This window comes from Ambystoma mexicanum, chromosome 13 (genome assembly GCF_040938575.1).
Source record: "Ambystoma mexicanum isolate Mex_15411 chromosome 13, UKY_AmexF1_1, whole genome shotgun sequence".
Classification (NCBI taxonomy): Eukaryota; Metazoa; Chordata; class Amphibia; order Caudata; family Ambystomatidae; genus Ambystoma; species Ambystoma mexicanum.
Genome location: NC_090938.1, coordinates 740553632 through 740834507, shown reverse-complemented (window position 1 = coordinate 740834507; position 280876 = coordinate 740553632). Strand labels below are relative to the sequence as shown.

The 280876-nt window shown below is 48.3% G+C and overlaps 1 protein-coding gene and 1 long non-coding RNA gene across 4 annotated transcripts; one reads left to right on the top strand and one right to left on the bottom strand.

Annotated features, from left to right (window-relative positions):
* Window positions 1-38873: 38873 nt before the first annotated feature.
* Window positions 38874-39959, bottom strand: LOC138520675 (uncharacterized). Its single transcript, XR_011282853.1, has 3 exons — window positions 39877-39959; window positions 39449-39515; window positions 38874-38954 (listed from the first exon to the last, which is right to left on the bottom strand). It is a non-coding gene; the product is annotated as an uncharacterized lncRNA (long non-coding RNA).
* A 2835-nt stretch (window positions 39960-42794) lies between these two features.
* LOC138521874 (E3 ubiquitin-protein ligase TRIM39-like) lies at window positions 42795-268333 on the top strand. Of its 3 annotated transcripts, XM_069635028.1 has the most exons (11): window positions 42795-42878; window positions 43263-43329; window positions 89605-90022; window positions 100699-100794; window positions 125326-125556; window positions 135824-135846; window positions 168779-168891; window positions 175608-175628; window positions 175726-175752; window positions 197023-197574; window positions 267891-268333. In XM_069635028.1, the coding sequence occupies exons 3-10, from the start codon at window positions 89609-89611 to the stop codon at window positions 197550-197552; spliced, it is 1455 nt and encodes a 484-aa protein (XP_069491129.1). In that variant the 5' UTR covers window positions 42795-42878; window positions 43263-43329; window positions 89605-89608; the 3' UTR covers window positions 197553-197574; window positions 267891-268333. The 3 variants fall into 3 exon arrangements, with proteins under 3 accessions (XP_069491129.1, XP_069491130.1, XP_069491132.1); XM_069635029.1 differs by lacking the exon at window positions 100699-100794; XM_069635031.1 differs by lacking the exon at window positions 197023-197574.
* The last annotated feature ends 12543 nt before the right edge of the window (window positions 268334-280876 follow it).

The following is a 280876-nucleotide window of genomic DNA, read 5'->3' as shown; positions in this document are numbered from 1 at the left end:
GGCAGGAGGGACACATGTCTGAATCATGCAAAGTGAAGTATAGATAAGGGCGGTGTGGATGCATAGTGTCTGCATGTATGGCCTCTAGGCAGGAGGGACACATGTCTGAATCATGCAAAGTGAAGTATAGATAAGGGCAGTGTGGATATATAGTGTCTGCCCGTATGGCCTCTAGGCAGGAGGGCACATTTCTGAAGCATGCAAAGTGAAGTATATATAAGGGCAGTGTGGATGTATAGTGTCTGCCCATATGGCCTCTAGGCAGGAGGGCACATGTCTGAATCATGCAAAGTGAAGTATAGATAAGGGCAGTGTGGATGTATAGTGCCTGTGCGTATGGTCTCTAGGCAGGAGGGACACATGTCTAAATCATACAAAGTGAAGTATAGATAAGGGCAGTGTGGATGTATAGTGTCTGCACGTATGGCCTCTAAGCAGGAGGGCACATGTCTGAATCCTGCAAAGTGAAGTATAGATAAGGGCAGTGTGGATGTATAGTGTCTGCCCATATGGCCTCTAGGCAGGAGGGACACATGTCTGAATCATGCATAGTGAAGTATAGATAAGGGCAGCGTGGATGTATAGTGTCCGAGCGTATGGTGGGGAGATTAGAGCCATATAACTCTATATCCATGGTTTATTCTGGATCTCTGGGATGCTGTTGCTGAATTCCACTGATAGCATACAGTGCTCAGTGTGTTCAACACTGTCTTATTATAGCCCTTTGTAAAGTTGCCTTAGTGTAGCTATTTGTCCTCTTAGGGTTATGCCACAAATCTTCTTGACCCCATCAAATTAGTAGGGGCTTGACGTGTTTACACCAGCTTAGACTCATCCCGCTGCTTTGCTTAGATTCATCCCGCCGCTTTGCTTAGACACATCCCGCCGCTTTGCTTAGATTCATCCCGCCGCTTTGCTTAGACTCATCCCGCCGCTTTGCTTAGATTCATCCCGCCGCTTTGCTTAGACTCATCCCGCCGCTTTGCTTAGATTCATCCCGCCGCTTTGCTTAGACTCATCCCGCCGCTCTGCTTAGACTCATCCCGCCGCTTTGCTTAGACTCATCCCGCCGCTTTGCTTAGACTCATCCCGCCGCTTTGCTTAGACTCATGCCGCCGCTTTGCTTAGACTCATCCCGCCGCTTTGCTTAGACTCATCCCGCCGCTTTGCTTAGATTCATCCCGCCGCTTTGCTTAGATTCATCCCGACACTTTGCTTAGATTCATCCCGACGCTTTGCTTAGATTCATCCCGCCGCTTTGCTTAGACTCATCCCGCCGCTTTGCTTAAATTCATCCCGCCGCTTTGCTTAGACTCATCCCGCCACTCTGCTTAGATTCATCCTGCCGATTTGCTTAGACTCATCCCGCCGCTTTGCTTAGAATCATCCTGCCGCTCTGCTTAGAGTCATTCCGCCGCTTTGCTTAGATTCATCCTGCCGCTTTGCTTAGACTCATCCTGCCGCTTTGCTTAGATTCATCCCGCCGCTTTGCTTAGACTCATCCCGCCGCTCTGCTTAGACTCATCCTGCCGCTTTGCTTAGACTCATCCCGCCGCTTTGCTTAGAATCATCCCGTTGCTCTGCTTAGACTCATCCTGCCGCTTTGCTTAGACTCATCCCGCCGCTTTGCTTAGAATCATCCCGCCGCTTTGCTTAGACTCATCCTGCCGCTTTGCTTAGATTCATCCCGCCGCTCTGCTTAGACTCATCCTGCCGCTCTGCTTAGACTCATCCTGCCGCTTTGCTTAGACTCATCCCGCCGCTTTGCTTAGATTCATCCCGCCGCTCTGCTTAGACTCATCCCGCCTCTCTGCTTAGACTCATCCCGCCGCTTTGCTTAGAACCATCCCGCCGCCTTGCTTAGAACCATCCCGCCGCTTTGCTTAGATTCATCCCGCCGCTTTGTGACAGAAGATCTTTCATTGCTACCCTGTATTTGCTTAGATGAGGGGAAACCAGTGGTCGAAGTGGGCGGGAGCGGTTGGGAGCGGTGCTCCTCTACTTTTTAAAATTATGTTTTACTGTTCCTATACTTTTTTTTTTTAAAGAAACCATTCCGGAATGGTTTCATTTTGAAAATAAAAGTGTAGGAAGAAGTTGAAACTTGCACTTTCAGTGCACTGCACTGAACATTCCCCAAAAAAGCAGGTGCATGTGTTTGGGAGTTTGTATTGTTTTTGGAAGGGGCGTGGTGATGGGGTTTGTGGCGAGTGGGTGCAGGCCAGCAGGGAACATAGTTCCACTACTTCGTTTCCTACACTTCGACCACTTGGCGAAACCCACAGACGCGGCCAATAACAGAGAGATAGTAGAGATGTTTCCACTTGGCCTGACCACCTGCCATCGCCAGAGAGATAGTAGAGATTCCTCCACTTGGCTTGACCACCTGCCATCGCCAGAGAGATAGTAGAGATTCCTCCACTTGGCCTGACCAGCTGCCATCGCCAGAGAGATAGTAGAGATTCCTCCACTTGGCTTGACCACCTGCCATCGCCAGAGAGATAGTAGAGATTCCTCCACTTGGCCTGACCAGCTGCCATCGCCAGAGAGATAGTAGAGATGTTTCCACGTGGCCTGACCAGCTGCCATCGCCAGAGAGATAGTAGAGATTCCTCCACTTGGCCTGACCTGCTGCCATCGCCAGAGAGATAGTAGAGATTCCTCCACTTGGCCTGACTAGCTGCCATCGCCAAAGAGATAGCAGAGATTCCTCCACTCGGCCTGACCACCTGCCATCGCCAGAGAGATAGTAGAGATTCCTCCACTCGGCCTGACCACCTGCCATCGCCAGAGAGATAGTAGAGATTCCTCCACTTGGCCTGACCAGCTGCCATCGCCAGAGAGATAGCAGAGATTCCTCCACTTGGCCTGACTAGCTGCCATCGCCAGAGAGATAGTAGAGATTTCTCCACTTGGCCTGACCAGCTGCCATCGCCAGAGAGATAGTAGAGATTCCTCCACTTGGCCTGACCAGCTGCCATTGCCAGAGAGATAGCAGAGATTCCTCCACTTGGCCTGACCTGCTGCCATCGCCAGAGAGACAGTAGAGATTCCTCCACTTGGCCTGACCAGCTGCCATCGCCAGAGAGATAGTAGAGATTCCTCCACTTGGCCTGACCACCTGCCATCGCCAGAGAGATAGTAGAGATTCCTCCACTTGGCCTGACTAGCTGCCATCATTCCTAAGGTGAGTGCCTAAATAATGAAAGCATTGCACCTGTTCCATGCTATGGCCATCTTTTTCCATGACAAGCCCGTGCCTCCCTCTCTTCCTCATGGAAGGCTTTCACCTGTTTGACAGTTCACTGGGGGTCAGGGAGATCAAAACTGCATCATCCACAAACATCAATATCAGTATTTAATCCTCGCTTAACTTTGGAGCATCTATTTGCAGTATCGGTGCAAGTGCACAGCTTGTCTCACCCCCACACTGATAGTCTACTGGTACTGTCACATCCCTGCCAAGACTCTAATGCACTCTTTCTGTGTTACAGGCCTGGAGACCCTGGATCGGGGCGTCCAGAGCGTGCAGGGTCTCTCATAGTTTGGCCCTAGGTACCCGTGGAATGCACTTTACAGATGGCCAAATGCTACATAGAGACTCATTCTTCTGAGAGTGACCTACTTTTGGAAGTAATAAGATTGGTCCACTGTGCTGGTTCCTGGATGGAAACCAGCCTGGGGGTGACTAGTGATATTCTTATCTGGCCCCCCTCCTGTAAGGTGGGAAAGCAGCACTTTCCATAGACCTCTCCTACTGCATCCAGCAGGAGATAGGCTTATAATTGGCAGGGTCCTCCCGGCCCCCCTTTTTATATAATGGCACAATGATCGCCCTGGTTCATGAGCACAGCACTATGCCTGATTCTAGGATGGCATTCATAGTAAGTCGCGGCCAGGAGCTTGCCCCGTCTCTGTTGTTTCAAGGCCTCATTGACATCTGCCAGTGTAAATTGCAGCCTATATGGTTTGGAAGGAGGCGTTCCCTGGCGATGATTATCACCCCGGGGTGCCCATCGGGCACTGTATAAAGGTTGGTGAAGTGATCTAACCAAACCTTTTCCGGGATATTGCCCTGAATTATATTCCTGTCGTCAGATTTCGCCAGTGTTATTCTCTTCCAAAGACACTACTAACTTTGCTCACAGCTGCATCTAATAAGCCTTGTCCTTGGCATGCGATAAAGACTCCTTTTTCCTTTGGTTGCGTTCTTATAGGATGCCCTTGCTGGTGTTAGGGCCTGCCTATCACGTTTGGTGCCTTAATTTCCTTGATAATGACCCCTTTTGCCTTACGGCAAGCGTCGCCATACCATGTTGCTTGGTGGAGTGTAGAGCGTAGGACCTGTATTCGGGGTTTGGGTAAGAATGTTTCAATCTTTGCAATGGCGACTCATACATAGTTATAGCTTCACTATCAGGGGAGCGGTTTGCAAGGATAGTTTCCAGCCCAATCAAGAGGTTATTATAAATATGTGGGTCGATAGCATTCTCTGCAATGTCTGATCATTTCATGGTGTGCCTCGTGTTGCCATAGATAGATCTGGTTGGGCGATTTGTGGCAATAGATCTAGCTGCCAGTCCATTGAACAGAGTGGCCGGTGATCACTCTCTGATCTATCCTCGACTATCCTGTCTTTCACCGTGTGCCAACCTTTTACACTTAGAAATGCAGGGTCAATGGTCAAGGTTTTATCTCCACTTACATAGGTAATTTTGTCAGGATGATCGCTGTTAGTTCTGCCATTGAAAGATAGGGGGAGCAAGACCATGCAGAGCGAAGGGTGCGGGAATAGAAGGAAACCAATGGTGAAAGATAGGGGGAGCAAGACCATGCAGAGCGAAGGGCGCGGGAATAGAAGGAAACCAATGGTGAAAGATAGGGGGAGCAAGACCATGCAGAGCGAAGGGCACGGGAACAGAATGAAACCAATGGTGAAAGATAGGGGGAGCAAGACCATGCAGAGCGAAGGCCGCGGGAATAGAAGGAAACCAACGATGGGAGATAGGGGGAGCAAGACCATGCAGAGCGAATGGTGCAGGAATAGAAGGAAACCAATGGTGAAAGCTAGGGGGAGCAAGACCATGCAGAGCGAAGGGCGCGGGAATAGAAGGAAACCAATGATGAAAGATAGGGAGAGCAAGACCATGCAGAGCGAAGGGCGCGGGAATAGAAGGAAACAAATGGTGAAAGATAGGGGGAGCAAGACCATGCAGAGCGAAGGGCGCAGGAATAGAAGGAAACCAATGATGAAAGGTAGGGGGAGCAAGACCATGCAGACATTTAAAGACAATGGAGAGGAAATGAAACGGAAGGCGAGATTCGAACGGTAGAATGGAGGCAGATACAAGTGAGGAGGAGGTCGAGGCACGAGGAGCGAGGAAGAAGAGAAGGCGAATTGAAGTTATAAATGGAACGAAGAGTGGAGAGACGAAACACGGGTGGTCCAATCAAAAGGGAGGAACAATAATCGATTCAGGAGACAATTAGGGCAGAGATGAGATGTTTAGATGCGTGGAAGGACAGGAAAGGACGAGCGTGACGGAGATTAAAAAGAAGAAAACGACAGAAGAAGAGAGAAGAGTCAAAGAGGACACAGACTCCAAGCTGATGGAGAGAAAGAAAGCAGAGAGTGGGGACAAGAAAGGAATGCCAGGTCCGACGACACGGAGCCCGGCGGAATGGAGGAGGCACCCCCGATAACCCGGGCGGCGTCCTTCTCGGTCCCCAGCCCCTTCCCCCTTGGAAAGGGGGGGTGGGGGTTGCCATGCCAAGGCGACAAAATTGGGAAAGCCCGCAAAAGAAATGCGCGGCAAGCAAAAGAAATGCCCGCGAAAGCCAAAGCGCGGCAAATAATGAAAAAAGCCTGCGAAGGGCAACAAAGGGAAAGGGGAGGGGTTTCCCCTTCATAAGGAGCGGGGTTCCCGCTACTGACAAGAAAGCAGCTGCAGCCGAGGGACCCCTGTGCACTTCCACGGGACTGCAGCAGAGGGTTTTCTTTTCGTTTGCAGTTGGAGGACGCCGACCTGCCAACCCATCACAGAAGGTCTTTCCTGCTCCCGAGTCGGTTGCTGAGCCCAGGCGCGGAAGGGCCAGGTTCCAGTGGAGGTCGTGCTCACTATGGCCAGGAAGCAGTTTCCAGTTCCAGTGGCGTTCCCTAGGAGGTTTGCGGTCCCATGTGGAAGGTGCGTCGGGTCGCGGAAAGGGAGAGAGAAGGTATGGCTTGAGGGAAATTAACTAATCCGGCTTTGGGGGGGCCGGGGAGTGGTGGGGCGCTGGGCCATGTTTAAGTTCAGGAGTCCAGGGTCTCAGGCGGGGCTCGTGCTGGCGGCAATGCAGGACAATATAATCAGGTTGCACTGCAGAAGTGGGCTCAAGCCTTCAAGGGAGTGTAAGGTGCACCACCGGCTAGTTGTGATTGCAAACAGGAAGCGGGCCAACTGTCCCTAGGCTGGCAGCAGGTCAGGCACATGTCCGTTATCTGCTCGGTGGAACAACCCGCCCCAGCAATGATGGAAAACATGTGGTCAAGGTTCTACGGCAACAGGGTTCATTTACATGCGTTTCCCAGGTATGTTGGAACGGGGGTGAAAATGTGCTTTCAAGCAAGTCAACAACGGCGCAGCTTTGTCCTAAAGCTAGAAATACCAGGTTTTCGGCAGGTCAGACAGCTCAGCACATTACTGTGCCTGCGGGGTAGCCTCAGCGTTTTGGGCAAAAGCGCCACGGCTCATGAAAACATGGCCCAGGTTAAATGGAATTATTGAATATAGCTGTTGCCCTCTGTGGGATAAGTTGGTGTCGTTGAAGAAAGGAGGCGGTTTATCGGGAGCACGTAACTTCCACCCTCAGCACTGGATTTAAGATTCTGTCGGGCACCAGCGTTGTTTGGTTGGTACGGATGGCACACAAGTGTTCGCAGGGGTTGCTCTTCAAGGCGGATTATGCAGTGGGAGGAATGTATGCCAGAGTTATGTTTTTATTGTTACTAGCACAATGAGGGGAATTAACATTATGCGTATTGTTGGGTTTGCCGTATGTTGGATGACAGATTTAAAGAGGAACGAAGGTACGGGTGAGAGTATGGACCCCGGCTCCCGCGAATCCTTGCTTTGGGAGGAAGCCTCTGCTATGTAGTGTAATAGTGGTCTAACGTTTGGGGTAAATGCACGTGGAAGGACAGTCGCCAATGGGGGCAGGCCTGGCTCTGGGAAGGTTGTTTTACGCTAATAAATGTTAATGTGCGTTCCAGTGGTATTTCTTTATTTAGTGAACGGCGGGACGGAAGGAAGTGTGCAGGCTTTTCTCAAGGCTGCTTTAACCCAGGGGGCGCAAACTGGTGTGACTTAGCGCAGGATATGGTATCTGCTGAGCCATGTGGCATAGGCTTTTCAGAAGGAAAAGCCCCGTTTTCAAAATGTTTTTGCACAGGAGGAAGATTAATGTGGCAGTGCGCGCGCCGGATATGCTTGTATCTTCCGCGATCTTTGTTTTTTGGAGTATGGCGTGGGGCACCATGGCGAGGTGTTGGGAAGTTACATTGGAAAGTAGAAGGATGTTTTGAGTTAAAGGGGCCTTTCGCAGCGGTACATGTCATTAATAGATGAAAGATGCCTAACATGTGCAATGGAGTATTTAAACTGTGTTAGCGGAAGCACGGGGTTTAAAAGGGTAATATGGGAAGGGCTTTACATTCCTTTGGCACGTCAAGGACGGTCATTAATACATGGTTAACAGCTAATAGAAAGAATACGTACATTGGTGTTGTTATTAAGCGCATTGTTTCAACCGCGGATAGGCTGCTCTGGTTTATATAAATGTAAGGTGCATGTTGTCTGTTGCCATACCAAGGGGGGCATGAGTATAGCAGTAGGCAGCACATTACAGCATGCAGGGAATTGGTTCCTGGGCTGCTCGTAGAGGGATAAGTACGCTGATTAATACTCAGCAGCGTGAGTGCACGGGGACTTAGTGCGGTGGCAGGGGTTTATGAGGAATTGACGGTTGCCTTTGGAGTTTATTTCTGAGTAAGTTCCCTCTGCATGGCTCTGAAAAAGGGGTACCACCCAAAGTGGACTGGTGTTCACTGGGTGTGGTAAAATAAGTTGCGTGGGCGCATATTGCTCCTTTGATTGCCGTGAGTCCATGGGTTGGGCCCCTTGAGCTGCACCGCCGGTGGCGGGCTGAGGGTGACAGTACGACACCAAGGGGCTAAAACAAGCATTGGGGGCTCCGCTGATCCTGTTTAAGGTTGGGTCATTTCAAATCTGGTTTCAGTAGATTTTCACCATTGTTGGGATTGGAGGTGATTGGAGGATTGTAGTAGGACGCTGTAGGCTAGGCAGCCAGGTCGAAGGGTAAGCTGGTATGACACGGGGTATGATAAATGAGCACCACACACCGTGGGTAATGATAAGCAGCGCTCAGATACTCGAGGGTACGCAGCGCTATATAAAGGCTAAATCATGGACAGCACAGCAGCTCTGACATTAGCATAGCCCGAGGCCTTGTTCCAGACCTAGCAACACCCCTGCTGCCGGCGCCGATAAAAGGAGCCCGCAGTGGCGAATGGCTAGTCGCCCCTCTGGTTTGAATACTAAGAAAGGGGGTTCTAGGCTAAACAAAGGGGGGTTGTTTGACGCTAGGACAGAGGTCTTCAAACTGTGGGGCGCGCCCCCTGCGTCCTAGGGGGGGCGCCAGAGCCCAGCATGAAATGTAAAAAAAAAAAAAAAAAAAATCTTTTTTTTTTTTTTTTTTTAGATTGGCGGAAATGGGAGGGGGCAGCTCACATAGTCAGACTGGACCATAAAACGGTCTTAGGCACCAATGAAAACATGGGCAGCAGTTGCAAATGGATATTCAGTCCTTTAGTCACAGACTGTTTGAATAGTACCCAAGGGGTTGTTTTTCATTCAAATGTAAACAAATTGTGATATTTAAAGAATATTTATTCAACAACAATGGTCAAAACTACTAGCTGCATAGTGAAGCAACTCCTCAAACTGGCCCACATTGGCCAAAGAAGTGGCCCATTTTGATTGGCCTACACTAGCATTTTGCATTTTTGGTACAGTCATCGCCCTGTTGCCCTATAGGCCAGCCCAAGTCTGCCGACTGATCCATAATGGGTGAGGGGGCGTCCACCCACTGGCCACCTCACCCATTATGGAGGAACCGAGGAGCCAGCCCAGTGAAACACTGAGCACTCCCTCAGCTGTTTTTTCCAGCTGAGTGAGTGCTCCTGGGCTGGCTGAACTGTCAAAGGGAAACACTGTTTGCCTTTGACAGTTCATTTCCCCAGCCACACATGATCACTGAGCCATGCAACGTTGGGGGCGTTTTGCTTCGCCAGCCTTGCATAGCTCATTGGAAATGCTGGCTGGGGCACTGCATGTATGTATGTGCGAGGGGGTGCTCCTGCGCCTCCTCGCACATACGGGCAGAGCAACCTGGAGCGGGGCATTGTAGCAACCATGCGCAGGCCCCTGCAGAAGGTAAGTTCACGGCGATTTATTTTTTATTTAAATGTGTATGGATGTGTGTATGCTTGTGTTATGGGACTCTGGTTGGAGCAGGATGGGCGGCAGCACTGGGAAAGTGGTGGGAGTATGGTGGGGGAGAGCCCAGGGTCTGTATTGGGAGAAGGGTGCGGTGACGGCACGCAAAAAGTTCATAGCGATTTCTACATACTGTCCATCCGGCACTTTTAGGGGGGCCCGGCCTGCCCGAACTTGGCTCAGGGGGGGCCCGAGCCAAAAAAGTTTGAAGACCACTGCGCTAGGAGGAGGCAGATTGTGCATCTAGAAATTCTCCTTACTCAGCAATAATGTGCGGTATCAAATGTGTTCATGTACAGATACAGGTTGAAGATGCCAGAAAGGGAGAAGATCACTAGGCAAGCAGGTCAGTGTACAGGGGTGGAATGGTAAAGTTGACCGGGTAGAAAACTGTTAAACTTGGTTTTACTGGACACCTTCAGTGGAGTAAGCATCGCTGTGTAAGCAGCTAATCCCCCACCAGTGGGCCACAGTAGCTGCCGCCTAAAATGAACAATTGGCATCGTATATGCAAGGGGGATCTGCACCCAGTTAGTGGGCAGCCTGGCATAACCGGCTAAGGGCGACACCAGCGCCTGACTTAGCGGTACACCCAATGTGAACATTGTGAAGACCATGGAGGTGGTTGATGCTCCAAAAGGCGGCTACGCATGGTTTGTGCAGAATTCAACCAGGGTAGCTGGTTCAGACTCTGAAATGCACAAGTGGCAGCTCAGGTCATTGTAATGAGTGCCACTGGTACCAGGTCTTATGGGAAGAAATGGGGTGTAAGAATGGTGCGCCAATTTTGCTGTAAAGTCAGACAACTATGGGGAAGGGTCTGTTTCAGATGGGGCCAGCCCGGTATAATTGCACTGGGGGATCAAGGTCCATTTCAGGGTAACGGGGTAAAGAAAATTCCCTGCCTCAATTAGGTCCTGGGTACCTCACCCTTTATTGCCCCAAAGGTCCAGTTCACAGCGGTTCAAGTTACTGCCAGGGTTAGGTTCTACTAATCAAGTGGGGGACTAAGCAACAAACAATGGGAGGTGGACATCGACAGTAATGAACAGGTCAAGAGCTAATAGTGTTGGGAAACACCGAAAGGCGGGAATTTGAACTCCGAGCGCGAAGGGTTTCGCACTTCTCGGACCGGCGCCCCTTGGGAGCCTAACGGCAGGGGCATCTTGGTGGTAACAACAAGGGCCCAGCTTCCCCCCAAAAAAATGGAACGGCGCTCTCCCCGCCCACGGACACCTGTAAGGGCAGGGTAGGCCCAGGCTCAAAAGGTGGGAGTGTGGGGCCTACTGCACACTTGGTGCAAACAAATAGGGGGAAGCAGGCAACACCTTCTGGGGCGAGCAGAGGTGCCCCAGAGCAGGCCCGCCCTGGTTAGCCCCGGAGTAGAATCCAGCACAAAACTCTGGGAAAAGCAAAAAAGAGGAAAGGCGGCACAAGACCGCGGATTCTAGTGGGGCGAGAGGGCTGGGTAAGGGGATGTAAGGCAAAGATGGTGCCTGAAATTCTAAACAAGAAACAAACACGGCGCACCCCCCCAGCATGGGAACTCCTGCAAGGACAGGCAGAGCAAAGATTAAGTTGGCTGGGGTGCTTTAGCCAACTAAAAATGGTGAGGAACCTATTGCAGGTGCAGTAGGACGAACAAGTTGGAAAGGTGGCTGGGGCAGAAGTGTCCCAGAGCAGGCACACCCGGGTGCTGCCGTGGTGGAGGCGGACCATGATGGTAAGGTGGCAGGGACAGAAGGGTCCCCGGGCAGGCTCACTTTGGTTAAGGCAGAACAGGTTGGAAAGGGACAGAGACAAAGTGTCCCGGAGCAGGCCCGCCCTGGTTAAGGCGGAGCAGGATGGAAAGGGGACAGAGGCAGAGTGTTCCGGACCAGGCCTGCCCTGGTTGAGGCGGAGCAGGATGGAAAGGGGACAGAGGCAGAGTGTCCCGGAGCAGGCCCGTCCTGGTTAAGGCGGAGCAGGATGGAAAGGGGACAGAGGCAGAGTGTCCCGGACCAGACCCGCCCTGGTTGAGGCGGAGCAGGATGGAAAGGGGACAGAGGCAGAGTGTCCCGGAGCAGGCCCGCCCTGGTTAAGGCAGAGCAGGATGGAAAGGGGACAGAGGAAAAAGGGTCCCAGAGCAGGCACGCCCTGGTGAGGCAGAGCAAGAGGGAAAGGGGGCAAGGGCAGAAGTACGGAAATGGCACTGGCCAAAATTGGGGAGAAAGAGGGGTGTTTGGTACACATTCTTTTAGGATAGGGGCTGCTACATCAGCGGCGGCAATGGGAATGAGTGAGGCTACAATCAAGCAGATAGGCAGATGGAAATCAGGCTGCTTTAAGAGGTACAGTAGGCCGGAAAAAATGTAAGGGTGACAGGCCTTCTTCTTTCTCCCTCTCTGTAGCACCTGCCCGGAAGAAGAAGGTAGCCGTATGGGTGGTAGGACACTCCTTCGTATCCAGGGCAGGGTCCAGCTGGTCAGTGGAACATGAAGCTCTGACAGCGGGCGAGTTTAGGATCAGGTGGCACGGGGTGCCTGGCATGAAGTGGGTGCTATTACAGGGTCAAGTGCGCAAGCTCTTGGCCAGCAGAGGGAAGCCCGACATCTTGATCATTCACCTGGGTGGCAATGATTTAACAAGTTTAGGGAGAGGGGCTCTCCTGCGGGAAATGAGGTACTCTTTACAGGAGCTGGCAGGACAGCTAGGTGAAACGGAAATAATATGGTCAGAAATCATGCCAAGAAAGGAAGGGAGGGGTGCTGACAGCCACGCTGCAGTAGAGAAGTCCAGGCGAAAACTGAATTGCGCAATGGCTAAATTCTGCAAGGGCAGGGGTTTAGGTCAGATTAGACACAGGCTCATTAACCTAAAAACTCCAGGGTATTTTTCAAATGACGGGGTGCACCTATGATCTTTGGGTATGGACTTATTTTCTGGGACATCCGCACGAAGATCTTAGAAATGTGAGGAAGGAGCAAAGGGGGGAGCCACGGTGGGGGGAAACCCACACGTGGCATGGCGGTGTTTGGCCAGACAAACACAGGAGACAGACTCCAGAAGAGCCAGGAGAATGCAGGAAGGGTCTTCGCTCTTCCCAGACCCAAAGCCCCTTGGGAGCCTAAGCGACAGGGGCGGCGGGGAAGGACAATTACGGCTCAGCTTCCCCCAAAGAAACGGCACTCTCCCCGCCCAGGAGCACCTGCAAGGGCAGGCAGGCTCAGATACTACCAAGGCTGGGAGAGTTGGGCCTACTAATGGACTCTTGGGAAAGGAAAAGGGCGAAGCAAGTTCTTGGGACACGGAGTAGTCGCCGCACCTGGCAGACAAAGTTTTCCACAGATATGTACAGTTTGGTTTTATGATTGTGGAATAAATTCTGCGGCCTTCTTATGCCAACAAACAAACAAGTCTCATTCTGCACTTTCTGGGGGGGAAAGGGCAATGAGTTATGATTATATGTTGGTTGTCATATGGACGGATGCCGGGGTTATGCCAGGTCCGACGACACGGAACCCGGCGGAATGGAGGAGGCACCCCCGATAACCCAGGTGGCGTCCTTCTCAGTCCCCAGCCCCTTCCCCCTTGGAAAGCGGGGGGGGGTGGGGGTTGCCGGGCCAAGGCGGCAAAATTGGGAAAGCCCGCGAAAGAAATGCGCGGCAAGCAAAAGAAATGCCCGCGAAAGCCGAAGCGCGCCAAATAACGAAGAAAGCCCGCGAAGGGCAACAAAGGGAAAGGGGAGGGGATTCCTCTTCATAAGGAGCGGGGTTCCCGCTACTGACAAGAAAGCAGCTGCAGCCGAGGGACACCCGTGCACTTCCACGGGACTGCAGCAGAGGGTTTTCTTTTTCCCACCCACCAACCCTACGAACAGAACAATCAGGAAACGCCTGGTCGTCGGCGTCGCAGGACGACAAGGTGGTGTGGCGGTGTTTGGCCAGACAAACACAGGAGACAGACTCCGGAAGAGCCAGGAGAATGCAGGAAGGGTCTTCGCTCTTCCCAGACCCAAAGCCCCTTGGGAGCCTAAGCGGCAGGGGCGGCAGGGAAGGACAATTACGGCTCAGCTTCCCCCAAAGAAACGGCACTCTCCCCGCCCAGGAGCACCTGCAAGGGCAGGCAGGCTCGGATACTACCAAGGCTGGGAGAGTTGGGCCTACTAATGGACTCTTGGGAAAGGAAAAGGGGGAAGCAAGTTCTTGGGACACGGAGTAGTCGCCGCACCTGGCAGACAAAGTTTTCCACAGATATGTACAGTTTGGTTTTATGATTGTGGAATAAATTCTGCAGCCTTCTTATGCCAACAAACAAACAAGTCTCATTCTGCACTTTCTGGGGGGGAAAGGACAATGAGGTATGATTATATGTTGGTTGTCATATGGACGGATGCCGGGGTTATGCAGGGGATGGGGATGGAGAGGATGGGGGAAGAAAAGTACTTCTGTTTTGGATGGGTTTAGGTGGAGAAAGTGGGAAAGCATCCAAGATTGCATGGAGGAAAGATACGCAGAGACTTGGGAGTGAAGAGTATCAGAAAACTCAGAAAAGGAAAAGAACGGAAGAGGAAGAGAAAGATGACCTGCCCAGAAGACAGAGTACCAGAGAGGTCGGATTTAAACCAGGTGAGGACAGAACCAGAAATGCCCAGGGGGGAAAGAGAGGAGAGTAGAGTGGGGTGTCAAGGGGTCTTAGGGGCTGAAGTGGCATGTTACAATCGCCCACTAAAAGAATGCGCAATTCATTTGAATACTTCTCTCTAGCCAGTCTGCCTCTGTTCTCCACCAGATCTATGATGCTATGGCGAGGAGATTATAGACATTGAATAAGATGACCGGATGTGCCAGTTCTCCAGTAAAATGCGTCTCTTGTAGCTCATTGGAGCCGGTATCAAGAGCTGTGGTGTCATAATTGAGTGTTGAGTCAATCCATGGGGTTAAACCTCCACAGGGTCGACCTTTAGGTCCCTTTTTCGCTGTAGTGTGAAAGGACTTACATCCTTGGAGATGTAGTTCCGTTAACGCCCAGGATCCCTGCAGACAATTGATTTGCCACTGCCTTAGATAATTGCACCATTCAGCATTTACCATATATTTAGCAAGAACCGCGATGATCCAGGATGTCAGTCTATCAGTGTCCTGGAGTATATCCAGCTCACTGGTATAGCGTGTGGTAGATACATGCGGGCTGGGATTGGTAGCTAGGCAATCAATGGCGTTGATCGCTCACTGCTATAGCGAGTGGTAGGTTCATGCGGGCTGGGGCGTCGACAGCTCACTGGTATAGCGTGTGGTAGGTTCATGCGGGCTGGGGCGTCGACAGCTCACTGGTGTAGCGGGTGGTAGGTTCATGAGGGCTGGCATTGGTAGCTAGGCAATCGAGGGCATCAACAGCTCACTGGTATAGCGTGTGGTAGGTTCATGCGGGCTGGGATTGGTAGCTAGGCAATCAATGGCGTCGACAGCTCACTGGTATAGCGTGTGGTAGGTTCATGCGGGCTGGGGCGTCGACAGCTCACTGGTGTAGCGTGTGGTAGGTTCATGCGGGCTGGCATTGGTAGCTAGGCAATCGAGGGCATCAACAGCTCACTGGTATAGCGTGTGGTAGGTTCATGCGGGCTGGGATTGGTAGCTAGGCAATCAATGGCGTCGACAGCTCACTGGTGTAGCGTGTGGTAGGTTCATGCGGGCTGGCATTGGTAGCTAGGCAATCGAGGGCATCAACAGCTCACTGGTATAACGTGTGGTAGTTTCATGCGGGATGGGATTGGTAGCTAGGCAATCAATGGCGTCGACAGCTCACTGGTATAGCGTGTGGTAGGCTCATGCGGGCTAGGATTGGTAGCTAGGCAATCAATGGTGTCGACAGCTCACTGGTATAGAGTGTGGTGGGTTCATACGGGCTGGGATTGGTTGCTAGGCAATCAATGGCATCGACAGCTCACTGGTATAGGGGTGGTAGGTTCATGCGGGCTGGGATTTGTAGCTAGGCAATCAATGGCGTCGACAGCTCACTGGTATAGAGTGTGGTAGGTTCATGCAGGCTGGGATTGGTTGCTAGGCAATCAATGGCATCGACAGCTCACTGGTATAGAGTGTGGTAGGTTCATGCGGGCTGGGATTGGTTGCTAGGCAATCAATGGCATCGACAGCTCACTGGTATAGAGTGTGGTAGGTTCATGCGGGCTGGGATTGGTTGCTAGGCAATCAATGGCATCGACAGCTCACTGGTATATCGTGTGGTAGGTTAATGCGGGCTGGGATTTGTAGTTAGGCAATCAATGGCGTCGACAGCTCACTGGTATAGAGTGTGGTAGGTTAATGCAGGCTGGGATTGGCAGCAAGGCAATCAATGGCGTGGACAGCTCACTGGTATAGCGTGTGGTAGGTTCATGCGGCTGGGATTGGTAGCTAGGCAATCAATTGCGTCGGCAGGTCACTGGTATAGCGTGTGGTAGGTTCATGCAGGCTGGGATTGGTTGCTAATCAATCAATGGCATCGACAGCTCACTGTTATAGCGTGTGGTAGTTTCACGCAGGCTGGCATAGGTAGTTAGTCAATCAATGGCATAGACAGCTCACTGGTATAGCGTGTGGTAGGCTCATGCGGGCTGGGATTGGTAGCTAGTCAATCAATGGCATAGACAGCTCACTGGTATAGCGTGTGGTAGGTTCATGCAGGCTGGGATTGGTTGCTAATCAATCAATGGCATCGACAGCTCACTGTTATAGCGTGTGGTAGGCTCATGCGGGCTGGGATTGGTAGCTAGTCAATCAATGGCATAGACAGCTCACTGGTATAGCGTGTGGTAGGTTCATGCAGGCTGGGATTGGTAGCTAGTCAATCAATGGCGTCGACAGCTCACTGGTATAGCGTGTGGTAGGTTCATGAGGGCTGGGATTGGTAGCTAGTCAATAAATGGCGTCGACAGCTCACTGGTATAGCGTGTGGTAGGTTCATGTGGGCTGGGATTGGTAGCTAGGCAATCAATGGCATCGACAGCTCACTGGTATAGCGTGTGGTAGGTTCATGCGGGCTGGCATTGGTAGCTAGGCAATCGAGGGCATCAACAGCTCACTGGTATAGCGTGTGGTAGGTTCATGCGGGCTGGGATTGGTAGCTAGGCAATCAATGGCGTCGACAGCTCACTGGTATAGCGTGTGGTAGGTTCATGCGGGCTGGGGCGTCGACAGCTCACTGGTGTAGCGTGTGGTAGGTTCATGCGGGCTGGCATTGGTAGCTAGGCAATCGAGGGCATCAACAGCTCACTGGTATAACGTGTGGTAGTTTCATGCGGGATGGGATTGGTAGCTAGGCAATCAATGGCGTCGACAGCTCACTGGTATAGCGTGTGGTAGGCTCATGCGGGCTAGGATTGGTAGCTAGGCAATCAATGGTGTCGACAGCTCACTGGTATATAGTGTGGTGGGTTCATGCGGGCTGGGATTGGTTGCTAGGCAATCAATGGCATCGACAGCTCACTGGTATAGGGGTGGTAGGTTCATGCGGGCTGGGATTTGTAGCTAGGCAATCAATGGCGTCGACAGCTCACTGGTATAGAGTGTGGTAGGTTCATGCGGGCTGGGATTGGTTGCTAGGCAATCAATGGCATCGACAGCTCACTGGTATAGAGTGTGGTAGGTTAATGCAGGCTGGGATTTGTAGCTAAGCAATCAATGGCATCAACAGATCACTGGTATAGAGTGTGGTAGGTTCATGCGGGCTGGGATTGGTTGCTAGGCAATCAATGGCATCGACAGCTCACTGGTATATCGTGTGGTAGGTTCATGCGGGCTGGGATTTGTAGTTAGGCAATCAATGGCGTCGACAGCTCACTGGTATAGAGTGTGGTAGGTTAATGCAGGCTGGGATTGGCAGCAAGGCAATCAATGGCGTGGACAGCTCACTGGTAGAGCGTGTGGTAGGTTCATGCGGCTGGGATTGGAAGCTAGGCAATCAATGGCATAGACAGCTCACTGGTATAGCGTGTGGTAGGTTCATGCAGGCTGGGATTGGTTGCTAATCAATCAATGGCATCAACAGCTCACTGTTATAGCGTGTGGTAGGCTCATGCGGGCTGGGATTGGTAGCTAGTCAATCAATGGCATAGACAGCTCACTGGTATAGCGTGTGGTAGGTTCATGCAGGCTGGGATTGGTAGCTAGTCAATCAATGGCGTCGACAGCTCACTGGTATAGCGTGTGGTAGGTTCATGAGGGCTGGGATTGGTAGCTAGTCAATAAATGGCGTTGATAGCACACTGGTATAGCATGTGGTAGGTTCATGCGGGCTGGGATTGGTTGCTAATCAATCAATGGCATCGACAGCTCACTGGTATATCGTGTGGTAGGTTCATGCGGGCTGGGATTTGTAGTTAGGCAATCAATGGCGTCGACAGCTCACTGGTATAGAGTGTGGTAGGTTAATGCAGGCTGGGATTGGCAGCAAGGCAATCAATGGCGTGGACAGCTCACTGGTAGAGCGTGTGGTAGGTTCATGCGGCTGGGATTGGAAGCTAGGCAATCAATTGCGTCGGCAGGTCACTAGTATAGCGTGTGGTAGTTTCACGCAGGCTGGCATAGGTAGTTAGTCAATCAATGGCATAGACAGCTCACTGGTATAGCGTGTGGTAGGCTCATGCGGGCTGGGATTGGTAGCTAGTCAATCAATGGCATAGACAGCTCACTGGTATAGCGTGTGGTAGGTTCATGCAGGCTGGGATTGGTAGCTAGTCAATCAATGGCATAGACAGCTCACTGGTATAGCGTGTGGTAGGTTCATGCAGGCTGGGATTGGTAGCTAGTCAATCAATGGCGTCGACAGCTCACTGGTATAGCGTGTGGTAGGTTCATGAGGGCTGGGATTGGTAGCTGGTCAATAAATGGCGTTGACAGCTCACTGGTATAGCATGTGGTAGGTTCATGCGGGCTGGGATTGGTTGCTAATCAATCAATGGCATCGACAGCTCACTGGTATATCGTGTGGTAGGTTCATGCGGGCTGGGATTTGTAGTTAGGCAATCAATGGCGTCGACAGCTCACTGGTATAGAGTGTGGTAGGTTAATGCAGGCTGGGATTGGCAGCAAGGCAATCAATGGCGTGGACAGCTCACTGGTAGAGCGTGTGGTAGGTTCATGCGGCTGGGATTGGAAGCTAGGCAATCAATTGCGTCGGCAGGTCACTAGTATAGCGTGTGGTAGTTTCACGCAGGCTGGCATAGGTAGTTAGTCAATCAATGGCATAGACAGCTCACTGGTATAGCGTGTGGTAGGCTCATGCGGGCTGGGATTGGTAGCTAGTCAATCAATGGCATAGACAGCTCACTGGTATAGCGTGTGGTAGGTTCATGCAGGCTGGGATTGGTAGCTAGTCAATAAATGGCGTTGACAGCACACTGGTATAGCATGTGGTAGGTTCATGCGGGCTGGGATTGGTTGCTAATCAATCAATGGCATCGACAGCTCACTGGTATATCGTGTGGTAGGCTCATGCGGGCTGGGATTTGTAGTTAGGCAATCAATGGCGTCGACAGCTCACTGGTATAGAGTGTGGTAGGTTAATGCAGGCTGGGATTGGCAGCAAGGCAATCAATGGCGTGGACAGCTCACTGGTAGAGCGTGTGGTAGGTTCATGCGGCTGGGATTGGAAGCTAGGCAATCAATTGCGTCGGCAGGTCACTAGTATAGCGTGTGGTAGTTTCACGCAGGCTGGCATAGGTAGTTAGTCAATCAATGGCATAGACAGCTCACTGGTATAGCGTGTGGTAGGCTCATGCGGGCTGGGATTGGTAGCTAGTCAATCAATGGCATAGACAGCTCACTGGTATAGCATGTGGTAGGTTCATGCATGCTGGGATTGGTAGCTAGTCAATCAATGGCATAGACAGCTCACTGGTATAGCGTGTGGTAGGTTCATGCAGGCTGGGATTGGTAGCTAGTCAATCAATGGCGTCGACAACTCACTGGTATAGCGTGTGGTAGGTTCATGAGGGCTGGGATTGGTAGCTGGTCAATAAATGGCGTTGACAGCTCACTGGTATAGCATGTGGTAGGTTCATGCGGGCTGGGATTGGTTGCTAATCAATCAATGGCATCGACAGCTCACTGGTATATCGTGTGGTAGGTTCATGCGGGCTGGGATTTGTAGTTAGGCAATCAATGGCGTCGACAGCTCACTGGTATAGAGTGTGGTAGGTTAATGCAGGCTGGGATTGGCAGCAAGGCAATCAATGGCGTGGACAGCTCACTGGTAGAGCGTGTGGTAGGTTCATGCGGCTGGGATTGGAAGCTAGGCAATCAATTGCGTCGGCAGGTCACTAGTATAGCGTGTGGTAGTTTCACGCAGGCTGGCATAGGTAGTTAGTCAATCAATGGCATAGACAGCTCACTGGTATAGCGTGTGGTAGGCTCATGCGGGCTGGGATTGGTAGCTAGTCAATCAATGGCATAGACAGCTCACTGGTATAGCGTGTGGTAGGTTCATGCAGGCTGGGATTGGTAGCTAGTCAATCAATGGCATAGACAGCTCACTGGTATAGCGTGTGGTAGGTTCATGCAGGCTGGGATTGGTAGCTAGTCAATCAATGGCGTCGACAGCTCACTGGTATAGCGTGTGGTAGGTTCATGAGGGCTGGGATTGGTAGCTAGTCAATAAATGGCGTTGACAGCTCACTGGTATAGCATGTGGTAGGTTCATGCGGGCTGGGATTGGTTGCTAATCAATCAATGGCATCGACAGCTCACTGGTGTATCGTGTGGTAGGTTCATGCGGGCTGGGATTTGTAGTTAGGCAATCAATGGCGTCGACAGCTCACTGGTATAGAGTGTGGTAGGTTAATGCAGGCTGGGATTGGCAGCAAGGCAATCAATGGCGTGGACAGCTCACTGGTAGAGCGTGTGGTAGGTTCATGCGGCTGGGATTGGAAGCTAGGCAATCAATTGCGTCGGCAGGTCACTAGTATAGCGTGTGGTAGTTTCATGCAGGCTGGCATAGGTAGTTAGTCAATCAATGGCATAGACAGCTCACTGGTATAGCGTGTGGTAGGCTCATGCGGGCTGGGATTGGTAGCTAGTCAATCAATGGCATAGACAGCTCACTGGTATAGCGTGTGGTAGGTTCATGCAGGCTGGGATTGGTTGCTAATCAATCAATGGCATCGACAGCTCACTGTTATAGCGTGTGGTAGGCTCATGCGGGCTGGGATTGGTAGCTAGTCAATCAATGGCATAGACAGCTCACTGGTATAGCGTGTGGTAGGTTCATGCAGGCTGGGATTGGTAGCTAGTCAATCAATGGCGTCGACAGCTCACTGGTATAGCGTGTGGTAGGTTCATGAGGGCTGGGATTGGTAGCTAGTCAATAAATGGCGTTGACAGCTCACTGGTATAGCATGTGGTAGGTTCATGCGGGCTGGGATTGGTAGCTAGGCAATCAATGGCATCGACAGCTCACTGGTATAGCGTGTGGTAGCGTGTGGTAGGTTCATGCGGCTGGGATTGGTAGTTGGTCAATAAATGGTGTCAACAGCTCACTGGTATAGAGTGTGGTAGGTTCATGCGGGCTGGGATTGGTAGCTAGTCAATCAATGGTGTTGACAGCTCACTGGTATACCATGTGGTAGGTTCATGCGGGCTGGGATTGGTAGCTAGTCAATCAATGGCGTTGACAGCTCACTGGTATAACATGTGGTAGGTTCATGCGGGCTGGGATTGGTAGGTAGTCAATCAATGGCGTTGAGCCCATTGCTTGCTTCCAGGTTGCTTGAATTGCTGCGATGGCTGGTAGAATAACTTCTCCCCCATGGGAACACTGGAGCCGGGGCACCCAGTGCCACATGACACAGCAAGTTAGCTTCATGAGCCAAATTTGAATATGGGCCAGAGAGCCTAATAGTTCTAGGAGGGTACACTCTTGGCGTGTGGTAAAGATCTACATTCCAAACCTAGGAGGCCGTGGGCCATCTTGGCATTCCTCAATTCAATACGTATGAAATCTGCGAGTGCTGGACCTTGTGGCGACAACCTTGTGCAACGCAGTATGTCACAGCGTATCACGGAAATGCGTCCTCTGACATGACATATCCAGTGGATGCATTTATCCGTAAGGCCCAGACCGGTTTCTAGAGGCTGGCAGAGCGTGCGGCTGCCCGGGTGCAAAGGGAGGGGGAGGCACAACAAAGGCAGGCATGAATGTGCCTCAGGACCTCAGCGAGCAGAGCGCCCTAAAAGCACATGCACCTTTGAAGCCCAGCGGCTATGAAAGACGAGCAGCGCCCCTGAAATGTGTGGTGCAATGTAGATGTACTCACTCAAAATCACAGAGGCCTAGATGTGCGGACTGGGTGGGTGTGTAGAGTGCTAATGTATACAAAAAGAAAGCAAGCACACCTGTGAGGCCAAAGCTCAGCAGCTTGCAGGAACACAAGGGTGATGTTATCTTCACTATAGCACCACTCTAGGCAAGAGTCTTCAGGCTTCGGAAGTTCTTATTAAACATAGTTTCTTTGTTCATTTTTCTTGATAAAAGCCAAGAATTTCTGCAGGTCTGGTCCTCAAAGCTTCTTCAGTTCACAGATCATCCACAGGAGTGCAAACAAAAACTGGATCAAACGTACATACACCACCACTTTGTGATCACAAGATTACCCCGGACATGCGTGAAAAGGCCATGCAGTTCTGTTTTTCCTTTGCATTCTGGGACTTGTAGATTCCCTTAATTTCTAATGGAAAAACCTACAAGTCCCAGAATTTAAAGCAAAAACAGGACTGGCCGTCCTTCTCATGCATGACCATGGGAAACATGAGAGCTCTGCACTTTTGATGAGCAGAGAGCTTTGAAAATCATGCCAAAATGTTAGTTTATGCAGCACTGATATGGTAAAGGGGCAACTACTGTGCCTGGCCGGGGTCTTCTGTCAACATTTGTAATATAACAAAGTGACTTTACACTTTGCTTGTAAACTTGGGGGCGAGTCAAAGAGGGCCCCTACTCTCTCTCTTGCCAACATAATATGGCACAGTACCTGAACACCTCATGTCTATGGCGTTTTCAGGGACCTGCTGGGCTGTGTGTCCGTGTCAAGTAGGGCTCCCACAGTCCCCCGTCGGCCTTCGGAAGAGCAGGGACTTCTGACGTGCAGAGGTAAACAGCAGCCATAGGCTCCCGAGCCGGGCGTATGGTGCGCCATAAATGCAGTGGGTCTGGCCAGATCCTAGGGCACGTCCAGGAGTCCAGCTGGGCACTTGGATTCAAGGGAATGTCCAGGAGCCCAGCCGGGCACTTGGATCGTAGGGCACGTCCAGGAGCCCAGCTGGGCACTTGGATTCAAGGGCAGGTCCAGGAGCTCAGCCAGGCACTTGGATCCAAGAGCAGGTCCAGGAGCCCAGCTGGGCACTTGGATCCAAGAGCAGGTCCAGGAGCCCAGCTGGGCACTTGGATCTGAAAGGGAACCCCAATTTACAGGGGCGCCCCTTAAATATTTTTGGGGTACCCCCGATCACCCTCAAATCAGAGTAAATGCACCCCTCTAGGGAATTAAAAGCCATGAGTCTATCTTGCAAGTGATAACAAGACTTTAATCTTTACAGATTATGAGGATTGGGGAAATGGCAGAGGACTCTGCCATTTCTAGCCAGCATTCTGTCATCCGTCGCTGGCTCCCAGGTCCTGAAGACTGATGCTGGGCCTGGGGCTTAAATACTCTTGACTTGGTCACTGGATACCAGCAGAGCTCCTCCAAAATTGTCTTTCAGGCCATATAAGGGATGCTGCAGAGTCTCCAGTGTGCATGGCCAGGTTCAGTTTGGGACAAGCTACATAACATTATGCTGCATATGCAGGAATACTTTGTTGCTCTTGTTTAGCATAATTTACTATGTTATAAACATTCATACATAAACACATCTCCCCGCCATTATCTCAGCACTTACTCCATAAAATTATACTTTATTTATTTATTTTATTTTTTAATTAACATAGTTTAATATAAACTTTTTGTTCTCACACAGATCCTTACACATATCCTTATACAGTCCTTGTGCCTAACCCTCGGCCCACGTATCTTATCAAAAATTTTCAAACATTTAGGGCATCAATGAAGTTGATCACTGCGCAAGTCAAGATAATGGAACTTCCACTCAATATTCGAAACCACCACTCGTCCATGTTCTCGTTTAGTGGTGCGAACTTCATGAGGTGTAAAGATCTTAAGGAATGGAGTTTAGGGCAGGCAGTTGTCAAATGTCTTACTGTCTCAATTTCATTTCGACATAATCTACACAAATTATCGCTTGTCTCTGCATCTTTTCTTATAAACAATACTTCTCTTGTTCTTAGGGCATTCAACCGAAGTCTAAGGAATCGATCACGATGGTGCCTTGAAGGGAATTGAATGAGGTATCCTGGCAGTTTATTCAGTTTGTTTGCTGTTGGTCCAAGTTTCGGGGCAGTTGTTAGTCCTTCTAGGTTGTCCATGTTACATGCCCAGGACCATTCTTTTAGTTTCTTTTTTGCTAGTTGTGGCCACTTTATTAGCATTTCATTGCTTATATTGGCAGCAGACATGATGTCTTTTGCTTTATCCAGCCATTTCGCAAGAACACCCCCTGCATGTTTTGACTGTCACCGCCAGAATTTTATACGGTGGTTCTTTCTTTGTAATTATCATCTTACGCATTAAAGCCAGCGCTTTCCAGATGACAGTTGTATATAGGTCATCAAGTGCTAACTCCTGCCTTATGACCTTTATGGAAACGCATTTTGGTAGTCTTAAGACACGTTTCCAGAATTGGCCTTCTAATTTTGCCCAAATTGAATGGTCCAGGTTCCAACCAGCCTCTGCTCCATAAGTGATTGACGGAATTACTTTTTGGAGATAGAATAGCCGGAGCGGAGAGAGGGAGAACTTGCCAAAGAGGTAATGAAACCGAGCTCCTTGGACTGCCAGAGTGATCATCCGGGACTCAACGTCTTGGACCCAGTTCCGCTCACAGATTGATGGACTGAACATGATTCCCAGGTATCTCATTTCAGTAACTTCCTCTAGGATCATGTTTCCAAGTCTCCACTTAAAGGAACTTGACCTTGTACCACTTTTTGATCCGATCTTCATGATTTTTGTTTTTGATGTGTTTATTTTTAAGTAATTTTGATTCATGTAGGCTTGTAGCTTTTGCAAGAGACGCTGGTGGCCAATCTGCGTGTTATCAACTAGCACGATATCGTCCGCATATATCATGCAGTTTATTTGAGAACCATTTATCTTTGGGGGGAAACAACGGACATTACACAAAGCAGCCGGAATATCGGCAATGAATAGCTTAAATAGACATGCAGCTATCGGGCACCCTTGCTTCACACCTCTTTGTGTCCTCATATTGTTCGACAAGAGTCCTGCTTCATTTAGCCTTATTTGTATTGTGGTTGATGTGTGTAATGCAATTATTGGCTGCAATAAATCCTGAGGACAATTCCATTTTTTTAGTTTGTCCCATAGCAATTTCCGATCTATGCAATCAAAAGCTTGATGAAGATCAATGAAAGCTATAAACAACTTCCTTTTACTCGCCAGAGCTGTCAGTTTCAGGATGTTGAGCAACGTCAGGTTGTTCTCTGTACCAACACCCTTAGTAAACCCAGTTTGTCTGCAGTCCACAATTTTAGCCGAAATGGCCCACTTTGTTATTTTTTTTTGTAGAAAATTAGCGAACACTTTGCCAATGGTGTCCAACAGGGCGATCGGGCGATAATTTGCTGGATTTGCCCGATCTCCCTTCTTGAATATCGGTACGATGATGGCAGATGTCCAAGTTGGGGGGATTTTCTTCGATGTTGCAATCTTTGTGAATAATTTTGCAATAAAGTCCGCCCATTCAGATTTATTTTGTTTAAGCATCACATTCGAGATGCCATCGGGACCTGCCGCACGTGAATTATTCAGGGACTTGATTGCAAGGAGTATATCATCGACAGATTCAATACAGTCCCAATTTCCTGTCGTTGCTTCGTCTTTGTTTGCTTCGCGTTCAACCTCACCTGCAAATACTTTTGTGAAATGCTGGTTCCACTCAGCTTCCGATACCACATTGGCCATCTTGGTTGCTTGATTATTTGTGCAGCTATTTAGTATGTGCCATATTTCTCTACATTTGTTGGATTTCATCAGGTCTAGCATTTGTTCACCACGTTCCTGATCATGCTGATACCTGTATGCTTTAACCCAGTTGCGGTAAACCTGCCTCTTTTTTTTTATCATATCGATATTATTTGTGCCTCCTTGTAATTTCAGTTTGCGTATCTCACTTTGAAGCGTCTTTTTTTTCGTTTACCCTCATACTCCAGCTATGCAGATGCTGCTTCTTGGTGTTTTTCTTCCATAATGGTGGGCCATGTTGCTGGGGCAAAAACGACACATAATCCACTTTATTATAAGTGGAGATCATGTCATTATCCATGACCTTTGATAGATTAATTATTTGTTGAGAAGATAGTCGCAGCCTGTTTTTTCCATTATTTACTTCGAGGGCTTGTCCGGTGGTCTGCAGTTCTGGGTTGTTGCTTATGTTCATGCCCATCACCAATATTTCGTGGTCACTTTTTATTGTCCTCATTACATTAATTTTTCTAATTGTATTCCAGGAGTGTTTGGACACCCAAATGTAATCTATTACCTTTGCATGGCCCATATTATGCCAAGTAGTATTTGGTGGTATGTTTGCCCAATAGCCTCTCTGGAAAATTGAATTTAGAAATGTGCCCAGTAGACGCTCTGTGAAAATTGCATTTAGAAGTGTACCCAATAGCCTCTGCGAGAGTTACACTTAGAAGTGTGCCCAGTAGCCTCACTGATGAATTGAATTTAGAAATGTTCCCAATAGCCTCTGTATGGAAAATTGTACTTAGAAGTTCGCCCGGTAGCCTCTCTGGGAAAGTTGATTTTAGAAGTTTGCACATTGAAAGAGCATATAACCACTCTTACCACACCCCACGCTTACCCTCCCCTTTACATCACCACTCAACTAGAACACAGTGATACTATGACACCCTTCGGTATAACTGTTCTCATACGAACATCCGCCGCTTACTCCACATCATTCTTTGTAAACACTGCCGGTCTCACACCCCCAGCCAGGCGTTTTCCTCAGGCCTAACGCAGCCACATCCGTTCCGGATAAATCCTGCCTGAACGAACACATTCTCCTGATCTCTCAACCACCACACCTACCAATAAGAATCAGCTATCACACGTGTACCGCACGAGCTGCACACATATCCGGTGCACACATGCACCTTTTGACTCTCCCTACTCTCTCTACTGATCTGAACTTCGGTTCCCAAGGGCGTTCAACCTACCAGCGCCTTCACACCATACCAATGGTATATAAGGCGCTATATAAGTGCAAAATAACAATAACAATAACAATTTGCCCATTTACCATGACACAATCGTAGGTCTTCATGATGTTGTCCCAGTGCTTACGTCTATCATGATGTAGGGATTCCATCTCTCCCTTACTGAGCAACTTGTTACCCTTTATGTCAAACCAAGTTAAGTTCATGTCGCCAACTATAATAATCGTGATATTGCTTCTGGCCTGCAAATTTTTATCTAGTATTGTGGTTACCGCAGCTATGAAATTCTTCGTTGTTATCATCACTGGGTTCCAATATACATTTAATAATAAGATATGTTGGTGTAGGCCAGGGCTGCTTGGTTTGCACTGGAGTAGTGTACTTTGTATAAAGATGTTAGGATTTACACTTTTAATTACTGTCCATCCAAACCCAATTTTAATCATGGTTAATAGGCCCGAGAAAGGACGTCCATGCACATTTTTGCCGGCTGAGTTCAACAAGGTGACATATCCACCTTTAACAGGCACGGACCTTAGCCACGTCTCTTGTAGGCAAATTACGAAGTTGTTCTCTAGATCAAGTGGAAATTCCTCAAACAGATGGGAGAACCCCCTCGTGTTCCACGAGACCAGGGAAACCACGTCTTTATCCTTCACAGCCCCCAGCTAGTGTATCCGTGCTCCGTGCGTGTTTCTCTTCGTAAGTGATTTTGCATATGATCCTGTTCGCAGTTGGTTTCTTATGTTATTTATTCTTTGTTCATGAGGTGCTAATCTGTTTCCCGATTCACACAAAGGTTTGCAAGCTGTTTGCAGAACAGATTTATGGTCACTAACGTCGAATCCGAGCTGCAATAATTCAACTTTGAATGCCAAGATGACCTTTCTTACTGCATAAGATTCTATGTGGAGGTACACCTGGTCTGCATAGTCCTCCGACATATATTCGATGATTGCAATATCATCGGAGGTTACCGTTCTTAAGGCAGGGACTGAGTGTAGTAAGCACAGTACATTTCTCTGTTCATGTTCACATCACGATCCTCTTTCGAAATATTCACAATTGCGATTCGGATATCGGTCTGTTTGCCTGGATCTTGCATTTCATAATTACGTTTCAAGGACTCCTTCAGTCGCTGAGCAGTTGTTAACTTCGGATTTAGCCCCATCGTTTTTTTAGTGCTACCATGTTGAATCAAGGAAGCCCCACCAGAACTTGCCACTTTAGTGGATGGCCCAACATTACACTTCGATGTAGATGTAGATGTAGATGGCGCGGGTTTTGGAGACCGACTAATTTTACTCAGTGGGACTATTTGTTTGAGACATGCCTTTTTACTTATAGCCCATATACGTTATCTGATTTAGTAATTCCTACAATAAACCCTTGTTTTCCTAGTACTCTATGTCGTGCTGAATCTTTTTTAGTCTCCATTGGCTTGTGATTGACAGGAACAGCTGCCCAGCCACTTTGTGCTCTCTACCAGCCTGCCTGTAATCTATATTTAGCACGGCCTGACTTTCCTGTGTGCTTTCAGCAAAGCTAACTTACAATGTAACAGTTTTACAGACATATATCCATCTGAATAGTTGTTTGCACTTATGTTTCAATCCTAATTACCTTTATTTAGTGACCCTCCTCCCCCCTGGACTCTTGGAGTGCTTAGAAAACAGTTAACAGAAATCTTGCCTAGTTCTAAAGTGCTTGGAAAGTTTGGAAATGAAGGAAAGCACTAGGCTCCTTCCCAACAGATCCAAGGGCTGGTCCAGGAGCCCAGCTGGGCACTTGGATCCAAGGGCATGTCCAGGAGCCCATGGGCAGGTCCTGGAGCCCAGCTGGGCACTTGGATCCAAAGGCAGGTCTAGGAGCCCAGCTGGGAACTTGGATCCAAGGCCAGGTCCAGGAGCCCAGCTGGGCACTTGGATCCAAAGGCAGGTCCAGGAGCCCAGCTGGGCACTTGGATCCAAAGGCAGGTCCAGGAGCCCAGCTGGGCACTTGGATCCAGGGCCAGGTCCAGGAGCCCAGCTGGGCACTTGGATCCAAAGGCAGGCCCAGGAGCCCAGCTGGGTACTTGGATCCAAGGCCAGGTCCAGGAGCCCAGCTGGGCACTTGGATCCAAAGGCAGGTCCAGGAGTCCAGCTGGGCACTTGGATCCAGGGCCAGGTCCAGGAGCCCAGCTGGGCACTTGGATCCAAAGGCAGGCCCAGGAGCCCAGCTGGGCACTTGGATCCAAGGGCATGTCCAGGAGCCCATGGGCAGGTCCTGGAGCCCAGCTGGGCACTTGGATCCAAAGGCAGGTCTAGGAGCCCAGCTGGGAACTTGGATCCAAGGCCAGGTCCAGGAGCCCAGCTGGGCACTTGGATCCAAAGGCAGGTCCAGGAGCCCAGCTGGGCACTTGGATCCAGGGCCAGGTCCAGGAGCCCAGCTGGGCACTTGGATCCAAAGGCAGGCCCAGGAGCCCAGCTGGGTACTTGGATCCAAGGCCAGGTCCAGGAACCCAGCTGGGCACTTGGATCCAAAGGCAGGTCCAGGGGTCCAGCTGGGCACTTGGATCCAGGGCCAGGTCCAGGAGCCCAGCTGGGCACTTGGATCCAAAGGCAGGCCCAGGAGCCCAGCTGGGCACTTGGATCCAAGAGCGGGTCCAGGAGCCCAGCTGGGCACATGGATCCAAGGGTTCAAGGGCGGGTCCAGGAGCTCTGGTCTAGGAGCACAGCTGGACACATGGATCCAAGGCCAGGTCCAGGAGCCGAGCTGGGCACATGGATCCAAGGCCAGGTCCAGGGGCCCAGCTGGGCACTTGGATCCAATGGCAGGTCCAGGAGCCCAGCTGGGAACTTGGATCCAATGGCAGGTCCAGGAGCCCAGCTGGGAACTTGGATCCAGGGCCAGGTCCAGGAGCCCAGCTGGGCACTTGGATCCAGGGCCAGGTCCAGGAGCCCAGCTGGGCACTTGGATCCAGGGCCAGGTCCAGGAGCCCAGCTGGGCACTTGGATCCAAAGGCAGGTCTAGGAGCCCAGCTGGGCACCTGGATCCAAAGGCCAGGTCCAGGAGCCCAGCTGGACACTTGGATCCAAAGGCAGGTCCAGGAGCCCAGCTGGGCACTTGGATCCAAGAGCGGGTCCAGGAGCCCAGCTGGGCACATGGATCCAAGGGTTCAAGGGCGGGTCCAGGAGCTCTGGTCTAGGAGCACCTCTGGACACATGGATCCAAGGCCAGGTCCAGGAGCCGAGCTGGGCACATGGATCCAAGGCCAGGTCCAGGGGCCCAGCTGGGCACTTGGATCCAACGGCAGGTCCAGGAGCCCAGCTGGGCACATGGATCCAAGGGCAGGTCCAGAAGCCCAGCTGGGCACTTGGATCCAAGGGCAGGTCCAGGAGCCCAGCTGGGCACTTGGATCCAAGGGCAGGTCCAGAAGCCCAGCTGGGCACTTGGATCCAAGGGCAGGTCCAGGAGCCCAGCAGGGCACTTGGATCAAAGGGCAGGTCCAGGAGCCCAGCTGGGCTCTTGGATCCAAGGACAGGTCCAGGAGCCCAGCTGGGCACTTGGATCCAAGGGCAAGTCCAGGAGCCCAGCTGGGCTCTTGGATCCAGGGCCAGGTCCAGGAGCCCAGCTGGGCACTTGGATCCAAAGGCAGGCCCAGGAGCCCAGCTGGGCACTTGGATCCAAAGGCAGGCCCAGGAGCCCAGCTGGGTACTTGGATCCAAGGCCAGTTCCAGGAGCCCAACTGGGCACTTGGATCCAAAGGCAGGTCCAGGAGCCCAGCTGGGCACTTGGATCCAGGGCCAGGTCCAGGAGCCCAGCTGGGCACTTGGATCCAAAGGCAGGCCCAGGAGCCCAGCTGGGAACTTGGATCCAAGAGCGGGTCCAGGAGCCCAGCTGGGCACATGGATCCAAGGGTTCAAGGGCGGGTCCAGGAGCTCTGGTCTAGGAGCACAGCTGGACACATGGATCCAAGGCCAGGTCCAGGAGCCGAGCTGGGCACATGGATCCAAGGCCAGGTCCAGGGGCCCAGCTGGGCACTTGGATCCAATGGCAGGTCCAGGAGCCCAGCTGGGCACTTGGATCCAGGGCCAGGTCCAGGAGCCCAGCTGGGCACTTGGATCCAGGGCCAGGTCCAGGAGCCCAGCTGGGCACTTGGATCCAGGGCCAGGTCCAGGAGCCCAGCTGGGCACTTGTATCCAGAGCCAGGTCCAGGAGCCCAGCAGGGCACTTGGATCCAGGGCCAGGTCCAGGAGCCCAGCTGGGCACTTGGATCCAAAGGCAGGTCTAGGAGCCCAGCTGGGCACTTGGATCCAAAGGCCAGGTCCAGGAGCCCAGCTGGGCACTTGGATCCAAAGGCAGGTCCAGGAGCCCAGCTAGGCACTTGGATCCAAGAGCGGGTCCAGGAGCCCAGCTGGGCACATGGATCCAAGGGTTCAAGGGCTGGTCCAGGAGCTCTGTTCTAGGAGCACAGCTGGACACATGGATTCAAGGCCAGGTCCAGGAGCCGAGCTGGGCACATGGATCCAAGGCCAAGTCCAGGGGCCCAGCTGGGCACTTGGATCCAACGGCAGGTCCAGGAGCCCAGCTGGGCACTTGGATTCAAGGGCAGGTCCAGAAGCCCAGCTGGGCACTTGGATCCAAGGGCAGGTCCAGGAGCCCAGCTGGGCACTTGGATAAAAGGGCAGGTCCAGGAGCCCAGCTGGGCACATGGATCCAAGGGTTCAAGGCCGGGTCCAGGAGCTCTGTTCCAGGAGCCCAGCTGGACACATGGATCCAAGGCCAGGTCCAGGAGCCGAGCTGGGCACGTGAATCCAAGGCCAGGTCCAGGAGCCCAGCTGGGCACATGGATCCAAGGCCAGGTCCAGGAGCCCAGCTGGGCACATGGATCCAAGGGCAGGTCCAGAAGTCCAGCTGGGCACTTGGATCCAAGGGTAGGTCCAGAAGCCCAGCTGGGCACTTGGATCCAAGGGCAGGTCCAGAAGCCCAGCTGGGCACTTGGATCCAAGGGCAGGTCCAGGAGCCCAGCAGGGCACTTGGATCAAAGGGCAGGTCCAGGAGCCCAGCTGGGCTCTTGTATCCAAGGGCAGGTCCAGGAGCCCAGCTGGGCACTTGGATCCAAGGGCAGGTCCAGGAGCCCAGCTGGGCTCTTGGATCCAAGGGCAGGTCCAGGAGCCCAGCTGGGCACTTGGATCCAAGGGCAGGTCCAGGAGCCCAGTTGGGCTCTTGGATCCTAGGGCAGGTCCAGGAGCCCAGCTGGGCACTTGGATATCCTAGGGCAGGTCCATGAGCCCAGCTGGGCACTTGGATACAAGGGCAGGTCCAGGAGCCCAGCTGGGCACTTGGATCCAAGGGCAGGTCCAGGAGCCCAGCTGGGCACTTGGATCCAAGGGCAGGTCCAGGAGCCCAGCTGGGCACTTGGATCCAAGGGCAGGTCCAGGAGCCCAGCTGGGCACTTGGATCCAAGGGCAGGTCCAGGAGCCCAGCTGGGCACTTGGATAGGTCCAGGCCCAGGTGCCCAGCTGGACACTTGGATCCAAGGGCAGGTCCAGGATGTTGTTGTCAGGGCAACTCGGATGAAGAACGCCAGAGGAAGGGGCGGTCTCTTTGCTCCCCTGCAACGCAACTTACCGGCACGGAGGCGGAGCAGGTAAGCGGGCATAAGGGGGAATCAGGTAAGGCTCATCCTGCACTACACAAAAAGTATTAGTCATATGCAAATGAACAGACTGCTCTATGCTCCCTCTATAATGTTGATGATTTGTGTGTTGTGCATGACAGGCTGCTCTATGCTCCCTCTATAATGTTGATGATTTGTGTGTTGTGCATGACAGGCTGCTCTATGCTCCCTCTATAATGTTGATGATTTGTGTGTTGTGCATGACAGGCTGCTCTATGCTCCCTCTATAATGTTGATGATTTGTGTGTTGTGCATGACCGGCTGAATTGCCCCTTGGCTCACTGGTGTCTTTCTCACTTGTGCCCCATCCTTCTATCCTAACAGGAGGGTGAAGTCAATGTTATACTGCAGCGTTTGGTGGGGTGTGAACTGGCTTGGGCACAGCCCTTGAATGAAGGGGGAGTCTGCCTACACAATCGCTTTTGCCAGCACCCAGATCTTTGGACCCGTAGCTGTGGAGGCTCCACCTGCTGCCATGCTTGACCCTGAGCCAAGAGCGCACACTGATCTTGAGCATTGCAAGGTAGCGCTTGGAAGCTCTGCCTGCTGCCATGCTTGACATTGAAGCAAGAGCGCACACTGATCTTGAACATTGTAAGTTAGCGCTTGGAGGCTCTGTCTGCTACCATGCTTGACCCTGAGGCAAGAGCGCACACTGATCTTGAGCATTGTAAGGTAGCGCTTGGAGGCTACGCCTGCTGCCATGGTTGACCCTGAGGCAGGAGCGCACACTGATCTTGAGCATTGTAAGGTAGCGCTTGGAGGCTCCAAATGCTGCCATGCTTGACTCCGAGGCAAGAGCGCCCACTGATCTTGAGCATTGCAAGGTAGCGCTTGGAGGCTCTGCCTGCTGCCATGCTTGACCCTGAGGTAAGAGCGCCCACTGATCTTGAGCATTGTAAGGTAGCGCTTGGAGGCTCCGCCTGCTGCCATGCTTGACCCTGAGGCAAGAGCACCCACTGATCTTGAGCATTGCAAGGTAGCGGTTGGAGGCTCTGCCTGCTGCCATGCTTGACCCTGAGGTAAGAGCGCCCACTGATCTTGAGCATTGTAAGGTAGCGCTTGGAGGCTCCGCCTGCTGCCATGCTTGATCCTGAGACAAGAGCACCCACTGATCTTGAGCATTGTAAGGTAGCGCTTGGCGGTTGAGTCAATGTTTGCGTCATGGGAGTGCTGCAAACGCATGAAGGGGGGCACATGTTGTTTGCCCTGGGCACCATATTACCTAGAAACTGCCCTGCTAAGGCCTACATTGGTTTCAATATGGTTCATAGGTAGCTTAGGTACTTTGTGAATGTAAGCTATATTAGCCTGAAATTCTTCGTTGTGAGGATGTCATCTGATGTAACTGTGGCATGTAGTTGTTGTGGCGCCTCAGGAGAGGGTGGTGTTCATATGTTGTATATTTGCATTATGGGTTCGGGTTAATCTAGCCGCTCTACTTTCCATTCTATCCTTTCTCAGGTGTGTAGCACCTTTCTCTCTTACCTAGAGATCATGTTCTTAGTTTCCTTGTTCCAGCATTGCATTAGTGGGAGGTGTGTTCTGTACTCACAAATGTATGGCGGGCGCTTGGGAGGTGTGTTCTGTACTCACCAGTGTGTGGCGTGCGCTTGGGAGGTGTGTTCTGTACTCACCAGTGTGTGGTGTGCGCTTGGGGGGTGTGTTCTGTACTCACCAGTGTGTGGCGTGTGCCTGGGAGGTGTGTTCTGTACTCACAAATGTATGGCGGGCGCTTGGGAGGTGTGTTCTGTACTCACAAATGTATGGTGGGCGCTTGGGAGGTGTGTTCTGTACTCACCAGTGTGTGGCGTGTGCCTGGGAGGTGTGTTCTGTACACAGAAATGTATGGCGGGCGCTTGGGAGGTGTGTTCTGTACTCACCAGTGTGTGGTGTGTGCCTGGGAGGTGTGTTCTGTACTCACAAATGTATGGCGGGCGCTTGGGAGGTGTGTTCTGTACTCACCAGTGTGTGGCGTGCACTTGGGAGGTGTGTTCTGTACTCACCAGTGTGTGGCGTGCGCTTGGGGGTGTGTTCTGTACTCACCAGTGTGTGGCGTGTGCCTGGGAGGTGTGTTCTGTACTCACAAATGTATGGCGGGCGCTTGGGAGGTGTGTTCTGTACTCACAAATGTATGGTGGGCACTTGGGAGGTGTGTTCTGTACTCACCAGTGTGTGGCGTGTGCCTGGGAGGTGTGTTCTGTACACACAAATGTATGGCGGGCGCTTGGGAGGTGTGTTCTGTACTCACCAGTGTGTGGCGTGTGCCTGGGAGGTGTGTTCTGTACTCACAAATATATGGTGGGCGCTTGGGAGGTGTGTTCCTTACCCACCAATGTGTGGTGGGTGCTTGGGAGGTGTGTTCTGTACTCACCAATGTGTGGTGGGCGCTTGGGAGGTGTGTTCTGTACACACAAATGTATGGCGGGCGCTTGGGAGGTGTGTTCTGTACTCACCAGTGTGTGGCGTGTGCCTGGGAGGTGTGTTCTGTACTCACAAATATATGGTGGGCGCTTGGGAGGTGTGTTCCTTACCCACCAATGTGTGGTGGGTGCTTGGGAGGTGTGTTCTGTACTCACCAATGTGTGGTGGGCGCTTGGGAGGTGTGTTCTGTACTCACAAATGTATGGCGGGCACTTGGCAGGTGTGTTCTGTACTCATCAGTGTGTGGTGTGCGCTTGGGAGGTGTGTTCTGCAGTGTGTGGTGGGCGCTTGGGAGGTGTGTTCTGTACTCACCAGTGTGTGGTGTGCACTTGGGAGGTGTGTTCTGTGCTCACCAGTGTGTGGTGTGCGCTTGGGAGGTGTGTTCTGCACTCACCAGTGTGTGGCGGGCGCTTGGGAGGTGTGTCCTGCACTCAATAATGTGTGGTGTGCGCTTGGCAGGTGTGTTCTGTACTTACCAGTGTGTGGTGGGCGCTTGGGAGGTGTGTTCTGTACTCACCAGTGTGTGGTGTGCGCTTGGCAGGTGTGTTCTGTACTCATCAGTGTGTGGTGTGCGCTTGGGAGGTGTGTTCTGCAGTGTGTGGTGGGCGCTTGGGAGGTGTGTTCTGTACTCACCAGTGTGTGGTGTGCACTTGGGAGGTGTGTCCTGTGCTCACCAGTGTGTGGTGTGCGCTTGGGAGGTGTGTTCTGCAGTGTGTGGTGGGCGCTTGGGAGGTGTGTTCTGTACTCACCAGTGTGTGGTGGGCGCTTGGGAGGTGTGTTCTGTACTCACCAGTGTGTGGTGTGCGCTTGGCAGGTGTGTTCTGTACTCATCAGTGTGTGGTGTGCGCTTGGGAGGTGTGTTCTGCAGTGTGTGGTGGGCGCTTGGGAGGTGTGTTCTGTACTCACCAGTGTGTGGTGTGCGCTTGGGAGGTGTGTTCTGTGCTCACCAGTGTGTGGTGGGTGCTTGTTGGAGGGCAGCACTCGCACCAGCCTTGCATAATGAGTCGCTTGTACAGACCTCATGTCATGTTGAGAGCAGCGCTGAGTGCTGTCATGCACTTCTATTCTCAGTGAGTCCATTTCTGAGGTCAATGTCATGAGCATCTTCTTCAATATCCCCACTTCATCTGAAAGTGCCTGGCGTGTGCATCATTAACCCCTTGATGATCTGTATCCAGGTGTGCCTTAGCTGAGAGGCTATTTTATCAACCTGGCTTTGTGAATGACCTGGGAGGGATTAGGGGGGGCGGATGAGTTGGCTCCCCCCGGGTGTGGTGCTGCTGTCATTACTAGGGTGATGTAATGGTTGCTTTGGGGTTATCATTGCAAGAAGGGCATTGCCATCATTTGGATAAGAAGGTGTAACGCTATTGTCTGTGGGTCTGGTACCCTCCCCTGGGGTTGGCATCCTGGGTAAGAGCCGAGTGGCTGTTAATGTTGGTGCTGCTCGTGCAGTTTGGTTATCGGGTGGGGGTACACATGGGGCAATCGCTCCATTATGCATAGGCGTGTGCTGCTCCACCCGGGCATTATCTGAGGTTAAAGCACAGTTAGCTGACATTCTAAGGCTAGGTGTAGGTTTGACTGTATGGATTATGGCAGGACTCTTATCATTTTTACTGCCCTCTTGGTCCTTATGTCTCGGTGTTTTAAACTTGGCAAGAGGGTCCACCTGTTTCTTTTTAGCCACAGGTGGGGGAGGGGTCGTGCCAGTAAACGTATTGGAAGAGCCAACAAAGGCCAGGATGGAGGGGGCTTCCCTTCTTAATGGGGGTTTCATCATTAGTGATAACGAGTTCTTCATTAATGGTGCAGTTGTTTTTAGTCTGTGCCACCTGCTTGACAGTAACGCAAGAGCCACCAGCTGTATTGGCATTATTAAGAGTATATAACAGTTATTCACAGTCATGTATCAGCATATTGGCTTCTCTTACTGCTTAAAGCAGATAATGGGACTTCCTCTTTGCAGCCGTATGAGGAGAGAGGCCAGATGTCGCCGTTCTTTTCATCACAATAAAACAAAATAAATGAATAAACCAGCCAAAAGTAGTCGGAGTGCGCAAAATTCCCAAAACGTGGGTCAGATAAGGAACAAAATCTTCAAGCCAGTTGAGGGGTGAAGAACGCCACGACAGCTAAAGGGGCTGCCTTAGCCCCCCCCACCTCAACCCCGCCTGTGTTGCACCTATAATTACTCTAGTAGATAACAGTTGAACGTTAAAACCCAGCAAACCTGCAGAGAAAGGCGAGAAGCTGCAGATCAAATGTCTTAGTGTGTCTGTAATGTATTCCACGTGATACACATAGCCCTGATCCTCTTCAAGTACTACCATGGGGTGCCTCCCCTTTTCCCTAATCAGAAGCGCCGACACCCACAGGCAGCCCTTTAACCATGCACAGCTCTTTGGCTAAACGGCTTTCTGTTGTCGTCAGCTCCTCTCACTAAGGAACAAAAGGAGAGGCCAGGCGCCCCAGCTCTCCTCATGTTTTTTAGTGAGATGAGCTAACCCCCCTGCAGGCAGCCCTTTCACTCAAGGAGCAGCATGGTTAAAGGGCTGCATATGTGTTTGTCGACACCTGGAAGCAGCCCTTTAACCACGCAGCTACTCTCTTTAAGAAACAAAAGGAGATCTGGGGTGCACTGGTATCATACCTTTTTGCGCGCAGCCTCTCCTTTTGTTTCTTAATCATAAGCTCCAACCCCCCAGAGGCAGCCTTGCAGCGGGGCTTGGAGACTGATTTGGAACAAAATGGAGCGGCTGGGCACACAAAAGATATAATACCAATGCGCCCCAGCTCTCCTGTTTGGCACCCACTGCCTTGGAGCCAAGCATTTGCCAGGCCCCCACACCCCATAGGTGAGGAGGGGCTATAATTGGGGGAATGGCCTAAGTATGGGTGGGTGGGTTATCCCACCCCTACTTAAGCCACACCCCCTAACTAGAGCCCCACTCGATTCTGAGTCCCACTTAAAGCACTGGTTACAATACAGCTTGGGGCGCTATGCAAAGAGCAGGCGATCGTGGGAACAGCCCGCCCACGGCCCCGCTCCACTGAGCGGGGGTGTCTGGACTTAAATGTATAGAAGGTTACAGCTGAAAAACAGGTATAATATGATATGGCATTTATAACGCGCCTATACACAAGTGTTAAAGGCGCGACGAGGCAAGGGAGGGGAAACAGGGAAGACAGAGACAGCAATCCTACTAGGCCAGGTGACATTGAGATCGCGCAAGTGCAGGGGAAGGGGAAAAAGTGTGGGGGGAAGGGCAGGGGGCAGTGCAGTACATAGGATAACCTTAAAAAAAAATAGAGAGCATAAATAATAAATAATAAATAAGAGTGCGGCCAGCTGGGGGCAGTGCACGGGTAGTGCAGACATCAGGTGTCAAGTGCTGGTAGGGGCTGTAGGGATACAGAAACAGTCCCGGAGTGCAAGGGTTGCCAGGGGGGCAGTGCCGGTGTGCAACTGCCGGGAGGGGACCTGGGCCCGGGATCAGTTGGGTAGCCAGGTAACCAGTTTCAGATTTAGCCGGGAGATCAGCAGGGGATAGGAGGAGAGAAAGCAGAAGCAAAGAGGAAGGTCTTGAGGTGCTTCCGGAAGCGTAGATGGTCCTCCTCAAGTTTCAGGGGGGCAGGGAGGCTGTTCCAGAGGGAGGTCCCAGCAGAAGAAAGAGATCTACCACCTACTCGCTGCTTGGAGAAGCGACTGACCCTGAGGGAGTTGGAGGCTGATGAGCAAAGAGCTCGAGAAGGAAGATATTTAGGAAGAGAGAGTTGAAGGTATTGAGGCCCCAGGCCCCAGAAGGCCTTGTGGACGATGCAGAGGGTTTTGAACTTAATATGATAGTGTGACTCTGATTTGTACAAAATGCGCCAAACTTAGTTAGAGTTGGTTTCCAAATGTAAGATTTATTTGTAAGTGCCCTTCATGGTAACACGTGTTTCGGCAACACACGGGTGCCTTTTTCAAACCAGGGCTATTGAGTCAATTGTCAAAATAAAACATGTATATTGTTAAATGTGCCAATTTCATGATCAATATGTAAAAGAATAATCAACAATGTGCATTACATTTTCATATTTTGCCAATACAATTGTTATAATTATCACAAATGTGTTTATAGGCAGAGAAGAAACATGGGGATGGGTTAAGGGGAGGATAATTAGGGTAAAAAATGCTCACAGAGAAAAAACAAATGAAAAATCAGAATGAATGATATAAACGCAAAAACCTTCTAGTGATATTGTTTTTATCTAATGGTTGTTACTAACATGGTTGCGTGAGCTTTGATCTATGCGCTGTTAACAATTCTAGAAATTCATATATCCCAACGTTCAATTATTGCGACTGACATTATAGATTTTTCGTGTCCCGTGAGACACAGGGTACAAATTGCCCTTACTCGGAACAAAATACAATACTTAGAACACTTATTCTGCACCTTTAGCTATTTGGTTCTGATAATGTTACCTGTTTGCTTGATGCTAGATAATGTATACATTGCCGTCTGTTCCGAAATAGTACTCGGGGTAAATCCCTGAAAAAAATGATTCTGATTACCTGATGATATGCCTGAATTGTTTGTGACTTGTTATAAAGTGCTGGCTGACATTTTTGCTTATTCCTTTCTTACTTTAGTATATCATGCATACCTTGTTTACTTTACTTTAACAACGGCTATACAGTTTCTTATTTCTATTAGAAGAGATGCTATTGTTTTCTTTTTCGGACGCACAACTGAGGCGGCTGACTAATCGCATCGAAACTTACATATTTGACGCGTTTGTGTAAACGCATTCTCGCGTATCATACTGCCAAGCAGTGTACGGCATCATAAGCTCTTTGGCTTACTTGTGCAAATGGGGAACGAACGAAACGGAGAAAGAAGAAACGCTTACCGTGCAGGTGCGGGCGTCTACGCCTTATGGATCAACCTGCATCCTCTCGGTTTCGCTACTTTTGAGAGAATGGGGAGTTCGTGTTGTCGGCAGGCGTCATGGCAACGCGTAGTCCTTCCTTAGGGTTTATAGTCATAATTTAGAAAACAATAATGTCGAAAGTCATTTTTTAGAAAAAGAAATTTCGAAAAAAAAAAATTCGAATTTATTTTTCAATACGTTTTTTTTTCTAAATGGGGGGGTTCCCCCCCAACCCCCCTTTTTTTTATTTTACCCATTTTTTATACTTACCAAATCCAAAAAATACATATAAATAAAAAAATAATACATTCAACATTTTTTTTTTAGACATTTTTTTTCGTCATTTTTGTCATTCGACATTATTTTTTCTAAATTATGACCGACCACCCTTCCTTAGTTGTCATGACCCTGTCGGCCATATTTTGGGCTAGCTGGTATGCTTCTCAGTGGTGGTACGTTTGTTCGTAATGTGTTAACACTTGCAATGTACATTCTTTGCTAAAATCTCACAGAAGGTGATTGTTCATTAGCTTCTGATCAATTATTTAATGTTTTTCTATATTTTTTGCACATGCGTTAGTCCTGCCCAGTTGTTTGTATGTGAATTGTTTATCTAGATGTAGTTACGTACCTGATTGTGACCATCCAACATCCACGAATGCCAACGATTTATTTTTTGCCAAAGGTGCATAAAGCCTACCAACGTATACCAGAGGGAAGACCCATTGTAAGCGGCAACGTAGGAGCTACGGAAAATTTATCAGAGTACATTGACAACCTTCTCAATCCGGAAGTCGCCAAATTGAAGGCGTATCTGAAAGACACAACTCATGCAATACAGATTTTGAACAATATTCAGTGGCAACCAGAGTACATACTTGCTTTGCTAGACGTTCGAGCATTATATATGTCTATTCAACACCATTTAGCTATTCAAACAATAGACTATGTATTCAAGGATACCAGCGCATCACACTTCCAGCAAATTCATATGCTGAAAGAAATGCTAAAAGCAACACTAGAATTGAATGTGTTCATGTTGGATGGTAACTATTACCACCAACGTCAAGGAGTAGCTATGGGAACAAAATATGCCCCATCGTTAGCCAATTTATTCATGGGGATGCTGGAAGATAACATTGTTTACACAGACAGGCAATAAAGCGAGCATGTAGTTGTGTGGGCCCGCTATATTGATGACATTCTCCTGATCTGGAGAGGAGAAAAAGCAACACTAGAACAGTTCATACAACGGATCAACTCCAATAAATACGGAATTCAGTTTACTTCAGAAATAAACACAGTGTCCATCAACTTCCTAGATCTGACAATCTACATAAGAGACAATCAAATATACACCAAAACGTTCCGGAAACCAACGGAAGTAAATTCTACATTGTGTGCATCAAGCTGTCATTTACAAAGGGTCAAAGATAACATCCCCGCAGGAGAATTTATACGCGCAAGACGCAACTGCAAAGAACAATCTCAATTTCAAAAAGAATGCGAACTACTCTCATCAAGATTCAAGCAAAGAGGGTACAAGAGCAAGCACATCAACAAGGCAGCGGATAAAGCCTCAGCGATGGAACAGTCAGAAACTCTGTGCAAGAAATCAGCTAAGGAATGTGAATCAGAAAACATCAGATTCATCACATCTTATTCGAATGACCACTCCAAGATCAGGCAAATATTGTACAAAAACTGGCATCTATTACAATTGGACCCAGACCTAATGGCTTTCACACACAAGAAACCACAAATTGTATTTACTAGAGCGAAAACTTTAAGGAACTTTGTTAGTCCTTCTATGCTTCCCAGCATCAATGTTAGCCAGCCAACAAATAGGTTAACACCAGACATGTTTGGATTCAGGAAATGTGGGACATGCTCCATGTGTCCATATGCTCACGCACCTGCAACAAAATTGCACATGGGAATATTTTGAACATTAAACAGAATATTAACTGCCGAACTACGCACGTAGTATATGCTATAATTTGTGACTGTCACAAAATATATATTGGGAGCACTATTCGCCAACTTCGAACAAGAATTTGTGAACATTTATCTGGCATTGGAAGCCAAAAACAGAGTCTGCCTTTAGCCGTACATTGGCAACTAGAGCACCAAATGGCAGACAAAAAAGGAATCAGATTCATTGGTCTGAAACATGTAAAGCTTGATAGAAGAGGTGGTAATCTCGAGATGGCATTGCGACAAACAGAAGCCAGACTTATTTGTCATTTTCAAGCTACACATTGGGGTTTGAACACCGACAGTGAAATGTACAGTTTTCTATGAATATATTCAGCAAATCAATTGCAACAACAACACATCTAGTCACATAAATCCATTATGGACCATGGTTATCCATGTCTGCATACATGGTTTAAAATAAGATACCAACCTACACACACATCTTACCTTGTACCAGGGTCACTCAAATTAATACAGTTTTTTATTGTACAGTCAGCAAGTAAGTAATATGCAAAGTTTTTACATAAGATTATTGAATGTAGGAACGTGATAAAATGTATTTCTCACACAGGGTAATGATCACTGGTATCCTGGTAATGTAGAGAACATTCATAGCATAACTTAGTAATGCGGTCACAATCAGGTACGTAACTACATCTAGATAAACAATTCACATACAAACAACTGGGCAGGACTAACACATGTGCAAAAAATATAGAAAAACATTAAATAATTGATCAAAAGCTAATGAACAATCACCTTCTGTGAGATTTTAGCAAAGAATTTACATTGCAAGTGTTAACACATTACGAACAAACGTACCACCACTGAGAAGCATACCAGCTAGCCCAAAATATGGCCGACAGCGTCATGACAACTAAGGAAGGACTACGCGTTGCCATGACGCCTGCCGAGCGACACGAACTCCCCATTCTCTCAAAAGTAGCGAAATCGAGAGGATGCAGGTTGATCCATAAGGCGTAGACGCCCGCACCTGCGCGGTAAGCGTTTCTTCTTTCTCCGTTTCGTTCGTTCGTTCCCCGTTTGCACAAGTAAGCCAAAGAGCTTATGATGCTGTACACTGCTTGGCAGTATGATACGCGAGAATGCGTTTACACAAACGCGTCAAACATGTAAGTTTCGATGCGATTAGTCAGCCGCCTCAGTTGTGCGTCCGATTCGCTCAACATGCATGCAAAAAGAAAACAATAGCATCTCTTCTAATAGAAATAAGAAACTGTATAGCCGTTGTTAAAGTAATGTAAACAAGGTATGCATGATATACTAAAGTAAGAAAGGAATAAGCAAAAATATCAGCCAGCACTTTATAACAAGTCACAAACAATTCAGGCATATCATCAGGTAATCGGAATCATTTTTTTCAGGGATTTACCCCGAGTACTATTTCGGAACAGACGGCAATGTATACATTATCTAGCATCAAGCAAACAGGTAACATTATCAGAACCAAATGGCTAAAGGTGCAGAATAAGTGTTCTAAGTATTGTATTTTGTTCTGAGTAAGGGCATTTTGTACCCTGTGTCTCACGGGACACGAAAAATCTATAATGTCAGTCGCAATAATTGAACGTTGAGTTATATGAATTTCAAGAATTGTTAACAGTGCATAGATCAAAGCTCACGCAACCATGTTAGTAACAACCATTAGATAAAAACAATATCACTAGAAGGTTTTTGCGTTTATATCATTAATTCTGATTTTTCATTTGTTTTTTCTCTGTGAGCATTTTTTACCCTAATTATCCTCCCCTTAACCCATCCCCATGTTTCTTCTCTGCCTATAAACACATTTGTGATAATTATAACACTTGTATTGGCAAAATATGAAAATGTAATGCACATTGTTGATTATTCTTTTACATATTGATCATGAAATTGGCACATTTAACAATATACATGTTTTATTTTGACAATTGACTCAATAGCCCTGGTTTGAAAAAGGCACCCGTGTGTTGCCGAAACACGTGTTACCATGAAGGGCACTTACAAATAAATCTTAAATTTGGAAACCAACTCTAACTAAGTTTGGTGCATTTTGTACAAAGGAGAGTCACACTATCATATTATCATATCTTAGAGGTGGGGGTGTGTACCTCTATCTCTCCTGCCAAATGCGACAAGTACATTGACGTATGAGAATCTATCATCGGGTCGCAGACTGTGTAGGTCGGCGTTAAACCACCCAACAACCTGCTAATATTGGTTTTGAACTTAATCCTCGCCGCCACTGGGAGCTAGTGAAGAGATTTCAGTCCTGGAGAGATACGATCCCTGGGCTTGAGGCCAAGGACAAGTCTCGCAGTCCTGTTTTCGATGAGTTGCAAAGGGCGGAGAATAGAGGCAGGCAGATTAAGAAAGAGGCTGTTGCAGTAGTCCAGCCTAGAGAGAACCAGAGTTCTGGAGACAGTGAGCTTCTGGGAGAAGGAGATGAAAGGAAGAATACCTCTGAGGAGGTACAGCTGGTAGTGTGACTTCTTAGAGACGTCAGAGATGTGAGGAGAGAAGGAAAGTGTGGAGTCGAAGATGACCCTGAGGTTTTTAGCCTCACAGGTGGGAGCAGGAAGAGGGCCAAGAGAGGCCGGCCAGAGAGCGACAGGAAAGGAGGGAGCAGGTGTGCCGATGAGGAGAATCTGTCTTACTGGCATTAAGGCAGAGATCATTGGTGGCGCATCACTCCTGGATGGCGGACAGACAATCAGAAATGAGAGAGGGAGAAGAGGTGGCAGAAGGGAGCCTAAAAATGAGTTGAGTGTCATCCGCATAGCACTGAAAGTTGGGGCAGAGAGCTGCAATGCAGTGGGCGAGAAGTGCCAGGTATTGTTTGAACAGCCAGGGAGAGAGGTTAGACCCCTGGGGAACACCACAGGTAGAGATAGAGATGGAGGAGAGGAAGGACCCAAGTTGGACCTGGGAGGGTAGATCGGAGAGGAAGGAGGTCAGCCAAGCCAGGGCCTGATTGGTGATACCCAGGTTATCACAGAGACGGTTGAGCAGGATGGCATGGTTGACCGTGTCATAGGCAGAAGAGAGATCAACTAAGATAAGGACACAGGGGTGTTGGAATCAAGGTTGGAGAGCAGGTCTTCACAGATGTTCAGGAGAGCAGTTTCCGTGCTTCTGGCAGCTCTGAAGCCAGACTGATGGTCGTGGAGACAACCAACAGATTCAGAGTGAATATTAAGCTGGGAGATGGCCAGCTTTTCCAGGAGTTTGCCTAGGAAAGGAGTGATGGAGATTGGACAATAGTTAGCCGGGCAGGAAGAGTCGGCAGAGGGTTTCTTAAGTAGAGGGTGCACAAGGGAGTGCTTCCGGGGGGAGGGGGAAGACTCCAGTGGCAAATGAGTGGTTGCAGAAGTCAGCCAGAGCAGGGTGTCAATGTGGTCCTTGATGGTTTTGGAGGAACAGGGGTGAACCTGTTTTGACGAGACTTTCATAGATCAGCCTTGTCTAGAAACCTTGTCTGAGGAGAACAGGGAAAAGAAAGAGAAGGAGGGAGGTGAGGAAACCGAAGACGGGCCAAAAGAAGAGCAGGGAGTAGAAGGCAAGCGGAGGAAAGGAACAGAGAGGACAGGATGTCCTGAGTTTTAGAGATGAAATGAGAAGGTAGGGCCGTGCAGAGGGACTGGGAGGGACAGGAGAGGTAGAGACTGCATCAGGATTGGCCAGCTCCTTGCAGATTTATTTTAAAGACTTGGGCCGTTTTGTTCCATGCCGCGGAGACCTGGGCTTGGATGCAGGCTCTCTTCTTGGTGCGGACGGAGAGCCGGTATTGCCTTTGGAGCAGGCGTCTTACGTTTAAGGGTGACGAGGTCTGAGTCGTACCAAGAGTTGCACTTGGCTTTGGGCTTCAAGCGGATCTTCATGACAGGGGCAAGAACATCGAGAGTATCAGATATAGCAGAGTGGAGCATGGAAAGGGCTGTGTCAGGGTGTGAGTCAGCCAAGGGGGGAGGGGTGAGGGTGAGAAAGTGGCGGTGAAAGCCTCAACTGACACACGCTTCATGGGTCGGATAACCGAGAAGGTAGGTGGCAGTGCTGGAGTTGGCTTGGCATGAGGGGTAGAGAGGGTGAGATGGGAGGAAAGGAGAAAGTGATCACTCCAGGAGAGATGAGTGGTGACAGGGATCGAAAGGGGAAGGTCTGAAGAGATCAGAACATCCAGAGTGTGCCCTGCAGAGTCGAGCCAGAGGGGAGAATAGAGAGTGAGTGAGAGAGAGTCACAGAGGTCACAAAAGAGTCCAGTGGAAGGACAAAAAGCATCCAGGTGGACGTTGAAGTCTCCAAGAAGGAGGAGTTGAGTGGTTGAGACCAGGAAGGAAGAGGAGAGGTCCGCCCACTCAGAGAGGAAGAAGGAGATCTGACCAGGTGGCCGATAGATGGTAGCCACTGTAAGGGAATGGCAAGGAGAGAGAGAGAGCCTGCAGACGAGGCATTCAAAAGAGGAGTAGGCCTGCGTAGGAATGACAGAAGCAGGAATCCACTCAGGGAAGATCAGGGCTACACCCCCTCCGGAGCGGTTGGATCTGGCCACAGAGAGGATCTCATAGCCATCAGGGAGGAGAGTGTCAAAGCTCGTGACAGAGCTGGCCGTTAACCATGTCTCGGTGAGTCCGAGGACATCGAAGTCAAGTTCCTCCAGGAGGCGGCAGATGTCAGAGGAGTGTTTGACAGCTGAGCAAGAGTTTAGAGTGGCAATGTGGAGAAGTTTGCCATCCTTGAAAGTCTTCCGGAGAGGGGTACAAATCAGAGGTACACCCTGCGGAGGTGTAGAAGCAGCCAGAGGGGGGACAGAAGAGGAAGGAGGAGAGGGCAAGGTAGCCAAGCAGAAGACAGCAGGGGTAGGCGAGGAAGCCGTGGAGGGGAGAGAGGGGACAGCAGGAGAAGAAAGGAAATTGATGAGGCGCAGGAAGCATCTATCGAAGAGGACAAGGTTGGCTTGAGGGCCTTTGACAAAGACGGTACCATTCAAGTAAACATTAATGATGACCCTAGAGGAGTGGAAGGAGGCCAAGAGGGCCTCCCACCGGGTGACACCATTAATGGGAGAGGAAGAGAAGGGAGAAAGCACAGAGACCATATGTAGAGTCCATAGGTCTGGCGTGGTAACGACAAAGAGGATGTCGGTGAAAGTTTGCCTGGAGGAGGCACTGGTATAGGTGTCAGTGATAGGGAGGCCTGGGTTGGAGACCAGGATGTCCTTTTTAAACTTTTTCCTGCCAGATTTAGTGAGGAGTGCAGGATAGTCGATGGAGAAGCAGTTAGAAAAGGTAGGAGAGACAGAGAGCACCATAGAGTAGGTAGGGAGAGGAGAGAAGAGTAAGGAGTGGGGAAGGGTAGGGGAGAACACTGGGGGAAGGACACAGGGCAGGGTGCAAGCAGACGAGAAAGAGGGAGATGAGACAAGTTGACAATTGGACAAGAAGACAGGCGCTTAAGTTTTAACAGGAGAACACCACACCTAAGTTTGAGAGTCCTGTATAGGAGGGGAAAAGGCCTAGGTTTCACAATGCAATTTTGAACTACTTTCACAGTGCAATTTTAAATACTTTCAAATGAAAATTTAAAAAGAGGAGAAAGCACACCTACGTTTGAGAGTGAGCAGTTTCTCCAGCAAGCCCCCACCTACTGGGTGAAAATCCGCAGAACAGCCCGCTCACTGTCCCGCTCCACTCGCCGGTTTATTCTGTTACAGGAGACTTGGGGTACAGAGAAGTATACAATTTAGCTGTAAACTTTATCACCCTAGCGATTCACGGGTGGCACTGCAAAATCCCATTCCCAAGTAATCCGGATCCCAAAAATTCACTGTTTTATAAAAGTCTTGAATCATGGGAGGGTTGAATGTCATGTACATACCAAGTTGTCCATTATATGTTGTGTATTCTTTTTCGGGCATTATCAAAACCCTTCTTGCATTTGCGCCCATGCTGTACAATTGCCTTAGTCCCTTCTGGTGTCATTCCTCAGGCTTCCTCCCTAGATTTATTTACACAGGATATTACACCACACACACTTGCGCCCGCACACACACAAGCTTTTTCTACGATGGTTGTTTTTCATGAAATCATTATTTGCATTTAGAAAGTGACCCTCCCCGCCATATCCAATGACTCCACCCATGTCAGTGAGCTACACCGCCAGGAACATGGATGCCATAGGCAGCAATCTGCCCATCTGATTGGAATACCAGTCCTCACCTATGAGGAAGAAACGTACTGTCCATGTCCAGAGTGAATGTGTGTATGCAGAGGATTTATAGAGTGTAACCCTAGCTGGGAAGCAGCGGAGTGCTGTACAGAGGGAACACACCCCAGGGGTTACACGTAGGGTGCGGAGGCGGCAGAGGAGCTGGAATGGGTAGGAAAAGCAGGGGCAGAGCGTAATCCTAGCTGGACAGCAGCGTAGCACTGTACAGAGGGGACGCACCCCAGGGGTTACACATAGGGTGCCGAGGCGGCAGAGGAGCTGGAATAGGTAGGCGGAGCAGGGGCAGGGCGTAACCCTAGCTGGTAAGCAGCAGAGCGCTGTACAGAGGGGATGCACTCGATGGGGTTACACGTAGGGTGCAGAGGTGGCAGAGGAGCTGGAATGGGTAGGAAGAGCACGGGCAGAGCATAACCCTAGCTGGGAAACAGAGCGCTGTACAGAGGGGACGCACCCCAGGAGTTACACGTAGGGTGCCGAGGCGGCAGAGGAGCTGGAATGGGTAGGAGGAGCAGGGGCAGAGCGTAACCCTAGCTGGGAAGCAGCGGAGCGCTGTACAGAGGGGATGCACCCCAGGGGTTACACGTAGGGTGTGGAGGTGGCAGAGGAGCTGGAATGGGTAGGAAGAGCAGGGGCAGAGCATAACCCTAGCTGGGAAGCAACGGAGCGCTGTACAGAGGGGATGCACCCCAGGAGTTACACGTAGGGTGCCGAGGTGGCAGAGAAGCTGGAATGGGTAGGAGGAGCAGGGGCAGAGCGTAACCCTAGCTGGGAAGCAGCAGAGCGCTGTACAGAGGGGACGCACCGCAGGGGTTCCACGTAGGGTGCCGAGGCCGCAGAGGAACTGGAATAGATGGGAAGAGCAGGGGCAGAGCGCTGTACAGAGGGGACGCACCCTGGGTGTTACACGTAGGGTGCTGAGGTGGCAGAGGAGCTGGAATAGATAGGAAGAGCAGGGGCAGAGCATAACCCTAGCTGGGAAGCAGCAGAGCGCTGTACAGAGGGGACACACCCCAAGGGTTACACGTAGGGTGTGGAGGCGGCAGAGGTGCTGGAATGGGTTGGAAGAGCAGGGGCAGAGCGTAACCCTAGCTGGGAAGCAGCTGAGAGCTGTACAGAGGGGACGCACCCCAGGGGTTCCACGTAGGGTGCTGAGGCGGCAGAGGAGCTGGAATAGGTAGGCGGAGCAGGGACAGAGCGTAACCCTAGCTGGGAAGCAGCTGAGCGCTGTACAGAGGGGACACACCCCAGGGGTTACACGTAGGGTGTGGAGGTGGCAGAGGAGCTGGAATGGGTAGGAAGAGCAGGGGCAGTAGGGGCTCCACGTTGGGAAAAGTAGGGTTGAGTGGAGCAATCTGCGATTGGCAAGATGTTCTTTACAGAGTAGGGTCTTCAGGTCCTTCCTGAACTGTAGGATGGAGGGGGCCAGTGTTCTCTGCACGGGTTGTAGACGCCCCTGAGCGGAATACATTCCATAGAACAGGTTACTTGAACCACGTTCGTTCTCAGTAGTGGGACTCTCATGATTTTGTATTTTTGGAAGACTTGGGGTTTCCTCATAAGTCACGAAGGGTAATCTAGACGTGGACCCCTTGCTCACTGCGCCTTAGAGTGACTCATCTTTTCCTAAGTGATGAGGCTCAACAAGGCCAAAGCACATGCTTGGGGTTGCTGATGGTACTCGTGTTCAGAGGAGTATTGCCTTTCCATGCTGGACTGCCCTTGTGGGTGGGACCATGCTGATATGCAAATGGATATTTCCTTTTGTGAATGGTGCAGTGCAGGGAACTCAAGAGGCCAAACCAAAGCAATCTTCCAAGCGAGAGCAGCTCCAGGGAACTCAAGAGGCCAAACAAAAGCAATCTTCCAAGCGAGAGCAGCTCCAGGGAACTGAAGAGGCCAAACCAAAGCAATCTGCCAAGCGAGAGCAGCTCCAGGGAACTCAAAGCCAAAGCAATCTGCCAAGCGAGAGCAGCTCCAGGGAACTCAAAACCAAAGCAATCTGCCAAGCGAGAGCAGCTCCAGGGAACCGAAGAGGCCAAACCAAAGCAATCTGCCAAGCGACTGCAGCCCCAGGGACCTCAAGAGGGCAAACCAAAGCAATCTGCCAAGCAACAGCAGCCCCAGGGAACTCAAGGGGCCAAACAAAAGCAATCTTCCAAGCGAGAGCAGCTCCAGGGAACTCAAGAGGCCAAACAAAAGCAATCTTCCAAGCGAGAGCAGCTCCAGGGAACTGAAGAGGCCAAACCAAAGCAATCTGCCAAGCGAGAGCAGCTCCAGGGAACTCAAAGCCAAAGCAATCTGCCAAGCGAGAGCAGCTCCAGGGAACTCAAAACCAAAGCAATCTGCCAAGCGAGAGCAGCTCCAGGGAACCGAAGAGGCCAAACCAAAGCAATCTGCCAAGTGACTGCAGCCCCAGGGACCTCAAGAGGGCAAACCAAAGCAATCTGCCAAGCAACAGCAGCCCCAGGGAACTCAAGGGGCCAAACCAAAGCAATCTGCCAAGAGAGAGCAGCTCCAGGGAACTCAAGGGTCCAAACCAAAGCAATCTGCCAAACCAAAGCAATCTGCCAAGCGAGAGCATCTCCAGGGAACTCAAGAGGCCAAACAAAGCAATCTGCCAAGCGAGTGCAGCGTCAGGGAACTCAAGGGGCCAAACCAAAGCAATCTGCCAAGCGAGAGCAGCTCCAGGGAACTGAAGAGGCCAAAGTGGGGATTTCTGGAGTTGGCATTGGCGATATTTGGGTCCAAACGAGATACATATGTCTCCTTTTAGGCAAGAACAAGGAGGTGCAGGTGATACTTGGGATGCACAAAGTGAAGCAGGATGCCTTGGAAATGGGCATTTGTGTCGAAGGAGGACCCCTCCTCTCTAAAGAAGTCGTTTTGGCAGTGGTGTCTGGTGAATTTTTTAATTGGAGGAGCATAAATGTTTCCCACAAATAATCAGGATCAGCTGTGCGTAGCTAGATAGCCCGAAAAACACGTTTAAAATGGTGCCTTTTATAACACACTCTCTGTGAAGAATTGGGTAAAAGGCCACAAAGTTTGCAATCGGTTTTTTTAGGATAGCTCACGAAAAAATCTCATAGATTCAAGTCACCAACAGTGCACAGGAGCATTTCCCAAAGCATTTTCATGATGCCCTTTTCACAATATATGCCAATATAAAAAACATGTTCCTGTTGGCTGCGCCGATACATATCCATGCTGACTCCACTGGCTGTGCCAATACATATCCATGCTGACTCCACCAATATATACCAGCCTTCGAATATCAGAGCATACTCATGTTTGCTTTGTGCACAACATCGTTAATGATAGTATAATAAAACATATTCATGCTGGCTCTTCCAATATATACCATTATCCCCATGTAAGAACATAATCCTACTAGCTCTGTAAGTAAAAATGCCATTTCACACTAAGAAAACATGCCCTGACTCCCTGCACCAATTTAGGCCAATCTGCCGTGTACGAACACCCATCATGACTTTACCCTTGATGCCAGTAAACAAATCCCATGCCACAAAAAGAAAATGTAGCCAGAAAGGCTGCCCAAATGCAGGGTAGTCTGTCCACATAAAAATGTTTATCATGTCTGTTTTCTCTTGATGCTCAGTAACAAATGCCATGCCACAGTAAGGAAGCATGTATAGACTGGATGCACCAATGTAGGCCAGTCTAGCCCTGTAATAACACTTATCATGTTTGCTGTACCCTAGATGCTGTGAAAAATGTCATGCTACAGTAAGAAAATGTATCCAAACTGGCTGCACCGTAGTAGGCCCGTTACTGACTCTTCTACCAGGAAGGTCTCCGGCTCCCCCTTCATTAGCACCAACCTTGAGGAGGAACTCCATGGCCCACTGTGGACTTCCCTCTTCTGCCCTCGCTCTCTGGAAAGAGTGGCTTAAGGGCTGAATAATGCTTCTCCTATTGATGACAGGTGCCACAGCCCACTGCACGTCTGTCTGGGTGGTAGCTCCTCCTTCACACGCCCCCGATCAGGAGGGACGACGCTGAGGGACTGAGAAGGCTGGTGGCTTTTCTGGAGTGACAGGAGGACCTCCCAGAACTGATGTGGAGCCTCCTTTCCCGTTTTAAACAGGTGAGTGCTCCTAAATGATGGTTGTGTCTGGCTTGCTCCAGTGTAGTAATGCAGCATGGTAGTAGAAGACACTCCAGGTCCCTCTCCAGAAGAAGGGGGAGGAGCAGAGAGTGGGTGAGATCCTTGAGTAGATCGCCTTCTTACAGACATCACCATCCACCCCCAACTCATAGAGTGGCACCTATGTGCCCTCCTAGCACTATGGCACCCACTCAACCTTCGGTGTCCATCACTGTTTCAGCAGCAGAGTAGAAGGCCCTCATCACTGAGACTGTGAATGCTGCTGTTGATGCTCAGCTGCCTCTGCCTTGTCCATTACCTCAGGTCCCCACCCCTGGTCCATAGGCCCATCCACTGGGGGCTGCGGAGGGCCTGGGTGGCTCAGAGAATGATGAGCCTGAGTGGAACATAATTGTGACATTTCAGAGAAAAGAGATTATTGAGGAGGTCACAGCCATCTCTTGCAGAACCTGGACCTGAGAGATACGAATGCTCCCCAGGTGGGGAAAGGAACGCTGTATGCATACAGCCGTTTCTTTATCACCCCTCCGACAGGGCTGCCATTTCTCCTGAACATGCTAAACATTATCTTCAGAGAGTGGAAGGGTCCAGAGAAGGCAGCTGTACCCAGAGGGGGGCCAGACTCAATCCCAACCACGGGTTTATTTTTACAGAGTTCCCCTAAACACTCAAGATTAACTTTCCCCTTCTTTGATTTACAAAACACACATCAGTGGCCACTCTGGATGCGGCTCCTTCTGACCCCCATCAACAAGAAGGTTTAGAGTGACTTGAAGAGAGTCTATGGGGACACTAAGTGTGGTCTCATGCCAACACATACCTTGGCTATGCCACCCAGTCCTTGCTGAAGGACATCCATCTTCTGGCCTCCCTCTTAGATGAAGGGCAGACTCTGCTGATGTACTGGAGATTCTAAAGAAGGACATTGTGTTCAGTTTAGACATCTCCCATGACCTCTTCAGAGCCATCACCCGCCAGAGTGTATCAGAGATTATGGCTAGGCGACAGTTCTGGCTTTGTATACGGAAGGCGGAGGCCTCACAGAGAGCCATTCTGCTTCGACTGCCATTTCTTGGAAAACCTCTGATTGGCTCATAGTTGGGGAAACTGTTAAGGAGGCCCAGCATTGGAAAAGGTGATGTTCCTCCATCAGACATCTACGCCCGCAGGGGTGGTTACAGGTACCAGTACCATGGATGATTTCAGATGGCGTGTGGTCCTCAGAGAGGTCGCTTTCAGGGCAGGAGCACCTTTAACCCTATCCTCGCCAGAGCAAAGCTGGCTCATGCCCCGCCAGCATTCCTGACTGCAGGCAGGTCTCCAGTTTCTCTCCTCCCGATTGCCTCGTCCAGGGGTGGGGGATTGCCTGCAGGATTCTCACCCCATTTGGGAAAAGGAGGTCTCCAAGGCCTAGGTCCTGGACATTGTTCGAGTGGGCTACTTCATACAGTTACTTTCCTCCCCCTGGACTCAGGGCTGTTGGTCACCCATTGGCCCAAGAGAGGAGAATCCTAATACTTGTAAAGAAACCATCAGGGACTTGGAGACTGATAATACACCTCAAGAGAGTGAATGGCTTGATAAAGACATTCGATCCTGGATGGAAACACTTCAGGTCATTGTTCCCCTAGTGGTCCCCAGACACATCCTAACTTCAGTAGACCTGAAGGGGCTTATTCACATGTGCTGATCCATCCTGGAAACCAGAGGCTCCATCCGTTTGCTGAGGAGGGTCTACAGCTTCAGTTTCAGGTTCTCCCTTTCATACTGAGGTCAGCACCATGAGTGTTCTCCAAGGTCCTGGCCCCGCCTTATAGGTCTCCTTCACTAGAGGGGAGTTGCACTCTATCCGTACCTGGACGATCGGTTAATACATGTCCCATCCCTGGTCCACTGCTCACGGTACACTAACTGGTCTGCACCACTCTGACTTGCTTCAGGTGACTCCTAAACTACAAGAAATCATCATTGCAACCAACCCAGATCCTGGAGTGTGTGGGTGGCTCGTTCAACACATTGAGGGGGTGGGTCTCCTTTCCCCCGCCCAGGGCGGCAAGCTCCAATCACAACTCTTGGCTTGCCTGGAGTCCAGGGGGGCATCTGCGCTCCAGTGGCTCACCATTTAGGGTTGCATAGCAGCAATGGTCTTTGTCATCCCCTGGGTGAGATGCCATCTCAGGACTCTGGTAAATCACCTTCTGGGCCATTGGCAGGCATCCTCTCAGGATTACAGCATGTGGGTACCGATGTTGTTGTCAGACTCCAATCTCCATGCAGGATTTCCCATTGCCCCCCCATGCCGGTCGTTCTCACAATGGGCGGATGCCAGCCAGAGGGGTTGGAGATGCTCCTGCAACCAGCTGATCACCCAGGGCAGGTGGCCATCTGCGGATGGCTACAGGTGCTCCGGTTCGAGGGAGCTCTTTACGATTTGGGAGTTTCTCTGCACCCTGTGCCAGGATCTCCAGGGATGGCTGTTCCGATAGGCACGGACAACCAAGTTGCAAAGAGCTACATCAATAGACGGGGGGACATGTTCCCATTCTATGCAGGAAGGTGCATCACAGATCATGGACGGGGCAGAGGAAACCTGCTCTCAATAAGAGCAGCTTATCTTCCAGGCATCCTGAACCCCAGAGCAGATGCCCTCGGCTGGTGGTTTCCCTCCTCGGTAGAGTATTCTCTGTCGGTCCAGACCTGCCAGCTCGTCTGCTCCTGACAAGGATACCTCTCGTGGATCTCTTTGCTTCTCGGGCAGTTGCTCTCCTCCCCCCGTTCTTTACCCTGGCCTTGGATACTGAAGCCATGGGGGTGGATGCCATGTCATAGAGCTGGCCTCGGGCTTGTCTCAGTGTCTTCCCTCTCCTCCAGAAGCTCCTGCTGCGTATCAAGAGGGAGAGGCTGTGGATCATTCTTATGGCACCCTGATGGCCAAGGAAGGCATGGTGGTTCCCCTCCTTCAGCTTCCATCTGCCAGTGGTCCCCTCCCTTTCAGCCCACACCCCATGTGATGGTCCATCTGTCCCTTTCCCACCCTAGGTATCTTCATCTGGTGGTCTGGCTCTGGAAAGATTAGGGCTTGAGAGAAGGGGGCTGTCCTCAGAGCTTGCAGTGGCTGCTCAGGGGTCTAAGAGGTCCTTCACTCTCGCTGCCTATGCTCAGCACTGGATGCAGTGGCTGCTCAGGGGTCTAAGAGGGCCTTCACTCTCACTGCACTCTTGCTGCCTATGCTTGGCACTGGATGCAGTGGCTGCTCGGGGGTCTAAGAGGGCCTTCACTCTCACTGCCTATTCTCAGCACTGAATGCAGTGGCTGCTCAGGGGTCTAAGAGGTCCTTCACTCTCGCTGCCTGTGCTCGGCACTGGATGCATTGGCTGCTCAGGGGTCTAAGAGGTCCTTCACTCTCACTGCCTATGCTGGGCACTGGATGCAGTGGCTGCTCAGTGGTGTAGGAGGTGCTTCACTCTCACTGCCTATGCTCGGCACTGGATGCAGTGGCTGCTCAGGGGTCTAAGAGCTCCTTCTCTCTCACTGCCTATGCTCGGCACTGGGTGCAGTACACCTAAAAGGTCCTTCACTCTCACTACCTATGCTCGGCACTGGATGCAGTGGCTGCTCAGGGGTCTAAGAGGTCTGTGGGGACATAATCTCGCAAGATCGCGGGAAGGCGTTCTCGCGAGAAGACAGAGCGCTGAGAGTGCGAAAACGCTGGAGGCGGCAGAACGAAGCTAGCAGTGAATGAAGAAGCACTGCCCAGCGCTCCGAAACCACGTCCCCCATGAGGGAACTCTTGAAGAAGGGTGCGACCTACACGTGGGCCCCAGCAGGACGATGCGTTCATCCAGATCAAAAAGAGGATCCTGCACACGCCCTGTCTCAAACCTTTCAACCCTGAATGGGAAACATGCATCACAACAGACGCCAGCGTCAATGGGCTAGGCGCCACGTTAACCCAAAAAAAGGGGGACACAGAGAACATAGTAGCCTTCGCCTCAAAGGCGCTATCAGCATCAGAGAAGAACTACTCCACTGTGGAAAAGGAAATGCTGGCGTGCGCCTTGGCAGTCGAGTATTTCAGATCATACGTCTGGGGTGCCAAATTTCGGTTGGTCACTGACCACAAATCTCTCATACACATGTTAAGCCCAAGCGGCACCAAGACCGCCACTCCAAGACTGGCCAGAATCGCAGCAAAACTTCAAGAGTACAGCTATGAAATAGCCCACATCGCCGGTTGGAAGAACACCCAGGCAGACTGTATGTCCAGGCTCCTCAACCAAAACACCACAGGAACTACGTTCCTTGAAGATGAATGCGTTGTTGCCTCCATAAGTGATCTAAGGAACAGTGAATTCATGGAACTGGCAGGAGGAATATGAGCAGGACGAAGCCCTAAACTGCGTGGCAGTGTGGGTCTGCGAGGGATGGCCCAACGAAAGAGCAGTCCCAGAATGCCTGCATCCCTACTGGAAGGTGAGCGATGAAATCACTGCCATGAACGGCCTCATTCTGAGAGGCGACCGTGTGATTCCCCCAAGAGGCATCCCGAAAGTAATCCTGTGCAGAGCGCATTCAGGCCATTTAGGAAGCAACATGACGAGACGCAGAGTACGCGATGCCTACTGGTGGCCCGGCATGGACCAGGACATAAGGGCAATGATTGAAAGGTGCCATGAATGCATCAATAGTGACAAACGCCTGTCCGTGAGACAAGCCCCCATGATGACCACCGATATCCCGAAGGGAGTATGGCACAAAATAGGCCTGGACTTCATTGGCCCACTTGACGGCATGTCCACAGAAAACAAGGATGGAATAGTCATGGTTGACTACTTTTCCAAGCGGGTAGAGTTCGAATTCGCGGCAGACATCACCACGAGCACAGTCATAGAGGCGCTCACTGCCGTGTTTCAGCGCAAAGTTCTCCCCGAGGAAATTGTAACCGACAACGGGGTGCAGCTGGTATCCCAAGAAATAGAAAGGTTTCTAAGAAGACATAATGTCCGCCAGTTGAGTGAGCCTGTACCACCCGCAAGCAAACGGGCTGGTGGAAAGGGCCAACTGCTTCATCAAAGGCGCGCTGCAACTGGCACACGCATCGGGTCTAGACCCCAGTAAGACAGTAAAGGAGGCCGTCGAAGCCCACCGCATCACACCAAATGCCATCACCGGAGTTTCTCCTTTCCAACTGTTGAAAGGGAGAAGGGCGGCGTCCACGCTGGTAGCGCCCTGGCTTCACCAAGTCAGAGAAGATGAAGATGTAGACATGCGAGACATCGTATTCCGCGTGCAGCAAAACAAGGAAGCAATGAAATCTCAAGGCGACAGACGCAGGGCCGCCCACCGTACAGAGGTCAACAAAGGCGATCTAGTAAAAATACGCCTTCCCCACAAAGACACCACGACTGGCTCCAAATACAGCAGGCCCATAGAGGTCACTGCAAAGGGAACCAACCACGTCCTCACCAGCGACTGCAAGCGATGGAACTTGGAAAGAGTGGCCGTATACCGCAGAACAGCATCCACCAACCACCCGTCCGCGGAAGCAGGAGATGGGGAGCAGCGAGGTTCGCCCGGCGACCCCCTTCTTCCAGAGACAGACTCTCCGGTGATGCAGGATCAAAGGGAACAATCAGACATGAGCCCCTCTCCCCATCCCTGGGAATCTCGCAGGGAAGCAACACAAGGAGAACTCGATCCACCCGAATCTCCCCACGCCACAGCTCGATCCCCAGGTCTCATCCCCAATCAAGGCAGACCCCAGCGGGAGAGAAGGAAGCCCACCAAGTTCGCAGACTTTGTCATAGACTAGCACCTTTCCTTTTCCCACCAAAGGAGGTGTGTGGGGACGTAATCTCGCGAGATCGCGGGAAGGCGATCTCGCGAGAAGACGGAGCGCTGAGAGCACGAAAACGCCGGAGGCGGCAGAACGAAGCTGGCAGTGAATGAAGAAGCACTGCCCAGCGCTCCTCCTGATCCTGGAGCTTCAATTACTTACAAGCCCTGACAACTGTGGCCTGCATACATAGAGCGTAATGCCATGGCTGAGGGTAGCCACCTGGGTGCTCTGAATGTGTGATGTGTGCACACCTAGCATGCAATGAAGCAACTGCATGCATTGGACTGAATACCTACATGAGTACTGTTTCTGCCCGTGCCCTGGACTCTGCTTATCCCCAGTTCAGCAAGTTAGTAAAGGTGTCTAAATAAACGCTGTGTTCCAGCACAACCTGTGTCCTGTCTTCCTTCAGGCCACCACAAGGTCCTTCACTCTCGCTGCCTCTGCTCGGCACTGGATGCAGTGGCTGCTCACGGGTCTAAGAGGTCCTTCTCTCTCGCTGCCTGTGCTCGGCGCTGGATGCAGTGGCTGCTCAGGGGTCTAAGAGGTCCTTCACTCTCACTGCCTATGCTCGGCACTGGAGATCCTTTTTGCCTGGCGTCCCCAGGCCCATTGCGACTCTCTGGTTTGTGACCCCATCCAGATGCTTGAGTTCCTTAGGGAGGGTTTCACGCTTGGTTTGGCCATCTCCTCCTTAAGAGCACATCTGGCCATCACCTGGATGGTGCGTAAGTCCTGGGCTCCCCTCACCTATGTAGATGACCTAGCAGGTTGCTTACGTTGGGGATTTGAGATCTCCCGCTCCCACGTCAGGTCTCACTTACCCCCACCTGGGACGTCCCGCTGGCACTTAGGGTCCTCTCTGCTGCTCCTTTCGAGCCACTGGAGTTGATCCCCATTTCTCTCCTTTCCAGCAAGTGTCATTTCTTGGTGGCTATTGCTTTGGCCGGGCATCGGGGGATTTGGGGGCTTTCGTCTGTAGCCCGCCCTTCCTTATGTTTGTTCTTGAGGGGTCGATCCTGCTGCCCTCTCCTCTTTTCCGCTGTAAGGTTCTTTCTGATTTTCACCTCCATGTGGATCTGGTCCTCCCCACCTGGGTCCAGTCTCTCCTAGATGTGGGTAGGGTGGTTATGGTTTACCTTGACGGCACCTCTGTTTGTAGAAAGAGGGATCAACTCTGTTATTCGGCCCCAGCCATGCAGGGAAAAGCCTTCCACTGCTCCCCTGTGTAGATGGATCAGGGCCCCCAGCGAGCTGGTCTCCCAGGGTGCAGACACAAGGGCTATGGCTGCATCCCAGGCGGCCATCACGGGGGTCCCCATTGATGACATTTGCAGAGCAGCCACATAATGGCTCTCAACTCAAACCCAAAAGCATCCACACACCCACCCGCCAGCTCCTTTGTTTCACCCGCCTCCCCCACCTCACGAGACTCGCATTAGTACTGCGCAGAAAGTGACAGTCTCCTGCCGCGAGGGGCCATTCCAGGCAAGCGTGCTGCATCCTGCAAGTATTTTACCTGACCTGGCTTCTGCTTCGTGCGCACTGCTACCTGTGAGTGCCTCGGATCCGACCGGCTGCTTCAGTTTTTAGCTGCTGCCCGAGCTAACACTGTGCCAGGACTCTGCACCAGCCTTACGGATTAGAGGCTGCTGCGTTGCTGCCTTTATTCTGGTTCTGCGCCCGTAGTGCCATGCCCATGGCATAGGCCCTGCTGAAGTGGAGGACGTATTACTACTACTTGAAGAAACGGGAATACTCTCTTCAGTGTGATATGGTTTGAACATGCTTGCAGTTTCTAGGAAATATCAGCTGCGAAGCACGATGCGAGTCGGATATATAACTGTGCTTGACAAGATTATTTAGAAAAAATAGGAAAACTGCACTCAATTCACCTTTAAACGTATAGCTTAGCCTGTGAGAGTGAAGCGCTAAAAAGACCACATGCAAACTCGGCTAAAACAGACACCATTACAGGCAATAATGCAGGTGACGACGGAAAGAAGCAAGAAAATGGAGGAGGCACCCCGATAACTCATGCAGGGTCCTCCTCCTCCTTCCCCCCTGGGTAAGGGGGAGGGGCCAGCCGTAACGCGGCAAAATTGGAAAACCGCCCGCGAAGGTCCAACAAAGGAAAGGGGCGGGGGATGCCCCTTTATAACGGGCGGGCTCCTTGCTGCAGGAAGCATCCAGCCCCTGCAGAAGGACGCCCGCCCGGATAACAAGCCAAGGAAGGATTTTGTTTTGGTGGTGGTCTCGAAGTGCTGCCAGAAGTAAGGAGGACCGGCCGGAGGACTAAGGAGCTGGTGGAGCAGCCGTCGCTGCAAGGTTCAAGGCAGCCGGGACAGCCGGGAGCAAAGAAGAGGCGGGTCGTGGACGCAGCCGTGAGGCAGCAGTGAAAATAAAGATGTACTAGTCGCCTTTTAGCGCACCTTCAAAAATTGCTCATGAAAGGTAAAGAATGTTCATAATGCTAGATTAATTTGTCATGAAGTATTTAATGCATATTAGTACCCCGGCGAGAGACAATCAGAATGCAACAAGCAGCGCGGGGAGGCTCGGAGCAGGGATGGCCCCGCTTCGAGCCTCCTCATTGGCTGAGGGGCTGCCATGCCCCCTGCCGGGGACAAAGGCCGTGGAATCCCGACGGAGGGATTCCCGGCCTGGTAACGACTCGGCGAGGGCCAATCAGAATGGCTCTTTCATTCTGATTGCGCCCTCGCGGGGTACTAATATGCATTAAATACTTCATGACAAATGAATCTAGCATTATGAACATTCTTTACCTTTCATGAGCAATTTTTGAAGGTGCGCTAAAAGTTGACTAGAAAATCGTTATTTTCACAAATTATGACACACCCAGCAGTCTGAGTGTTATTAGCCATCACCAAGCAGCACCTTAACTTACACCTAAGGAAATAAATATCTATTGAAGACCAGTTCGCCATCAATTGTATCAGAGACTGCAAATGTACTAAACCTCTACGTGAGGCAGCAGTACCCGTGCTGCCTGGACCGCCCATCGGGCAGAAGGAGCAGCCAAGGAGCGGAGGAGCACCACTGAGCAGTCGTCGCTGCCAGTGCCGGAAATCACTCCCGGAGCAGCCGAGGAGTCGAGCGTGGAAGCGAGAGGCCCGGAACCAACGCAGAACTGCAGGCGTCACCGGAGCAGGAGAGAAGTAGAAGGCGTGCGCCAGGGACCCCCACCGGAGCAGGCGTCGCCATCCACAGCAGAACACAGTGTCGGTGAGGGGCGTCGGGGGACGTGAAGCAGAGCTGCAAGAGGCGGAGCGCCGCCGGGGAGACAGCTACACGGCAGGAACAGCGAGGAGAAGCCGCAGCTTCACGTAAGGCAACCGCAGGGGGAAGGAGTTGCGGGGTCTGCAAAGGAGCCACCAAAGGGGGAGGTTAGAGGCCCGGGCCCGCCTGGGTGAGACCTTGGGGAGAGCTGAGGACATTGTGCAGTGTATTTTCATCCAGCTGCAAACAGAAAACTGCCACGTGCGTGCGGAGCCGACAGCTCACAATAAGGCACGCAGGTTACTCTTGTTGGCCATAACTACACGAGCAGCTGCCTGGCAAAGCGAGGCTCACAAGTTCTGTGCGTTGACTGAAACCTGCACAGCCAAAACTTGACAACGTGGGTCACAGAGGCCTGTGTTTAAGAACTTTTGGGATATTATAAATCATGGATCTAGAGGCATTGATGGCAATGGCCAGGATGGCTGCTGCAAAACACAGGCCTAATTGGATGGAAGCAATAGTCCCTCACCCGGGGGAGGAACAGGCTGGCCCAGGCAGAGGGCGGATTCCCCTCTAATGTTCCCCAACAGCGACAGCGAGGAGGCCCAACGGGGTAGGGCGTCCTTTCGCGGGCACTCCTCCTGGAATAGCCATGCCAGCTACCAGGGGGAGCAAACAGAATGCTGGAGGTTTAATGCTGAGGGGGGCTGCCCCTTTGGCAAAGCATGTCACTTCAGGCATGCGCGGGGCAAGGGTGCAGGGGACCGTAGCTCCTCTGCCGGTGAAGGGAAGCGGAGGAGTAGCCCCAAAATGAAAGGGAAAGGAAAGGGGGAATGAAGAAAAAGCGCTCATGTTAAGGTGTACCTACCCGCGGGTGTCTCAGATTGTAATTAAAACTTGTTTACCCACACCGGTTAACCTCCAGGCAATGACTCCCTTTTTAAATACATACCACAACAGTATGGATGCGAAGCTGCTATGGGAAGATTTCAGGTGGGGTTTCAAAATTCCATGCACAGGGATTAAGAAGGGTAGGGAGGCACTCAATTTACGGTCGGCATTGGGGATGCCAGAGGTGGTGGCGATTAAAGTGGACAAAGAGATCAAGCTGGGTAGAGTGGCTGGCCCTTTCGCTTGCCCAACAATGGAGAATGTTGTGGTGTCACCTTTGGGGTTGGTCCCTAAGAAGGAGGAGGGGCAATATCGCTTGATCCATCACCTCTCCTTCCCAGAAGGTGACTCAGTGAATGACGGCATAGCCGAAGAGTTGTGTCGGGTGCATTGTTCCTCTTTTGATGATGCGGTGGAAATGGTAAGGGCAGCCGGGAGGGGGGGGCCCTAATGGGGAAGGCCGACATTGAGTCTGGATTCCGGTTACTGCCTATTCACAAAGAGAGTCATCATTTGTTGGGTTTCAAGGTGCAAGACCAGTATTTCTATGATAAATGTTTGCCAATGGGTTGCGCCATATCATGTGCCTATTTTGAGACTTTTAGCACCTTCTTGGAGTTTGCAGTGAAGCAGGAGGTTCAGGAGGGAGGAGTCTTGCATTACCTCGACGATTTTTTGTTCATCGGCAAAGAATGGACCAGGGAGCGCGGGTCACTCTTGAGTACATTTCAGGGGTTGATGAAGGGGATATGGGTGCCGCTAACTGAAGGTAAAACGGTGGGTCCGGTTACCTGCTTGACATTCCTAGGGATTGAAATTGACTCAGTCAAGGGTGAGTGCAGGCTCCCCCAGGACAAGGTGAGGAGATTGAAAGAGACTATCAAGGGTTTGAAGGGGAAGAGTAAGGCGACGCTGAAGGAGCTCCAATCGCTGGCGGGTAATCTCAGTTTCGCGGGGAAAGTCATCCCGGCAGGTGAAGTGTTTGCAAGAAGTATTGAGCTCAAAACAGTGGGGTTGCAACATGCCGGTCAACATGTCAGGCTGGGATCCAAAGTGAGGGAGGACCTCGGGATGTGGGAAAAGTTTTTGGAGGATTTCAATGGGGTACTACTATGGAGGGAAGAGTGGACCAGCAGCGACAGGCTCAATTCACGGATTCATCAGGTTCCCTGGCTTTTGGGGCAATCCTGGACAACAATTGGTGTGGTAAGGCTTGGCCAACGGAGTGGCATCAAAACAGGATCACTAGGGACATCACGTTGTTGGAGCTGTTCCCGATTGTGGTAGCCTTTAAAATGTGGGGTGAGCAGTTAAAGGACAGAAAGGTGTTGCTCTGGTCAGATAACCTAGCAGTGGTCCAGATAATAAATCAGGGGTCATCTAGCAATACAAGGTTTTGAGACTGCTTAGAGAACTCAACTAGAGCATGCTTGCATTAAACATCGAGGTCAGAGCACGACATATTCCTGGGGTCAAAAACATAGCTGCTGATTCTCTCTCTTGTTTACAGTGGCAAAGGTTCCGAGGGAATTATCCAGGAGCAAGCGAGCTGATGACCCCATTCAAAGCTCAGTGGTGGGGCATGATTGGGGGGATCTGAGTTCTCTGATTCACACAGCGCTGGCACCGGGCACGGCAAGAAGATACAAGTCATGCTGGGAACAGTTCTTGGCCTTCCAAGAGGAGGTTTTGTTGGAGGGGCAGAGGGATTTGCCAGTAAGGGCCTTTGTGGGCTGGTGCTGGCGGTCAGGGAAGACCAGAGCATGGATGGCTTATCACTTGGCAGCAATAGCCCATTATTTTAAGTTAGGGGGTAAAGGTGACCCCACGAAGGAACATTACATTATAATGGCCATGAAGGGCTGGGCAAAGCAGGTGGTAAAGAAACCCGATGAAAGACGGCCCATCGACATTGTAAAACTGCATAGCTTGGTCAAATGCCTAGGGGAGGTGTGCCATGACGAATAGGAGAGGGTTTTGTCCAAGGCAGCCTTCACACTAGCTTTCTTTGGGGCATTTAGGGTGAGTGAACTGGTCCCGGAGAATAGGGATGCCAAGGGAACAGGGTTTCTACAATTGGGTGATGTGCACATGACAGAGGGCCGATTAAGCATGTTACTAAAGAGGTCTTAAACCGACCAGGAAGGGAAAGGGTGTACAGTGTCTCTCCGACCCATCGCTGGGAGCATAGTATGCCCAGTCAGGGCACTGACTGCCTTTCTCCAGCAGAGGCTGCCGACAGGGGGGCGGTGTCCTCTTCTCATTCACAGGGATGGGTCCACATTGAGCCGCTTCCAGTTTAGAAGGGTCATGGACATGGCACTGGGAAAAATTGGGGAAACAGAAGGGGTGTTCGGGACCCATTCCTTTGGGATAGGGGCGGCCACTTCAGCTGCAGACATGGGCCTGTGGGTGGAGGACATCAAGCAAATCGGGAGATGGAGATCAGGGTGTTTTAAGAGATATGTCAGACCTGAGAAACTGTGACTTAACATGCTGCCTTCTCATCCCACTAGCGGCGGCACAGAGGAAAAGGAGGTCCGTCTGGGTAATGGGACACTCCTTTGTGTCAAGGGCTGGGGCGAGCTGGACGGCGGAACAGGAGGAGTTGACGGCCGGTGAATTCAGGATATGGTGGCACGGTGTGCCCGGGATGAAATGGGCACAGTTGCAGGGGCACGTGCGCAAATTGCTGGGTAAGCAGCAAAAACCAGACGTCTTGGTCATACATGTGGGGGGTAATGATTTGACAAGCCTGGGGAGGGGGGCTTTGAGGGAGATGATGTTCTCATTGCAGGGACCGGCGGCACAATTGGGAGAGACAGAAATCATCTGGTCAGAAATAATCCCGAGACAGAAGTGGAGAGGTGCAGAGAGCCACTCAGCGGTGGAAAAATCTAGAAGAAAATTGAATTGTGCAATGTCAGAATTCTGCAGGGGCAGAGGTTGTCCACAGATCAGGCACGGCCTGATTAATTTGAAATCCCCGGAATATTATCTTAAGGATGCCGTACATTTGTCGGCAATGGGGATGGATCTCTTTTATTGGAATATCTGCACAAAACTCCTGGAAATGTAAAATAAGGAAAGGGGGAGCCACAGTGGACGGTAACCCACCTGTGGCGTGGCGGTGTTTGGGCGACCAGGCACAAGAGACAGACTCCGAATGAGCCAGGAGAAAGCCGGAGGTGTCTTCGCTCTTCTCAGACCAGCGCCTCTTGGGAGCCTAAGCGGCAGGGGCATCTGGTGGTAACAATAAGGGCTCAGCTTCCCCCAAAGAAACAGCGCTCTCCCCGCCCAGGAACACCTGCAAGGGCAGGCGAGGCACAGACACGAAGGGTTGGGAGAGTTGTGCCTACGGTGGACTTTGTGGAAAGTAAGGGGGAAGCAGGGTGTTGGACACGGAGCAGTCGCCGCATCTTCAGAGCTATTTTCACCAATGTGTGCAGTGTGGTTTTATGATGTTGTGAAAATAAATCTGCGGCCTTTTTATGCCAAAAAACAAGACCAGACTCATTCTGCACTTTTCTGGGGGAGCGGAAGAATGAGCATTTACAGTATTATCGGTCCGAAATGGACAGATGCACGGGTTATGGGCCGCCTCCGACCACTTCCTCCAATTTATCTTCATCTCCAGAGCTAAAATGAATCGGTGCAAGTGTGTATGCTTCCTCTGAGCCTCTGCAGCAAACAACTCCTCATTCTCATCGGAATTCTCTGAAGAGGCTCATTCACCCTACAACTTCGCATATCACTAAATATATATATATATATGTTCCGCAAATGTATTTTAAATTTGAAAAAGTGGCCAGAGAGAGTGACTGTCTGGCCACTTTTTCAAATTTAAAATACATATATATATATGTTCAGTTTACCATGTGACAAGCAGGGGAGTATCCAGCATTGCAAGACTGGGTGGGGCTGTAGGGGGCGAAACACGAAAAAAAAGTTCTGCTACTTCCTCCCAAATGCAGTGCACGCAATTCCATATGGTCTAATTCGGGCCCACAAGAAGCCCACCCGTCCCCCAATCTACCTTTTTGGTAACATTAGTGGCAGATGGCATTTTAACACATAACAAAAAAAATAAAACTGCAAATCCTTACAGATGCAGGGAACTCATCTTTTAGAGCTCTGCCCAGGCGCTCTGGGGCAAAATACATTCAAACCTCCTGATTTGCATATGGATTGCACCAACACAAGTGACTTCCCAGAAAAGGACTTCACATCAGTCTTTGAGACTTGGAGGCACCATAGAAGTAGACATTAGAGTAAGTTGCCATAAGTAAGCCAAGTGGCAAATAACTTTGTGGTTAAAAATACCTAAATAGCACTATTGTTATATATGGAGCAACTCTACAATCAGGCTTTTTTTAAAATAACAGCATGATATATTAACATACGCTCTGAAGCAAAACACTTACAGAGTAAAATACTTACAGAGCTGCAGATCTGCCCAGGATCACACACTTTGGTTAAATGGTGGAACTGGGATGTTGACAATTTTTTTTAATTTTTTTTTAATTTTATTTGTATATGTTCAAAAAGCTAACTTTACAAAGACAAGCTGCTGCAAGAAGAGAAAGAAACAAAATCACTGCTACTACTCAGGGTAGGCCCCTCCGGCTGTTAGCAATTTCATGGTGTGTTCCAAAATTTTTGTGGTTGCTAGGAGCCACGATGTACGGTCTCCTCCCATCAGTCTTGGCCACCAGGTTTCTTCGTCCCACCCTCTGTCGTCCCCGATTAGATGTTTGAAGTAGGATGCTCTCAGAGTTACAGTTTTTGGACAGACCAGCAGCAGGTGTCTAATTGATTCAGTCTCCGCTGCGCACAGGCGGCATGTGCTTGAGTCCACTAGTCCTCTGATGTACCGGATTTCGTTGGTCTCTAGCAGATTCAATCTTATCCTCAGGAGCGCGTTTCGAGCCCCCCTGCTGGGGAATTTTTGCAGGTATTTCATCGGCTCGTTGAGTTTGTTGACACATGGGGGAAGGTGAAGAAGAAGTTTGTTCTTAAATGCTGTTTCTTGAGTTTGAATCCAGTCTAGGTCTTTTAGTTTCTGATAGACTCTCGTGGGATTGGTGCTGAGATCGAAATCCGAACACTCCACCGACTCCAGTTGGGCCTTGTTGAAATCTTTCCAGTCTGTCAGCATCTTTACCTTACCAGAGTGGATTTCTTTGTTGAGGAGACCATAGATGTGATCGCTGTCGTCCGTTATACATTTCCTGTATAGCCTGAGTGTGTTGATATTTACCGTTGTCTTTAAAGACAGGAGGCTCAGCTTGCAGCGAATTGCAGCGATGGATGTAGATTTTGGCAGGCCAAACACCGACTTCCAAAACAGGCCTTCTAGATACTGCCAAGTTTTTGCTGGAATCGATGGCATGGCTTCAGCCCCATAGGTGATAGACGGCACAACTTTTTTCCTGTAAAATTCTAACACTGGGATACAGGAACATTTTCCGAATTTGATGTCGATTGCCTTTCCTTGGGAAGCCAACTTCTTGGTTTTGTTGAGAAGGGATGCCTGCATAGAGGTCTCAAGTCTCGAGCTGTCAATTTGTACACCCAAGTATTTATATTCGGTAACCCTTTCGATCTCGTGTTCCTCCAGACGCCATGTGAATTTGTCAATGGTTTTTTTGTGCCCAGCTGCCATTATCAGAATTTTTGTTTTGTCTTTATTTATTCTTAAGTTGTTTTCCTGCATGTAAACGAGGAGATTGGAAAGCTGCCTCTGGAGGCCAATCTGTGTCTGATCCAGTAAGATGAGATCATCGGCGTACAAGAGATGGCTTATTTTGACCTCTGCAACTTGTGGAGGAAAAGTGCGTGTCAGTTCTTCTGATAACCCGAGGTCACCGATGTAGGCCAGAAACAGCGCTGGAGCCATGGGGCAGCCTTGTTTTACCCCCCGTTCAGTCGAAATTTCTCCTGATAGGTTCCCCCTTTGTGACAGTCGGACCCTTAGAGTGGTATCCGAGTGTAGGGCTTTAATTGGCTGCAAAAGCTCCTGGGGGCAGCTCCACCCTTCAAGTTTTTGCCATAGTCGGTTCCAGTCCACTAGATCGAAGGCCTGGGAGAGGTCGATGAAGGCAATGAAAATTCGAGGTTTCCCTTCCCAGACCTTACTTTTTAGGGTGCTGATGGTTAGAATGTTAGCCGCCGTGCCCATCTTCTTTTTTTAATCCAGTTTGGAACTTGTCATTACACGGGACCAGCTCTGCCCAAGCTTGAAATCGTTTCAGGAGCAGGCTCCCATAGACTTTGCCAATACAATCTAGCAATGCGATGGGACGATAGTTTAGCTGGTCTGTGATGTCGCCTTTCTTATAAATCGGGACAATGATGGATTTGGTCCATGAAGGCGGCAGGGCTTTCTGCACTGCGCATTTTGTGAAGATCGACGCGATCATCGAAGCCCACTCAACTGGGTTTGCTTTCAAGTCTATGTTGGAGATGCCGTCAGGGCCCGCAGCTCTCGAGATCTTTAATTTTTTGATTTGGTCTCCGATTTCAGCTTGATCGTTCAGTTTTAGCCAGTCCGTGGCCAACTGATTGTCACCCATTGCGGCCTCTATTACTGGGGAAGTTGTTGCCGGTGCTTGGAAAACTATGGCAAAGTGAGAGATCCATTTTTGCTCGGCTATAGCGTTGATTGTTGAATTGTTGAATGAAGGGGCCGAAGATTTTAACAATGACCAGAACTCCTTTGCCTTGTTTCCGCAGATGGCTTTTAACATGCATTCCGCATCCTGCTGATAGAGCTGGTGGCGGTGATTTTTTTACCCAGTTTTTGTAGGATACTGTTGCCACCCTTAGTTGATCTTTGTTTTGGGGCTGGTTTCCCAGCTGTCTCTTCAGCCTGCGAAGCTCACGCCTTTTGGCCACAAGAGCAGCATCATAAGAGTGTTTAGGTTGAATGAGCGAGGAAGACTGCTGGTTGGTTTTCGACCTGCATTGTACCAGTAGAGGAACGTAATCCAGATTTTCGATGCTCTCGGTGTTCCCCTTGCGGACAAATTTGGCCTGCAGGGCTGAAACTGCTCGTGCTGTCAAGTTCAGTCGATTTCCGCGCTGGTTTGTTTCCACTGTCAGAACATACGGCGCAGGCTGTGAGAAGCGGGTAGCCAATGACATCGTAAGCTGATTGTGGTCGCTGGCTGTTGTTTTCCGTACTTCATAGGCTTTTACCTTCCCCACAAGTTGTCTTGATGTGTAAATGTAATCAATAGTGGCGTTAAGGAGACCCTGTTCCCAAGTTGACAAACGATGTACATTCGGGAAGACCGAGTTCAAGTTTACCAGGTTTCTTGAGGACATTAGGGACGCCCAAAGGTGCCCTCTTTTTGCTGCTGGCGTCAGGTTTGAAACTTTACCCGGTTTTATGGTTTCCTCACTGCATTTGACGTTTAGATCCCCACAGATTATGATGGCTAGGACCTGGTGCGTAGCTTGAATATCATCCACCAGGTTTTCCATCATCGTTAGGTAGGATTGTGGGTTTATAGCAGCCGGATTCCAGTACGTGTTCACAATCGCAATTTGCGAGGGACTGGAATAGGAGTTTTCAACCCAGTCAAGTAGAACTGCCAAGATCAAAAGGTTAGCTAGAAGTGTGGCCTTGTGTTTTAGGCCAGTTCCCTGCCGATAGGCCGTTAAATGGCCCGACGTCGGGCGACCCAGAAGCCCTTTGATAGCTGGGGCCAAAATTATGTCATAGCCGTCCAACGCAGGTGTTTGGACCAACCAAGTCTCTTGTAAACAGATGATATCGAATGATGCTAAATTTGCATCTCCCGTCGTAAGGTGTAAATGGCCGCGGGTATTCCAGGAACAGAAGTGGAGGGGTGTTAAATGGTGGTCGACCGTCGGACGATCTGGAAGCCCTTCCAGCCGACCTGCGGGTTGCTATTTATTCGTTTGGGATAACACCTTGGGAAGCCAAGCCCACAACCCCTGTCGTTTGTCGCTTTTTTTTCCCTTGGAGGATCCCGCTTGTGTTGTTATTCTCGTGTTTGTCCCTGTTCTCTGCACTGAATGCTGTATCAGGTCCCCTTCAGGTGATTTACAGTTTTTCCTGGGGGACCTAGCTGTCTGGCGATCAACAGTTTTGGTCAGCTTGAGCAACCTTGGTTTGTCCCGCCAGTATTGCGCGGGAGTGTCTTGAGGCTTTGCGTTGGGAGTGTCCCCGGTTTGAACTTGTCCCGAGCTTCTTTTACGTTCTCGTCCCTTCTCCTTTCCGATGGTTTTTTCCTGTCGGACTGAGTTTTTCTCGAGGTGGTCCGACTCCCTTTGGTTTGAATTTGAGCTTTGGGGATTGATGATGTATCCTAGAGCGGCCAAATCCTCTTTTGCTCGCACTATTTCTCTTTTCACTCTCTCGGAAACAGTGTGGATATTCACTTTGGCTCTGTCATGTGAGTGGTAGGGATCCACTATCTTTAAATCGGACAATTTTATGTCATGAAGTTTTGGGATCAGACTGAATAGAGCGAGTAGCCCTCTTCGTTTGAGAATTATGTCGTCCTTGTTGTCTTTGTGCTGTTTCAACTTAATTGGAGACACACTCGAAGATTTGGTTTCCTTGCAGTAAGACTCTGTTCTTGAAGAATAATGGATCGACTGATGCACCCCCCTTTGATCTTTTAAGGTAGATGATGAGGCATAGTGTTCCCCTTTCTTTACGGGGCGTTCTGACTGACGCCCCCCTGACGCGTGCTGGACCGGTGTTACACTGGAGGCCGCTTTGTTTCTACCCGCCGCGTCTCTCGCTCGGGGAGAGGCGAATGACACTGCTCTACGACCTGGCGGGCTGTTGGAGGGGCGTGCGCACCGTCGGAGGCGATTGTTCCTGCGGTCCTCCAGTGTCAGGAATGTATGCCCTTTGTCATCTTTGCTTGCGTCTTTGGTTGTTAAAATCTCCTGTAAGTTTCCCAGAGCACCCAGGATTATCGGGTCGGAAGGCTCCTGAGTCGCTGACCCCCCCTCGATCGGCCGAGCGGGTTGAAGGTCATCCAAATGTTGAGAGAGTTCTATTAGGTCATTCTCTGCTAGGAAGTCTTCTGTGGAGCGCGGAGAAGAGACGGTTCCTTTTTGCTTTCCTGATGGCACAGCCACCGTAAGAGTTGGATTTCCGGATTTCGTGGGACTTTTATCAGCACATATGGCTGGTTGCTTTGCTGGTGGAATTTTTGGAGTTACAGGTTTCCCTCCTTGGTTCTATTTTTCTGCTCTTGCTGTCGAAAAGAGGGGATAGGAGCCATCCTCTAGCCTCGCAGATGGATTTCGGAGCTGGACCGTTTGCTGAGTTTCGTCCGTTATGACGATGACCTCGTGATTGAGCAAGTTCCGAGGAGCCGGTCCCTCCGACTGACAGAGAGCGATGCTAGAGGGTAGTAGACGTTGTTGTGGAGGTGGATTTGATGACTCGACTACGTTCACCGTTGGGGCTAATGTCAGACCGGGCGCAACAGTTGTGGTACCACGGTCCGCATTTAGCTTCAAGGATTTTAATTGCCCATCTAGGGCTGTGATGTAGCCTTCCAAGAAGGTCAATTTTGCAAGCATAGCGGCCTGGATCGAGGTGTGATCCTTTAAGTTTTCATTGATGCCTTCATACAGTTTAGTGAAGGGATTTAGGGCGATTGTGACTGCTGACATTATGGACAGAAGGTCCCTTTTATTTTGGCCTGATGAGTCAATTGGAGAGCCCACTAACAGGGGGCGCTGTTTGGAGACTGGTGTTGAAGCGGAACTTTCGTTTAAGAGGCGTCTCACTACCGGTGTAGATGGTGGATCTGCAGGACCGCCACTGGTCCGGTCCAGGGATCGTGGTTTTGAAAGATGCACCGGTGGCGCCCCTACTAGCCTTGGGCAGACCAGCTGGTTGGCTTTCACTTGGTGGCGTTGTTCTTGAAGTGGAGTATCGGGCGGCTGACCCATGGGGCCGCCAACCGCCCCTTGGGCTCGGGTCGCCGTTTCCTGAATAAGCTGTGTCCCCTCCGTAGCTGGAAGTGTCGGGACGACTATGATTTTCGGTGAATTTAGGTTCAATGATCCTTTCTCGCTACTCCGCGGGCTTGGGGGAAATTCTGCTGTCGGGATTCCTAAGGAAGCCGCCTTGTCCGGGACACAGTGCTCAATCGCTGGTCTACAGAGCGCTGGACCCTTTTCAGGGGCGGGCGCTGGGACCAGATGAGGTTGGAAAGCCGACTCTTGGGGGGGTTGGAGGTAGGGCCCGTGGAGGTAGGCTCGGGGCCAGGGCGCCCGTTTCCAGGCTTGATGCGGGAGGGCCCGCAACTGAGCCCCCTCCAATTTTCCTTTGTTTATCCGGGGGTTGGCAAGATTTGATCGCTTCCAGGATTTCTTCATCTGTGAGGTCCTCTTGCCTGGATTTAGAGTCTGGGGCAAAGGCCTGGAAGAAGTCTGTTACAAGGCTTGCCATTGAGGGTTTTATTGACTCAGGGTTCCATATTTTTTTTACTGCTTGGCAGCCTGTATTGATTTTCGCGGCCTGAGGATTCAGGGCCGATTTTTTTTTTATTTTTCCTTTTTGGAGGCTCTTTTCTGGTGCGTGATCTCAATTTTCTCGTGGCCAGAGACCCCCCGTCCGTTCTGCCTCATTTTTTGCATTCGGTGCCCCACCTTCGTTTGCTAATGGAGAGTTGGTATTTTCTAGGCTGTTCGTGGGGATGACAATAACGTCGTTCTCTGGACCCCCACTGTCTGCCCGGGGCCGAGAGGGGGAACAGTCTTGGCTAAGTGGGGCTGATGTAGGTAAGTTAAAGTGCACTTGTGCCTTGATTTGCAGTGTATGTTCATTCCTGAGTTGCGTCGGGCAAGCCTCTGGTCCCTGCCTCGAGAGCCCTTGGGCCCGACACACCTGAGGTTTGGATGATCCCACTGCCTCCTTGTTGGGGGGCGTGGCCACACTCGTTTCTGGGATTCCCTCCCGCATGACCTCCTCTGCTGGGGGCAGGGGGGCGGGTCCTGGCTCCGCCCCCTGAGTGGGCCGCGGCTGTTTCGGCTCGAGCGGCGCCATTTGCCCAGCTGCCCCCGCCGAATGCGGGTGGTTGGTGTCGTGCTCTCCGTCTGGAATGGGCCGTCGCTGCTGGATCTCCGGCCGCTCGTTGGCAAGCACCCCCCCCGCACACGGGACTCGGTCCTCCCTCCGGAGGCCGCCGAGGCCCGGAGCTGTAGTGGGGGGATCCTGCAATTGCGAGGACACAGGCGGGCACACAGGCGGGCACGCTGAAGGATCCTGCATTTGTATCCGCTGCGTGGAAACAGGTATGACCTGGTGAGCTCCCTCCACTTCTGCCGTACTTGTTTGCCTTGGGCTGATTTGCGTAGCAACGCTTTCCTCCGTAGAGTGTTGAAATATATTTGAGCGCCTTGGACAGGCGTGAGTTGTTTGTAAAGCCAGCACTTTGTTTGGTTTGTGCGACGGGATCAAACCAGGCGGGAGCTGACTTTTCACGCCGCGGTTTTGAGTTTTTATGGCGTTTCGTGCAAAGGCACTTCTGAGCAAGCGACCCTCGTCTGCTTCCCTGGGGTCCTGTTCACGATCCTGTGGGAACCCAATGTCCGGCGATTGCGCCATTTCAGCCATGCACAGTCTGCCAAAGACTGCACACTCGCAGCCACACTCCGCGGCCCGTCCGTGGTATGGAGTGGGTCTTGTAGAACCACAGCAGTGGTAGCACCTCCCAGGAACAGTAGAGAGTGAAGAGTGACTGCCAAAGACTGCACACTCGCAGCCACACTCCAACAATTAAAGAAACTGACCACATCTTCGATATGATAGGTTATTTATAATGCGCTTAATACCCAGAGGTTTCTAAGCCCGGACCCGGGGATCGAACCCATGTTGCTCCGTGCCATCTTGCTTCCAAGGCGAGCACGTTGCCACTGAGCTATCCTCCCGAGCTTAGTTGATATAGATATTTATTAAGGGTTCCCTTTGCATTTCATGTGCTTAAATAATACTTAAAATGCCTTTCATAATTAGCTTTACATTATATACATCATCATAGAAATATGTTGAGCAATAAGAGTATGGCTTTAGTTTTATTCTCCCCATCCTGCATGCAAAGTCACATTAGCATCATGCAGGTTAATGTGTGCCTAACAAATCCCCCTTGGGTAAAGCCATAGTCATTATTTCACTCAGGTATTAAGCGTGCTGTTAAAAAAAAAAAAACACAAATAAATAAATAAAGCATGCAACATTATGCACCTTTTCCTTCTCACTGCTGATCACTCCCTCCCATGCACATTTCTAAAGGGACAAGAGTCCCTGCTAATAGTACCCCCTCCCTCCCATCAGTGCCTAATGGCTCACGTTGAAATGCTCTTTTGACACAGAGCAACGTGATGACCCTCTGCTTCCCGGACCTCCTTGGGACATTGACCTGGCAGCAGGACACCTCTTCTATTCAGAAAGGGTAAGGTGTCCTGCTGCCAGGACAATGAGTGTGCTGAGCAGGAATTGCTCAGCACACATTGTCCTCCCAGCGGGACACCTTTCCCGTTGGGCACCCTCATTGAGGTGCTGAACGGGAGAAGTGATCCGCTGACAAAAATCCCAGTCAGGCTCTCAAAAGAGCCTGTGCGGGGGCAGATTGCCACCCTGCCACCCTGCTTGGTACGCCACTGGTAACAATGCATTGTGCAACACCTGCCACAGTCCTCCTGTTCCGTTTTGGCCATACAGAACCTGATTATTCCATAGATCCCAAGTGCTGCTTGCATAACATTACAATTTCCATCCCCATTGCTATTTGTGGCAAAAATGCCCTATGTCCACTGCTTCAGCATCCTCTTACACAGTGAATTCCTTTCTTTGGAGAGGTGATAAAGCACCTTTCAAAGTTGTGAGAAACAAACTCTATGTCCAAGGTACCTTACTGCAATGTTTTTTAGTGTGTGTTAAACACTTGCATTATTTTCCCAGCTTGTAGTTTTCCATTCAGGTTGTGGAAATAAAGCAATAATTTTGTTTTGGCTTCACATGCTGGACGTGGCACACTTGTCCCCCTCCACCTCCCTCGCACCTCCCGTTCTGCACACATTCACGACCTTGACCTCTCCCCCCCGTTTCTCCCCTCACTCTTTATTAAATACACTAGTAGCCTAGTATTCTAGCTCTTGTTGTTTGATCATTTGGAATCTTTAAGGCCTAAGAATGACGTCTTTATTCCCTTGTTCCCTTCCCACCTTGAAGTGCTTTGAAGCACTTCACTTGTGTATAAGCACTTTACAAATAAACAATTACATGTTTCTATAAGGATTCACATGTTGCCAGGTTGCTTTACTATGTGATTTGTATGTTTTGCAAGTAATCACTGTAAGATACTATTATTATTATAATTTTTTTATTTACTTGTGTTTAATCACTTTGATTTTTACAAGGGTCGGGTGCACAATAAACTTCAAACACTGCAGTTAGTCAGAGTAAAAAGTCTTTCAAATCTATTGTTTCTGGTGAGCTTTGATCTTGTCCATCGCGTATTTCAGAATTTTAGCCGCAGCTATGGTCCATTTAGTCTTTTCACCTGACATCAAACGTGTCCACCAAGTCTCCTCGTCACACATTCTTCAGACCCCGAGGAACGGGTCAGTTAAGCCAGTCGCACTTGGTCGGTTTCTGAGCACGACATCAACAAATGTCTTATAGATTCCAATTCCATTTGATCATTACACAGTCTGCATTTGTTGGTCTTTGACAGTGATCTTATTGCCAAGATTGTGTGCGTGTGTAGCAGATTAAGGCGAGCTTGCATGAATAGATTTCTGAGTGTTTTATCAGGAAACTTAGTGCAGTAGGCTTGGGGAGTCTTCATTTTTTTTGGTATCCTTTGAAGATGTTTCAACAATTTGTTTGTTTCTACAATTTCGTTGGTCCGAATCCAGTCCCCTTCTGTTTTTTTTTAGGGTTGGCAATTAAATCTTCCTCACTGCATGCGATTTGTTCTAGTTGGTGCTTCATTGATTGTACCCATGCATTTAGCATTTGACAGCGGCCCATTTTGATTTCTTCCGCGATCACCTGATAGGGAGGGGAGCTGTGGGTCATCAGCGTTTTCCTGTAGAGCTGCATGGTCCTAGGTTCTACAGTCGCTGCCAATGAAAGTAGGCCAAGTTCTTGCCTAATTGCTGCAACTGAAGTCGATTTTGGCAGGTTTAAGACGGATCTCCAAAAGTACCCTTCAAGCTTAGCCCATGTTTTCGGAGGGAGGTTCAGGGTGACGTCCATCCCGTATGTAATCGTCGGGACCGCCTTTGTTTTATAGAACTGGATGGCTGGCATCAAATAGTATCTTCAAAACTTTTTGTATATTGCTCTTGTTTGAGCCGCAAGGTTCCGGGTTTTATCCCAAAGGGCCTGCTGCATTTTAGTTTTCGGACTTCGAGCTGTCAATCATGACTCCCAGGTATTTAAAGTCATTGACAGTTTCCATTGTTGTCAAGATCAACTTTTCCGTTTTTTTTGGGCGATTCTCGATGATCAAAATTTTCGTCTTGGACTTATTTATTTCTAAGTTGTTGTCCTTGATGTACCGAGACAGGTTATTCAGCTGACGCTGTAGTCCTATCGGGGTTTGGTCCAAGAGGATCAGGTCATCGGCGTATAGCATTCGCAAGACCTTGCTCTTACCTATTTTCGGCGGAAATGATTGAATATGTTTTTCTGAATCTTTGTAGTCTCACAGAAATGTGAAGAAAAGGGCTGGTGCCAATGGACAACCTTGCTTTACTCCCCTGTATGCTGGTATTTCTTCGGAGAGGGTGCCCTGTTGGCTTAGGCGCACACACATGTTGGTGTTTGTGTGAAGAGCAATCACTGGACCCAAGAGCGGCAGTTCCAAGTTTCTCGCTTACTCCAGAGTTTTCCTCGATCAACTAAGTTGAACGCCTGGGTAAGGTCTACAAATGCTAGGAATACTCTGGGAGCGCCGGCTTTGAGGTTACTTTTTAAGATGTTCAGTAGGAAAATGTTGACTGACGTGCCCGCGTTCTTCAGAAATCCCGTTTGAAACGGATCAGCAGCCGGCGAACCTTTTGCCCATTGCTGAAATCTCACTAGGAGAAGAGATGCAAAAATCTTTCAAATAATGTCCAGGAGTGCAATTGGCCGGTAATTTGTTGGATCTTCTCTATTCCCTTTTTTATATATTGGGACTATTACTGCTGACGTCCATGTGGATGGGATGGATTTTTGTTCTTTGCAGCGGCCAAAGATCTGACTGATGAAAGGTGTCCATACTTCTGCATGTTTTTCCAGGTCTATGTTTGTTAGACCGTCGGGTCCCGGGGCTCTTGAGTTTTTAGTTTTGGAATAATACTTTTGATGTCACATTCATCGGTTAAATCGGCCCATGGTAGCTCAGTCTTTGAACCACAGGGTTGAACCACTTGGAAGCTTAAATGTGTTTGTGAAATGGGCCACACAGGAGTCTTCTGCTACTGAGTTGGTAAGGTTGCCGTCGGTTTGATGGTCAAGTTTCTTGATTAGGGCCCAACATTCTCTTGATTTCTTATTGCAGACGATGTTCAGCATTTCTTCTGTGTCTCTTTGGTAAAGGCTTGCTCTGCGGTTTCTGAGCCATGATTTATAGTTTCTTGTTTCACCGAGCAGGGCCATCTTGGCAGATTCTGTGTTTTGTTTTAAGGCCTGTCTTTTCATTTGTCTTAGCCGTCTTGTTTTGTCCACCAACTCCTTGTTATATACATGGTGGGTTTTTACGTTTTCGTTTTTTTTTTTACTAATGTTGGGTTGACCTTATATTCTGCTAATAGATGTCAAAACAAAACTGCCCAGTGTCCAAATCTCTATTCTGACCCTCGCACTTAAACTAAACTCTAAGGTGAAAAAGGGACTTGTCTTTAAACTTAAGTGACTGGAAAAAGTGTTCAAGAGGACTTAAATAAAAAGTTCCTTCAAGGATGACTTTCTCCAGAGGATAATTCCTGGCCCCTGGATTCTTCTTTACTCCTTGAGGGTGTTTCACACACACCTGTTCTGTGGGTCTCTCATGGCCACGTATAACAGTTGCATCAAAACAGTTTGATTTCAAAATCTTGGTTTCTTTCAAAAACAGTTCTTTGGGCCTCTTCTGGCCAAGCACAACATTTGGGGGCTCATCACGAGGTATACTATTATTGAAGTCCTAGATAGCCAATATGTGTACCACATAAATCTAAAAAAGAATGTGGTTAAGTGGCTAAATTGAAGAGTGGGTTAAAATCTCAGCTTCACTGTTTAACTAACGTGTGTGTGTGATACTAAGAACTGAAGATACTTTTGAACTGACCAACAATGTCAGTCCAGCAAAATTCTACATTAGTAAGCAACATAGCAAGTCTCACAATATGTGTTTAAGTGCCATACGTTAACAAGAATATCAATTTTTTGAGGGGTGCGAGTTTAAACATCATGTGACAGTTGTACATTTATTTTTAGGCAGGTGCGCTTCTGGGGAAAAGAAATAAACTGTACAGAATGAACATGTTTGTATTAACTGCATTTACTTGGTACAATGGTTGCATGCAAGAGGGCCTAGTGTTGCAGCACCTTAGTTAGTTAATATTGGGATTTTTGCGCACACCTTCCTGTGATGTCACTTCCTCTAATGCCGGACGCCACCTCTGGTGTCCAACCCAGGCTCTCACCCTCCAAGCAGTTGCGAAAGGTTGAGATCTATGGGAATACATCCTGCCTCTAGCATCCCTGCCCGGGTCACAGCTGCATGGGAATACATCCTGCATCTAGCATTGCTGCCTGGGTCGCAGCTGCATGGGAATACATCCTGCATCTAGCATTGCTGCCCGGGTCGCAGCTGTATGGGAATACATCCTGCCTCTACCATTGCTGCCCGGGTCGCAGCTGCATGGGAATACATCCTGCCTCTAGCATTGCTGCCTGGGTCGCAGCTGTATGGGAATACATACTGCCTCTAGCATTGCTGCCTGGGTCGCAGCTGCATGAGAATACATCCCGCCACTAGCATTGCTGCCTGGGCCGCAGCTGCATGGGAATACATCCCGCCTCTGGCATTGATGCCTGGGCCGCAGCTGCATGGAAATATATCCTGCCTCTAGCATTGCTGCCTGGGTCGCAGCTGCATGGGAATACATCCTGCCTGTAGCATTGCTGCCTGGGTCGCAGCTGCATGAAAATACATCCTGCCTGTAGCATTGCTGCCTGGGTCGCAGCTGCATGGGAATGCATCCTGCCTCTAGCATTGCTGCCTGGGTCGCAGCTGCATGGGAATACATCCTGCCTCTAGCATCGCTGCTTGGTCACAGCTGAATGGGAATACATCCTGCCTCTAGCATTGCTGCCTGGGACGCAGCTGCATGGGAATACATCCCGCCTCTAGCATTGCTGCCTGGGTCGCAGCTGCATGGGAATACATCCTGCCTCTAGCTTTGCTGCCTGGGTCACAGCTGCATGGGAATACACCTTGCCTAAAGCATTGCTGCCTGGGTCACAGCTGCATGGGAATACATCCTGCCTCTAGCATTGTTGCCCTGGTCGCAGCTGCATGGGAATACATCCCGCCTCTAGCATTGCTGCCTGGGTCGCAGCTGCATGGGAATACATCCTGCCTCTAGCATTGCTGCCTGGGTCTGAGCTGCATGGGAATACATCCCGCCTCTAGCACTGCTGCCTGGGTCGCAGCTGCATGGGAATGCATCCCGCCACTAGCATTGCTGCCTGGGAATGCATCCCGCCTCTAGCATTGCTGCCTGGGAATGCATCCTGCCTCTAGCATTGCTGCCTGGGTCGCAGCTGCATGGGAATACATCCTGCCTCTAGCATTGCTGCCTGGGTCGCAGCTGCATGGGAATACATCCTGCCTCTAGCATCGCTGCCTGGGTCGCAGCTGAATGGGAATACATCCTGCCTCTAGCATTGCTGCCTGGGACGCAGCTGCATGGGAATACATCCCGCCTCTAGCATTGCTGCCTGGGTCGCAGCTGCATGGGAATACATCCTGCCTCTAGCTTTGCTGCCTGGGTCACAGCTGCATGGGAATGCATCCCGCCTCTAGCATTGCTGCCTGGGAATGCATCCTGCCTCTAGCATTGCTGCCTGGGTCGCAGCTGCATGGGAATACATCCTGCCTCTAGCATTGCTGCCTGGGTCGCAGCTGCATGGGAATACATCCTGCCTCTAGCATCGCTGCCTGGGTCGCAGCTGAATGGGAATACATCCTGCCTCTAGCATTGCTGCCTGGGACGCAGCTGCATGGGAATACATCCCGCCTCTAGCATTGCTGCCTGGGTCGCAGCTGCATGGGAATACATCCTGCCTCTAGCTTTGCTGCCTGGGTCGCAGCTGCATGAGAATACATTCCGCCACTAGCATTGCTGCCTGGGCCGCAGCTGCATGGGAATACATCCCGCCTCTGGCATTGCTGCCTGGGCCGCAGCTGCATGGAAATATATCCTGCCACTAGCATTGCTGCCTGGGTCGCAGCTGCATGGGAATACATCCTGCCTGTAGCATTGCTGTCTGGGTCGCAGCTGCATGAAAATACATCCTGCCTCTAGCATTGCTGCCTGGGTCGCAGCTGCATGGGAATGCATCCTGCCTCTAGCATTGCTGCCTGGGAATGCATCCTGCCTGTAGCATTGCTGCCTGGGTCGCAGCTGCATGGGAATACATCCTGCCTCTAGCATTGCTGCCTGGGTCGCAGCTGCATGGGAATACATCCTGCCTCTAGCATCGCTGCCTGGGTCGCAGCTGAATGGGAATACATCCTGCCTCTAGCATTGCTGCCTGGGACGCAGCTGCATGGGAATACATCCCGCCTCTAGCATTGCTGCCTGGGTCGCAGCTGCATGGGAATACATCCTGCCTCTAGCTTTTCTGCCTGGGTCACAGCTGCATGGGAATACACCTTGCCTAAAGCATTGCTGCCTGGGTCACAGCTGCATGGGAATACATCCTGCCTCTAGCATTGTTGCCCTGGTCGCAGCTGCATGGGAATACATCCCGCCTCTAGCATTGCTGCCTGGGTCGCAGCTGCATGGGAATACATCCTGCCTCTAGCATTGCTGCCTGGGTCTGAGCTGCATGGGAATACATCCCGCCTCTAGCACTGCTGCCTGGGTCGCAGCTGCATGGGAATGCATCCCGCCACTAGCATTGCTGCCTGGGAATGCATCCCGCCTCTAGCATTGCTGCCTGGGAATGCATCCTGCCTGTAGCATTGCTGCCTGGGTCGCAGCTGCATAGGAATACATCCCGCCTCTAGCATTGCTGCCTGGGTCACAGCTGCATGGGAATGCATCCCGCCTCTAGCATTGCTGCCTGGGAATGCATCCTGCCTCTAGCATTGCTGCCTGGGTCGCAGCTGCATGGGAATACATCCTGCCTCTAGCATTGCTGCCTGGGTCGCAGCTGCATGGGAATACATCCTGCCTCTAGCATCGCTGCCTGGGTCGCAGCTGAATGGGAATACATACTGCCTCTAGCATTGCTGCCTGGGACGCAGCTGCATGGGAATACATCCCGCCTCTAGCATTGCTGCCTGGGTCGCAGCTGCATGGGAATACATCCTGCCTCTAGCTTTGCTGCCTGGGTCACAGCTGCATGGGAATGCCTCCCGCCTCTAGCATTGCTGCCTGGGAATGCATCCTGCCTCTAGCATTGCTGCCTGGGTCGCAGCTGCATGGGGAATACATCCTGCCTCTAGCATTGCTGCCTGGGTCGCAGCTGCATGGGAATACATCCTGCCTCTAGCATCGCTGCCTGGGTCGCAGCTGAATGGGAATACATCCTGCCTCTAGCATTGCTGCCTGGGTCTGAGCTGCATGGGAATACATCCCGCCTCTAGCACTGCTGCCTGGGTCGCAGCTGCATGGGAATGCATCCCGCCACTAGCATTGCTGCCTGGGAATGCATCCCGCCTCTAGCATTGCTGCCTGGGAATGCATCCTGCCTCTAGCATTGCTGCCTGGGTCGCAGCTGCATGGGAATACATCCTGCCTCTAGCATTGCTGCCTGGGTCGCAGCTGCATGGGAATACATCCTGCCTCTAGCATCGCTGCCTGGGTCGCAGCTGAATGGGAATACATCCTGCCTCTAGCATTGCTGCCTGGGACGCAGCTGCATGGGAATACATCCCGCCTCTAGCATTGCTGCCTGGGTCGCAGCTGCATGGGAATACATCCTGCCTCTAGCTTTGCTGCCTGGGTCACAGCTGCATGGGAATGCATCCCGCCTCTAGCATTGCTGCCTGGGAATGCATCCTGCCTCTAGCATTGCTGCCTGGGTCGCAGCTGCATGGGAATACATCCTGCCTCTAGCATTGCTGCCTGGGTCGCAGCTGCATGGGAATACATCCTGCCTCTAGCATCGCTGCCTGGGTCGCAGCTGAATGGGAATACATCCTGCCTCTAGCATTGCTGCCTGGGACGCAGCTGCATGGGAATACATCCCGCCTCTAGCATTGCTGCCTGGGTCGCAGCTGCATGGGAATACATCCTGCCTCTAGCTTTGCTGCCTGGGTCGCAGCTGCATGAGAATACATTCCGCCACTAGCATTGCTGCCTGGGCCGCAGCTGCATGGGAATACATCCCGCCTCTGGCATTGCTGCCTGGGCCGCAGCTGCATGGAAATATATCCTGCCTCTAGCATTGCTGCCTGGGTCGCAGCTGCATGGGAATACATCCTGCCTGTAGCATTGCTGTCTGGGTCGCAGCTGCATGAAAATACATCCTGCCTCTAGCATTGCTGCCTGGGTCGCAGCTGCATGGGAATGCATCCTGCCTCTAGCATTGCTGCCTGGGAATGCATCCTGCCTGTAGCATTGCTGCCTGGGTCGCAGCTGCATGGGAATACATCCTGCCTGTAGCATTGCTGCCTGGGTCGCAGCTGCATGGGAATACATCCTGCCTCTAGCATTGCTGCCTGGGTCGCAGCTGAATGGGAATACATCCTGCCTCTAGCATTGCTGCCTGGGACGCAGCTGCATGGGAATACATCCCGCCTCTAGCATTGCTGCCTGGGTCGCAGCTGCATGGGAATACATCCTGCCTCTAGCTTTGCTGCCTAGGTCACAGCTGCATGGGAATACACCTTGCCTAAAGCATTGCTGCCTGGGTCACAGCTGCATGGGAATACATCCTGCCTCTAGCATTGTTGCCCTGGTCGCAGCTGCATGGGAATACATCCCGCCTCTAGCATTGCTGCCTGGGTCGCAGCTGCATGGGAATACATCCTGCCTCTAGCATTGCTGCCTGGGTCTGAGCTGCATGGGAATACATCCCGCCTCTAGCACTGCTGCCTGGGTCGCAGCTGCATGGGAATGCATCCCGCCACTAGCATTGCTGCCTGGGAATGCATCCCGCCTCTAGCATTGCTGCCTGGGAATGCATCCTGCCTGTAGCATTGCTGCCTGGGTCGCAGCTGCATAGGAATACATCCCGCCTCTAGCATTGCTGCCTGGGTCACAGCTGCATGGGAATGCATCCCGCCTCTAGCATTGCTGCCTGGGAATGCATCCTGCCTCTAGCATTGCTGCCTGGGTCGCAGCTGCATGGGAATACATCCTGCCTCTAGCATTGCTGCCTGGGTCGCAGCTGCATGGGAATAAATCCTGCCTCTAGCATTGCTGCCTGGGTCGCAGCTGCATGGGAATAAATCCTGCCTCTAGCATCGCTGCCTGGGTCGCAGCTGCATGGGAATACATCCCGCCTCTAGCATTGCTGCCTGGGTCGCAGCTGCATGGGAATACATCCTGCCTCTAGCTTTGCTGCCTGGGTCACAGCTGCATGGGAATACACCTTGCCTCTAGCATTGCTGCCTGGGTCACAGCTGCATGGGAATACATCCTGCCTCTAGCAGTGTTGCCCTGGTCGCAGCTGCATGGGAATACATCCCGCCTCTAGCATTGCTGCCTGGGTCGCAGCTACATGGGAATACATCCTGCCTCTGGCATTGCTGCCTGGGTCGCAGCTGCATGGGAATACATCCTGCCTCTAGCATTGCTGCCTGGGTCTGAGCTGCATGGGAATACATCCCGCCTCTAGCACTGCTGCCTGGGTCGCAGCTGCATGGGAATAAATCTGCCTCTGGCATCGCTGCCTTGGTCGCAGCTGCATCCCGCCTCTAGCATTGCTGCATGGGTCACAGCTGCATCCTGCCTCTAGCATTGCTGCCTGGGTCGCAGCTGCATGGGAATACATCCTGCCTCTAGCATTGCTGCCTGGGTCGCAGCTGCATGGGAATGCATCCCGCCTCTAGCATTGCTGCCCGGGTCGCAGCTGCATGGGAATACATCCCGCCTCTAGCATCGCTGCCTGGGTCGCAGCTGCATGGGAATACATCCCGCCTCTAGCACTGCTGCCTGGGTCGCAGCTGCATGGGAATACATCTGCCTCTGGCATCGCTGCCTGGGTTGCAGCTGCATCCCGCCTCTAGCATTGCTGCATGGGTCACAGCTGCATCCTGCCTCTAGCATTGCTGCCTGGGTCGCAGCTGCATGGGAATACATCCCACCTCTAGCACTGCTGCCTGGGTCGCAGCTGCATGGGAATACATCTGCCTCTGGCATCGCTGCCTGGGTCGCAGCTGCATCCCGCCTCTAGCATTGCTGCATGGGTCACAGCTGCATCCCGCCTCTAGCATTGCTGCCCGGGTCGCAGCTGCATGGAATACATCCCGCCTCTAGCATCGCTGCCTGGGTCGCAGCTGCATGGGAATACATCCTGCCTCTAGCTTTGCTGCCTGGGTCACAGCTGCATGGGAATACACCTTGCCTCTAGCATTGCTGCCTGGGTCACAGCTGCATGGGAATACATCCTGCCTCTAGCAGTGTTGCCCTGGTCGCAGCTGCATGGGAATACATCCCGCCTCTAGCATTGCTGCCTGGGTCGCAGCTACATGGGAATACATCCTGCCTCTGGCATTGCTGCCTGGGCCGCAGCTGCATGGAAATACATCCCGCCTCTAGCATTGCTGCCTGGTTCGCAGCTGCATGGGAATACATCCCGCCTCTAGCACTGCTGCCTGGGTCGCAGCTGCATGGGAATGCATCCCGCCTCTAGCACTGCTGCCTGGGTCGCAGCTGCATGGGAATACATCTGCCTCTGGCATCGCTGCCTGGGTTGCAGCTGCATCCCGCCTCTAGCATTGCTGCATGGGTCACAGCTGCATCCTGCCTCTAGCATTGCTGCCTGGGTCGCAGCTGCATGGGAATACATCCCACCTCTAGCACTGCTGCCTGGGTCGCAGCTGCATGGGAATACATCTGCCTCTGGCATCGCTGCCTGGGTCGCAGCTGCATCCCGCCTCTAGCATTGCTGCATGGGTCACAGCTGCATCCCGCCTCTAGCATTGCTGCCCGGGTCGCAGCTGCATGGAATACATCCCGCCTCTAGCATCGCTGCCTGGGTCGCAGCTGCATGGGAATACATCCCGCCTCTAGCACTGCTGCCTGGGTCGCAGCTGCATGGGAATACATCTGCCTCTGGCATCGCTGCCTGGGTCGCAGCTGCATCCCGCCTCTAGCATTGCTGCATGGGTCGCAGCTGCATCCTGCCTCTAGCATTGCTGCCCGGGTCGCAGCTGCATGGGAATACATCCTGCCTCTGGCATTGTTGACAGGGTCGCAGCTGCATGGGAATACATCCCGCCTCTAGCATTGCTGCCCGGGTTGCAGCTGCATGGCAATACATCCCGCCTCTAGCATCACTGCCTGGGTCGCAGCTGCATGGAAATACATCCCGCCTCTAGCATTGCTGCCTGGTTCGCAGCTGCATGGGAATACATCCCGCCTCTAGCATCGCTGCCTGGGTCGCAGCTGTATGGGAATATATCCCGCCTCTAGCATCGCTGCCTGGGTCGCAGCTGCATGGGAATACATCCCGCCTCTAGCACTGCTGCCTGGGTCGCAGCTGCATGGGAATAAATCTGCCTCTAGCATCGCTGCCTGGGTCGCAGCTGCATGGGAATACATCTGCCTCTGGCATCGCTGCCTGAGTCGCAGCTGCATCCTGCCTCTAGCATTGCTGCCTGGTTCGCAGCTGCATGGGAATACATCCCGCCTCTAGCATCGCTGCCTGGGTCGCAGCTGCATGGGAATACATCCCGCCTCTAGCATCGCTGCCTGGGTCGCAGCTGCATGGGAATACATCCCGCCTCTAGCACTGCTGCCTGGGTCGCAGCTGCATGGGAATAAATCTGCCTCTGGCATCGCTGCCTGGGTCGCAGCTGCATCCCGCCTCTAGCATTGCTGCATGGGTCGCAGCTGCATCCTGCCTCTAGCATTGCTGCCCGGGTCGCAGCTGCATGGGAATACATCCCGCCTCTAGCATCGCTGCCTGGGTCGCAGCTGCATGGGAATACATCCTGCCTCTAGCAGTGTTGCCCTGGTCGCAGCTGCATGGGAATACATCCCGCCTCTAGCATTGCTGCCTGGGTCGCAGCTGCATGGAAATACATCCTGCCTCTGGCATTGCTGCCTGGGTCGCAGCTGCATGGGAATACATCCTGCCTCTAGCATTGCTGCCTGGGTCTGAGCTGCATGGGAATACATCCCGCCTCTAGCACTGCTGCCTGGGTCGCAGCTGCATGGGAATACATCTGCCTCTGGCATCGCTGCCTGGGTCGCAGCTGCATCCCGCCTCTAGCATTGCTGCATGGGTCGCAGCTGCATCCTGCCTCTAGCATTGCTGACTGGGTCGCAGCTGCATGGGAATACATCAGCATTGCTGCCTGGGTCACAGCTGCATGGAAATGCATTCCGCCTCTAGCATTGCTGCCCGGGTCGCAGCTGCATGGGAATACATCCCGCCTCTAGCATTGCTGCCTGGTTCGCAGCGGCATGGGAATACATCCCGCCTCTAGCATCGCTGCCTGGGTCGCAGCTGCATGGGAATACATCCCGCCTCTAGCACTGCTGCCTGGGTCGCAGCTGCATGGGAATACATCTGCCTCTGGCATTGCTGCCTGGGTCGCAGCTGCATCCCGCCGCTAGCATTGCTGCATGGGTCGCAGCTGCATCCTGCCTCTAGCATTGCTGCCCGGGTCGCAGCTGCATCCTGCCTCTAGCATTGCTGCCCGGGTCGCAGCTGCATGGAATACATCCCGCCTCTAGCATCGCTGCCTGGGTCGCAGCTGCATGGGAATACATCCCACCTCTAGCACTGCTGCCTGGGTCGCAGCTGCATGGGAATACATCTGCCTCTGCCATCGCTGCCTGGGTCGCAGCTGCATCCCGCCTCTAGCATTGCTGCATGGGTCGCAGCTGCATCCTGCCTCTAGCATTGCTGCCCGGGTCGCAGCTGCATGGGAATACATCCTGCCTCTGGCATTGTTGACAGGGTCGCAGCTGCATGGGAATACATCCCGCCTCTAGCATTGCTGCCCGGGTTGCAGCTGCATGGCAATACATCCCGCCTCTAGCATCACTGCCTGGGTCGCAGCTGCATGGAAATACATCCCGCCTCTAGCATTGCTGCCTGGTTCGCAGCTGCATGGGAATACATCCCGCCTCTAGCACTGCTGCCTGGGTCGCAGCTGCATGGGAATGCATCCCGCCACTAGCATTGCTGCCTGGGAATGCATCCCGCCTCTAGCATTGCTGCCTGGGAATACATCCCGCCTCTAGCATCGCTGCCTGGGTCGCAGCTGTATGGGAATATATCCCGCCTCTAGCACTGCTGCCTGGGTCGCAGCTCTATGGGGATAGATCCTGCCTCTAGCATCGCTGCCTGGGTCGCAGCTGCATGGGAATAGATCTGCCTCTGGCATCGCTGCCTGGGTCGCAGCTGCATCCTGCCTCTAGCATTGCTGCCTGGTTCGCAGCTGCATGGGAATACATCCCTCCTCTAGCATCGCTGCCTGGGTCGCAGCTGCATGGGAATACATCCCGCCTCTAGCATCGCTGCCTGGGTCGCAGCTGCATGGGAATACATCCCGCCTCTAGCACTGCTGCCTGGGTCGCAGCTGCATGGGAATAAATCTGCCTCTGGCATCGCTGCCTGGGTCGCAGCTGCATCCCGCCTCTAGCATTGCTGCATGGGTCGCAGCTGCATCCTGCCTCTAGCATTGCTGCCCGGGTCGCAGCTGCATGGGAATACATCCCACCTCTAGCATCGCTGCCTGGGTCGCAGCTGCATGGGAATACATCCTGCCTCTAGCAGTGTTGCCCTGGTCGCAGCTGCATGGGAATACATCCCGCCTCTAGCATTGCTGCCTGGGTCGCAGCTGCATGGAAATACATCCTGCCTCTGGCATTGCTGCCTGGGTCGCAGCTGCATGGGAATACATCCTGCCTCTAGCATTGCTGCCTGGGTCTGAGCTGCATGGGAATACATCCCGCCTCTAGCACTGCTGCCTGGGTCGCAGCTGCATGGGAATACATCTGCCTCTGGCATCGCTGCCTGGGTCGCAGCTGCATCCCGCCTCTAGCATTGCTGCATGGGTCGCAGCTGCATCCTGCCTCTAGCATTGCTGACTGGGTCGCAGCTGCATGGGAATACATCAGCATTGCTGCCTGGGTCACAGCTGCATGGAAATGCATTCCGCCTCTAGCATTGCTGCCCGGGTCGCAGCTGCATGGGAATACATCCCGCCTCTAGCATTGCTGCCTGGTTCGCAGCGGCATGGGAATACATCCCGCCTCTAGCATCGCTGCCTGGGTCGCAGCTGCATGGGAATACATCCCGCCTCTAGCACTGCTGCCTGGGTCGCAGCTGCATAGGAATACATCTGCCTCTGGCATTGCTGCCTGGGTCGCAGCTGCATCCCGCCTCTAGCATTGCTGCATGGGTCGCAGCTGCATCCTGCCTCTAGCATTGCTGCCCGGGTCGGACGCACAATTTGTGACCACACACCATTTGCACAATAAAGTGGCACAAAATAAAGAAGCTAAACGTGAGGCAAATGTGCTTCAAGGTGCTATGCAATGTTAAATGCATAACTCTGGACAGTGCTCCGAAGCACCTCTACAACTCACGGCGCTTGAAAACACACCAACAAAAAGAAGACATTATAGGAAAATCCCATTATGGAAAAATGTGCTTGAAAAAATTGGTTGAAACTGTATTTTAAAAGCTTTCTGCAGGGGGAACCCCTCGAAATCCTCCCCCTTACAGGGATTGCTCTTGCCTACTCGGTGTAATAGAGGGGGGGGGGGGGCTCTTCTAAAGCATTTTCCAAGGTCTCTTTTTGTTCCAAGGCCACACCAGTGCCTGCTCTACTGAGGACACGCCCACCCAGCTTGATAGGCATGTCCCACAGCCAGTAAAGACCTCACGCTCCTCCAGGGTGTATAAGGAAGGAGAAGTGACTGACACGCCCCCTTCATGGGCTTTGATGAGAAACGAAACTTAACATCACTTTTTTTTTTTTTTGCATCTGAGCAGGAACATGGCCGCAGCCGCCCAGCTCCAGAGCCTGAAGGAGGAGGCCACCTGCTCCATATGCCTGGAATACTTCACAGAGCCGGTGTCTGTGGAGTGTGGACATGCCTTCTGCCTGTCCTGCATCACTCAGTGCTGGGAGGGACTGGAGGCAAACTTCCCCTGCCCTCAGTGCAGGGAAACCTCACAGAGCAAAACCCTCCGACCCAACTGGCTAGTGGCAAACATGGTGGAAATGTTAAAACAGCTTCACGCCTCCAGCAACACCCCCCAAGAGGAGAACCTGTGCAGAGAACACGAAGAGAAACTGAAACTCTTCTGCGAGGATGACCAGAGACCCATCTGTGTGGTGTGCAGCATGTCACGTGATCATAAGCCTCACACAGTGCTCCCCATTTCCGAGGCTGCACAGGAGTACAAGGTATGTGTGCTGTAGCCTGTAGGCCAGGGACATGGGTGGGTTCTCTGCACAGTGCTCCTCATTCCAGCGCCTGTCCAGGAGTACAAGGTGTATGTGTGTTATAGGGACATGGGTGTGTTCTAATACAGTGCTCCCCATTCCAAAGGCTGCCCAGGAGTACCAGGTATGTGGGCTATGGGGACATGGAGGGGGATGGGTTCTTACACAGTCCTCCCCCTTCCAGCGGCTGTGCAAGATTACAAGGTATGTGTGCTGTATGTCTGCGTAGTTTGGACTATAGCTCTGGGGTGAAAGGAGGCCGTGCATAATGCTTCCCATTACAAACTCTAGCGTCCAGGATTACACAGTATGTGTGCTGTATGTAGGTCAAGGAGAATAGTGGGGGGTCAGCCTCCCAGAGGAAGATGGGTAACGTTGTGGATGTGATGGCACGTGCAGCTGCACAGTGAAGAGAACCACACACCTGAGTGTGTGCCAGGTATCTCTGCAGCATAGAGCTCACACAGTGTGTCCTATAAAGAAGGGCCGAAGAGCACACTGTGTGTGACATGACTGGTGACAAAAGGCACCCTCCCTGCGCCCTCATAAGGGTGCCCAGGAGCACAAGTAGAGTAGGTAAAGGGGCAGGAATCAAAGTGTCTGTCCAAAGTACCACGGTGTGCATTAGACGGGTCTGTGACCTTAGGGTGCACGCTGTTTGTCCAATTTAGGAGGCAGCCTAAGGGCACACTATGTATATTATGTGAAGGGTCTGAGCTCACAAAGGTCACACCTTGTGTCGTCTATAGTAAGATACTCAAGAGCACACGATGTTCATGTGGCAAGCTTGGGACCAAAGGGGTGCCACAGAATGAGGCTGACCAAATGTACAAATTGCATATGTGACCAGACAGGAACCACATGTCCCACGATGCCCCCGCACCCAGAGAGTACACATGCCATGGATAGAACCTAAGGTGCTGGGTGGAGAATGCCCAAGAGTGCACGTGATGAATGTTGCATGTCTTGGGATCCTAAGGCTCCTGGTGAGTGGAGGCTGCCCAAGAGTACATGGGGTGTATGTGGCAAGTCTTGGGAGCATATTTCTCATAATGAGTAAAGTCTGCCACAGAGTACAGAGGGTGTAAGTGGCATGTCTTGGGACCCTAAATCTCCTACTGCGTTCCAGGCTGCCCAACAGTACAATGGTGTGTGTGGCATGTTTGGGACCTTGCATCTCATACTGTGTTGGGGCTGCCACCGAGTACAGGGTGTGTGGGTGGTATGTCTTGGTCAGTAATACACTGCATGGCTGCTGCTATTCCCCATTATGGAATCCCACAGGACATGCAGTAATTCTGCATGGACAGTTGCTGCAGCTTTACATGCCAGTATTAACTCCATGTCAAAACATCAGATTTTTGGTGTGGGTTCCAAACCCATAAACTGGCGAAGCGGTGTCCTGACTTCTAATGAGGCCCTTCTTTTAAGGAAATACATAAATGGAGGTTGTTCCCCAATTAACCCCTAAAATCTCACTTCTTTTGACTGCAGCCCCTCTTCTGATTCCATACCTTTTTCCCCACTGCAGCCCCCACTGTCCCCCTCTTCATCCAATGGTGAGCCCTGGGGCAATGGACCCAGCCCTGGGACGCAGCCTCTTCACATGCGAGGCTGGTGCTACTCGACTGCACCCCCCCACTCCCTCCACTTCATCCAATGGCGCGCTCTCTGCAGATGGGCAATGGTTGGACCCAGCCCTGGGGCGCAGCCCCATCACATGCGAAGCTGGTGCTACTCGACTGCAGCCCCCCACCCACCCCCCACTTCATCCAATGGCGAGCTCTCTGCAGATGGGCAATGGTTGGACCCAGCCCTGGGGCACAGCCTCATCACATGCGAGGCAGGTGCTACTCGACTGCAGCCCCCCACACCCCCCACTTCATCCAATGGCGAGCTCTCTGCAGATGGGCAATGGTTGGACCCAGCCCTGGGGCACAGCCCCATCACATGCGAGGCTGGTGCTACTCGACTGCTGCCCCCCACTTCATCCAATGGCGAGCTCTCTGCAGATGGGCAATGGTTGGACCCAGCCCTGGGACGCAGCCCCCCACTTCACCCAATGGCGAGCTCTCTGCAGATGGGCAATGGTTGGACCCAGCCCTGGGGCGCAATCCTATCACATGCGAGGCTGGTGCTGCTCGACTGCAGCCCCCACTTCACCCAATGGCGAGCTCTCTGCAGATGGGCAGTGGTAGGTCCCAGCCCTGGTGCGCAGCCCCATCACATGCGAGGCTGGTGCTGCCCGACTGAAGCCCCCCACTTCACCCAATGGCAAGCTCTCTGCAGATGGGCAATGGTTGGACCCAGTCCTGGGGTGCAGCCCCATCACATGCGAGGCTGGTGCTACTCGACTGCAGCCCCCCCACTCCACCCACTTCATCCAATGGCGAGCTCTCTGCAGATGGGCAATGGTTGGACTCAGCTCTGGGGTGCAGCCCCATCACATGCGAGGCTGGTGCTTCTCGACTGCACCCCCCCACAACCCCCACTTCATCCAATGGCGAGCTCTCTGCAGATGGGCAATGGTTGGACCCAGTCCTGGGGCGCAGCCCCATCACATGCGAGGCTGGTGCTACTCGACTGCTGCCCCCCACTTCATCCAATGGCGAGCTCTCTGCAGATAGGCAATGGTTGGACTCAGCCCTGGGGCGCAGCCCCCCACTTCACCCAATGGCGAGCTCTCTGCAGATGGGCAATGGTTGGACCCAGCCATGGGGCGCAGCCCCATCACATGCGAGGCTGGTGCTACTCCACTGCAGCCCCCCACTCACCCCTCTTCATCCAATGGCGAGCTCTCTGCAGATGGGCAATGGTTGGACCCAGCCCTGGGGCGCAGCCCCTCACTTCACCCAATGGCGAGCTCTCTGCAGATGGGCAATGGTTGGATCCAGCCCTGGGGCACAGCCTCACCACATGGGAGGCTGGTGCTGCTCGACTGAAGTCCCCACTTCATCCAATGGCGAGCTCCCTGCAGATGGGCAATGGTTGGACTCAGCCCTGGGGCGCAGTCCTATCACATGCGAGGCTGGTGCTACTCGACTGCAGCTCCCACTTCACCCAATGGCGAGCTCTCTGCAGATGGGCAATGGTTGGACCAGGCCCTGGGGCGGAGTCCCATCACATGCGAGGCTGGTGCTGCTCGACTGTAGCCTCCACTGCCCCCCCACTTCACCCAATGGCGAGCACTCTGCAGATGGGCAATGGACCCAGCCCTGGGGCACAATCCCATCACATGCAAGGCTGGTGCTGCTCGACTGCAGCCCCCACTTCACCCAATGGCGAGCTCTCTGCAGATGAGCAATGGACCCAGCCCTGGGGCACAATCCCATCACATGCAAGGCTGGTACTGCTCGACTGCAGCCCCCACTTCACCCAATGGCGAGCTCTCTGCAGATGGGTAATGGTTGGACCCAGCCCTGGGGCGCAGCCCCATCACATGCGAGGCTGGTGCTACTCGACTGCAGCCCCCCACTTCACCCAATGGCGAGCTCTCTGCAGATGGGCAATGGCTGGACACAGCCCTGGGGCGCAGCCCTATCACATGCGAGGCTGGTGCTGCTCGACTGCACCCCCCCACTTCACCCAATGGCAAGCCCTCTGCAGATGGGCAATGGCTGGACCAGGCCCTAGGGCGCAGCCCCATCACATGGGAGGCTGGTGCTGCTCGACTGCAGCCTCCAATTCACCCAATGGCGAGCTCTCTGCAGATGGGCAATGGTTGGACCCAGCCCTGGGGCGCAGCCCCATCACATGCGAGGCTGGTGCTGCTCGACTGCAGCCCCCCACTTCACCCAATGGCGAGCTCTCTGCAGATGGGCAATGGTTGCACCCAGCCCTGGGGCGCAGCCCCATCACCCAATGGCGAGCTCTCTGCAGATGGGCAATGGTTGCACCCAGCCCTGGGGCGCAGCCCCATCACATGCGAGGCTGGTGCTACTCGACTGCAGCCCCCCTGGGTTGCATTTTCACAATAACTCATAGTTAATGTTAAGGTTTCTGCTTAACCTTTACTCTCTGATCAGTGCAATGCACGTAACGTGGAATGCCCCCAGCATGTGACCTCACACATGACCTCACGTGTGGATATCCCAAGCCTCCCTTGGGTGCTCCTGCTGATGGTGCAATTTCCGGGACCATAAGTCTCCCACTGTAGGAGGGTCTGCTGAGGAGAACTAGGTGTTTGTGGCAGCTCAAGGATCTCAAATCAGGTTACATATGTGTCGTGGGTGGTGTCAACATTCATATTTAATGGGGGAAGGGATATGAGGACCTCTGTGAGCAGAGTGTCTTCCAAGATGGATGAGCTGTGGATTCTCTATAGACTGTACATTAGCCTATGGGAGCAGCTAGAAGACTGAGGGTGCATTCTTTATAGACTGTACATTAGCCTATCGGGGCAGCCAGGAGTCTTCCGGAACATTCTTTATAGACTGTACATTAGCCTATCAGGGCAGCCAGGAGTCTTCCGGAACATTCTTTATAGACTGTACATTAGTGTATGGGACCAGCAAGTAGTCTGAGGGAGCATTCTTTATCAACTGTACATTAGCCTATGGGAGCAGCCAGGAGTCTGAGGGCTCATTTTGTATAGACCCCATTAGCCTGTGGGGGCAGCCAGGAGTCTGTGGGAGAATTCTATATAGACTGTACATTAGCCTATTGGAGCAGCTAGGAGTCTGATGGATAATTCTTTATAAACTACATTAGCCTATGGGGCAGTTAGGAGTCTGTGGGAGCATTCTTTATAGACTACAGTAGCCGATGGGGGCAGTCAGGAGTCTGTGGGAGCGTTCTTCATAGACTTTACATTAGCCTATGGGAGCAACAAGGAGGCTGAGGGAGCATTCTTTATAGACTGAACATTAGCCTATGGGAGCAGCATGGAGTCTGATGGATCATTCTTTATAGACCAGTGGTCTTCAAACCGTTTTGGCCTGGGCCCCCCTGAGCAAAATTTGGGCAGGCCGCCCCCCCCCCCCCCAAAATGTCAAATGGACAGTATGTACAAATGGCTATGAACTATTGCACCCCGTCACCGCACCCTACTCCCAGTATAGTTCCTGGGCTCCCCCACCTGCTTCCATCAGTCGCTGGGCCCCTCATCCCACTCCTACCCAGTTCCTGGGCTCTCCCCACCCCATCACAGACCCTGGGCTCTCCCCACCCTGCTCCCACCACTATCCCAGTGCTCCCGCCCTTCCTGCTCCCACCACAGTCCCTGGGCTCCCCCCACCCCTATCCCAACACAGTCCGAGGGCCAGTGGGAGCTGGTGTATTTTTTAAGTGGAGGACCATAAATATTTCCCACAAAAATGCCATAGCGACCGAGCGTAGCGAGGCAGCCCAAACCAATCAAGGGGGGATTCGGGGGGTTTTCCCCCCGTGAATTCTTTTTAAATAATGGGTTAAAATGTTGCACTTTAGAGCATACTTTTAAAAAAAGCCAAACAGTTTTCAATTGGCGCTGGGGGGCCAAGGGGGAAAGCATGATATTTTTGACTGGACATCTATAATAGATATCCAGTAAAAAATATCCCATCCCTGTCCCCTGGGCTCCACAGCGCCTCAGAAGGAGAGCTGGTTTTGGCAGGTGGGTAGGGGATTGTGCAAAAAAGGCATTTTTAAAACGCCTTTGTTGTACAACCCTACTCCCGCCCCCCCCACTAGCCCCCACTCGCCAAAATCAGCTCAACTGACCACACACACACGCACACGCACATTCTTACAAGCACCCATCACCATACACTCAATCATAACACAAGCATACATGCATCCATACAAATATTTAAATAAAAAATAAATGAACATAAACGTACCTTCTGCAGGGGCCTGCACATGGGTGCTGAAATGCCCTGCTCCAGTTTGCTCTGTCCGTATGTGTGAGGTGGCTCAGGAGCTCCTCCTCTCACATACAGACATGCTGTGCCCTAGCCAGCATTTCCAATGAGCTATGCAAGGCTTGCGAAGCAAAACGCCTCCAGCCTTGCATGGCTCAGTAAGCATGTATGGCTGGGGAACTGAACTGTCAAAGGGATACAGTTCAGCCAGCCCAGGAGCACTCCCTCAGCTGTAAAAAGCAGCCGAGGGAGTGCTCAGTGTTTCACTGGGCTGGCTCCTCGGCTCCTCCATAATGGGTGGGGGGGCCACTGGGTGGACGCCCCCTCGCCCATTATTTATTTTATTTTATTATTACATTTATTGTACGCCCAGACCCTGAGTTATCACGGCGTAGTTACAGACATGGGCAAATTACAATCTTGGTGATGAATACAGCACTCGGACAAAAGATACAATTTACATTTCTTACATTATATACACTGGTGAAACATTTATATACAGTGGAGTTGGCCTGGGATGTGATGTTCTTGGGAGCGACTAAAACTGGTTGAATAACCACGTTTGAAGTCGTTTTTTAAATTGCGGGAAGGATGTTTCATTCTTGATATTAGTAGGTAAGGCATTCCAGTGCCTGGGAGCTAGTACTTTGAAGCTGCTGCCTCCTGCTTTTTCTCTTTTATATCGCAGGATATCAAGGTTTTCCCTGTTGTTATATCTGAGGAGTCTAGTATGGGTTTTCTTGGTGACTGTGTTAAGCAGGTATTTAGGGGCTTTTGTTGGCAATGCATTTATGGGAAATACTGAGGGTTTTGAATAGTATTCTGGCTTTGATGGAGAGCCCGTGATTTTGTCTCCTAATATTGGAGATATGATCAGATTTTTTTATGCCTAATGCAGCTCGGCGGGCTTTATTCTGCATGAGTTGGAGTTTGGAAAGGTTAGTGTTGGAGGTGTCTAGGAACAGGACGTTACAATAGTCAAGTTTAGATAGTAAGAGCGCTCTTGCTAGTGTGATGCGATTTTCTGGTGTCAGGAATTTGCGACTGAGAGAGATAAATTTGGCTGTGTAGGAGGTAGAGGATGCTAGGGTGTTTACTTGCTTGGACATGGTAAGTGTCGTGTCAAGGTAAACCCCAAGTGTCTTTTCTTGTTTAAGTACTGGGATTGTGGTGCCATCAATGCAGAATGCTGAGTAAACAGGCTGTAGGGATGCTATCTTGGAGGATGATCCTAGTATGAGCAGCTCTGTTTTTTCATCATTGAGAGATAGACTGTTATTGGCCATCCAGTTTTGGATTATTGAGTAAATCTTATTGATAAGTATGGAGTCTTGCTCATGGCTTCCTGTTAGAGGGATAATGATTTGAGTGTCATCTGCGAAGTTGGTGTAGATGACACCCATGGCATCCAGTGCTGTGAAGAGCGGCTTGGTGTAGGCGTTGTACAGTGCGGGGAGAGGCAGGAGCCTTGAGGGACGCCTAATGGGACTGGTACGGCATCTGCTGCTTCTTTACCAATCTGTGGCCTGGTTGGATAGGTTAAAGTTGTTGTTTAGGGTGGCACAGAGTTTGTCATGGTCAACCAGGTCAAATGCTGCAGAAAGGTCGAGGAGCATTAGTAGGCAGAGTTTGCCCGATTCTCTGGTGGCATCCATTTGGATCTCCAGGTCGAGTAGGGCTGTTTCCGTGCTATGATTGGGGCGGAACCTTAATTGTCGGTCTGCTAGTAGTTGATGGTGTTCTAAATGATTTTGAATTTGGGAGTATGCTATTTTGTCGATGATTTTCAGGAGAAATGGGACGGTGGTTATGGGTCGGTAATTGGTAGGGATTGAGGGGTCCAGGGTCGGATTTTTGAGTTGGGGTGTTACCCAAGCTTTTTTAATGCTAGTGGGGACTGTGTGAGAGCTAAAGGATGCGTTGACAAATTCAGTTATGACTGGTGATAGGGTATGGGCGCAGAGTTTGACTAGATGGAAAGGGAATTGGTCTTCTTTGCAGTTGGAGGCTTTGAGTTTCATTATGGTGTCTAGTACCTCTTTGTTGGTGACTGGGGTGAATTGAAAGGGGGTGCCTGAGGGAGTGATGGGAATGTTTGAACCGTTAGTAGGAAGCGTTTTTTCGGCAAGGAGCCTTTTTTTACTGTAGATTTTCTTTTGTAGCAACAACATTTTGGAGGCTAGTGCATCTTGTATTGTGGTGCACCAGATTTTGCTGGAATTATGGGGTACTGTCAAGTGGCATGGGTTCTCAAGCTCTCTGAGAATGGAGAACAGTTCTTTGCTGTCAGAGTTAGCATTGGTTATACGCTTGTTAAGAGCGTTGGCTTTGTGAGAGATTATAGCTGATTTATATTTTTTGTTAGCTGTTATGAATGCCTTTGCTGATTCATTAGTGTTGGTTTTCCTATGTAGATGTTCAAGTGTTCTTTTAGTACGTCTAAGGGAGACTAGTTCTTCATCAAACCAGAAGCAGGAGCGTTTGTCAGGTTTCCGAGTTTTAGTGGTGATAGGTGCGAGTGCGTCAATAGTGCGGGTGAGACTTTGTTGATAGCAGTCTGCTAAGTAATCGGGATTGTTCGTATTGGGAGTGACATTAGCTAGGGCCAGGTGCAGGATGGGGGAAAGGTTGTCTGCTGTGAGTTTTGTGATATTTCTTGCTTCAAAGGTGTCTGGTGCTTTAGGGCTGGTGGGGTCGGTATTTTTGTAGTCCAAGGTGAAGGTGATGCTAAAGTGGTCTGACCATTCTAAGGGGAGGATGGACTCTATGGTGACTTGAGAGTTGAGGGAGAGGATCCAGTCTAGCGTTCTGCCTTTGGAATGAGCTGGTTCATATCTGACATAGCTGAGTGAAAGGAGGCAGCGTCCGTGTCAAGGGGGTTGCTGTACCCTAGATTGATATCCCCTAAAATGATGCATTTAGTCTTGGGTTTGATGAAGGGCGTAACCAGTAAAGGGATGTCTAAGATCGGGTGGCTGGTTTTGTTGGGTGACCTGTATACTATTAGGAAATTGGTAGTGGTTTTGGGGTTGGGGGAGAATTTGACTAGTAAGAGTTCATAGCCCTGAACTTGTTCCAATGGCACTCTCTGAATTTCAGCGAGGTTCTGTCTATTAGGGCAACTCCGCCTCCTTGGAGGTTGTTCCTATCTGTTCTAAGGCTACTGTACCCTGAGGGTAAGGCAATGGCTAGAAGGGGGCCTGCAGCAGGGTGTAACCATGTTTCGGTGACTGCTAGTATGTCAAGTTGTTGATCCACGATGAGGTCATGGATTTCTAGGGCATGTGCACCAAGAGATCGAGCATTGATGAGAGCGCCTCTGATCGTGGGGGAGGGCTAGATGGGGGGGGGGGGTGGTTACTAGGTTAGTGAGCAGAGTCAAGGTTTTGGAATCTGTGGATGGTGTGGTGTGTTTTTTGGAAAAGTCTTTGAGTGGTCTATTGGTTGGAGTGACCGTTGTTTTGGTACCAGTGTCTTTGGTTGCAGAGGGTTTGGGTACTTGGTGGTAGGAACTGGTTCTGGCTCTAAGTCTATTAAGTCTAGTGATCCCCATGGAGGGTATAGTTTGATGGATGGTTTTGTTGCAAGGGGTGGATGGTGTAGGATTGTGGCTAGGAGTGGTAGGACCACCTAGATTGGTGTCATTGGTACTAGCGATATTGTGTACACTTCTGGGGGGGAATGTGGGGAGGGATGGTAGAAATTATGGATGAGCCGCCAGGTTCGGACTGGCTTATAGGGCAATAATGCAATGCCCGTACCAAAAATGCAAAATGCTAGTGTAGGCCAGTCAAAACGGCCACTTTTTTGGCCAATGTGGGCCAGTTTGATAAGTTACTTAACTATGCAGCTGGTAGTTTTGACCATTGTTGCTGAATGAAAATTATTTAAATATCACGATTTGCTTAACAAAAAACACCCCCTTGGGTACTATTCAAACAGTCTGTGACTAAAGGAATGAATATCCATTTGCAACTGCGGGCTGCTTTTTCATTGGTGCGTGAGACAGTTTTATGGTCCAGTCCGACCATGTGAGCCGCCACTGCCCATTTCCTCTAATCTTAAAAAAAAAAAAAAAAAAAATGTTATAGACTATACATTAACCTGTGGGAGAAGCAAGCTAGGAGTCTGAGGGAGCATTCTTTATAGTCTGTACATTAGCCTATGGGAGCACCTAGGAGTCTGGAGGAGCATTCTTCATAGAATGTCCATTAGCCTATGGGAGCAGCAAGGAGTCTGAGGGAGCATTCTTTATAGACTGTCCATTAGCCTATGGGAGCACCTAGGAGTCTGAGGGAGCATTCTTTATAGACTGTCCATTAGCCTATGGGAGCACCTAGGAGTCTGAGGGAGCATACACTCTAGACTGTCCATTAGCCTATGGGAGCACCTAGAAGTCTGAGGGAGCATTCTTTATAGACTGTCCATTAGCCTATGGGAGCACCTAGGAGTCTGAGGGAGCATACACTCTAGACTGTCCATTAGCCTATGGGAGCACCTAGGAGTCTGAGGGAGCATTCTTTATAGACTGTCCCTTAGCCTATGGGGGAAGCTAGAAGTCTGAGGGAGCATTCTTTACGGACTCCATTAGCTTATGGGAGCACCTAGGAGTCTGAGGGAGCATACACTCTAGACTGTAAGTGTGCTTAAGAGAAAATACAGGGGGCTTTCTTCATAGACAATATACAGGTGTAGGGAACGAGCTAGGCTGTCCTGGGACCCTTCTGTCTTGTTGTCTGTGTAGATTATTTATTTACAGGAAATCTTTTGACTAACAAACTGGTTTTATTCTTGTAGGATAAACTTTACAGCCAGATGGAGCATCTGAAAAAAGAGCTGAAGGGCCTGCAGGAGTGGGTAGAGGAAGAAGGCAGGAAAGCATCTGAGCTCGAGGTGAGAGCAATGGCTTCATATATGTGTAGAGAGGCTCGGGGCAGAGAGGCACGAGGGTGCCTTTGAGAGTCCATGGAACAGTGCTGGATGGCTGAGATGTGAGACATCCCCCGAGAGTATTGAATTGAATTGAATTGATTGTTTATTTATATAGCGCCTATACACAATTTTTTTCAACGTGCTCCAAGGAAGGGAGGGAACAAGGGAGAATACAGTGACATTCTTATTAGTCCTTGATACATTAAGAATGTGAAATTAACTATCATACTTGGCCTGGTGACATTTCAGATAGTGCAAGAGCTTTTGACAGTGATAAGGAGGGGGGATGAGAAGGAGAATGAGACAGACAAGCAGCTACCTTACTAGGCCTGATAACAATTTTGATAGTGCCGGAATTTAACAAGAGGTGGGGGGGAGGGGAGCAGGGAGAAGGAGAACAAAACAAGCAACTATCCTACTAAGCCTGACGACAATTCAGATAGTGCTGGAGGGGGAGAGGGAGGAAAAAACAAGTGAGGGGGGGAGACAAACTGTCACGGAATTCCCTCCTTCTCACCTGAGACCGATCTTTGCAGGATATCTTGGGCGGTGTCTTCTTGCGGACGGACCTGGTCTTGTATAAGCCTGCACGAGTCTCTTCCTACTCCAGCGTGCGTTCAAAGTTCCGGGATGCAATACTCCGGGGATCCGGGAAACGAAGAAGGTGCGCAACACGGCACACGAGTCCAGGAAGCAAGAAAGAAGGGAGAGGGACAAGGAATGGAAGTGGAAAGGCCAGGAACCAGGATAACCATTCAGCGAACTACAGAGCACACGTCTAGTCGCTACTTCGCAATAGCATTGAAACACGCGGGGCCGCGGTCTATTAGTAGAATACGCTACGTCCGACGTGTAGACCGAGGAAGGCGTTTCACGTTAGACGGCCATGTTGGGAGTACCAGGGAGTGCTAGTACCATTGTGATAAGGACCAGGAAGTCCAAAAGGGGCGCGTCCTGTGGTTCATGACAGCATGCCTCCTCCGAAGACCTGTTCCACCAGGTTTGCCCGGGTGTATGAGATGATATCTTCTGAGCAATCGAGGGGTATTCAGATTAGAAAGTGGTTCCCAAGTTCTTTCGCTAGGAGGATATCCTTTCCATTCAACCAGGTATTGAAGCTGACCCCGTTTATACCTGGAGTCGCATATTCGGGACACTTCATATTCCACTTGGTTGTCCACCACCACAGGAGTGGGTCTGCAGGATTTCCGGGAGGATCGGATGTAGGGTTTTGTTCTGACTTGAGTGTCGTGTAGACCGTTGAGACCTCCGTCCCCAAGTGACGCACAGGGAAACCAAAAGAAACCGGCTGTGTGACCTTTGGGGCCACAGGTGGGAGATGTTACTTCCCGGATCCACGGAACCTCTGGAACACCGATGCTGCTGCAAAAAGAACGAGGTTAAGTACCAGGCAATTACAATATAAATCACAAGAATCAAAGGATCTGAATGGTCTTACCAATCCGGTGTTTGGAAAACCCAGGAAACCAGGAGGGAGGTTCGAGACTCAGATGAAGCGGTCCCTAGAACAAGAGGGACACAGGCAAGCGTGGATACAGGATAAGCCACCTGTAACTTGAATCCCAAGAGGGAAATAGCGTAAAAGTTCAACAAGGTACCAAGGGATGATCCGAAGACAGTGAGGGACGTGTCAAAATCCAGTAATAGGTAAGCAGTTCCAAGCAAAGGTACAGAAGGGTAATCCGAAGGAGTCCAGGTGAGAGTTCCAAGATCAAGATAAACCAGTAGTGTTTGTCCAAACGTAGCGCCAAACAGGGTCTGAAGACAGCTGAGAAGCGATGAGTGCTCCTTGCATCAGGCTTTATATACTGTGCGTTTCGGGGTCATGTGACGTCCACCAAGGTCACATGGGAAACGCCGCTCTGAATCACGTGAGCAAGTGAACGATCGGCGTGGAGGTGTTCCGCCGCCCCTTCTGCTGTATGTTCTCCATGGCAACTGCCAATGCAGGAAGGGCTGCAACCGAGCCCGTAAATTGTACCTGGTACGGAACTTTCGGTCCTTTGGGTAAACCGAATCACATGAGCCTCGAACCCTGGAGTGAGTCGTGTGGGAACCCGAGGAAGGTGTAGGGGAGATGTGAGCAGTGTTCTGGTGTGCAGAGGATCGTCTAACAGGTTTTAATAAAGAAGTGTGAAAAACTGGGTGAATTTTCTTCCAGGAGACTGGTAGCTTGAGCCGGTATGAGACTGGATTTATGATTTCCTTGATGGGAAATGGACCATAGTACCGGGGGGCCAATTTGTTTGGCCGTAAATGTCGGGGTAGTAATTTCGAGGACAACCAGACTTGATCACCAACTGCATAAGAAGGCCCTAGTCTTCTTTTGGAATCCGCATATCTCTTAGTATGTGTTCTGGCCTTCTCTAAGTGTTCCTTGGCTTCCTTGTGTATGTTGATGAGTGTTTCGATCCAGGAGTCGACAGTAGGTACCGGTGTGGGATGTGGAAGAACAGAGGGTAAAACCGATGGATGGAATCCTTGGCTGCAATAAAAGGGGCTGGTCTTGAGTGCTGAGTGATCGGAATTGTTGTAGGCGAATTCAGCCACGGGTATCAGGAGCGACCATTCGTCCTGAACCTTGGTGGCGAAACATTGAAGGTATTGTTCCAGGGTCTGGTTAGCACGTTCTGTGGCCCCGTTGGTTTGAGGGTGATAATCTGATGAGAGAGCGCGTTGGATTCCTAAAATGCGACAGAGATGTTTCCAGAATTGTGAGACGTATTGAGGTCCTCGGTCTAATATGATCTTGGAAGGAAGTCCATGAAGACGGAATATATGTTCCAGGAAGATTCCAGCGAGTTCAGATGAGGATGGTAGCTTACATAGGGGTGTAAAATGAGCCATATGAGTGAACAAGTCAATGGTGACCATGATAGTAGTGTATCCTCTGGAAGGTGGCAATTCCACAATGAAGTCTGTAGCGATGAATTCCCATGGCCTTGTTGGTAGTGTAGGTTGCAGCAGAAGACCCGCCGGTCTCTTGTTATCGTGTTTGTTTTGACTACAGATAGCATAGGCTCGGATGTACAGCTGTACGTCAGTTTTCATTCTAGGCCACCAAAATTGTCTTTGTATGAGGCGGAGGGTGTTGGTGATGCCACGATGTCCGGAGTGAAGGGTATCATGGCAGAGGTTTATTATCCTTTGTTGTAATTTCTGTGTAGGGATGACTAGAGCATTATCCTTGAACAAATATCCGTCCTTGATTCTCAGATTCCATTGATTCTTCCCTGGAATATCCTTCCAGAAATCAGAGGATTGGGTTTGCATCTGAATTTCTTCCAGGAGACTGACTGCTTGAGCTACAAAAATCGTGTGGGGAAACTCTTAGGATAGTCCCTATCTTCAGTAGTTTCGCAGTCTGGACGTCAAGATAAGGCGTCCGCAATCAGGTTTTGTGATCCAGGAACATGACTGATGAGGAACTGGTACTGGGCAAAGAAGAAGGCCCAACGGGCCTGACGACTGTTCCTACACTCCAAGGACTGTAGAATTTGAAGATTCCGATGGTCCGTGCGGACCTGGACTGGATATCTAGCTCCCAGAAGTAGATGTCGCCATTCTGTGAAAGCTTGGCGGATGGCTAACAGTTCCTTTTCCAGGACGGAGTAATGTGTCTCACTGGGAGTCAGGGTTCATGAAAGGATGAACATCCTCCCAAAGGGAATCACTGCTGAGGGCTCTGTGTCTATGGCGCAGTCTTCAGGTCTGTGAGGGGGTAGAGCCTGAACTATGGCAGTTGAAAACACATAAGCATATCCCTGATAGACCTTAGGGACCTGTATGATATTGGAAACCATGAGTGGTACTTGCTGGTGTATTGGTGGTTCTTTGGAAGGTGTCGAGGAGGGATCCAGGAATAGACAGTGAGACATACAAAACTCTGAGCCGAGGAATAGGGATCCTGCTGTCCAGTTGATATACGGATTATGTTTCTGTAACCAGGGCATACCCAATACCATGGGGTAATGAGCCGACTTGATGATGTCGAATCTAATCAGCTCTTGGTGATGGTTTATCGAAAGCTGGATCTCTTTAGTCTGCAGGCTTATGGGTCCTGAAGTGAGGGGTCTTCCATCGATTGCTTCCACCGGCTGCATGGTGCTTCGTGTCTCGTATGGAATGTGATGACTAAAAACCCAATCTTGATCAATGAATATTCCCATAGCTCTGCAGTCAACCAAGGCCAAAACGGAATAGGTCTTATTCCTGGAGGGCGATAGGAAGGCCTGTAGAATCACTAGGTTGTTTTGTCCAGGAGAGTTCAAGGATGGAATAGACGTCGAGCAAACATCTCTCTCCCGAAGCCTTGCTCCACCTAGGATCAGGAGCTGGCGTTTCCCGAACGCCGAGGAGGGGCTAGAGGACATTCCCTAACCAGGTGTTTATCCGAGGCACAATACATGCATAACCCCGTATGAATCCTTCTCATCCTCTTTTGCGGGGCTATGGGTCCACGGAAGGCTCCTATCTGCATAGGTTCTGGTTCAGTAACTGACCCTGGGTTTGTGTCAGTCTTGGAGGTACTCTCAAAGGACACCTTCGGGGGGGTTACTCTGGATTTTTTCTTCTCTGCCTTCCTTTCCTGGATACGAAAATCTAGTTGCATGGCAAGGTCCATAAGTGCCTGGAATGAGCTTGGGCGAGCCAATCTGGCCAACTCATCTTTGATCTCCTCATTCAGTCCTCTTCTGAAAAGGGTAAAACTTGCTTCAGGAGACCAGTCAGCTTCTTTGGCCAATTGCTTGAATCGGGTTACAAACGTGAGCATATCCTGGGATCCCTGCTGAAAGTCTAACAGGCGTTCCTGGGCACTATAGACCTGCTCTGGGCGGTCAAACATGGTTTTAAGGGCCCATATGAAACCGTCGTAGTCATCCAGGAGAGCGTCGCCGGAATTGACTAAGGGCGTAGCCCAGGTTAAGGCATTTCCGGAAAGGTGAGAAATTATGAAACCCACCTTAGACCTGGGAGTCGAAAAGTAGTAGGGCTTAAAAGTAAAGTGGACCGCCCAGCAATACACTTTCCTTTGTGTCAGAATCACGGGATAGAACTAATTGTTTGAGAGCGGCGTTTTCCGCTTTTAAATTCTGTACCTCGGTTTTTAGTTCTTGCATGCCACGCATCAGATCCTGAATGGCCGCTTCCATGTCAACTTCGAGTTCGGTCGGTAGGCGTCTCAAAACTGTCACGGAATTCCCCCCTTCTCACCTGAGACCGATCTTTGCAGGATATCTTGGGCGGTGTCTTCTTGCGGATGGGCCTGGTCTTGTATAAGCCTGCACGAGTCTCTTCCGACTCCAGCGTGCGTTCAAAGTTCCGGGATGCAATACTCTGGGGATCCGGGAAATGAAGAAGGTGCGCAACACGACACACGAGTCCAGGAAGCAAGAAAGAAGGGAGAGGGACAAGGAATGGAAGTGGAAAGGCCAGGAACCAGGATAACTATTCAGCGAACTACGGAGCACACGTCTAGTCGCTACTTCGCAATAGCATTGAGACGCGCAGGGCTGCCGGGGCGCGGTCTATTAGTAGAATACGCTACGTCCGACGTGTAGACCAAGAAGGCATTTCACGTTAGACGGCCATGTTGGGAGTACCAGGGAGTGCTAGTACCGTTGTGATAAGGACCAGGAAGTCCAAAAGGGGCGCGTCCTGTGGTTCATGACACAAACAAGTTGCTATCATACAGGTCGGGCGACATTTCTGATAGAGTAAGTGCTAAGGATACAGTGAAGGGAGGGGGGAGAGGAGAAAGGAGGGTACAGCAAGAAGAGGGATTTAAATAAGCAGACATCGAACCAAACAGCGGGGGGCGAGATACAACAGGCAAGCATACAGGAAACCAGGCAGGAGTTAGAGAAAAAGGATAGAAAGAGAGGTAAGGATAGGCAATAAAGATGATTGCAACTAAGCCAACTGCATGAAAACACCGCCAAATTTGAATAATGCTAAATACATGAAAACACAGCCAAATCTGAATTAAGCTAAATGCATGAAAACACAGCCAAATTTGAATTAAGCTAAATGCATGAAAACAAAGCCACATTTGAATTAAGCTAAACGCATGAAAACACAGCCAAATTTGAATTAAGCTAAAGGCATGAAAACGCAGCCAAATCTGAATTAAGCTAAATGCATGAAAACACAGCCAAATCTGAATTAAGCTAAATACATGAAAACACAGCCAAATTTGGAAAGCACCCAGATACAGAAGTTAGAAGTGGGTGTGAACATGCAGTGTAATCAGAGGTGCAAACATGGGGCACAAGCAGAGAGGGGGGCTGAGGCACAAGAGGGTAGAAGCGTGCCAGGAGTAGGGAATGTACCCATAGTTATGGAGGAAGTGTTATGGAAGTCCAGATTTCAAGGTAGAGTGAGGTTGCAGCGTCAAGGAAGTTCCAGTGCAGGGGTGACAAGAAAATACCTCTAGTAGCGGACATGGAATAGACAGGGGCCTTAGATGCAGGCTTTTGAGGAAGGGCCGGCTCCGGCCTCCCGGTGCCCCCCATTGGTTGAAGAAGGAAACAAAGTAGCCAATGGGGATGGCTCGCTGAAGGAAGTCAATGCAGCAGGATTTAATGCAGTAAGCAAACCGCCATCTTGGAAGTGGCCGAGTGCCACAGGGCCATATGGGATGAAACGGAGGTGCCCTTGAATTGTAAGGCACCAGGTTAAAAAAACAAGTGCTAAACGGTCAAACGGCATTCCGTGACCATAGTGAACAAAGCACTTCAATTATGCAGAGCATTCCATCCACGGCAAACAATTCAGAAACAGTAGCGCTCGCACACAGAATGAAATTAATGGCATGATATTGGGGCCAATGCTGGAGATGTGAGCCCCAGTGGCTTACCTTCAGGAAAAACACGTATTCAGCTGAAGTAGGGACCGCAAATATACAGAGCGTGCAGAACAGCTGATTCAAGGCGAGGAAGCAGAAGAGAGCAGAGTTGGAGGGGAGAGATACGAGACATCCCCTGAGAGTATGGGGAGCAGAGCTGGAGGGCAGAGATATAAGACATCGACTGAGAGTACGGGGAGCAGAGCTGGAGGGGAGGGATACGAGACATCTCCTGAGAGTACGGGGAGCAGAGCTGGAGGGGAGAGATACACGACATCCATTGAGAGTACATGGAGGCGGGAGAGATTAGACATCCTCAGCCAGGTGGATGAGCTGGAAATCCGACATGGGGCGTCCTATGAAAGTAACAAAAGGCATAAATGGGGGTCAGAGATATAAGGGGTCACCCGAAAGTTACAGATAATGGAACAATAGCATAGAGACCTGCTGTGGATGCCATTCCATAGTAAGAGAGGTGGAGAGCCACGCAGGCAAGCTCACACGAGGCCGGGACTGGAAGTGAGACAAGAAGATACAGGCTGGATGACCGCAAGAGCACCAGATCATACCCCTGCAGTGAACAACAAGCATCTGACGGACACAGACAGTGGCGCTCCAGGCGACATATTCGCTACATAGAAGTACGATCCGCGCCAAGCAGTGACTCTGTATCGTCCAAAGATGATCAGAGGAAAAAGGGCTACATATGGACTCTGAACAATTATGTGGCTAAGGAGCATAGCCCAACGCTGATCATGCACATTAATGAGATCCCCTGCTGAGTTCCTCATCGACAACGGTAAACATCCTAAGTGAGGAGGCATACAACAGGCTCCCACAGCCCCAAAGCTAAGACGGTTGACAATAGACATCTACCTGTATGGGTCCACAACACCCCTGCCATGCCGAGGAGTAATTTACTGTATGCTCACACAAAGCACATGCAACACGTCTCCAGCTCCACGTGCTCAAGACAGAGACCAAGAGTGGGTGTATCCTCCGCTTCAAGACCGCAGTAGACAGTGGGGCTGGTACACGTCCCCAACCAGTTGAAAACACCTGTCTGGGGTTGCTGTTGGTTTGGTACTCTTGTTCAAAGGAGGATTGCCTAGCATTTCAGTGCTGGGCTGCTCAAGTGGGCGGGACAAAGACTGATATGCAAATGGGTATTCCTCCTTTGTGAAAGGTACAGTGAGGTAAAACATGTGGCTGCGGACTGAGTGGGTTCATTCCAACAGAACAGGTTATCATGCTGTGTTCTTTCATGCAGAGGGGCGTCCTGACCTCTTTTTAAAGTAAAAGGAACTTGGTGTTGGTCACCCTAAGTTACCTAGTGTTATCCAGACGTGGACCCCTTGCTCACTGTGCTCAGAGAGGCACAGCTCCACCTCACTGATGAGTCCCGACTAAGCCGAAACACGTGCCTGGGGTTGCTGTTGGTACACTTGTTCAAAGGAGGATTGCCTAGTGCTGGACTGCTCAAGAGTGCAGGACACAGACTGATATGCAAATGGATATCCCTCCTTTGTGAAAGGTACAGTGAGGTAAAACATGTGGCTGAAGACTGAGTGGGTACATTCCCACAGGACAGGTTATCATGCCGTGTTCTTTCTTGCAGAGGCACGCCCTGACCTCTTTTTGAACATTTAAAGGACATTCACAAAACTGTTCAAAGGGCTCGGCAAAAGCTCAGAAACTGCAAAATACAACTACAACATATAGACCCAGACGTCAAGCCGATAGCCCATCACTATCGGGGCATATTGGTCAACATACAGAAACAGGTGGAGGACGAACTCAAGAAACTATTGGACCAACACGTCATTGAACTCGCCATAGAGCCCACGCCCTGGGTATCCCCCATAGTACCGGTCCCCAAAAAAGCAGCCGAAGGGTCCATCCGGCTATGTGTAGATATGAGAAGGGCAAATGAGGCGGTACAAAGAGAGAGACATCAGGTGCCTCGAATCACAGACATGGTTCACTTACTCCGCGGAGCAAAGGTGTTCTCGAAACTAGACCTCACAAAGGGATATCACCAGCTAGAAATTGTCCCCGAGTCGAGATACATCACCACATTCGTGACACATATGGGCCTATTCTGATATAAACACCTCAGTATCAGAATATCGTCTGCACACAAAATCTTTCATGACGAATTTCATAAGGTCATACGACACATCCCTAACTGCTTAAATTACTCTGACGTCCTGGTCTTTGGAAGATCCACAGAGTAACATGATGCCGCACTGCACCGGGTATGTTTAGCGCTTGAGGCAGCGGGGCTGACAATGATCAAAACAATGCGTGTTCCGCAAGGGCTCATTAAGATTTTTCAGACACCTCTTTTCTGAACCAGGCATGCGACCTGACCATGACAAAGTAGCAGCGCTCAACACTGCCTCGAGACCGCAGAATGTGTCTGAGCTACGCTCGTTCCTCTGGCTTTCTAGCTATTGCTCAAGATACCTGCAGGACTACGCCACCATTAGTACGCCTCTCAGACACCTCACGAAACGTGACCAGGACCAGGCGTTTCAAAGGACAAAGGAATGCCAGGAAGCCTTTGAGAACATCTGTAATAGCATTTCCAAGGCAGAGGGACATGGCTTATTTTCACACTGACAGAACCACAGAGGTGGTCGTGGACGCCAGCCCAGTCGGCCTGGGTGCCATTCTGACACAACAGGACCAGGATAATCCACACAACCAGTACATAGTGGCATACGCCAGCCGGATCCTCACGCACACGGAGTAGGCATACTTGCAGGCCGAGAAAGGGAGCCTGGCCCTTGTGTGGGCCTGTGAGTATTTTCATTTGTTTCTCTACGGAAAAGCGTTCAGTCATCACGGACCACCATGCCCTCCTTCAGGTGATTGAGTCCACATCTGCCACCTGTGTCATACCTGTGCTGGATCAGATGCACTCGACATATGATGGAATCCCCAAAGTCATCAAATTCAACAATGGTCCTCCATTTACTAGTCAGGACTTTGCAAATTTTGCAAGGTATATGGGTTTTCAACATAGGAGGATCACACCATTATGGCCACAAGCCAACTGAATTGCAGTACGATTCATGGCAAACATCAAACGTTCTCTGCAGGTGGCCAACGTCACCAATAACTCATTCGAACAAACCCTATACCAGCTGCTCAGAGAGTACCGACACACCCCGCACAGCACCAGGGGAGTGTGTCCTGCTGACCTCATGTTTGGGAGGGCAGTACCCGACTGCCAGAAGGCCCGATTGCTCTCCCCAAGAGCTCACTAGAACCGGCTTGGGCCAGTTATCGGGAGGAGAAAAAGAAAATGAAGGACAGGGCTGATGCCAGGCGGTGAGCCAAGGTAAACAACATAGAGGTGGGAGACCAGGTGGTAGTGCGACAACCTAGAGGTCGAAAGGAAGATCCCACTTTTGCCCCTGAAAGGTTTGTCATAACACATGAGAGGAACAATGCTGATGACACAAGGAGGGTCTCGCAAGACAATCACATGAAACACCTTGCATTTCAGGAAATGCCCAGGTGAAGACACGCACCCGTGGTACCCCACCCGAGCTGACCGGAATAGCTCAGACTCAGGGGACTAGGCCGCCAGACCCGGTGATGATCCTGAGGCAGCAGCGCCAGGACAAGAGAGACGCCCTCAGCGATCTCGCATAAAACCCCAACGACTGATTGAAGAGATGGGGTAAAATGTTTATCTATTGTGTTAAAATGGGGGGAGATGTAATGTTGTGCACTGTAGCACAGCCCATCACTGTTGTTGGGTTAGGGGAGGAACCACGTTGGGCCAAGCGGGGAAGGAAGTGACGCAGGGCTAGGGAGGAATTCCGGGGTGAAAGGGGAGTTCAGTGTTAAGTTAATTAAAGACGTGTCTACACGCTGCACCGGTGTCCGGCATTATCATTGGTAACGGAGTGGTCCTCCGTTGCTGTGCAGAGGTTGACCCTCACATTATCCTGTATATAATGCTTAGCAGGTCTGTGTAACATCAATTCACACTTTTTTCCACTTGATGGCAACAAAGCAACACCACACCACCAGCAAGGCACACCCAGACGAAGCAGGATATTTTGGCACGGCTTTTCTTGCGCCAGATGTTTCGGCGCGGCCGTTAGGGCACAGCCGACAGGCGCAGGGACTGTTAGGCGCCGGCATGTTTTGGCGCAGTGACTTTTGTATCAATGTGGCGGTGCCCTGGTATGCAGGCTGCTGAGCAAAACAGCCACACCAAAATGTCCTGCTTCGCGAGAGATCTGCAAGTGACCTGCTGCACGCCTCGTCCCTGTACAGGAGGGAGTGACAGCCAGGCGAAAACCTCTCCGGGAAAACTCACCTTAGGTTCTGAAATGCATGTCGTCTCTCCCAACTGGATGGCATGACCTAGGCGCTTTCAGCTCAATTGCTCTTTCCAGCTTTTCATTTTCATGCAAAGGCAGGGTTCGAAATTGAGGGGAGCTGGAAGCTATTTAGATCCTGCTTCTAGCATAGTAAGGCCTGGTTAGCTTGAAACCAACCGCTTCCAGGAGCTACTTCTGGCTCCTAGGGCCAACTGGTACCTTCCAAACATGTAAATCTGACATTAACTTTGAGTATTTGAGAATGTTAATAAAAAAGAATTAGAACACATCTAATACACATTGAAACACAATGGTTCATAGAAAATGGACAAACATTTTAAGGAGCATCTCTGGTACCTCCTGGTTCTGCTGCGGTGCTCCTGCCTACAAGGTGATGCCCGACACCCAGGAGCTGCTTTTAGTTACTTTTCATCGAATCTCAGTTTCAAACCCTGCAAAGGTGCAAAGATGAAGTGCATTTTGGCTGGGCCTAGTTCCATGCCATATATAAAAAATATGTTCGATATGTAAGGTACATACATGTGAGATATTACTGCTCTCGAGGGAAGGCATTATTGCCCAATACGCATCGCGTGACCACAGGGCAACTTGTCCTCGTCGGGGCAATATATATATTTATGAACCCCACAGTTCGTATTTAGTTTGTTATCCTGTGCCCATTTGTTAGGCCAGCGCCAAATTGGTTTTTGCGCCAATCTGGCTGCGGCGAAAGGGGCTCTGCGTCCAAAGTATTGCACCAAAACGGCCGACGCCAAAAGGCTCATTCCAAAACATGGCGTACCGCACCCAGAGATGCCATTTGAGGCTACACTTTCACCTCTCAGAGCATCCACCCCTTATTTCCCTGCCTTGTGACAGCGTATATGGCGGTGGCCTCAGATGTGGGTAAACGTAGCGGACCACTCACCTCAGAGTTCTTCATCAGCGCTCTGACAGTGAAGGCCTGGGTTTGCTTGGTGCTGCTGCCTGCGCCCTCTTTCCTGCAACCGGCCATCTCTGGGCCTGCTTTCACCTGCGACTGTTTCTGCTGCTGTTCTGCGACCATCGCTCTCGGGACACCGGCCTGTAGTGGGGTGGAGGGTCTCGTGTGACAAAGGTGTCGGTCTCCAAAAGATCCTCACTCCCATTCTCAGGGACATGCATTCCGGATCCCCACAACCATTTAGACTTGTGGCTGCAGTCTTCTTCCCTAAGATTGGTGAAGCATTGTTTTCCATTTTTGGACTCTGCCCAATAATAGGGTTTCTACCCGCTAAAAGAACGGGACAGGCCACTACTGAATAAGACACAATACACATATGCTTGTGTAATTGAACATCACGTCATCGTCCTGATGAAGGCCGCTTATCTAATACACCACAGTTGGTGACGAGACGGCCGAAACACACTGTCGACTTTTTTATACAGCAACCACCAGCACTACTCTAACTAGGACAGGCCCTATACAACTAAGGAAATGAACAGGAAAAAGACACTGTAATTCAACAGTGTCCAGATTTTGTGTCTAAGAAAGATGTTGTTTTATTTCTACTGTATAAACTATTATGTTGAAGGCCTTTTTCTGTCTGGCCAAATGAATGTGTATAAAAGAATTGTTTAGATATGTGTTCCCTGTAAAGAGAGATGTGTACAAGATTGGTTAGTACCGAAATATTAAAACAGATATTTTTATGAAAAACTAAAATAGGCTGCATGGTACTTGCTACAAATTAAGAAAAGAGGGGAGTGTGACTAAATGTAGCCTTGACCATTTTCTGTTTGTTTAACCTCTCAGAGCATGACAGAGAAATTTGGAGCAATGTTTTCATCTTTCAAGAGAGCCAGTGAGAGATGGCGTTTTAAGCTACACATAACTTTGTGAAGCACATTTCAGTATGGAGCAGGAGAAATGCAGAGAGAGAGAGAGCCCAGAGAAAATACTGCTTCCTGATGTTGCTTCCTGCCCCCACCAAAAGAGTATAGCTAAAAAGGACACACACTTGTCTGTGCCCGCTCACCCCTAAGAGAGTAGAGTACACACCCCGTCATCGCGCTGCCTACTCTACATAAACAGTCCCACTGCCCTGCACCCCCCCTGCAAACGATACACGCCAAGCCACCTCAACCTCCAGGCCACTGCCCTGCCCCCCCTCCTCAAGCTCCCTCTGCCAAAGGATACACGCCAAGCCACCTCAACCTCCAGGCCACTGCCCTGCCCCCCCTCCTCAAGCTCCCTCTGCCAAAGGATACACGCCAAGCCACCTCAACCTCCAGGCCACTGCCCTGCCCCCCCTCCTCAAGCTCCCTCTGCCAAAGGATACACGCCAAGCCACCTCAACTTCCATGCCCACTGCCAAAGGATACACGCCAAGCCACCTCAACCTCCAGGTCCACTCCGCGCCCCCTCTGCCAAAGGATACACGCCAAACTGCCTCAGCCTCCAGGCCCACTGCCCTGCCCTCCCACCCCAAGCTCCCTCTGCCAAAGGATACACGCCAAGCCACCTCAACTTCCATGCCCACTGCTAAAGGACACACGCCAAGCTAACTCAGCCTCCAGGCTTACTGCCCTGCCCCCACTCCCTGCCCCCTCTGCCAAAGGATACACGCCAAGCTACCTCCGCCTTCAGGGCAACTGCCCTGCACGCCCAAGCCCCAAGCTCCCTCTACCAAAGGATACATGCCAAGCTGCCTCCAGGCCCACTACCTGGCCTCTTCCCCCTCCCCAAGCTCCCTCTGCCAAAGGATACACACCAAGCTACCTCAACCTCCAGGCCCAGTGCCCTGCCCACCCCAGCTCCCACTGCCTGCTAGCTCAGCCTCCAGGCACACTGCCCTGTACCCCCTCCCCAATCCCCCTCTAGCAAAGGATGCACGGCAAGCTACCTCAACCTCCAGGCCTACTGCCCTTCAGGTGCAGGGGAGAAACCAACACTCGTAGAGTGCACTCAGAGTGCTGTTTGGCTGTTAGGCTGTTAGGCTGGGAGGTGCTTCCGCAGGGCTCCTACGAAGGCCTTATTGTACTGAAACAGAACACTCTTCTGACTTCAACCTTTGTATAGTATAGAGACAGGAGTAAGTGGCCAACTGTTTTGTTAACTTAATATAACTTAATTAATAGGGAATATGTCTTATGCCTATACATTGAAGTCCACAATGCTAGCAAAGTTGCTCCAAGCACCTCGCCTTGCAACTGATTCTACAATTAACTGTCCATTGACGCCTCTGCTACAACCACTAAGTGCCTTGCTGTTGATTATTCTACAGTGGCCATACTCAGACATTTGCAACTTCCTTCAAACGGCAGGACGTGGACCTTTGACAGGGGTTGTGCCAGCACAGTCAAACCCAACAGTGGATTTCCATTAATCTTTGAATACTGTGACAAGTGAGCACTTAATCACGTTTACGGACAATCTGGATTCAGCCGTTTTAACAGGAGCGATAACGATAGAAGCCGCTGATGGTCCGTTCCCCCCGGAGACCATACAAACTTTAGACTTAAGGTAATTGGGGTTTCCAGGAACGTGGATAGAAACAGCTAAGGTTTTTGGGGGTGTTGCAGTGCCTCCAATCTCTTCTGAACCGTCACTGATTATGGCTCAGGTCCATTCTGCAAATAATAATGTTACTCTATATACCACACTTAATCTGGACAGAGAAGGTTCCAGAGACTTCAGTGCTTCATTTCCTCACATGGAAATACAAATACCAGATTAGTCTCCTAATATATCGCAGACTGTATTACCGACTATCCAAGAAGCGGTCCCTGCTCGGAAGGAAAAGAGGAGTGAGCCCTTGAAGCAAGCACTGCGGTCTAGGGGCTTGGAGAAAATCCAGGATGTGAACCTATTGGCTTCGCCAAAATATTGTATGCCGACTCCTTAGATTCCTCCTCTATTTCTTCAATATCATTTGTACATCCTACACCCAGAAGATCTTTTGAGTTAATGGCCCCAGTTACCTCCTCAGTGCAAATAACCTTGTCCGCAATGAATACCACTATGCAATCATTGGTAAAACGTTACGATTCTGAAGTGTCACTTCTGAGCACTTGGAACTCGAAGGTGTCCTTTATTGAGGGATGGATTTCCTCTTTAACAAGTATCCCGCTGTTAAAACCTTCGCCTACCAATATTTTAAATGAAGATCCTATGAGTCAATCAATAAAACAACCAATACTTTTTAATAATCACATTTTGTCCTGTCCTCAAATGAGTCAAGTGTCAGATACTAAGGTTACTCTGCGTTCCCCAGAATTTCGTACCCTGGAACAAAAAAGATTATCTCATCAACAGTCCCATGGGAATAGTCAGTATGGGCCGCCTTGTAGCAAATAAGAAAGGACTCAGTGTTAACTAAACGGAGTAGGGACAGAAGTCATGAACAACCATTGCGAGACATCTCAACAGCAAACTCTGAGGAACCAAAGTGTCAGTATTCTTTAAACAATAATACTGACCTTCCAGTTTCTCCTCGGAGGTCCGCTGTATACCATTCGACTTCTTCTCATTGTTTACTATCCGAACGTTTGGTAGATTCAAATGTATTGTTGACATTGAATAGGTCTAATGTCTTGAGGTTGTTTGACGCTGTTCCTAGTTTACGTTCTATTCAATCTCGAGATATTGCAATGGTTGAATTTATTAATGATAAAATCTTGGATATAATTCTATTGCCAGTTCCATCGAGATTGGTATTCGAGACAATATGGGATGCAGGGAAACATCTGCGCCCACTGGGATATGACATATTTGAGGTTGACGGGGAGGAAGTCTTGGACTCCTCGAAATCCTTCCTTAGGGCCTCAAGTATTAATTTCAAACCCACTCATTTTTTGCCTCTTAGGGTGACATGTTCCCAGACAAATTTGTTGAGAACTAGAGGGATAGAGTTTATCAAACCAGCAGTGGTTGATTCTGGTAGGGAGGATTGGTCTTGGCTTCCTGAAGAATTGATTAGTAGATCAAGCGCCCACTAGCTAAGCAGTCTGAAAACGACAGACCATCTAAAAATGCGTTCATGGAATACCAGAGGGTATAAACAACTGTTCATGAAAGAAGATAATCTGTTGGGTATTTTGGATATTATTTTTTTGCAGGAGACGTGGTTTATGGTTCCTCCCATTTTGGATGGGTATTCTCTTATTCTATCTTGTACGACTGGAGGTACACAAGGCCGCCCTACATCTGGTCTGTTAACTGCTTGTCGAAATGGAAGAGGCTTTGTTTAATCACCCTGGATGTCCCCAAACCCATTTATACAATTGACAAAATTGATATGGGAAAACACACAACGGGGCCCGGGGAGAGTCATAGGCTTATTTAATTAATATTGGAACCCAGCGGGGATAACCACTGAATCCTTTCTGGATGGGATAGTGAAGCATTTAAACATCTGTGCCTTAGATCCAAAGCTTTTTGCTGTGATAATGGCAGAAGATCTGAATTTCTCCTGTTTTGTTTGGAATGGTGCTGCAGCAGAGAAGGGAGCCAGAAGTGGGTTGCATTTGTTGGAACTGAGAGGTTTCCACATGGTCAACTGGACTCTAAAAGGGGACGTCCCCCCCCAGCCTAGATTACTTTTTTGTCTCAAGTAACATTTATATGTGGATTGATGAATTAAAGGTTCTCCAACAAAGAAGGAGCGATCATGATATGGTCTTAACAAATTGGACCATTCCGGTCATGAACCAAAGAAAGAAGGATATATATAGGCCTAGATTGGAGATTGGTTCTGGTAAAAACCGGTACAGGTGGAATGAGAGTTCCCTCGTTGCCTTTAACAATCAGTTGGTTAAAGGTTGTGCCACTAATACTTTTGAGCTGGTCCAGCAGCCGTTTGATTATATGATCGTGTTAAACCTCTTTATAGTTAACATCTTGAAACAGAGTTTTTTTTCACTCAAGCATGTGTTTGATCTCAAAGTTCAAACTAACATCTTTTCCTATAGAGCAGAACTGAGATGGTTGACTTTTCCCCTTGAAGAGAGAATTATGAAAGTGAAATTACTTAAACAAAAGTTTAGGAATTGGTACAAGTCAACCCCATAGCCGAGGAAACCTGGGTAGCCCATTTAACTGCACTATTCACCCTTGATTTTTGTAACGACAATGTTCGAGGAAAGGGTGACAAATCATGAGTGGATACTTTCCTTTGACTTGGATGACATCTTGGAGATTATAGCTAAAGCTACTAACTCGCGAGCAACGGGTCCAGGTGGACTATCCAACGCAATGTTTAAGGCTTATCCACAAGATTGGCCCCATATCCTGGAAGCTTTGTTTCTTAGAATCCTCAACATGTTTCAGTTCACAACTCATTGTTGCAGAACATTCATTGGGAGTATATATCATTTCCAACGCTATGTAAACACACAAATGATTCAACAGAGCATTGTAATGGATAGGCTGATTTTTCTTTTTACAATTTTAACATTTCTGCTTCTTCTATCCTCACATTCTGGGTTCACACATGCACCCTTTTTGTAGAAATCTGCAGGTGACAAAATTATTTTAAAAAAGGGAGAGAGTTATTATCTCAAATTACAGTTATTTACTTTCAATGTGGTATGTATCTCTGAGGAGATTATAATTACCTTTCCTGGTGAGATTACTACCTTAGTCTCCTCTCCATCATTGTCCCATAATGGTAAATCCCCTGTGTACAAATGATGGGCTACCATTAATTCTGTAGCATATAATGAATTTATGAAGAACATATAATATGGACGAATGATGCAGATAACTCAAGAACCGCACTTCTTATCTTAAAGTTTAAAATTTTAAAATACCTTAGTGTCACGTCTTTATCTTGGCTTTCATCCTTGCACAAAGATTATTTCTTAATTTTATAGATCTCAAGCATTAGAAATGCATTAGTTCTTCAATCTGAAAAACATTCAACATATTTTTTATATAAAAAATGTTGTAAAAAAGAACTATTCTTTTTCTTGTCGGATTTAATTTAGAAAGAGAGCATGTCTAGAATTCCCAGCACTAGGGTAAGTAATTCAGTGTTAGAGGACCATCAAACCTTCTGTGTTATAGATATTCAGTTTGAACCTCACTTCATGCCTGTTGATAAAGGTATACAATACTGAACTAGTTACTTACTTACCATAATCATGGCACAGTCAGTCATGAATTCGCCAGTATTTCCAGCTCCCAAAAGTTTTTTCGTTTGAACAAACCTAACCAATTGTCATCCAGGATGAATTCACACAACTGGACCAGCAATCTCATTCGGCTGCTGTATCAACCAAGCAGCTGTCTTTGAGGGAGATCACATACTATCGAGCACGGCGAAACTGGATGTGTGCAAATGAAAGAAAGCTGTAGGGGTACATATATCCGTGTGCGGAAGTTCAATTGAAGTCAGGTGTGTATTGTCAAAGGTAATTGCCTGACTCTGCCTCACCACGGTAGTCGGACAGGTCAGGTACATTGCTTGGGTATTAGTCTGTTTTCTCCCAGAGTGGGCGGTCCATGTAGCAGTGTTCGTGTAGGGAAGGGGAGGGAGTTAAAGTTCCCTGGTATCCTACCTGATAGTTAAAGGTGTTAAAGGGAAAGGGATACCACGTCTCGCCATCAGGTGTACCACTCCCACTCCCCAAGGACCCCTCACCCAGATGATCCTCCCGCACTGGCCCACCCCCAGGGTCTGTATCCAAAGGTGATGGCCGTGCCCTGGCCACCTGAGAGAGAGATCCCTGGGGACTAGCGGGTGAGACACCCTCTGGTTTCTCACAGTAACCAGCGCCAACCAGCAAGGAACACAAGTAGCTACTACAACCATCACCCAGCACTGGGAGTCGCCTCCAGACAATCGGCTAACCGGAGCCCTAAGGCCGAACGGAATTGGGGGAAGGGACACGTCAGGATTTTTAAAAGGTTTCCCCCCCCCAGCACCCCAGGTCAACAGTGAAATGGTGCATGAGGGGCTGGAAAAAGGCGCTATTACAAGGAGGCACGGCAACAAAGGAGATAGAGGGAGCGGGGCAGGACAGAGTGCGGAGGGAATTCTCTGGAAGACTATACAGAGGGCAAAAGAGTGATACCCACGCTACACCCAATTATGAAAATGGATAAGTATAAGGGCAAGAAACCAAACCATCAGTCTAAGATTGACGCATATAGGACAGGAGGGCCCAAAACACAACAAGCACCAGAGACAAGACCATAGTCGACAATGGAGGACAGGGGAAACACAGAATCTCAGGCTACCCAGGGAATCTTGAGAGCCGTACACGAGGCAAAGACACAGCTGGAGCAAAGGATAGATGCAATAGGTCTGGATGTCAGTCTCCGGAGATAGTACCTGCATAAGTGTCAGCACGAGTAAGAGAAGTGGAAGAGCGTATATCGTCTGTCAAAGATGTAATGACCCCCTTGAGACATGATAAAAATGTAGAAAAGGACGCAGCAGCTGGAAGAAAGATGGGCCCACATGGGCTGTCTAAATGTTTCTCAATTGAAAGGGCACATAGTACCAAGTAAGGAGCCACTGCGAGGCACCCCACCAAGACAAATCATTGCCAAACTGTTAAATTACCGCGATCGAGATGTAATCTTACAAGCAGCAAGAAAGAAGGGAACTCGAGTATAATGGGGCAAGGATTGCAATATACCCCGACTTCACCAAAGCGGTACAAAATGTGCAGCAATCCTTTAACGCGGTGCACAGGTAGCTAGGGGAAAAAGAAATAAAGTATGCCACAATTTATCCAGCAACACTCGGAGTCTGCGGCCCTCAGGGAGTTAGGTTCTTCACGTGCCCATGGGACTGGACAGAAACAATCGGCCAACAGCAATGGATAAAGCAGAAGGGGCAAAACAAAAATGCAGGAACAGAAATGGCCCCCACGGGGAGAAGGGAAAAGCAGTTGGAATTCAGGAAACAGCAGATATGTAAGATAGACTGCAAATAATTGACATTGATGTGGGCCCAGGAGGGGGGTGGAGTGGGGAGGGGGAGAATGAGAGCAACAACAGTGAATAAGCAACAGACTCAAGTCGGTAAAATTCAAGACTTCGGGTTGAGCGGCCAGCAGGAATAGCCCCCCTTGTAAATCCTGAGGCCCCTATCAAGGGTTGGGAAAAGCAATAGTTGTTTTGGGGTCAACAGATGCTTCAAGTTGGGGGGAAGTATAGGGTGGGGGAGGGAGGTGTTGTTGGGTTTGTTCAAGAGGTTAAGGGGCAGGGAGCGAGAGAATATGGGTAGTTAGACATGCACAAATGCAGTTCGGTATACATCTTGACTTAACAACAAGGCAAGGGATCTCACACCTGGGAAAGGACAACGCAGAGGCAAATGACACTACACTGAACGATGCAAGGAGAATGTAGGATTGTGAAATGCCGAAATGATGAGATTAAGAGAGGGGCTGGTGACAAACTATTTGATGAGGCAGAAAGCCTGCAGAGTACTATTGCAGGAAACGCACTTGATGGCTCAGAGTGTAGGTTTTTGGGCAGGGGTCAATACACGGTGGTGGAACAAGCAGGATACAACAGAGGCTCCAGCAGGGTGGCAGTCCACATCAGTCGTAGCATTCCATTCCAGTTGGGTCAAGTGGAGAGATAAGGGGAGGACGAAATCTGGTAGTGACCGGGGGAATTACCGGGGGAAGCAATTACCATACTGAACTTGTACGCACCTCCACCATTACAACCAGACTTAATTAAAAAAATACAGGCGATACTGGCAACACATGGTGCAAATGTAACCATAGTGAGAGGTGACTTTACTGACGTCCTTCACGGGCGAATAGATGTTCTCAGATGGGGGAAACTCCCGGGGAGGGGAGACGCGCACCAAGCTGGTGACATTTTTGGAGGCAACAGGATTACAGGATGTCTGGAAAGGGTTACACTCCAGTAAAAGACAGTTTTCGTACTATTCCTGAGCACACAACTCGATGTCTCGCTTAGACTACTTTTTGGTTCAATGTACCATCACCGGGAGGGTAATAGAAGCGGAATACCTGACAAGAGGGATATTGGATTATGCCCCGATGTATATTACTATAAGAGGGGAGGGACTGAAGGGGAAAGGGGAATGGAGACTGAACACATACCACCTAGGGATCGAGACAATACACGAGGAGATGAAAGACTACGCAGAAATACTTTGAATTGAATGAGAGCACAGTGAAGAGTGGCTTCACACTTTGGTAAGTATAAAACGGTAGTTAGGGGAAGGGCAGAGGCGGCAATAAGGCGATATTGGAGGGAAAGAAAGGAAAAGCTGGAGACACTAGAAGAAGAGGTGGCTAGCACAGAAAAGAGGCACGTAGACGAACAAGCAATAGAATCTAAAATAGAGATGCTAAAAGTTTCTGGGCAATACAAAGAAGTGGTGACAGATGAGGCAAAAAAGGCATGCTGGGCCATGAAAGCCAGAGTGTATGAACTCGGGTCCAAAGGTGGAAGGATGCTTGCATGATTGGAGAAAAGGGAGGAGGAGTCCAGATGGGTTAGGGGCATCGGTAATGAGGAGGGAACAATCTACACAGAAGGGAAAAAAATAGTAGACGACTTTGCACATTTTTACCACGGGCTATACAGTGCGGTCCCAGGGCCTACAGAGATCGAAAATGGGAGATACTTAGATGGTGGTGAACCTGCCACAGGTAGCTGAACAAACGCGACAAGTAATGGATAAAGAGATAACGATGGAGGAATACAAGAGGCAATTAAGAGCTTAAATTCGTGGAAACCCCAGGATCAAATGGAATCCCGACTGAATTTTGGAAATAAATCTGAGACAAGGTGGTCAAGCCAATGTGGGACATGTTCATGGAAAGCTGTGCACAAGATACACTCCCACGAGACGTGAGAATGGCTACAATAGTGATAATACTTAAAAAAGCTAAACCCACCGATAAATGTGCCTCGTACCGTCCCATAACTTTGCTGAATGGAGAGGCAAAGGTCCTAGCCAAGATACTAGCAACAAGGCTAGTAGGGGTAATAAGCAAGCTAATGAACTCAGGTCAATGTGGTTTTGTTCCAGGAAGAGCAAAAGGATGAAACTGAGAAGGGCACATAACACTTTAGTATTATCTGACTCACTAGAGGGTCCCCACGCAATAATGGCACTAGAGGAGGCCTTTGGTTTGGTGCAACAGGAATTCCTGTGAGCAGCAATGAAAAGGTAAGCCTGGTCCCCAACTTCATAAAATAGAAGAAACTACTAAATGCACAACCACTCGCGAAAGTTAGAGTGAATGGGCACATATCCCGTATCTTCCCGCTCCAGAGGGACATGAGACAAGGATGTCCACTGTCGCTGCTGCCATTCCTCATAGCGATCGAACCACTAGCCGAGCGCATTAGAGCGGATCCAACAATTGAAGGGTTCTGATGACCCAGGAACTGGGAAGATAAAATCTCTCTATATGCAGATTATCTTTTGATATATCTAGGGGATTGCAGAAGAACGGGCCCGACGGTAATGGATACCATACGGGAGTTCAGAATTTACTGCGGTCTTCAGAGTTAACTGGGAGAAATCAGTCATAATACCAGTACAGGGGGGGGGGGAGATGCAGTCCCTGAGGAATGCCCCCTCCGGGTGGAGCAAGGGGGATTTAAGTATCTGGGTATAACAGTGCAAAAGGAAGAACATGTGTTTCTTAAAAATAATCTAGAACCAATAAATCGCAGACTACAAGATGACGCTGAACAATGGGCTAACCTACGTATAACACTGCTCGGAAGGGTATATTTATTTTAAATGATGGCACTGCCTAGACTGCTATATGTCTTGCAGAACACTTTGGTGAAAATACCCAAGGCACAGTTCACAAGGATCGAAGCTATAATTAGAGGACTATTATGGGGTGACAAGAATCCATGCATAGCCCTGCGGATGCTCTCAAAAGCGGTATATGAAGGAGGGGTAGGACTGCCGGGTATATGGAAATACTACTGGATGGCCCATCTGGCGGTAGCAAATGAGTGGGTATTTGGAGGGGGAAATCTAACTCACACAAGACTGGAACTGTCGTGAATGGAAGGCCGTACCCCCTTAAAGATACTGTACGGAAGCTGGGGGAAGGGTACTCTCCCTCCAGCAGGACCGAGATTGGTGCAGATCTGGAAGGAAGTCGCACACTCTATGGGATGGAAAAGGAAAGCTACCAGACAGTCCCCACTGTGGGAAAATCCCAATATTAAATATATACAAAAGCTAGTGAGGCAGCCACGTTGGGTGGAAAAGGAAATATGCAGACTGGGAGATATAGTGGATAATAAAGAGATAACCCATTGCGAACAATGCAGGAAAGAAATATGGACTGGGCCAGGAAGAATTCTTCACAAACATGAGACTAAAACACACTGTACAAGCTCAATTTGAAGGGGAATTGGACTTCCCCCGAACACCCCCCATCCCCCGGAGATTAATCTATTCAGGGAGAAAGGAGAGGGGAAAGAGATAACAACACTATATCAAGTCATAAATAAACCCCCACCATGTCAGACCTGAAAGGGAGATGGGAAAGAGACCCAGGAACAATAGAGGAGGAAAAATTGATAGAAGCGCTAGTGGCTTCAAGAGAGGTTAATGTATACCATTCCAGAGATAGACTGCATAAAATGGGTAGAGTAACGCATGGCCGGTGTCTCAAATGTTGAAGGGAAGTAGGAACATTCCTAAAATGATGTTACTGCATAAAAGAGGGGAGTTTGAAGGAAGTAGAGTGGAAGAGACACCGATACACATACCATCGACGGTGATGAAAAGGGACCTAGTGGCAAAATGGGGGACATAGGAAATGCTCACTTTGGGAACCTGAGAGACTGGAATGGACCATTGCAGCAGAATGGAGGAGACCACGTACATGAATAGGGGGGGGCATGAAGAAGTATCAGAAGATATGGGGGAAATGGGACATGGATGCCTGAGAGAAGGGGCACATCGGTACGAGATACTACAGGAGTGGGGAGGCAAGGGATAGAGGGCAAGGGAAGGAAGAGGGTAAAATGAGGGAGAGTAAGGAGGAATGGGACAGGACGAATGGTCAACCCTAACAAAAATGTGTATTTGAACAAGGATATGAGGAATAATGTTGGAATATAGAAAAAACTTAATAAAAACTGGTTTATAAAAAATAATCATTGTCAATTAGTAATTCATGTGCGTTAGATTTATGATTTTAAGAGTTATTGAGAGGGAACCACTACAGGCGTTATATGTAAGATATGTTATGAGAGTTATTAAAATAATCAGACATATAATATGTGTCTATTGTTTGTTTAAATCTATTTTTAAGGGAAACATTATGAAGCAGAGAGAGAGCATCCTTAGTACATTTGAGCACCTGAAGCAGTTTCTGGAGAAGGAGAAACAGCAGCTGCTCAGCAGACTGGAGAAGGAGCAAGAGGAGAAGATGAAGAAGATTCAGGAGAAACTGACCCGACTGGAGGAGCAGCAAAGCACACACAGGGGCCTGATCACAGATCTGCAGAGGAAGTGCCAGCAGCAGGAAGTGGATCTACTCAAGGTGAGAGGGGATCAGAAACCCATAGAACTAGGGCAGCAATCCACCCACAGGGGCCTGATCACAGAGCTGCAGAGGAAGTGGCAGCAACAGGATGTGGATCTACTGAAGGTGAGAGGGAATCAGAAACCTATAGAACTAGATCAGCAATCCACTGCCAGGGACCTGATCTCAGAGATAGAACGGAGGTGTCAGCAGGACAGGGAGTAACTACAAATCCCCCTTGCTCCCAAAGGTACAGAGAAAGGAAACCTGGAAATGGTGGCCTACATGAACTGCCTTTCCCTTCTGAGAAGAAACAGGATGAAGCATTTGTAAAAATGTATAAGCAAAATAGTTCTAAAATCAAAAATAGAAAATCACCATTTAGAACTAACTTTGCTGTTTGGGACTCCAAGTCCCATAATCCCAAGAGTACTGGGATGAAGAAGATGGCTGAAGAGCAATGCAGACCTGAAGGTCAGGCAATTAGGCTTAACAGCACACCTGAAGGAGGATGAGAGGCTTAAAAAGCTCCCTCTTGTGCAGGCCATTAGTCGTGGTTGTGGCTGGAGGGGCAGTAGCAGTTGTAGTAGCAGAAGCAGCTGGGGCAGGAGAAAGTGGCAGAGGAAAGCACGTTGCTGGCAGAATCCACAGAAGTGTGAGGAAAGAAAGGACACCAGGATTTTTTCAGCTACCATTCCTGAGTCCTTTCGCCCCAAAGCCTGGATTGCAGAGGTTGCACAGCTGGAAGCTTAATATTTGAAAGCTTTCCCCCATGTGAACTTGATTTGAGAGATTTCGCAGCAAGAAACATGCAGCAGACAGTGCCTGAAGGCTGACATGCTCCAGGGGGTCATGGAGAGCGAACTCTGCGCCTCTGTGGTGGGACCGAAGGCAGCTTGCAGAGGGAAGTGTGCCGGTCGAGAAAACCAATGTAGTAGAAGTCCAGCAGCCAGTGACAGGGGCCCGAGAAGCCGGTGAGTGTGTCTGCGCGTTCTCAAGCCTTCAGGCATTGTCAGACAGGCAACTGTAACCAGTTGCTTTCACTCGCGAGGGAGTGAAATTGACTGAAGCTGACCGGATTGTGTCAGACAATGGGAGTGCAACAATTGTACCACTCGCATATAGACGAATACGCTGTGGAAGGAGGTGTTGAACCTTATAAAAAACTGCTTTAACCAAGTTAATAATAGTTGCGTGTGCCTAAAAGTGATTTTAACACAAAGACCAAGCATGAGTAAAGTCACAATAACATTGTATCCTGTGAAACCGAGTGTTAAACCTCAATATTGTGACCCAAAGAAAACAAGCATTACAATAAGCCAAGAGTTGGATAATCTTTGCCCTCAGTCAAAAGAAGCTAAAGTAAAGGTTTATTTGAGAATAACTGTTGCTAGAAGAGGAAATGAGGCTAATATAACATCTTTAAAGGTAGAGCTTGTAAATTAATGACTATGGTGTGAACGGAACAGCAACTAGTCATGAACTAACATTGTCAAAGCGAATAGAGGTTGAATTGAAAGTACTTGGTTTGTGGCTTAACAAAAAGACAAGAGTGGTTGAAAAGTGGCCCTATAAGAAAGTTGATGTTCAGGAGATAGAGACATTGCTTGCTGTAGGGGAGGCATGGTATCACAAGTATGACACTGACATAATGGGTACAATTTGTAAAACCATTATTGAAATGGTTGGGGTCGGAGAAACTCCTAGTCTGCCCTATAACTAAGATGGGAGACGTCTCGACCATCAAATAATTAATAACGCAGTCCTAGTGGAGTCTGTCAAATCAAAATGGCCTATGTTAACAAAACCTAATGCCTGCCCTATTCTTTGTACAAAAGTGTAAAAAGAAGAAATGTATGCGAAAGGAAAATCAATGTTGAAATATGTAAGTGTGGTTGAACGAGCTCTCCTCCCCATGTTAAACCTCACGGAATAAGGCTGTCCCTGTAGGCAGGATGACACACCCTGGCTCAGCTTCTATCACAATAAACAGTTCACCACATCGATCGAGGCCCGCCTGGCCTTCCAGATTTAAGTCTCTTTTCTTTGGCTTCAAAACAAGGTTTCATCAAAAACAGTTCCAGAAGGTTCCCCCTCTGCCGGGCTCAGAACTCACAAAAAATAAAGTTCAACACAAAGAAGCAAGGGGCTCCTTTCCCCAAGCTTGTCTCATTTTGGATCTTCCTATGTCAGGCTTGGACCCCTCAACATATATAATTCAATGCGAACAAGCAAGGAGGCTCCCTTCCCCAAGCTTGTCTCACTTCGGGTCTCCCTCTGTCGGGCTCAGACCCCTTTTCAGAATGTCTCTTCAATTCAAGCAAGTCGAAGACTTTCGATTATGCGATGGATTGAACTATGACCTTCGCAGGACCACTTGGACTAAATGTTCAACTTTCACTTTCCCCCCCTTTCTCTGGGAGTTCTTCTTTATTTCACTTTTGCTGATCATACGCTTATGTTTCAAACAGTTCACTTGTAACAGAGACTTTCGAGTGGGCTACTTCCTTTCACCAGACCACTCCGTTCCTTAGTATCGCTGTCTTTGTAGCTACTTGTTCACTTTAAAGTTCATTCAGAGGTCTGCGTTTCATTCACACGCGCGTGGCCTCCACTTGTGGTAAATGTTGCCACTTCAAAAACCTCTAACACACACCAGTCTTTCAGATCGCTTTCCAAACTCACCGGCTGTGTGGGTCTCTTCTGAGTGGGTCTCTGGCAGCCTCGGAACACAATGCAATCTTCACTTGTGGGATCTGGCCTTCTCCACGTGTTGTCCGCGGCCTGTCGCCGGCAACGACCTCTGGTAAGGAACTCTTGGGGTTTCCAACCCGCTGCTTCCGTCCCTTGGTCTGTCGTTCTGCTCCAGTCGGCTTGCCTTCTTCCCAGAAGCCCTGCTCGTACTCGTATTCCGCCTTGCTCAGAGTGTGTCTTTGGGTGCTGCCTATTATTCATGTGAGGAGAGCTAATGGGTATCAGGTGTATGCACTTGGTATCGAGTGCCTGACTTTGCCTGACCCGATTAGCGGGACGGGTCCAGTATGATGTGTGTAAGTGGATGTTATTACTGCCAGTCACCCTCTGTCCAGTGTTTTTGTAAAAAGGGGGGCGGGGGAGTTGGGACCTGGAGCATCGTAAAACATAGGATGGGTTGGAAGTGGAAGTCCTGGTATAAAGTGACCCAGGCAGAAGTGGAAGTGGAAGTCATGGTATAAAGTGACCCAGGCAGAAGTGGAAGTGGAAGTCCTGGTATAAAGTGACCCAGGCAGAAGTGGAAGTGGAAGTCCTGGTATAAAGTGACTCAGGCAGAAGTGAAGTCCTGGTATGAAGTGGCCCAGGCAGAAGTGGAGGTCCTGGTATAAAGTGACCCATGCAGAAGTGGAAGTGGATGTCCTAGTATAAAGTGACCCGGGCAGAAGTGGAAATCCTGGCATAAAGTGACCCAGACAGAAGTGGCAGTGGAAGTCCTGGTATAAAGTGACCCAGGCAGAAGTGGAAGTGGAAGTCCTGGTATAAAGTGACCCAGGCAGAGGTGGAAGTGGAAGTCCTGGTATAAAGTGACCCAGGCAGAAGTGGAAGTGGAAGTGGAAGTCCTGCTATAAAGTGACCCAGGCAGAAGTGGGAGTCCTGGTATAAAGTGACCCAGGCAGAGGTGGAAGTGGAAGTCCTGGTATAAAGTGACCCAGGCAGAGGTGGAACTGGAAGTCCTGGTATAAAGTGACCCAGGCAGAAGTGGAAGTCCTGCTATAAAGTGACCCAGGCAGAAGTGGAAGTGGAAGTCCTGGTATAAAGTGACCCAGGCAGAAGTGGGAGTCCTGGTATAAAGTGACCCAGACAGAAGTGGGAGTCCTGGTATAAGGTGACCCAGGCAGAAGTGGAAGTCCTGGTATAAAGTGACCCAGGCAGAAGTGGAAGTGGAAGTCCTGGTATAAAGTGACCCAGGAAGAAGTGGAATTGGAAGTCCTGGTATAAAGTGACCCAGGCAGAAGTGGAAGTGGATGTCCTGGTATAAAGTGACCCAGGCAGAAGTGGAAGTCCTGGTATAAAGTGACCCAGGCAGAAGTGGAAGTCCTGATATAAAGTGACCCAGGCAGAAGTGGGAGTCCTGGTATAAAGTGACCCAGGCAGAAGTGGAAGTGGAAGTCCTGGTATAAAGTGACCCAGGAAGAAGTGGAATTGGAAGTCCTGGTATAAAGTGACCCAGGCAGAAGTGGAAGTGGATGTCCTGGTATAAAGTGACCCAGGCAGAAGTGGAAGTCCTGGTATAAAGTGACCCAGGCAGAAGTGGAAGTCCTGGTATAAAGTGACCCAGGCAGAAGTGGGAGTCCTGGTATAAAGTGACCCAGGCAGAAGTGGAAGTGGAATTCCTGGTATAAAGTGACCCAGGAAGAAGTGGAATTGGAAGTCCTGGTATAAAGTGACCCAGACAGAAGTGGAAGTGGAATAGGGATGTAACGGTATTACGGTATACCGTTAAAGATACCGTGAACCACTTAATTGAACAATAATAACCGTCACATTGTTTATACCGTTCATACCGTTAAGTGTGCTTTTCAATCTGATTTGGAAAGGCTGCAGTAAGCAAGCGCTGTGCAGTCTTGGTCTTGCAGTGTTGGATGTGCCGTCTGCCAAGTAGTTTCAGTTGGAGCAATTTTTAAATGCCATTCCATAAACCACACATGCCTGACACAAAATCAATATGTTAGCAATAGGAAGAATAAATAGTGCCAAGAAGGAAAAGGGTTTATTTTGGGTTGGCGGCTTTGAGGTTTATATATTTATAATGGCTAAAGTTTTCTAAACATATGACAATGGGGGATTTCCCTGGTTCCATCATTGAATTTACATATAATAAGTCACACTGCGAAATTTACTCATCTCTGTGGGTATTCCCTGCTGCCATACCAAGGTGTAACATGTCCGTGATTACTGAACACCAATTGGCCCGCAAGTAAACTAAAGGCTGTAACGTAAAGAGAGAGTGCGTGTTTGTGTGTATGCGCACAAGCGTATACTACCATCAGACTCCATTGATCTGTGGCATGCAGGTTATCAAAATGGCAACATGTTCATCTTCACCAGTAGCCAGTGGGGGGGCTAAAAGCCTAAATGACCACTTAAGAAAAGCCATTCAGTTTGCTTTGCCAGTCGCAGCAGGGCTCCCCCCGCCCCTCCTCCTCTCCACACATGTGTTTGAGTTTGGTGGAAGCAAGGGGTGGCATTTCAGTGGAAAGTATATTGAAAAGCCCAATTCTGGCCCTGGGTGCCTGGTTTTGTTTGTGATGATAAATCTGACAATGTATGACCTTTTAGAAAATATTTGTTAAGATTAGTTAACTCCACCTGCTATACCGCGATAACCATGATATACCGTCATTTGGCAAGAAGGTTATTGTACCATCATAAAACTAATACCGTGACACCCTAAAGTGGAAGTCCTGGTATAAAGTGACCCTGGCAGAAGTGGGAGTCCTGGTATAAAGTGACCCAGGTGGAAGTGGAAGTCCTGGTATAAAGTGACCCGGGCAGAAGTGGAATTGGAAGTCCTGGTATAAAGTGACCCAGGCAGAAGTTGACGTGGAAGTCCTGGTATAACGTGACCCAGGCAGAAGTTGACGTGGAAGTCCTGGTATAAGGTGACCCAGGCAGAAGTGGAAGTGGAAGTCCTGCTATAAAGTGACCCAGGCAGAAGTGGAATTGGAAGTCCTAGTCAAGGCGTCTTCAAACTTGCCCGGCGCAGAGGCAGCACGAACTCCTGCCTCCCCGTAGGGCCTTGGCACCTGGACCTGATAGGAAACTCAGGCTACCGCAACCCGCCGGGGAAAGAGGGTTAGGGTCTGTTGAATGGATGGGTAGGGGGTTGTAGGTTCACCGGAAAAAGGTTTAGGGTGAGGTTCAGGATGGGTATGGGAATTATAGGGAAAGATGCTCCTCAGCTCCTGCCGCCCCATCCACTGGTCATTTTCGTGGTGAGTTCTCCGCCCACTCATTTAATCCTCAGTCATACCATAACCAGTTATTGGGAGCCTTTGTAGTGGAGCTTGGAACCACTGCAGGAGCTTTTGCTTGGAGCTCTAACCACAACGGTTGCACCAAAACAGCGTTAGCATGAGCTTTGTATTCCCCACTGCATTCTCTTCAGCAGTTACCAAAAGCCCGTGCTAACGTGCGCAATTACACAATATCACTTGTCATTTACAGAGTACCTGGCAGCTTAGACAATATATATACTTTAGTAAGGAACCAGAAATGTACTTAGCTGCGGGTCGTGAGCTTGTTCTCCTTGACGCGGCATGGGAAGTCCCCGAAAGTTCGTAGCGAGCTCCGCTGGAAAATACCAAAAATACAATGAGCGTGTGCTGGGTCAGACTACACCTTCTAGCACAGACTTGTGCTCCCAAACCACTACGTGACCCGCTGGTGTGCTCGAATCGGGTTGTCTTCACCCGTGCTTCCGCACACGTGCCTCCTGCCCTGCCCCGTAGGAGACTCGAAACTGTACGTGTCGGGTTGCCTCACCCGAACGTTTTCCCTCAGTCACCCCCACATAAGCACTCTGCATGCGGGTTATTGTTCAGCCATACGTTGCGGTCCGAACCGCCAGAATCCTATATCTGCATGCACCGTGACCTCAGCCGCTTCGTTAGTCTTTCTCCCTGCACGCGGATAAAATATCAAGTAGCACTTATCTCAAGTTGGTGCGGGGCCTGTGCTGAGTTCAGGCGGGCGAAGTGCCCCGCGAAGGCTGGCCCTGAGCGGAGCGCTGGGAAACACGTCCGTTCTCCTCTGAAGCCGGAATAGCAAGCGGGGAAGCGTGGGCGCGGTTCGCGCATGCGCTGTTCGTTGGGCGTAGCCCGCGTGCAGATATTTTCCTCCCAGCAGGCTTGTGAAGCACACGGCCTGCTGGGATATGTAGTCTCTTGATGTTTCTTAGCCCCTGCATACTTTGCCTGCAATAGGGATGAAACACCCTCCTTATGTACAGCATATAAGGTTTACTCAAAGGTTTCACAAGGCTTTGGTGACTGTGGGATACTAGTTTCCTACATGAAGTGCTGCCAATCTGCCCAGCCCTGACAGTCCTGGTATAAAGTGACCCAGGCAGAAGTGGAAGTGGAAGTCCTGGTATAAAGTGACCCAGGCAGAAGTTGCAGTCCTGGTATAAAGTGACCCAGGTGGAAGTGGAAGTCCTGGTATAAAGTGACCCGGGCAGATGTTGAATGTACTGTGAAGGAAGCAGGTGTTGCTCACGGTGTTAGGAGAGAAACACTGTGACTTTATCCTGACAAAGAAGTGGTTGTGTTTCATGGTGCTGAGAGAGAAGCACTGTGATGAGAGTTCAACTAAACTGTGTTTTGGGAATCAACTAAATTGTGACGGAAAACATCCTAACCGAAAATCTATTGGTACTGTTTAAGGAACTTTGACTTGTGCATTTCCTGGAGGAAAAGGATCTTTTCTGTGTTGAACTGTGGAGTGTTGGAAGTTTTTCTTATCAAACTGACTTGGCCGAAAACTGTGTTGGAACTTTGTTTCAAACCTGGGTTTTCTTGTTGTTTTGAGTTATTCAACGGAACTAACCTTGACTTAAAACCTGGGGAAGGGGAATTCGCTGAGGTTACAATCAAAGACTTGAATGTGTTGCTAATACAAGTATTTCCATATGTTTTCTTGTTTATGTTTATGTATAAGTCTGAGGGCCAGAAATGTTATGCTAGAGTGTTTTCCTTAGTTGATGTAGGCAGAGAAATCCCTGTTATAGTAGGGCAAGTGAGGCGTTGGTTTGCACTTTTGATTTAATAAAACGGCATTGTTTGAAAAATGATCTAAATGTTGTCCACCTCACATTTCTGACCCCTCACACTACCTAAACAAAACGGAACCCCTACAAAAAACAGATCAGCCCTTTGTTTCCATAGCATCTGGTAGAGAAGGAGATCATGTCTCTAAATCCACTATCTCAAAATGGATAGTCAAATGCATCCAAGTTTGCTACTCACTATCTAAAAAATGCTTACCTTTCACACAGAGAGCCCACTCTACTTGAGGCACAGGGGCTACTCTAGCTTTCATTGCAAATGTTCCATTAGATGCAATTTGCAAAGCTGCTACTTGGAGTTCCATTCACACATTCACACAACACTACTGCTTAGACACACACCCTAAAGCAGATTCACAGGTGGGTCAAGAGGTATTAAGACATCTATTTGCCACTGTACCTTCACACAACCCACCTCGTACAGGTACTTCTCACTAATGATTATAAGCAGATCCACAAGCCTCAGAAGGCATACATTACTTACCGCAATCGTATTTCTGGTGCATGTATCTGCTTAGATTCACATGTGCCCAGCCTTCCTCGCCTCCTGGAGTTCATGGTTCATAGATGTCTTTCACCTTTATCTTTTATACTTTGACTTTGTTGTACTCACGCAAACACTTCATGCTCCCTCATGTCAGAAACAAAGCAATCTGAGGGATATCGACGCATGAAGGACCATGGGTACAGTACATATCACACAAGCGATATTCTTACAGACACGCCCAGTCGACGCCCCATTTCGAATTTCGAAAACAAGTCATTCAGTACTCTGCGACTAGCACTAGATGGCAGACTATGCATAGCATGTGAATCTAAGCAGGTACAAGCATCAGAAATACGATTACATTAAGTAATGTTTGCTATATCCTCACAGAATACAATATAGGAACATCACTTGCTTATCCCCTTCAAGGCACTATATTTTATTAATGCTTGTTCTACTATTATGAAGGGATATTCTGAAATGAGATGGTGTCTCACCTGTTGGTCCTACCCCGCAGGGCATAATGGGGTGAAATACCATGGCACCTTTGCTCAATTGACAAATGGCTGCAACTCTGTCTTTTAAATGGAATAAATGCTTTGGGCAGCTCTTACCAAGTACAGGTGGCCAGGCTGTGAACTCTCTGCTTCTAGAATAAGGACAGCAAGCTTGCTGTTGGTCTTCCACGATAAACTGAGAACATTCTCTACTCCACAAACCGGGGGTCAGGTTAGCAAAAGCTTTGATGCCCGAGTGTGGCCGTAAGCGCTGTACAAATCACACACATAACATAATCCATCAAGAAAAAGAGAGGGGGAGAGAAAGATGGACAAGGGAAAGAGAGAGGGGGCAGAGAGAAAGGGGGAATAGAGGTAGTGGGACAGGGGGACGAGGACAAATGGGGAAAGGAGGGAGGGGAAAGATGGAGGTGAAGGGGCATGGAGGGAGTGTTAGGGAGGATGCGTGGCATGGAAGGAACAGGGAAGCAGAGGGATGGAGGGACACAGAGACAGAAGGAGGGAGAAAACGAGACCGCAACGACACAGAGAGAGCGCACACCAGACTGCACTAGTGTGATTTTGCAGGTTCTGTTCTCTAACCGAGGGATACACCACACTGACAGAGAGAACCAGAGTGAGCACACCACACTGTCCAGACAGAGAGAACCAAGAGAGTGCACTTCACAATACACCTCCGAGAGGGAGGGACAGCATGAAAGACTGCTCTCACCCACTGACACACCACCCTGGTGTTTGTGTGTGTGTGTGTGTGTGTGAGTGTGAGAGAGTGTGTGAGAGAGTGTGTGAGAGAGTGTGTGAGAGAGTGTGTGAGAGAGTGTGTGAGAGAGTGTGTGAGAGAGTGTGAGAGAGAGTGTGTGAGAGAGTGTGAGAGAGAGTGTGAGAGAGAGTGTGAGAGAGAGAGAGAGAGAGAGAGAGAGAGATATGACAGCTAGTCCAGTCCAAACACCCCAGTAATGCCTAGTGCAGTCTCCCACTTGTGCAGTTGTTTCCATTATATGCAAAGCGCAGCTTCAAACTCATCTAATGCCAGTTAGTGCTTGGCATGCCTGTAAAGTCACTGTATGTCATGTTCATTCCCATTTGTGTAGGTGCTGCAGATGCAAAGTGCGACCTCAGCACCTCTCAGTAATGCCATCTAATCACAGTTAATGCCTTGTTTGTATGACAGTCACTACATCTAAGTGCAACCTCAAATATCCCAGTAATGTCAGGCTCTGGCCACTTGTCTGAGCTGAATGTTACTCCCCCCACCTTTAGTACACAGTGGCTCTAGTTCCCAGCACAAACATTGTCTGACCAGAAACCTCACAGAAGGCTCAACTGATTCCTAGACTAGATAATGCAGCGACCTAACTCTTTCCTTGAATCACAGCTCAGGGTCTCTGTAAAATGGAAATCAATATTTAGAACAATGTAGGATGACTATTTATCTTGTCCTCTTTCTCTTTCTCTCTCTAGGATGTGAAGAGTGTCTTGAGAAGGTACGTCTCCTCATGCCTTGATGTGCCCTCAATGTGGACTCACTTTTATCCCGGTGGATGTCCTCTGTTCCTCACATTTATTACACACTACAAACCCTGGCTCCATCTTAACTTCTGGGAGATTTAACATTTCTATGTGTGATTTAAAAATATAGACTCTGGGTTTTACATTACCACTTGCAAGCCTCTCACTCTCTCTCTCTAAGCTCACAGTGCAAGGCCTGCCTTCTGTGTAACCCTATATACCCCCTGTATGCTTGCTTCCCTGACTTGCATTAGCACTTAGCTAATTCCATCATCACTGATCCAAGGGAACTAGCAAAGATGGCTGACTTGTGGGTCTCTCACAGAGTTAACCACAGTGATCAGGGGACAGGTAAGGCAGGCCAACATTCTCCCTTCTTACAGGGCCTCAAAGTAAAAGTGGGTAACCCCTTGTGGCTGGGTCCAAAAAGAAGGATGGCACCACTAACTCAAAGGTGAGTGGTGGTTCCTCAGTAATTCCCAGACTCCCTAGCACCTGCTTGGACTGTGGAAAAACTGACCATCCCAGAGGTCAGCCTAGCTGTCCTAAAAAGGCTGCTGAGCAGAGTGCCTAAAGCATGGCCTCTGGTCACTGGAAGACTTGCCCTTGTGCAGACATCCCAGAGATGTCTTCAGCTTTGCTTAATGTGGGAGGCTCAAGCCCCGGAAAGGGGACAGGGAGTGGGGTATTTCCCTCCAATACTTAGTATGTCCATTCCATTATAGTGCACGGCCACCCTACCACTGGAATCAGAGACACTACTTCCAGTACCACTGTTATTGACAGCACTTTCTGTGGGCCAGAGGTTCTAACAAATAGTCCTCTGCAGGCCACTAAATTATCTAGTGCCCCCTTAAGACGTTCCCTGTCGCTTCAGATAGTTAATTGGAAGTTAGCTCTCCCTGTTAGTGTCCATGAAAATGTCCCTGGCAGTTTTTCCTGGGAATGACTTGGAAGAGAGAGGTATCTTTTAAAGGCACCGCTCTATTCCCAGGAATTGTGAAGTTAAATTCCACCCCTGTGGGTTCTATGTGTTTTTACCGGGCATTTTTCATCACTGATTTCATTTTCACTGTTTTTCTGTAAAAGATGGGTGGAGGCCCATTAATATCCCTGATCCCCCAGCCCGCCAACCCCTCCCCTTCCAGCCCCCACCTCAGTGAAAAATCGTCAGTAAACAAATACAATGAAAAATATATGTCAAAAAGTGATCTGTCTTTTAATCACCTACTAAAATCTCACCTGCCCTAAAAGTCGTATTGAAATGATCACTTGCCTAAATCTCGACCTCATATACTTACACTTAATTTACCAAAGAGTTGACCCCCCCAAATCTCGCCATTAGTATTTAACCATAAAGATATGAAAGTGAAGCAATACAAAAGGGGGCAATCCTCCCTGTACCCCCCAATTCTATCAGAATGTGGATATCCCCGAGCCCTCCCTCTCCTCCTGGGCATCTTCCATTCAGAATGTATCACGTAGAGATTCCTGACCCCACCTTCTCCCCCCCAGGGGTCTCTCTCCTTCAGAATGTATCATGTGGAGATTCCTGAGCCCTCCCTCTCCTCCTGGGCATCTCCCATTCAGAATGTATCATGTAGAGATTCCTGAGCCCACCCTCTCCTCTGCGGGGGTCTCTCATTCAGAATGTAGAGATCCCTGAGCCCAACCTCGCCTCCCAGGGGGTCTCTTATTCAGAATGTATCAGAATGTAGAGATCCCTGTACCCACTGTAAGAAAGCCATGGTATCAAAGCAAGAAAGACACAAGTGATCACAGTTCAAGGGTGTTTATTAAACTGTACAATGGGTGAGATAAATGCCTTATCTAAACCTAAATCTAAAATGGGAGCAAGCTATGACCATCAAATGATAATAATACTGTCCAAGTGGAGTCTAATCAAATAAAAAAGGCCTTTACCAAGAAACCTATTGCCAATCCTTACTGCTATGTTAGAAAATATGTGTGGGATAATGTTCACCAGAAAGAAAGAAGTGTTCACAAAATGATAAATCAGGATGTTATTGCCGGGGTCTCTCTTTCCCACGTTTTCTAGCACGGGGCAAGACGGGACTTGTGAGCACAGCACACTTCTGTGCTTCTCCAGCACAAGGTTACAGTTTCTTTTATTTTTATATCAGGACCGTCTGTGTCCGAGAATCTTTCATGCAAAGTCTCTGGCTTCAGTGGGCCTGATGTATCACAAAATGACAAAATAAAAGTTCCTTCTATTTCTTTTTACGTCAGGCGATTACTCTTCACCTGTGGATCCCCCTCAGCCGGGCTCCGATCCTTCTCACAATGTTAGCCTCCCTCAGTCGGGCTCAGACCAACCACTCACTGTGGACATCCCTCAGCCGGGTTCACGTTTGTCATCACAATCTGCTGCATTTTCAATCGAAATCTCTTTACCTGTAATATCAGAGTCTCAATGTCTTTTTAAACATACAGTTAGTTTAGGTCCCCCTCATCCGGGCTCAGACCTTCCAAAGCACTTGCCAACTTCACTCACAGAGACTTCCGAAGGGCAATCACGTCTCGCTGGGTCGCTCTTAGTGTCTGACAAGTGCGGGTTTCACACACCCACGGGTTTGCTACAGCGTTTTCCTCAGTCGGGCGCAAACGCCTGTTTCACAATTCCCTCAGATACTTAAACATTTATCAACGTGTCAAGGACTTTTTTCGATTGTACAAGGGATTTGGCTGGACACTTGTATGACCACCATGACACCTCACGTCCGCCTTCCCTATGGCATCTTGGTACTTGTTGTTTCTATACCTTTTCCGTTCAACAGTCTCTTTGTTCAGGACAGGTTGTAACAGCCAGAGGCCTCCGAACGAGTGCCCATGTGACGCCGGACCAGTCTATCTCTGGTACCAAGTTCGATCACAAAAGAGCTTTGTAGCTTTAATCTTCTTAATGTTGCCACTGCAACCTTGAGCCTAACACAGTCCGGCCCCCTATCCGGTTCTTCCGACTCACCGGCTGTGCTGAACTCATTGGTGTTTCTTTTGCCGCTGGAGTCAAGGACGGTAACACGATGGCAACCTCGTCTCCCTGCCTTGGCAATCCGTGCGGGAGGGTTCCATGTACCGCTGACATCCGTCACACCATTCGCCAGCTGCAATTCCAGTCTTATATTTCTTTTGTCAGAGGCTTTGCGGGTCTGGGTTGAAAAGGGCAAAGGCAACTCCCTCCTTGACGTCCTTTCAGGTCTCGCCGCCTTTCTCCTTCTTTTGAACTGCCGTCCTGGAATCGCTGCTTCCTCATGCTTTTGGCCTTGCCTAGAGTGTGTTCTCGTGCTCTGCCTTTTATCCCTATGGGGAAGGCAAAAGGCAGTCAGGTGTGTGTGTAATTAGCGGCAATTGCCTGACTCTGCCTGACTCTTGTGTTGGGACATGTCAGGTATACGGCTGTTAGTCCCTTGTCTTTCATGGTAATCGGTCTGTGAGAAAGTGTTTGTGTCAAAAAGGGGGTGGGGGGTTGAGTTTCTAGATATCCTAGAGAGTAGGATGGGGAAAAGGTGTTGTGAGGAAGGGGATACCGCGCGCTCACCCTTCATAGTCCCACTTCCACTCCCCGAAGACCCCTCACCCAGGTGATCCTCCTGCACTGGTCCACCCCCAGGAACTGGATCCCATAGCGATGGCCACGTCCTGGCCACCTGGATGACAGATCCCCGGGGACTAATAAGTTAGACACCTTCAGGTTTCTCACACCACCCTCTCCTCCCCGGGGGTCTCTCATTCAAAATGTATCCGAATGTAGATATTCCCGAGCCCACTCTCTCCTTCCCGGGGGTCTCTCATTCAGAGTGTAGACATTCTCGAGTCCACCCTCTAATCCGCAGGGGTCTCTCATTCAAAATGCATAAGAATGTAGATATACCTGGGGGTCTCTCATTCAAAATGTATCAGACTGTAGCGATTCCCAGGCCCACACTCTCCTCCCTGGGGTGTCTCTCATTCAGAATGTATCAGAATGTAGAGATTTGGGAGCACACCCTGTCCTCCCTGGGGGTCTCTCATTCAAAATGCATCAGAATGTAGATATCCCTGAGTCCACCCTCTGCTCCCCGGCAGTCTCTGACACAGAATCTATCATCTAAAGGTAGAGATTCCTGAGCCCACCCTCTCCTCCCGGAGGGTCTCTCATTAAGAATGTAGAGATTCCCGAGCCCACCCTCACCTCACTGAGGGTCTCTCATTCAAAATGTATCAGAATGTAGAGATTCCAGAGCCCCCTATCTCCTCCCTGGGGGGGGGGTCTCTCATTCAAAATGTATCAGACTGTAGCGCTCCCCGGAGCCCACCCCTCTCCTCCCCGGGGGTCTCTCATTCAAAATGTATCAGTATGTATAAATTCCCAAGCCCACTGTGATGAATCCGGTTGAGTCATCACTGATCTCCTGGTGGTAATCTCCTCTCATGTGGCAAGGGGACGGCAGCCGCTACCTGATCCTAACCCTGGAGGTGGTAGTATGAGGGAGTATCACATGGGAGGATACAGCCTCCGGGGAGCTGTCATGGCTCAATCGGGTGAGACATGGTATTCCCCATGTTCCTTTGAGAATAACCTCCCCATGTCTGAAAACCTCATGGCGTATTGCCATGTTTACACTCGCTTTCCCATGAAGAGCAGGGAAACCCCTTTGATTAGATCTGTGAACCAACCTTGCCAATCTGATGCAATTACTTTTTTTCAATTCCACTTATCAGTCCATCAAAAGTGATTTACCATCAAAACCTTTTAATGCTCATCCAAAATCATTGGACTTCTATTCCCTGAGTTCACGAAGTACTGTGACGAAGAAGACAGATCGAGCAATGTGGAATAGGAAAGACTGCCGACCTAGTGAGCGCTCTAGTGTTTCCAGACACACACCTGTGCCCGGGAAATTTAAGCATCCCAAACTGAGAATGGAAGGCAGCTGCTGTGGCGACTGGTGAGAGAGTGTTGCACCTCTATGCGCGAGGCGGAGAGACTAGAAACCAGAGCTGGTGTGGTGGGGCCAGGCGTTGCACCACCAGAGAAAGAAGGAACTGCTAAGCCATGGGACACTACGAGGATGCCGGAAGCCGGTGAGGAACTCCTGTGCGTTCACAGAAGGTGAAAAGCAGTATTCTGCTTACCGGAGCCGAGAGAACAGCAGGCGTGCCGAGTGGCAGCCGAGAAGGACCCTCTGAACCAAGGAAAGCAGACCGTGAGATTGAGACTGCAGGGATTCCTTCACCGGCCGCCCGTGAAAGACAAAACCAACGCCTACAGAGACCAGTGAGTCCTCCTGAGAGCAATGGGGACACCAGGGCGTGTCAGTGAGAGCGCCAAAAGCTAACAATTGAATGTTCAATACCTGAGAGAAAGCAGAGAGATGGACATGTTGAGGAAAGGGCATTTAAATCGAAAATAAACCCCTTTCTAACGTGCAAATGTACACAGTGTCAATATGAAAACAGCAGAACAAAGATAATATATCAAGAAGATACATTATCCAATATCATATGCAAGCAGCTTTTGGAACGGGAGGAAGACCCGATGAAGTAGAAGTCCTGGCAGGAGAGTACACCAGGCAATCTCAAGTGAATGAAGTAGAAGTCCTGGCCGGAGAGTACACCAGGCAAATTGTAGTGTGTAAAACATGTTTGGTATGCAAGCATTGTACTTGGCCAAAAGAGGCCTAAAGAACTGTTCTGAAACAAGCCAACATTGTGAAGTCAAATCGGTGCAGTGTGCATGTTTTGCCCTGGGCCAATAAATGGCCCAAAGAATTGTTCTGGAGAGAAGTACAATTGTGAAGTCAAACAGTTATTTTGCAAATGTTGTGCTTGGCCAGAAGAGGCCCAAAGAATTGTTTTTGAAAGAAACCAACATTTTGAAACCAATCTGTTTTTGTGCAAGTGTTATACGTGGCCAAGAGAGGCCCAAAGAAGAGTTGTGTGTGAAACACACTCAAGAAGTAAAGAAGAATACAGGGGAAGGGAATAACCCTCTGGAGTCAAGAACTGCATCCTTGAAGGAACTTAAGTCCTCCTACTTTATGAACACTTTTTCAAATCACTTAAGGTTAAAGACAATTCCCTTTTTCACCTTAGAGTTTAGTTTTAGTGTGAGGGTCAGAATAGAGATTTGGACACTGAACAGTTCTGTTTTGACATCCTGACACAGACAGATCCTTAGTTTTGGTTTTAGGTTGGGAAATTCCTCTTCTTGCAGGGTCAGAGAGGCCTTTTCCCAACCCTTTTATTTTCAATAAAGGTCTATAACCCAAAACATGGCTGACTTATGTCTGACTCTCATTCCTGACTCCTCACATATGGTGTAAGGAATGGGATTGGCTCAGTTGATACAAACTGGTGATCCCACCTGAATACCTGAATAATAAAGAATATCACTTGACCTCTAGTCCCCTGATAAAGAGGCCCGGAATTATTAACATCACCCTTTCCACCAGTAGGACATTTACTTACGAGACCAACCCATTCCACTCTAAAGGGGCAAGACCACTAGATCCTAGTCAACTAAGAGACCATGACCCGCATAACCACTTTGGCTACCGGATAGGGGTCACTTCCGCTTACTGACCTCACAGGCCATTCTCCCCATAAGGAAGACCGTGGACGGGAACGTTTACCATCTATTTTGTCCCCAGGAATATCTGGTGCAGGGAAGAGAAAACCATAACCTCTGTGGATTTACAGATACGTTTCCCTACCAACTGTGCCATCTATGTTATATCCCGTAGGGAAAGAGAGTTGAAAATACTACCCCTTCTCTCCTGTGGAGAAGAGCTGAAATTTGTTTTCTTAAATTTCTCTTCAACTCCCATTCAGATCAGCAGGGGGAAATAGTGTGGCACCTAGTATATGAGATCTTATGGGAACAGCCCATCGGGGAGACAAATGGAGAAACCAAGGGAGAACAATGTGGGAGCTCATCTAACAAGAGCAAAACCTCAGAAAATGTTCTTTATCACTTGGAAGGGGAGGTCGAGAGTGAGCAGATCAAAGGTGAGTCTGTGTAGGAGAATACCAGACTTTCCGACACAGTATTATCTGTGAAAGATTTCTCTCCTCTGGAAAATGAAAACCTGGTAAATCGAGAGCATAGAGTCACAAAGTCCTTAGACAAATGTAATAATAACCTTATAAAATCTGGGGGTCAGAAGAGAACAACATTGTACTTTGAGGAGACTAGGAACATGAGTCACTGGTAACGGTAATTCAACCGCCCCTCCAATCTACTGAAAGCTTAGATGGAGCCCCTACTAGGGGCAAGAACAACTCTCCCATTACTGCATCTTCTCTGACAACTTCTTAACCCTTAAAGGCAAAACACGATAGGATCTCCAAAACCCCAGACATATCGCTTTCTCCCCAGAACGGCCATCTCGATACCTTCGGGGAAGAAGGTGAACAAATGCCACAACCCAAGAGAGGTATTTTATCAGAGCCATCAGTCCTCGCTGACAAACGGAAAGCCCTCCACCTACTTTTGGGAATAAGTGAACAGAGGCCATATCTGATCCTCGGTTCCTAGTAGAGCAGGAGGGGGAAAAAATACCACCTGGCTAGTCTCATTTCCTTGAGTGAACCAGAACCCTCATGGCAGGAATGTGGATTCCCTCCAGGATACTGCCTTTCAGAACAGGGAGAGCAAGAACCATTCACCCCAAGGACACTCCTCTATAAATTACAGGGATTAGAGACACCTGGATCGGCCAAGGACTCGAGAACATCTATCGCTGGGGCAACCCTTTCCTAGTAGATCCTACTAAGGATCTGATAATACCATCCCCAACTCCACACCGGATATATTATTCCTGTGGAGAATACAGGCACTCCATAAGACATTGTCCCCTAAATTTACTTGTACCATCACCACTACCCTCAGACAAAAGCAGTGAGGCTATTGGGCTAACTTATATTCAGGTCTGTTATGCCCAGATCGAGGAATTTAAGAATCCCGGGAAGAATGGCAGGAAGGGAAAGAGAAACACAAAGAAGGGAGCCACCATTTCACTCTATACCAGGGAGAACACCACATATAGAGTCCACGCCATTCTTAATAAAAAGGAAGATTTGGGCCCAACTCTAAAGTGGAAGTAAGGGATGTACCGTAAGATTCCCAGGGAGTGGAAGAAGTTAGGAAAAGATGAGGTTGATTGTATCCATGGCCATATTGAAAATCGCCTATTGACACAAATCCAAGTCACCATCTTGGGAAGAGAACTATATCTGATAGTGGCGATACTTTCCAACTTACCAGCCCAAATAGTTATAGGGAGCAGTGTGCCTCAGTTCGACCCATGGATCTTGCAGGTGGCCCAAATAGGGATCAGGTTAAGAACTCCTAAGGGAAACACTGGTGTGTTCCAGAGGGACAACCCAGACTGTAGGGGAAGGGTATGTGATTATTCCGGTGGAGTCATCACTGATCTCCCGGCGGTAACCTCCTCTCATGTGGCAAGGGGACTGCAGCCGCTATCTGATCCTGATCCTGGGGGCAGCAATATGAGGGAGGATCACATGGGAGGAGACAGCCTTTCGTGAGCTGTCATGGCTCCATCTGGTGAGACATGGTATTCCCCATGTTCCCTTAAGAATAACCTCCCCATGTCTGAAACCCTCATGGCTTATTGCCATGTTTCCACTCCCTTTCCCATGAAGAGTGGGAAACCCCTTTGATCAGATCTGTGAACCAACCTTGTCAATCTGATGGAATTACTTTTTTCATTTCCACTTATCAGTCCATCAGTAGTGACTTACCATCAAAACCTTTTAATGCTCATCCAAAATCCATAAGTCAATCATTGGACTTCTATTCCCATAGTTCACGAAGTACTGGGACGAAGAAGAGGAGAGATTGAGCAATGTGTAATAGGAAAGACTGCGAACATAGTGGGCGCTCAAGTGTTTCCGGACACACACCTGTGCCCGGGAAATTCAAGCAGCCCAAACTGAGAATGGAAGGCAGCTGCTGTGGTGACTGGCGAAAGAGCGTTGCACCTCTCTGCACGAGGCAGCGTGTCGAGAAGCCAGAACCGGTATGGTGGGGCCAGGCTGTGCACCACCAGAGGAAGAAGGAACTGCTAAGCCGTGGGATGCTGTGAGAACTCTTGGAGCCGGTGAAGAATTCCTGGGCGTTCTCAGAAGGTGAACAGCAGTATTCTGCTTACCAGAGCCGAGAAAATAGCAGGTGTGTCGAGTGGAAGCCACGGAGGACCGCCGAGTGAAGGAAAGCAGAACATGAGAGGGGGTCTGCAGGGATTCCTTCACCGGCTGCCCGCAAGAGAAGAAACCAATGCCTACAGAGACCGGTGAGTCCTCCTGAGAGCAACAGGGACACTGAGGCGTGTCAGCGAGAGCGCCGAAAGCGAACAATTGAAGGTTCAATACCTGAGAGAAAGCAAAGAGATGACATGTTGAGGAAAGGGCATTTAAATCGAAAATAAACCCCTTTCTAACGTGTAAATGTACACAGTGTCAATATGAAAAGAGCAGAACGAAGATGATATATCAAGAAGATACATTATCCAATATCAAAAACAAGCAGCTTTTGGAACAGGCAGAAGACCCAATTAAGTAGAAGTCCTGGCAGGAGAGTACACCAGGCAATCTCAAGTGTATAACGCAGAGGTCCTGGCAGGGGAGTATGCCAGACAAATTGAAGTTTGTAAAACAAAATTGGTGTGCAAGCATTGTACTTGGCCAAAAGAAGCCCAAAGAACTGTTGTTAAGTAAAACAAGTACAGTGTGCAAGTGCTGCCCTGGGCCAAAAAAAGGCCCAAACAGTTGGTCTGGAGAGAAAGTACAATTGTGAAGTCCAACAGTTATTGTGCAAATGTTGTGCTTAGCCAGAAGAGGCCCAAAGAACTGTTTTTGACAGAAAGCAAGATTTTGAAACCAATCTGTTTTTGTACAAGTGTTATAAGTGGCCATGAGAGACCCAAATAACAGTTGTGTGTGAAACACCCTCAAGGAGTAAAGAAGAATCCAGGGAAAGGGAATTACCCTCTGGAGTCAAGAACGTCATCCCTGAAGGAAAATGTTATTATTTTAGTCCTCTTACTTTACGAACACTTTTTCAAATCACTTAAGGTTAAAGACAAATCACTTTTTCACCTTAGAGTTTAGTTTTAGTGTGAGGGTCAGAATAGAGATTTGGACACTGGGCAGTTTTGTTTTGACATCCTGACTCAGACAGATCCTAGGTTTTGATTTTGAGTAGGTAAATTCCTCTTAGTGCTGGGTCACAGGAGCCTTTTCCCAACCCTTTTATTTTCAATAAAAGTCTTTAACCCAAAACATGGCTGACTTGTATGCGACTCTCATTCCTGACTCCTCACACCACCCTCTCCTCCCCTGGGGTCTCGCATTCAGAATGTATCCGAATGTAGAGATTCCCCAGCCCACCCTCTCCTCTCCTGGGGGCTCTCATTCAAAATGTATTCGAATGTAAAGATTCCCGAGCCCACCCTCTACTCCCCCGGGGTCTCTCATTCAGAATGTTGAGATTCCCCAGCCCACCCTCTCCTCCCCGGGAGGCTCTCATTCAGAATGTATCCAAATGTAGAGATTCCCTAGCCCACCCTCTCCTCTCTGGGGGGCTCTCATTCAAAATGTATCTGAATGTAGAGATTCCCGAGCCCACTGTCTCCTCCTGGGTGGCTCACATTCAAAAAAAAAAAAGTAGAGATAGATTCCCGAGCCCCCCCCCCCCTCTCCTGCCTGGGGGTCTCTCATTGAGAATGTATCAGAATGTAGAGATTCCCCAGCCCACCCTCTCCTCCCTGGGGGTCTCATGCAGAATGTATCAGAATGTAGAGGTTCCTGAGCCCACTCTCTCCTCCACGTGGGTCTCTCATTCAAAATATATCAGAATGCAGAGATTCCCGAGCCCACCCTCTCCTCCCCGGGGGTCTCTCATTCAAAATGTATCAGAATGTAGAGATTCCTGAGCCCAGCCTCTCCTCCTGGGGGTCTCTAATCCAAAAGGTATCAGAATGTAGAGGTCCCCAGCCCACCCTCTCCCCTCTGGGGGTCTCTCATTCAGAATGTTGACATTCCCCAGCCCACCCTCTCCTCCCCGCGGGTCTCTCATTCAAAATGTATCAGAATGTAGAGAGTCCGAGCCTCCCCTGTCCTCCCCGCAGGTCTCTCATTCAAAATGTATCTATTCTATTAATTTAATGTGTTATAGTTTTAATTTAAAACTTTACACATGTTAATGTTAAAGGACAATTGTACTGCGCACTATCACCACCGGAGTGGTCCCCTGGCGCTCTGGCGGATATGATATGAAAAGGAAAGGGGGTGGGGTGAGATAGCAGGGCCGAGCGGGAAAAGTGCAAGAGAGCAGTGATGTGCTGTTGGCAGCTTCAGTTCGGTTAACACTGTTCTGTGAGCTCAGGTGTGGTTTTTGGTTGGTAGCCGTCGTGTTCTGTTGTGCAAGGCTATGTGATTTGATTATTGTGCAAGGCTATGTGGGATTTGATTATTTAAGGGACTTAGGTTTAATAACCCTAGGTTTCCTAGGGTCATCCAGACGTGGACCCCTTGCTCACTGTGCTCAGAGAGGCACAGCTCCACCTCACTGATGAGGCCCAACAAGGCTGAAACAAGTGTATGGGGTTGCTGTTGGTACTCTTGTTCAGAAAGGAATTGCCATAGCATTTTGATGCTGGACTCCCCATGTGGGCGGGACAAAGACTGATATGCAAAGGCATATTTCCCATCTGTGAAAGGTACAGTGAGCTAAAGTGTGGCTGCGGACTCTCGAGTGGGCACCTTCCCAAAGAACAGGTCAATGGGCCGTGTTTGTTCTCGCAGAGGGGCGCCTATGGACTATTTTTTGATTATTGAAGGGACTTAGGTTTAATTACCCTAAGTTTCCTAGGGTCATCCAGACGTGGACCCCTTGCTCACTATTATTAGAGAGGCACAGCTCCACCTCACTGATGATGCCCAACAAGGCTGAAACATGTGTATGGGGTTGCTGTGGGTACTCTTGTTCAGAAAGGAATTGCCATAGCATTTCGGTGCTGGACTGCCCTTGTGGACGGGACAAAGACTGATATGCAAATGGGTATTTCCCATCTGTGAAAGGTACAGTGAGCTAAAGTGTGGCTGCGGACTCTCGGGTGGGCACCTTCCCAAAGAACAGGTCAATGGGCCATGTTCATTCTCGCAGAGGGGCACCTATGGACTATTTTTTTATTTGTTTTGTTGTTGCGGTGTAGTGACATTTATACGGTTTGGTGTGCTTTAGAGGTGTGGTTGTGTTTGGTTAGAGTTTGAGAGGTGTATGCCGAAGGGTGAGATTTTTAGTGGGTTGGTTAGTGGCATCGCTACCTAGATGTGATGTATGCTAATTTCCAAATTCTTTCTAGATGTGGCGCGTGAATATCTCCACATTTCTATCTAAATGTGGCACATGCTAATATTCACAATCCTGTCTAGATGTGACGCAGGCTAATATTCACAATTCTATCTAAATAAGCTAATATTCACAATTCCATCTAAATGTGGCACTGGCTAATATTCACAACCCTGTCTAGATGTGACACAATATTCACAATTCTATCTAAATGTGACGCAAGAAAATATTCACAATTCTATCTAAATGTGACGCAAGCTAGTATTCACAATTCTATCTAAGTGTAATGCAAGCTAATGCTCACAGTTCTTCCAGGAGTGGCTAGCACAGTCAGGGTACAGTTCATCTAGATGTGAGAGATGGCTAGGCAATACAGTTGACAGCTTAGTGGATATATATGGGGTTAACAGTTGCTAAAAAGAGAGTGGTACATCATGCAGGCTTCATGTTAATGGGTGGTGGGGAAGATAAGGTAGGAAAGAGGTGGGACAGTTTAGAGGGGCGCAGTGATTGCTGTGCCCCTGTCTCCACACCTACTTTGTCTGTCGCTGCTGGTTGGCGGCTGCCTGCTTCCCCTGCTGACACCGGCCGACAGCATCTGGAGCTGCTTCTGTAGGAGCTGCCCTTTGCCTTGGGGCCCTTAGCCGAGGGCTGCCTGGGCAAGGCTGCCCTGAGTGGCCAATCGAGAGAGCAGTGGCAGGGGAAGGGAGGCCGGAGAAAGGAAGAACCAGCAAGCTGGCTGCTTTGCAAGCGAGGGAGGGCAGAGTTACAATTCAATCAATCCGAATGGTGGGGGTCGCACTATGTGTCGCTGCCTTCATAAGGGCAGAAGGCAGTTAAAACTGGCCTATCGGGGAGGACAGAGGAGCGCGAGGTGAGTAGAAGAAGAAGCGGAGCGAGAAAGCAGGGGGAAATAGTGTAAAGAGCAAAAAGAGACGAATTAAAGACAGAAATGGAGACAAGATGGAGGAGGGGGGTTGCCGAGGATCGTAGTGAGAAAACAGGGGAAAAAGTGAGAAATGGAGGAAAGGCAGAAGAAGGATGCAAACAGCAGAAAAAAAGGGGAAGCAGAGAGTGCATAGTGCGGGAAGGGGGACACTCACCTCGCAGGGGCCAGGACGCAAGATGGAGTGGAGCAGTCCTGGTCCCAGAAGGTGGTTTTGCCTTCCTCTGAAGGAAAGGCCAATCAGCTGTAGGTTATCCAGGTCGGGGGCGGGAAAGAGCATGGGAGAGGTTGCATATGAGAGCCAGATACGGCAGAGGCCGTAGTAAAAGAAAAGGCAAACGAAGGATGCAAACAGCAGAAAAGAACAGAAAGAAGAGGGAAAAGGGCAGAGGAGAGGTTGTATATGAAGCCAAGTATGGCAGAGGCTGTAAAAAAAGGTAAGGCAGACGAAGGATGCAAACAGCAGAAAAGAACAGAAAAAGAGGGAAACTGGGCAAGGGAGAGGTCGCATATGAGAGCCAGGTACAGCAGACACCATAGAAAAAAGGAAAGGCAGACGAAGGTTGCAGTTAGCAGAAAATAACAGAAAAAGAGGGGGAAAAGGGCAGGGCAGAGGTCGCATATGAGAGCCAGATACGGCAGAGGCCGTAGAAAAAGGAAAGGCAGACGATGGATGCAAACAGCAGAAAATAACAGAAAAAGAGGGGAAAAGGGCAGGGCAGAGGTCGCATATGAGGGCCAGGTACGGCAGAGGCCGTCGAAAAAGGAAAGGCAGAAGGAGGATGCAAACAGCAGAAATAAAAAGGTGAAGCAGGGAGGGCACAGTGCAAGAAGGGGGACACTCACCTCGCAGGGGCCAGGACGCAAGGTTAATGGTTCACCTCATAAATTAAGGATGGCTTTAATCTGCTATCTTTGCATAGACACCTATTCTAATCTTCCACAACAAGATCTGTTAAGAGAAGAGTAAGCTCCACCAAGGCAAACCAAAACAAAGCATCTTGAATCCCTTTCACCCACTCCCAAACCCATGCCTTGTGTTTGGATTTCCGTTTCTTCTTCGATCTCCTCTTCCTTTTCGCGCTCCTTCCTCCTTTTTCGCTTCATTCTCCGGTGCGCTTTCTCCTCGTCTGAATTACTTGGCTGCTTTTCACTCTTTTCAGTCTTTTCCTTTTCACTCTTCTCTGATTCTTCAGAAGCCTCTTGGGCTGCCTCCTCACCTCCGTCATCTTCAAGTTCACCCTCTTCCAGTTCTCCATCTTCCCTCAGGAGCAATCAATATATATATACAATAAGTAATACACAAAAAAGCAATACACAGAAGTAAAACCAGAGATTACATGCACTTACACATATACTTATTGACATTGATAGTTAAATAGTTAGAAAGCCACTGTATCAAACGATCAACAATCAATCGGCAATTAATCACAATCAGTGTCAAATTCATAGTTGCCACCATGCATATCTAATAAATAAGATGTATCAATAGTGTGTTAATATACATAAAAGCAGGTTACCAAGTTTAAACAATTTAAACAGTACAACAATACTGTTATATCATATCATACCATATCATATATATATATTTCTGAGGCTTGTGGAATCTGCTTAGATCACATGCTGTGCATAGGCCGACATCTAGTGGAAGCTGCGGAGTATTACAGTTTGTTTTTCGAAGTCGAAAAATGGGCGTCGACACAGGGCGTGCCAGTAATACTATCCCTAGTGTGACGTCCCCTGTACCCATGATCCCTCACGCGTCTAGGATCCCCAGATTGTTTTTTTCCGCCATTCTGGTCGGAAGCACTTCAGCGGAGTTCCCTGGCTTTGCCATATTTTCACTCTAAAATAATTCTAATTTGCCCCGTTTGACCAACCTTTCGTCGATCAACATCTCGACGCCGAACCGGGGAGGAGATCAACGTCGATTACCCGACGGATTGGGCCTTGAGGCTTCCGCCTCGGCTCGGGCCTGGGCCGCTGGCCTCGGCCCTACAAGTAGGGAGAGTGGGGGTGGTACACTTCCACACTCGACACCTTATTACCTACACACACTTGCCCGCTGCCCACAGGCGCGTATGGAGGGTACGCCCTTTCAGTTTTGCCCCAAGTGTAATAAGAAATACCCTTGGGTAGATAAGCACGCTACGTGCAACCTTTGCCTACCCAGAGACCACCCCGAAACGGGTTGCAGGGCCTGTAGTAGGTTTAAGGCCAAAACCCTTAAGGACCGCTCCACCAAGCGTTGGGCCCACCACGCCAAGCTAGCAGCTATGGAGGCGGAGGGTACCTTCAGCGACGGCAGCGACGCCGAACTTTCGGACGGCGAGGGCACCAAGGCGTCGAAAGACAGCCGAACGCACGTCCCCGGCCTCGGAAGGTCGTCCGTCCCGGCGACTATGGGGAAGTCCCCCGGCGACAAAAGCGTTACACATACACACGCTAAACACAAAAAATCCACCCGAGATTCGACGTCGTCGAAACCTCGGAAAGAGGCACAGAAGGAGCGGTCCGAAAGGACGTCCTCTGGGCGGTCCCGGTCGAGGTCGCCGCACGACGTCAGGCAAGCCTCCACACTTGCACAGAGTGCCTCGACCATTAATATCCCGGAAGATCAATCGTCCGGAGACGAACACGACTTCCACGAACACGACTTCCACCCCCAGCCTGCACCCCAGGGAAAGGGTACTTCACTTGGGAGTAAAGAGGGCCCAGTTTCGAAGGCTAGTTCGAAAAACATGGATTCCACCTCCGATCCTCGACGCCAGGCGTCGAAAGATAAGGGAAAAGGGAAACACACTTCCACCCACGGGGAAGGGGGTAAACAGCAAAGGAAACAACCCTTGCAGTCCTCCACTACAAAAGAACTGACCAAGTCTTCTCAGGGCCAATCCATAGAAAGTCCCAGCAAGGTCACCCCAAGCTCAAAACTCTGGTCATGCGAGGACATTGACAGAGTAATGTCAAGGATGTCTTCCTTGGCGAATTTTTTCGACAGACACCCTGAACAACTCCTAGCTTTAAACCCTCAGGGAGATTCTCCCTCAGGGTCAGGGGACCCTATCCCCCCAAATAAAAGACCCCGGGTCGAGACACCATTTAGGCCTTTAGACCCCATCGAGGCCCAACCCTATTCTTACCTCTTCCCTACAGACCAAGGAAACTCTTCCCTTATAGAAGGTCAGGAAATTGACACGCCAGAAGATCCTGCAGGATCAGATTATTACGGCGAAGACGAAGACGAGGATGAGCCAGAAAATAGCCCAGATATTTTCAGAATGGACTCACCAGTCGAAAGGGAAGCCCCAGTGTCTGATTCCCCTATAGATAATCAGCCCCTCCTTAATGAACTGCTCTTTCGGGCAGCTAACCACTTCCACATAGACACACAAGGTGCCCAGGAAGAAAGGGACTTTGCGGAAGAACTAATAAGGGAAAGGAAGCCAGTAGCCCAGACCATTCCCATCCTAAAATCTGTTCAACGCAGAATAGCACCATCCCTTGTCAACCCAAACCTGACAAGACCTGTAAATCCGAGAGTGGAGAAGCTGTTTAAAGCAGCCCAGTCGGACCCCCTATATATTAGAGGTCAACTTAAGCCAGACTCTCTAGTAGTAACCAACACCCGCAAAAGAGCTGGTACACCATTATCTTCCTCTGAGGCTCCCCCCGACAAAGAAAGTAAAAAACTTTATGGTTTTGGCAGGAAAGTAGCTTCCACGGCAGCCTACCAAGCCAGAATCGCGAATTCCACCACACTGTTGGCTAGCTACAACTGTCACCAGTGGGAAGAAGTGGCAGCACTAATAGACTCTGCTCCCGAACCCCTTAAAAGCCAGCTAGCTCGCATTTGTGCGGAAGGAAGGAACGTGTCAGGCTGCACTGTAAAAGCAACTCTGGACGCCGCTGACAATGCGGGTAGACTTATAGCAGAGGGGACTGTCATCAAAAGGCATGCTTGGTTGAGGCAGTCGGGATTCAAAGCAGAAACACAAGCTGCGCTCTTAGACAAACCAGTGGAAAGTGATCTCCTGTTTGGGAAGGCAGTCGAGGACGCTCTAAAAAACGCTAAGGAAGAATTCGACACCCTCAAATCCCTTGGCCAATTAACTACCAAACCACCTAACCAAAGAGGGAATGGCAATTTTCGTCGCTCCCGCGGCCAAAATTCCAATAGAGGAAATAGCTACTCCCACACCCAGGGTACACAGTGGAACACCAGCTCACAACAGTCTACCCAGGCGTATGGTAGGGGTAGTAAAAGAGGACGCGGTAGAGGCAGAGGCAGCCCCAGTAAAGGAGGAGGCACGCCTCCACCAAAGCAGTGACGCTCAGTTCAGGGTCCCTTCCCATGCAACCCCAGTAGGGGGACGAATATCAAGTTTCACCCAGGCATGGGAAGGGATAACATCCGACAGATGGGTGCTGTCAACAGTATCCAATGGGTACTGCATAGAACTACTGCAACGTCCCCTAAACCATCCTCCAAGACAAAAAGTCCACTCTTTACAACATCAGAAGATCCTCCTCGAGGAGATCGCCATTCTGCTAGAAAAGGACGCGATAGAACTCGTCCCGGGACACCAGGTAAACAAGGGTATCTATTCAACTTACTTCCTTGTGCCAAAGAAAGATTTAACAATGCGCCCAGTTTTGGACTTACGGCCTGCCAACAAGTATGTCAAGCCCCAAAAATTCCGTATGACCACACTACAAGAGGTAATCCCACTCCTAAAAAAGGGGGATTACATGGCAACCTTGGATATGAAAGATGCCTATTTTCATATTTCCATGCTCCCGGCGCACAGAAAATACTTGCGCTTCAAGGTGGACAGTCGCCACTACCAATTCAAGGTACTGCCCTTCGGGATAGCTTCAGCACCAAGGGTATTCACCAAGGTACTGGCGGTGGCAGCTGCACACCTACGCAGGGAGGCAATCCCAGTGTACCCTTATCTGGACGACTGGCTCATAACGGGGGAAACCCCAGGAATCTGCAGGTCAAACATTCAGAGGACCATCGACCTCCTCCACGAATTAGGCTTCTCCATCAACGAGAAAAAGTCAAGTCTGGTGCCAAGCACCTCAAAACAGTTTCTAGGAGCTATCCTAGATACTCAGAAAGGATTGACCTTCCCTTCGGAAGAAAGAATTCGGAACATACTTCTGCAAATTCCGCATTATCAGTCAGGTCAACAGATAACAGTACGCAAAGCTATGCGGTTACTGGGCATGATGGCGTCATGCATTTACCTGGTCCCCCACGCGCGTCTGCGCATGCGTCCCATGCAGGAATGGTTGGCGAAACAGTGGTCTCAGGCAGGTGGTCAGTGGGACGATCTAGTGGTCGTTTCGCCAACACTAGTACAAAACCTACTCTGGTGGACAAGAGAGAATCTCGCAAAGGGGAAACCCTTTTACGATCCCGAAGTACAGGCAGTGGTGACTACAGATGCATGCCTGACGGGGTGGGGAGCTCACCATCTCCACCACACAGCTCAGGGTCTCTGGTCTCACTCAGTAGCCAAGAACCACATCAATCTGCTAGAGCTTCTGGCAGTATTCCGAGCGCTGCAGGCGTTCGAGCCCCATCTACTAAACTTGTCGGTGCAAATCAGGACGGACAGCACGACAGCCATGTTCTATCTGAACAAGCAAGGAGGGACTCGTTCGCCAAATCTGTCCAAGCTTGCCCAGAAAATATGGATATGGGCACTCAGACGGAACATCTTCCTGTCATCGCAACATGTTCCAGGGGAGCTCAATTCCCTAGCGGATGCTCTAAGCAGAGACTCCCTCCCAGTAGAACACGAATGGGTCCTTCACAAAGACGTAGTAGAAGATCTCTTCTCTCAGTGGGGTTTCCCCACTATAGACCTATTCGCCACAAGCGAAAACAAACAATGCCCAGGATTTGCATCCAGGTTCCCACAACCGGACTCCCAGGGGAATGCCCTGTGGATGAACTGGTCAGGGATGTTTGCGTACGCTTTCCCACCAACTCCTCTCATCAGGAAGGTGGTGTACAAGATGAACAAGGAATCGATGACGCTCATCCTAGTTGCTCCCATGTGGGCGAGACAACCATGGTTTCCACACCTACGCAGGATGGCGGTATGCGAACCCATCAGACTCCCAGCCTGGTACAACCTTCTGTCCCAGCAACAAGGTCAAACAGTGCATCAGGAACCCAACTCTATGAACCTAGCAGCATGGCTCCTGAAGTCATAGAGTTTGGACATCTCAAATTACCACAGAGGTGTATGGACGTTCTAAAAGAGTCCAGGAAACCAAATACAAGGCACTGTTACTTTGACAAGTGGAAAAGATTCGTTATCTGGTGCCAGAGTAAACAAATCAACCCGGTTGATTGCACTCCTTCCAACGTTGTAACATACATGCTCCACCTGCTGGATGCAGGGTTGGTTTTTAACTCTCTGAAAGTACACCTGGCAGCCCTCTCAGCCTACACCACATCCCATAACAAGGTTTCGTGGTGGAGAGTACCAGTGGTTAAAGCCTTCATGGAAGGAGTAAAGAGACTTCACCCTCCTATCTCGAACCCACCGCCAGGATGGGATCTCAATGTGGTGCTATCTAAGCTCATGGGGCCCCCCTTCGAACCCATGCATAAAAGTAGTCTCAAACACCTGACTTATAAAACGGCCTTCTTAGTAGCCATTACCTCCATAAGAAGGGTCAGTGAAATTCAGGCTCTGTCAGTGCAAGATCCTTTCTTTACTATCCATAAGGACAAACTGGTTTTACGCACACACCCTAGATTCTCACCAAAATTCATATCCAAGTTCCATGTAAACCAGTCCATCGAGCTTCCGGCTTTCTTCCAAAACCCACAAAGCTCAGCTGAGGTGAAACTACACACCCTAGATGTGCGTAGGGCGGTCTTATACTATGTAAATAAAACCAGACCGCTAAGAAAGACAGATCAACTGTTTGTCTCCGTAGCTACAGGCAGAGAGGGGGATCTCGTCTCTAAGGGCGCTATCTCAAAGTGGATTATCAACTGTATACAGCTGTGTTACTCTCTTTCTAAAAAGACTCTGCCTTTTACGCCAAGGGCCCACTCTACCAGAGGCATTGGGGCCACTCTGGCTTTCATTGCAAATGTTCCCCTTGACACCATTTGCAAAGCGGCTACTTGGAGCTCTATTCACACTTTTACTCAGCATTACTGCATTGACACTCATTCCAAGGCAGATACACAAGTGGGACAAGCGGTTCTAAGACACCTGTTTGCTCATGACCCTTCTCACATCCCACCTCCTTCTTCTGGTACTGCTCGCTAATCTATGCACAGCATGTGATCTAAGCAGATTCCACAAGCCTCAGAAGGGATACATTACTCACCGTAATCGTATTTCTGATGCTTGTATCTGCTTAGATTCACATGCGACCCACCCTTCCTCCCCTCCGAGAGAAGGCGCATGGTTGCTTGTAGTCTTACCTTTCTGTCTATCTGCTTGGACTATCTGTACTCACGCTACTCCTCATGCTACCTCATGTCAGGAAAAACACAATCTGGGGATCCTAGACGCGTGAGGGATCATGGGTACAGGGGACGTCACACTAGGGATAGTATTACTGGCACGCCCTGTGTCGACGCCCATTTTTCGACTTCGAAAAACAAACTGTAATACTCCGCAGCTTCCACTAGATGTCGGCCTATGCACAGCATGTGAATCTAAGCAGATACAAGCATCAGAAATACGATTACGGTGAGTAATGTATCCCATATATATTCAGTAAAAAACTTTGTTAAAGGGACGTTATGGTTAAGTTGCGCTACTAAAAACCTATGAAATTCAGTAAAAAAAACTTTGTTAAAGGGACATTATGGTTCCAAGTAAAACCCAAAAAAAACTGAAATTCGCTAGTTATGGTAAGCTAAGCAACCATAACTCGCGCCACCACCGTCCATTGCTAAGACTAACACCCAGGACATCAAAGATGACATCACAAATGTCATTGATGACATCACATGTGCATTTACTTTTCATGAAAAGTCTGTACAAGGGATTCTTATAGTAATGTTGATTAAAAAGTGTGAAGGATTATTGGAATAAATATCATGAGGTACGTAGTGCATTAAGCAATGCATTGATATAAATAGCATTGTATTATGAAGTTCTTTACAGTATAATAAGCTACTCATGTATAAACATAAGCATTGTGTGCAGCATACATGATGGAGGTGCAATATTCATAATCTTCCCATGTTGAATAGTGAAATGATAAAGGCTTTTTTATTAGAGTTTTGTGTACTGTGCAACATGTAATAAGTAGTTAATAAAACCCACTTACTATATAATTTAATTATTACATACAAAACACAAAGATACAACAACACATACAAATATGAGTATATACAGGGAAAGTGAAGTACGCAAAATAGCAGCAGTAGAACCAGAAAGTGTTCATAACCTAACTGATTATCTTTATGCACAGAAATGCTTGTTCTGCTTCAAACCTACTACTTCCCTATGTATAACTATGACATGATGTGACTGCACCCTAAAGAAAGTAATGCGAATACAAATATGAGCATATCCAGAGAAAATACAGTAATAAAAAAACAGCAGAACAATAAGAAAGTGTTGATAACCTTAATGATTGTCTTCATACACAGAAAGCATTGTTATCTTTCAAGTGTGTATTTTCCCTATGTATATGTTTCATATGCTGCGAGTGAACCCCAAATGAATAACTGTAAGAACATATTTGAAGTATAAGTCTACAAATATAGTACTTTTTGATTTTTTTGTTCTGGCATAGATATATCACTAAAGGAAAAAAGAGGGAGCTAGACATGTGACGTCATCAGTGATGTCATCAATGACATTTGTGATGTCATCTTTGATGTCCTGGGTGTTAGTCTTAGCAATGGACGGTGGTGGCGCGAGTTATGGTTGCTTAGCTTACCATAACTAGCCAATTTCAGTGGTTTTTCGGTTTTACTTGGAACCATAACAAAGTTGTTTTACTGAATATATATATATATATATATATATATATATATATATATTCAGTGAAAAAACTTTGTTAAAGGGACGTTATGGTTCAAAGTAAAACCAAAAACCCCTGAAATTCGGCAGTTATGGTAAGATAAGCAACCATAACTCGCGCCACCGTGCACTGCTAACACTAACACCCAGGACATCAAAGATGACATCACAAATTAGTGCTTTGGGTGGGTTAATAGAAATAATTTAACCGGTCTGTAGCCGATCAAGCGCTCTACTCGCTGTGCCACTTCACTGTAGCCGGTCAAGTGGCACAGTGAGTAGAGAGCTCGCTTTGACATCCGTGCACAGCTTGCTAACGCAGGTTCGAATCCCGGCAGGGCCAAACTCAGCCTTTCATCCTTCCGTGGTCGATAAATGAGCACCACACACCGTGGGTAATAATAAGCAGCGCTGAGATACCTGACGGTTCTTAGCGCTATATAAATGCGAAAATATTATTATTTTATTATTAACATACTCTGTTGCACTATCTTCGCTAGCAAATAGTTTCACGCCCTAATAAATAAAATTAATATTTTTAATAAAGATCAGCGGATGGATTTTTCAACTGCCAGGTGCAGCTCCATGTAAGCAACTTCATGACCCTCACCATTTTATGGGACAATCGCCAAGGACCAATATGCCCTTACGCAGTACTAGCGGCTAGAAGCAACATACCAACCATTATGGTGGTCTAATGCCTCGTTGTTGGAGCAGCCTTCCGATTATCAGTGCGACCATTTACTGCTTTTATCATAAACCAACAGCCTATCTACCGCAAAGGAACAGCGCGTGGCTCAAAATAAACTTTTGCTGATCGACAGCAGAGACAATTGCAAATCGCTGAATATTCACTAAACATTTCATGTGAAATAAATGTACTTTACCAAATGTACAATCCTGCTGTTTACTTTTAAACCACAGTTTCATATTCCGAATTGTGGCGCACTGTGTTGTAAGCTGATCTAACACCCTCTGTATCGCAAAGGAACATCGCGTGGCTCAACATGAACTTTTGCGGATCGACAACAAAGACAAATGCAAATTTCTGATTATTCTCTAAACATTTGATGTCAAATAAATGTACTTTACAAAATTTACAATCTTGCTGTTTGCTTTTAAATCACAGTTTCATATTCCGAATTGTGGCGCGCTGTGTTGTGACATAATGTGTGTTGTCTTCTGGGTTCTGTGTAAAGTTGCGTAGGACTGGAGACGACTGGGCGCGTTTGATGACGCACCCTGTAACGTCACGGAGAGAGGCGGGGAATATGAATGCTTTGATAATGTCAGGCTTAGGGGCGGGAGATATGATTTAGTGTCGCAAAAGCAAGTCAGCCAGGTCAATAGCGCCAGTCATAGGATTATCACATAATGTCGGCGCACACCAGCCTGATTTATCGTTTCTTTAGTGGACAAAAAGTCGGGTGAGGCCCATAGGAAATTGTACTATCAGCGAACAAAGGGAGGGTTCTTAGAACACTTTCAACCTGACAACGAACAATACAAACAATGTTCTCAGAACACCCCCATTTTGTGTAATTGCAACCATTTCGGGAGACCGCGAGTGTTCTTAGAACACATTCAACTTGACAGATTACAATACGGACAGCGTCCTCAGGACACCCCCAGTTTGTGTATTTACGAACATTTAAGTACACCGCGAGTGTTTTTAGCTCAATTTTACCTTCCTTGCGAACAAAAAGGACACATACTCCGTCCTCTGAACACCCCACCATTTAGTTTATTTACAAAATGTCAGAACAGCCATGTTCTCCGCGGACAAATCGAACACAACAAAAGCGTATAGCACATAATAAAACAAAACATTGAACCTATCTCATACTCCCCCACCCTCCCCAAACACTCTTACACACCAACACACTCCACTAAATACAATTTTTAATCCAAGATTCACCGCGCTGTACGCGGTCGACGGCGAATACAAGATGGCGGGCGCCACACAAAATCTGACGCGCTCCATGCCCCATGCCGTCCAATCAGCGAACACGTTGCATGTCCGCGGACATGAAGCAAGCCCATGGGCCAATCGGGGTGCTGTCCGCGGAGCGAACAGGGAAGTCCGTCCGCGAAGCGAACACAGATATCACTAATTTTTTTGCCTTACATTTTGGTCATTTTTTAAAAAACTACTGGACGGATTTACACCAAATTTGCAAAAGCACGCTTTCGGGACCAAGCCGCCGCTACTGCCGCAAATTTGGTGTAAATCCGTCCAGCGGTTCGGGCTGTAGCCGTGCGCAAAGTTTTTTCCCATTATGTCTATAGGAAAAAACAAGTTTTGGGACCCCCCCTATAACTTTGCCCCCCCTGGACCAAACCTCTCCAAACTTTGCAAAAAAATGCAGACTGGGCCATATACTTTTTTTGCAAAGTTTGGTGAGGATTCATCCAGAGGGAGCAAAGTTATAAGCCACACAAAAAGTGCTCTTCCTATGGAAACACCAACTTAACCATAACTACATGGACGCTACCGCGTCCATGTAATATCATAATAAATGAAAAACTGATAAGGAACTCAGCAATTTAGCAGCATATATTGAGATATTGAAATATTGAAATAATCAGGGTCACCATATCCTCGTCACCTTATGTGCCCCATTTACCCGGGGCGCAGATACGTTAAAGTGCATTTTCATTTCCTTCTTCATGTACCGTAATTAAATGTGTTTCCACCACCTTCCATGTACTATACAAGGCAATACGCAAACCCCTAATATAGGTATTTAAGTATTTCTTCCAGAATGACAAATCCTTAATGGTGTCAAGTTGTTATACGAATTTACTCAACTGTTTCATGTGTACTGGTCCCAATCTTACACATTCTGTCAAAACATGTGTAGCTGACTCAGTGTGTGCCTTATCAAGGCACACACGACATAAACACTCATCTTCCGGCAGAGCAAGTGAAGGGCCCAAAACACTCTACACCGGAATCCTATTAATACGTAATAGAAGAATGAATCTCCTCAATTGAATTGCAGGAAATAAGACTAAATACGGTTGCTTCTTCTTGAAGGTGTATAACATATCAGGCACAAAGGTATAGCTTTTTAACAAGCTCAAATGTACCACATTTTCATTCCAGTCCCACAAGTCTAGGCGTCTTTCGAAGCGACGCCGCAGATTGAAATATTCTTCTCCCCATTTGGGGATCCAACCTTTATCTTTAAATAAAGAGTTCATACTCTTTCTAAAGCTGGATTTCATTTTCAATCTCTGCTCTAAATTATCTAGACTTTGTAGGAGAGGATTAGATGGTCCATTCATAATTTTTATGTACATGATAGATCTCTTCTTCAGGACCAAAGATTTGAGTGAATCAATACCAGCTGGAGCCTCAGTATAGCCATGAGGACACACTTAGGCAAACTCAGTAATTTCCTCCAAAATCTACCCTCAATCAGCTGGAGCCACTTTAAATCAATATCTACCAGACTCTCCAGGCCGTAAATGACAGCCAAACAAGACACTGTAGATACAGTTGTCTTATTCCAGCCAGCGAATATCCAGGACGGTACAATGCGTGTCATCTATTTTAGGGCGACAGCCTCTTGTCTGGGACAAAAACAGGGGAAGGTCTGAGACATAGAGATTATAGAATAGAGGAGCCGTGACACAACGCTGGGCTTAACCACACACATTTGAATAACAGGCCTGGTCATAGCTCCACCACTAAGCAGTCTCAGACACACTGTGTTGTTACTATGTAGTAACTAGATAATAGAGTATCCCCGATGGGCAGCCTAATAAATCTAATTTGCGCCAGAGCAAATCCCTCCTGACTGTATCAAAAGCTGCTTTGAAGTCGATAAAAATAGCATATAAACGGGGATTATTTGGGCCTTGTGCTTGCTTAATCAAGGAATCCACACTGGTATCTATCCAAAATACTAAAGGCCAAGAAAAAGTACCCACTTAGGGAAATCCCGTCCCCTGCACTCTAATGATGGCTTAAACAAGCTCAAGGTAATTATATTCCCAAATCGGGAAATCAATGTAAATTTTGTCAAAGAATTACAATCTATGTACGTACATAGTATTCAGAAACATAGGTTTTCAGGCAAACAGTAATTAAAAAATGCTTTAGGTACAATTCAAAAATAGATTAGTTTTCCAACGAAGATTTATTTTTCATAAGCATATGCCCAACGCGTTTCGAGATAATGTTCTCTTCATCAGGGGCTGTAATAGTTCATGCAATAATCAAAGAAGTTTTCTAAAGAAATATATAAAAAAACAATATTGTCAGAATACATGGTAATCAGACTTAATGTGTCAAAGACAAAAAATGCTCAGGTAAACAACATGGTGGATGATGTACAAGCAATAGCTCAATATTGTTAGAAGCTAGAACCAACATTCTCAACATCTGCCTGAATATAACAGATTCAAAATGTTCTTATATATGCGGATGATTATCCCATTAGTGTCAAAAATTGCATAGTTAAAGAGGAACATCATTTTAGTGAATTATACCCAGGTGTAAAAACCTATCAATTCCAAGACGAATAAAAAACAGGCCTACCGTGTGTTCAATATAAGTAGGAGGTAGGTGAATTATTTGGAGGGTGTAGCATCCATGAAGAAAGTCTGTATCCCCTATAAGTGTAAAAGAAGAGGGGATGTAACTATGTAAAAGCTCATGTTCGTCTTTTAAAGAAAGTAAATGGGGAGCTAAAGTCAAGATGGGCAGACTTACTGGAAAAAGTCCAGGAGACTGCTAACGTTCTCGTCCGTCCAAAGGGACCGTGGCGTTTAAGACTTCAAAGGGAGGGATCAGCGGTGTATCTCCATACTCTAGGCGGCACCTAAATGAAGGAGCCACGTGTTTACGAGACTTGTAAGAGTCACAACAATCACTGGGGTTAGAGGTAAGTATGTGTGCTCTGTAGGCCTGGAAGGGCATAAAGGCACAACAAAGGGAATGCCCGTGTACTTACTAGTGTTACAAGGAGAGGATTTCCGTCAACAACACCCAATCTGATCCAGCGCTGTGTGACGTGCTGGCAAGATGGCGGGTGCTAAATCCGTCACGAATGTGACGTCATCACGTTGTGGCGTGCGTAACGTCACAAATGTAAACAATATTCTCGCGTCTGTACTGGATAGACGGGCTGATGCATGTGATGTGGTAGTCATAGATGTAACGTCATCACGTTGTGGCGTGAATGACATCACAGATGTAAACACAATTTTCGGGACTGTTGTAAAAAGTACTAACTCATGCATGAGATGCGATAAAAGGTGGGTGATGTCAAGTATTTAGGCGCGGCTATATAGAAAAAGGCCGGCTAAATAATAGGTAATATGTGGAATTTAGGAGAGTTAGTAAGATAGTGGTGACGTCTGTCTCTCAAATGGTCTCTATGTCAAATAGATAGTGAATAGATTAAATATTGTACTAGGTACAATAGCGCAAGAGTGTTACAAAAATATGTTAGCACGGTGTCAAGGAATGACAAAAATTATGATGCCATGTGTTTTCCAAGGCAAATTGAAAACAATTTGCTGAGGTACAGGAATGTGGATAAATGTGTAAAAAAACATGCACTGGCTGAGTTCAATCAATGTGAATCATAAAATAAACCACTGTCTCATGTAGATAGAGTTCACAGTCTATTGATGTAAGTTGGATGACAAGTACCTCAAAAGAGGGTCCATTACTTAGTCAGCTGTCTCTGGAATAAGAGTTCACAATCTTAAATAAGATTACTTTGGATAAGAGTAATCCCAGCCTCAAGGCATGGTTATGTACCTAAGAGGATGTGCAGAGTAGATAGAGGAATCTAGTGTGAGGTCATATAGAGAATATTGCTTTAAAGGAATGGCCCAAGGTAGTAATCTTCATTTAAACCTTGGGGATTCACTGCGTCCAATCTATGGATCCAGTAGAGTTCTCTCTGTGCTAATGTTTTGGCAAAGTCTCCCCTTCTCGGTAAAGAGTGTACTACTTCTAAAATTACCCATCTTAGTTGTGAGATGTTGTGTCCATTCTCCTTAAAATGTCTAATTGATGATGATTTGACATTGCTGGTCCTAATATTGGACTTGTGCTCTGTCCAACGTTCTTTGGCTTTCCTAATAGTTTTGCCTACATAATATTTCCCACAGGGACATCTTAAGGCGTAGATAACATTTTTGCTGTCACATGTGGCATAATCTGATAAAGGTATTTTTTTGCCGTTGTTTGGATGGCGAATGTACTCTCCTTTGATATTTGAGCAATGTTGACAATGTAAACATGGGTAGGTTCCTGGTTTTTGTTTTCTCAGAGATGTTTGAATTGAGGATTTTTTCTTTTCTGCTTTAACCAAGATATCCCTCAGGTTCTTTCCTCTTTTGTAAACCAACATTGGTGGTTCCGGGAATAGTCTGTTGAGATTAGGGTCTGCTTTGATTAAGTCCCAATTCTTGGTGATGATCCTTCTGATCTGATAACTCTGACTAGAGAATTTCAGTGTATGGATGGGTCTAGTTGTACATTTTTTAGGTTTATCTTCCAATAGGTCTGATCTAGATAGAGTAACCATGCGTCTGACTGCTTTATCAATGGTTGCATCAGGAAAGCCTCTTTTGATAAATCTCTGCTCCATATCATCGTATTCACCCTGGAGTTTTGTGGTGTCCGACGGACGAGAACGTTAGCAGTCTCCTGGACTTTTTCCAGTAAGTCTGCCCATCTTGACTTTAGCTCCCCATTTACTTTCTTTAAAAGACGAACATGAGCTTTTACATAGTTACATCCCCTCTTCTTTTACACTTATAGGGGATACAGACTTTCTTCATGGATGCTACACCCTCCAAATAATTCACCTACCTCCTACTTATATTGAACACACGGTAGGCCTGTTTTTTATTCGTCTTGGAATTGATAGGTTTTTACACCTGGGTATAATTCACTAAAATGATGTTCCTCTTTAACTATGCAATTTTTGACACTAATGGGATAATCATCCGCATATATAAGAACATTTTGAATCTGTTATATTCAGGCAGATGTTGAGAATGTTGGTTCTAGCTTCTAACAATATTGAGCTATTGCTTGTACATCATCCACCATGTTGTTTACCTGAGCATTTTTTGTCTTTGACACATTAAGTCTGATTACCATGTATTCTGACAATATTGTTTTTTTATATATTTCTTTAGAAAACTTCTTTGATTATTGCATGAACTATTACAGCCCCTGATGAAGAGAACATTATCTCGAAACGCGTTGGGCATATGCTTATGAAAAATAAATCTTCGTTGGAAAACTAATCTATTTTTGAATTGTACCTAAAGCATTTTTTAATTACTGTTTGCCTGAAAACCTATGTTTCTGAATACTATGTACGTACATAGATTGTAATTCTTTGACAAAATTTACATTGATTTCCCGATTTGGGAATATAATTACCTTGAGCTTGTTTAAGCCATCATTAGAGTGCAGGGGACGGGATTTCCCTAAGTGGGTACTTTTTCTTGTCCTTTTGTATATGTACAACCCATATGCCAGGGTTGTTATCTTTCTCCCCTGCACCTTGAACCAACTTAAGAACAACTCTATTTTCATAATAGAGGATCACATATCACTAATTATCTTTTAAGATTCTGAGTGCTAGGTGTTTACCTTCCAGTTTATTTATCCAAAATACTACCATGTTCTACCCACTTTTGTAATTCCTTAAGAAGGAATGAAGCAAAAAGCTTCCCAGTAGAGTCCACCATAGACAGTAGTCGGTAGTTACCAGGGTCCAGGGGAGAGCCTTTTTTTTAGTATTGGAACAAGAATTGCAGTTTGCCATGAGATCGGAATTGTGCCTTCAGCTAGGACCTTATCAAATAATATTTCAAGTATGGAGCACCAAAAATGAGGATTATGCCGCAGGACCAGATTATCCAAGCCATTGGGTCCAGGAGCCCGAGAAGATTGTAAACTCATAATTTTCATATATATGTCCTCCTCGGTAATCTTAAATACCAAACCAGACTGTTTAAACTCTATCTGAGAAGGCAATGGCCCCTGGGGGAAGGAATTACCCTGAGCCAGGAACGCCACCCACTTATGCTCATTAATGGGGTTAATCCTAGATTGTTTAATGCATCCCTTTGCTTCACCCAAGATGGCCCAAATGCTACTCGCGTCACCATTACACAAAATAGTCGCTATTTGTTGCCAGGCCGGCAGAATGTAGAGAGTCCGAGCCCACCCTGTACTCCCCAGGGTTCTCTCATTCAAAATGTATCAGAATATAGAGATTCCTGAGCCCACCCTCTCCTCCCCAGGGGTCTCTCATTCAGTGTAGAGATTCCGCAGCCCACCCTCTACTCCCCGGGGGTCTCCCAGTCAGAATGTAGAGATTTCCGAGCCCACCCTCCCCCCCCCCCCAGGGGTCTCTCATTCAAAATGTATCAGAATGTCGAGATTCCTGAGCCCACCTTCTCCTCCCCAGGGGTCTCCCAGTCAGAATGTAGAGATTCCCCAGCCCACACTCTGATATGATATGATATGGCATTTGTAACGCGCCTATACACAAGTGTTTCAAGGCGCGACGAGGCAGGGAGGGGGGAACAGAGGGAGGACAGACACTGATCCTACTAGGCCAGGTGTCATTCAGACCGCGCAAGTGCAGGAGTAGGGGGAAGGGAAAAGTGCAGTACAAGGTAAGTAGAATAGAAATAAATAGATAAATAAATAAATAGGGCCAGCTGGTGGCAAGTGCAAGGTAAGTGCAGACAAGTGCTGGGAAGGGGGGGCTGTAGGGATACAGAGAACAGTCCCGCAGTGCAGGGGTTGCCAGGGAGGCAGTGCAAGTGGAGAGTGGCTGGGCCCAGGACCGAGGTCGGTGAGAGTGGCCAGGTTTCAGATTCAGTGCAGAATTTAGTGAAGAATTAGCAGGGGAGAGGGAGAGAGAAAGCAGAAGCAAAGAGGAAGGTTTTGAGGTGCTTCCGGAACCGGAGATGGTTCTCCTCAAGTTTCAGGGAGGCAGGGAGGCTGTTCCAGAGGGAGGCTCCTGCCGCGGAGAGAGATCCACCCCCAGCTCGTTGCTTCGAGAAGCGGCTGACCCTGAGGGAGTTGGAGACGGATGAGCGAAGGGCTCGGGAAGGAAGATATTTAGGAAGAGAGAGTTGCAGGTATTTAGGCCCCAGGCCCCAGAAGGCCTTGTGGACAATGCAGAGGGTTTTGAACTTAATCCTCGCAGCCACTGGGAGCCAGTGTAGAGATTTCAGTCCTGGAGAGATACGGTCCCTGGGCTTGAGGCCAAGGACAAGTCTCGCAGTTCTGTTCTGGATCAGTTGCAGAGGGCGGAGAGTGGAGGCAGGCAGATTAAGATAGAGACTGTTACAGTAGTCCAGCTTCGAGAGAACCAGGGCTCGGGAGACAGTGAGCTTCTGGGGGAAGGAGAGGAAGGGAAGAATACCTCTAAGGAGGTGCAGCTGGTAGTGTGACTTCTTAGAGACGTCAGATATATGAGGAGAGAAGGAGAGTGTGGAGTCAAAGATGACCCCGAGGTTTTTTGCCTTGCAGGTAGGAGCAGGAAGAGGCCCAAGAGAGGCTGGCCAGAGAGCTGCAGGGAAGGAGGGAGTGGGTGTGCCGATGAGTAGAATCTCAGTCTTACTAGCATTAAGGCGGAGGTCGTTGGCAGCACACCATTCCTGGATAGCAGACAGACAGTCAGAGATGAGGGCAGGAGAGGAGGAGGCCGAGGGTAGCCTGAAAATGAGCTGGGTATTGTCCGCATAGCACTGAAAGTTGGGGCAGAGGGCGGCAATGCGGTGGGCAAGAAGTGCCAGATACTGGTTGAAAAGCCAGGGAGAGAGATTAGATCCCTGGGGAACACCACAGGTGGAGAAAAAGATGTCGGAGAGGAAGGACCCAAGTTGGACCTGGGAGGGTCGATTGGAAAGGAAAGAGGTCAGCCACGCCAGAGCCTGACCAGTGATACCCAGGTTATCGCGGAGACGGTTGAGCAGGATGGCATGGTTGACAGTGTCAAAGGCAGAAGAGAGATCAAGCAGAATGAGAACACACGGAGTGTTGGAGTCGAGGTTCAAGAGCAGGTCATCACGGATGTTCAGGAGAGCAGTTTCCGTGCTTCTGGCCGCTCTGAAGCCGGATTGGTGGTCATGAAGACTACCAACAGCTTCAGCATGGAGGTTGAGCTGGGAGATGGCCAGTTTCTCCAGGAGCTTGCCCAGGAAGGGAGTGATGGAGATTGGGCGATAGTTAGCCGGGCTAACTATCCGGGGCTCTGCTCTCCGGGGGTCTCTCATTCAGAATGTGCCTCCCAGTAGTGGCTCCTTTGCCCTTCCTCACTCCCCTGCTGGTCTCTTGTTTCTCATTTATCACACGTGTGGTGCTGTCTACCCCTCTGTTTTATAGGGGATGTGCCTCCCCTCCCTTCCGCGCCTGTTGAGTCAGAGCCTTCCTTTCCCATCTTTAGGAATGGCGTCTTTTTCCTCCCCCTTATCTCACTGTTTAGACCCCCTTACTCTTACTTGTCACTGGAGGCCGAGGGTTATATACAGCATCTTTCTATAATTCTCAGGTGCAGTGAAGTGAAGGCTCTGAAGCCCCAGGAAGATGCCCCTGGAATGGAGACAACGCTGCAGAGCACAACGCGACATGCCCACCTGCAGGAGAAGCTCACGGAATTAAAAGGTAGATATGAGTCCAGGCCCACCCAAGAGGTGATGCTGATCGGGAAGGCTTTCCAACCATCTCAACACACTTATTTAATTGAAATACATGTAAATATGCACAGCTCAATGAAAAACAAATATGTCGTATTCTTGTATATTGTATTGTTTTATTTGTTTTATTTGTATTGCGCACCAGACTCACAGGTAGCAGGGCGCAGAGCATAAGATAATTCAAAGCTTAGTTACACAGAAAACATACAGAAATAACCAGTTAAACACAAAAGATGAATGTGGTACGCAAGTGAGAGTGACATAGGGAGATGCAATGTACGGAAAACATACAAATAAATCATAGTAGCCTTAGTAACATGAGGAGAAAAACTGTACAGTTTGAAGGCAGGTATTTACAAGTATTTACAGTCAGTATTGGCAGTCAAGGTGTAATACAGTGGCAAGTAGCAACTATAGGTCTGAGTCTTTAAGCCATTTAATAGTATTCTTGCGGAAATTGTGGAAGGACTGGTCGACTCTTAGTGTCGGTGGTAGTGAGTTCCACAATTTAGCAGCCTTGACTGGGTAGCCTCAGCCCCTGATTCTAGATAACTTAAATCTAGGAACTGCCAGGTAGTTGGTATTGGATAGTCTAGTGGTCCTAGTTGAAGCCATCTTGTTGAATCTTTCCAACAGGTAGCTAGGTTCAGCATTGTTTAAACATTTGTGGGTTAGGGTCGCAATTTTCAGCTTAATTTTGTCATGTGTGGAGAGCCAGTTATATGCTCTTCGGGTCGTGGAGATGTGTTCTCGCTTGGCAATACCTAATGCGGCTCTAAGAGCATTATTTTGCAGGGTCTGGATTTTTTTAATGATTTGTTTATTAGCACCTATGAATAACGCATTGCAATAATCCAATTTTTATAAAATAAGAGCTCGGGCCAAGGTGATGCAACTGCTATTAGATAGAAAAGGTTTGCTGGCTCTAATCAATTTGCACGTGTAGGCTGTGGACGAGGCCACCGCGTTAACTTGCTTGTTGAGAAATAAGGTTGAGTCTAGGTAAAATCCTAAAGTCTTTACCTCCCTGGCCACAGAGATAATATTGTTATCAATATTGAAGGTGGAGTAGTTGGAACTTAATTTATTGAGGGATGCAGTAGTGCCCAGGATGATGATCTCAGTCTTGTCGTCATTGAGGCATAGACCGTAGGTAGCCATCCATGCCTGGATGACGAGATATATCCTGTTCACCAAAGCCAAATCCTTGTCGTAATCACCAGAAAGAGGTAAGAGGATCTGGGTGTCATCTGCATAGTTAGTGTAGGTGACACCCAGATGATCCAGATCATCAAAAAGGGGCTTGGTGAAGATATTGTAGAGAGTAGGTGAGACGCATGATCCCTGAGGCACTCCACAAGTGATGGGGATTGGGTCAGCGGCTGCAGTTGTTGAGAAGACTCTCATAGTCCGGTTACTAAGAAAGGATTGTAACCAGACTATAGCTTCCGCTGAAAAATGGGCGGCAGTGTCAAGGTGACTGCAAAGGACTCCATGGTCGACTAAGTCAAATACCGCGGAAAGATCCAATAGGAGAAGGAGGACGGGAGTCCCCTTATCTCTGAGTTCGTCAATCTGTGCCTTTAAGTCTAGTAAAGCTGTTTCGGTTCCATGCTGTGGCCGGAATCCAGACTGCCGTGAGACTAATAAGGAATTAGATTCCAAATGTTTTTGAATTTGTGAGTAAGCCATTTTATCTAATATTTTCAGCAGGAATGGCACAGTGGTGATGGGTCGGTAGTTAGTAGGGATATTTGGGTCCAATGTCTGTTTTTTTAGAAGTGGGAGCACCCACGATTCCTTGAGGTTAGCTGGAATTTTACCAGTAACGAATGAAGCGTGGATCAGTTTAGTGATGAACGGGGCCAAGCCTCTAGCGGCATCCTTTATGAGTTGTGCCGGGCAATGATCTCCCTTACAATTGGAGGGTTTGAGTGATAAGATAATTTTTTCTGTATCAAGTGTAGTAACTTTGGAGAACTTGAAACGAGGGGGGTGGTCAAGGCTGTTAGGTGTGGTATCAGCCGTGGGGGGAGATGTCCTGATTAATGACTCTTTTTTTCTTGGCAATTTTCGTTTGTAAAGTCATCACTTTATTGACTAGTGCGTGCTGTATATCCGAGCACCAAGGTTTATCTTTTGTACAATTATCCGGTGTGAGGATTGGGGTTTCAAGCTCTTTAAGTATAGCAAAGGGTTCCTTCGTGCTTGACTTAGCCTGGGATATTCTAGAATTGTAAACTTCACGCTTTGCTTGGAGTATTTCCTTTTTATAGAGAGCCGATATAGTATGGAGGTTAGTTTTATTTTCCTCAGATGGAAGTAGTCTCCAGGTTACCTCGCATTGCCTTTTATTTTTCCGCAGAGTTTTCAGGTGTGGAGTGTACCAAGAATTCAAGTGTGCCTTGGGTTTACTTTGTTTTGTTTTTAAAGGTGCTATGGAGTCTAGGGAGGCGGACATAATTTGATTAAAATCTTTAACTAGGACATCCGGATCCATATGATCTGGGAGAGCATTGAGTGTAGGGAGAATCAGAGGGAGCAGGTTGTCAACTGTAATATTCTTTTTACTCCTAGTTAGAGTGGGAGGGGGAAGAGCAGGCATAGTAATAGGTCTTTCCGTACCTAGGGAGAAGGAGATCATGTAGTGGTCAGTCCAGATCTCGGGAGATATGGAGGATATTGTAGTCTTGCCATTGTGGTCTGTCACCCAATCTAGAATATGACCTTTGATATGGGTGGGGTCAAGCACTCTTTGAGTGAATCCTAGTTCAGTTAAGGTATTTGTCACACTGGCTGCCTTGGGGTCATTGAGGCCTAGATTCATATCTCCTAGTATTAGTACCTGAGAGGTATTTTTAAGGTTATTAGACACAATGTTAGAAATGTCTTCCTCAAAGGTACTAATATGGCCTGGGGGTCTGTACACCAGGTGAATCGTGAGAGTTTGGGTTTTATTAATAGTAAGTTTGGCTGTAAGGAGTTCACATGATTTGATTCGGTCAGAGTTATTAATCTGATAGGTAGATCCGCTTTGGTAATGAGGGCAATGCCTCCTCCTCGTGAGTCATTTCTATCGGCTCTAAGGATAGTGTAACCATTAGGTATAGCTAAGGAGAGAGCTGGGCCTGCCGCCGCATGTAGCCAAGATTCAGTAATTGCCAAAATGTCAAGGTTTTCAGATTGGATGATGTCCGCTATCTCGGAGGCATGAGCTACCAGAGGCCTAGCATTTAGCAGTGCACCTTTAAGGCAGTGGTTGGTAAGTGTTAAGGCTGGTAGGGCTTTAGGCTTTTGGGTCTTCGGTGTAGTATGGTTGAAGGAGTTATATGCAGAATGTGTCTTTCTAAGATCTACTTTTGTGGGATTAGAGGCTTCTAGGTGGGGATTCACCTTTTTATTGGGGCAGGTAAGGGTTCTGGTTAAAGGTTCAAATTATTTTTGCAAGCCTTGAGCGGAGTCTATTATTTCTATCATGCGTGTTGCATGGGTAAGAGTTTAGTGTAAGTGGAGGTAAGGGCTCCATATTTGGGTTGGCTAATTGTATAGAATAGTTTGGAATTTTTGGGTGGGTAGTGAGTTGAGTAGTGCTACCATTAGGGATGGTATAGGCGAGATGTGCTAGGGGAGTAATGGATTTATTCGATGGACATGTTTTTAACAAGGGCAGTAGATACATTAGAATGAGCATTTTAAGTATGGGAGGAGCACTGAGTAAGGGCAGTAAAGGTCTGAGATTCAGCAGGTAGTAGTCGGACTGAGTCAAAACCCTGAATAAATTGGGGCTACCCTTGTATCTTGTGTAGTAGGCTGAGCAGGTGGGTAGGGTTCCTGGCCAGGCACGTTTACAGAAGAGTGCTGGCTCAATGAGCTTATGAGAGTGGATCTACCACTGTCATAAGCTTATGAGAGTGGTACTTGAATAGCGCACAGGTAGATAGCAACCAATGGAGAACGTCACAATGGATGAGTCCAGGTGAGGCTGGCTATTTGGTGTCGAGAGCCGCATATCCTGAATGCTATTACCTGGTGGACAGAGTGTTTAGAGAAATGCCTTATATGGCAAAGTCTTCCGTTTTTTCGTAAATTGCAGGCATAACCGTGCTGTGTGGTTGTGGTTTAGGATCGTGTGCCACAGTGCTGGCGCATAATGGGAGATTTCCTGTTTTTTTGCTTTTGGGCATTTATTTATTTCCAGTCTTGCCAGGGTGTGGCATCTGGAATTGCTCTGGCTTCCTAATGTGACCAGTTCCTTGGCTGGGTACAGGTGTGGCTGGGTTACCACAGCCTTGTATGCAATAAAGGCGATTTTAAAGATTATTTGGGCTGTTAGAAAGGTTGGGGGAAATGCAGTCAAACTGTTTGATGCCGATGATTCGTTTGGTGCGAGGGTTGAGGGGAAAGGTCAGAGCGGAGTAGGTTTCCACTTCCAGGTGGCCTAGAACTGGGGAATACTGGAGGCCTGAAACCCGAGGCTGGCCAGAAAGATTTGATTTGGTGCAGTCCTGCTAGTAGCTACCAAGCCGTCTGGGCATTTTTCTCACTTGGGGATAGCTTCGGCATTAACTCTTCGAGGTCCATGCCAGCTACTCATGATTGGATGAGTGTTTGATTGGATGAGTGTTTGATTGGATGAGCCTTGATTGGATGAGTATTTGATTGGTGGGGTTCCCAAGAAGCAAAAACCATGTTTTTTTGTGGGGTCGATTATAAGAAATGAACCGGTCATCCATGACTGCATGAAAAAACTAAATGCATATACATTTCACTGATAATGCACTCGTTGACTTGTACATAAAACTCATCAAATCTAGCAAAATATATAGTGGTGTGAAAAAAGATGAATTGGAAAATTAAATTATAAATAGTTAAAATAACTCCTAAAAAAGGATAAATGGAAGGACTGACACAAATCATCATTAAAGAAGGGGAGGGGGAGAAGTTAGAAGGGGACAATAAAAGGCTAACCAGTCTTTTACCATTTTACTTCAGAGAAGGGAGGAATACAACTTTAAAATAAATTATAATGCAGAAAAAATAAACCAAAAGGTTGTTGATATTAAAAGTAGACATGCCAAAGGCCTTTTTCCATTAAGAAAAATGTGTTGTGAAAAGAAAGAGTTTTTATTTTGGTCAGAAGTATTGTGTTGAAAAGACCGATCCGGTAGAATGTGTGGCTTGGACCCTCCCCTTCCTGCAGTGGAAACTGAGCGGTTCTGCAGTTGTGGCTGCAAGGGCTGTTGTCGCCCAATACCATGTGTTGGAGGTCGTAATGACGGATGTACATATGTTGATAGTGTACATTTAGTAGTTTTGCTTACCTGTGATTTTCATTGATAAGAGTTGGTTCAAGGCCTAATAAATAGTAGTGCATTTGTATACATTCTGCCTAACTTGAGTTATTAGAGTGCTCTGTGCGTGCTTAATTAAACCCATCACCACCCACACTCTCCCAAGTCTAAGCCTTACTGCCCAGTCACACTACCTTGATAGAGTTTGGCTAGACATTAGTGTCGTCCTGTTCACCAGAATAGGGTGGCCTCTGAGAATCTATCCATAGGGCTGATTCTGAATATCTTATCTTTACCACCTCAGTAGACCATGTTTCCTGATTAGAGAACCCCAAAAGGCCAATAAAGACATTATTTATATCCTGAGAGCGGTGCATCAGGGACCCCTTGGCCTCTGAATAGTTTGAATACAGGTCTGACCGTACTCGTGACACAGCAGTCTGGCCAACATTGTCTCAGGCATATCGGCTTCCCAGACTTCTGGACTTGGACCGGCTCAGATAATAATTTCACTTCACGGTCGGCTAGAGCCTGAAACTTAGCATTAACGCCTTTAGGTCTTGTGGTGTTGGGGTCATAGGGTATGTTTGTTCCAATGCATGAATTTACTCTCCCAATGCAGTCAATTGCAATCGTTCAGATTTGAGAGATGCACAGGTAGGGGGTAATGCAATACCTCGGGGGTCACATTTAAAACCCCCCCCGAAGTATTGCTTGCAAGGACACTGAGCCAGTATTGGGTTCATAATAGGAGGTCCTTTTATCAGATATAGTGGCATGATCTGCCTCATCCAATAAAGAGGCTGCATTATCCCTGATCTTAATGCCCTTTTCCCTGGTCCTTTACTGTGTGCTGAGAATGTTAAGCTCTGAAAGAGTGAGATCTGTGGGTGTGTGACCTCCCCTATGGGGTGCCGGGGAGGAAATGTCAAAACATGACAATTGACACCCATGGTGGTGGGGGTGCAGTGGTGGGAGCTGGAGGGGAGGAATTAGGGAAGGGCAGGGAGTGGGGGTGCAGTGGTGGGAGCTGGAGGGAAGGCATCGGGGAAGGGCAGGCAGTGGGTGGGTGCAGTGGTGAGAGCTGGAGGGGAGGCATTGGGGGAAGGGCAGGGAGTGGGGGTGCAGTGGTGGGAGCTGGGGGAGGCATTAGGGGAAGGGCCGGGAGTGGGGGTGCAGTGGTGGGAGCTAGAGGGGAGGCTTTAGGGGAAGGGCAGGGAGTGGGGTGCAGTGGTGGGAGCTGGAGGGGAGGCATTAGGGGAAGGGCAGGGAGTGGGGTGCAGTGGTGGGAGCTGGAGCGGAGGCATTGGGGGAAGGGCAGGGACTGCTGGGTTATGTTTTACAGTAAAAAAGTTTGGGATCTAATACATCACTTGTTTTTCTTTTACTACAGAAACATTTCCTGCAGAAATGGGTACGTTTAATTAATGGCAATAAATATATTTAACATACTTCAATGCCTCGCTGGTTTGTCTGATTTCACGAACCCTAAATGTTTTTCTTGCTTTCAGATTGGCGATACATGAAATCCTGTGAACGTGAGTACCTGTGATTTACAAATTCCAAACCCTAACCCTCCATGGGGCCTCCTGGATCTCGGGGGTCATATTGAGGTGAGGCAGCTTGAGCCCCCTGCAGTGATACTCTGTCATAGGAAAGGAACATGAGTCACAGAGAGTCACTAGTAGGTGAGACGGCATGAGTCCTCTGCAGCGGCACTTGGGACAGATTCTGAGCCTGTGCTAAATGCCACATAGTAACACGTCATTCCCTCCTCCAAATCCTCCCATTCTGAGGGTGATGGGAAGAGTGGAGGAGAGATGTTGTGCAGCAGGCAAGAAAAAACATGTAAAATATGCGCAGATGGAGCGCTGCCGGGTTACTGTGCGCAGAGCACCTCTGGTCAAAATGCAAAAGGAAAAGACACATTTGTACAGTACAGATAGTGTCGGCATGCTTGAAGAGTCTCGGCAGCACTTTCTGTAACGCAGAAAATGTGGCGCTGGCAGCTTGAAAAGAAAACTTATTTCAGACAGTCAGAATGTTTTATGGAAAAGCTAACACTTTGTAAGGAATGCCGCCTCTTTTCATAACTAACAACACCTCCAGGGTGCTGTTAATTAACGCCTCTTCAGGCTGGTGCAGAAAGTGTGCTCTAAACTTCTGAATACAGTCCTTGCCAGCCCCTTACACATGAGGTGGTTGGCAAGGCTAGGCTGTAAATCCCGGCTTTGCAGGAGTGGCAGACTTGATATATTGCCGCCACTCTCGGACACAGCACTTTTCCATTTTAACATGCACCTCTGAATCAGGCCTAGAGACACATCACTTTTCCATTTTAACATGCACCTCTGAATCAGGCCTAGAGACACATCACTTTTCCATTTTAACATGCACCTCTGAATCAGGCCTAGAGACACATCACTTTTCCATTTTAACATGCACCTCTGAATCAGGCCTAGAGACACATCACTTTTCCATTTTAACATGCACCTCTGAATCAGGCCCACGTCTGCAATGCAACTAGCAGGAAAGTGATGCTGCGGTTGTTTAAGGCCTCTGCACTGCAAGTGTCTTGTGAATCTAATTCGAGATCAGTGATCGAGCAAATGGCCTTATCAATATTACCTGGATTCCAACTCACCCTTGGTTTATAGTTATGTTGCTGATTAGGGCCACTATCATGAACCGGCTCAGTGTAATTTATATAGGAGAGGAGGGGAAAGTGGTCACTTTCTGTTCTTGTTAAGACCTTTCATGTTGATGTTTACTAAGACCTACTCGATAGTCGATGCACTATTGTCAGTCACTCTGGTATATTACTCCGGTGAAACGCCTGGGCAAAGACCGTCTAGCATGATAAAGCCTCTGTAGTAAATCATAAATGTTGATGATTAATAGAGAAGTTGTATGGCCACACTTCGGGGCCCAATTAATAATAGCAGCAAGCACTTAGTCGCCTGAAGTGCTGATCTTGGTGATTTGGTAAGAATTGTCAACACTAATGATCAATGCTCCTTTTGGTTGCCCTTGAATCCCCTTGTGGCCATAGTTTGAATGGAATGGCAGCTGCCGATTTCCACGTTATCCTGGAGCCAGGTTTCCTGTAATGCCACTACACAGAAATTGGGGATGTTCTCTAATAAACCATCAGGTTCAGTGAAGTGGGAGAAGCCTCGGGTGTTCCAGGACAAAATGGTAAAAGTGCGGCTAGGATCTTCGTGGATTTTGTGGTTGTAGAGTTGAAGGTAACCAATTCCAGCTGGTAGCAGCCAACCCTTCTTTCTCTTCTAAGGGAGAATGAACACCAACATGCCTTACCCCAGAGCATCAATGGTGACAGTAATAGCGTTGCCTTGTGAGCTGGGAGATGGTATTGATCGATTAAGGTTGACTCCCATAGGCTGGATGTAGAGGGTCTAGTTGAAAGCAAAGGAACAGCTCTACTAGATTTCAGTACCCCCCCCCTATCTAGATGCAGCCCAAACTTTCTAGATGGAGCTTTAACAATAGAACAGTCATAACCTAATTTTCCCATATTTGCATCATGTGACGTGACAAAATCTAGTCCAGCGGGATTGTGAAAATAAACTATCGAGCTAGCATAGTATGAGTCTTCTAGGAGGTCAACAATCATGATATCCTCCATTTGTAGGCACCGCAGTGGAATTATGTCATGGACTAAATGGAAGATGGTTGTTCGATTTGGATAATAGTCCCGACTAACATAAAAACGGCTCCTTACTTTGAGGGCCAAGCAGTCAGCGTCCGAATTAGAATGAGGTTGGTAGAGGTCCCTCTTCCCATTTACTGATTTAGCAAGACCATATCCCTTCATGGACGGATAGTAGGTGGAGCCGTTAGGCTGCGTGTTTGAAGCAATGACGTTAGATGTTATCCCATGATTGTTCTCTTGAAAAGGGTTTCCCAAAACTTCCAGAATGTGGGAATCTTCCGGTAATGTTTGGCAATTAATAGTCTCTGTAGTCTGTATAAATGAACCAGTGCTTTTAGGGTGAACAGGAGTTCCTGCTAATGCTGTCTTTATTTCTGGAGGCACCTCTAGTAGAAAGAGTATTGGACTCAGCAGCTGGAAGTCTTTTGATGTAGTTTTGTTTTTTAGTAGGATGTTAAGCGGAAACTTTGGTCTTATTTCCTTCTAATGGTAGAGTGTCATATGAGCCCTGGTCATTGATCACAAGGGAAGTAACTCTGGAGCTGGAATTAATCAAGCCAGGCGTGTTGCTCAGGCTGCATTGCCACTAAAATCAGCCTATTCAGTATGAGCCATTTTCTTGTGCGCCTTCTTTTTTCTCTTTTTACCATTCTTTATTCATTTGTTAGCAGGTTCATTAGTGATTGAGCCCTCCTTTGACTCATTGTTGGCGATGATCACACAGTTATCCAATCTTAAGGACTGAGCGTAGTCGCCTCCCACATTAAACGATTGCAGGAGTCCTTGACAATGAGCTCCTGTGGAATTCACCGGCATTTACCAGGTGTAAATAGTAGGCGGAGTCCGTAGGAATCCATTGGTTTAATGCCAGCATGGAATTGTGTGCTGATGGTGTTAAACCATGTGCTTTTTTGGGATGGAGCAAGGATATATGATGGACAGTGTTATTCTGTTCAGTGCCCCAGTCTCCTGAAAACAAAAAGAAAATCCCAAACATTGGAAAAAGGACAGGATTTCATGTGTAATGCCTGTCTTTACACTTTTTCCCATCCAGGGTTTTGCAAAATGACCCACTGTCTTTCTTCCTTACTCTCTCTCTCTCTCTCTCTTTCATTCTCTTTATCATCCCTCTTTCCAACTTTTCCCTTGCTACTTTTTCGTGATGTCCATATTCTCCCATCACTCGCTCTCATTTATCTGTTTCTCATCTATGCTTGTTTCTCCTGGTCTCTCTGTCTTTCATCTCTACTTGTTTCTGTCGGTCTCTCATCTCTACTTGTTTCTCACTGTCCCTTTGTCTCTCCTCTCTGCTTGTTTCTCCTGTCTCTCATCTCTGCTTGTTTCTCCCGGTCTCTCTGTCTCTCATCTCTGCTTGCTTCTCCCGGTCTCTCTGTCTCTCATCTCTGCTCGTTTCTCCCAGTCTCTCTGTCTCTCCTCTCTGCTTGTTTCTCCCGGTCTCTGTCTTTCATCTCTACGTGTTTCTCCCCGTCTCATCTCTGCTTGTTTCTCCCGGTATCTCTGTCTCTCATCTCTGCTTGTTTCTCCCGGTCTCTCATCTCTGCTTGTTTCTCCCAGTTTCTCTGTCTCTCATCTCTACTTGTTTCTCCCTGTCTCTCATCACCGCTTGCTTCTCCCGGTCTCTCATCTCTGCTTTTTGCTCCCTGTCTCTCATCTCTGCTTGTTTCTCCCTGTCTCTCATCTCTGCTTGTTTCTCCCTGTCTGTCTCCCATCTCTACTTGTTTCTCTGTGTCTCTCATCTCTACTTGTTTCTCCTGGTCTCTCTGTCTCTCATCTCTGCTTGTTTCTCCCGGTCTCTCATCTCTGCTTGTTTCTCCCGGTCTCTCATCTCTGCTTGCTTCTCCCAGTCTCTCTGTCTCTCATCTCTGCGTTTTGCTCCCTGTCTCTAATCTCTGCTTGTTTCTCCCCGTCTCATCTCTGCTTGTTTCTCCCGGTCTCTCTGGCTCTCATCTCTGATTGTTTCTCCCGGTCTCTCATCTCTGCTTGTTTATCCCGGTCTCTCTCTCTCATCGCTAATTGTTTTTCCCTGTCTCTCATCTCTGCTTGTTTCTCCCGGTCTCTCATCGCTGCTTATTGCTCCCTGTATGCCCTGTGCCTCTTCCTCTTGTTCCTCCTATTACTTTGTTTATCCTACCTGCCTCTCTTTCCATTATGTCTGCTTCTTTCTCCCTGTGTCTGTCTCTCCTCTGCCTCTTCCCTGTCCCTCTCCTCTGTCTCTCCATCTCTCCTCTCCTGTCTTTTGATCTTGGTCCCCCTGTTACTACCTCTCTCATTCCTGCCTCTCTGCCTCTTGCTCATGTGCCTCCCATCTCTCTCTCTCTTTCCTATCTGCCTCTCTCTCCACTCTGCCTCCTTCTTCCTCTCTATCTTCGTTGCCTGCTGCTTTCTCTCTCTCTTCCACTCACTCTTTCTCTTCACATTGCCCTCTCACTCTCCCTACTCATCTGTGTCTTCGTACTCTGTCTCCTGCTGTTTCTCTCCCTGTTCTGCTTATCTTTCTCTCTTCCCTGCCCAGTTTTCTCTCCCTCTCCTTTGTCTCTGCTTTTCTCTCTTGCTATGTTTTCTTTCTCTCTATCTCCTCCTGTCTCAACCATTTACATTTCAATATGCCTGTCTCTTTGCCCGTGTTTCTTTCTCTCACCGTATTGTTATAATTATAATATAATCATTCTTGTCTCTATAGCTCCTCCTTGCCTGTTGCTCTTTTTATTTCATGCTATCTTTTTCTCTGCCTGCTTATCTTTCTTTTTGCTGTGTTTCTCTGTCTGCCTGTCTTTCTTGCTTGCTGTGTTTCTCTCTGCCTGTCTTTCATTCTTGCTGTGTTTCGCTCCGCTTTTCCCTCTTTTCTTGCTGTATTTCTTTGTCTACCTTTCTTTCCTGTTCTTTCTCTCTGCCTTTCTTTTTTGCTATCTGTGCCTCTTCCCGCTTCCTGTCTTTGGTCATTGCTGTGTTTCCCTTGGCCTGCCTATCTTTCTTTCTTGCTTTATTTCTGTCTTTCTTTCTTGCTTGTTCTGTATCTCTTTGCCTACATTTATTTTTGCTATATTTCCTCTGTTTGCTCCCTGTCTGTCTTTCTTTCTTGCTCTGTTTCTCACTGCCTCTCCCCTTCTTTCCTGCTGTGTTTCTCTCTGCCTGTCTTTCATTATCGCTGTTTTTCTCTCTGCCTGTCTTTCATTATCGCTGTTTCTCCATGTCACATGTCTCCACTGTACCAGAAACAAATCCGTGCATACAAGAATGAAATTCAAAAGGCAAAGAAAAGACATTATGATGACAGAATCAACAATGCCACCAAAACACAAAAAGAAATGTTAGAAATGAGAAACCCACCAGGCTGTGATAACACCCCAAATACCTCAGAAAAACTATGCAACGACCTGGCAGATCACTTAAAAAAAAAAAATCAACGACATCCGGCAAACCATACAAAAGCGACCAACCAACCACAACATACAACCCAACTCGGAACCGCAACACAAACTCCGAAGCTTTCCTGAAATATCAGCAGAGGCATTAGCAATGCTGGTTAAACGAAGCAAGAAAGCGGGATCACCCATGGACCCATGTCCCCCAGACATCTACAAATCAATCCTCGCGCGAGGATCGCCAGCAGAACACTACAGAAACCTTCTAAATCTATCACTATCAACAGGGACTGTACCGAAGATCTTCAAATCAGCATACATCAAGCCACTCTTAAAAAACACAAGTGGTGACGCAGATGACCTTTCCAACTACAGGCCGATCTCTAACATCCCCTACCCAGCGAAACTTCTAGAAACCTACGTATATAATCTAACCCAAGAACACGTAGAAAAACACCACCTGCTGGACCAAGCTCAAATCGGTTTCGGACCAGCGAGAGGAACGGAAACAGCACTACTATCCATCTGGGACGACCTCAAAACTAACGCAGACTCAAACACTACTTCAGCCCTTATTCTGCTCGACCTCTCTGCAGCCTTCGACACAGTTAACCACGACACCCTGACCAAAAGACTAGAAAACATAGGCATAACAGACACAGCACTACGCTGGACCAAATCATTCCTAGCAGACAGGACAGAAACCGTTTGGATCAAACCTTTCAAATCCACTCCACGAGTTAACGATTGTGGAGTACCACAAGGATCCTCACTATCTCCACTATATTTCAACATCTACCAGACTCCGGTCATCAGAATTTTCCAAAAATACAACATTACATGTTACAACTACGCAGATAACACTCAGATCATCTACAAAATCAAAGACACTGATGCCGACCATTCAACCCTTACCGACTGTCTGAAAGAAGTCTTCGACTGGATGGATGCCAACAACCTGAAAATCAACCCAGGAAAGACAGAAATCATGATCGTATCCAAAGACCAAGAGAACGAAACCACCATCATCTGGGAGTCCTAATGGACAACAACCTAACTCTGGAGCCACAAATAAACGCAACAGTGAAGAAATGCTTTTTCCTCCTCCGAACGGCAAGAAGAATTCTACTTTTCCTCTCCTTCGCGCACAAAACACTCACTAACGCCACCCTAATCATGTCTAAAGTAGACTATGCAAACAGCCTCTACCTCGGAATACCTGAATACCTCCTGAAGAAACTACAACGGATCCAAAATGCAGCAGCAAGACTACTCCTCAAACTATCCAGAAGAGATCGCATCACTCCAGCCCTAAAAACCCTGCACTGGCTCCCAATTAAACATTGCATCACCTTCAAAACAATGTGCATAACGCACAGGGCAATCAGCGGACAAGGAGCAGAATTCCTACAAAAGAAAATAACAGTCTACAAACCAACGAGACCCCTCCGATCGAGCAACGAAATCTGCCTGGAACTCAAACCATACCTCAAGAAAAAACTTGAAGGCACCTCCTTCTACCACTTAGCCTCAAAAACAACAGCATCCCAAAGGAAATAAGAAACACTGAAGATCACCTAAAATTCAGGAAATCACTAAAAACCTGGCTCTACAACACCACAGACTAAACCTGGAAAACGAAACTGGTAAAAAGGATAACTAAACCGAAAAGACACGTACACCCCTGACCGGGGAGAGCAAAGCCCACGGTAGCTGGACGGGTGACATCGGATAGACAGGAACACAGGCGGCACGCACGGAGACTGAGTCAACTAACAGACAATCCCACCAACACCTTCGCCCACCCCTTAATTAATTACCGCCAGGTACCACATTGGTGTGGGATTACCATGACACTGGCAATCTCCCCCACTACCTGAGAGGTTGTCATTGGCAGGCCCACTAGAGTCTAAATGGAGGATAAGGGGAGCTATCAGAGAGCATATTAGAGGCGGGGGCTAGAGGCGTATGGAACCTGCATGCCAGTCAGACCCAGATCAGGACAGAGCCGCAACAGGGGAGACTACGCAAGCCGAGCGCTCCAATTCAGGATAGAGACGCAAACTAACCAACCCTACTAACAATTTCCCTTTCTGCATACACCTCTCAAACTCCAAACCAAACACAACCAAAACCTACAGCACAACAAACCGCACAAACTTCACTACATGGCAACAACAAAACAAAAACACACATAGCCTTGCACAACAGTACACGACGACTACCGGCCGCAAACACCCCAGGCCCAGCCAACGGACCCATCGGGCTTGAGGCCGCCAACAGCACATCACTGCTCTCTTGCACTTTTCCTGCTTCCTCCCACTAACTCATCCTCCCCTCCTCTTTCAGAGCCGCCAGAGCGCCAAGGGACCACTACGGTGGTGATAGTGCGCGGTACAAATGTCCTTTAACATTAACATGTCTGGCTCTCTTTCATGCTGTTTCTCTCTGCCTGTCTTTCTTTCTTGCTGTGTTTCTCTTCCTGCTAATCATTCTTTCTTGCTGTGTTTCTCCATGCCTGTCTTTCATTATTGCTGTGTTTCTCTCTGCTCGTCTTTCATTATCGCTGTGTTTCTCCATGCATGCCTGTCTATCATTATCGCTGTGTTTCTCCAGGCCTGCCTCTCTTTCTTTAGTGCTGTGTTTCTCTCTCTTTGCCTGCCTTTGTTTCATTCTTTTTTAAAATTTTTATTAACGTGCTACATAACTATACAAACAACCGTTTTTTCAGCACACAATACAAAAACATGAACCCCCCCACTTTTCCTAACAATCAGCGCGAAATGTAATTAGCGATTTACTTCCACCCACCCATTCAGTCCCACCCTTCATTATCTACTACCCGTCTAAAATCAACATTATTTTCCTCCACAAGATAGTAAAATAGATAATGCAAGCTTCATTATTACCATTTAAAAACAACATCCACAATACGTCATCCCGTTCAGATATTCCCGCAGCGGTACATGCGGCGGCCCTCAAGGGCCCTACAGCGTCACAGTTCATTAGGAGATGTTTCGCTGTTTCAATTTTGAGTTCCCCACAAAGCCTGCAGTAACAGAGTGTCCGCGATATATGGGCCGCGATATATATGGGCCCAAGCACTGGTTATTTCCAAGGACTTGGCCACATTTGTTTTAATCTTAAAATAGTCCCACACCAAGGGATTGCCCACAACATTGTGAATATAATTAGGGAGTCGAGCTCGTTGTGTGATATAACCAAGGAATAAAAACACAAGACCTTTTCCCAGAAAGTTTAGTTTTCAGTTGTTCATGAATTTTGGAAGATGATGTTTTTCATGTGCAGTTTGTGTTTTACATAACTGGTATGCTCACCTGAACCAATTGTCAGGGGGTGCCAGTGATCCACCATAGCCAAGATATTCGCCAGATTACTATTTGGCATAAGATGGACCTTAGTCCTGGCAGCCTCAGATATGTGCCAGTTTAGGGAGCCACTAGTTACATTAGTCAGTTTCCAGTGGATGTTGGCACAAGACAGCTGAAATCTCGCATCCCATGGGGCCAGTTCCAGTTTAAGGTAAATCAGCTCTACAGGAGCACGCACAGGAAGGCGAAAGAGTTTCTTTAAAAGCTTACTCTCCAATCTGCTTAGCGACGCAATGTTCCCAAAAGCCCAAACCTCTGCGCCATACAGGAGTATAGGTAGGATCTTGGCCACATACAATTGTGCCAGTATCCCGAGGGAATATCCCCCTCCACCCCTGGCCATCTTGAACAATCCCCCTAGGGCCTGGGCGCATTTCCACTCCAGTATCTCAAGATGGAATGCCCTGGTTCCTCCTGTCGAGCACAACTCCAAGATATTTATATTCGTCGACAACCTCTAGTTCTTTTTCTTCAAGGTACCATTCAAAACGCTGGGCTTTAGCACATGCTGCGGTGAATAAATCATGATTTTAGCTTTAATAGACAAGGAGTAAAGGTCAGAATATTCCTTAAGTTTAGACAAAGCAGCCTGCAGCCCTACAGGAGTGAGGTCGAGCAGGACAATATCATCTGCATAACCCATCCATTGTAGGGAAAGGTTCCCCAATTTAGGCGGGATAGAGGTAGGGTTATGCAGCGCCGATCCCATGTCGGCCTTGTAGAGATTGTAGAGCAGGGGTGCTAGTATGCATCCTTGTTTTAAACCCTGGTAGGTTGAAATCCACGGTGATGTCCTACCTGCTTTGTCCAGGCGTACTCTGACTCTAGTCCCATCGTGAAGTGTGACTATCATAGAGAGGAGACCTGCTGAATTATTCCAACTCGCCAGCTTATTCCAAAGCCTATGCCTATCAACAGAGTCGAAGGCAGCGCTGTAGTCTATTAATGCCACATACACTGTTCTCCAACGAATACTCCAGGGTTGTTCGATCACCGTTAACAGCGCGAGGCAATTGGTGGATGTACTCGGGGCCCTTTTGAAAGCCAGTCTGGTTGAACGGTATTAGGTTCAAGCTGTCTGCCCAATTCCACAATTCCTCCAATAAGAGACAAGTGAAGTTTTTTAATGGGGCGTCTAGCATGGCCAACAGCCAGTAATTGCTCAGATCAATCCTATTGCCCTTCTTCCAAATAGGCACAATGGCACTGTCCCGCCAGGATCGCAGAATCAATGGCACTTCTGTGATTCAGCAAAATAACCAGTGAAGGGCATTAGCCCAATGGGTAGCATCGGCTTTGATCAGAGTACTACAAATACCATCCAGACCGGGTGCTCTGGAGGTTTTACTTCTCCCGATAAGTCTAAGAACATCAGCCGGACCCTTGGAGTAAGTCCACTTATTCTCAGATAAGTTTGTGAGGGTTTTCACTGTCGCACCACTCCCAACTATATCCACCGTGGCAACTCTCCCCAAGGTGTTGCCAATGAAATCAATCCAAGCTGTTTCCGAAACACCGACTAAATTACATCTCACGTGGGAATCACCATCAACGATCTTCCAAAACTGGCGAGTGTCATTAGATATAGCACAATCCACCAATGAACGCCAGCAAAGGCATTCCAGTTCATATCTACGGCGCCTCAACCATTTACAATATTGGCCTCTTTGACCCGTGAGGCATGTTCTGTAGCAGTCTTTCCTTACAAGCTAGTTCTCTAAGGAGAACAGAGTTCCTTTCTCCTCATGGTGGTTTGCTTATCAAACGAGTGTTTGTGGGACCCAGCAGTAGACACACGAGCCTTAGAGTTCCTTTCAATGAGGAAATTAGTAATAACCGACTGGATCAGGACAGCAAAATCCATAACGGCATTAATGGCGCAGGTTTTAGAGCATTCGAGGGAAGTTACCTCGCAATCCTCTATGTATCCAAGCAGAGCCGACCGCATAGGGGCCTGGATCGAAGAAAGATTTTGTGCGTTCCATGAGACACGTTTCAAGGCGGCATTGACTCCAAGCTCCCCGTCGGCTGACATAGTCTGAGGTGCTTCATGTCAGTTCAGACTCACTAGAAGCGGAAAGTGATCGCTCTCCATTCTGAAGATCACACTCATGTCAAGTATCAATGAGCAGGAATTCACAACAAAGACGTAATCCAGTATACTACTCCGATTTTTGTCCCGTGCGAGTATATTGTGGCGGGCAGTCGGACGGCACAGATCCATTTAGCATCTTAAACCCACATGAGTATAAGATTCTTGCCCACTCCAAGCCCCTCTTACAGAAACATGAGAGAAGATCATCTGTCAGAATGATCTCAGAGGTGGCTACACAGTCTGGGCGGGACAATTCCCTCGGTATCCTGGAATTAAAGTCCCCACAGATTATACAGAGGGTACATCCAAGTTTACACTGGAGGAATAAGTCCAACTTGGACATCACCATCTCACGTGGGGTCCTATAGGGGGGGGGGATCATAGACGTTCACAACAATAAGTTCACTGGACACCCCACAGAATGAACCAGTTGTCAAGGTAATATTACCAACTAACAAACTAGGAGAAGTAGTAACAATCTCCACCACAATAAGGGGGCTCTTAACTGCGAGCAGTAGGCCTCCCTTGGGGCGACCCCGTAGACCCTTGGTCGCCAGTTTATGGGAAGATTGCCAACCATCAATGACATATTCTTCATTCTCCAGCATGGCGTCTGGCATGGATTCACATGCTCATGAATATTCCCCGTCGTCGGGCTGGGAATCCTCTGTAAAGAAAAAATCAGTATCAGTTTCGTTTCTGATCTGTCTTTCTTAGTAGTAACCAATAACTGATCTCTGGGTCATACTGCCCCTAGCCAATGGCTGCCCTCTCCCTAAGCCCCTCCTCTGGCAGCCATCCTCAGATTTTTACCGCACGTTCAAGTGTTGGGAGTCCTCGTGCTTAGCTCTCGAGCTTTTACTACGTGTTTCGCGCTTTTTCAGGAGAATTTTCTCATTTTTTTGGTTAATCGAGCCTGAAGCTCCACCGTTTCTACTTCCGATCAACGGGGACCCGTTTCGGAATTTTCTACGCCCCTCAAGGGTGAAGTTTTCGTCGAGTTACGCTTCTTGGAGGATTCCAGAAGACTTGCGGCCTACACGGACATGGCCCAGGACAAGAACTCGTCGCCCGGATCCAAGCTGTTCAGGAGCTGCCCTGGATGCGGGTTACAGAAAGTTTTCAAGGAGGACGAACATTCGAGATGCCTCTACTGCCTCCACGAGGATAAGGCGCACGTAGAGAAGGACTGTGTGTTCTGCAAGAACCTGTCGGAACGGACCATGAGGGACCGTCGATCCCGCCTCGCCAGCTGGTTGGCAGCAGGTGAGAAGAAGAAAGGGTCTGAGCGGTCTTCTAAGTCCTGTGAGGGCGCCCCGGCGACGGGGGGCCCAACAGAAGGCAAAGCACTGCGAGTCCGCAGGCTCCGGGAGCGCCGAAAGGTCGGGCTCTTCGGTTGCCAGGCAGGGCGCGCCTTCCCCGGCACCATCAACCGCGAGCCAACGCTCTGGTTCGGGGAAGAGGAAGTCCGAGAACCCAGGTACGCTTCGGGAGAAGCCCTGGCCGATCTCGACGGAGGGGGAGCGAGGCGATGTCCCTCCCCCCAAGGTGAAGGCCCAGGACGCACCTAAGGTGGTGAAGGCCCTTACCCATCAGGCGAAGGCCTCTATCGAGGGAATCGCGGCATCCCTGGCGAAGCCGGCAGAGGCTCTGCCAGTGGAGGCGACCTCGGGGCCCAGAGTCTCCCTGCCACCACGGAGGGAAGCCTCTTTCCGGCCCATCGATAAGACCCCCGTGAAGACCCCGGTGGAAAAAGAGGGGGGGGGCACGGTGGCCATCACGGATTCGGAGTCAGCCTCTGAGGAGGAGCTGGTGCAAGCCGTGAGGAACCTCAACGAGATATTCGAGAAGGTTCGAACCCACGGGGCAGCCCCCCGGGAGATAGTCGAGGAGATCGACGAGGACGACGACGAGCAGCCTGCTCTCCCGTCGCAGCCAGTGCCCGAGCCTCAGGATAGCTCAGCGGCCATTTTGTTGGCGATCCAATCCTTATCCACGGAGATAAGGATGAGATTACCACGGACCCCGACGGAGGTTCCAGAACCAGGCCCGTCGGGAAGCCCCCCAAACAAGCGGAGGAGGATCCACCCCGCCCTGCCCTTCGTGCCCGCAAGGCCTGCGGAGCCCTCTTCTCCCTCGCCTGACCCCGGATCGGACACGGCGACGGATACAGCGACGGGGACCCCACTGGCTTCTCCCCCCGGCGAAATTGGCTTGTCCACGCCATGATCGCCAGGGCGTCTGAGCTGTTCCAGCACTGCCCGGAGGAACAGAAGAAGGAAGGCTTCCTCTATCAGCGGCGGGAAGCCAAGAGAAAAATGGTCCTCGTGGTACCGTTGCTCGACGACATTTGGGACGAGGGGCTTGCCGTCCTGAAGACTCCTTCCACGGTGCCCGCAAAAAGGGACCGGTACGAGAAGAAGTACCGGGTCCCCGACACCGCCCCCCTGTGCCTCAGGGCCCAGCCAACGCAGGATTCGGTCGTTTCAGCAGCCAGCAAGAAGAAAGCGGGGGGGCAGCAGCTTCAACCTCCACTTCCCCGCCGGACGGCGAGGGAAAGAAATTGGACGCCATGGGGCGACTGGTCATTTCGTCGGCGGCGACGACGACGATCTAGGCGGCCATCGCCTTAGCTATTGTGGCCCGGAGCTTTGGTTCAAAATAGCCCCCCTACTGGACTTCCTACCAGACGACAAGAGGGCGGAGGCCCTAGGGATTCTGCAGGAAGGCGAAGTGGCGTCGGACCACGCCATAACGGTGGCAACGGACATTGCCGATACCGGTTTTCGCCAACTGGGCAACAGGGTTTGCCTGCGACGACGAGGATGGCTCAGGGCGACTGACTTCCATCAAGACGTCCAGACCAGGGTGATGGACATGCCGTTCGACGGCAACAACCTGTTTGGGAAGACGGTGGATGAGTCTCTTCAGGCCATCAAGACGGACACGGAAACGGCCCGAGCCCTGGGAGCCCTTCAGCAGCGACGGCCCTTTCGGAGTTCTGGAGGCAGACAGGGGGCCTCCAGAGGTTCCAGCGGTGGCTCCTCTACCTATCGCCAGGCGGCCCGCTCCTCGTCCCAAGAGGCCTACAGAGGCCGCGGCAAGCAAGGAGGATCTCGCCGCCGTCACCAGGGAGGACAAGGCGGCAAAGCCTCGGCCAAGCAAGACTGAACCGGCCGTGGCGTCGGGCCCCCACCGAAGCACCCCGGTGGGAGGCCGGCTGACGAAGTTCGTCGGCGTGTGGGAGACCATCTCCACCGACCGTTGGGTGCTGGATACCCTGACCCAAGGACACTCACTCGAATTCCAAAAGAAGTGCCCTCACATTCCCACCGTGGCCAGGAAGGAAAATCACGTCCCTCAACTGCTGTTGGAGGTAAGGGCGATGCTCAGAAAAGGTGCCATCGAGCTCATCCCGAAGAGGCTCCGGGGCTCCGGAGTGTACTCAAGGTACTTCCTCGTCAGAAAGAAGACGGGCGGCTGGCGCCCCATCCTGGACCTTCGTCGTTCAAACAAATATATCAAGGCACAGAAGTTCAGGATGGTCACCCTCCAGCACGTGCTGGGACAGCTGGAGGAAGGCGTCTTCCTGTCGTCGTTGGACCTGGAGGATGCTTACTTCCACATCCCCATCCTAAAAGGACACCGAAAGTTCCTCAGATTTGTAGTCCAGGGCCGTCACTACCAATTCAGAGCCCTACCATTCGGATTGAAGTCGGCACCCAGGGTGTTCACCAAGTGCCTAGCGCCGGTGGCGGCGCGGCTGCGCCTGCAAGGGATACACGTCTACCCCTACCTGGACGACCGGCTCATCCGTGCAAGGACAAGAGAACTCGCCGTCGAGCACACGGCGAGGACCATCCATCTACTCACAGAACTGGGATTCGCCATCAACTACCCCAAGTCCCACCTGGTACCGTTGCAGGTGGCCCTGTTTCTGGGAGCGAAGCTCGATACAGTGAGGCGCCTGGCGGCTCCGTCGGAGGAAAGGACGAAGGCCATCCTGGGCAAGGTGCAGCGCCTGCTAGCCACGGACGTGGCCAGGGTGAGGTCCATCAAGTCCCTCCTAGGGATGATGTCCTCATGCATCTACCTGGTGCGCCTTTGCAAACTACGGATGCGCCCGCTCCAAGAATTCCTCGACGCCCGTTGGACCCAAGCGACGGGCAACTTCAAAGACAGAATCCTCCTCAACAAGGTGTTCCGTCGGGCCATTCAGTGGTGGGGCACGGACTTCCAGACCCCGGCGTACCAGGAGACGGTGACGACGGACGCCTCCCTGGAAGGATGGGGTGCCCACACCGGAGTTCTACACGCAAGAGGCCTTTGGCTCTCGCAGGAGATGTCCCTCCACATCAACATCCTGGAGCTCAGAGCCGTGTTCTGGGCGCTCAGGTCGTTCCTCCCGTCCCTCAAGGGCAAGGTGGTGAGGGTCTTCACGGACAACACCACCACGATGTTCTACATACGGAAGCAGGGTGGAACCAGATCCCCAGCCCTATCCAAGGAGGCCCAGGATCTGTGGCATTGGGCCGTCGCCCAAGGGATGTTTCTGGTGCTTTTTCATCTGGCAGGAATAAAAAACACCATCGCCGACTCACTCAGCAGAGAGCTGTGCTCGTGCCACGAGTGGGAACTACACCAGGATCAAGCGGATCGACTCTTCCAGCGATGGGGCAAACCCCAGATCGATCTGTTCGTGACGAGGACAAACTCCAAGTGCCGGAGGTTCGCCAGCAGGTTTCCCCAACCGAGGAGCATGGGCGATGCTTTCTCGTTCCCCTGGGACGGCCGATTCCTGTATGCATTCCCTCTGCTGCCGTTGCTGCTCTGGCTCATCAATCAGCTCAAGAGGTCCCGGTGCAAGATGATCCTCGTCACACCGGCGTGGCCGAGGCAGATCTGGTTCCCGGACCTTCTGGACTTGTCAGTGTCTCCACCAGTCAAGCTGCCGGCGGACGCGGATATTCTCCCCAGAGGAGGAGGCGCCATTCTTCATCACGACCCGGCGTCGCTGAACTTGCAGGCCTGGCTCCTGCAGCACTAGAGTTTGGAGGGTACGATATCCCGGCTTACTGCAGAGCGGTGCTTGCAAAGGCCAGGGCGTCCTCAACTCTCAAGTGCTACGGACATAAGTGGAAGAGGTTCTCTGTCTGGTGCCGTGCACAGAAGATTAACCCTCTGCGGATTACGGCCCCTCAAGTACTGCCGTACCTACTGTCGCTGGCCAAGGCTGGACTAGCTCACGCCTCCATCAAAATACATCTGGCCGCCATCTCCCGATACACCAGAACTGCAGGACGGACGTCTTTGTGGTCTCATCACCTGGTGAAGGAATTCATGAAGGGACTATTCCGATCATTCCCGCCGGTGAAGGCCCCTGCCCTGGCGTGGGAGCTCAACGTGGTGCTGACCAAGCTCATGGGGGCCCCATTCGAGCCTATGCATTCGGCACCGTTGAAGTTCCTGTCGTGGAAGACAGTTTTTCTCGTGGCCATCACCTCCGCACGATGAGTGGGAGAGATCCAGGCCCTTTCTTGCAAGCCTCCATACTTGACTTTTCACGACACGAAGGTGGTGCTGAGGACGCACCCCTCCTTTATGCCCAAGGTGCCGTCGGACTTCCACCTCAACGAGCCCTTGGTGTTGCCAGTTTTCTTCCCGTCGCCGGCCGAGAGGACTTTGCACTCGCTGGATGTGGCTAGAGCGCTGAAGTTCTACGTAGACCGCACGAAGAGTTTTCGGAAGACATCACAGCTATTTGTGAACTTTGAACCTGTGAACCAAGGGAAGGCTCTCTCGAAGGCTTCCATTTCCAGATGGCTCTCCGGCTGCATCATGCACTGTCACCAGTTGGCAAACCGACCGCTGCCCGGCCGTCCGAGAGCCCATTCGACCAGAGCGATCGCCGCTACCACGGCGTTCTTGTCTGGTGTGCCCCTGCTGGACATCTGCAGGGCTGCTACGTGGAGGTCGACGCACACCTTCACGAGATTTTACTGCGTCGATCGGGACTCCAGGGAGGAGTCCAGGGTCAGCCAAGCAGTGCTGCGCAACCTGTTCGCCTGAAGGGCCTGGTTAGGAGGTAAAGTGTAACACCCCCCTCCAATAAATGCGATGTCCGCGTGTGTTCCAACTGAGCAGACTTGATATTTGGTCAGGGACATGTGCTAAGGGCCTGGTCCCCGTGTAGAGCCACCAATTTTGCCAGCCAAGTCCAATGAGATTTTTCCCCCTCAGAACGGGCTGGAAATCCAGCCTCATAGTTAACTTCGGGGGCAACTGGGATTTTATTTAAGTTTAATTCTTTATTGCCGGGTAACCCGTTGTCATATCTATCTATCTAAAAAAAATGTATATGGCGACCCTCGCCCAAAGGCCTCAGAGCGCTCACAGGACTTACAAACATGAACACATAAAGAGAAGAACAAGGGTGAGCTAGGCCACTCCATTTGAGGGACAAGCCCTTGGGGAGAAACCTGCGCTCATAAGTTCATATTAATCAGCTTTTCTGTCAAAGAGAAAGGTTTTCAAACGTTTTTTAAAATTTATTGTAGATACACATCCCCTAATGTCTGGCGGGAGCGAGCTCCAAAGGGAGGGGGGGGGCCCAGGCATTAAATCCAGCCCCTCCGATCTTTTTTAGGATGACACGCGGTTGATCCAAGGTTACCCTATTATTTGAATGGAGAACCCGTCTAATGGGAGTTCTTTTCACTCTAGTGGAGAGGTACAGCGGGGCTTCACCTGCCAGGCATTTAAACACTAGGACAGAGCCCTTGAACTGAAAGCGCTGCTCATCTGGGAGTCGGTGCATTCTACTGCGGGATTCAGAGAACTGTGCACGGCGGCCAAGGCCGCAAACAGCACGCACCGCTCCATTCTGCGTTACCTGGAGCTTCTTAATATTTGCTTGAGACGTGCCCACCAAGAGACTGTTGCAATAGTCAAGCTTTGTGTTCACTATGGCTGCTGCAATCAGGGCCCTATTAGCCTCTGATAAGTCGCGGCGAATCTGCCACAGCAGGTGCACGTGATAGGAGCACGAGGATTTCAAATATGAAAGAAAGATGAGAATCAAAAAAGACTCCATGCGTCTTAACTGAATCGCTCACTGGGATGATATTCCCATTTATCACAAAACAATGATATCTCGTGCCATACTCCCTTTCCACCAGCACACTCATATCCCATACGTCCAAATGATATCTTGTGCCATACTCCCTTTCCACCAGCACACTCATATCCCATACGTCCAAATGATATCTCGTGCCATACTCCGTTTCCACTGGCACACACTCGTATCCCATACGTCCAAATGATATCTAGTGTCATACTCCGTTTCCACCAGCACACGCTCGTATCCCATAAATCCAAATGATATCTTGTGCCATACTCCGTTTCCACCAGCACACGCTCATATCACATACGTCCAATGATATCTCGTGCCATACTCCGTTTCCACCAGCACACGCTCATATCACATACGTCCAATGATATCTCGTGCCATACTCCGTTTCCACCAGCACACTCATATCCCATACGTCCAAATGATATCTTGTGCCATACTCCGTTTCCACCGGCACACGCTCGTATCCCATACGTCCAAATGATATCTCGTGCCATACTCCGTTTCCACCAGCACACGCTCGTATCCCATACGTCCAAATGTTATCTCGTGCCATACTCCGTTTCCACCAGCACACTGCTCGTATCCCATACGTCCAAATGATATCTCGTGCCATACTCCGTTTCCACCAGCACACTCATATCCCATACGTCCAAATGATATCTCGTGCCATACTCCGTTTTCACCAGCACACTGCTCAATAAATATCGTAGAGGGATAATAGCGTGGAACAAGTCCAGTATAAGGGCACGATTCAAAACTAAAGTGTCCTGGCCACAGAACAAACTCCGGACCCTCAGGGCCCTGTGGGTGCAGCTATCCTTGCCTTAGAATCGTTACTGGGCCCTATTGCTTTGTTTCTCTTTGCCTGCCTCTTTCTTGCTGCGTTTCTCTCTGCCTGCCTCTTTCTTGCTGTGTTTCCCTCTGCCTGCCTCTTTCTTGCTGTGTTTCCCTCTGCCTGTCTTTCTTTCTTGCTGTTTCTCTCTGCCTGCCTCTTTCTTGCTGTGTTTCTCTATGCCTGCCTCTTTCTTGCTGTGTTTCTCTCTGCCTGTCTCTCTTTCTTGCTCTGCTTCTCTCTGCCTGTCTCTCTTTCTTGCTGTCTTTCTCTGCTTGCTAATCGTTCTTTCTTGCTGTGTTTCTCTCTGCCTGTCTTTCTCTCTTGCTGTCTTTCTCTCTCTGCCCCTCTAGGTTTATTTCATACTTTCATCCAATCCCTCACTTTGGGAATCTCAAGCAATATCCAGCATTTGCGTAAAAAACACGAGAGAAACGCCCGTCTTTCCTCTAAACGAGTGCAGAGGGGAGTGGGCGGGGGACCAAGGCGACAGTCCTGCCTTTATTTCTTCATTTCTCTCCCTCCTCTTTAGTGTTCTGTCTCCTTCCGTATATCCCCCCTGCCTCTCTCCCTCTGCTGGGATTTCTATCTCCCTTGCTGTCTGCCTATTGGTCACCGGCTCCTCTATTTCCTCTCTGCGTGTCTTTTCCTCTGTCTTTTTCCTATTAGTTCTCTCTATCTCCCTTTCATTCTCCCCACTCTCTGCCCCCTCTGTCTTCCTCTCCCACTCAACCTTCTCTCCATTTTTTCTCTCTTCTCTCTCTTTCCTGTTTCTCTGTTAGTGTGTCTCTCTCCTGTTGTTTCTCTGTGCTAGTGTGTCTCTTTCTTGTTGTTTCTCTGTGTTGATCTGTCCCTCTCGTTCCTGTTGTTTCTCTCTGTTAGTCTGTCTCTCTTTCCTGTTTTTATTCTGGGTTAGTCTGTCTCCATCTTTCCTGTTTGTCTGTGTTAGTCTGTCTCTCTGTCTTTCCTATTGTTTCTCTCGCGCATCTCTGCTCGGTCTCCCCCTCTTTCACCTCTGCCTGCCCTGCTCTGTCTTTTTCTCCCAGTCTTTGTCTGTCGCTGTCTCTGATCTCCCGTCACTACATGTCTCTTTCTTGTCTGTCTCTGTGCTCTCTCTTCACCCCTTCACTTCCTTTGCTCGGCAGAGCTGCAGGTCACTCTCTGGCTGGGAGTGAGGTGTGTAAAGATGTCAGAAGAGAAGGTGGGATGGGTGATTTTGGGGGATTTTCCAAGAGTTCACTCTGTTTTATCACGAGACTGCCTGCTAGGTGGGGGGACTCTGAATAATATGAGAGGGATTATAAGTGTCTCTCTCTGTTCTACCTCTGACTGTCTCCGTTCACTGTCTCTCCTCTCTTCCTCGCTCTGCTTCTCATCATGGCCATGTTGCTCTCTCCCTCTTCACGTGTCTCTCTCTTCCACTCATCCTTTCCTCCATGTTCCTCTCTCTGCATCTTCGGCGGTTCCCTCTCGTGTCTCTTTGTCGTTATTGCTCTCTCTTTTCTGTCTTTAATCTGCAATCTTTCTTTATTTCTATCCGACATTCAGTCAGTCTCCTCTCTGCTTGGTTTTCAGTCTACCTTTCTGAGTCTCTCTACTGTCTGTCTCTCCGTTCTGTCACTCTCCTCTCTGGCTGTCTCTTCTGTGTCCCCCTCCCTCCCACTCTTCTCTCGTCTCTGCTGTCTCGTCTCTCCATTTTCTCTGCAGATCTCTTGTACCCGCCCCTCTCCTGTCTGCCTCTCTTCTGTGTCCCTCTCTCTCCTCTCTGCCTGTCTCTCTTCTATGTCCCTCTGCAGATCTCTTGTACCCGCCTCTCTCCTCTCTGCCTGTCTCTTCTGTGTCCCTCTCTCTCCTCTCTGCCTGTCTCTTCTGTGTCCCTCTCTCTCCTCTCTGCCTGTCTCTTCTGTGTCCCTCTCCCTCTCTCTCCTCTCTGCCTGTCTCTTCTGTGTCCCTCTCCTTTCCTTTCTCGCTCTCTCCTCTGGCTGTCTCTTGCGTTCTTTTCTCTGTTTCTTCGTTTCCATCCCACCCCCTCGCTCCCCCCATTCCTTGCAGACCCGAACGGGGAATTGTGGGCAGGGGGAGGGGGGAGCTCTCCCCGTTATCTCTGGAATTTGGGGTTCACTTCGGGTTTCATTAAAGAATCAAGGAACAGCCGCATTCCCCTTGGGCTGTGGGCGGGGTCTGCAGGTGTCTGGCGACAGGAGGCTGTGATTGGCTGAACTCCCTCTGTTGGTGTGATTGACAGGCTGTTGGCGCCCTGTGATTGGCTGGTTTCTGAGCCGGGCTTCTCTCTTGCAGGTGAGGTGATTCTGGATCCTGGCACCGCTCATCCCCGGCTCATCGTGTCCGCGGACGGGAGAAGCGTGAGATGCGAAGCCCGAGCCCAGGACCTGCCCGACACCCCCCAGAGATTCACTCTATACCGCTGTGTCCTGGGGAGGGAGGGGCTGAGCTCCGGGAGGCATTACTGGGAGGTGGAGGTGGGGGGCTGCCAAGGCTGGGCCCTGGGGGTGTGTGATGAGTCTGTGCCCAGGAAGGGGGGGCTCACACTATCACCTGAGGGAGGATTCTGGACAGTGGAGCACTGGGATGGTAAATGCAAGGCTCTCACCTCCCCTCGCACCCCCCTGACCCCCCGCGTTCCCCCCAGGGTCCTAGGCTTCTTCCTGGACTATGAGGCGGGCAGGCTCTCGGTCTACGATGCTCAGGACCGGGCTCTGCTCTTCACCTTCCCGGGGGCCTCCTTCCCCCGCACCCTGCGGCCCTACTTCCTCACATGGAGCCCCGAGGGGGGGCTGCGGATCCTCCCGGGGGCAGGAGGGGACTGACAGCAGCGGAGCCCGGCAGCAGGTAAGAGGGGGCTGTGTCTGTGGGGGTGGGGCATGGGGGCTGCAGGTAAGGGGGGCTGTGTCTGTGGGGGTGGGGCATGGGGGCTGCAGGTAATGGGGGCTGTGTCTGTGGGGGTGGGGCATGGGGGCTGCAGGTAAGGGGGCTGTGTCTGTGGGGGTGGGGCATGGGGGCTGCAGGTAAGAGGGGGCTGTGTCTGGGGGGGCGCAGGGCTGCAGGTGAGGGGGGCTGTGTCTGTGAGGGGGGTTGCAGGGGTTGCAGGAAAGGGGGGGCGCTGTGTCTGTGTGGGGAGATTGTGGGGAAAGAAATGAGCGAGGGGGGCAGCAGGTAAGAGGGGGCTGTGTCTGTGGGGGTGGGGCCGTGTCTGTGGGGAGAGATTGGGGCCCTCACTAGCGGTGTATAAAGGGGTGGGAACAGTGGCTCGTCTTTATTGGGGGCGGGGGGCACTGCTCGCCCTTGCAGTGTCTGTTGTAGGGGGGCTCACCTGTCAGTTTACTTCTGCGGGGTGGGGGAGGTGAAACTGGAGTTCTTATAAAGGGGGGGGTTACTTGATTCGGGCGCTGTCCTGGGATATTTAAGAAGTGCGGGTACTTTTGCCTCTTTTTAGTGGGGGCGGTGATGAGGGAGGGGGCTTGGGCGCTATCCTCTGTTTGGGGGGCCCAGAGGGGCTGGGATTACTGTGCTGTATCTGAAAGTTAGTTTTTTTGTGCGGGGGGGGGGGCGGTTAAGGGATGTTTAAGAAGTGCGGGGTACTATCGCCTCTTTTTAGTGGGGAAAAAATGAGGGAGGGAGGTGGGTGGGCACTGTCCTCTGTTTTGGGGGGGGGCTGGGGTTACTGTCCTGTATCTGAAAGGTAATATATATTTTTTTGTGCGGGGGGGGGTAAGGGTTTTGGCGGGTGCCTCGTTCGAGCGGCTCCTGTGGTTTGGCAGATTTCACTTGTGGTCTACACAGGAGGAGAGGGGGCTGGGAGGCACAATGGGGTCTTTTGTTAATGAATTGATTTAGACTTCTATTGTGACCCCCACCTGGTTTTTCCCCCTTTTTAATGTGCATGATCTGGGATTTCTCGGTAACTGCTAGTCTTCCATTCCCCAGACAACACTGACCCCTAGTGGCACAATTAGGAAGGGTTTATTTACATCTATTGGTAGGTCTTAGCACATCTTAGTATTTATTTCAAAACTGTTTTCTAGTTTTCTTTTTGCTGTTCTCTCTCTTGGTGACATCTTTTCAAACCACATGGTCTTCAGCTCTATATTTGTTTTATTTAATCCTGTTAGACAACTGCGCTAACTACATACACATCCATGTTTGCAATGATATGTTCCTTTCTATGTTTGCATTGTACTTCTGTCTCACTATTGACTCTTGGCAACTATCAAATCATTATTTTATTTCCTGAGATGGTTTTACTAACTACCTGCACTTCCACTACCTCTGACCATCTCTAAACATTTGCACAAAACTTGGATAATTTTTCTCTCTGCTCCTTTTACCGCCTTCTCTTACTTTCTTCACTTACTCCTTATATCTTCTCCAGTTCATCACATTAACAGTCTGCGTGATATATGCAGTGAAAGAAACGTTAAAGGGATGTTATGGTTTAGTTGCTCCCATAAAAATCTTTGAAATTCAGAAAAACAACGTTAAAGGGACGTTATGGTTACAGCGCAAAAATCGGAAAGTCAAAGAAATTCACCAGTTATCCTAAGCTATGCAACCATAACTCGCGCCCCCACCATGCACTGCTCAGAATAACACCCAGAACATCAAAGATGGCATCACTGATGACATCACATAGTAAGCAGTTAAAGCATTACCTGGATATACCGCATTCAAGCATGACAGTCATACTTTGAAAGTGCTATATATGTAAGCCTTCACCTTGCAGCATGTTCCAAAGTAAATTTCCTTGGGGTTTGGCCTGAGCACATGATGCACATACATGGACCAATAACAGGACCCAGACAGATAGTACAGTTTGTATCTTTTATTTGTGTGATGACTGACACTAATCTTAGATTCATTCGCTTGCTTTCCCACTTGCTAGATGTTACCTGTCTGTGCGCATCCAACCACGTGTCTAGTAATCCCTGTATACTCAGCCCTTGGCTCCAAGTGCAACGTCACTCAAGGTCCTGATAGGCTTGGACTTCTAATCCACCAGATCTGGATCTACTCTACTCATCTAGTCCATGCAGAGAGTTGGGGGCAGATCTATCTCTTCGGCTGGGGCCTCCCTCTGGAACAGCCTCCCTGCCTCTCTCAAACTTGAGCAGAACCACCTCTGGTTCCGGAAGCAACTGAAGACCTTCCTTTTCGCTTCTGCTTTCTCTCTTCCTCTCCCCTGCCGATGCACCTGACTGCTCCGCGCACTGGTCACCTGGTCACCCTCTGAACTCTGGCCCAGGCTCCTGCATGTCCTGTTGCCCTCGCACTGCCTCCGTGCTCCCCGGCACTTAAGGGTCTGTATCTGCAACCCTACAGTCCCTTCTCTCTGCACTTATGAGCCACACGCTGCCTGCACTTGAGTTAACTGCACTCCCCCCCCTTCCCCTCCCCCTGGCACTTCTCCCCATCTCTCTTCCCCGCACTTGCGCGATCTGAATGACACAAGGCAATTTGCCCTCCCTTTTTTCCCCCTCTTTGTCTTGTCGCGCCTAGAAACACTTGTGGACAGGCGCGTTCTAAATGCCACATCATATCATATCATGCTGGACCCATTGCCTATATTCATGGATTGTTAGATTGCTGTATTATCCACCCACGCGTCTAGTAATTCCTGTATACTCGGCCCTTGGCTCCATGTGTAACGTCACTCAAAGTCCTGATAGGCTTGGACTTCTAATCCACCAGATCTGGATCTACTTGACTAGTCCATGCTGGACCCATTGCCTATATTCATGGATTGTTAGATTGCTATATTATCCACAGACAGTGTCTGTTTGAATAAGTACATTTTGTGATGCATGGACTATTCATGAGAGGCCGACCTATCACCCTTCATATATTGGTAGCAATACCCTAAACACAACCCTATGCCAGGACTTTGTCTAGATTGTTAGAAATGAGTGATGTCATTGATGATGCCATGTGTGATGTCATCTTTGGCCTGGGTGTTAGTGTGAGCAGTGCATCTGGGGGCACGAGTTATGGTTGCATAGGTTACCATAGAATAGCTTAAATGCAGGTATTTGTATACGTCCTATTATTGCGCTTTATCAATCTTTGAATTAATATAATTTTGAATTGTACCCAATGCAAAATTTACAGCATATCCAATTACCAAGGCCTGCTACCTGCCCTGCCTTCAAACACAGACTCTAACATGAAGGGGATTCAGGAATAATGCGCGAAAATTAAAGATGTGCATTTATATTTCCTGTTCTAACGTACATCTACTTGTGGCATCGACTGAAGTAAAATCACAGAAATGAAAATGACACGTAGCTTCTCCAAGGATGGTTATAGCTTCCTTGGTTCCGCTACTTACATAATTTGTTGTAAGTCAATAGCTCATTAGTGTTCATATCAATCTGTCACTTAATGATACCACACATTAATCTACGTACTTCACCACATAGGACATGAGTCACACAAACAGCAGGGTGGCTGTCCTACAAGGACAGCCAGCCAGCCAGCCGATCAGGACTGGGTGCATTCAGGCATTCCTAAAGACAAAGGACAGGGGAGTTTCGGGAACCTCCCTCACTTCCTGCCCTTCCAGACACACTGGAGCCAGAGGCGGGTTTCAGTGCTCAAGCCGCCAAAGACAAAACGAACAAAGGACTAAAATCTGGTTTTGAGCGCAGAGTAAAACCCAAGAAAGACCTCACAAACAGAAAATGGCAAAAAAAGAGGACAGGGGCCCTTTGGACAAAATGGTCACCCATGGGTGCTATACTGCAGCTGAGGATTCAACCTGCGGTAGAAAAGCACAATGGTAGGAAAATTAAACCACTGCCATCAGCCATTAAGTAGTGAGGGTAACATACATTTTTTTTACATGAGTAAGTAAGAAAAGCTACTAGTAAGTAACCCCCCAGCACTCCACATAAGATGGGGTGTGCTGGACCTACAAAGAGAAAAGTTAAGTAACGTCAATTTCACTTTACTATTCTTCGGAACAGTAGTAAGAAAAGGTATTTAAACCTTAAGAGAAATCTAAAGGATTTCTCTGTGACACTGCACTGAAGGTGCTGTGTGTCACCAACAAAAAGCAGATGCCTATGGAGTTTGTCGGACTCCAAAAACAAAGGAAACCCATAATCCAAATCAGATCAAAACATGTGAGGGAGTGAGAAAAAGGTCTTGCTCACTCCAGGGTTAAAATTTTAAAGTTCTAAATTCCAGCAAAAGAGCTGGGGATCTCTACGTTTGAAGGGAATTAGCACAGAAATGAGAATTCTCCCCAACACTTGCCCATCTCTCCCCCCCCCCCCCCGCGACTAAGGGACAGGAGGATTTAATCCACTCCTGGATGAATCTCTTAATCCAGTTGGTCCTACTTTTTGGAGAGACCATCAGCAGGGACCTGTGTTCTATGGTGAAATCAAACCCTTGGAGGCTGATTCACCATCTCAGCAATTTAGGATTCTCCCCCTTCATCTGCATTAACCATTTCAAGGGTTGGTGGTCTATCTGAATATCAAAAGTAGAACCATACAAGTATGGCCTAAACTTCTTCAGAGACCACACAATGGCAAAACACTCACGGTCAATAGTTGCCCACCTTGTCTCACGGTCCAACAGTTTCCTACTGATGAAGCAGATAGGGTCTTCCCTGCCTTTCTCATCCAGTTGACTCATAACTGCACCTATCCCTGTGTTAGAAGCATCTGTCTGTGCAATGAAGGATTGGTTGTAGTCAGGAGCTCTCAAGACAGGAGCTTGAGAAAGGGCTTTCTTCAGTCCTTCACAAGCCTTAGTGCACTCCACATTCCACCTGACCTTCTTGGAGAATTTGGGTGAGGAGATACACATTCAAGCGAGAAGCTATGGTCCCATAGTTCTCTATAAAGTTCCTTTAGTACCCAGTGAGACATGGAAAGGCTCTCACTTGGGTCTGAGTAGTAGGGGTGGCCCAGTCTTGTACAGCTTGTACTTTGCTAGGCAATGGCCTTATTTAACCTCCTACCTCTTGTCCAAGGTAGAACACTTTACTCTGACCAGTTTGACATTTACTAGCCTTTATGGTTAGATGGGCCTGTTCCAGAGCCTGCAAAACATATCCTAGGTGGTGAAGATGCTTTTCTCAAGTGGGGCTGAACACTGCAATGTCATCCAAGTATGCCATGCAGAAGTCCTCTAACCCATTCAGAACTTGATTCACCATCCTCTGAAATGTAGCAGGTGCATTTGTTAGTCCAAAAGGCATAACCTTAACCTGGTAGAGGCCTCGTGGGGTGGAACTGCAGTTTTCCCATTGGCATGGTCTGTGAGAGCTATTTGCCAATAGCCTGAGGTCAGGTCAAATATACTGAGGAACTTGGCTGAACCAAGTTTATCCACGAGCTCATCAGTCGCGGTGACTGCATTAAGAGCTCTATAGTCCACACAGAATCGCAACTGCTTTTGGCACTAGTACAACTGGACTAGCCCATGGACCTGTAGATGGCCCAATAACCCAGAGATCAAGCATCTTCTTGACATCTTCCTTTATGTGGGATCTTACATGATAGACATTCTGTAACCCCTGCTTCTGACAGGGAGACTGTCACCAGTGAGAATATCATGCTGGCCCCAAGGGGTCAAGCCTGGTGTCAGTGATAACTGGGAGAGAAACTGATTTCACAGACCCTTGCCCTCCTCCTGTTGTTGCAGAGTCAAATCTGAAGAGAACCCTGAGGGTTGTGCCCCGAGGAGATTAGGGAGAGGCTCACTCTCCTCCTCCTCTTGATCAGAGGCTAGAAGCAAAGCTCCTAGTTCTTGCCTGGAAACATAAGCCTTCAGACGGTTAGTGTGATGGACCCTAGGGGCCTCCTTGGGATTGCCCAAGTCCACAAAATAATTGACCTCCAAGTTTACCCACAATCTTGAAGGGTCCAATCCGTTTGTCCTGTAAGGCCCTCTGCCTTGTAGGTACCATAACCAAAACAAGCTGGTCTGGAGTAAACTCCACCATGTTGGCCTTCTGGTCATGCCAATGTTTGACCAGAGCCGAGCCTGACCTGCTTTCAGGTTATCTGAAGTTTCTGTCATCATGAGTGCCATCCTCCTCCTGGGGCCTAACACATAGTCAGTGACTCTCACTGGCTGTAGGGAAGGAGCACTTTCCAATCCTTCCTTGATCAGGGCCAAAGGGTATTTGACTGGATGACCATAGAAAACTTCAAAGGGCTGAACCCAACCCCTGCTTGAGGGACTTCCCTATAAGGAAAGAGAAGGCATGGCAGTAGAAGGTCCTGCTTTCTTCTAAAGGGTTCCTCTAAAGCACCTATCCTGCTCTTCATAGTTCTGTTAAACATCTCCACCAACCCATTTGTCAGGGGATGGTAGGCTGTTGGGAACTTGTATGTCACTCCACAGTTTTTCCACATGGTCTGCATGTAGTGGGACATAACATTCGACCCCCTGTCAGAGATGACCTCCTTAGGAAAACCTACCCTGGTAAAGATACCAAGGAGGGCCTTAGCCACTGCCTGAGCAGTAACAGTTCTCATAGGTATCGCTTCAGGATACCTTGTAGCATGGTCTACCACAACCAATATAAATCGGTTACCTGAAGAAGTTGCAGGGTTTAGGGGACCAACAATGTCAATCCCCACCATCTCAAAAGGGACTCCCACTACAGGGAGGGGGCACTAAAGGTGCCACATTCTTGGCTCCACTCTTGCCAGAAGTCTGACAGGTGTGGCAGCTCTTACAGAATTTCTCTACATCAGCCCCCATCTTGGACCAGTAGAAGTACAGAGATAACTTCTCTTTGGTCCTCTTGAAACTCAAGTGGCCAGTCAGAGGAATCTCATGTGGTAACTGTAAGAACATCTGTCTCACCTCCTGGGGCACTACCAGTCTCCTGTAGTCCCCTGGGGTAGACTCAGAAGTAGGTTCACTGTAGAGGAGGCCATCCTCCCAGTAAAGCCTATGATTCCCTGGCTCTTGCCCTTCCAGCGGGGAAGCTGTCTGCTGGTGCAGACCTTCTAGAGAGGGACACTCTCTTTGACCTCTGCTGAAGTCTGCCCTAGGGGGTCCACCTTCTGCAAGTAAAATCTGCAGTTCAGGATTGTCTCTAGGATCCAGATCTCCAACGCAGGGAAGGTTTTCTTCCAGCACAGTGTCACCAGTAGCTATCTCTGTTTGGTTGGTCCTCCCACTCAGATGGGGGGAAGGGGTCACTGAGGTGTCCTGTGAACAGGTTTAGGTTTAACACCTTTCTTTCTCCCAGAGACTTTAGATTTCTCTTTTTGTCTTTCTTTTTCCTTGTAATAGAAGGGTGGCTTTCCTGTGTACTGGAGGTATTAGGAAATATCCTCAACCACCCACTGAGCGTCTCTCAAGGTTGCCTCTCTGGCCAATCTTGTTTGCCCCTGCTTCCTTTTGCTGGGAGGCCTGGGGGTGCTACCTACAACTCAAAGTTTTCAAATAATTTCCCAACCGGACTCTCCCTGGCACTTCATTCTGTACACTGACAGGTATTCTAACAGTCATATTATTGCACTGGATGAGAGCTGGCAGAACAGGAACCATTTGGATAGGGCCTCCTGCGAGTTTAGTGGGACATTTGGGGGCCTTGGCCACATACTTAGGTTTGAAAAAACTTTCATCAACCGCTGTAATGCTGTAATGCCTGCCCCAGTGTCTCTGGGGTCAGGGGTCGCCTGACCATTTACAAGAACACCGTCCTTATAATATTCTTTTGTGTTATCTGGTATGGAATTGAACACATCCACATTCTGTTGACCCAGGGACACTAAAGAAACACTCGCTTGAACTCCAATGGGGTCTTCAGCCAGTAATTGAAAGTGTGCACTTGCCATTTGAGCTTCTCCATCAGGGATGAAGGCTAAGGAGGCAGTGTGGACCCCTGAAGGTTTACCCTTTTATCTGGGATCCCCTTTCGCATGATCTACAGACCCACATACAAAGCATTTCCCTTATGTTCTCTCTCTAGAATGGGGGTTTATGTTGACCTCTCTGGTTTGGCACCAGAGGGTTCACTAGACTTACCAGGTTTCCCATGGAATTTACCCTTACTATGTTTGTGGCCCTCTTCTGGATGGTTTGAATTAGAATTCTCTTTCCCCTGCCCCAGAGTCCTTGTGAGTGGCCCTGTTGGCTACCCACAAGTCAGCAGCCTCTGCTAACCTTTTGGCATCAATCTCATGAGTCAGCCAAATGCTGTCTCAGCTCAGGAGAGCAGGCATCGGATTCTAACAAAAAAAAGATTCCTCATTCCTTCAAGGGAGGTCACTCTGTAACCCTTAACCCAACCATCTAAGTTTTTCAAACATTCACATACCCAGGTAGCCCAAGGGGTGCCATCAGTCTATTTGAGGGTCCTAAACCTCTTAAGGCACTGGGAGGGAGTTTTCCCATATCTGGCTATTAATGCCAGTTTCACTGACTCAACCTTTCTCTCAATGGCACCCAACTCAATTAGAGCATCAGGGCCATTCAGGGGGAGCCTAGACATGAGCCATGGAATTAAATCATTCCCACTGATTCCTTGAAGACCATAGGTGTATTCAAACGTACCCAGCCAATCCAACACATCAAGTTTAGGTTCATACATACTCGCTGCTTCTTTGGGCAGGTGAGGGCACTTGGGACTAGAAAGACCTAGAGGACCCTGAAAAGGAAGCAGAATCAAGGGATATCCTTTTCATATCCATTTCATGGTGCATCTCTCTTTCTCTTAGTTTCACCTCTTGATGTTTGGCTTCAGCTCGGGCATGTAACTTCTTAAATTCCAACTCTCTCATTCTTTCAAGAGAAACATATTCTGGGTTTAACTGTGGACCTTGTGGGGTCCCAATGGAAACTGGCTGAGGCATAAGGGCAGGCTGTGGCAGAGAGGGTCTCTCTTCCTGAGACTCTTCTACCTCCTCTGACTGCTCTTGCAGATTGGAGTGTGACTCTTAACTGACATCCTCATCATTATCTTCCATATTACTTGGGTGAGTAGGTGTTACAGGCCTACTAACCAAACCTTGGTGATTCAACAACCTTGTAATCAGTTCACATTTCTTTTCCTCTCCGAGTCAGACCCCTGTTTTTGCACATATCTGTCAGAACAATCAGGGCTGCCTCATTAAAATTATCCATATTTGGCATGTTACGATTGCTTCACTTTATTTTTTTTTCTTCAAATTAGTTTTATTGGCATGTCATCATGGTTAATTTACATCGATTCGCAATTGTGCGTTCACTGATTACACTTCGTACCATGTGAGTATTTTTTTTTTTTTTACAACAATATCAACATAGCCCAAACCCACCCCGCCCCCCCTGTTGAACGATTCTGGCTCTCCGGATGTGACTAGCATTTAGTTCGCTGGCGCCTGCCTCTGCCAGGCCCCTATTTCACCTCCTCCCTTCTTTAGCTCGGAGTTCATTCATGTCGTCTGTTTACATTACCCCTTCTTTCCACTGCGGGGTCTGCTTTGGGGTCTGCTCGTGTCTATTCACCTCCTATTGTCCCCTCTCCCCGCCATGGTGTTACTTTCCTCCACACCCCTTCTTCTATATTTCTTTCTCCCCCTCCAGGTTCATCCGTCCGTCTGAGTTTCAGTGGACTCACGGCATTCTCCTGATCGGAGACTCTCCGAGCCGTATCTTTCCAGGAAGGAAGCCCATTCCATTTCCTTTTAGGGGGTTTGGTCATGTATCTGTCTAGTGAGCTGTTCCATTCTCTATATGTCTAGGGACTTGGCCACTTCCAACCTCCTGCCAAGCAAGCCCTGGCCGCCAGTAGCAGGAAGTGCGGCATATGCAGCAGCTTCACCCATTCCCCCTCCGTCACCTCTATCCCGAATAACACCAGGAGGGGGTCTAACCTATCCACCCCATCTAGGTTCTTTATCCAGCCCAGGATTTCCTTCCAATATCTCTGTACCCTGTCACAGGCCCACCACATATGCCAGTAGTCCGCCCTTAGCCCACATTTCCTCCAGCAGTGAGGGTCTACTCCGGGATACATCAATGATAGCCTCGCCGGGTCCCATTGTCATCTGTACAAAGGTTCTAGCCCATGCAGTTTGTATTGGCAGGCCACTGAGGTGCGATGGGCGTTCTCACATAGCCTTTGCCACTGGTCGTCCTTCATTACCATCTCCATGTCCCTCTCCCATTTCCTCCTTTACATCTCTATGTCCCCCCCAATCCCCCTGCGTTTCCAATAGAGCCTGGTATAATCCAGAGATAAGCCCTTTTGTCCCTTTTCCTGTATCCAACACCTTCTCTGTGCGTGTCAGTTCCCTTTTGTAGGCCCTCCTTCAAATCTTCTGACATCAGCACCCCTTTGAGTTACAGGTATTTAAATACTGAAATCTTACCCCCTCCCAGTTTATCTTCTAGTTCACTTAGCTCTATGAACACATCTTTTTTGAGGCCCTGCTCTCTCCACACCTCCCTCAAACCAGTCTTGTAATCTCTCATGTTCCGGGGATCCGGTCCCTAATGGGGTGTGCCCATATGTGGCTCAGGGGCGAGGGCCAGGTTGTTACTCCCGCCATTTCCCTCTTGACTCTCCAGAGGGACCAGAGTGGGCCCAGGATCCTGTGCATCTGTACCTTTCTCGGGGCGGCCTCTCGTGGCGCCCATAGCCATTCCCCTAGCGTTACTGGGCGGAATAGGTAGTTCTCAATGGCCACCCATTGATTGCTTCACTTTTTGATGGAGTTTAGCCTTGTGGCTGGTTTAGTTGGGCTCAAGTACAGCAAATAATGTAACCACTCCTATCCCACCGCTGCCACCAGTGTTAGGCAAGAATTGGTGTAGTAGCCCTGTGGGAGACTACACCACCGTTGTCCTCTTGATATTAGGTAACCCACCTATTGGTATAGGTCTGTACTACACAAGTTGGTAGTGTGACTGAGCAGCCAGACTTATCTCAAGAGGGGTCAATGTGAGCTGTAGAGCTGTATCAATGAAATCCACGAATACAAGTATCCAAGTAACATTTACACTCAGGGTTTTTAGTTAAAATAATGTTCTATTTCTGATGTTTGTTAATCTGCTTAGAATCACATGCTGTGCATAGGTCCGACATCCAGTGGCAACTGCGGAGTATTGCATTTTGTTTTTCGTAGTCGAAAAGGGGACGTCGACCAGGCGTGTCTGAAACACTATCCCTATAGTGACGTGCGTTGTACCCACAATCCCTCACGCGTCGAGGTCCCTCAGATTGTTTTTTTCCGCCCAGCTTCTGGTCGCCTTCACGCGGAGCTCCTCGAGAGACATTGCAACCCTCGACCTTTGGTCGTTTCTTCTACGAAGATTAATACGAAAATTAATACAGCACTCCCTCGACGCAGTGTAGCTGTTCTCCGCCGAGCAAAATCGTCGACGGAGGGTCGAGCGGAGGAAATCTTCGGCGCTGCCGAACACGTGGCCTGGCCTCGCTGGCCACATACAGTAGGGAGAGTGGGGTCGTGGGACATCTCTGGGTCTTTCTGAGAATGCCTTTCCCTTTCCCCTTCCTTTCCCTGGGGGTGTTTATCGCGATTTATTGCCTCGGCTATGGAGAGGACACCATTTAGGTTTTGCCCACTTTGTAAAGGCAAATTCACTTGGAAGGACAAGCACTCACGGTGTAACCGCTGCTTGCCCCTCGATCACAAGGAGGAAGGGTGCGCGGCTTGTCGGCTTCTGAAGCCTAAAACTCTAAAAGACCGTAGGGTTAAAAGGTGGGCGGCCTACGCGATGTCGAAGGCCGAAGGTTCACCCGCCGCTGCTACCACCGACAGTGACGAGGAACGCGATAACACGACCTCCGCCACGGAAGTCGAAACCCCCTCTAAGGAGCGCTTACGCGCTTCGTCGTCTGTCCCCGGCCCCGACGGGCTCGGCTCACGCCCTGCTTATGGGGATGAACACCCCGGCGACACTGACGCACACAAAGATACACATAAAGGTAAGCACACAACCCATGGCTCTTCTTCGTCTAAGTCGAAGAGAGCTTCGGCGCCCAAGGAGACGCAGGTTCCACCGGCGGCCTCCTCGGACCGTTCGGGTTCGAAGCCCCTCTCGCAACCGCAGCCGCGACCTGCGACTGGGCTTTCGGCAAACAAGGGCACCACCACCAAACCATCGGCCGGTGCGCATCAACAGAAGGCGCAGACCGCCGTACAGCGCTCGATACCCATCGCGTCGAAAACTCAAGCTTCCGCCGACAGGAATGTCGCCGATAGCTTAGCCAGGATCGTTGTAGCCGACGCCCAAAAGCGTACGCCGAAGATTTCGTCGAGCGTTACGCATAGATCAAAGGATACGCCGAAAACACCCGAAGGAAAGCAGGGACTACCCCCTTCAGCCAGGGAGTCTCCCGACTCACCTGAGGGTTTTGAGGAGGGCGACGGGACACTTTCCTCGACGCTTTGGGAGAGGTCGAGCCATTTCGAGGTAGACAACTCGAGTTTTCCCCCGCTAGACCGCTCTGGGGTACCCCATGAAACTATGGAAAGACTCCACCTCTGTATGGAGAGGATGGAAAAGTTTATGAGTACCCAAGCCCCTCTAACTCTCAGGAGAACTAGAGAAGGGCCTCAAGACGACCCCAGAGCCAAAAAACCGAGGCTGGTCGATCCCCTGCTGGACACAGCCTCAAACTTCCAAGATGTATATGACCTCACTGGGGAGGAACAATACTTCGAGGAAGAAGATGATTTCATGGACAACGAAGGACAGAACCAGGAGGAATGTCTAGAAGACAGAACAGACATTATAGAAGAAGGCTTCGGGATTAGCCCAGGAGAAGGACCTTCGCACCCCTGGCAATCATCATCAGTGTGTTCCGACACTGATGCCCTAAATCTAACTCCTCCGGATAATTCTCCAGTTAGGAACACGTCTCCAATTGACGATCAGCCTACTTTCAATGCACTGTTGCGCAGAGCAGCAGCGCATTTCGAACTGGACACGGGAGAACTCTCTCCAGAATTAGACTTTGTAGAAAGAGTCATTAAAGAAAAACCCCCGGTCAGCCAGACCATTCCACTCCTCGCCTCAGTTAAAAGGAGGATCACCCCGTCGCTGTCCACTCCCGCATTGATCAGAGGGGTCAATCCACGGATTGAGAAACTTTTCGCTCCTTCACCCTCAGACCCGCTCTACATTAGGGGACATTCCATACCGGACTCCCTAGTTGTATCTAATACTAGAAAGAGGGCAGGGGTACCACTTTCCACCAGTGAGGCACCCCCTGACAAGGAGGGCAAGAGGCTATATGCCCTTGCAAAAAGAGTTACTTCCTCGGCTGCCTTCTCAGCAAGAATTGCCAACAACAATTCCTTGCTTGCGAGCTACGCAGACGCGCAGTGGGCCAAACTGCGCAAAGACGCAGAGGAAGCACCGGAGCCCTTACGTACACGCCTACTGTCGACTATTGGCGAAGGAACACAAGTTAACCAGAGCATTGTAAAAAACTCTCTGGACGCGGCAGAAACAGCAGGACGTTCCCTGGTACAAGGAATACTCCTAAAGCGCCATGTATGGCTGCGCAACTCAGGCTTTAAACCGGAGACACAGGCGTCTTTAATAAATAAACCTGTTGAGGACGCCAACCTCTTCGGAAAAGCGGTAGATGAAGCCCTAGAGATGGCCAAAAAAGAGTTCGACACTATCAAGACTCTTGACCAGATCTCTAAGCCCACTACCAGACGCGGCTATGGCAACAAGCGCTTTTTTCGTGGCCAACGGCAACAACAACAGGGTCAGCATCAGCAATACCCTGCCACCAATTACCAAGCCAATAGTGGGCAGTACAGCCAAAGAGGCCAACGCCGGGGCAAAGGGAGAGGTCGGGGATCCACCCCCAGAGGCTCCCAAGCCCCCAACAACTCCAAGTGACGCGAAGATTCGCGTCCCCTCCCATGCAACACCGGTCGGGGGCCGGATAACATCCTTTCTTCCTGCATGGGAGGAGATAACGTCAGACCGTTGGGTACTTTCCACCGTAGCCCACGGATACTGTATCGAATTCAACAGTTCCCCATCCTACAGACCCCCGAGGGGACGGCGGTTGACGCCGGAACATCTTGCCATCCTTCTTCAGGAAGTACAACAACTGCTGGAAAAAGGAGCCATAGAGGTCGTGCCTCTATCTCAGGTAACGGAAGGTATTTATTCAGTGTACTTCCTTGTACCCAAAAAGGATCTAACCATGCGCCCTGTATTAGATCTGCGCCCAGCGAACAAGTTTATCAAACCCCAAAAGTTTCGTATGGTGACCTTACAGGCCACTGGTCGTCCTTCATTACCATCTCCATGTCCCTCTCCCATTTCCTCCTTTACATCTCTATGTCCCCCCCAATCCCCCTGCGTTTCCAATAGAGCCTGGTATAATCCAGAGATAAGCCCTTTTGTCCCTTTTCCTGTATCCAACACCTTCTCTGTGCGTGTCAGTTCCCTTTTGTAGGCCCTCCTTCAAATCTTCTGACATCAGCACCCCTTTGAGTTACAGGTATTTAAATACTGAAATCTTACCCCCTCCCAGTTTATCTTCTAGTTCACTTAGCTCTATGAACACATCTTTTTTGAGGCCCTGCTCTCTCCACACCTCCCTCAAACCAGTCTTGTAATCTCTCATGTTCCGGGGATCCGGTCCCTAATGGGGTGTGCCCATATGTGGCTCAGGGGCGAGGGCCAGGTTGTTACTCCCGCCATTTCCCTCTTGACTCTCCAGAGGGACCAGAGTGGGCCCAGGATCCTGTGCATCTGTACCTTTCTCGGGGCGGCCTCTCGTGGCGCCCATAGCCATTCCCCTAGCGTTACTGGGCGGAATAGGTAGTTCTCAATGGCCACCCATTGATTGCTTCACTTTTTGATGGAGTTTAGCCTTGTGGCTGGTTTAGTTGGGCTCAAGTACAGCAAATAATGTAACCACTCCTATCCCACCGCTGCCACCAGTGTTAGGCAAGAATTGGTGTAGTAGCCCTGTGGGAGACTACACCACCGTTGTCCTCTTGATATTAGGTAACCCACCTATTGGTATAGGTCTGTACTACACAAGTTGGTAGTGTGACTGAGCAGCCAGACTTATCTCAAGAGGGGTCAATGTGAGCTGTAGAGCTGTATCAATGAAATCCACGAATACAAGTATCCAAGTAACATTTACACTCAGGGTTTTTAGTTAAAATAATGTTCTATTTCTGATGTTTGTTAATCTGCTTAGAATCACATGCTGTGCATAGGTCCGACATCCAGTGGTCACTGCGGAGTATTGCATTTTGTTTTTCGTAGTCGAAAAGGGGACGTCGACCAGGCGTGTCTGAAACACTATCCCTATAGTGACGTGCGTTGTACCCACAATCCCTCACGCGTCGAGGTCCCTCAGATTGTTTTTTTCCGCCCAGCTTCTGGTCGCCTTCACGCGGAGCTCCTCGAGAGACATTGCAACCCTCGACCTTTGGTCGTTTCTTCTACGAAGATTAATACGAAAATTAATACAGCACTCCCTCGACGCAGTGTAGCTGTTCTCCGCCGAGCAAAATCGTCGACGGAGGGTCGAGCGGAGGAAATCTTCGGCGCTGCCGAACACGTGGCCTGGCCTCGCTGGCCACATACAGTAGGGAGAGTGGGGTCGTGGGACATCTCTGGGTCTTTCTGAGAATGCCTTTCCCTTTCCCCTTCCTTTCCCTGGGGGTGTTTATCGCGATTTATTGCCTCGGCTATGGAGAGGACACCATTTAGGTTTTGCCCACTTTGTAAAGGCAAATTCACTTGGAAGGACAAGCACTCACGGTGTAACCGCTGCTTGCCCCTCGATCACAAGGAGGAAGGGTGCGCGGCTTGTCGGCTTCTGAAGCCTAAAACTCTAAAAGACCGTAGGGTTAAAAGGTGGGCGGCCTACGCGATGTCGAAGGCCGAAGGTTCACCCGCCGCTGCTACCACCGACAGTGACGAGGAACGCGATAACACGACCTCCGCCACGGAAGTCGAAACCCCCTCTAAGGAGCGCTTACGCGCTTCGTCGTCTGTCCCCGGCCCCGACGGGCTCGGCTCACGCCCTGCTTATGGGGATGAACACCCCGGCGACACTGACGCACACAAAGATACACATAAAGGTAAGCACACAACCCATGGCTCTTCTTCGTCTAAGTCGAAGAGAGCTTCGGCGCCCAAGGAGACGCAGGTTCCACCGGCGGCCTCCTCGGACCGTTCGGGTTCGAAGCCCCTCTCGCAACCGCAGCCGCGACCTGCGACTGGGCTTTCGGCAAACAAGGGCACCACCACCAAACCATCGGCCGGTGCGCATCAACAGAAGGCGCAGACCGCCGTACAGCGCTCGATACCCATCGCGTCGAAAACTCAAGCTTCCGCCGACAGGAATGTTGCCGATAGCTTAGCCAGGATCGTTGTAGCCGACGCCCAAAAGCGTACGCCGAAGATTTCGTCGGGCGTTACGCATAGATCAAAGGATACGCCGAAAACACCCGAAGGAAAGCAGGGACTACCCCCTTCAGCCAGGGAGTCTCCCGACTCACCTGAGGGTTTTGAGGAGGGCGACGGGACACTTTCCTCGACGCTTTGGGAGAGGTCGAGCCATTTCGAGGTAGACAACTCGAGTTTTCCCCCGCTAGACCGCTCTGGGGTACCCCATGAAACTATGGAAAGACTCCACCTCTGTATGGAGAGGATGGAAAAGTTTATGAGTACCCAAGCCCCTCTAACTCTCAGGAGAACTAGAGAAGGGCCTCAAGACGACCCCAGAGCCAAAAAACCGAGGCTGGTCGATCCCCTGCTGGACACAGCCTCAAACTTCCAAGATGTATATGACCTCACTGGGGAGGAACAATACTTCGAGGAAGAAGATGATTTCATGGACAAAGAAGGACAGAACCAGGAGGAATGTCTAGAAGACAGAACAGACATTATAGAAGAAGGCTTCGGGATTAGCCCAGGAGAAGGACCTTCGCACCCCTGGCAATCACCATCAGTGTGTTCCGACACTGATGCCCTAAATCTAACTCCTCCGGATAATTCTCCAGTTAGGAACACGTCTCCAATTGACGATCAGCCTACTTTCAATGCACTGTTGCGCAGAGCAGCAGCGCATTTCGAACTGGACACGGGAGAACTCTCTCCAGAATTAGACTTTGTAGAAAGAGTCATTAAAGAAAAACCCCCGGTCAGCCAGACCATTCCACTCCTCGCCTCAGTTAAAAGGAGGATCACCCCGTCGCTGTCCACTCCCGCATTGATCAGAGGGGTCAATCCACGGATTGAGAAACTTTTCGCTCCTTCACCCTCAGACCCGCTCTACATTAGGGGACATTCCATACCGGACTCCCTAGTTGTATCTAATACTAGAAAGAGGGCAGGGGTACCACTTTCCACCAGTGAGGCACCCCCTGACAAGGAGGGCAAGAGGCTATATGCCCTTGCAAAAAGAGTTACTTCCTCGGCTGCCTTCTCAGCAAGAATTGGCAACAACAATTCCTTGCTTGCGAGCTACGCAGACGCGCAGTGGGCCAAACTGCGCAAAGACGCAGAGGAAGCACCGGAGCCCTTACGTACACGCCTACTGTCGACTATTGGCGAAGGAACACAAGTTAACCAGAGCATTGTAAAAAACTCTCTGGACGCGGCAGAAACAGCAGGACGTTCCCTGGTACAAGGAATACTCCTAAAGCGCCATGTATGGCTGCGCAACTCAGGCTTTAAACCGGAGACACAGGCGTCTTTAATAAATAAACCTGTTGAGGACGCCAACCTCTTCGGAAAAGCGGTAGATGAAGCCCTAGAGATGGCCAAAAAAGAGTTCGACACTATCAAGACTCTTGACCAGATCTCTAAGCCCACTACCAGACGCGGCTATGGCAACAAGCGCTTTTTTCGTGGCCAACGGCAACAACAACAGGGTCAGCATCAGCAATACCCTGCCACCAATTACCAAGCCAATAGTGGGCAGTACAGCCAAAGAGGCCAACGCCGGGGCAAAGGGAGAGGTCGGGGATCCACCCCCAGAGGCTCCCAAGCCCCCAACAACTCCAAGTGACGCGAAGATTCGCGTCCCCTCCCATGCAACACCGGTCGGGGGCCGGATAACATCCTTTCTTCCTGCATGGGAGGAGATAACGTCAGACCGTTGGGTACTTTCCACCGTAGCCCACGGATACTGTATCGAATTCAACAGTTCCCCATCCTACAGACCCCCGAGGGGACGGCGGTTGACGCCGGAACATCTTGCCATCCTTCTTCAGGAAGTACAACAACTGCTGGAAAAAGGAGCCATAGAGGTCGTGCCTCTATCTCAGGTAACGGAAGGTATTTATTCAGTGTACTTCCTTGTACCCAAAAAGGATCTAACCATGCGCCCTGTATTAGATCTGCGCCCAGCGAACAAGTTTATCAAACCCCAAAAGTTTCGTATGGTGACCTTACAGGAGGTGATCCCGCTGCTTTCACAGGGAGATTACATGACAACATTGGACATGAAAGATGCATACTTTCATATTTCAATGTTGCCAGCGCACAGAAAATACCTAAGGTTCATGATAGAGGGCAAACACTACCAGTTCAAGGTGCTACCCTTCGGTATAGCTTCAGCACCAAGGGTATTCACAAAGGTACTGGCAGTGGCTGCGGCCCACCTGCGCAGGTTGTCCATCCCAGTTTACCCTTACCTCGACGACTGGCTCATAACAGGGGACTCCTACGAAACATGTTTCTCCAATACCCAAAAGACGGTAGACCTTTTGTTCCAACTGGGCTTCTCCATCAACGAAAAGAAGTCCAGTCTAGACCCCAGTCAAATCAAACAATTCCTAGGGGCTCTAATTCAAACAAGGGACGGCCTCGTCTTCCCCTCCAAAGAGAGGGTCCAAAACATGCTGTTTCAGATCCCCCAATATGTGCCCGGCCGAGAGGTGACGGTACGCAAAGCAATGCGCTTGCTAGGAATGATGGCGTCGTGTATTTACTTGGTACCTCACGCGCGCCTGCGCATGCGCCCAATGCAAGAGTGGCTCAACAGCCAGTGGTGTCAGGCCAGCGGACAATGGGACGATCTAGTGGTGGTCTCGCAGGCCTTGGTTCTCTCGCTACAGTGGTGGACAAAGGGGAACATGGAAAAAGGAAAACACTTTGCCACACCCGCGGCGGAAGCCACTCTAACCACAGACGCATCCCTCACAGGATGGGGTGCTCACCTATCCCATCAGACTGCTCACGGAGTGTGGACTCCGAACGTAGCATCCAAACACATCAATCTACTGGAGCTACTAGCGGTATTCAAGGCGCTAAAAGCCTTCCAAGAACACCTACAAGGCAAGACAGTAATGGTCCTTACGGACAGCACTACAGCCATGTACTACATCAACAAGCAGGGGGGCACCCACTCTCCAGGCTTGTCCAAACTGGCCCAGAATATATGGAAGTGGGCTCTCAAACAAAACATGTTCCTACTATCACTAAATGTACCCGGGGAACTCAATCTGCTGGCAGACAGACTCAGCAGAGATTTCCCCCTGCCCGAAGAGTACGAATGGCGTCTGCACGAAGACATCGTCTTCGACGTCTTCACACAATGGGGATTTCCAGAAATAGACCTGTTCGCTACCCTGGAGAACTCTCAATGCCTAAGTTACGCCTCCAGGTACCCCCAGAACCAATCCAAGGGGAACGGTCTATCGATGCAATGGTCAGGGAAATTTGTTTACGCTTTTCCCCCGACTCCCCTTCTCAACAAGGTAGTGCACAAGATGCACCAGGAACAAGTGACCATGATACTGGTGGCCCCAATGTGGGCCCGACAGCCATGGTTCGCTCACTTGATGGAGATGTCTCTATCTCCCCCAGTAAAACTCCCCTGCCCGTACAACATGCTATCTCAGAACAAGGGCAGGACTCTGCACCCATGCCCCCAGAACATGAATTTAGCAGCTTGGCTCCTGAGGTCATAGAGTTCGGACATCTACAACTCCCGCAAAGATGCATGGACATCCTCAGGGAAGCCAGAAAACCGAACACTCGCCACTGCTATTCTAGCAAGTGGAAGAGATTTGTCATCTGGTGCAGGAGTAAGAGCATCAACCCTATGGACTGCTCTCCCACACATGTGGTACTATACCTGACCCATCTCTTGGATTCAGGCCTAGTGTTTAACTCCATTAAAGTCCACCTAGCGGCACTTTCTGCATACACCACCTCCCAACTCAAAGTGTCGTGGTGGAGGATCCCAGTTATAAAGGCATTCATGGAGGGAGTAAAAAGAATACACCCCCCGATAGCTGACCCTGCTCCCGGATGGGACCTTAATGTGGTACTTACCAGACTCATGGGCTCTCCATTCGAACCCATGCACAAAGCATCCCTTAAACATCTTACTCTTAAGACTGCTTTTTTAATAGCTATCACCTCCATCAGGAGAGTAAGTGAACTTCAGGCTCTTTCTATTCTAGACCCCTTTGTTACAGTTCACAAAGATAAAGTGGTTCTACGCACTCACCCTAGGTTTGCTCCGAAATTTATTTCTAAATTCCACGTAAACCAGTCTATAGAACTACCAACGTTCTTTCAAAATCCTTCCAATTTGGGAGAAAGGACTCTGCACACACTTGATGTACGCAGGGCGGTCATGTTCTACATGGAAAGAACCAGACCATTGAGGAAGACTAATCAGTTCTTCGTCTCGGTGGCAGCAGGAAGAGAAGGAGATGCAGTTTCAAAATCCACTATTTCTAGATGGATTGTTCAATGCATCACTCTCTGCTATACTCTTGCTAAGAGAGAACTACCCTTTAAGCCAAGAGCACACTCTACTCGAGGCACGGGGGCATCCATAGCATTCATTGCAAATGTTCCCCTTGAGTCCATCTGCAAAGCGGCTACCTGGAGTTCTGTGCACACCTTTACAAAACACTACTGTCTAGATACACACTCTAGATCTGACTCCCAGGTGGGACAGGCAGTATTACGACACCTTTTCTCTACTGTTCCTTCTCATAACCCACCGCCAACTCCGGGTACTGCTCGCTAGTCTATGCACAGCATGTGATTCTAAGCAGATTAACAAACATCAGAAGAGAATGCATTACTTACCGTAAAAGCATTTCTGATGGTTGTATCTGCTTAGATTCACATGCGCCCACCCTTCCTCCCCGCTCGGATGGAAGGAACATGGACTTCCTTTATATATCTCTCTCTCTTTCTGTACTCACTCACGTCTAGAAGGCTCCCTCAGGGCAGAAAAAATACAAACAGAGGGACCTCGACGCGTGAGGGATTGTGGGTACAACGCACGTCACTATAGGGATAGTGTTTCAGACACGCCTGGTCGACGTCCCCTTTTCGACTACGAAAAACAAAATGCAATACTCCGCAGTGACCACTGGATGTCGGACCTATGCACAGCATGTGAATCTAAGCAGATACAACCATCAGAAATGCTTTTACGGTAAGTAATGCATTCTCTTATTTAACGGTCATTTTTAAATGAGCATTAATTAAAAAGGGCCATATATGTAGAAATCAAATACACTTTACTTGTTCAGAATGATCAAAAAGCTAGTAGATACTCTTTAGAGATGCTTCTTGAACACTTACTACACCCTGAGGTGACTTCACTAACTAGGACAGTAATAGCATTTATATATCACTAGTACACTTTGTACATTCTGAGGTTGGCAGAAACGAAAGGTTAAAGGAAAGAAAAAGGTTAAAGAGGTTTTCAGAGCATGTTAGCACTTTAAATCTTCCAATGAAGTCTAGATAAAAACCTTTCCCAGCGAGATTAGTTTAAAACCAATGTATCACCTGTGACGGACAGTAAGTAACAAAGTCAAATGGAGTAGAAGAGTCTGCAGGGAGCCAGGACAGCCAAAGTCCATTGGAGCAAAGTCTATAGAGCAGAGGCACTTCTTAGATAGTAAAAGTCTTGCACAAAGTTAGAGAGTTTGTTGAAGAAAAATCACTGTAGGGTCACAAGCTGTTACACTTGTGAAGAGTAGAGCTGAAATCCACTCTAGCAAAGTGCTACTGCAAGTCGCAACTGAGAAGAGCAAAGCTAAAGACACTGAGGTAAGTACCCCAAGTCAGAACAGTACAGCCAGACGGGGAAGATGGTCCAGTGGAGTTCGTCTCGGGGTAGGTTGGTCTCACTAACCCAAGGGAAGAAGTCGTCCCTTCCAGAGCTTCTCTTGTCGATCAGAAAAAGGAATTTCAGCACAGCAGCAGGGCTTCACCGGGCAGTTCAACGGTCCAGGAGGATGCAGCAAGCTTTGTTCACGGTTTCTTCATTAAGTTGTTCTTCCCAGTGGTCGACTCTGTCTTCAGTCCCAAAACCCTCGCCTTTAAGCCGGTTTCACTCAAAGAGCAGGGTGGCTGTCCTGCAAGAACAGCTAGCCAGTCAATCAGGATTGGGTGTATTCAGGCATTCTTAAAGACAAAGGACAGGGGAGTTTTGGGAACCTCCATCACTTCCTGCCCTCCAAGACACACTGAAGCCAGGGGCGGGTTTCAGTACTGAAGACCGCCAAAGGCAAAATGAACAAAGGGCTCAAACTTGGTTTGTCGTGCAGAGTAAACCCCAAGAAAGACCTCACAGACTGAAAATGGTGAAAAAAGACGACCGGGGCCTTTTTGACAAAATGGTCACCCATGGGTGCTATACTAAAGCTGAGGATTCAGCCTGCTGTAGAAAAGCACAATGGTAGGAAAATTAAACCACTGCCATCAGCCATTTAAAGTAGTGAGGGTAACATAACATTTTTTATATGAGTAAGTAGGAAAAGGGGCTACTAAGTAACCCCCCAAAACTCCACATAAAATGGTGTGTGCAGGACCTACAAAGAAAAAAGGTAAGTAAAGTCAATTTCACTTTACTATTCTTGGTAACAGTAGTTTACACAAGAAAAGGTATTTAAAACATTTTTCTGTGGCACTGCACTGAAGGTGCTGTGTCTCACCATACAAAAAGTAGATGCCTATGGAGTTTGTTAGACTCCAAAAACAAAGGAAACTCCTAATCAAAATCAGATAAAAACTCATGAGAGAGTGAGAAAAACAGCTCACTCACTCCAGGGTTAAAATTAAAAAGACCTAAAGTCCAGCAAAAGTGCTGGGGGTCTCTAAGGTTCAAGGGAATTAACATAGAAATGAGAATTCTCCCTAACACACTCACTCTAAAGCAGATTCACAGGTGGGACAAGTGGTTCTAAAACAGCTTTGCTGCTTTACCTTCTCACTTCCCACCTCCTTCTCCAGATACTGCTCACTAATCTATGCAGAGCATGTGATCTAAGCAGATCCACAAGCTCCATAAGGGATGCATTTCTCACCGTAATCATATTTCTAGTGCTTGTATCTGCTTAGATTCACATGCACCCACCCTTCCTCCCCTACTGATATATGATATGGCATATATAACGCGCCTATACACAAGTGTTTCAAGGCGCCTTCTACTGAAGTAGAAGGCGCATAGATTTTCTTCTGAGTTATCACCGTTTCTGTTTTATCACATCTATACTCGCTCTACACTTCAGGCAACCTCATGTCAGAAACAAACAATCTGAGGGGCCGCGACACATGAAGGACCATGGGTGCAGTACACATCACACTAGGGATAGTATTACTAACACGCCCTGTCGACGTCCGTTTTCGAGTTTCCAAAACAAATCTTGTAATACTGTGCGACTACAACTAGATGTCAAGACTATGCAGAGCATGTGAATCTAAGCAGATACAAGCACAAGGAATACGATTAAGGTGAAAAATATATTTCTGAAGCTTGTGGATCTGCTTAGAATCGCATGATAATTATAAGCCGACATCTAGTGGTAGTCGCGAAGTATTGCATGACTTGTTTTCAAAATTCAAAAAGGGATGTCGACTGGGTGTGTTTGTAATACTATCCCTAGTGTGACGTCTATTGTACCCATGGTCCTTCACGTGTCTAGATCCCTTGGATTGTTTTTTTTCCACCATCATAATCTGTTGCGTGTTGTGGAGTTCTTGGCTAACGGCATTATTATAAAGTTAGACAGATATAATAGCCGTTTGATATTTGTTCGGCCATCGCTCAACAACCAGTCTTCAGCGACCTTAGACAGACAGCTGCAGTTACCACCTTTGACAGGAGATCTTTGACTCTGGACAACCGCTGACTGCGGCCTACACCAGACCCTCACCAAGATCCAGCCTGTTGTAGCAGGGAAAGTGGGGGGAGGACATTTACTCTTTTATCTATAGAATGCCTTTTACCATTCCACCACTTTCCACTAATCGTCAAGCTGCCTTTCACATTAAACATGGAAAATAAACCTTTTAAATTTTGTCCGTCCTGAAACCGCAAATATCCCTGAAAGAACATGTACTGTGTCTACAATCATTGTCTCCCTAGAGACCATGCAGAAAAACACTTAGTCTTGTAAGCTTTTCAAACCCAAAACGTTGAAGTACCGCTGCACTAAACATTGGACAGCCCACGCCATGCAGGCAGAAGCGTCCATCGATTTAGCAGGCGCTGAAGAGTCCGACGGCGATCAAGTCAGCATTGGCGCACATAGTGATGCCGAAGACGATGGGGATTCCGTTAGCTCCCATGTGCTAGTCCCCGCCTCCGGCAAGCAAGCTGGTGGCCCTGTGATGGAGACAACACCTGGCGACAAGAGCACAGGCGCAGCGGGCGCACCTTGAGCGCGCCTAAGGCACGCTTAAGGCAAATGTGTCCGGGTATCGGACAGGCAGGACATGGCACTTGCTGCTAGACTTAAGCAGAAAAATATCTTGGCTCTCGCCCCAGCTGATACCCTGTTTCCATTGAATTGGACCCATACTGTTGATGCTCCTCTGGATTTGTTTGAAAGTGGTAGGTCCTACTCTCAAGGTTATTTTATCCAACACACGCTCTTTAGTAGCCCATGCGGCCCACGTTCATGATTTATTAGTTGACTATTTCCCTGACTTAATGTGTCTCACAAAGACTTGGCTTACTGCAGCTGGTGCACCGGTGCTGCATAATGTATTAATCTAGGATTTAATGATCAGCAGGACCCTAAAGCAGAAGCCCTACACACTGCACTCAAAGATAGGAATTTTACACTGCTGGGGAATGCCCCCACCCATAACAAAGGTCAAACATTGGATTGGATACTTACGCTCAACTCTAAAATATCCATCGAGTCAATTGTTCCCCTTGACTGGACCTACCACCATAGCATCAACTTCTCCCTTACTAGGAAGGAGATTAGCCCTGTAATGACCAAGGCAACGGATACCTATGAAACAAGAAATATTCGCAAGCTAACAGCTGAGAATCTAGCCCCCATTATAACCGATTCATTGCCATCCATTTTAGTCATAAACAACAACCCCAATCAGCTGGCAGAGACCTACCTTAGGTGTCTCACCACCACTAATGACTCGGTAGCACCTCTAACAACCAAAACACGACGCGCAGACAAACGCACACGTTTTTGGTTTAATGAAGAATTTGTTTCGCTGAGACGAACAAAAAGAGCGCTTGAACATATCAACCAAAAATCTCCCACTATAGAATCCAACAAAACATACAAAGCTGCAATTATATCTCACAAAGCTAAGGTATATAACACACACATTAGCAACGCCTCCTCCAATTCTAAAGATCTCTTTTCCGTTCTCAAAGAATTGGAAAACTCAACCCCAACCACTACTCCTGCCAACTCCAGTAAGGAATGGTGCACTACCATCCAAAATGCTTTAGCATCCAAAATTGAGCTACTCCAAAACAAAATCTGCACAAAAACAAAAATCCTAACTGGCAAAAATGTTCCTAATACCAATCTCACTAAAACTAAGGAACATGCGAGCCTGCAATTCCAATTCACTCCAGTGACTGAAGCCATAGTGGCAGATACGATCTCCAAACTAAAAGCCTCTAACTGTAAAGGGGATCGCTTCCCAGCCCACCTAGTTAAACTATGCGCCCCCCTCCCTACCCCTATTCTCACAAACTTTGTGAACGCCTCATTTAAAACAAATACAGTCCCGGCAAGCATAAAAGAAGCGTGGGTAACCCCATTACTAAACAAACCCTTCTCTGGATCCTACAGTTCCCACCAACTACTGACCAATAACAACGGTACCGTTTTTACTCGAGATTATTGAATAGCTTATAATCAAATTTAAACACACCTTGAACAAAACCATCTCTTTGGAGCCAGACAATCGGGGTTCAGGCCCAACCACAGCACAGAAACGGCTCTCCTGGACCTGAAAATCCAGATAGATACCATCAGGGATTCAGGTAAACTCTGTATATTACTGCTGTTAGATTTATCTGCAGCATTCGACTTAGTGGACCACAATAAATGATGTGCTACACTAGCTGAGGGTATTTGTTTTTCTAAGGATGCCACCCTATGGGTGAAATCTTTCCTAGCCGAACGCACTTCTAGAGTAAGCATTGGTAAAGAGGCAGCCGACCCCATACCAGTACCCCAAGGGTCCTGCCTCTCTCCCACACTATATAATGCCTACACTAAACTTCTCTTCTCGGCTCTGGACGCCATGGGTGTCATCTACACCAACTTCGCAGATGACACCCAGATCCTTATACCGCTCTCAGGGGACTATGCCCAGGATACGATAACCATCAATAGGATTTACGCAATAATCCATAATTGGGTGGCTTTCAATAGCCTTTGTCTCAACGATGAGAAAACGGACATTCCCATTGTGGGCTCCCAAGCCAAAATCAATGCTCTCCACCCAGACTACTCATCAATCAACATTAATGGTTCTCTGATTTCAGTATCAAAACAGGTCAAAACAGTAGGTGTATATTTAGTTGCCGATCTAACTATGACTAGACATGTAAGCGCGTTATCGTCGTCTACATCCTACACCTCCAAACTGATTGCCCTGAGCCACCAGTTCCTTACACCCACTAACTGTATCACCCTAGCCAGAGCCCTAATTCTATCCAAACTGTACTATTGTAACATACTCCGATTAGGGACCGCCAATGCCAACCTAGGGAAACTACAGTTAATGCAAAATAAAGCGCTACGAGCAGCCTTAGGAATCAAAACATTTGACCATATCTCTAACATCAGGAGGGAGACTCTTTGGCTACCCATTAAGGCTAGCATCATCTTCAAATCACTGTGTACCACCCATAAATGCCTTACCAACAAAGCGCCTATCTACTTAAATAACTCCTTAAGCAAAAAAGCCTCCAACAGAGCGCTCAGATCTAACAATGAGTCGCTCCTTGCTGTCCCCCGGTTCAAAAGTTCCAGAGCAGGAGGCAGCAGCTTCCTAGTCATGGCCCCGAAACTTTGGAACGAGCTTCCAATTAACATACAAAATGAAGAATCCTTCCAGTGCTTTAAAAAAGCACTAAAAACCTGGCTATTCAACCAATACTAGTCAAAATACACATGATCAAATATCCACCCTCTCAGGCCCAGGTTGATGCCTCCCCAGTTGACTGTCACCAGAAATTGTATATTTGTATATAGTGATTTGGTATATAGTGAACTAGAAATTGTATATAATGAAAGTGACCATGTAATGTTTTAACCTATGTATCCTTGTACCAGTGTCTCACTGGAAGTTATTGGAACACTGTTTGAATTTTCCTGTAAGATGTCTGTAACAACGCCGTGATACCCAAGGGTTTGGGCGTTTAACAAATAAATAAAATAAAAAAAATAATGTGCTGTCGGATCATTACAAAATCATTCACTTAGATAGAATGCCAGCCCACCCGGGAGGTGGGGTGGCAATTATGTTTAAATCTGATCTTCAACCATCCCAGACCCCACTAGTGCAAGACATTGATATGGAAGCTTTGCTGATCTGTTTCACGATATCAGCAACACTCTTTTGGCACTTCCTTATTGTATACAGGCCCCCTGGCTCCCATACAGGGTTTCTTAAACCTTTTCTTGATCGAATAGCCAAACCTCCGGTAAAATAAACACATTCACTGTCGTTGGTGATTTTAACATTACATTTAATCAGCCCCGCCCTCCTATTGTCACCCATTGTTTTGAGCTGTTATCTGATCTCGGTCTTCACCAAGCTATTAATGAGTCCACACGTGTTCTGGGTAACACTCTCGACTTGGTCCTGTCTGATGAGTCTACAATCTCTACCTCCTCTGCTGGACCGGTGGTCTGGTCTGACGATTAATTAGTTCCTTTTTTGCTCACACTCCCCTCTCCTCTGTTAAAAATTCCGCCTGTCACTGCCTGGCAGTGAAACTGGCGCCGAGCAGATCGCAACATTTTTGCATCTATTCTTAATTCACAGTGCAATGATAACACTTCTGCGGATTTCTCCTTACTAACAGAATTTCTTAGGGCAGCGGCTGACGTTGTGGCCCCTCTCACATCTATTCAACTTTGTAGGCGCCCCTCTAAACCCTTGTTATCTGATGATCTGAAATCTGCCCATCTCAAGTGGAGACAGGCAGAACGCAAATTGCGTCACTCATATGGGTCACTGGCAAAAGTGACTTATCGTCAACTTATTACAGGCTACCATATAGCTATCGAACAGGGCCACTATACTCTTACAATGTGAAAAGGCCCTTAATCAGCCCCAAGAGCTCTTTGCAGTGGTCAGGTCCCCATCCTCCACCACTAATCTTTTGCCCTCAGTACTGCCCTCGCAGGTGCTCTGTGACGCACTAGCTTTATATTTTGTCACTAAAATTGCCACGCGCCAATATCCAATTGGCCCAGCAATCTGCTATGTGTAGCTACTCAGTGCCTGTAATGGTGGATACACTTCACACTTGGTCTGATTTCCCTATATTTTCGGATGAAATAGTGGGTCAGACTATGATGCACTCGAAATCCGCAGCCCCTTCGGATCCTATCCCACCTGAGGTGCTTAAAGACATCATGTCTGGGATAGTCAGACAGGTATCGCAAGCAGTCAATCTGTCCTGTCAATCTGGACATATCCCGCTGGAGCTTAAACAAGCGGTGGCTATTCTTCTCTTGGGGAAAAACTGGCACTGGATCCTTTAGTCCCCGCTAACTTTCATCCTATCGCTCTCCTACCTTGTTATGAAGCTACTTGAAGCTCTGGTTTCTCCTCTTCTCTTTCTTCTTGGAATCTTCTGGGTTCTTGGACCCCTTCCAGTCAGCGTTCCGTCTGGTGCGTGGTATCGAGAGTGTTCTGGTATCTGTGGTTGATGATATGGCCAGGCTGGTAGACAGCGGGGGTGTGGGTGCCCTAATTTTGTTAGATCTTTCAGCGGCTTTTGACACTTGTCAACCACTCCATCCTGCAGTCTGGCATGGCCTAGGCGGGCCTCTCCTAGTCCGTTCTGGCTTGGTTTACCTCTTTCCTTTCCAATCGCTTTACCTCCTTCCTTTTTCTTCCCCTTCTCACACGCTATCCTATGGCGTTCCTCAGGGCTCTGCCTTGTCCCCTATGGTTTTTAACATCTATATTCAGCCTCTTGTCTGTCTCGAATTCTCTTTTCGCCTCAGGTGCTACTCATATGCCGACGACACCCAAATACAGGTTCATGACAATCTTAATCCGTTGGAGGGGTCGTGATAGTTGCGTCGGTGCCTGACAGCTGTTGGGGAGTGGGTGAACAGCAATTGGCTGAAACTGAATGGGGACAAGACGTCGGTCTTGGTGGTGGGTTCTCCCCCTAATCCTACTCTTTGGACTCCTTCGTTTTTGCCTCCTGCATTGGGTAATTGTCCTTTTCCAGTGACTGTGGTGAAAAACCTGAGGGTTGCCCTTTCTTCTACTCTTTCTATGGCCCGTCTGGTAGGCACAGTTTGTAAAGCTGGCCATTTTCATCTGAGGATACTACGGAGGGTTCCACCGTTTTTGCCTAGTCGCCTCCGTCCTCCAGTAGTGGCTGCTTGTGCTTAGCCGACTGGATTGTTGTAATGCTTTGTTTTTGGCTCAACCTGTGGGACTGATCCACCGTCTCCAGGTATTGCAAAACCTAGCAGCTTGAATTGCTACAAACTCGACCTATGGTACTCTCTTATTTTGCCAGTCCTGCGTTCACTGCACTGGCTTCCGGTGGCCAGGGGCATTGAATTTAAGGCTCTGCTTAGCTCATCAAGCTTTTTATCAGCAGGGAGCAGACTATCTTTGGGACAGATTTGTCCCTTACCGCCCGGTGGAGACCTTCGCTCTGCCAATGCCTGCCTGGTGGTGATACCTAGCCTCCGTCTTTCGCGAGTGGGCGGCCAGACATTTTCTACTGCTGCTGGTAAATTGTGGAATGGTCTGCCTCTCGCACTCAGCTGTACCTGTTACCATTTGGAATTCAGACATCTGCTTAAGACGCTACTTTTATAGATTGGTGTTGGCTGTCTTCTGGATGCCTCATAGCGCCAAGATGCCCTTGCGTGAATGAGCACTCTATAAAACTCGATAACATAACAAGAGCACCCACAGCCATCATCACACTAGGCACACAACTCCTAGCCGTACACAGACTACATCGCCTGGAACACACAGCCACGCGGTTTCGAAAGAGAGGGAAAAAACCTTTTCCACAAAGCGTCCTTTGTTCTCTGGGTCCTCGCACTCGTGATCACCGAACTACAACATTTCAAAACAGATGCCAAATAAGCCCATTACTGACAATGCTCCTAAAAAAAGAAATCCTTTCTTTTGAGCGTATAAGAACAAATGCCGAAAGTTAAACTCTCAACGCTAGGCTCTGGCAGGTCTAAAATGCAATAATAGCAGTTAAAATATCTCCCGAAAATGTTTCATGAAACTAAACTCTTAATTATTTCGAACCCTGTTGAGGTCACGTCAAAGGACAAACCTTAAACGCCTTCTAAAACAACTTTAACAGAGACTTTACATCAGGAGAAACATGCCTCTTGCCCAGAACCCTCTCCTTTAGGGTCAATCCCATTACCAAGATCCACTGAGTGGACTACAGACAAATTTGAAAAAGTCATGAAACGTATTTCATGCTTTGTAGACTTCATGGACAGACACCCAGAAGAATTCTCAAACCTGCAGGGTAGTGGGGAACAAAGGTTAAACACTTCTGAGCCAAATACTACTTCAGCCCAGGCCATACCTAGTCCTAATCAAGACACCTCTGATGATTTATACTTCATGACGCCCCTCTCCTCCACAGCGGGGTGATCAGTACTCGCAGGACAACCAATACACCCAAGACCAATTTTATGATTACGATGACCCAGATTTATATCTATTACCGTCTCCAGAGGACCAAGACTAGCAAATTGCTGATTCCCCGATAGACAATCTAATGTAGTACAATGACCTTCTAATTAAAGCCGCCCAACAGTTTCAAATTGATACTCAAGAAGCCCTACAAGATGCAGATTTCGTGGACGACATTTTGGGAGATAAAAGAGCAGTAACACAGTTCATTCCCTTGCTCCAATCTGTGGAAAGACGAATTCACCCGTCTTTACTTACTCCCGCTTTAACCAGAGCTGTTAATACTAGGATTGAACATTGTCTTAAACCTGGTCCAACAGATACCCTCTACATAAGAGGACAAATAAAACCGGACTCCTTGCTGGCAAGAAACACAAGGAAAAGGCAGGCACCCCATTAGCATCTGCAGAAGCCCCCCCTGACAAGGAGAGTAAGAAGATATACACTATGGGCAGGAAAGTGGCAACATCGGCAGCGTACCAAACGTGCATCGCCAACAATACAACCCTATTGTCCAGTTATAATTGCCATCGCTGGAACACTGCGAACGTGACAACATCCCAGAACCTTTAAAAACACAAATATTAAAGTCAGTCTCTGATGGTAAACTGGTTGCCAGCTGCATCTTAAAAAATAACTTGGACGCAGCAGACAATGCTGGACGCATTATAGCGGAACAAACTTGCATGGCTGCGTCAATCCGGTTTCAAATTGGAAACCCAGGCTACCTTGGATGCCCATCAAGCCAAATGTCCTGTTTGGTAAATCTGTCGATGATACACTAAAGAGTGCAAAAGAAGAACATGAAAACATAGTCATTGGGTCAAATCACCTACAAACCTTTTATACAATGGGGGTGTTTAATACACACCACTCTTTTTGCAACCAATGATACCCACGTTCACAGGGATCCAATCGGGGACAGTCCTCTTCCTGGGGTAATTCCCAGGTTCAGTCCACTCCTTAGCAATTCAATTTCCAAAGGGTCTATAGAAGGGCTAGAGGTAGAGGAAGAGCCTCCGGTACTAGAGGCTCCTCTGCCTCGAAGCAATGACATCCCAGTGCACGTTCCCTCTATAGAGACCCAGTGGCACCTTCTGGCAACAATGGTTTGTAATAATGACCATAAACTTTTGGAAACTGGTCGCGGAGGGTATCGACATGGGCCTGAGATCCGATGGAGGTGCGATCGCCAAGGATACCTGGATGGCGCATTTTCACAGGTTCTTTTTCGATAAGTCTCGAAGTGATGCAGGGGGCACAGTGGGAGAGTCTGTTGGAGATATAAAGTTCTCGAATGCTGAAGTTCTAGGGGCAATTGGTTAAATGAAACTCGGCAAAGCCGCAGGCCCAAATGGGTTGACCTCAGATATTTCTTTGTGTTCCCCAGAGTGGTGGGCACCGGTTCTGGGCAAACTGTTCGGAGGGTGCCAAAGTGCCGGCACTCGGGAGGTGTGGGATTATTGTCCTCCTTTTCAAAAAGGGTGCGGTGGACAACCTTAAATGTTACAGACCCATTTCCCTACTGGATATCCCCCTAAAAATCTTTTTGAAATGACTCCGGTAAGCAGGCCGGCGGCCCTCTGATGGAGACAATCCCCGGCGGTAAAAGCACACATAACCATCACCAGACTAAACGCACAACCCCGAGCCATACAACGGCCACGTCATCGGTAAAACATGGCCACACAGTGTTGAGGGCGAAAAAGTTCCAAACACTCATTGTCCACTGCGTCCTCGCACTCGTGATCACTGCAAGACAAAACTCCCAAACAGGCGTTGAGTAGGCCAGTTACCGACACTGCTCCAAAAAAGGCCCTTCTTTCATGCGCGGAAGAACAAACGTCGAAACATATATCTTTGACGCAGAGTTTAGGCCTGTCGAAAATACAACAGTTAAGACTAAAACATGTCCCCAAGACACTTCTTTAAAGTAAAACATTGAAATTGTCCAGATTTCAGATATTCTCAAGAAACCCGTTACACACCCTCTCAAGACACATTAACAGAAGCATTACAACATGGTAAACCTGCATCTCAGCCACAACCCTCACCCTCTGGACCAAACCCTTTTCCAAGAGAGTGGACCACAGAAAGAAGGTTATGAACACGATTTCATACTTTGTAGATTTTATGGACCGGCACCAAGAAGAATTCGGACAACAGGATACTGGAACACCACAAGGTAGTGGGGAACCACCTTCTAAAGTACATAGGCTAGACAGCTCTCAGCCTAGCACCTCCACAAACCAACCTTTTCTTAGTCAGGACACTTCAGACGGCCTGTACATTATTGACCCTTCTCATCAAAGTGATCAAATCTCACAAGATGACCAATATACACAAGACCAGTTCGATGACGATCCGGATATATATAATGGCATCCCCAGAAGACAAGGACCAGCCTACTGCTGACTCCCCAATTGACCCTTATCTCTACAACAGGCTCATAACAGGGGAAACGCCACAAGTTGGTAAAAACACCCAAAGCACAATATCTGTTGTTCAAATTAGGGTTCTCCATCAACGAGAGAAAATCAAGTCTTGTCCCAGTCAAATAAAACAATTCCTAGGAGCAATTATAAAGTCTCAAGAGGAGTTGGGTCTTCCCTTCAAACGAGAGAGTACAAAACATGCTTTTTCAAGTACCTCACTACATAGCCGGTCATCGGATAACCGTGCGCAAGGCAATGCACCTGCTTGGATGATGGCTTCATGCATTCATCTTGTTCCACACGGCCGGCGGCGCGTGTGCCCAATGCAAGAGCGGGTAGGGAAACTATTTATTTATTTTTTACATTTATTAAGCGCACAAACCTGTGGGCATCGAGGTGCTGTTACAACCAGGTACTCTTACAGTATGGACAGACAGGAAGGCCGAAACCGGATAACAAGTAAAATAGTGTCAGTGGCGCTAGGTGAAAAGCCAAGTTTTCAGAGCTTTTCCCAAAGGCCCAATAAGTTTGTGGTGGGAGAGAGTTTGTTAGGCAAGATGTGTATGTAGTAACCCTGTGGGGGACTACACCAACCTTGTCCTCTTGGCAATAGGTAACCCAACCTTTGGTATAGGCCTGTACTACACAAGTTGGTAGAGTGACTGAGCAGCCAGGCTTATCTCAAGGGGGGTCAATGTGAGCTGTAGGGTTGCAACATAGAGATTCACGGTGACATGTATTCAAATAACACTTATACGCAAGGTTTCTTGGTAAAATAATTATTAATTAATTTAACAGTCAGTTTTAAAATAAGCCTTCTTTAGAAGGGAGCAATATGCAACACTTAAATATACTTCAAAAATACACACTCTCAGTTTCAGTAAATAAGTAGATACCCTTTTGGGATGGCACACAGACACTTCCTACACCCTGAGGTGACTTCAATAGTTAGGACACTGTGGACATTAATATATCACTTGTACATTTAAAGCAATGCTGTCAAAAGGAAAAAGGTTAGGGGAGGAAACAATGGTTAACAAGTTTCTCAAACAGGAAAGCACTTTTAGTATCCCCCAATACAATGCAGGTTAAGCCTTTCCCATCTATACAAGTAAAGAATGTATGACTTTTTGGAGGGACAGTTAAACGCAAAGTCAGAGGGTAAGAAGAGTCTTCAGGGAGCCAGGACAGCCAATGTCAATTGAGCAAAGTCTAGGAGAGCTGAGGCACTTCTTGAAGATTAGCACAAAAGGCTTGCACAATGTTAAAGATAGTTTGTTGAAAAGAAATCACTGTTGGGCCACAAGCTGGGAGGCTTGTGAAGGGCAAAGCTGCAAGCAACTCTGCAAAAGGCAGCAAATGCGAGTCTCAACTGAGAGCAAGCAGGCTACACACAACAAGAGGTAAGTTCCCTTAGTTCACAGTACCTTGAGTCTGAAGAAAAGGTTCCAGCTGGCTTCTGTTCCCGTTGTAGTTCCTGCAGATCCGGTTGTTCCTGGGCCTCAGTTGTTGGGACAAAAGGGAGGACGTCTGGGGACTCCTGCACTACGGTTTGAAGGTCGGTGGCAGCAATGGGCACACTTCAGATCAGCAGCACTTAGCAGTTTTAGCTACTCGCAAATGGCACCACCTTGGTTCTCAGATACATTGTGGACTTTCCTCGATTCTGGGGTCCAGCACTCTGTTGAGGTGGCTCAGGCTTGGTTAGTCCTGCTTCGAGGGCGTCCGGAGGATCCTCCTGTAGCTCGGGTCTGACTTAAAAACGATGCACTCTATTCTGGTGTTCCTGTCCCCTGGCACTCGGTTCCTGCAGCAGCAATGAAAGTACAGCCAGCAGAGAGAGGGGTTCCAGTCGAGCTCGTCTTGGGGCTGATTGGTCCCACCAACCCAAGGGGAGAAGTCGTCCTTGCAGGGCTTCCCTTGTCGATCAGAATTCAGAGATTCAGCAATGCAGCAGGGCTTCACCGGGCAAACCAACGTTCCAGGAGTTACAGCAAGCTTCTCTTCCATCATGTTCTTCGGATTCCTTCGTCCAGTGGTCGACTCTGCCTTCCTTGCAAAAGACCTCGCCTTTTATGCATGTTTCTCCCATTCATTCGCACCCTAGCTGTCACTTACACAGCAGGTTGGCTGTCCAGCAAGGACAGCTAGGCAACCAATCACCTTGGGGTGCATTCCTGTAACCAACGAGACTAAGCACAGGGAGATTCGGGATCCTACCTTGCTTCCTGCCCTGCCAGACACGCTGGAGCCAGAAGCGGGCTTCTGCAGTGAACCCTGCCAAAGACAAAATGAACAAAGGGACCAAACCTGGTTTGCCGTGCAGAGTAAATCTCAAGAGGGACCTTTACAACAAGAAATGGCTAAAAAAGAAGCCCGGGGCAATTTTGACAAAATGGGCACCCATGGGTGCAATACTGCAGCTGAGGATTCAGCCTGCGGTAAACACGCACAATGGTAGGAAAAAGTAAACCACTGCCACCAGCCAATAATTGTAGAAAGGATAACATAAAAATGTTACATGAGAAAGTAGACAAAGGGGATACTAAGTAACTTCTACAACACTCTTATGTAAGATAGTGTGTGCTGGGTCTACAAAGTTACAAAAAGGTAAGTAAAGTCAATTTCACTATACTGCTCTTGGAAACAGTAATTTATCCAAGAGAAGGTATTTAAACCTTGAGAAAAATCCAAAAGACTTCTCTGTTCAAATCAGATCAAAACACCTGGGCGAGGGAGAAAAAGGGCTCACTCACTCCAAGGATAAAAGTAAAAAGTCCCAAAGTTCAGCAAAAGAGCTGGGGGTCTCTAAGGAGGGAGGAATTAAACACTAAAATGTAAATTCTCCCTAACAGAGTTCCATTGATGAATGGCAACGGAAGGGACGCTGGTACCCCTCACCTCACCCCCCGGCTAGCTTGAATTTAAATAAGACAAGTCTGTGGTGGGCATAAACTCTTCTGATGGGTCTGGTGGAATGGGCTTTAGCAGAGCTTTGTGCGAGGTACGGTGGTGCAGAGTTCGACGGGCATTAGTGCGAAAGAGTTTTAAAGATAATCCTTTCCTTAACTGGCAGCCAGTGAGAATTCATTCTTTCTTCTGAGATGTGGTCTCTTTTGGGGCTATTGAGGGCAGCGCGACTGGCATTGTTCTGGATGACTTGTAGTTTGTGAATGTTAGAGAGGAGGTGCCAGCAAAGAGGGCATAGCAGTAATCCCGTCTGGCTCCGACGATGGCCCTCGCAATGGTAAGGCAGTCGCCTGGAGCCAGGAAAGGTCTGGTCGCATTAATGAGCTTCGTTGTGTAGGCAGCAGTTGTCGCGATGGCGTTAACCTGACACGTCAAGGAGAGTGAGGAATCCGGGTAAACCGCTATGGTCTTTACCAAGGAGGAGACTGGAATCTGTAGATTGTCAATACTGAAGTTGGCATTTTATGGGGGGAGGTTTCTTAAGACTGATGGTGGCCAGACCATCAAGGTCTGTCTTTTCGTCATTTAGACAGAGGCGGTTGTTGTTCATCCAAGCCTGGATGTTAGAGTAGATTGAATTTAGAACGTGGGAGTCATCTAGATAGTTGCCAGTTAGGGGTAGCAGAATTTGATTATCACACAACAATGGTCTCAGGTCAGTGGGACAACCTAGTGGTTGTTTGACCATGTTAAAAGGGAAACCTTTTCGCAACCCACCAGTACAAGCCACTCTCACAACAGACTCCTCACTCTCGGGTTAGGGAGCTCATTACCTTCATCATACTGCACAAGGCGTGTGGACACAAAAACGGCAAAAAACCACATAAACCTACTAGAGTTGATGGCAGTCCTCAAAGCCCTTTAAGCTTTTCAACAGCACTTAGCAAGACAAACAGTTCTTGTCCTCACGGACAGTAGTACTGCCATGTTCTATCCGAATAAACAAGGCGGGACACACTCTCGAAGTTTGTCGAGGTTAGCACAAAAGATTTGGAAGTGGTCTCTCAAATGAAACATTTACCTAGTGTCACAACATGTTCCAGGGGAACACAATTCACTAGCAGACACACTGAGCCGAAGTCTACAACTCCCCGCAGAACTCAAGTGACAAATTCACAAAGATATTTTAAACAATGGCTTCACCCAATGGGGACATTCACCTCTAGACTTTTTCGCAATAAACAAAAACACACAATGCCCAGACTTCGCATCCAGGTTTCCCCAACCAAGATCCAAAGGGAACACCCTGGGGATGAGTTGGTCAGGGAAATGTGCTTACGCTTTTCCACCAACACCAATCCTGAACAAAATAGTGCACAAAATGCACCAAGAACAAGTCCCACTAATTCTGATAGCTCCAATATGGGCTTGACAACCATGGTTTCCACACCTACTCAAACTAGCAACGTGCAAACCAATCAAATCTCCGTACACATTCAACATGCAGCCTGGCTCCAGCCTGGCTCCTGAAGTCATAGAGTTTGAGCTCTGAAATCTTCCACAAAGGTGTATGGATGTTCTAAAAGAGGCACGGAAACCCAACACAAGCCACTGTTATTTTAACAAGTGGAGGAGATTTGTCATTTGGTGCAAGTCACATAACATCAATCCAGTTGACTCTTCTCCATCGCACATAGTGCATTATATGTTTACCTTCTAGACTCAGGTCTAGCCTTTAATTCTCTCAAGGTACACTTAGCATCACTCTCTGCTTACACTACATCTCAAAGCAAAGTATCCTGGTGGAAAGTACCAGTAATCAAAGCATTCATGGAAGGAGTTAAAATACTATATTCTCTCCATCTCAAATCCACCACCTGGTTGGGACCTTAATGTTGTACTCCCAAAACTCATGGGTCCACCCTTTGAACCGATGCACAAAGCCAGTATAAAGCATTTAACTTACAAAACTTCTTTTCTTATCGCTATCACTTCTATAATACGAGTCGGCGAACTACTTTTTTCTCACTCTCACATGTGTTTCTACCTGATTTGGATTTTGTGTTTTCACTGTTTTTGGAGTCTGACAAACTCCATAGGCATCTGCTTTTTGCATGGTGACACACAGCACCTTTAGTTCAGTGTCACAGATAAATCCTTTAGATTTCTCTTAAGGTTTGAATACCTTTTCTTGGGTGAACTACAGTTCCCAAGAATAGTAAAGTGAAATTGACTTTCCTTACCTTTTCTCTTTGTCTCTTTGTAGATCCAGCACACACCATTGTATGTTTAGTGCTGGGGGGTTACTTAGTAGCCCCTTATCCTAATTTATGTAAGTAGATAAAAACAAATGGATAAAATGAAATAATACAACCAAATGTACACAAAATTTCATCTACTTGATCACAATTTGAAATTTAGTTAGCCGGGCCTTCTCGGTGTAAGTTCTGTCATTCGGCATACAATTAATCCCATATTTCCCTCCAAGCTGCTTCCCCCTCAGCCATTCTACTCTTCAGACCTTACATTTTATTTTATTTTTTCAATGAGTGTTGTCAAAGCAGTTTTTAAGGCTTCATTCGAGATCAGCATTAGCCTTACCCATAGGTATTTGATCAGGACTAGGGCCGTTCATTGTAAGAAGCCCCCCAAGTAACTAGTTCTCAGGTCTAAAAAGAAGGGGCACTCTAATACCAGATGGGGCAATGATTTGAGTGGAACTAAGCTGCTCATCCGGCACCCCCACATATCTCTTGGTATCCCCAGCTTTGGCCCTATAGCTTCCAAAAGTAGGTAAGGCATTGAGGCGAAACTTAGGTAGAGATCACAATTTTTTGGAGGGGAGCTTCTGCTAGTAGGATCTCAACTTGCGTGATGGTGTGAACAAATGGTGGTTATCTTTGAACAATACCTATCTGTTTAGGTCGTTGTGGTTGTTGATTCCGTGCCAAACAATGATCTTCCTCTTTTTTACATAATCACTATCTGAGGAAGCAAGTGAGATCATGCTGGCTAAGTTCACGCATCTCTTGTGAAACCTAAACAAGAATGAAGGGTGGGACAATTTGCCCTTTAGCAGATCTTTCATATAAGGGCAAAGGGAATTTCCATCGGCTGCCATTATTTTTGAGTGCAAGGACAAGCATCTTTTTATGTACTGGGCCCACCAAGATGTGAGGCCCAGTTCCAACCTGATGGCACCTATAGGTGTAGACTTTGGGAGGGCTAGAACGGTCTTCCAAACCTTCCCTTCCAGTCTTTCAAAAAAGGTTCTATTAAGAAAAGGCATCAATTCTCAACCGTTGCGACGATGTTTAGTTTATACAATTCAATCAGCAGCAGCGAGGAGAAAGCACAGAGTTTACTCCATAGGGCCTACATAAGAGTGATACCGAACCCAAGTTTAGTCGTCATTCTATCTCTTTCCAGCTGGAATTTATTTTTGACGAGAGCGCACACCTTAGATTGCGGTGGTAACTTGTACAATTTTGGACTGGTTTAGGTTCCAGGAATAAGCTTTTGGCTTATGCTTTGTTGAGTATACCAGAACTAAAGACTTCTGAGGGTTCATTTTTAGATGGTTGTTTGGACTATTCCCCCACATTTCGGCATGGTTCCTCTCCATGTAACCGTATACCGCGTCCAAAATTCTTTGTAGGCTAGTGGGAGTATAATCTATTAATAAAATGTACCCCTAGCTCACCCCATTTTGGCGCGTGCCCTTCCCATGACAAAGACTCCTTCCATAAATCCTCCATGAAAAGATTAAAGAGAATGGGGCCGAGCACACAACCTTTGGCGGACCCCTCTGGTAACAGCAATAGAACTAGATAGATCTCCCTGCGTGTTTAGCCTTACACTTGGGGAGTTATTACTATAGATTAGCTGAATCATTGGCAGAAGTCCTTGGCAAATACCCCACTTCTCTAGCTTCTCCCAAAGGATGGCTATTTTTATTTTTTTTATTTTATATGGTTTATTACAAACCTTTAAAATATGATTACATCATCAAATCCAATCAACATAACATAAAACATTTCCATTCAGCAGATTGTTGCATTTTTGCTCAACAGTTTTTTTTCGGCCGTTTACTCAGGCAATTTCCTTTTCAAAGTTATTTCATTTAATTTCCACAATGTCTATAAAAAAGGTAAGGGCAAAAGTTAATTTCCTTTCTGTCTCATCAAACAAAATTTGCCACCAATCATCAGCATTTAAAAAAGGTCTTTTTGTGATCAAGTCTCCAAGACAGCTAGTTCGTTCCTTTCTGAGGGCTGTGCATAACAAAGTAAGATGTTTTAAAGTCTCCTCACATAGTCCACAGAATCTGCAGCTCTTTGGCATGTTTTTATTTTTCTGCCATAAACTTTTTCGCTCTAGTGTCTTAAATAGGTTCAGTTTGAATTTAAAGTACAGATCTCGTCGCCGAGCCTCTGGAAATAATTTTAGGTAGTTTGGAATTTCATTATATGCTCGTTTTTCATATGGTACATTTTCCATCAATTTGTGAGTTCTTCTTTTATCTTCTGTTACGATCCAGTCACTTCTCCATAGGTATTTTTTACCAAGTTTGGGTTAGTGTGTAAGGTTTCAGTATCAGTATCAAGATTCTTCAAAATCATCTTGCAACTCTCTAGCCATGATGTTAGCACATTTTGTTCCTTGGAGTTTTCAATATTTTTTAAAATCTCAAATTGGATAGGAGTATTTATGTTAGTTATTTTCGAATAGAGATTTAGTGTGTTCCAACAGATTCTGGCGTGGATTGATATTAGCCCAAGTTCGTATCTGATGCACGCCGTCGGAGTTCCTTGGGGTAAATGAAGGACCTTAGTCCAAAAGGTATTTTCAAGGGAATTCCACAGCTGCCATGGGGCGCCAAATGCACATTCTGCTCCATATATGAGTGCTGGAACTGCTTTTTATTTGTAAAACGCCAAGGCTGGGAGGAGTGAGTATTGTCCATATTTTCTGTGGATGATGCATGCTTGATTTGCCAATTGTTGGCATTTAGATTTAACACTAGCAATCCAAGGTGCGTCATTAATACTTGAATTGATGATCGTTCCTAAGTATCTTGTTGATGGTGTGTTTTGAAGGAACGTCTTTTCTAATGACCAGCGGAATTTAAATACTCTGCCTTTGTTTCTGCCTCTAAGATTTTCTAGCACGAGAATTTCAGATTTTGTCGTGTTGATGGTAAGTCCCTTAGTTTGAAAATATCTCTCTATGGCATTTAGTTTTCTTTGCAGGCTTATAGGAGTAAGATCTAATAAAATTAGATCATCCGCATAGAGAAGACGGCTTATTTGCTGACCATTTATTTTTGGTAGAAATGACTGGATGTGAACAAGAGTGACATCTATGTCAGAAAGAAATAAATTGAAAATTATCAATGCCAATGGGCATCCCTGCTTAGCTCCACAATGGGTAGGTATAGCATCCGATAATTTACCAGCTCTGTTAAGTCTAATCTGTATATTAGTTTCAGTGTGCAGTTCTCGTATTGCCAATAGAAGACTTATGGGACATTTCCAAGCGTGTAATTTGGCCCATACCTTTTCTCGAGGAATGCTATCAAAAGCATGAGCAAAATCTATGACAGCGATGTATATTTTTTTGCCCGATCTTATCATTTCCATTTTTAGAATGTTTACAATTAGCAAATTCAAGGCACATCCGACTCCTTTCACGAATCCTGTCTGTCTTGGGTCCAGTTGGTTTGTAGTGTAGATCCATTCATTTAATTTACGTGTTAGCATTGTTGCATATACCTTTCCCAAGACATCTAAAAGTGCTATTAGACAGTAGTCCTTCAGATTGCGTCTATCTCCCTTTTTGAAGATAGGGACTACAATAGCACCTTTCCAGGATTTCGGGGTACAGCATGAAGTCGAAATTAAGTACATGACAGAAGCTGGCCCATTCATCTGGATTCTGTTTTAATATGTGATTGCTAAGCCCATCTGGGCCCGGAGCTCTTGAGAGATTTAGATTTTTAATGATTGTTAGGATCTCATCATGATCAAAGGTTAAATCCCACGATGTTACGGGTGCGAATTTTAGCTCTTTTGCATTTTCTTTTTTACTGTATACGGTGGTGTAATGAGTTATCCAGTCTTTTTCTTTTACTGCATTTGTCATGATTGCTTGTTGAGAGGTACTATGTTGGTTAATTACACTCCAGAAGTCTCGGGTGTTTGTTTTATCGAGCTTTAATAACATCATTTCAGCATTGCGTTGCTTCACGATCGATTTATGGTACTTTAACCAATTTTTGTACATTTGCATAATGTGTTGGGTTTTTTTGCTTGTTTTTCTGGAGTATTCGTTATTTGCATAGCTCGTATTTGAGATCTCATTTTGCGTTTTTGTTTTAGAATTTCTAGATCAAATGTATGTTTTGGTACAAAGCCTGATCTTTTAAGGCCATGATTTTTTTCCTTGAATTGAGCGAGAATATGATCATATATTCCAGTACATCTTTTTCGTATTTGTACATTGCTGTAATGTCTTTAATATCGGAATCCTCAAGCTTCAGACGTAATCTTGTGGTATCAATGACAACATCATGTTTCCAGTAAGCTCGGGGTTCTGAATTTATATCGGTCAGAGTTATTTCCAACAAGTTGTGCTCGCTTTCTTGCTTTTCATGGATTTGCATGGTCTTTATTCTCCAATGCAAAGTCTCAGATACAAAGAAGTAGTCTAAAATGGATTTCTGATTGTCTCTTCTCCAGGTCATGTTAGCTGGTATATCCCCTGCCGTGTTTCCATTTAGCATATGCATCTTTCGTGCTTCCATCTCTCTACACCATTGCTTAGCTATGGTAGACTCGCTCCTGTACGCTGATGTGTTTATCTTCTATGCACTTGATGTTTAAGTCACCACAGAGTACAATATTAGCCGAATCAACTTGCTCATTGATTTCATCGAGCAATTGCGTTATCATGTCAATAAAGCATGTTGGCTTCATTATTTAATGTTGCCAGTAGATGTTAATAAAATGGATTGAATCTATAGCCCTTTGATCTTCATCTTGTTTGGACATATGGATCACTTGTATGTACGCATTTACATTTAAAGCTTCAGTTATCTTGTATCCTAGCTCTTTCTTGACCATCGTGATTAAGCCAGCCATCGGTCTTCCTTTCTCGTTTTTAATGGCTGGGTTAAAACGGATGTCATATGCATCAGAAATGGGAGGATCGATCATCCAGGTTTCCTGGAGACATATAATTCCTAGCCCTTTCATCCACTCCTGTTGGAAAAGATGTTTGTATCCTCGTGTGTTCCATGATCCACAGCTAATTGTTGATTTAGCTGGAGCGGCCTGGCGTTAATTTTTTCTATTGGATTTTGTCAACGCGTCTGGGATCCAGTTCCAGTTTTTTAGCTCATCATCGTTCTCGGGCAGCGAGGCTGGCTATATCGATGTTATTGAACGCTGTGGTTAGATCTAATACTGCGACACATATAGGGATTTACAAAAAATTCTGCCGAGGTGCAGGTAGACAGTGCCAGGGCACTTATCAATGCCCCACCCCTTTCTTGAGCCCGTTTTGCAAAGGGTTTAACATATTCTTGCTCTCAACCCACTTTGTGAGATCTTTCAAGGTTATTTTAGCAAATACCTTTCCCGATTAATCAATTAGGGCTATTGAACGGTAATTTGCTGGATCTGTTCTCGTCCCAGATTTGAAGATTGGGGCTATAATAGCTTTGTTCCAGAAGGCAGGACAATTTGCACCAGCCGAAATCTGGGGGAATAGTCTAAAAAAGATGTCAGCCCACAAAGGGGCGTTGTCTTTAAAGAATTGGTTCGAAATCCCATGTTGGGGAGAATTTTCATTTTTGTGCTGAATTGCTCCCACCTTAGAAACCCCCAGCTCTTTTGCTGGACTTAAGGACTTTTTATTTTTAACCCTGGAGTGAGTGACCCCTTTTTCTCACTCTCCCATGTGTTTTGACCTGATTTGGATTATGTGTTTCCTTTGTTTTTGGAGTCTGACAAACTCCATAGGCATCTACTTTTTGTATGGTGACGCAGCACCTTCAGTGCAGTGTCACAGAGAAATCCTTTAGATTTCTCATAAGGTTTAAATACCTTTTTCTTGTGTGAACTACAGTTCCCAAGAATAGTAAACTGAAATTTACTTTACCTACCTTTTTTATCTTTGTAGGTCAAGCACACACCATCTTATGTGGAGTGATGGGGGGTTACTTAGTGGCCCATTTTCCCACCTACTCATGTAACTTTTGTATGTTACCCTCACTACTTTAAATGGCTGGTGGCAGTGGTTTAATTTTCCTACCATTGTGTTTTCCTACCGCAGGGTGAATACTCAGCTGCAGTATAGCACCCATGGGTGACCATTTTGTCAAAATGGCCCGGTCTTCTTTTTTCGCCATTTTCTGTTTGTGAGGTCTTTCTTGGGTTTTACTCTGCGCGCCAAGCCAGGTTTGAGCCCTTTGTTCATTTTGCCTTTGGCGGGCTTCAGTACTGAAACCTGCCACTGGCTCCAGTGTGCCTGGAAGAACAGGAAGTGAGGGAGGTTCCCGAAACACCCCTGTATTTTGTCTTTAGGAATGCCTGAATGCACCCATTCCTGATTGGGAGAAACCTGCTTAAAAGGCGAGGGTTTTGGGACTGAAGACAGTCGACCACTGGGAAGAACAACCCGACGAAGAAACCGTGAGCGAAGCTTGCTGCATCCTCCTGGACCTTTGAATTGCCGGGTGAAGCCCTGCTGCTGTGCTGGCACTCCTTTTTCTAATCGACAAGAGAAGCTCCGGAAGGGACGACTTCTTCCCTTGGGTTAGTGGGACCAATTAACCCCGAGACGAACTCCACTGGACCATCTTCCCCGACTGGCTGTACTTCTTCGCTGCTACCGGAACCCGAGTGCCAGGGGTCGAGAAATCCGTAGTCGAGTGCAACGTCTGTGATCCGGCCAGAAGCTCCAGGAGTCTCCCCAGGACCCTCCAGAAGCAGGGCAACCAGAGCTCAAGTCCCCTCACCAGAGTGCAGTACTCAAGAAGTGAAGGAAGCCCAACTGGTATCCAAGATCCGCAGTGGTGCCGTTTACCGTGCGCTGAAACCGCAAAGTGCTGCTGACCTGAAAAGAGCCCATAGCTGCCGCCGACCTCTGAATTGCTGCCGCAGGAGTCCTCCAAAGTCCTCCCTCTTGTCCCCATGACTGAGGCCCAGGAACCCAGGATCTGCATAGCTGAAACCAGACAGAAGCCAGCTGGACCCCTCTTCTTCTAACCAAAGGTACTGTTCTGACTTGGGGTACTTACCTCAGTGTCTTTAGCTTTACTCTTCTCAGTTGCGACTTGCAGTAGCTACCTTGCTAGAGTTGATTTCAGCTCTACCCTTCACAAGTATAACAGCTTGTGACCCTACAGTGATTTTTCTTCAACAAACTCTCTAACTTTGTGCAAGACTTTGCTATCTAAGAAGTGCCTCAGCTCCATAGACACTGCTCCAGTTGACTTTGGCTGTCCTGGCTCCCTGCAGACTCCTCTAGTCCATTTGACTTTGATACTGTCCCTCATAGGTGATAACTTGGGTTTTAACTATTATTGCTGGGAAAGGTTTTTATCTAGACTTCATTGGAAGATTGAAGTGCTCACATGCTCTGAGAAACTGTTTAAGCTTTTTCCTTCCCTTAACCTTTCCTTTCTACAAACCCCAGAATCTACAAAATGTACTAGTGATGTATAAATGCCATTACTGTCCTAGTGAAGTCACCTCCGGTTGTAGGAAGTGTGTAAAAAGCATCTTTAAAGAGTATCTACTAGCTTTGTGTTGATTCTGGAAAAGTATTTTAAAGTAGGTGTTTTTGCCCAGCGACCATTAAAAAGTAAGTTTGTTTGGTTGAATCCCCATCTTGAAAACAAAGATGACCAGGCCCTACCGTGTGTATCTCTGGAGCCCTTACCACTAAGATGGTAAGCTGATACAATCCTGGAGTAGATCGTCTAAGTCCTCTAATAGCCCCTCAATTGGAGAGAAAATCGAGTTAAAATAGATGTTGATAATCAAAAAATGTATTTTAGTTGGACCGGATTTATCAATTAGTTCTGTTGCCAATAAGGCCTCTGATTTACAACACCAGTTCTTGATAGAGCGACCACAACTAACTCTGATTGCAGTCAACAGCCCTCCTTTAGGTCGGCCTCATTTCCCTTTCCTAGCTGATTTGTAATTAACCTTCTGATGCTTGTTAATCTGCTTAGAATCACATGGTGTGCATATGGTCCGACATCCAGTGGTAACCGCAGAGTATTGCATCTTGTCTTTCGGGGGCCGAAAGGGGACTTCGGCATAGGCGTGTCTGTAACACTATCCCTATCGTGACGTGTAGTGTACCCAAAATCCCTCACGCGCCGAAATCCCTCAGATTGTTTTTTTTCTCCCCAGATAACTGGTCGCCCTATAGCGGAGCTCTTACATAAGAGACATTGTTTATCTTAAACCGACGTGTTGGTTATTCCCCGTTAAGTCACTTCGACGGCAGGAACAACTTTGACGAAGACTGCAGGGGATTTGTCTACGGCGGTGGATTTCGGCGCCTAAGATCCGGCGGCTGAAGCATCCACGTGGCCGGGCCTCTGGCCGGCCTTCAGAGTAGGGAGAGTGGGGTCCGGTGGCCATATTTTCGTTATGTCTTTCCTCTTTCCCCCTCTATACCCTCTAGGTCCGGTCATCTTTCCCTTTTGCTATGGAAAGGACTCCTTTTAGCTTCTGCCCTAAGTGTAGGGTCAGATACCCGTGGAAGGACGAACACAGGACGTGCAACTCCTGTCTCCCCTTAGATCACGACGAGAAGCAGTATGCGGCTTGTAAACTCCTTCGGCCTAAGACCCTTAAGGAGCCTAAGACCCTCCACCGCCACACCCGCCGAAAAGTGACAGGGGCACCTCTGATGACTAAACATCTGTTGTGGGTGTCATAGACCTCAAGGCGACACTTCTAGGTCTGCCACGCCTGTCCCTGACCCTTCAAGGTCTGACACTAGTCTCGCTACAGGGGCATACAAAGAACGCATTACACTAAACACACCACCCCTCCACCTATTTTGGCGGGTACATCGAAAAAGGTGAAAGCGCCAGCAGGGCTGTCGAAAATGTCGGCTGATTCCTCTGATCGTTCAGATCAACAGCCTTCCCCGCATCCGCAGCAGCGTTTTGCGACTGGGCATTCCAAAACAAACAAGGGCGCTACCCCTAAATCAGGTTTACACATCGAAGCGCGAAATTTCGACACTCCGATGGTCCCGAAAGGCCCGGTAGGCCCAAAAATTACGACTAGGCCTCAAGGCGAAAAACCGACCTCTAGGCTCTCTAACGCTACGGTAGGCGGTAAATCTACCGATGGGCCTCCGGACCGACTAACTCATGCCGATTCGGTGATAATCGAACACTGTATCGCAAGAATTACTTCGGCGGTTGGGCTTATACCTGTTCTGTTGAAAAACATGGGGCAGGCCGCAGACAAATCTATAGATACGCCATGGTGCCCTGATTCTCGCGAGACTTATGAGGACAGTCAAGAGCCTCTTTCCAACACCCTGAGTGACAAATTTCAGCGTCAAAGGGCGGAAGACTACGTTTTTCCACCCGTACGCTCTTCTGGTTCCTCTAAGTGGACAAGGGAGAAATTTGAAGGGTGTATGGATCGTCTTGAAAAAATTATCAATTTTTCTGAACATCCTTCCCCGAAAAGATCTTGTGGAGAACCTAATCTTGAATCTGCTTCACTTTTCCAAGAAGATCAGCCCTCTGTCCCCGTCCATCATGAAGACATCGTTCAGATGGATACTTATCAGGACATTTACAGTGAAGATGAAGAACCTTCCTTCTTGCAGGGCTACAATGAGGACCAGGCGGATGCCACGGACAAGTGGGACGAAACCCAGCAAGTGGGGACGGACCCATGGACGCTCCCCGCAACAAGATCAGGACACTGATGTTCTGTGCCTGGATTCTCCTCCGTCCACCCCGGCTCTCCAGGCCTCGCTTGTAGTCGACCAAATGGACTTCAATGCCATGTTAAGGAAGGCAGCTGATCACTTTCAAATCACTACTCAAGAGGCGGTACCTGAGCAGGATTTTGTAGAAGACATTCTCAAGGAGAAACCTCCCTCAAGCCAGGCCATTCCCCTCCTTAATTCTGTTAAAAGAAGATGGGCCCCCTCCCTGGTGTCACTAGCTCAGACCCGTGCAGTGAACCCAAGATTAGAAAAATTATTTTGGCCAGCTCCTTCGGACCCTCAATACATCAAAGGTCATGCCACCCCCGATTCCCTGGTAGTGACTACCACCCGGAAACGGGCAGGAGTACCCCTTGCTACGGGGGAGGCGCCTCCGGATAGAGAATCCAAGAGGTTGTATGCCTTAGGTAAGCAGGTCACCTCGGCTGCTGCATATACCACGCGCATAGCGAATAACACTACGCTGCTGGCGAGTTATGCTGATGCTCAGTGGAACCTAGTACAGGAAGGTCTCCAGGAGGTCCCAGAACCCGTCGGGTCCAAGCTTCTTACCATTGTGGCCGAAGGCAGACAAGTAAACCAGAATGTAATAAAAAAGACTCTGGACACGGCTGAAACAGCAGGCAGGTCTCTGGCCCAGGGCACTTTACTTAAGCAGCACGCTAGGCTTCGTAACTCAGGTTTTAAGCCTGATACACAGGCCGCTCTCATCAACAAACCCATTGAAGAAACGAACCTCTTCGGGAAGGCGGCCGATGAGGCCCTAGAAACAGCCATAAAAGAGCATGAGACTCTTTGCAACAAATTACTCAAAAACCTTCCCCCCCAAAGGGGAGGTAATTCCCGTCGGTCCTTTCGAGGGCAGTCCCATGCAAGTCAGAACTACTACAGCACAGGAAACTTTAATGCTGGACAAACATCAGGAAGCCCTGCATACTACCCACCAAGGGGTCAGCGTCGCGACAAAGCCAGAGGCCCCAACCCTAGAGGAGCCACAGCCTCTGGTCAGAAATGACCATCAGATCCAGGTCCCCTCCTGTTAGGCAGAAACCTGTGCAGTTCCCTTAAGGACCACTGAAAAAGGCTTAGGACTACAGGTGTTGGCAGTAAACCCAATTGGTAGCAGTCTGTACTACCCAGTTTTACCTGGTAGCTGTGGCTGAGCACTGGCATGGCATCATGCCAGTGCTTGACCAAAGCTTGACTAGCCTTCAGGTTATCACTAGCTTCTGCCATCATATGTGACATTCTCCTCCGGAGACCTATCACGTAGTCAGTCACTTTGACTGGCTTGGGGGTAGGAGCACTCTCCAACCCCGCCTTAATCGGGGCCAATGGACCTCTGACTGGATGGCCATAAAGAAGTTCAAAGGGAGAATAACCTACTCCCTCCTGAGGGACTTCTCTATAAGCAAAGAGAAGGCATGGCAGGAGAAGGTGGGTCCTCTAAAGCACCTATCATGCTCTTCATAGTTCTGTTGAACCTTTCAACCAACCCATTTGTCTGAGGGTGGTAAGCTGTTGAGAACTTGTAAGTAACTCTGCAGGTTTTCCACATGGCTTTCATGTAGTGGGACATAAAATGTGACCCCCTCCCTGTCAGAGATTACCTCCTTAGGAATATCAACCCTGGTAAAAATACCAAGGAGGGCACAGCCGGAGCTGTAACAGTCCTGATAGGAATTGCCTCAGGGTACCTAGTAGCATGGTCTACTACAACAAGTATAAACCTGTTGCCTGAGGAGGTTGGAGGATCAAGGGGACCAACAATGTCAATCCCTACTCTCTCAAATGGGACTCCCACAACTGGGAGAGGCACTAAAGGTGCCACATTCTTGGAGCCAACCTTACCAGAAGTCTGGCAGGTGTGGCAGCTCTTGCAGTACTTATCTGCTTCAGCCCCCATCTTTGGCCAATAAAAGTAGAGAGAGATCCTTTCCTTAGCCTTCTTAAAACTCAAGTGACCAGCCAAAGGAATCTCATGGGCTAGTTGCAGCAAGAACTGTTGTCTGTTCCCTTGGGGCACTACAAGTCGTTTGTAGTCTCCAGGTGCAGACTCAGTCGGTTCACTGTAGAAGAGGCCATCTTCCCAGTGCAACCTATACTTCCCAGGCTCTTGCCCGTCAGCCTGAGAAGCTGCCTGGTGGCGAAGACCTTCCAGAGTTGGACATTCTCTATGTCCCTTCATGAAGTCTGCCCTGTTGGGTCGACCTTCTGCCAGTAAAGACTGCAGCTCAGGATGGTCAACAGGATCCAGATCTCCAATGAGTTCCTGGCCTTCCATTAGCTCTTCCTCAGAGTCTAGTTCAACCACACAGGGTTGTACCACCCTCTCAGCCTCAGCTGGAGGGGGAGTTACAGATGTAACTTTGGACAACCTAGGAGAAGTCTTGGTTGGCAGCACCGGAGTACTGGTTGCTGGTTTAGAGGTTCTGTAAGCTTTAGGTTTCCACTTTGCTTCAGGTTTTTCTGTTATAGCAAGTTGCAACTCCGGTGGAGTAGGAGTGATATCCTTCTTCATCATCTCCTGGAGAGTACCCCTCATGGTCCTCTCTCTTGCAGGTCTGGTTAGCTCCTGTAACCTTTTACTAGGAGGTCTGGGGGTACGTGACACAACTCCAAGAGTCTTCAAGTCATTACCCAACAGAACCCTTCCTGGTACCTCACTTTGTATGCTGACAGGTATCTTCACAGTCATGTCATTATACTGGATGAGAACTGGTAATTGGGGAAGCATCTGCACAGGCCCTCCAGCTAACCTGGTGAGGCGTTTGGGTGCCTTAGCAACATCCTCAGCCTGAAAAAAAGATTTGTCCACCACAGTTATGCTGGCCCCAGTGTCCCTAATAGCCGGAGTCTCCTGACCATTCACCTGGACACTGTCCTTATAATACTCCTTTAGTATTATCTGGGATAGAATTATAGACATCTAAATTCTGTTGTTCCCACAAACCCAGAGACACTAAAGAAACACTGGCTGAGACTCCAATGGTTTCATCAGCCAGTAGTAGATTGTTTCCACTTGCCATTTGTACTTCTTCCTCTGGAGCGAAGGCTAAGGAGACAAGCTGGACCCCTGAAGGTTTACCCTTACATCTGGGATCTCCTTTCACATGGTCAGTAGAACCACAAACAAAACATTTACCAAATGCTTTCTGGAATGGTGGCTTGTTCTGACCTCCTTCTGGTTTGACACCGGAAGGTACACTAGGTTTCCCTTGTTGCTTACCCTTATGGTTCTGTTTGGGGCCCTCTTTGGGATTGGAATTATTAGAATTCTCTTTGGAGTCCTTTTTAGGCTGTTTCCCCTCATCCTTCTTCTGAGTAGCCTCAGAATCCTTGTGAGTAGCCCTGTTGGCAACCCACAAGTCAGCAGCCTTAGCTCGTTTTCTGGAATCTAATTCCTTTGAATCAGCCAAGTGCTGTCTGAGCTCAGGAGAGCAGGCATCATAAATTGACTCCAACATAAAAAGATTCTTCATTTCCTCATAAGTGTTCACCTTGTAACCCTTAATCCATCCCTCAGTTTTTCAACCCTTCACTCACCCAGGTAGCCCAAGGGGTACCATCATGCTTTTTGAGGTTCTAAACCTCTTAAGATACTGGGAAGGGGTCTTCCCAAATCTAGCTATTAAAGCTAGCTTCACACATTCATAATCCTTTCTATCCTCCTCCCCCAACTCCATTACCGCATCAGTTGCAACAGGGGGAAGCCTAGAGAACAACCAGGTAAGTAAAGCATTACCTGTGATGTCCTGGAGCCCATGATTATATTCAAACAAACTCAACCAATCCAACACATCCAATTTAGGCTCATACATACCAATCAACTCCTTTGGCATCCGGGGTCTTTTGGGACTGGAACTTCTAGAGGAGCCAGAGAGAGAAGCATTCTCAACAGACAATTTCTTTCATTTCAAGTGCATGGTTAAGCTCCATTTCTCTGAGCCTTAGTTCTTGGTGCCGTTGTTCTGTTTGAGCATTAATTCTTTTGAATTCTAATTCAAGCTTCATTTTTTCTAGTTCAAAATATGCAGGATTACATGTGGGACCTGGTAAGGGTCCAGTAGGTACAGCTGGCAGAGCAGACAGAGGCCTAGGGGGGACAGTTTCACCCGCCTCACCCTCCTCTTCTGGCTCTGACTCAAGGTTATCAATACTTTGATCAATATCAATATCATTACTGGTATTTACATTTGCTGGAGTGGTAGGTTCCTCTGAACCACCATCCAGACTTTGGTTTGCTAACAACCTTTCTATTAGCTCCATTTTCTTGCCTTTAGTCAGGAGATTTTTATGCTGACAGAAAACTCTTAGACAATCAGTAGTTTTTGTAGCAAGGGACTCTTGACTATAAGTTTCCATAGTAGACAGGTTTTTTCAGAAAATAAACTTTTTAGTGTTAAGCTTTGTGGTTAGTTGCACTAAGGTATCTATAGGCACACTAGAATGTATACTCAATACAAATCCCACCGCTATACACCAGTGTTAGGCAGAAATCTGTGCAGTTCCCTTAGGGACCACTGCAAAAGGCTTAGGACTACAGGTGTTGGCAGGAAACGCAATTGGTAGCAGTCTGTACTACCCAGTTTTACCTGGTAGCTGTGGCTGAGCAGCCAGACTTCTCTCAAGAAGAGTTAGACAGTATATAGAGTATACTCATTAGGTACAAGGATACAGTAGCACAAGCAAACACAGACCAGAGCTTATTATAAAGTATATAATTATTTATTTAAAAACTCACTTGTAAAATACACTAACACTAATATGTCAAGCAAGTTCCAAACACAGTCACTTAGAAATATATACACCTCCCTTATTCCTTATCAGACAAGTCTTAGTTAACACCACTTATTTTCAGACAGAGGTGAGCGCTTAACTAAATATGGCACTCCAATAAGTTATCAAAAAAGGGAGGGAAAAGGCAGAAATTAGAACAGCACGCAACACAACACTTTAGAAGTTCGTAGCAAGGCAGGAAAGTCAAAGTCTACTGGTGAGCAAAAAGTTTAGAGGCTCAGCTCCCTCTTGGAGAGAGTAAGACACAAATGTGCCCAAGATCACGCAGTTTAAAAGGCTGGTAAAGTCTTGCAGAGAGTTCGAAAAGGAATGAGTTCAATTCAGAAAAGTTCAGTTAGTCAGCCTATGGCCAACCCAAGTGGTAAGTTGAGGATTTAAGAGACACCCCACACAAACCGGAGCGAGGGAGGCTAGGCGGACACAGTACCTTGAAAGTGGAGAGAATCCTCCAGCGGTGGTAGTTGTTCCTGGCAGCGGGTGCAAGTCGTGGCGATGTCCAGATGAAGAGAAGATCTCGACTTGGGTGAAAGCTGAAGGTCGTTGCACTGCCTGGGAAGAAGCCAGCCGTGGAGTTCTCCGGTGAAAAGGTACTACCCTTTTTCGCGGTAGTGGTGCAAACGTGGTATCCCGGTTGCCGGGGTGCTGGGCACTGGCAAGGCGGCCATGAGAGGTTCCAGGCAGACGAAAAGGCGGGCAAACTGGTTATCCCCACCAGTCAAAGGAAGAAGACTCTTCGGATTGAAGATCTCCTCTGTCGTTAGAAGAAGTGGTGAGTCGGTTCAGGAGGGCTCCACCGGTGGTGTCGTCGTTGCAGGTCGGCTCAGCTTCTCCCTCTTTGGATTCTTTGGTCCTGTGGCGACGTCTGAAGTTCCAGTCCCCAAAGCCCTGCTTTTATGCAGAAAACCCCCATTCACACAGCCTAGCTGTCAATCAAACATGCTAAGTGGGGAGCCGAGCGGCTCACCACTTGGGCCAATCACACAAGAGTGCGACTTGAGTTGCTGATGCAACTCAGTCCAGGGTGCCTAAACCCCCTCCCACAACCCCTGTGGTACCCAGACAGAGTGGCACCACTTTGGAGGGCTTCTGTGTAGAAGCCCGCTAAAAGTGGAACAAAGGGCTTGACCTTTGGTTTAGAGTTACAGAGGCGAACACAAACGCCATTTGAAAACAGAGTTCTGGCAAAAAATACCAACCGGAATATTAAATAAATAAACCGGTGGTATGTTAGAGGCTATGTAAAAAAGTATTAGCCTCGAACAATGGGAAAATCCCATAGGAATATATTCGCGGTCGAATATAAAGAGTAGTATCCACTGCCACCAGCCAAAAGTCGACGAGGGGGGACGGGACAGTACCCCCTCGAACAACAGACCCAGGGGCAATCGAATTGCCCCTACCAGTACGTCCACAATAGGATGGTTTGTACTGGTTCTGTTGGTCATTTGGGACTAGTAAAGCCAATGGTGACTTTACATGCCCTGGGAGACAGTAGTCAGTCCCAGGGTATGGAGTCTGTTTGGGAGCCACTATGACATCCCTGTGTTACTGCACGGAGGGTGCTTTGTAACACACATAGCAAAACCCCATGAAACCCTATGGAGTAAAAGACCCCAAAGCCCATAAAACACATACATAGTCAAAGGAACACCTCAAATCATGTCCAAGAGTGGGATAAAAAGAGTCTCACTCTTGGCAGGAGAAATAAACCCCAAAAACCCAGCAAAGCTGCTGGGGGACTCACTAGGTTAGGAAATTCAGCCTAAACAGAGAATTCTCCCTAACACCTCCCATGTCACCCATGTCGGGGGGTGCTAAACATCTTTCCTCAGGGCATGGGAGGGGATAACTTCAGACCAATGGGTCATAAAGATGGTCGCCCACGGGCACTGCGTGGAATTCGCCCAACCGCCACAATTCAGACCACTGCGCTCACGGCGCCTCTCACCGGACCATCTGGAGATCCTGAATCAAGAGGTGGAAGCGCTGCTGGGAAAGGATGCCATAGAAGCCGTCCCTATTCTTCAGGTAAACAAGGGTATTTATTCAGTGTACTTCCTTGTACCCCAAAAAGGACCTCACCATGCACCCAGTTCTAGACTTGCGCACAGCGAACAAGTGCATAAAACCTCAGAGGTTTCGCATGGTAACGCTACAGGAGGTGATCCCACTGTTGAAACGAATTCAAGTGATTTGCCCGCGGCTGAAAGTACCGCGGGCAAAACGTCTGCATGAGAAAGGTGCGAACTACCAAAAGTTTGCACGTTTCTCATGCAAACAGGCATACATTCTCACACCCACACCCTCAGCACACCCACACCCCCAACATAAACAAACCCCACTTACCTTCATCTTCATGCTGGGTTCCTGCAGCGCCAATTCCCTTTTAACTTCTGCGATCTGTGATCGGGAACCGGCGGTGCAGGGTCCTTTTCTTTTTTCTTTTTTTTTTAAACGGAAGGCTGCGGGGTGTCCCCCGCAGCCCCCGCTCACTATACCATAAAGTATAGTGAGTGGGGCGATGCGGGGGACACCCCCGCAGACCCTGTTTCCTTTTTTTTTTTTTTTTACAATGCTACCACCAAAGGTTCGAACTTTTGGTGTTCGAACCTTTGGTGGTAGCACTTTTAGAACTTTTGGTCATTGCGACCATTTTTATTCGGGAAAATCGTCCTAAACCGTTGAAACAGGGGGACTACATGGCAAGATTGGACATGAAAGATGCATACTTTCATATTTCAATGTTGCCAGCGCACAGGAAATATCTAAGGTTCATGATAGAGGACAGGCATTACCAATTCAAAGTGCTGCCCTTCGGCATCGCCTCGGCGCCAAGGGTGTTTACTAAAGTCCTGGCAGTAGCAGCAGCACACCTGTGCAGACTGTCCGTCCCAGTTTACCCTTACCTCGACGACTGGCTCATTACAGGGGATGCGTACGACACATGCTTTTTGAACACCCAAAAGACCGTAGACCTTCTGTTCAGTCTGAGTTTCTCTATCAACGAGAAAAAATCCAGTTTAGTCCCCAGTAAAATCAAACAATTTCTGGGAGCTCTAATCCGGACGAAAGACGGCCTCGTCTTCCCCTCCGAGAGGGTTCAGAACATGCTTTTTCAGATCCCTCAATATGTAGCCAGTCAGGAGGTGATGGTTTGCAAAGCCATGCGTTCGCTAGGAATGATGGTGTCATGCATATACTTGGTTCCCCACGCACGGCTGTGCATGCGTCCCATGCAAGAGTGGCTCAACAGCCAGTGGTGTTAGGCCAGCGGACAATGGGAAGATCTGGTAGTTGTCTCGCCAGCCCTCGTTCTCTCTGCAGTGGTGGTCAAGGGAAAACCTTCTGAAGGGCAAAACCTTCACCACCCCTGCAGTGGAAGCCACTCTCACGACAGACTCATCTCTCATGGGGTGGGGGGGCTCACCTGCTTCAGCAGACAGCGCATGGTGTGTGGTCCCCACGAGTAGCGTCCAATCATATAAACTTACTGGAGCTATTAGCGGTGTCCAAGGCATTAAAGGCTTTTCAGATGCAACTACAAGGGAAGACAGTGCTTAATCTAACAGACAGCACTAAAGCCATGAATTACCTGAACAAACAGGGGGGCACTCACTCTCCAGGGCTATCCAAGCTGTCCCAAAACATTTGGATGTGGGCTCTCGAACACAAGATGTTTCTGTTGTCCCAACATGTTGCAGGGGAACTCAATCTTCTGGCAGACGTGCTCAGCAGAGATTTCCCTCTGCCCATAGAATATGAATGGCGTCTGCACGAAGACATCGTGTCCAACGTCTTCGCAGAATGGGGCTTCCCAGAGATCGACCTGTTCGCGACTCAGGAGAATGCCCAATGCCAAGACTACGCCTCCAGGTACCTCCAGAACCGCTCCAAGGGGAACGGTCTCTGGATAACATGGTCAGGTAAATTTGTCTACGCTTCCCCCCCCCCCCCCAGACTCCCCTTCTCAACAGGATAGTGCACAAGATGCACCAGGAACCACTTACCATGATACTGTTGGCCCCCATGTGGGCCCGCCAACCCTGGTTCGCTCATCTAATGGAAATGTCCCTCTCCCCACCAGTAAAACTACCCTGCCCGTACAACATGTTGTCTCAGGGCAGGGGAGAGACCCTACACCCATGCCCACAAACTCTGAACTTAGCAGCCTGGCTCCTCAGGTCATAGAGTTTGGACATCTACAGCTCCCTCAGAGGTGCATGGACATACTCGGGGAAGCCAGAAAACCTAACACTCGTTATTGCTATGCCAGCAAATGGAAAAGTTTTGTTATCTGGTGTAATACCAAGGGCGTCAATCCCATCGATTGCTCACCCACACACATTGTGCTGTACCTAACCCATTTGTTGGACACAGGGTTGGTCTTCAATTCCCTGAAGGTTCATCTGGCTGCTCTTTCAGCTTACACCACATCACAACAAAAGGTGTTGTGGTGGAAAATACTGGTGATTAAGGCCTTCATGGAAGGGGTTAAGAGTATTTATCCTCCCATTTCTCACCCAGCTCCTGGATGGGATCTAAATGTGGTTTTAACCAGGCTCATGGGAGCTCCCTTTGAGCCAATGCATAAAGCAAGTCTAAAAGACCTTACTTATAAGACGGCCTTCCTAGTGGCTATCACTTCTATCAGAAGGGTTAGCGAACTACAGGCCCTTTCTGTGCTAGACCCCTTTGTTACAGTCCACGGGGATAAGGTAGTTCTGCGCACTCATCTGAGATTCACGCCTAAATGTATCTCGAAGTTCCATGTGAACCAATCGATTGAACTACCTACCTTTTTCTAGAATCCCACTAGCATGGCCGAAAGAAGCCTACACACACTAGATGTGCGCAGGGCAGTCATGTTCTACCTGGAAAGAACTAAACCACTGAGGAAAACAAACCAGTTTTTTGAGTCAGTGGCAGCTGGTAGAGAGGGGGATCCTGTCTCTAAATCAGCTATCTCAAGGTGGATTGTCAAATGCATCACACTATGTTACACTCTTGCTAAGAGAGAACTGCCCTTCAAGCCTAGAGCACATTCTACTCGGGGCACTGGGGCATCCATAGCATTTATTGCAAATGTTCCCCTAGAGTCCATTTGCAAAGCGGCATCCTGGAGTTCTGTACACACCTTTACAAAACACTATTGCCTAGACACTCATTCTAGGTCTTTTTCTCAGGTGGGACAAGCAGTACTAAGACATCTTTTCTCTACTGTTCCTTCTCACAACCCACCTCCAACTCCGGGTACTGCTCGCTAGTCTATGCACAGCATGAGATTCTAAGCAGATTAACAAGCATCAGAAGACATGCATTACTTACCGTAATAGCATTTCTGATGATTGTATCTGCTTAGATTCACATGCGCCCTCCCTACCTCCCCGCTTGGGGTGGAAGGAACATAGACGTCTTACTACTTTCTCTCTTTATGTACTCACTCACTATAGCCTTGGGCTCCCTCATGGCAGAAAAAATGCAATCAGAGGGACCTCAGCGCGTGAGGGATTTTGGGTAGACTACACATCACGATAGGGATAGTGTTACAGACATGCCTATGCCGACGTCCCCGAAATACATGATGCAATACTCTTTGGTTACCACTGGATGTCGGACCATATGCACAGCATGTGAATCTAAGCAGATACAATCATCAGAAATGCTATTACGGTAATTAATGCATGTCATTCGACTGTCAATACCTGGCATTTCTAAGAGCCAGGTTTCTTGCAACATTATGATATCAAAATCAACCCAAGAAGAAGAGTGATGCGCATGTAAAAATGAGTGATGTCCCCGAGTATTCCAGCATAAGATTGAAGTCCTAGAATCCGGGTCTGACAGCTGGGACGGGTGGCAAGGTGTCTGCAAGCCATCCCCAACCAGCGCCAGGCCGGGGCCTATGCAAGCGCCACTGACGATCATATTCAAAGTGACATTTTATCGACAGATTGTGTTTGTGTGCGCCCTCCAGAATAGCTGTTTTTTTTAGTAGCAATCAAATCCATTAAGCAAAAAGTCCTCCTGATGTTGGAATACCAGGGTTTCTATCATTTTCGAATGGAAGTAAACCTCACATCTACCCAACTGACTTCTGTCAAAAAGATGAATAAATGTAATATCTGACGATAATATCGACGACAATTCCGGAATAGAAGAGAGGAGCGACAGCAGCCTTTCTACTTAATGGAATAGACCAGTCATCCCGAGAACTGAATCCAAGTACAGCGGAGTCAGGGGGCTGGCTGAGAAATCAACTTAACCAGGATCACTTCGCCTAGATTTCTAGTTCTCATACAGCCCTTGCGTAGAATCCTAGTGAGTTGGGGATTGACCAGTTCTGAATATTGCAGAAGAAGCATCATCCTTAAAAGAGGATGCTGCGGTGTTTGGATGAGATGTAGATTTATAAGCCTCTGAAAATCTCACGGGTCCTTCTTTCTCATTGCAGTTAGCAGTAGAACGAAGGATGGAATGAGAGCGCCCACCTGGATTTGTTGAGGATTTCAAGATACCCCGATAGGCATGGTGGTCTCTTGCCTTAGCTCTAATTGAGGAGCTTTTTCGAAAGTTCCCTTCCGTTTTTTTCCTCGCTTTTCCTGGCTGCCGGACAGTGCCGTTGTGTATTACAGATGGTCCATTTTCCACTACGTTGGTAGGAATCAATTTGGTCACTGGTTTCGTTTTTCCACATTCCCGGACTAAGGATTTAGGACGCGACTGAGTAACACCTTTTTTAGAAGTCGAGTGCTGTCTGTTTCTGGAAATTGCCATATCCAGAATGGAATATCCAGAATCCATATCCAGAATGGAAACTCGCATCCCAAAATAGGGTTCTCTGGTATTTCCTCAACCCTTGGTTCCTATGGCGGGAGGACCCCTTTGTTTTTTTTCTTGTTGCTCGAAAACCGATGTTTTGCCGAGGTGGTTGGTTCACTATCCATGATGATAATGGAGGCTTTGTCACCAGGCGATTTAGAGCTCCTTTGAGGGGAATTGGGTGAAATGATTGGCACCTGGGCCACCACCTTAGCACCGCAGCCCGAGGACAAGTCGTTCGGGGATTCGAAAGCCTGTATTCTTGAAGCCAATAGAAGAGTACGAATTTCATTCAGAGAGGCTGAATTTGCCCTAACCTCATGCACCACATTATCGAATAAACAAATAAAAGATAGGAGCACAATGTTGAGGGCAGATAAGGATAACAACTTCAGAACAGTGGTGTATCATTCTTTGGAGAGAAGGTTTTTACTTCCATAGAGTTAGCTCTATAGGCTTGGGTAATACTTGCTCTGGCTTCAGCCTCAACTTTTTCTACAACTGCTACTTCAGGTTTTAATGTGTTGCATGATATATATGTTAATCTAGAAATGAAATAAGGCACACACTATTTAATTTCCCTCTCGAACTGCCACTTTAAAGGGGAGACTCGTTCCCATCTTTCGGTTAGCACTCAGTCTCCAAGGTATTGGAAACATTGTCTCATGTGCGGGCTTTGAAAATGTTGTTTGCAACACTTTAGGAAAGTCTGTTTTATTTGAGTCAGGCTGCCAATGACGTTCTGCGTATTAACTGGAGACACGCGACCGCCCAGCAACAAAGTAATACTGATTTTAGGGAAAGAAAGGCTGTCACTATAAGCAAACTTTCTATATCAGCGCATGTGACTTTCCCCTTAAGAAAAGACTTCCCAGTTATGTGGTTAACATTCACTGACTTAGATGACAGCACAAGTACAATTAAAGCTGGTTGCAGTTACTGGCAAGGAAATTCTTCTGTTTGGAAGTATGGAGCTTCTCTTTCAGACTCCTAAATACGATTGCTGGCTGCTGCTGCTTCCCGACTGTGCTTCTTCTCCTGCTACTTCTGTGGGCTCTCTCGGGATCCACACCCCTCTGCTGCACGGGTGTCTCCGATCCGGCCTCATCAATGGAGAGACTCCTACGCATCAGTTTCCCTCGGCTTGCTTATGCACACGGGCCTTGGGAACCACGGCAACTTCAGCTCTGCATTCACAGCAATAAGGCGCACCTTGAAAGACTGCCATTTGCTTGCACTCCCTTCCAGTGTTATCAGAGCTATATAAGGTCTGCAAGCACAGGACCAACTCTGCAGGTGAAATCTGCCTCCTCTCTAGTCCAGCGTCCCTGTTGTGGTCACACTTCCATGTGAACTGCTGACTGCATGCTCCACTTCTTCTACTTCTACTTCTGCTACTGCCGACCTTCCAGCTCCTGCCCCAGCTTCTTTCTACTGGTCCTCCCTGCTGCAGCCTTTTATGCCCCTCAGATGGGCTAATTGGTTTCAGGTATAGGCCCTCAGGAATAATTCCCTAACCTTGTTTAGAACCATTAGGCTTGCATGCCTGAACTGGACACCTGCCTGCCTCTTCAGCCCTCTTCTTCTCAGTCCTGAGGGATTCTGGGACTTCTAGTTTATTTTTAGAAAATTCAATTTCTATAATTCTTCACATGGATTTAAATGGACTTTCTTCCCCAGATATTATGAAGAGAAGAATTATGGGATTTAGTCCTTTGGGGAACAGAAGGGGCAGAAAAGCTGCAGCCTTTTGTGTCCCTCAGATGGGCTTGGGTTGAACACGAAGTGGAATTACTCCTTCAGATTTTACCTTTTCATCCTGTGAAAAACCTGAAGGCGTCTCCCTAGCTAGTCCCTGGGATCTGTCCTCCAGGTGTCCTCGGGGAGTGGGACACCGATGGGTGAGATGCGGTAACCCCCTTCCTTCAACACCTTTCCCCATCCTACCACGTAGGATGTCCCGAAACACTGCCCCTCTTTTCTGACACAAACTCTTTCACACACTACGAAAGACAATGGACTAACACCAGAGCCGTTTATCTAACATGTCCCAACACAAGGGTCAGGCAAAGTCAGGCAATTGACCAGAAACACACACACACACACACCTGATGGCCCTTTCCCTTCCCCACAGGGATAAAATGTAGAGCACAAGAGCGGAGTACGAGCAAGGGTGACCGCACAATGAAACAGCTATTGCAGCACGGTAATTCAAAAGGAGGAGAAAGGCGGCGAACATCGAAGGGGCAACCAGGAGAGAAGCGACCTTGCCCTTTCCAATTCAGACCCGCAAAACCTCCCTCCACAGAACTATAAGGCAGCGGAAACTAGCTATTGTGTGTGGCGGCAGATGTCAACAGTACACAGAGCCTACCTAAGCAGGACAGCGAGAGGGGCCTGCTACCATGGTACCGTCCTTTACTACGGATGCCAAAGAAGCCAAGCAATTCATCACAGTCGGTGAGTCGAGAGGAGAGCAAATAAGAAAACGAACTGTGTTGAATGAAAGTTGCAAAGTGGCTAAAGAAGGTAAGTTCAAAGAACATTTAACGTTAAGGGAAAACCAGCTACAAGAGGGGTCCAGCACCACGTGAATGCTCACTCGAGACACTGGTAAATCCCGAACTACCTATACCAGAAGGTCTTAGGGGGGATTTAACCAGAGGGGTCAAAGTAGTCATACAGGGGTCTTGTCAAATTCTCTGTACAGTCGAAAGTCTTTGACCAGCAAAGCAGAAAGAAGGTAGAAGGAACTCTGTGTGATTGGCCGTAGTGAACCCGACTGAGGAAGGCGATGAAATATCCACGGAGTGTTGTTTAAAAAGACATTAAGGCCTGTGAATACAATAGGAACAAGTGTTGTCCTAACAGAGGGAGGCGAACCGTCAAGACGGGATCTGAGCCTGGCCGAGGGAGATCCATAGGTGAAGTTGTCACCTAAAAGACTGGAGAATATTAAAGGAGAAAATGAGTAAAGCAATAGCCACAGTGAACCCGACTGAGGGAGGCTGAAAATCGAGAGACATCTTTGCACTGAAGAGGGGGACTCAGGGGTGAACCACTCTCCCCTAACGATCGTTTGAAAGGAACTTTAAGTTTGTGCAATACATCAGGTCCTCGAAGGAAGGGGGCTTTTGTGCCAAGAGACCATCGGAAAAGCCCGATAGCTTGAAAGCAGAACTGTCAACTCATGCTGGGGAAAGCTCGAGTTTGTGCTGAGCTCAGAAGTGCCACCTTATCCTGTGCTCAAAACGTGGGGAAGGGTGTCCCCTGGCTAGCACATGCTGACTATCATTTGAGAACACTTCTTTTCTTTATTGTAGCTCTTATCCCACACTCTTTCTATATTAGTTGCAAGGACTGGCAATAGGTTGTGTAGTATAGGCCCTTTTGTTTTGCCCAGACTCCACAAGGACTGCCTTATTATTAATTTGATGGTCAAAGCTTGCTCCCATCTTAGCTTTAGGTTAGATTAGGCGTTTTTCCAACCTGCATACTGTTAAAATAAACACCCTTGAAGCATATTCACTTGTGTCTGTCTTTACTGTTGCCACCATGAGTTCCTTGCAATCTTCAATAGACGATTGAGATGTATAAAAATGGCAATGGGCCAATTACTCCTCTGTGTCTGGATCACTAATGTTCCTCTCAAAGGAAAAATACTGTGTCTCACCTTGCACAATCTCCCCACTTCCCTAGGCCTGGTCTCCACCCAGGTGATCCTCCCACAGTACAACACCCCCAGGATTGGGATCAGGAAGCAGCTGCCCTCCTGGCCACCTGGGACAAGACTCTATATAGGGTTTTAGTTGGTGATCCGCAGGATTCTCTGCAATAGGCTGACATCTAGTGGTTAGTGCAGAGTATTGCATTACTTGTTTTTGGCTTGGCATGCAGGCTGAGGCCTGGTCAGATTGCCCCACCAGAGCAGAGGAGTCAGAGGGAGAACCGGCAGCTACGGCGCCTTTAGTGATGCCGAAGACACTGTGTAGGAGTCGGCAGACTCCTGCATGCTCGTCCCCAGCTCAGCGCTCTGCTGTGGAGGCAACACCTGGTGACAAAAGCACTCAGACACAAACACGGGGTACACACAAGCACGTTAAACACACAACTCCCAGCAACACCTCAACAAAACCGTCAAAGGTTGACCCCCCGGTACCAAACAGCATTTCCAGTGCTACTAACTCGATGCGTCAGACGTACGCTGTGCCTAGACCCTCAGGTTGGGCGCATGACTCGAAGAATAAACAGACACCGGGCATAATGGTTACCGTGCCTAAAACCCTGAGCTATCACGGTTTGACATATGCTCGCACCGAAGCAGGCACTGAAACCATTGTCGGTACACCAAAACCACTGTTGAAACCAACAGAAAGCGTTTCGAAGACCACACAATACAAGGCTTCATCAGGCCTATCTGATGCTTTACATGAGGATTCCCACAATGTTAATCCAGAGGCAATAGTGTTTCCTTTACATAAAACCCCCAAAACAGGCACATGGACCAAACAACGTTTTGAAGAAACCATGGACAAGTTGTCTTCCTTTGTTGACTTTCTTGAAAAACACCCCATCAAAGAAATGTATGTTTCCATGAGAGCAAGAGAACCCCCAGTAAAAACACCCATGGTAGAGAGTGTCACAAACACATTCACATAGTGTCAATAATATTGATGGTGATGTTTTCATTGAGGATCAATGTACAATGACCCAGATGATTACTTACTGTAATCACCCGATGTCCCAGATGAACCCGTTGCAAACTCACCCATAGATGACCAAACCTTACTCAATGATCTGCTTAAAAAGCCGCAGACCACTTTAAAATTCAAACGCACGAATTTGAAGAAGATGCGTAGATGAAGAGTCTGTGGGGCAATATAACCCTTTATTACAATCAATAAAAAAACAGGTTTTACCATCTTTAAGAACTCACCCACTCACTAGAGCTGTCCATCCTAGAATTGAAAAAAGCTTTAAACCACCACCTTCAGACATTGTGAATTAGGGGGCATTTAAAACTAGATTCCATGGTTGATTCCATGGTTGTCACTACAACATGGAGAGAGCTGATACCCGTTGTCCACAGCGGAAGCTCCCCGGGATATAGGTCTATGCTTTAGATAAAAAGATTGCACCCTCAGCGGGATACCAAACTAGAATAGCCAACAACACAACAGCTACATCAGAGCCCAATGGGATATTATTCAAGAACAATTAGATTCCGTATCCTAGAACATCGCAATCCCATTTTGGGCATGTATCTACATTTTCCCCGTGGTACTCATCTTAGGCACAGACCACACCCTTTCAGTCCTCCTTTCAAAGGTGTTATAGATGGGGTGTGGGGGAAGTCTGGGGTAGAAGTGCAGCCTCAGAGGCTCTTCAGCCCTTTGTAAGCAATGACAAATACATTCAGGTTCCCTCCCATGTTTCCTCAGTAGGGGGTTGCATTTCACAATTCGCCTACGCATGGGAGGGAATCACAACAGACCAGTGGGTGCTGTCAACCATGTCCAAAGACTAATCCATAGAATTTCTGAATAAAACGTGCTGCCATCTGCCAAGATCCAGATGTCGCAAGAGCATCAGTTGATACTCCAGTCAGAAATAGTTTCTTTTGAAAAAGGAGCAATAGAGCTGGATCCCTTACACGAGGTAAACAAGAGTATGTATTCAGTGTACTTCCTTGTACCAGAGGAGGACTTAACTATGCACCCTGTGTTAGACCTGCGTCCACCAAACAGATATGTCAAACCACATAAGGTAGGGTCCACTCACTACCAGTTCAAAGTGCTACCCTTCAGCATTGCCTCAGCACCTCAGGTATTCACAAAAGTACTGGCAGTGGTGGCAGCTCACTTACACAGGCAATCCATCCCAGTGTACCCATCTAGACGACTGGCTCATAACAGGAGAAACACCACAAATATGTCCGCAGCACACTCGGGACACAATGCACCTTCTTTTTCAGTTGGGGTTTTCAAACGATGAGAAGAAGTCAAGTCTCGTCCCCAGCCAAATAAGAGTTCCTGGGTGCAATAATTCAAACCGAAGACTCCTTAGTCTTTCCCTCCAACTAGAGGGTACAAAACATACTGCTTCAATGTCCTCATTATACAGCCGGTCGTCAGATAACTGTTCGAAAGGCAATGCGCCGCCTTGTAATGATGGCGTCCTGTATCTTTCTAGTGCCACACGCAAAGTTGCACATGCGTCCAATACAAGAGTGGCTGCCGAACCATAGGTTTCAAGCAAATAGTCCCTGGGACGATCTTGGGGTCGTTTCGCAAGCTGTAGTCCAGGCTCTGCAGTGGTGGTCCATAGAAAAATGATTAAAGGGCAAACTTTCTCAACCCTGCAGTGGAAGCCACTCTAACAGACTCATCACGTTCAGGGTGGGGAGCACATTATCTCCATCAGACAGTGCACAGCGTGTGGACACAATTGATGTCAAAACAGCATATCAACCTTCTAGAATCGCTAGTGGTGTTCAAAGCCCTTCAAGTATTTCAACACCAACTGTCAGGGAAGACTGTTTTAGTCCTCACGAACAGCACAACAGCCATGTTTTACATAAACAGGGAGGAACACACTCTCCAAGTCTGTCCAAACTTGCTTAGACGATTTGGAATTTGCCTCTCAACAAGAGCATCTTCCTCCTATTACAAAATGTTTCAGGGCAACGCAACTGTCTAGTAGACGTGTTAAGCAGAAACATGTAGCTTCCCACTGAACATGAATGGGAGTTGCACTCAAACATTCAACACAACGTCTTCAAAGACTGGGGGCATCCTGACATGGATCTCTTCACAACACAAGAGAATGCAAAATGCCACGATTACGCATCCAGGTTTCCCCAAACGGAGTCCAAGGGGAACGCACTGTAGATCAGTTGGTCTGGAAAATGTGTGTATGCTTTCCCCCCACCCCAACACTTCTTCTCAACAAAATGGTTCACAAGATGCACCAGGAACATCTCAAAATGATCCTAATAGCTCCAATGTGGGCACATCAAACATGGTTCTCACACCTGCTCAAAATGTCCCTTCTCCCACCAGTCAAACTGCAGATCTCTTTCAACATGTCCCAGCGTCGGGGATCAAACCTCCATCCACAGCCTCAAGCACTGAATGTGGCTGCTTGGCTCCTGAGGTCATAGAGCTTGGACATTTAAACTTACCTCAAAGATGCATGGACATCTTAAAGGAAGCACGTAAACCGAACACAAGGCATTGTAATTTCAACAAGTGGAAACACTTTGTGTTATGGTGCAAGTAATGTCAACCCCATTGGCTGTTCACCTTCTAATATAATACACTACCTGCTGTATTTATTGGAATCAGGGTTAGTGTTTAACTCTCTTAAAGTCCATCTAGCCGCGTTCTCAGCATACGTTAATAGTATTTATTAAGCGCTCGGTCACCCAAGGGTATCTTGGCGCTGTGAGGGGGAGCAGCCAGGAGGTCACCTCACACAGCAATGTATCTTGTTGGAGGGTTTCCGTGGTTAAAGCTTTCATATAGGGGTTCAAAAGACTGTATCACCCAATTTCAACACCGCCCCTAGGGTGGGACTTAAATGTAATCCTTTCTAAGCTTATGGGCCCCCCTTTGAGCCTATGCACAAGGTTAGTCTTAAGGCCCTCACCTATAAGACTGCTTTTATAATAGCCATCACTTCAATAAGAAGAGTCTGGGAACTGCAAGCTCTTTCATAAAGACGGTGCTGCTAATTTATTTCCAAATTTCATGTTAATCAGTCAATAGAACTTCCAGCGTTCTTTCAAAACCTACAAAAACCTGGCAGAGAGGGAAGGGCAGTAATCTACTATCTAGATGAGACCAAGCCATTAACGAAGACCGATCAATTCTTTGTCTCCTTAGCTGCAGGAAGAGAAGGGGGATCCTGTTTCTAAATCAGCGATTTCAAGATGGATTGTAAATTGAACCAATTCTGCTACTCTGTCCAAGAACAGTTTGCCATTTAAACCCAGAGCACACTCAACTCGAGGTACCGGTGGTACTCTGGCTTTCATTGCAAATGTGCCATTGGAGGCATTTGCAAAGCAACAACATGGAGTTCAGTTCACACTTTCAAGCAACATTACTGTGTGGATACTCATACAAGGAGTGATTCTCAGGTGGGGTAAGCGGTGCTGACATTTTGCTGCTGTATCTAAAACCCACCTCTTTCTCCAGGTACTGCTCACTAGTCTATGCAACGCATGTGATTCTAAGCAGATCCACAAGCCTCAGAAGACAAATATTAAATACCTGTAATTGTCTTTCTGATGCGTCTCTGCTTAGATTCACATGTGCCCACCCTTCCTCTCCTCTTAGGAGTTGAAAGAACATAGACATCTTACACCTTTCTTTACCTTCCTGTACTCGCATACACATTTCATGCTCCCTCCTGTCAGAAACAAACAATCTGAGGACCTTGACGCATGAAGAACCATGTGTACAGTGTATGTCACACTAGGGATAGTATTACAGATGCGCCCTGTCGACGTCCCTTTTCGAACTTCGAAAACAAGTAATGCAATACTCCACACTAACCACTAGATGTCGACCTATCCAAAGCATGTGAATCTAAGCAGATACAAGCATCAGAAATACAATTATGGTAAGTAATGTATGCCATATATGTTGTAGCAAATCAAGACCCCTCTTTTCGTGTTTATACCCAAGTACTAAGGACACTTGAAGGGTTACATTGGTTTTTAGTATAGTCTGTATCCAGTGTCTATGGTTGTTTAAAGGAGTTTTTGTCAGTCTGTTCAATGTTGGATAAATCATCGATCTAACAGCAAAATCTGGACCTTCGTACCTCTGATGCGGGGGGGGGGATAGTTTAGCTGTAAAGCCTGTACATGTGCATGCCATGCAAACCTAGCAATGACTGGCACACCTATGTGCACTTTCCCTAAAGAAATCACATATACGGTACATGGTTATGCATAGTGTACCCTAGCATAGGGGGTTAACACTCTTAGCGTGATGTTCCGGTCTATTCATCCAGCTGTTCATTTTATCATCTTTGATTTGATGATCCATTAATTTTAGCCCATTCAATAAATAAAAAAACTCCTTAATGACTACCACAGTATATCATGCCACTCCGGGTACATGTTTCGGTCCCCTTATCCGTCTTCCGGCAGCTTCAAGAAAACCTATGTATATCATTGACATGTTTTTTGATATATTCTAACTTTCAAGATTTCTTAGTTTGGTCATAGCCATGTCTGTAATTCAAAAATGCCAAAGACTGTAGAATTCACCCTTATAGCTTAAGCACAGAGTGTACACGACATTCTCGTGTGAATGTGCTTATTGCATCTCGTGCTACAAGTAGTGATATCTGCATCCCTGTTCCTCATGTCAATCCACAGCCCTCTTTCTCGTTCCTTCATTCCAACGTGCGCACTTCTATGACGCTCATGAAATGAAACGTTCCTGTGTCCATCTCAATGTCTGAGCCGCTACACTAGAACGGGCAAGCTCGATTCCAGATATGCTGAAGAGGTCACATGATATTCACGGATATCTTTTATGTCTATGTCTCAATAGACAGTTAGCCAAAGTCCCCATATTATGTTATAAAACCATGCAAATTATGCAGAATCGCCAGGGGAATTAGCTTGCAAGAATTTTCCACATGTTGATTTATAATGCAGTCCTTACTCTGGATATCTGTATGTTCATCGTTCCAAAGAAGCTATGGACTTCATCTCCGTTATCCGGGTGGCCAATAAAATGTGATTATCGAAGTATCTTATAAAATCTTGGGTGTACTGATGTTGCAGGAAATGCATTTGCAACACATTTTGCCTAGAATGGATTGGAACGCAATTCCATAGTGTGCATAAGCAAAGTATTAGAGCACTGACTATCCTCATTCACAAGAAACATACATTTATATTTTTAAGGCAAGGCTCTTCTTAACATGTAGAACTAGAATGGAAATATTCTAAAAGTAGTTAAAGTATAAAGATGTGTTCCTGCCATTGCTTCACTGATCCTAAAATGGTTGCATTTTGTCTTTAATATTCCTCCGCAGAGAACAAGGCGTCTGTGATGAGTAAACTTGCCGTCCATGGCGACAGAGGTGGGTGTCCCATCCTGGGAGAACATGCCTTGCCATTCCGCGAGAGGAGGTTCTCCATCAAAGAGAAAACATGGCGTCCTGATCAAATCAATTTTCCAAAACATTTACTTCACATGTTCCCTCTTCAGGGAGACCAGAGTTTCCGTTTCATTGACAATGCTTGGGGGGAAATGAATAAAGGATAACAATAATTGAGAGAAGTCTGCGGAGCAGTATGAAAGAAGCTGGAGATGACAAATTCATCCTCTTCAAACTATCATTCTATCCTGGTATATACGATTTATTAAAAATGATTAATATTATCCTGCTTTCCTATGCTGGATGTTTGCCAATATGTGAAATTCAAACAAACCAATAACTAGCCAATAAATAAATATTCTTTTGATTGAACATAAGCGATTGCATGGTGTCATCCATTTTATACAATATTGAAAGCTATAAGCAGCAACAGGGACATGTTTTGAATAGGGTTAAAAGAAGCAATGTCTAAAATGTCTGACGCCTTTCTGAGCCTGATGAAACAGTGAGTATTGTCACTGCAGTGTCATCTCAATGTTGCATAGTTACATTTGAGTTGTGATGTCATTTCCACATGGGTGATTCTCTTTTTTTTCTACCCCCTTTTTGTCATTCTTTATTTGTGAAGCCACCAGAGGAGGGGGTGGTTGGGGGCAGAATTCTGTCTTGAGCATGGGAAGGGTTTGTGGCTGTGTATTGGATTTCTAGTTCTTAGAGATCAGCACTCCTCTAACCCGGAAACATCCATACAGACATGATTTTGGTTTGTTTCTTGTCAAAAGCAGTGTTTTTTTCAGGAATGTATAAAACATTTAAGGCTTGGCTCATCTCTGCTGTTTCTGGTGAGCTGGTACTCACAAATTGCTCAATTTTACTTGATTTCTCACAGGTTACACACTTGGGCTCATCACCAGCCTCCTCACACCTGCCTCTGTAGCACTTTCTCAAGTTTACAGGACCAAGTATAACCCAGGCAGTGTATACAATGAATCATGTTACCTTGGAATAAAACAAGAAATAAGGCACTTCCCATGACACTTCTGATGGCAACAAATTCTCTCGTTACCAAACTGCCCCCAGTGCTTTGTGCCGTTGTTTTTTTTTTTTATGAGAGAAAGAGTGTGTGTTCCTGTCTCTTCATGTCTGTGTCTCTGTCTACTTGTGTGTCGCTCTTTGTGTCGCTCTCTATGCCCTTGTCTCTCTTTACCGCTCTGTCTCTCCCTATCTCTGTGTTTCTCTCTGAGACTGTCCCTGTCTCACACTCCCTCCCTGTCTTTCCACCCCCTCACTCGGGGGCCACGATGTCTGTAGTATGCAATGTATTTTCTCTTTCCTCTCACCCTCTCTCCCCTTCTCCCTTTTGAGTCTGTGCACTGAGGTGAGGTCCCTCCCCTAGTCTCTCTCTCTCTCTCTCTCTCTCTCTCTCTCTCTCATCCGCCTCCCAAAATGACTCTTATTTAGAGTGACCAGACTTCCAGTCTTTGTCGGGACTGTCCCGGAATTGGGTGTTCTGTCCCACCCCCGTCCTGAGAGTACTTTATATTTGTAAACTCTCCTGGGTTTGGGAGAGGTCAAGAGGGTCTTCAGTAGCTGCCAGCTGGCAAGAATGCACAATCTTGCACATAAAACTGGATTGCAACACGCTCACAAGTCAAAATAGTATTTTACGTTCCAATAAATGTTATAATTGACTTTACAGGTTGGCCTCGATTTTAGTCAACAGTTGTAGCACTGTTGAGTTGCATGCTGTAACCTGTCGGGAGTAGTACAGGATGTGCGAGGAGGTGGGGGTGAAACATGTCTCTGTGATAAAATGTGCATCGAAGTTGGGTGGTGATGAGGTCAGCAATGTCTACTGTATTTGGTACTACAGAATGAGCATTGATGAGCATGAGTTTGCATGTGTGTTTTGGAGGTGGCATGTGGGTAGTGATAAGAGGGATGTGGTTGAGGTTCTGTGAGTTGGACGTGCATGGGAGCAGGGTGTGGACTGAGTGTTTTCATGTTAGGATTGGATGGTAAGGTTTGAGCGAGACGTGATGCCCCTGCTGCTAGTTTACCTGGGAATGCGTAGAGGAGGGGTTTCATCCCTTTCAAGGCCCTAACGGGAACAAAAGGGGAAATGGGTTGCCCAGAGGATGTGGAAAATAAGCATCCGAGGGAGAGGACAAGGTGTTGTACAGGATCCCCAGAGTAGCAGATTTGTGAGCCTCACAGCCTGTAATTATTGTAAGCAGGAGAGCCTCTGGAAAACTGAGTTCCCTAACAGGCCCCAAAGGAACTTTTCACCCCTATTCCTAAATCCACCCGATTCCCTAACCCGGATGTGCTATGATTTACCTCGAGCAATGTATGGCCTGCTGCCCAAGATGATCGGAACGTGGACAGCCCAAATCATGAATCGATACCTGTAGATCAGGAAAGTCCCTATGCAAAGTGTACAATTGAAGGGCAATCCATTTCATGTGTGGTAGATATGAGATGGAACGTCTGCCTAATCCGATTGTTGTCCAGTTGTCCCTCTGTCGTGTACTATGATTAATACAGTGGGTATTTCCAACACTCCAGTCCCACACCATGTTACTGAACCAGTATCAATTACCTTGGGTCCTATCACGGGCAAGCATGCTTTCTTGCTAAGTCCTTCTGCAATGGCCGGTTTTTCAGGCATTGACCTTCTCTGCAAACTGAAATATGTTATCTTTTACACTTCAAACAGAGTATTCCTGGACATCTCTGGCAGTATTACCAAGGCTGTGTCAGGTACACTTCAGGGGGCCCCGTCCCAAGATTCAGACCCAAAGGAAGTTATGTCTCTAGATCTCACTGAATCGTTATCCCAGGTCCCTTATTGCTTATGGTCAGTGCACAATAATGATCTGGGATGTGTTCGGGATGCAGAGCCCATCTAAATTGAAGTTGACCAATCCAAACTACTACCCAGAATTCACCAATATCAGTTGCGATGTAAAGCAGGAACAGGGATTGCCACACAGAGAATTATAATCCAGACAACCCCTGTGACAATCCAATACTCCCTGTGTGGGAGCCAGGAAAGGACACCTAATGCTTTCTGTAAGATCTCTGTGCTGTAAACTCTCTAGTGCTATCCTTATTTCTGCTAGAATCAAATCCAGCGACTATATTGTCCTGTATCCCACAGGCAGCGACACACTTTACATTTGTAAATCTCTGCTCTGCTTTTTGCCTCTATATAATGATCCACCCAGACAATAGATCCATGTTTGCTTTTTGTTATCATGCCATCCAGTATACTTGGACTCGCCTTCCTTAGAGCAACACTGAATCTCTGACCATGTTCAATCAACAGCTGAAGAAAGACCTTGTTAAGAAATTCTCAGGGCACTCTGTATTAATTCAGCATGTAGATGAACTACTCCTAACATCACCCTCCTACAACGCTTGTAAGCAAGATACCTTAGTATTGTTTACTGCTTTAGCTAGTTAGGGCCAAAAGCATCCAAACTGAAGTTGCAACTATGTAGAGAAAGAGTACATTATTTATGGCACAAAGTCCTAGGGTATTGAATAACACACTAAATTCACTCTTAAAGGGCTCAAGCCTATGACGATTACTCGGATGCGGGCTTCCCTGGGCATGGCAGGGCACTGTAGACAATGGATCTCGGTATGCAGAGGTTGTTGAACTGCTGCTGCGGGTGGGGCGCCACAAAAGTTAGATATCAACCACCCATCGCATATTACATCAATAGCTGGAAACAATTAAGTAGAGCCTCCCATTGTTTTTTGAAAGGGAACCCCAACTTACAGGAGCACCCCTTAAATATTTTGTGGTACCCCCTGATCACGCTCAAACCAGAGTAAATGCACCCCTCTAGGGAATTAAGGTCATGAGTCTATCTTGCAAGAGATAACAAACTTTAATCCTTACAAAGATGAGGATTGAGGGGAATGGCAAAACTCTGCCATTCCGACCAGCATTCTGTCTTCCATGGCTGGCTCCTGCAGACTTAATGGCAAGCGGGCGCCTTTATACTCTTCAACTTGGTCACTGGATACTGGCAGAGCTCATCCAAAACTGTTCTTCTTCCTTAAAAGGGACGCTGCAGTTCTTCCTTCTGGCATGGCTGGGTTCCGTTTGGGACAAGCTACATAACATTGTGCTGCCTATGCAGGAATACATCGTCGCTCTTGTTTAGCATAATATGCTATGTTATAAACATTCATACATAAACACATCTTCCCGCCATTCTCTCAACACAGTAATTCCTACGAAAAACCCTGGTCTTCCTAGTACTCTGTATGTCATGCATTGAATCTTTTTTAGTCTCCATTGGCTTGTGATGGACAGGAACAACTGCTGAGTTACCTCGTGCTTTCTGCTAGAGCTAGCCGGTTCCCCACGCAATGCATGCAGTCTATTTTTAGAACGGGCTGCATTCACTGTGTGCTTTAAGCCCTTTAACAGTTTTACTAATATATTTAGCTAAATAATTATGTGTGCCTTATATTTAATACTATTTTCATTTAGTGGCTGGCCATGACTGTAGGTGATTATATTTGCATGAAAAAAGCTTTCTCAGTGCTATAGTGCTTAGAGAAATCTTGCCTCATTGTAAAGCGCTTGAGGGGTGCAGGAAGGCGCTAGCCAAAGCGCTAGCTCCTCCCCAACATCTTATAGGGGTGAACTGACTATATGCAGGGGGTTTATTGACTGATAAATCTGGGCTCTGTAATTGCACCTATCCACCGGATGGCATTGACGAAGTAGATGCCGTCTTTTGGGGCTGATTGGGTTCCTAATCAGGTGCATGATTTAATATAGCAGGATTGTACGGATTGAGGATATCCTTTCAGTGGGGATTCTGTGATGGATTGCCATCTGGAAGGGTGTGAAAGCCCTTGCCTTTTTGATATGTATATAACATTATGCAGGTAACCTGGTTTCTGAAAGGGAGGTTATGCTCTATGGCAAAACTATAGTGCATACACGGGCCTTTGTTGAGGCAGCATCTTGGCTTGCTCGCCAGTAGCACCAGGCCTGCAATGGCATAGGACAGGATCAAATGGCACATGTTAATACCCGACAGCTGCTGGAACACAAAGTTTCTGCAGGCAGAGGTGGATTTTTAATCGTCTGGACCTATTTTTCTAAACTTCATTATTGTATGCTTTAGTGAGTCTGGTAGCATGTGGATCTTTAATTATAAGCTATGCCTGGTTAGGGCATGGTGACTACTAAAAGCACACACTTATACAGCCATAGCAATTTTATATCACATTTGTCTATGAAAGGACAGTTTTCTGGTCTGACTGCCATGCGGAACAATGGACAGGATCTTGCCTTTTGATCCTCCTGGAGGCAGGGCAACACCTTACTCTCAGGGTTCAGGGATCCTCATCAGGAGATCTCCTAGGAATCATTACTCCAAATGCATCACTGACCTAAAGCCACATTACCACCAGGGTATTGACCACTGTTAAGGGGTGGAGTTAGAGTAGCCAGAAGGGAGAGGTGGCTGTGAGAGGGGGTCCACCATCTTGATTTCTGTTAGGGCTCTCTACTACTGCGCCCTCCACATTTCTGGAAGGCTAGGCACTCTGGGTATGATATCAGAAGGCAAGTATCGCTTGTTACAACAAGGATTGGGCACCTTACAGCAGGGTTGCTTTAGACGAATCCCCTGTGACATGTTGCCTTTTAAAAGGAGAGGGACACCCCCTCATTCTTTGATTCGTATTTGGAGCCTGAAATAATTATTTTGCCTGGCCTCTGTTGGGGATACAGTTTTTTGAAGAGTTGAAGACAGGACGGTCCAAGGAAGAGGAAAGCTGTTGTCCTTACCCATTCCAAAAGCACATTATGGGTGAACTGCTGTGTGGGAAAGGCCTACTGCAACTGAGGCACTGGTACCCAGCACCCCTGCAAATGCCGCCTCTACAAACCTTCCTGGTTGGGAGGTGCAGAAGAAAGGCTTCACCTTGCCCCTGAAGACCTTGTACTGAATCTCCCAGCAGCCCAGAAGTCACAGATCAGCCCTGGACCCTTTTTCCCGCGTCTCTCTACTAGTGAGCTACACTGGCATCGCCTGCCTGTCCCAAGTTTCTTTGTGCCACATGCCTGTTGCCGCTTGGACAGCGCCACGTGTTGGACCGAGTCAACCAGCTCAATGCTGAATCGCCACCTCAGGAAGCTCCTAGAAGCCTGGCTCAATACTGTTGAGCCCCCAAAAGCAGAAGACAAAGGTGTTTGAAGAGGCCCTTTCCCTTGGTGCACCTTAAAGGACATCTGTGACTTTTAAGCCCCCCTTTACCTCTTTCTACAAAAATTTATCCTTAAACATTGGCATTTACAAAAATCCTTGCCTGAACACTCCTGCTTATCCACTCAGGGTGCCCCTTTCACATACATTTCTGCATTCTGTGTTTAATTTTCATGGGGCGTTTTTATTGTTTTTAATTAGGTTGTTTGCATTTTATCTCTTATTTTTATTAGAACCTTGATTGGACATTATTTTATTTTGGAACTATTGCACTAAAGCTGTTTGGGTTGCTACTGCTATCGGCTCACACCCCTCCTGAAGACATAGCCCGTCTTCAGCCCGCGTTACCAAAGAGGAGAAGGAGGTATACCGTTCAGGCTGTGTTTCTTTCACCATTATCATTGGTATCACTGCTGGTTTAATAGTGTGGGTTGAGTTGGAGGTTAAGCCTCTACCCATCACTGTACTCCTGTAGAGCAGTAGTCTTTTCATCACAGATACCCCTGGAGTGGCAGATCAAGCCAACTGAAGTCTGTTCTACTTTTATGGACTGACACATTTTTCTCGTTCTGCTTTTAACTCTTTCAGCTGTTCTTGGAATTTCCCTCCTTCAGGCCTCTGATCTTTCATTTGGGGGGTCTTTTGGTAGCCCCTCAACATTCCACTGTCTTTGGTGGACTTTCAATCACAGGGACTCTAGTGCTCCCCTGAGAAAGACAATCTTATCAAGATTGAATGTACCTTCATCTGGGAATTGCATTGTGATGTCACCCCGTGAAAAATAGTGCCATTGATACAAGTAAATATCTTGGCTGAATAACTTCTGTCCATAAAATAATCTGGACTCCCTTTATGAGGGAGGGGCACTTGCTTCAACTGACTTGTTTCCATTTTCGCAGGGTTAAGACAAGGACTTGCTCATGAGGAAGTGTGTGCCGCTCTTTGCAATGCCCCATGCTATAGCGGCGAGACACTGCCAACCCCGGCACCAGCTCATGACTACTGCTCATTTACTGTGCCCCATGCTATTGTGTCGAGACATGATCTATGTCACGGGCGGTATAGGGAAGGAGACGAGGGTTTTACTCAAATAAGGGCAAAAGATAGATGAGCCTGATCAGATCCCATTGCTAGCCTACACCGAACCGAAATAGAAAACTAGTAAAAGGACAAGTGTCTTTCACCAGGGTCTCCTTTACAAAAGCCACTGGAACTGGGGCAACCTAAATAAGTATCCCTCTCACTGGCTCTTTCACCAGAGAACACTGAAGTTGAGGTGACTCGGCAGAAACTGCAATAAAGTGTTCACCAAAGTCGCATATGTCAAAGCAGCCGGACTATGGCTGCACAAATGAAGTGTAGATGGGTAGACAACAAGCTCTTTCACACTGGTCACCTTTTGGCACCTGTATGATATTCTCTGCTGTCTGCCCTATTACACAACCTATTCCCAGTTATAATGTTTGGTGAGACTTGCAAGACAGGTGTGAGGCTGTCCAGATGGTTTGTATTATGTGTGGACCTCTTTTTTTATTTTTTACATTTAACTAGGAAACATTCTTGCAAGAATACGGACTTGCAACACTACGAAAACCCCTTTTAGACTATAGTGTATGGATGCAAGTGCTTAATTCTACTGACAGTCAACTGTCCCCTGCCCAAGTGGGGTTTTAAGAGTACTCGTCCCGACAGACCCAGAATAACTATTCCGAGAGAAAGACCCAATAAAACAAATAAAGACACACGCATTGCAATTTTATATATTTACTGAACCGTCCTATGAAGAAAACGGGCTCATTCTTCAGTTGACCAAAGGCTCCCTGAACCACGGACATTCCCTTCTGCAAGATGCCCATTAAGGCAAATCATATTGCCTTCTCTCGGGTAAGGGCTCACCTGAGATTCCTCTGGGGCACCTATCAGCCAATGAAATCTGAGAATAAAGGGTCCAAAATTGTTGCGGAAAACAGATGTGCAACTCGATCTCTGGTGAGGTTGTTGGGTCAAATCTTTAATATCAGCACTGCAGGGTGAACATAGACAAGCACACACAGGTCCACAATACAATCAGACTGCTACCCTGCCCCAAATGTACTACCCATTATATATTTTCCATTACATTGGTCTGAATGGAAGTAATGGCAGATTTCATGACCTCACCAGGGAGAATTTCAGTCTTCCCCAATTCAATTAACCCAATAGCTGCCTCGTAGAGCCAGGCAAACTCAGACAATCCAGGTCAGTTTTGAGTCTTCAGAAGATAACCAGCCAGATGCATAAAAGAAATACAATTAAGGCTTAATATTCTTACAATGGCATATGTATGAAGTAACTATTTCAACATGCCCCAATATATGTTTGAAAGTGTAAGCTTGCCTCTAAATATGTTTTGCTAATGCAGCAAATTATAAGCATAAAAGTAAATTCATTGTTGGTTGCTAAACTACTTTTTGTTATTCTTCCTGCAGGAACACGTTTTCAAAATGGCTTCTTTCTTCAGCTCCACTGGGCCTAATATTAGTATTCATCAAATAAACATGCTCTTTACAAATGCATTAAAGTCACTTGCTGTTAGATTTACCATCAACATTCTTTAAGCATGCATTTGGAATGCTTCTGAGAGGTGAAAGTGGTGCTTAAACACAGTCTTTCTGGTTTGCATCTCTTTCCTGTTGGTGGTGAACTGTTGCTTTGCTTCCACCTAGTGGTAACATGGGAAAAGATTGTGCACAGACATCCTACACATTTCTTATATGTAGGATACGATTAATACTCGTCAGAGATGCAAAGTTGCATGAAATCAATGGAAAAAGCATTAGGCATCTAGAACACCAAAAGCTTTTCCTTCTCACAAATGCCAAACAACTGCTTGCTGGGTGGCTCTCCTAACACTTCAAGACATCAAGAACCCCAAGCCATTAAATGCAATTGATGTGCTTCTGTGATGGAAAGAACACAAAGTAGGAAATTACCATGCTGCTGCAACTGTGCTGTGTCTATTAAAGCGTATTAAAACAGGAAAAATGAGGCAAAATGCAGCCCTTGTTTAAGACAATGTTCATTTTACACAATACTATATGTGTCATAAAGCAATGTGAAAAACATGTTCATGATTCAAAATGCTGACAGTTGAACAAAGTGAACAAAACACAAATTCCCTTCTACATTACTCAAAGTATCATCTTAATAGAATTATTAACAGAGAGTGTTGAAAAAATGAACAGACCAGGACTCTTCCTAGTTGCTTCTTTCAAGGAACTGTGTGGATTGCTAAAGTAAAGAGTGGTTTTGCAAGCTGCTGCTGGCTAGGCCGTCGCCACTGCACTCCATGATTTACGGGGGTGCTGCTGTAGATAGCCTGTGTGAGCTGTATGCAAGAAAGAATTAAAAGGGCTGCTTTCTGTGTGTAAAAGGACCTATTACACACCTTATCTGGAGGGCTGGGTAAAATGCCGTTACGCAGGAGCATTGTTTGACTGAGGGACATACAGGACACTGGTGGCAAAGCAGTAGGAGTAGGAAAATGAACAAATGAACAGGACTTGTAGGCATTACAATATGTTTTTACTTTGATAGTCTGAGGCCAGGAGAATAGCTCAGGGGCAAGACACTCACCTTAGGAGCGGGGCGACGCCATGCACCATGGGGTTGCTCGCAAGCTCTGGGAGTCTGGCATTTAAGGCTATATGGATCACCAATATGAATGATAACTTTCACCTCTGTTGGACATTTGAGATTCCCACAAATATGCATCGTAATCACATTTGTAATAATGATTTAATTTCATTAAAGAATGTGCAGTTACTAATCAATTTGTGTGCTTTCTGGATTGTTCAAAGTAAGATGCGGCTTCTAGGCAGCTACTCATTCATTCACTTTGTTTTTACTCTGCATAATAACCGGATTAGACAGAGTTCTTACATTACTACATCTGGAGCCCTTTGTCAGAATAGCCCCTACCGTACCAACAGAGATTTGTAGTGCTGATACTGGTAGTTGCACACTTTGTGTAGGAGAAGAATTCTTCCTATCAATGTACCCCTCTGCTGTACTAAATAGTACCAGCAGAGGGATCAATTAATCGAAAGATGTGGAGGACGCACACGGAGCACCACCGGCTGCAAGAAAAAGGACAATGAATCAATCTAAGCATTGGTACAATACCCTGGCCTTTCTGCCAGAAAAATGATACCAGTAGTGCACTTTAATTATCAAAGAGATGTACAGTCCCCCGTAATAAACAAACCCAGATAAGTGTGGAATAATAGGAACAAGAATATGAGAAAAGAAAACCATACGGGGTTGTTCTTACAACAGGTGTGATAAAAGGTGGATGATGTAGAACCTCCCTGTAGTCCGCAGAGTCCAGGAAGACTATCCCGCCGGCACGAGGACGCCTAGCAAGTGTCCACAAAAGTCCCAGTAATCCACCTATTCACGACGGCATGAGGACGCCTAGACCAGGAAGGAAAATGCACATGAGGCAGTCTCTAGTCCGTGCACAGTATTTGGATGGAGCGGGTTACAGGTGGCAGGATAGATGGGTAGAGTAACAGGCAGTCCAGAGGGAAACTGAATTCGGCAACGAGCAGGCAGTGACAATGACAGAAAGGGAGACGAAGGCAATCCGGGATGGAAATCCGAGTTGGCAGGGTTCTGGCGTCGCTGTACAAAACTGGAGGCAAAGAAGTCTGTGAAACAAAACAGCATCGAAAACCAGGATATCTATACTAAGGGCCTCATCACGAGTTGGGCGCTAACCAGGGCTATTAGCACTTCCGCCAAACCCCTCCGCGCTATTAGCGCCGTATCACAGGTTTGGCGGAACGGTTAGTCCCCATTGGGCCCATTCGGGAATTTCACATTGGGCCCAATGGGAAATGACTGGCGCTATTACCGCTGGCGGTAATAGCGCCGGCGGTAATAGCGCCGAAAATCAGCGGAATTGCAGCAGATTTGCTGCCAGCTGTGAGCTGGGGGCAAATCCCCCAAACCCGTGATTTGGTGGACCCTTAAATGTGGCTGTAATGGCGCTACCGCTGCATTTAAGGGTTACCGCCAAACTCGTGATGAGGCAGTAACTCGGGGAAAATGCAAGGCAAGGTCCGTTATAGCAAGAACAAGGTTGGTGCACAGGAATCAGAGTTCAAAATTTGTGTGATCCAAAGTAGCTACGTGAAAACAATCGGAAGCACCAGACTCTGTTAAGGCAGAGCGTAAATGGATCAAGTCACCTGACGACGTTGAACACGGTTCCTGCTCAACGGTGTGCGCCGTAGTCTGTGACCAGCAGACCAACGTCTCCATGGCAACTCCCAAAGGGAAAGAAAGGCAGTTTTATGGGCAAATGACATTAACTGTATGTAGTGCTGGAAGGCATCTAGTAAACGCTGAAGCCCAAACTGGGTTTTGAAAATTAAAACGAGGTCGGCCGCGTAAATAAGCGTTTGTATCTTATGATTATTGAATTTAGGCGAATCAGATACAATATTAGACAATGGTGCTCTGACATCGTGTATGAAATAATTAAAGATGGCAGAGGCCAATGCACAGCCCTGCTTTAGACCTTGATTAGTAAAAATATTTTTTGAAAGTAAACCATCCATAGTGATTCGAATACGGATGGATGTGTTAGAGTGTAAGGAATGGATAATGTCATACAATGTGGCTGGGCAGTGATCTCTTCGTAGCTTTGACATCAGTAGCAGGCGACTAACTGAGTCAAATGCTGCGTTGAGATCTACAAACACAAAAAAATGTTGCTTTTGCGCGTGACATTGGGCTTTGATGGCATTAAGGGCCAATAAATTGATGTTAGTTCCCATTCCCACCACGAACCCAGTTTGATTAGGGTCACGCAGATTACACTTCATTGTCCAAGCATTGAAGTCATGCAAAACCAATTTGGTGAAAATCTTGCCAGGTGCGTCCAAAAGCACAATAGGGCGGTAGTTCGAAGGGATGCACCGGTCGCCCTTTTTAAAGATGGGAATGATGATGGAGGTTTTCCAAGATGGCGGTATGAGTCCCGTGTTTAATATGCCTCTAAAAATGATTTCAAGGATGTACGCCCATTCATGAGGGTTTGTTTTAAACATATGATTGGATAGCCCATCAGGGCCCACAGCTCTTGAGGTGCTAATCCTCAGTAGGAGGGCGCAGATTGTGTTATATGAAGACTCAAGCTGCCAAGCTGATGTAGATACTGGCTCATAGTGAAGATTAGCATAGTGTGGGTCGCCATACAAGGCCGAAAAGTGGGCGATCCAATCTCGTTCATGTACACCATTGATTTGAGCATCACCTTGTTGGTGATAGGTGTGATTGTTTAAAAGATGCCACATTCCTGCAGAATTTTTAATACACATTGTATGTGCCATAGCTTCGCTGTCTTGTTGATATAAAAATGCTTTCCGACCTCAAAGCCAGTTTTTATACCTACATTTGGCGGATTTTAGATCTTGCCAACGGGTCCATAGAGGAGAAAAAAGGAGTTGTCTTTTAATTTTTCTAAACTCATCCCTAATGCGATGGGTTTCCAAGTCAAATGCATGAGAATGACGCATTTTATTACGATGTGGAATCGAAATTGTTGTTACAAATGGGTGCAGTAAATCAGAATACTGTATTGGGAGTGCGGATGTGGAATTAACATCAACCGCATTCTTAAACTTG

Excerpts from the sequence above, each read along its gene's own strand:
- LOC138521874 (XM_069635028.1), top strand. The coding sequence starts at position 89,609 with ATGGCCGCAGCCGCCCAGCTCCAGAGCCTGAAGGAGGAGGCCACCTGC. Across the intron at positions 90,023-100,698 it reads AGGCTGCACAGGAGTACAAG|GATAAACTTTACAGCCAGAT; the intron begins GTATGTGTGCTG and ends TTATTCTTGTAG. Across the intron at positions 100,795-125,325 it reads GGAAAGCATCTGAGCTCGAG|GGAAACATTATGAAGCAGAG; the intron begins GTGAGAGCAATG and ends TCTATTTTTAAG.